Below are 288,358 nucleotides of genomic sequence, written 5' to 3'. Positions count from 1 at the left end.
TTTGTATCACCTCAGCACTAAAATGAACGAAAATGGAAAATCTGAATTAGTTTAGCTTTCTGAAAGTTGCGGAATGGTTTGATAGGCAAAAGTTGTCTTATCTGCTGAATAAGTATAAGAATGAATTTATTACAAACCCAGGAAATACAGCTTCCTTAAAAAAACTTGAGGAATTAATCTTTTCCTCTCTTAGGGAAGGGTAAGGAGATACAGGAAGGGAAGGAAAAAAAGGAAGAGAAAAAGAAACAAGGAGAAAGTAATAGTTGCTGCTTTTGGACTCTTTATGTAGTAGTGAGAAAGAAAATCTGATACCATTTGTAAACCAATACTTTCATATGTCGTCTAGCAAGAGTATTGTGAGGGTATCCGTTACTGCGTGGGGGATGCTGAGGTATGGGGGCTATACTGGAAACGAGCACCCATCTGTATGGCTCTGCTCTCTGTAAACTTGAAACAAAGTACTCTGCATTATTGCACACACCAATATAGTGTTCTGTTAACATATTTAAATGTCAGTATCCCAATGCAAAGCTTTCACCTTACCTGAAATAAAGCCAGTGTGCAATAGACGATTAGACTACTGTAACTTGCAATAGAGAATTAGACTAGTGTGACTTGCATAAATGAAGTTTCACCCTGCAAGGCACCCAGTTCTAGGTGGGTGCTGTGCGCTGCATCTGGGCACGGCCTTCATTACATTGCCAAAGCCTCGTCAGTCATTTGGCTGTATTAACTTCCTTCTACAATTTGCTGCAGTAGCTGGATAGCTCGTATGCTGTTCCAGTTCACTTTCTTCCTTCATGTTTGGCTACGTGTGGTGCTTTCTGATAACAAATGCTGCATATAGACAGAGGCCCAAGGCTGGGCCCTGCTTACTTCAACAGCTGCAGAAGTCAGTGGCAGATGGCTGAATCTCAGACCTCCTAAGAGACTGACCACGTGTATTTTCAGATGCACCCCTGCTTGTGAGCAGCAGAAACCTGGGAAGGTAAAGAGCAAGTTTTATTTCTTTGCTTACCCAGTGATTCTTCAACATGTAGTCTTGTGTAGGTGTGCTAAGTATTCTTTTTCCTCTTTTGTCCATCTCTGAGATGAGAAGAGGAAGCTTAAGCCTGGTTCCTGAGATGTGAAGATGAAGTTTAAGCCTGATTCCAGAGTAAGTACATCCTGAGAATGTTTTACTATGCCTAAGGGAGTGCATAGCCTGTTTTCGGGGGGGAGAGAATGCTTGTTGGCTCACTGTATAAAGGAAGATGTTTTTCGTCAGTGAAATGGCGAAAGAGAGGCTGTCGTAGTTTTTTATGCTTTAACTAGCAGCTGTCTTCTGTTGTAGATCTGAGATGCAGTAGATGGTGCTGAAGCAACACTGAGGCTCCTGAAACATCCACAGTCCAGTGTGTATGTAGAAAGTGCCTGCTGGCTCTCCCGAACATTAATGGTCCTGTGTCTTCAAGAGGTGCCCTCTGGGACAACAGAACACTGACTGTTAGTTTTAAAATGTTAATAAATAATTCTTTGTGTTACTTTTTTGTTCTTTATTGCTTGCGAAGATATGCAGATTAGGTACTACAAATACCAACCAAGTAGTGCTTCAGGTGATTTCAGCTCTGTGTGCAAGATAGTGGTCAAATTTAAGCTGTTGAATGTCAGCTCTTTGACAGCTGTTGCTCAGTGTTGCCAAAATCAACACTGAAAGACAGGTGGAAGTTTGGGAGCACACTGCTCTGGGAATACACAGTATAGCATACAGCCACAGTGCTTGTGTTTCCTGTCTGTCCATGTACTCACTGGGAAAAGCATGCAGGCAGGAAATGTTTCACAGCATGACTAAGAAGTTGTAGCAGGGTTTGTACTGTCAAAATAATGCACTGTGAGCAAGCCTCCCTAGCTAGGTAATATGAGCTAGCATTGGTTGTTCTGCTAAGGGTCCCCTCAAGAATGCAGGTTGATAATGGTGGTCAGGGTGCTGGTTAATGACATGGTGGCATCTGCTCTCAGTTCATAAAAGTACCTGTCTCTCTGAACTGCGTAGATTTGACAAGTGGTAGATACTTTGTATCCCATTAGTGGAAGTGAAAGTCTGCCTTTTTTTTCCATTGGAGCCATTAATTTAATATTATGACTTGTGTTTGGTAATTTGCATGAGGGTGGGATCACCAGGACTTCATCACTGACACATATCCAACAAAGAATGCTTAGCTGACTTTAAAGATGAAATCATGGGCCAAACAAAAAAAAAAAAACCCTCTATTTTTTCCTCAGCCTTTGGTTTGGTGAATAACCAAAACTCCTGTCCACTGCTTCTGAAAATTCTGCTAGTAACATGATGGAATTGGTGTGACAGAGTAGTGTCACTTTTCTGGGGTTGTGAATAGCAATAGGGAACTTGACTGGCTCTCCGAACCAGTGGAAGTTATTTTCACTCTTTAAGTCTAGCAAATGGATGAATGGGTAAGTGCAATTCTTGCATTTTCCTCCCCGCAACTTGAAGATCTTAAGCTTTAGAAGCGCTTTAACGTTTCACAATTCTTTAGCTTTTCTTCGAGAGAGACTTCCCACTGCCTGTAAAAGCTGCCTATGAGTGGCTTTTTTCAGATCATTTATCTATGTGTGAAAATAAATAGACGCCCACCTTTTACATGGGAATTGAAAACTATAGGAAAAAAATTACACAGTTATCTTGGGTGACTTTGTACCCACTGCTTCTGTATATAAGGGATATGAGGCTGAGAGCAATGGAAGATTGCTTTCCCTTGTTTTGTGGTGCTTCTGTTTTTTGCAGTGTACAATGAGTGTACCCTACAGAATTCAGGATCCTTACATAAGGAGAGAACAGTCTTTATCCACAGCAAGTACTTTCTGAATTGGTCTTACAAGTAAATACTGTGCTTTTAGCTTGGGGGGGGGGGAAGAAAAAAAGGTGGTGGGGGGGGGAGGGTGAAGTGATCCGAAGTTAAAATTAACTTCTCTTCTAGTAGGCTTACTTTTAGCAGTTTCTTTAAAAAAAAACAATCTGTTTGACTGTCATAATGCAGATTTTAAATTTATTTTTCTTAATTTCTAAATGTTTCTTTATTTATTTCAAGAATACATGCTTTCTTATGCACTGTATTCCACAAAAAACTTTTGCGGTACCAGCTGGTTTATTAGATTCTGCTGTAACTTTAGTCTGAATTCTCACAGCCTTGTGCTACCAGCAAATGAATCTCAAGATGACTTTGTGTTGGGACCCAAGTCTTACTGGAAGTTTCTTTCCCATTTAGATACTTGATGAGGTTACTCTCAGCTTTTTGAGGTGATAAAAATAATTGAAGATTTTAGGCCTTGTATTGCTAGGCAGGTGTTTTGTCCCTAAGTCTTTGGACGTATTTCTTTATGCATTTATTTTAATGTTCAGTATCTTCAGGACTCAACACTTCAATCATGCATAATGGCATATCCTGGAAGTGATACAGTTGTATGTCACTTTGAATTCTAACTTGCTTGTAAGAATTACACTTAATGCTCTCTTCTGACGTATTTAGATTTTGTTTTTAGTGACTCTGGGTTACTGCTCTTCTGGGGGTAGTAACATGAATTACATTTTTAGATAGGTGATGTGTTTGCATTGTAAGTGTTCGGATGCATATTTTTCAAAATAGCATGTTTTGCAAGGTTAGTCTGTGCAATAGGTCTGTTCTTGTCACTTACCAAGCTAAGTGTTTGTGTTGCTCTTGGTGAAAGAGAGGAATGATTTTGGATTTGTTTTATGTTAGCTTCTAAAAATACTGACAGGGTGAGCATTGTGTTTACCCTGAAATAAATATCCCTTTGGATGTTGATTCCACATTTACAATAACTTATGATTGGTTAATTGTTTTTAATCCACAGTACAATCAACACAAAATAACATTATCCAAAATTAGTAAGGATGACACATGGAGCTAGGCCAAGTGCCTTATGGGCATATCTGTCACAATTGCTTTTATTTGCTTGTATTTGTGGTTTCTTCTGGTTGGAGACTTTGACCGATACTTGTTCATTTGCGCTTACTGTCTGTTGATCTTTCTTTCCTGCTGTCACTATTCACATTTTAATTTTTTCTTTTGCCCTCGCTTGCTAGGAAAGATAACGGCATATTAGAAAGGTATAATGCTTAGAGAAATCGAAGGGAAATGCTTCCTGTATTTTGAGTCGAGTCACAAGGAGTCACACCCCTACGCTCAGCTAAGTCTTTAAAATACGTTTGTCAAACTCAAGACTTGTTTTATTGATCCGTTCAAGAAGAGAAATGGGTATTATATCACCTTTAAAGAAAAGAGGCATTCCATGGCTTTGAATTTGTTTGTATCCTTCTGACGGGATACAGAAGACCTATAGTGATTTGAAAAATCTGAGTGTAAGGAACTTGTGCTAAAACCACACTAGGACCCCTTTTTATTGCCACACATTGTAAGAAAACAGAGGTGAATTAAAACCATTGAGGAGAGAAATCATTATGTCAGTGACTTACAATTTTTACTTGTAAAAATGGTGTTTTAAATTTTGTGTGTGCAGGTGCATGTTTGAGTCCCTTTGCTTTGTGGATGTCACAATAAGCTTTAAGAAACCGATCCCCTAAAATGGGTTTAACTTAGGTATTTGTGCTTCTTAAAGGCATTTGACCTAGCATATTCAACTCGAGGAGCACATTTGATTAACTTCTGTATGAAGAGCACACTGTCTCCTGCTCTGAAAAGTAAAACCCACACAACTTAATATTGCAGTGTGTCAGATTTATTTTGCATTGCTGTGCATGAAAAGATGTTTAGTCATAAAACTTTTCTGCAGTTGAAATGGAAATAACATCATAATTTAATTCCTTTGTCATGTTATCTCATACTTCATGATTCCAGTTTTCAGCTTTCTGGTATGTTCTGTGCCTACTCACTAATTAACTTTGAGTGATTTATCTTAGTTGGTATAAAGCTGGTGAGATACTTTAATTTTCCTAAGCAGTGAAGAGGTTTATTTATCAGGTACTGCAGATCTGCTGCTATAAACTTTCCAAGCTCTCTCTTTCTGCTCGTTGGAGTTTCTCAGGTATTTTAGTGATGGTCTTGGAAATAGCTTGGGTAAATGACGTGGTATTTTGTATTTACGTTAGACAGCTTTAAATGTTTGTATATAAAGCTGTCTGGTGTAAAGACTGGGTGGATTGTGTGTTATGTGAAATAGCATCCAAACCTTTCCTATGTTGTTATGTATGTAAAACCAATAAATGTCAAGTCAAATACAGTAGCCCAGTCTGTTATACTAGAAGACTAAAGCATCCTGGATGGTGGTGTTGTGTGGTTGCATGTCATAAATTGTGCAAAGCTGAGGGGAAGTGACAAAATAAATATATATTTTAAAAGGGGGGGGGTGATTTGGGAAAATTAAACTAAACTGTAATTGTCTTGGTGACTCAATGTACTTCTCAATACTTCATTTCCCAGCCCTGACTAAGATGGGTGAGTCGTTGGGAATATGCTAGAATGGAATTTCAGTATGATATTAAAGCGGAAAAAGTAGGAAAGAAGTGGAAGCTTTTGAGTTTAAGAACTCTGGGTCCAGTAGTGGTCTGCAAACATCTGAACTATATTTTAAAGGTTTCAGTTCATGTTTTGCTCACTTAATGTCATTAGTCTGTGTACAAGTGTGTCATCTTATCGGTAAGATGACCACTTTGGGAAAGAAGTTGTCTTGATGAGAAAGGATGAACGCAGTCTATAAATTCAGTAATTCATCTGTGAAAGAAAGAACGTCTGCAATATTAAGCTGAATTGGTTTGCAGAATACTCTGTTGTATATATGGGTTGGTTGGGGTTTTGTTTAGTTTTTTTTCTGTGATGCTTTTTTTACATGTACATGATGTTTTACTTTTAGGTCTTGAGTATAAACTCACGTAAGTTCTGAAAATGGGAAGAATTTTTCTGGATCATATTGGTGGCACTCGCCTGTTCTCCTGTGCAAACTGCGACACGATTCTGACCAATCGTTCTGAGCTTATCTCCACTCGTTTTACAGGGGCCACGGGAAGAGCCTTTCTTTTTAACAAGGTTGGTAAGAAGCTGAGGGGGAACTACTATTTGCTTTTGAAAATGAGGTTGTGGGATATGAATCTGTCATCAAAACTAAAAAACTTCTTGGCTAACATGTAATTACCATTTTAATTTTTTTATTTTTAATTTGTTCTAGTCAACTGTCTTTGAACTCAAATTAGGCATTTACTATTGATGGCAAGCTATCTAAATTAGTGTATTTGCAATACTAAAAGACTTTAAAGAAGATTGTATATGTATAGAGGCATCATGCCGAAATGCATGGTGTTTTAATTTTGGAGACTTCTGTAATGTGAACCTCAAATTCACTGTGAGAGTATCTTTTGTCTATCAAAAAGTTTCAAAGGCATTTGCACTTTTACTCAGGGAAAAAAAAAAGGTCTAGCTAGTGTTCTGTTTAATTATTAAAACACATTTATGCTAACAGTAGTTTGGCAGCTTCAGGTAATCACAGTCTCTTACAGGCAGTAGTAGCGCTCTGGTTTAGTTTAATATTTTTTTTAATGATCAAATTTTATTTAATTCAACAGATTGAAATATGGAAGTCATAACTTTGAGTGAATTGTAGCATTATTTATTAACCCTTCCATATAGACTTGTCCATTAGGTTAATTGAAAAAAAAAAAAAGATCATCCTTGCTTTTGCACAAAGTTCCTGGTCACGTACACATTGGTGTGTTTTGGGATTTTTCCTTGAAAGCCATTTGGTCAGTGGCAGAGTGGACAGAGGTATCAGTAATGTCTTCATTTAACTCTGCTTGGCCTTGGGATTTCTGGTATGCTGAATCCTGTCAGTAGTATTTACATGTGTTACGCTGCATAGCTATAAAAGAGCTGTGCATCTGATCTGTTTCTCATCCAATAAGCACTGGATCCTGGGGTTCAACTTTTTCTTGTGTAACATAGTGGAGTTTAATCACAGAAGTTTGATTTTTACATTTCTGCAGTCAGAAGCCTTGTATCTGAAGCAGAGAGTGCAAGCACAGTCAGATAGAAAGCTGAGAAAGTGGTGACAGCCCCATCTATTCAAATCCTATTGTGTATTAACAGTTCAGATGTAGTTCTGACATCAACTTTTCAATGAATTATACATCTGGTTCTGTGGTGTTGCTGCCTAAACAAGTTAAAAGTATATTTTAAAGTGCTGAAATAGCACACAAAAAAGGTGAATGTTTAATGCCTGCATTCTCAGCCACTGAGCCTTCCTCTTTTAGATGATTATTTCAAAAGCACCCCAGGATTTTTAAAGAAATACCTCTTTTAATATTTTGGTTCTGATTTCTGGGAATAAGTGATCACATCAGTTGCTAGAAATGGGTTACATATGTTAAAAGTGCATTAATATCAATTAGTTTATAAGCTATTCACCAGGAGTTTCTCACTCAAAGTTGAACACGATACTCTGCACTCTTGTACATCTTGTGATGGCATTTCATGTCTCAGTTAAACACTGAGGGTAATACATCCCCATAAAGCACATATTTAAAGTGTTATCTTCTCAAGCAGGAGATTTTCAAGGGCTGTTGACTTACTACACTGCACGTTTGAGTTCATGTGCAGTGCCACAGGCTCTTTACTTTTAGCATGTTGATAGTCATGCATGTTGTTACCAAGCTTTGCTCTAGGCAGACTAATCCTTTCTATTCCCTATCCCCTGTATGTTTGTATCAGGTGGTAAATCTGCAATACAGTGAAGTTCAGGATCGGGTCATGCTCACTGGCCGCCACATGGTTCGAGACGTGAGCTGCAAGAACTGCAACAGCAAACTGGGTTGGATCTATGAATTTGCCACTGAAGACAGCCAGCGCTACAAGGAAGGCCGTGTTATCCTGGAAAGAGCATTGGTCCGAGAGAGTGAAGGATTTGAGGAGCATGTTCCATCCGACAATTCCTGAAGAGACCTGAGTCTCTTTGCAGGTTCTCTTCAACTGAAACTCAAAAATAATAAAATCAACAAAAAAATCTGCTTACATACACTGTCACCTTAGCATCAGAGTCGGATTCATGGACTACAGAGTGGGAAAGATTGTGAGAGTATTTCAGATGGAACCTTCCTTTCTTTATTCCTTTTATATTTTACTTTCCCTCCAGCAGCCGTTTGTAGAAAGAATGTTGTGCAGATGCTGTAATTTTTTCTCTCTTGCATTTACATCTGTTAGATTAGAGATTGTATCTACAGATACAATAGGGTAAAAGGAAAATATTTTGGGGATTTGTCTTTTGTTAGAGAGAAATCAGTGAGGTTTTTTTTTAGTTTGCACAAACTGATGTCAGTGTAAAGTTATTTTAAAAATACAGAATTTTTTTTTTTAAAAGTATATTCCAGTTGTTGGCCTGAGTTTTTAGTTAGATTTTTTTTTTACCTGGTCTTTTCACCTGATTTGCTAGCTAAAGTAAAGAGATCCGAATTTGTGCCGAGTGCTAAAGGTTCAGTGTTGGTACAGCTTGGGCTGGCCCTTGTGCCATATTCTTGTTGAGGTTGATTGGTAGCACAGAGCCCATTACTTCTTGTCGTTCTTGACCCAAAGATGTCACCATTCCTTGTTCATTTGTGAAGTCCCATTCACCATGTAAACTGGTGTTGATTGGAAACTATTCTTGAAATAGGGCAAAACTGCTTGGCTTTTTTTTAATTTTAACTGATGTAACTTATAAGCATAGTAATAATATAAAATAATAGTTGTCTGTTTAGTCTTGCGTTGCTTACAAAGCGGAAGCTGCGTTTGTAATGATAGGGATCCACTGAGAAACTACTGTTTCAGTAGTAATTTTTTTTTTTTTTTCGTTTCTCTACTAATCTCGTTAAGTTAGACAGGCAATTGCGATTCTTAATTCTTCTTCAAGAAGCTTTCTTTAAACCCAGAACTTCCTATGTTAAACACAGCTGCTCTGTAAAAGGAGAAGATTGCCAGCATGTTTGGTTCATGCCTAGAGGTACGCAATCTGCATCTCTTGAAAAGATGAACTTAAACAGCTTGTTTTCAAATGCTGCTTCTGGTGTCGAAACCTTTATCTTTCAACTTTGTTGAACCTTTTCCTTGTGATGTTACGTTTTTATCTTTCTGGGCAGCAGTACATGTCAGCCTAGTAGTGACTTGGATTCTTGCTTTCTTCTTGTAGAGGTCAGCTCTGTTTAAAACGATGGTCTTGCTTGCCTTTGTAGCAAAAATGCTCTTTGTTAACTTAACTCAAGGGTGCCCAAACACTTTTGTTGTGTCTTAAGCCATAAGTTAAGATCTCAAGGGCTGAAGTTAATTTGAATGTTAGATATGTATGATTCCTTATCAAAGATATAAAGGTGGGGTTTTTTTCTTATTGGACACTGTGGTCAATGTGAAGTTACCCACAGATGTACAAGAGCGGGGAAAAAAAATCCGCACCAACCAAGCAGATCTGGGCTCTGACCTTTCAGAATAACTTTTCTTTACTAGCCACAGCTCCATATCTGAAACTAAAATGTGGAGGGTGACTATGCAGAGTATTTTTCTTAAGTTTTTTGGTTGCCAAGTGGCAATTTGGACACCCCTGACTTGAATCTACTGCCTATTTCATGTAAAAGTAGCTTTATTATAGAATCATCACATAGAAAGAAAACAGTAGATCGCATACCAGAGCTGTGCTTGAATCAAGCTGCTTAAACAGTAGTGTACTTGTGCCTCAAATGAATCAGTTTTTGCACTGAGTACGGTAGTACCCCATTACCTTGTACTTTTGTCCTTCACAGACCCTAAAAACCCCATTAGCATGGTTCTCTGCAGTACTTTTCTTGTACTTCTGACATTACAGTACAATAAAGTATGTTTTGTCCTGAACTGATACTTGCTGTTCTTTTTGAGTAATTTTCATGGAGTTTGTCAACTGAATGACATAACCTGTCTTCCATTCTCTGCCTTGAGTAAATCACTGGATTTCTACAGCACAGTGACAAGCTGTTGATGAACATCTCTCTGAATAGGTGGCAAAAGAGCGTTCTGTTGATTTTGGAAGTTGCTAAGTAAAGCTTTATACATACCACTTGGACACTTGAAAGGCTTCAATTTATTCCTCTTAAAGAGAAAATAAAAACAGGAAATAGCTCATTTAATGGAATTCTGAGTGCCAAACATCTTTCCCTGTCTTTGAAAAGACAGCAAGCTAAGCAAAACTCCAGCTTCTGCAAGAAATGTGAAGTGTTAGCTTTCCAAGCCATTTCAGAATTGAGGAATTGGGAATTTGTATCTCTGGAATTCTGTGACCTTTTTTTTTTTTTTGCATGCAAATGTTAGGGAGAAACCTTCTGCTAGCATTTGGTCAACTTCATAAGCTATAGCTGAAGAATGGAGGTGAGAGGATCATTACGTTATCCTGAAAAGTGGGTTCATTTGCCTGGTCTGCAAAATGCCAAACTACACACAGAGCGGAGGTATTTTACTGAATTCATTTTTGTGCAAAGATTGGTGCTAGGTGGTAACCCACAAAGCTAGCACACCGCACTGAGAAACTAAAAGGCATTTATACAGTTAAATGTGTCAGTCAGCTAGCTAACATTCACATGCCTGGCTAATAATTGGTTAATTTCTTTCTTGCTTGGATGTAACAGTACCACTCATTTTAAATTCACCACCCATGCTCATAGATTAAGGGACTTACTGGGGGGTTGGGGGGGGCGGTTCCTGGCCTATGGGCCTGATTTTTAGTATTATAACGGGGATAGTTCCCCTACTGGGCACTTTGTTTCAGTTCTTATCTACATCCCAATTAGTTGTTCTCCTTGACTATACACTTTATCACCCTGTTCTCAGCGGCTTCTGGGGCGGGATGTTTGCTTTGATCAGTCTCTCAGCTCTCCTCAAGGATATAGTAATAAAACAAGTACTTCTCTATCTCTCAGTCTCTGGCCCTCAACTTCTGTTTTGCCTGGCTCACTTAGTTCGTTGTGTCTTTAGCGGACAGTTCCAAAAATTCAATTTTCTTAGGGATATCAATTATATTAGTGTAATGGAGCCTGAGGGGCTTATTCTAACTTATATTAAGACCTCTTCATTTTGGTAGAATGTTAGACTGTGAGATGTTAAAGATTACTTTCTCCAAAGCCTACCATTTGAAAAGCACTATTGAGGTGAATTAATTAAAAGCCTGTGAGGCTGGAGCAAGTCCACTGCAGCTTTAAAACAGTAGACTTCAGATCGCTCTTTTAGCCTACATGCTGTTCCCTCGCGTATCACCGTGATGCCTCTGTGGGAGAGTTTAGGCTCATAAATTTTGATTGCTCCTCCTTGAGACACTTTGTGTGTGAATACAGATAAGTTATCTGTAGGGAACAAGACGATTGGTTACAGTACTGCTCGCAACAGCAAAGACGTTGCTATTTGGCATTAAATGTTATTTTGTAGTAGTGCAGTAGCCTTGGATTCCCAAACAAGTCGTGGCTGGCACAGCAAAATGCGCCACTACAGTGAACTTGGGCCGGGCATGTGATGGTGTTCCCATGCTGTCTTAGGCAAAGAAGGTAGTAAGGAAATTGTTGGGCACAATGGACTCCACTCTGTTTATGGAGACCTCAGAATGTGTGCTCTTAGTCTGCAGCTTGGGCTGAAGCTTAGGTTGCATCTTGGGCTAGCAGTGGTGCTGTGGCTTTTGCCTAACGTTAGCTGTATTCCCGTTTACATGACCTGCACCACGATCTCATCCTGTAGTTGCAGCGTAGGTGTACCCAAAACTGAAGTACTTCACTAAAGCTGCTGGCTACAATTTCTGCAAAACACAGCTTTGGGAAGATTAAAAGATTAGATGGTGTGTTTGTGGACTGAAAAAGCATTTTAATTATGCTTTCTTTAGATGTTCAGAAGAACTTTTGAAATGGCATACGTATCTCGTGACCCTGTTAGAAACGATAGCATTATGCTGGGCTCTGGGGATGGCTGTAGTCAGCTGACACAGGCTTGTTCTTACAGGGCAAACTTGCCGCTACAAATTTCTGCCAGAGCTGTAGAAAATAGTCAGAATATCATCAATGGATTAACAGGTAGGGAACCAGTGAAGCTGCGGTTCAGGGCACAATTGCCAGGAAGAGGTACAAGGCAGAGGTGACTGGGAAGGCTCTAGCACTGACATGGGAAAAGGCTACCTGGTTAATCAGTCATATTTTAGAAGAGAAACCTAAGCTGTGATGCTGCAGTACCATTCTGCAAAAGCCAAAAATAGCGTGTTGTGTTTCCTTCTTGGGCCTGTCTTCACTTGTTTAACAAAATGATTAAAAAAAAAAAAAATCCAGCAAAGCTTGGTTTCCTGTGGCTGTTGAGGGCTTTGCAGACTCCTTGACAGGGCTGAAATGCTTCAGAATTTGTTTGACTGGCACATTGATTGGGATTGCTCTCCAATCTGAGCCCTGTTTTTGCAGGACCTTAAAGAACTAAGCGATTTTGAAACCCTTTTCTTTATAAGCTGGAGTTAAAAGGGCCCAATAACTTAAAAAGATCACTTTAAGTGGTGAGAAGGAGTATGATCTGATTGACAATGTCACTCTGTAAGCCTTTTTCTTCTTTCAGGAAATCTGAAATATTATGGTCAAAGAAAATGAACTCTTGTGTGTCTTGTCAACTATAACATGGCAAAGACATTCAACAGCTTCTGACAAGCCTAATTTTGACAGCATGGAGCTGTGCCTGGTCTCGTTTCCCTCACCACCTCTCTGGTGTAGGGATTTCTGGTACATGTAGGAAATTATAAGGGGAGAAATCTCACGTGTGCCTTCCAGCCTTTTGTTTGTTTACTAATAGGGTTATTTGAATGGATTTCTGTGATGGTAGTAAAACTCCTGGCAGTCTAATGCCAGCCCTTCAGTAGGTAAGGGCCCTTGGGGCAGGGTGTTAGTGACATTGTCATCTCCCTCACCCTCAAGTCTAGGCAGAGGTTATTTGGGAATGGTACCTGACTGAACATCCTTCTCTGTGTGGAGGTGATGTGAGGGAAGACCTCATACACCCTGTTCACAGGACGCTTCCATTCCATTGCTATGCTACATCTCTTTCCATCTGATGTTATTGTTGATCTGCTTAACTTTGCATTGCAGCTCCTCCTTCTAAAAAGGATGTGATTGTGAGACAGCAGTCTGTGTCTCTTAAATGTGTCATCTCTCTCTCAGGGGCCTGAAATATCTACAGTTTGGTACAGGCTGCTCTCTCTCCTGCTCAGTTTGAAGGGGTGGCTGTGTTCCTGTTTGTCTTGTTACTGAAAAAATAAACCCTGGCACTTATCTAAGAAATGGCCAGAATGTCTCCCTGATGGGAGGCAGGTTATGGAAGAGAAACCCAGATGAAAGAGTAAAGAAAGCATTAGTGTGTGTGTGGGCGGGTTCAAGTCTTACTAAACCAGACAATTTCACTCAAGCAGCAGAGGTGGAAGAAATTCTAGTGGTAAACTTGTATTTTTATTTTATGACTTGTGTGGGTTCAGGGAAAGTTGGAAATCAGTTGGGCACTGTAGAGGATCTAAAGTCCCCTGATAAATAGAGGAAGAGACTGAATTTAAGCACATCTGTTTCTTTTGAGAAACCTCACTGAATGTCCTCGTTGTAGGACACCGATAACGGGAAGTGCAGAACCAGAGCTAAGTTTCTTGCCTCTTTGTGTTTCGGTGAAGGCAGCTGGAAAGTATTTGTCCTTCAAAGTAGGCTCTGTTTTTGTTCTCATTATCTGAAGCATTTAACGCTATCAGAAACTTGCATTTCTTACAGAAGTAAAAATAGGAGAAGGAACAAAAAGCTATGGCATTAATATGCATTTCCCAAGTGTCTGGTAGGGAACAGGTGGGGGAGAGAAGGTGTTCAGACCAGGTGTTTTGACTCTGCTCATGAGGGAGATGTGTGCTTACCTGACATCAGGATCCGGTGCTGTTTCCCTCTAGGACTGGATGTTTAGATTTGGGATTTTGCTTTGTCCTTTTGGAAGCATTTGATTTGGCTGTTGTAAACATTCACAAGTGTTCAAAGCAGTAAGTTTACTGAATTACAAGAGACTGCATGCCGTAGTTGTTCGCAGACTAATGGTAGGCATTGTGATAGATGCACTTGGTGAAATAGGGAGACCCCTTTCCTTCTAGGGGGACACAAGGCAGAATGGCTAGCTCTTCAAGGGTGCTTAGCCAAAAAACTGCCTGGTGACTTTCATCTGTCCTTAGAGACCGACTGAATATCAAAATCTCCTGTCCTTGCAAGCGTTTGAAGACTACAGTTCTCAGCACAACTACATGGGCAGTAAAGAAGGAAGATGATGATGTTCATCACTTTTCAGGGGTGGACCTTTCCTCCAGCGCACCATCAAGACAGTAGGATGCTCTGAGGGAGGTGGTGAGAACTCAGCTGCATCCCCCGAACAGGGTGAAGAAACAGCTGCCAGTGGTATTTGGCCAGCAGATCTTTCTCCCCTGTCCTACCTATTTTTATTAGGTTCAGTCTGGTCTGGAAATCCATATGCAGGTATGCTTTAGTGCACACAGTGTAACTGCCCGTGCCCTCCACTAGAGCAAGTTGCTTAGGCTTCCTTAGGGCAATCTTTTTGCTTTAGGCATTAGGGGAAAAGTCAGCACCCACAGATGTATGTGGTGAAATGCATGCAAAAAAAAAAAAAAACAACAGCCATAACTGCCTGAATCTGAAGTGATTGCTGCACCTTCCCTACAGAATTAGCACAGTTTAAGGATTTGGGAAAGTGCCTGCTTTAGGCAATGTTAGAGGGTCACTTCTAGTATCACTATAGCAGCATGATGGATTAGTAATCTCAGCTCAGAAGGGATCGATGAATTGTCTATGCCATGTCTCCCTGCTGAGAAGGGATTAGCTTAGTGATGTACTCAGTAAGCCTCTGTTCTTGGGATGAAGTTTCTCAGTGTGATTTCTTATTGTAGCTGGAAGTACATTAGAGAGATACGATTTAGGTCACAAAAGTAGAACACACAAAAAATGACAGATTTCTGATGGATTGGGTAGCACATGGTTATCCTGTCCCTGCATATGTGCAGCCTGGGGGTGAAAGTGGTATGTGATCACAAGAGGAAGGATGGCACTATCACGGCCCTTTTACAGGTATGCATTGAACTTGCATATACAAACTCTGTCCCACCATTCCTAACTTTGGACTGTTTGACTTTTAATAATTTTGTTTCTAAAGGTAATTTGGATATGAGCTTTCCACCTAATGTGCACCTAGCTGGCAAAAGTAAAAGAAACTCAGATTAAGGATTTGTAATTGCCTGCTTCTTCATGACTGGGATATGAACTGGGAACCCCATTTGATGCAGTAACCATTACTACTTAAGCTCCAAGGCTGACTGATACTTAACCAGCAGCTGGAGGAAGCTTTTCATCAAAGAAGGCTGAGCAGACATCACACCTAGGCTTTAGAGGTTTTCATTTGCTGTAAGGTCTCAGCATGGAATAGGGAACTTTCTTCCAGTTTGTATGCTGGTTCTGGGTAGGTTGGGGTGGGATTTTTTTTGTTTATTTCCCCTCCTGATGCCTGGAGCTGGTGAATTTCCTGCCCTGTATAGGGCTTTGGAGGAAGAGATGGGAAGATGAAAATTACTCCGTATTTCCTATCCAAACTGCTTGACTGACTCTCTTGCTTCCAGCCTCCTGAGTTGGGAAGGTTCCTGCTCCTGTCAAGGAGAGAAATGCCCCACATTTCTGGGCAAGTGAGGAGCAGTTAGAGGTAGCTCACTGTCCATCTCACCCTGCTTCATTTGCTCTGTCAAACTGCAGGTAAGCTCAGGACTTCTGGAAACTTTGGCTGCCTGCCAAAACAAACTTGAGTCACAGAAAAACAATAGCTTCTAACATTCAGTACAGTGCAGATTTAGGACAAAAAAATCCAATGTTTGTATGAAACCAAAAATAAACGTGGAAGTGATTCCTCCCATAAAACTCACTTCAGCAGCATTGGTATTTTTATGTCAAAAGGCTGAAGGAGAAGCTGGTGGAAGCTTGCCACAGGAGGGAGGGGAAGGCAAAGCCAGTGAATGATGCTTTGTCAGAGATTTTGCAGTTACTTGCTGGCAGTGTTGATGCTTAGGTATCGACTCCAGCTATCTTTGGGGAAAGTGATACTCGTTACTGGCTCCTTTACCTGTCTCCTTTTCTACTCCTTCTGTCCCTGTTCTGTGCAGCCCTGTTGTGCTTTGTTCCTCCTTCTGCAGTGCAGTCTTTGCTTTTGCCTGTTGTCATCTCCCCACACTACCATTCGTTCCTCTCTCTTCTTCCTGCCCTGCTTATTGCATCCCTGCTGAGTTTTCAGAGGGTGACCTTGTTCCTCCCAGCATGGAATTAGAGGCTGTGGTTCTCTGATGCCGGGGCTCAGCTCTTCGCTGCAGGCTCTTCCTCACCCCTGCACTGTGACGGCAGTGCTGGTGGCGTGGCCGTATGATGAACCGGTGCAGGGAGACAGAAAGGCTGTTGCTGGTCTGATTCACTGGGCTGTCACGCAAACAGCACACGCAGCCTTGCTAGCAGACTGCCGGGGGTGATGCAAAGAGCAGGCAAGGCTTGCTTGCACAGGCACTACCTCTGAAATCAGATTTTTATATCTGTCCCTTCTGTGCTGCCAGGGAAGAATCAAGAACACAGGCACAAGTGAAGTGATCTTAACTGTTCTCAGTTCCTGCTCTGGTGGCACAGATGCTCAGGAGAGACAGGTATGGAGACGGCTTTGTGCATCTCTTCTGCATGGGGCTGACACCCAGTGTGGACAAGGAACCGAGCTGGGACACTAACACATCCCTCTGCAGACATGCAGGCAACGGGCAAAAGGTAGGCACTGGTATGACAACATTACCACATTTCAAAGCCCAGCTCCGAAGTATTGTGTCACAAACATTTTTTTAACAAAGTAATTGGACACTTTGTTTTAAACAGGCAAAATTATATACATCCCCTGAGCCTGGTTTTCAGAAATGCCTAACCATTTCTAGATGAACTACTTCATAAAATAATAACCTATCTTGAAGCAGACCTCCAGCATGGGAAACTTCAACCCACTGTTTAATCCTTGGTAAGTAAAATTATAACCAGCTGAAAACAGAGCTGTGTATTGGAAAGTGCCAAGTGGCCTTAATTTAGGAGTCACTTTTTGCATAGGCACTTCAGTTTGCCAGAAAAGAAAGGAGAGCCCAGCTGCCAACAAGTGCATCAGTTTGGACAGAGGAATGGAAAACTACATTTTTGCCTTTCATTTACTGTGCTTTGATATCTCTTTCCAGTGTGCATACATACATCTGGTTTTTCTTCTCTTAAATTGGTAGTGGTATAAAATCTAGCAGAGGCATATGTTTTTGTCCATCTTTTAAAATTAAGTGTTTACAGTATTGCCTTAGAAATGGCTTAGTTCAGTGACCTTTTCCAGCACTGACTAGCTGCCAAATAATCAGTGTTTGAAAGACTCTGGACCTGATTCTTCTCTCCTTTACACTGTTTTTTCTCTTGTCATCAGCTGACTTAATTGGAGCTACTCATTCCCTACAGGCTTGGTCTGAGTAGAAATATACATATATATATATATGTTTCTGTATATATACAGAGTACATATATAGAGAGGAATAATACAGAATAGAAATTAAATCATAGTAACTGGTGTGTTTCAGTTTTACTTGATATTGTGCACATGTGCTGAGATTGCCAGTCTCCTCAAGTGTGCTTGTAAGGACCTTTTCCCTAAAGAATACCTCTGCAGGTATTCTTTAGAGTTTTGTGTGATTTTGCTGTTAGCTGTAAATTCTCCCATCTGTACCAGTTAGAGGACCAGACTGAAATACTTGTTATAAGAATACAAAACTATTTCTTTTCTTTTTCTCTTTGTAGGCAGTACAAAAGATGATCCTAGTTTGAGGTCCCAGAACTGGCAGCTCAGGTTAAATGTATGCTCTAACCACTCACAGCTTAGGCTTTACACTGGAGCATTACGTGGAAGTGGTGTACTATCAAGCTTAGTAACAGATGTGATCAGTTTTGGAATGACTGTAGCAAATCATCACAGTTTTCCACGCTGTATGCCACATGCTGCACGTGTTTATGTTTGACAAGTGAGAATGATATTACTCATCATTTATATAAAAGTTTTTAACCCAAAGACTTCAAGGCCTTTTGGAAAAAAAGCTGAGAACTATTACTTGCTTTTCTGTATGGATGCTAAGAGATTTCAGGTGATTCACCCAGAGTTGACACTACAGTTCTGAGGTCTTACAGCTTGTGATTCTGGGAGCATGTTGACCCTGAGCAAAAATCTTTATCCATTGACACTGGGTTGCTGGCCTGTGGTGGCAGGGAGGTGCTGCTTGGCATGCTGAGGGTGTGTAACCTGAAGGTAACAGTCCTATCATGCCAAATATTAACTTGGTTGTCCCTTATGGCAAGGCTTAGACTGCTGCTGAATTAAAATGACAGCAAGCAATGAAATGGTGTCATTTTTCAGTCACCTTTCAGAGTGATTCCTTTTAAGAGCTCTTAGATAAATAAATTTGGTGATCTTCATTTCTTCCCTGCCGTCACTCCTGTCTTTTGCTTCCATCCGTTCATCACAAGCTGAACGCTTCTTATCCTGACATTCTGCCAAACCACCATCCACTTTCTTGAAGACCTTTTGCTCCCTGTTCTTCCCACCTGCTCTGACCTTCACCAGGCTCTACCCTTCTCTAATCCCACCATATACTTTCTTTTCTTGGCCTTGGCTGCTCTCTGCCTCCTCTTTCTACTTCACCAAATCGTGTTGTTTCTTACTAGATCAAGTGGTGTTCAGAGCTCTTTCTGACTCCTTTTTTTCCAGGTTGCAGGTAGGACTGGTGTGAAATGTGCCACAGGCTCAAACAAGAGTCATCAACAGACATTCCACCTCTCTGTTTTGAAACTGATTCTGGAAGTCCTTAAGATTAATGTAGGATTGTACCATTATTTTCCTCTCTCAGCCTAAGAAACAATAGAAAAGAGAATGCTGTAGCTGGGCACTGCAGTATGTATCCATGGATGGTGGATTGCCTTGCATACTTCCTTCGATACTTTTTTTTATAAGGGGGTATTTTGTGCTCCTCTGATATTTGATGTGGCCAGATCCTGGAGAGGAATGCCAGCCGCTGTCAAATGTCCACTACATGTGTTGCTTCGTTTGCGTGTCCATGTGGGATAAATCAAGCTTCTCTGCAAAGCACGTGTTCCACACATCAGCTCTCTTTTAAAGACTTCTGTTGTTAAGAAAATGCTGTTGCACTCCCCACATCATCCGTGACCACCTTATGGGGTGGTCTGAATCCAGCTCAGTGCCAACTCACCTCCTGGGGGCATCTGCACCTCACTTCCCCTTCATTAGCTTTGCAGTGGGGTGTGCCCATTGTAATTTGTGTTTGAAAAACCTTAATGGCTGGGTATACACTACATGCCATCCATTATCAACCTTGTATTTAATGAAGAGTTATTTTCTGACAGCACAAGGGACTACGTGGAAGTTTCAAAATCTAGAAATACTGGGGAGTGAAATCTGAAGCAAAATTTGGCAGCTTACAAATTATTTATTACCTGGGACATTCACTGAATCACTGCAGCCCAGAGTTGTGTTCCTGCCTGCTTTCTTAGCCTTTGGCAGGTCTCCCTGCCTAGCTTTTAGCTGAGGCTTGGGCACCCTGCCCTTACTGGGGAGAACCTTTCTCTGATAAGTGTACCAGGCCTCAAGACAAACATATGTCCTTACAAGCTTTTCCCCTGAAAATTCTCATTTCATTTTCCTGGTTGGTTGAAGCTGCTAACGAAGATTATTTGTCCTTGCAGAATAACTTCAGACCTCCTTCCCAAGGAGTCTGCAGTTATAATTTGTGATTAAAGTATTCCAGTATTCCTGGCTGAACCAGAGGTCCATGGGATTGCAGAGGGATGAGAGTTTGTGACTGACTTGATATATAATATCCAACTAAAATCTTTGGGGTAAAATACATCTGTGTCACTTCATGTTCTCAGGCCAGATCCCAAGTTTGTATTTGTTTCCTTCCAAAATAAAACTCGGGTCAGGTTCTTCCCAAAACTATGCTTCCGCACTGTTTATTTTAACATCAGGTTTTGGGACAGACATTGTTTGTCTAATGTTGGTAGAAGAGGTATTTATAGGAAATCTAAAGCAACTTCATTTCTCCAGGGTTCCACACTGAGGATGTCAGATTTGAGCTTTCCAAGGAAGCTGACGCTTTAAAATAGACCAAGAGAATTCCTATTGTTCGGGTGACATAATAAGGCTGAGATGCAAATGCAGAGGGAAGCAGTAGTTGGTATGTTTGACTCATTCTTTTTTCTTTTTCTTTTTTTTTCTTAAATAATACATTTTATGGGGGAGAATAGGGGGAAGATCAGCAGCTGGCTTCTGGCTGGTGAAGCTGGGATGCACAGCCTGCACAGAGGGTGAACGTGATTTAACGCCTACATCTGACAGGAACAAATTTAGGCATTTTCTCCATCTCTGCAGAGGGCTGCACTGCAGTATTCATGAAGTTTGCTGATGACACCAAGTTGAGTGGGGAAGTAGACACTCCAGAAGGGAGAGCTGCTCTCCAGGGAGATCTGGATAGGGTGGAGGAGTGGGCCGGCAAGAACCTTATGAAGTTCAACAAGGAGAAGTGTAAGATCATGCACCTGGGAAAATATAATCCAGGAGTGCAGCACAGACTGGGATCCACCTGGCTGGAGAGCAGCTCTGTGGAAAGGGACCTGGGGGTCCTGGTGGACAGAAAGCTCAACATGAGCGAACAGTGTGCTGCTGCGGCCAAGAAGGCCAACAGGACGCTGGGTTGCATCAAAAAGGGCATCACCAGCAGAGATAAAGAAGTCATTATCCTGCTCTACTCAGCGCTTGTCAGGCCACACCTGGAGTACTGTGTACAGTTCTGGTCCCCGCTCTACAAAAAGGATGTGGACAGGCTGGAAAGGGTCCAGAGAAGGGCCACCAAGATGATCAGAGGACTGGGAAGCCTGCCGTACAAGGATAGGCTGGGAGAGCTGGGTTTGTTCAGCCTTGAGAAAAGGAGGCTCAGAGGGGATCTCATCACCATGTACCAGTACTTAAGGGGTAGTTACAAAGAAGATGGAGACTCCCTTTTTACACGGAGTCCCATGGAGAGGGCAAGGGGGAATGGACACAAATTGCTCTTGGAGAGATTCCGATTGGACACCAGAGGGAAATTTTTCACAGTGAGGACAGTGAACCATTGGAATAATCTCCCCAGGGCAGTGGTTGACTCGGCCACGTTGGACACCTTCAAGAGTCATCTGGACAGGGTGCTGGGCCATCTTGTCTAGACTGTGCTCTTCCCAAAAATGTTGGACTAGATGATCCCTGAGGTCCCTTCCAACCTGTGATTCTGTGATTCGTGACTGATTAGTTCCCCCCTCCCCCTTTCTTAAAGGAGGAGAGGAGGAAGAAGCAGAAATTAATAGCTGGTGGCCAGTCCATTCGCTGTAGCTTTATAAGCACTGAATTGAAGTCCTTACCCCAACATGTGTGCATAAGTTCTGATACAAAAGCAGGTCCCCTTTGCAGACCATAAGCATTGCACTGTGGGGAGGGGGAGCCACTATAAGCATCACCCCGAGCTGAAATTCTGCTGACCACAGGAACACATCTCAGTCAAGTTTCATTGAACCCAGCATGTCCTCACAGACTGTTTGAGTGAATCAGTGTTTACCAGCATTGAGCTAAATTTTGTTGTTGAAATTCCTACTTGATTCAAGTGGAGTCAGAAGGAGGGCAGCTGGTACAGCCCTGGAAATTAAGAGGTCTCGGGTCTACACCCAGTTCTGCCACTAGCCTTCTCCTACAGTCCCTTTCCTACAAGGTCATTTTACTTTTTGTCCTTCAAGGTACTCCCATCCTGTGTGAAATAAAAGGGCTATGAAAGACCTAGAAGTTGTCTGTCAAAAGCATTATTTAGCCAACTAAAGAAGCCATGGCAACATAAAGCTACAACACAGTTCTCATCACAAGACTAACTTGAGTCAGTTACTGCTTTTGAAACATCCGTGGTATGGGCTAAAAGTAGACCTTTCTACCAGAATTGAAGTACACTGAAGGAGTCACAGAAGATGTCCCAAAATAGGGGAAGAAAAGAGGGAATATCAGATAATGGAGGGGGGAACAAAAGAGGGCAGCAACAGTTATGAACAGTTTCCTTGCTTTTGTTGTTGCTGTATTTTTTTCCAGCCAGATTGATGAGTTTACTGTATTCATTGAATTGTGATATAGTGAACAGGACCACTGCTGAGACTCTCATTAAGTTTCTTAATACTAACAACATTCCTGCAAGGAATTACATGCAGCTGGGGGTTTATACCACTGCTTGCTTCTGTAAGGACTGGAAAGCTGTAGGAGTCTTACCTGAGGGCTATATCCAGATGTGTACCACTTTCTAGTTTGCCTTTATCCTATGTTATGCTCACTTCTATCCTCCCTGTATTTCTCCCTGTTCTAGGAGTGCATCTATCTACAGGTTGAAAATGTGGGAATAAGATCACCAGATGGTATCTTACCTGGAAAACTGCAAGTATATGTCCTGGAGGGAGAAAAAGTTGCTTCTTTATGAGAGAGATTTGAGGCATCTGAAATAGCGGAGATGTAGTGGGGAATATTTTGGACATGACTTTGTGATGTGACTAACAAAACAGGCCAGGCTGGAGCCCACCTGTATGAAGGCAGCATGCCCTTGGACACATCACACTTGCTTGGATCTGCAAACTAGGCAAACAAATGTTACTAAAGAAACACATTTATATAATGCTTTTCACTTGATTGTCTCAGAGTGCTTTAGTAGGCTCAGAAGATGCTGGGGAACAATCAACGCAGAAGCTGTGCTGTAAATCTTGCAGCATTTATTTCTATGGAAGTAATCTTTTTTTACTCCCTTTTTACTAAGACATCAAAAGGAGAAGAACAAGATGAAGGCAAAGGCTGAAGCTCATGCCCAGTGCTTTTGTCTCTCATTTTTGAGAAAAGAGGAAAGGAAGCGAAAACCATTGCACATAAATAATCTTTTTTTCCTTGCCTACTTCTAGAGACACTTTCATTGGTTCACTATAATTAGGCAGAAGGTATTGAAATTATTTATGTCAGACCTAACAGACAATATTGTAATTGTACATTCTTTTAATAGATCCTTTGACTCCTGAAAGCTTTGATTCAAAACTTTTATTTCAAATGCATGCATACTTCAGCAAATATCAGAACTAATTGCCAGTTTCATGGTTTGTACCTGATATTATGTTGAACTAAAGCCAGGATTTTAAAGTTTGGGAAATACATTTCCAGAATTTTTTAGTCAAAGGCCATCTGAGATAATGAGCAAGAAGAAAGGAAGAGTGTTAATGTTTTATGGGTCAGGTGTGCAGGGGTGTGTGATATACTTGGTGCTTTTAAAATATGCCAGGAAATCTAATCCCAAGGCCAGGAAGGCAATGCAGCAAGTAGAGGAATTTGGATGATAAAAGAAAGTATCAACACAAATTGATGACTGCGGTAGTTAGGGTGTGCATTAAGGGGAGTTTAAAGCCCTCTTAAAGAGAAAGAAAAGCTCTGCAGTGTTGTTAGTTGTCTGAGGGATGGACCAATGAGCAAAATACACTGGAGAAGGGGGACAGGTTTATGTGCAGCCTTGAAGAAGGACTGTACATATATGACAGTGCTGTGGCTGTGCCGGGATCGCTGGGCTCGTCCTGGCTGTTGCCCACGCAGCCACACATAGTAGGTGCCACTGTTTTGGTGCTCAACATAGGGAAACAAGGGCCAGCTTTGCAGGGGTGCAGCAAGCATCTTCTCCTCTCACAGAGGCAAGTGAGAAGTATGGATACCCACTTGCTCTGAAAATCAGGTTTTGCTGTTCTCAGACTAGACTTTTTTGTAAATACTGACCTTCCCGGTTTTGTGCCTTGTCTTGGTACAGGAGTGTTTGAAGATGTTCCTGTGAAAAGGGTAATTTCATCTTGTTTTTGTATCATTTGATATTAAAATCTCCTCTGTCCCCTCCCTCCTCCCCTTCCCCCAAACTGTAGTCTCCTCACTCCATATGGAGTGTACCTGGCCTTGGCTAGTCAGTCACCTCTCCAGTCACCCCCAGGACGTTAACCTGTGATGAAACCGCACTGGTGCAGAACTGATGAAAACTGTGGGGGGGACCCCACATAAGAAGGTGCGTAAAAGTCATTCTCCAGGTAAAGAAAATCTTTTCAAATCCCTTTCTTGGCAGGCAAAATAGGAACAGACTCTGAGCGTGGATGGTAGGGAGTGGCTTATGCTGCTGTGCTGGTGACAACATCCAATGCTCCAGCCCCTGGGGTCACTCTCCTGAGGGCTGGTGGCACCAGCAGCATGGACTGAATTTACTCACAGTGGGAAGGAATTTTGTTGGAAGGTATTTATGCACGCAAGCATCGGATATGTGATACAGCAGCTGAGTCTCATGGTGTGAAGCTTGCATCACCCGTCATCTCGATGAAACAAGCCCGGGGTGGAAGGACCGCTCCCCCCACCATCATAGCTGATAGCAGCTATCTGTTCCCGTGTAATAGGAAGTCTCACTGTCTGTAATGAACAACCTTTGGAGGACTGTGGGAGAAGAATTGCTAGGGTGTAAGCAGGCCTCTTGATTGAACCTTCACCCTCTCCCCTGTAACAGTAATCACTGTGTAACCTTTGAGATAAACTAGTTCCTGTGCTGGAGAAAGCAGAATCCAGACTGGCTGTGAGTGGTCCTGTAGCCTTGTGTGTGTAACAAACAGATGTGTACAACTTGCACCCCATTATCTTGCCTTTTGCATAGCATCTCTGAGAGAACATAAACCCCCTATCCACTCTGCAAGCATGGCATTCACATCAGCAGCACCTGTTTCTCTGGTGTTAGTCTTCTTTCCTATAGCTGTCGTAAATAAATGGCTGCTTTTCTGAGCTGACCCACATTTGTACTTTGGTACATCATGGGACAGAGGAGCCAGCAGCCCGCACTGTGTTTGAACAACTTTGTCCACATCTTAAAACACCTGAGATACAATGCTCTGTAGCGGGGCTGTTGGTGTCGGAGACAGGGCTTATGCCCACTGTTTTCAAGTACCTGTCAGCCTGTGCTTTGGAAATCCAGCATTTCACCGATTTCCATGTACTGTGAGGAAAAGGCTCGTTTAACCATATGTTAAGGGAGTGGCAGCACAGCAGGGAAAGGCCAAGGTGGCCTGAGCTTGATGCTGCAGCCCGGGAAGACAATGAAGGGTAGCACTGGATCACACCCACTTTTCTGTGGTTACTGACGGATGCCCATCTTTCCCTCCATCGTTATTCCAGCTTAATAAATATTGCCCTCATGGAAGTCAGGGTTGCTTTACCATAACTTGCTCCATTTATGTTCGCTAAAGAAACACAACTTGTATGAGAAGACATACAATTTATTGCTAGTCTACTACTTAAAAGCTTTAACAGTCTGCTTAAAGAGTCTTCATAAATCCACTTACAATAATGCTAACAATGATTAACAATATTATATAGAATATTAGAGAGAAAGGGGATAAGAGAAAAAAAAACTCGTAACATACCAGTGTCAAAACTAATACACACAGAGCACTTTATCTGGTGCAGCTTTCCCCAGGTTATGCTCATCCCTCCACTGCCGGGCACTGGATTCAGAGGTGCTGGCTGTCCCCCAGCAGAAGGTGGGAGAGCTGCAGCTGTTGTAGACCCACTAAGCCTTTCGCCCCCAGCAGTGTGATGCCAATGGTGCGGCTCTTCCCTCTGCCTTGCCGGGGTGGTGGTGGCGGGGATTCTGCCTCCTCCTCCGCTATAGCCCACCTCGGGCTGTTTCCACTCTGAAAGAGTTTGGACCCCACGGTCTCTAAGGCTGTCCCTGGCCGTGCTCCTCGATCCTTGGTTCACAGAGTCGGGTACATCCACACTGACCCTCTGGGGAGAGCTGCGCACACCTTGCAGACCTGCTCCTCACTCCTCTTGCTTCCTGTGAGCTGTGTTCTCCAGCCCCAAGGTCATGTTCCTCTGCTGATGCAGCCGTTGCTGATGGGGGAGTAGTTCTTAGCTCCGGGGCTGCTGCTATCGCCCTGTGCCGGAGGTTTCAAGGCCCTGCTGCCCTCCCCTTCCTGCACCCCCACGCCGCATTTTTCTTCTCAGCTCAGGGACTGATTGCTGTGCCACAGCTGCTTCTGCAGGGTTGCAGAAATACAACCAAGCCGTGCTGCTGGCGCCCTTTTGGCACCCCTTGGACCAGGCAAATCAAAACCCGAGTGCAGATGGGTGAGGGCCCTGGGTCATTAGATGGTTGCTGTTACAGCTACAGAGCTCACACAAAGCTCCCCACATGGCAAGTCCCAACCAAAGCAAGGTTGGTGAACATCTATGTTAGTTTTTGCAGTATAAATACACAGCCTGTGGCCTGTTTCTGGCAGTGGTGAGACCATATTTCGTGGCCTATAGGCATACAGACCCTCTTCTGATAGTCTGCAGACATAAGCTGTCACACACGAGTCCAGCAAGGATGTTGCAAACCCCCCTGTGGCTCAAGGCTCCTTGCCAGGACCGAGCAATTGATCTTCTTGGAGGCATTTGCTTTTTCCTATCTGGTCTTGCCTCGTGTGGGTCTGAGGGTGGCCTGCAGGTCTTGGCTTTGGTGTATAGCTGCTACTTGGTTTACTTAATATTTGATGTTATAGCCAGGATAATTTGTGCAATTAACCAAACCCTTACAATACGCAGGATTACACTTCTAGGCTGTACAGCCCGGTTAAAAATTTCGGTAGCCGATGAGAGCTCTGCTGAGGAGAGATTCCCACCAAGAGTGATGCTCGGCACCTTTTATTGCAGTTGTAGTAAGAGTAATTGCTCTGTCTTGTCATGTACTGCAAACCTTGCTTTGGTGGCTTTTTTTACTGCCTGTGGGACTACAGATGTTACAACTGGAAGCTCTGTTATCTGCAACAATGACTCAAAACCTAAACCAAACATTACTAGGCTTCGTTAATTTTAGTGTCACTTCTAAAAGCATTGTATAATTAAAATCATAACCGTTAAAGATATGTTACATGCACATGTATTATCAGACAACTTAGAGATGCAGAGGTGATTTCTTGATGCTGAGTATACAGACACACACGCAGCTGGATTCCACATAAGTGATTACAGACCCACTGGAAACCAAAGGATACATTTCATACTCACATCTGGCTAAACTCTGTTCTAAACTGATTGAAAACTGGTATCTTCTTGTATGCAATTTGCCTGTGTAAGTGCCTCTCACTTGCTGGTGTCCTTCCAGAGAGGCGGCTGGGAGCTGCCCATCATCACTGCTGTACAGCTCTCACGTCAGAAACCCTCCTGCTCTAAGTTTCTAAAATCAACTCATTGTCTCCTCCATAACAAAATAATTTTTTTCATCAGACCAACAATGATTACATATCATACACATACGTAGTGTGTTGAAATCCCCATCACTGGGGAACCTTTAGTTTTCTACCCATCCCAGCACTATCAACTTATACAGGTGCTCTAAGTTCCACTCAAAACCGTGCTCTGCAGTTCTCCTAAAGTAAAGCTACACAATGGTGTATTTTTTTAAATATAACTTATTCTACCAGAAATTTCTACACTTGATTTGACCATCTTTCTTTCTGTAGTACTTCAAATACTGTAACATGTTGCAGATACAACTAGATGTTTTCATTGTTACATATACAGGCATTGCATTGTATGCTGGTCATCTATTAATCACAGTCGCTATAGGTAATAGGAGGTTTGTCCATCCTCATCAAGGGAAACAGAGTTTCTCTTGTTTGCAGATGGGGACCTCTTCAAACTGGATCCATTTTTTCCCTTGTGACCAGAATTTGCTTATACTTTTGTTTGAACTTCAACAAGAGTAACTGATCTAAAAACCAAGATAATATTTTTCCCTTCATCTATGCATATATGATAATAAAGCAAAATAAAAGCAGGAAAGAAAATGCTAAGCAACATACAATTAATAATATCCATAATTTGGAATGGCTACTCATTCTTCTGTGCTACCTACGGAAGACAAAAATAGCAAAGACTGTTATTAATAGTTATCTTAATTAACCAAGGTAGATCATTTACATCCACAGAACTTTTTGATGATATTAAGGATCTAACAAACTGCATCTTTGTATATTTTTATACAATTTATTAATGTCTTGAACTGCTGCTCACCGATCCTCCATCGTGTTTGGTTTCTGTTGGTTCCCTCTCTTCTCTGTAACAGAAGAACTTTGTATTTTAATTAAAGATCTATTACATGAATGCACACTCTTTACCATTTTTGTTTGTTTGTTTGTTTTACCTTTTCTTCACTATAAGAAAAAATGCTGGTGTTAACACATCAACTAGAATCATGTATTACAGGCTTAACTTTTTGCTTTCAAAGAGAACTTCGTCCCAAGTCAATTAGTTTATTTTATCATTAATTACCCTCCCCTCAAACCTTTATATATACATGCTTAATCTGTCATTTTCACAGACTCACAGAATGGTAGGGGTTGGAAGGGATCTTTGGAGATCATCTTGTCCAACCCCCCTGCTTGAGCAGGCACACCTAGAGCAGGGGGCACAGGACCGCCTCCAGGCAGGTTTTGAATGTCTCCAGGGAAGGAGACTCCATAATCTCTCTGGGCAGCCTGTGCCACTGCTCTGGCACCCTCACAGGAAAGAAGTTTTTCCTCATGTTTAGATGGAACTTCCTGTGTTCCAGCTTGTGCCCGTTGCCCCTTGGCCTGTCGTTGGGCACCACTGAAAAGAGACCACCCCCACCCTTTTGACACCCACCCTTCAGATATTTATAAGTATTCAGAAGGTCCACACACCCCCACACCCCCCACCCACCCAGCTTCTACCTTTTTATGTATTGGGAGCACTTAGTTAGCATTCCTCTATTTCAATCCTTTTTTCCATTTTTTTGATACCACTCCTAAGTTTCTTTCCTGCACATACTTCCACATGTTTATGTGAAACACACTACTGAATTTAACAATATGAATGCTAAGTGTGAACTGCTTCATTTGTGTTGGTATCTTTTGAATTTGCCCTGTTTGTACCTCTTGATTTTGCTGCTTTACCTCTGACAACAGGCAGGTATTATTTTTGAAAATGGTCCTTTTTTCTCCTTTTTTTGAAGTCCAAATCCTTCTGAATAGCCCATAGAAGAGCCAGAAAGAAGATGCTATTCTTTTCTCCTTGCTTCACCCTCAGGGTTTATACCGTGCTTAGGACTTCTGTAACCTTCCTTGCATAGTCCTTCATACCTATAGCTCGTTGTCAGTCCTGCTGCTGCACATCACTGCTTGCAAATGCAGCAGCCCAGCTGGTATCACAGCCTGCACTCACTCCAGGGTTTTATCAGTCCTTAAAGCCTCTGCTTTTTTCCCAAAACAGCCTCTGCTAATTTGGCCTGAGCAGCGTGTGGTACCCCTGCCCGGACCCCTTGCAGTGAAACAGGTACCAGGGCGGCTGTGGCAGAGCTCAGGTGGCCTCTGCTCACAGCAGCCCTGGCTGCTCTTGCTGGAAAAGTGAACTTCTCCCTCTTTGTTTCTTTTGCAAAAATAAGCAAACAAAAAAACCCCAAAAATGTAATATTTTATTCCTACTGCGCTCTCTCCATCAGAGGAGCCTTCTTAATTTGCATTGGCCGCAGCCTGCACCCGATGCACCAGCTTTTCAAGTGTCACGTGCGATGCCTTGTGGGCTCTGCTCCCAATCCCTCAGTGCTCCCAGCACAGGGGCCTTCCCCAGTGGTCCAGTTGTGGTCTGACCACGAGCCCAGGGAAGGGGGGGACCAGCTGCCCTAGGCTATGATGGGGAGGGCTGGGGCCTCAGGCCCGCTTCCTTCTCTTTTCCCGCTGATCTCTAGCAGGCGATCCAGCAAAACCCTGGTGGGAGCATTATCCCAGTGGCTCATATCCTCCCCGTGCTTCCGAAGTTGCCTCCATATGTCCACTCGCATTGTGCCTAACTCCCTCCTGGCCATGGTATGTTGTACAACTCGGGGAGCTGCGCTGTGCTGCCACTGCTTCTTGCCCTGCCACCTTCCTTTCTTCCCTTTCCCCAAGGAGGGGATCTGGGGGGTCACACCATCAGAGGCAGTGGTCTGCAGCACCTCTGAGTCCTTCTTCTCCCTGGGGTTTTCCTTTCTTCTGCTGCCCTTTCCTCCCTCTGAGCCCCCTTCATCCTCCCTTGCCCAGGCACCCCCTGCTGACTGCTTGCTCCTTCCCTGGGGGCTCCCCAGTTTGAACTTGTGTGGAGCCAGGTCCGCAGTTGTTGTTTCCCCCTTTATAACTTGACCCACCTGTGGCTGCATGTTTTCCCTGCTTCCCCCCTCTGCTCCTCCACCTTCCATATTCACAGCCACTGGAGCACTGGAGACCAACACAGGGTTTACTTGAAGCCTTTCCGGCATCTCAGAAACTAGCGAACGTGGGCTCGCAGGCTTGCACTCCTCTCTGCCGGGGCTGCCATCTGGATTAAACCATCTTTTTCCATCCCACTGCTCATCATCTCCTTCATAGGGTGTTTTCATAAGGGCCGTGACTGTGCTGGGCTTTGCCCCTAATGCTGCTTTTAGTTTTTCTATCTTGGCCTCGCAGGCTTGGTGGTCTGTGCCCTTCTCTTTTAGGATCTGTATTTTTTGCACTAATACTCGGATTGCTCCTTGCAGCTCCTCTATAGCTTTTGTACTGACAGCTAGTTTTTCCTTCAATGCCTGATTTTCATTCAAAATGGCCCTTTTTTGTTTGCACACCTCATGATACTGGAAAACGCTTCGCACTTGCTCCATGGCTGCAACTCCTTCTCGAGTTTTACCCTCCTCTAGTTTAAGTCGCTGAGCTTTTATTTCTGTTTTCAGATTGTCATTTTCCTCCCTTAGGCTCTGAATTTCTACCTGTGCTGCCTGTTTTTCTTCAACTAAACTTTTGGCCACTAACCACACAGCCCATGCTCCTGCGCATTTTAAGGACTTTCGGGAGAAGAGTTTAGATTTAGCTGCCTCTTTTAATTTGGCAAACTCTAGGTCTGCCTGCTGGATACTTCTGAAAGAGTTTGGACCCCAGGGGTTTGGTCCCCACTGCATAACCCAATTTGTCAGCTCTGACATCTTTTTGGCTCCCCTAAAGTTATTTCAGACTTTACAGAAGGGGCTACTTCCAAACTGCAACTCAAGCAGTCTGAGAGAAGATAGCAGAGGCTCACCCAAGAGGCTGCTCCTCTGTTGCTTGTCTAGTGCAATTCTTTCCTCCAGAAGGTTTTCTCAACCAAGAAATCCCTCAAGCAGGGATTTCTAATTTAGCTCTTCCCACAGACAAGGCAGAGGGCTTTTGTTCCTCTGTCCAGGGATGCTTAGAGGTGTCCCTTGAGCATTTCTCCTCCTAGGCAGAAGGCAGATGACTTTTCCTCCTGCTGGATTTCTCACTGCAAGATTTTCAACAAGTCTTTAAAGGGGTGTCTGTGTTGCTCCCCAAAACTGGGTGCTATTCTTTAAGCAAGACACTTGCTGGGGCTATGGGAACACAGGGTAGCCTTGTCGCTGGTTGTCCCTGACTGCCACAGGATGGCACCCGAAAAAGGCTCTCCCAAAAGGGCTGCTCACAGAAATGCCCTAAGGGCTCCCAGGAGGGCTGCTGCCTTCTCCACTAGATCGATGTACCACAGCTCGTGCCTTTTGTGGGCTAGAGAAACACGCCTTACATAGGAGAATCTGCTGTTTGACTATTTAAAAGTTTTAACAGTTTCATCAAAGAGTCCTCATTAACCCACTTACAATGCTAGGCAATATCTAGAATATTAAAGTGAAAGGGGATAAAAAGAAAAAAACAATCCTTTATCAGTATCAAAACCACCCGCTCCCTTAGCCACTATGGCTACCCTGGATTATGCTTACCCCTCCGCTGCCTGGGGAGGACTGCAGACGGCGTGCCCCCCAAGTCCTTTACCTCCAAGCAGCGCGAACAGTGATGGTGCGGCTCTTCCCTCTGCCTTGCCGGGGTGGTGGTGGCGGGGATTCTGCCTCCTCCTCCGCTATAGCCCACCTCGGGCTGTTTCCACTCTGAAAGAGTTTGGACCCCACGGTCTCTAAGGCTGTCCCTGGCCGTGCTCCTCGATCCTTGGTTCACAGAGTCGGGTACATCCACACTGACCCTCTGGGGAGAGCTGCGCACACCTTGCAGACCTGCTCCTCACTCCTCTTGCTTCCTGTGAGCTGTGTTCTCCAGCCCCAAGGTCATGTTCCTCTGTTGATGCAGCCGTTGCTGATGGGGGAGTAGTTCTTAGCTCCGGGGCTGCTGCTATCGCCCTGTGCCGGAGGTTTCAAGGCCCTGCTGCCCTCCCCTTCCTGCACCCCCACGCCGCATTTTTCTTCTCAGCTCAGGGACTGATTGCTGTGCCACAGCTGCTTCTGCAGGGTTGCAGAAATACAACCAAGCCGTGCTGCTGGCGCCCTTTTGGCACCCCTTGGACCAGGCAAATCAAAACCCGAGTGCAGATGGGTGAGGGCCCTGGGTCATTAGATGGTTGCTGTTACAGCTACAGAGCTCACACAAAGCTCCCCACATGGCAAGTCCCAACCAAAGCAAGGTTGGTGAACATCTATGTTAGTTTTTGCAGTATAAATACACAGCCTGTGGCCTGTTTCTGGCAGTGGTGAGACCATATTTCGTGGCCTATAGGCATGCATTGCACCACCATCATCCTTCTGTTTTCCCCAAGACCCCTGCGCTTTGCTACAACAGCCATAGGAAACAGGGAGCGAAGGCCTTGTGCTTCGCCCTGACCAAAAAGATCATGACTCATGCTCCTCAGCATTTTCACCAGGAACTGCACAAAGAGCAGAGGGTCTTTGGGGCTTGATGGTACCACAGGTACCACCAGGAAGTGCTGGCAGCAAGCGTGATAATCCTACAAAGAAACAATTCCCTAAATAAGTGAAACAAGGAGAAATATTTGAAGTTCTGCAATTATTAAAACACATAAATCCCTGCTTGTAAACCCCACTGTACCCGTAGATCAATACTTCGAGAGACATCTGTAGCTTTGTAAAGTAGATGTAATAGGATTAAGCTGTAATGTGACACAACATCTAATTTTTAATTATTTCTAACTCCTTTCTAATTTCTACTTCATTCTGAATATTTAAAAGCCCTTCCAAATGTATTTCACAAGTTCCAATAACAACCTAGTAACTGGATGTGGCATTATAGCAATTTATAATCACCTCCTAAAATGGAGATCTAAATTAATCTTTCTACATCTCATTAGTTTAGCTATCAGAGATCTTTTACAAGATAATTGGCTTTCAGTGGCTTTAATTTAATTTAATTTATTAATATCTTACATTTATATTTCATAGATGCTGTTTTAATTATTGAACTGATACATCTCAGAAACATAATTCTTTTATACAGCATCAAACTTTTGCTTTTAGGGCTCTAGAGCCTTTTTAAGATGTTTTAATGATAAATAATAAGTCCTTGTTTGTGTTTGTCTCTAGAGTGGATATCAATTTACTTTTGCCTTAGGTTCTCACAAAAGAAAATTAGATCTTATTTTGGCACATCCTGTTTTGCAGATGAGACTGGCTTTATTCTTAAACCAAAACTACTTGTTCCAACTTTGTAATGCTATAAAAGTACAAACAATGGGAGGCAGAAGTAGTAAAACTAATGTGTAATAAATGGCCAATTCATACCTGACAGGAATTTATATAAAAGGTTTCAGTGGGCAGCAGAGCTAGGGAAGCCCAGACTCCTGTGGGGTTGTGTCCCACGGCTGAGCTCTCCGGCGCTGGCGGCAATGCTGCCCTGCTTTGAAGCTTCTCCTGCTGCCTGGAGCATCCGTGCCCATCCCACCAGGTGCCTGCTCTTCCTGCCCTCATGCCACTCACTGGGTTTGGGGGGTCCCTGCCATCCCCTTTGCTAATTAACCTGCAGGTACCCAGTATTTTGGATACTTCCAGCCTTCTGTAAACTTCAGCCGAAACAAACCAGGAGGTTCCCAAATCTGTGAGAACAGCCAGCCAGCCAGACTGCGTGACTGATCCCAAGAACTTCTTTCCTTAGGAAAGCAGCCTAAAAATATGTTCCTTCCTAGAGCAGAATAGCAACGTTGAAACATCTGACAGTAAATGTAATGATGATAATTGATGCTTAATGAATAATCCAGGGTAGTTTTAATATTTTAGCTTCATAGAATACCTTTCATCCCCAGCAGCTAAAGGAATTTATAAAGGTGCGCTGTTACCCCATACGGTCTCCTTTTGCCATTAAGTTCACCATTTCAGGGGGGCCAGTTACATGACTGGGACGGCACTGGGCAGGGTGTATAGCACAGCAGCATGGGGGGCTGTGTCCCACTGTCCTGCTCCAGTACCTGCACAGAGCAAAGTCCATTTACTGCATTTGCCTCTGGCCAGTGACGGTTGTTGCAGCTCAAGGTCCCACAGAGCCGAGGACTTCCAGTTCTGCGGTGGGAATGAATTTCCATCCCGCATCAAGAACAGCCCCCCCCCCCCGGGACATCTTTCAGGTGAGAGGTGTGCTCCTGAGTTTTGCCCAAGGTGGGGTTTTGCTCCGAGATGGAGTGAGGGCAGCTTAGGAGCTGCGCAGACGCTGGTGGTGCATCTCCCCAACGGCTGCAGGGACGAGACCTCCTTCTCCCACCCAAGGCCCTTGGAGATGAGGAGCGGGCAAGAAGCCCCTGCAGACCCCCATCCCAGGCAGAGGACTGCTGCACGGACTCCTCTGTTGCATCCACCCACCTGCACGTCCCCCCCGACACAGACGATAAGAAAACCCCAACCAGCCAGTGCCACCCAGGAGGGAGACGAGATTCACAGGGAAGGAAACCCACCCGTGCCCCTGCAGTCACCGGGGCCTGTGGGCTGGCTCCGCTCTCCTCGGTGGGTACGGAAAGCAGCAGGACGCCAAAGCCTGCAGAGCCCCCCGGGGGTGCCGGGAAGCCCTCTGGGATGGTGGGGAAACCCCCGGGATGGCGGGGAGCCCCCCGCAGCGACGGGTGCGGGGCCCAGGCTGAGCCAGCCCCGCAGGGGGCTCCGCGCCGGAGGCCCAGGAAAAAAAGCCCAATAACCCCCTCTGCTGTCAGGAAACATCATGGCAAAAGCTCTCCGCACCGCCGGCGGTTCTTCGCCTTCTTTGGGAGGGGGAAACCAAAAAAAGGGAAACCAAACCCCTGCAGTCATTCGCCCTGCCTGCAAAATGCAACCAGCCGGACTCAGTTTTCCAGTTAAAGCTAAAGAAGTCTTTGCCGGGGGGAGGAACAACAACCATTACCAACATCTGCTTGTTTCAAGTAACACGTGAACTCTCCGGCCCTTGGATAAAGTCAGTTTTGGTTTTAGACAGACATGCTGCTGCTGCTGCTCAGGCTGTTCGCTTAGTTTGTGGGCTCTCGTGCCTTGATCACCATCGTGATGGCAGGTAGATTGGCTGGTAGGGAAGGGGTTGAGGGTGAGAAGAAGGAAATGAGGATTAAAGGCATAAAGGTTATTACTTCATAACATCCCTTCTTCCCCATTCCCAAAAGAAATGAGCTGCTGCTGTACAATGTTGCTTTGCAACTGCAGCTTCTGCCAAATCCCTTTGCTCTTGCAAATCGTGACCTCTTTGGACATGAGGCTAGTTCTCCGACATTTGGCTTTGCCCACTGAGGATGGAAGGCAGCAGGACATAAAAAAGGGCAGATGAGTTCCTGTTATATTATCATGTTGGTTTTGGCCTGTTCTACATAGTGGCTTTGGGGATTTCCACTGAGCTCATGATGCTGCAGCCACTGCAGGTCAGGCTGGGACACCTTTCCCTTCCCCAGAAGGCTCCCGACACAGTTCACCCACAGTCCAAGGCTTTTCCTTGATGGCTTGTATTAAAACTGTACAAATAATAAATCCTTCCTCCTATTAATCAAATCAGAAAGAAGGTCAGCTGGGCTCCTTTTAGACCAATCTGAAATGAATGTTTCTGGTGGTTTGGTTTTCTCAGCAAATTGAAAAATCTTCCCCAGAAGACACTGTCTGAGGCCAGTCAGGAGGGCTTTGTTGTACTGGGTTTTAACCCTGCTGTCTGCAACACTGCCATAACTGTCTGCTGACTTAGGGTGGCACTTGCAAACACTCTTCTTTAGTCCAAATCAACCTTTTTTTAGTAGATAAATGATCGGTTCTGCCATGCTCCGGGGCTCTAATCCTATACTATCCAGGGATTCTCGAGCGTCACCCAGGGTCAGCTCATGACTTTGGCATCAAGTACTCTTGCCTCAGACAGGCAGAAAGGCAAATGGATGATTTCTAGACAGCTAGGAGAGTTCTATTCCAAAAATACACTAGGAAACCCTCAGTTGCCACCCAGGTCTAGATATTCATGAGAGAGGAGGAGCAAGGGGTCCACAACATGAGCCGAGGTCTGGATCTGGCCTTGCACGCTTCCGCCACTGTGATGTGAGCCTTTTCGCCCAGCCTGCCAGAGGCGGGGCAGTTAGTGTCCCTTGTCACTTAAAAAAGAAAATAAAGGTCCCATTAGATGCACTTCAGTTAGGGACTGAAGGGGATATCACTGCCTTTTGAAAGTCAGATGCATGGGAAACCAAAACATCTTTTTCCTAACAGCTGGCTGTGCTTCCTCTACATTAACAATATCCCCTGCAGCCAGACCGGAGCTCTACATCCCAGGACCGGTGCTTAGGGGGTCTTAGAATTCCTATTGATTTCAATGGGATCGGGATCAAGCTGCTTAACTGTTTGCCTGCTGGAGCAAAGAGCTGGTCTCTGAGTCGCTGCCTATCACTTGTATGCTGCAGAAGGACTCATCAGGCCCCAGGAAAGCATATTCTTGGCTGTGCCAAAGGACAGTACAACGTGTTTCGTCCTTGCAAAAGCTTGTTATAAATGGTTTAGTTTCAAGAGAGCTCAATTAGATCTGGGAACTCTTGCAACAACTTTGCTCCTAATTATAGCTCGGAGACTGCTGTAGTCAAAAGATGAATGCCAAAGAAAGAAGCAAACAACAGCGGGCATTTCCATGATATCCTCTTTGCTGCTTATTAGCTCTGCCCTGTCCCACACTGAGTACTTCCAGCACTCTACTTTTCAATTCCCAGATTGTCAGGTTTCTCTTCCTAAGTTTCTATGTGTCTCAGCGCAGCCAAGCCCACCGCCTGCTGATGGCACCGTCCCATTGCCTTTGGGAGCCAAGAAATTTGGAAAATGAACTTTGCTGCACCTGAAACTGCCCTGTGCCAACACTGCCACGCAGCAGCTTTTGGTCTCCTTCCAAAGTCTGCAGGAGGTCAGCCCTCACCGATGACTCCTAGCTAAGAAAGACAATGAAACCCTTGGGACATCAGACTGGCAGATGCTTTTTAATGGGACCTGATTGTCCTGAGTCCCGAGAGTGGCCTGGTTTCTTGGGGATTACAGTTAGCCTTATTTCAACTTTCATCCCAGCTGAACATGGTCACCAAAGTCAGGTCAGTTCTTGGGGCGGACAGATGCTCTGTGTGCTGGTCCTTTTAATGAAAACCATCCAGGTGCTCTCTGCAGGTGTTCCCTCTTTCCTAGCGCTGGTGCTGGCCCTGGGGCTGCCTTTCTGCAAGTCAAAGAAAGACATTTACTTTCCTTTTCCAATTTTCCCCAGCTATAAAAATACACCTATGGATGGGACTATCATTAACAACAATGTCATTAAATCATGCCTTAGTCTTTGCTGTTTGTTTGCAGTGACTCATAATGTAATTCTTGCAAGTATGGGTCAAACAGGAGCCAGCGCTTAGTGACCGCAGTCCTGGCTCTCCCCCATCCTAAATGCTGATCACCCCGAGGCAGCGGGAAGGACTGTCCTGTTGATGACTGAGAGATGAGGGGTCCCTGAGCCAAGTCCTCTTTCCAGTTAAAGCAACAGCAAACTGTCTGCTGGTTCCCTGCCAGCTTGAAGCAGTGGTTTTTGTCCTTTGGGACTGGTCCCACGTCCTGTCTCAGCAGCCTCAGTGCTTGTCTCAGCAGCCTTGGTGTAGGCGCAAGGCTGGACCCAGTAAGCAGTTGGGCTGGTTTCCCCCCCTCCTTGTCTTCCAAGCCCCTGTGCCACCATGCTCACGTGTTGTGCCCAGGAGTGGGCTGACAGCTCACGTAATGCCAACTGGCAGGTGACCACAGGAAATACAGCACGGGTCACATCTCTGCAAGCCAGGCTCAGCCTAAGTCTCCCAAGATGCGTCACTAAGACTCTTAGGGCTAAATCCCTCCATGAGTAAGTGCAGCCAGCAGCAGCCCTGCAACAGGGATGCGCTCGGCCCCCCACTCGTGCCCAGATGCACCCCACTCAGCTGCCGCTGCTCTCTCCATTTCTAACTCAGCTTGTCAAATCGCTTGTCATGAGATCTCCTTAACCAGGACTTTACTTTTCAGGAGCCCAGAGCAACTAGGAAGATTTTTACCTTTCCATACCTGAGAGTAAGGTGTGCAGCTGGGGAGCAAAACCCTGCGAGGCTGCCAGTTGTCAGGGGGATGTGAACATCCAGCAACTTCGAGGTGGCTGTGATCTGGGGAGCCTTGCTTAGAAAAAAAGGTTCTTGCACGGCAGCAGGGCTTCACACCGCTCTGGATGCAGTTCCGCACTTCTCCCTGCCTCTTACAGGCAAGGAAAGGGAGAAGGGATGGGAACCTGGCTGGCTCCTTGGCAGACTGTGGGTACAGCCTGCCTCCTGCCTGCCTGTGCCCTGCCTTTCTGAAGGCAGGCAGTCGCAGGGGGTCAGGCTGCCCTTTGGCTGCCAATTCCCCAGGGCACCTCTTTTGCAAAAAAGGCCAGCACTACCCAAGCATCTCCCCCACAACTGTCCCCATGTGAACTCAGACCTGTCCTAACTCTACATCCCTCATTTCTTGCCAGTCTGGTCCAAGCCACCCAGCCAGCTCCAGTTCATCTCTCCTCCTTGTCTTTCCTTCTCCCCTCCCCTCCTGGGATCCTGTCTCTACTCAACTGGTCTCACCAGACTCCATGTGGGTTTCCTGCCTGTCTGAGGCAGGTTGTCACACATGTCCTGGGCAGGCTTATTTCTGGCCCCTCCCTTGCACCCCATACTGGAGGGCCTTGCATCCTCCCAGAAAAGAGGCAGGGCACCCTGTTCCCTGGCAAGGCAAGCAATAGCACCTCTCTCTAGGGTGAAAGGGAGGCCTTCTCCTGTCTTTCCCCATGAGAAAAAGATAGGAATAACATCCACACACCCCCTGGGTGGAGCAGACACCCACTGAGTATCGCCCTGCTACCCACAACAGCGTTGCTGTAGCAAAGGCCCTCCGCAGACGGCAGCTTTGGAAACATTTAGTAATTAGTGCCGGAGACAGCAAAGAGCTTTGCAGGAAAGCTGAGAGCCTTCCCAAAACTGCTCACTAAATCTCTGGTTCCTTGGAGCCACACAGCTCCCTGGTGGCTTCCCACACAGGGCAGGGGCACGCTGGGGACCAGGCTGTGCCAGCCCCCTGCCCACACCCTGGCCTCCATGCTCAGCCTTCACCTTGCAGCAGGATGCCCTTTCTCCCCTCCAGGGAGCCGTGTCCTTTTCAGGCTGGAGATGTCTGCATGGTCAGTGCTCAACAGCTGCAGCATCCCCAGCCCAGCAGGTACAGGGACTTGTTCCTTTCCCCCTTGGGGGCCTTTGAGGTGTTTGGGACTGTGCCCAGACCCAGCGCCCCATGGCTTTGCCAACAAGGCAGGCGTGTTTGTGGGGTGGCCTGGAGACTGTAGGGGAAGACGTGGTAAAAGTCATGGGTGCTCTTCTCCTGACGGCTCCACTGTTACGCATGCTGCTGCTCCGTTCGGTGATGGCTTCATTTCTGGGTGCACACAGAGAGGGGCTGGAGCACAGGAGGCTGTTCACCTCTATGAAAAGGTTTCATAGAAATATTCTTTAATTATCTGCAGAAATAAGTCGTTGAAACTGGCCTCAGAACTAACAGCTGTAGGACACTGCTAAAATGCCTGTGCTTGAGACCAACTGGGTGGATATTATTGTAATTGGACATTGGTTTAAGTTACACGGAGGTGGGTTGGTCCCACCTGGAGAGGAAGAAGCAAAGAGGGGATCTAACTGCTGTCATCCACCACCTGCAGGTGGGGTGGTGAGATGGTGGAGCCAGGCTTTTTTTGGAGGCACATACCAGGAGGCAATAGGAGCAGGTTGCAGCAAGGGAAGTTCTGATTAGAGAGAAAGAAAAATGTTCATGGTGGGGATGGTGAGGCCCTGGAACTGCTGCCCTGGGAGGCAGCAGGATCTCTGCACTGGGAAGTGCTCGTAGATCAGCTGGACCAGCCCTTGGCAACCTGCTTCAGTTTTGCAGGTCAGCCCAGCTCTAAGAAGGGGCTGGGCCAGCTCTCTTCTGCCCAAAGCTGCTTTGTGAGTCTGTGATCCATGGCATCCACATCCACGAGATATTTCCAAGGTTGACCTGGCGGTTTACTAATGCACCACATCACCAAGGTTGCTACAGCACTCATGCCAGTGGGGCAGTGTTAGGGTTAACCCTTGGGACTCCCTAAAACAACACACTAGACCAGCCCCAACCCCACCAGATCTCAGCCTCCACCACCTCCACAAGTTCCCCGGGCAGCCGCAGCTCGGGGCAGACCTGGATTTATTAACCAGGGGAAATCACGGGAGTTTCAGGTGAGAAGTTTTGGTCCATCTCACAAGTAGGTTTGTCAGCCAAGGTGGTTGACACAAATCTTTTTCTGGAGCTGGAAGAAGATAGCTGTGGTAGGGGTTCATCTCCTCCTTGCCAGAAACAGGGAGGTGACAGCAGAGAATGTCTGCAGTTTAGGGACCTTGCAGTTTTGTTTCTGTTCAGAGATTAATATGAGAGACTGAAAGACAGGTGCTGCACAGTGCTGGACCCAGCTGTGCATAAAAATATACTGTTCCATCCATCTCCACATAATAAACACATTAAAAAGGAACGAGGTGTGTCTCTAACTGTCTCCAAGGCTTTACGTGGGCCAAGCTGCATTTTTTTTTCCCTTTTTACAACAAATGGAAGTAGAGCAGTGGGCTGGTTTCAGGGGAGAGAAAGGAGTGGGAGGCAGAATATCACATCCTATTTCCTCTTTTAAACACTTGGCAAGGGAGCGGACTTTCCATTCCCATCTGGCACAAGCAGACTAAACACAGGTTCCCTTCTGATAGCCATCTGCACTCTTCTGCTACCTTTTCCCATCAGTCTTCTGCAGGCAAAACGCAAACCCGCGCACTGTTTAAAGATATTTGAATTTAGGGAGTGTAACCAAATGATCCCTTTTAGTTACCTTCCTTCCAAGTAACTGAGCGGCAAGCGCCAAGCCAAACAATAACCCTGGTTAATCAACAGGCTCAGGACATGAAAGCAACTCCATTTCCTATTTGTGAATGCACAGATGTTGTTTATCTTGGATCTCCCCTTGTTGGTCCCCCAGGATTAAATCACAGGCCTTTAGGTGGAGCATGAGTGATTGCTTTTCTATCAAAGCAGCCCACAGCAAGGCTCAGCCAGCCCTGCTGCTCTACTTTCCTCCTTCCCATCTTCCTAACGATGAGTCTCTTTGCTGGTCCGAGAGCTCCCCACGAGAAGTGGGGCATATCATGGTGCCTTGAAGCATCAGCTCCAGAAATGCTCACTACCACAGGGCTGGGTTACCTTTGCAGGGACCCACAACAGGCATACCCTCAGGATGGTGAGACTGATAGCTCTCAAGATGCAGGCGCTGGCAAGGCTGGGCCACCCCACGTGCTGGTAAGGGAGAGGAGCTTCCTTGCACGCAGACATGGATGTGGGCGCCTGACTCCTCTGCAGCTCCGTGTTTGTCCAGCCAGTCCCACCTTGCAAGCCCAGTGTGATTTCGGCCAGGTCAGAGAACACCATGTTTCAAGCGACACGCTGGTTTTGGTTGTGGCCCAGTAAGCTCGTACTACTATAAGAAAGACCGTCCCTGGTTGGGCCCCTATCCCATCCCTCACTTCCAGGCACCGCAGCTGAGCCACAGGTTTTGACCATGTGCAACATACCCCAGAGAATCTGTTGGCTCCATGTGTGAACCAGCTTGGCCCCTGTGTGTCCTGCCATGGTGAGACCCTGTGGTCCATGGCTGGGTGAGGAGGATGATCCCTCCTCCATACAAACTAAGATGCTCTGAAGGTCCAGGGACATCTACCACCCGATGCCAGCTCCAGCCAGCTTGCTCGGCCCTGGCAGGTGTGGCTGCTAGTCCTCCTGCCTGCTTATTTAGCCTTTAATTTCAAGTGAAGGCGGCCATCCTCATCCTTCCCCATACCTGTCAAACTGCTATGGAGCACAGCTAGCACGGCCTGACTGGTAAACCTGCCCGTGGCGGTGGCTGTGCAACATGGAGGTGCTGGCAATGCTCATGCATGGGGTTCATGGCGCATTTTGAGAGGCTGCTTGTGGGATGAGCGTCACTTCTTGTAGCATCAGTTGTGACTGCACTTGCAACCTGCTTCCTCGGCTGTTGAATGCTCTTTTTGTGGTGGTGGGGGGAAGGAAGCCATGGCGATACTTCTCCGTATTGCAGAAACACCCTGACTGCAAGACAAAGCTGGTGGTGGCTGAGGCTGTGTTTGGAAAGACACCTTCCCACCCACAAACCCTCTGGCGCCGTCTGCCTACTTAAATGGGAGTCCCCTCCAGAAAACCGGCACACAGGCTTTCTCTGTAGCTGTGAAACGCTGAGAAGCTCTGCATACAGCTTGACTCGTCTGTCCTGTATGCAAAGATAAATAGTTGCCTGCACCCACCCAGAGCCGGGCTGCGGCCGCTTCCCGCAGAGGCAATGGCGTGGAGATGCTGCAGGGCCGTGCGTTCCCGGCAGAGAGCGTGTCCCGCGCACGCCAGTGAGCACAGGCGGCCTCACAAACAAGGAGGAGGAAGAGGAGAGCCATGGATCCAGACCTCGGCAGCCAGACACTTTCCAGGCTGGGGGCCTGCTTGCCAGGGCTGCAGATGCAGCTTTAGTGTGCCTGACATCATTCCAAAATGACTCAAAGCCCTGGGCAAGTATCAGCTCATGCCACTGGTGCAGCTCTGGAGGCAATTTTCCCCTAACACACTATCTGCAGGAGTTTCAGTGCCCAGGTTTCAGTGAGAGGTAGGGGGGCTGACCCCATCTGCTGGGATGGGGTGGGATGGGGGCCACCGTGTGCCCTGGGTGGCACACGGCTTAGCCCTCAGCAGCTGGGAGCGGTACCCACAGTGGGGCAAAGGAGATGGGTTTTTCCCCTGGTGCAGTTGCACTGAGGTCAGTACAGGTAGGTGAGCAGACAATTTGCCTCTTCTGTTGTGGCATGACTGAGCTGGCTTGTTAAAATTTTTCAACAGTAGTGGCAGATCTAAGATAAAACCCATACCTTCCCCTGCAGGTTGGCCAGATGATGCTGCTGGGAGGGGACAGCAGCCATTGGGCTGCTTCCTGCCATGGGAAATACCCAGGGCTGTGCAAAACTAACTGCAGTGACCCTTGCTGAGGGCCTTGCTGGAAGAAGGGGTTATGTGGTGAAGACTGTGTCGCACCCTCATGTCTGTAACTGTATGGGATGTGAAGAGCTGAGGCCAGGATCCTTTCCCTGCTGCTTTGGGAACAGCAGGAATAGCAGTTGGCCAGGGGTTGGAGGAATCATCCTGATACATCATTATTCTGGGTGGTGGGTCATGAAGCAGGGAGCGAGATGCCTCACTGGGAGTAGGAGCACTTGTCCCAGTTGGGGCCAGATTGCAGCCTTTGGAAAGGGAGGGAGGAGCTGCCGCTGAATAGGTGCAGGACTGCAGAGCTGAGTTACTTTAGCTATTCATTCCTCGAGTCCCCAAAGAAGCAATTACTGCATCAATCCCGTCTTAGCGAGTTCTTGGGGCAGAAGGCAAAAGGATAACTAGCCTCTGCTCTTAAATAGGAAGCTGAGGATTTTCTGGGATTACTTCTTGCTCCTTGACAGATGTAGGTCTTTTTAGGTGAGAGTTAAGGTCAGTGCTGAGCATCATGGTTTGATTTAATAGGCACCAGTAAGAACCTTTCCTCAAGAGTTGGATGGGACAGGCTCATGACCATAGGAGACCATGCTGGCTCTTGCACACATGTGCACGTGCAGGAGAAAGCAGGGAGGTGAGCATCACCAAGACCCACGTGGTCAGAGTCCCTCTCTCCCAAGTCCCTGGATCCACTCCCTGAGCCCAGATGTACCATGAAACCAGAGGAGCTGGATGCCTGTGAGGAGTCAGACCTCCCAGCACACCCTGGTTCAGGTTCCTCTGCTCCTCATCTGCACTTTGGACATAGGTTGTCCTAGCCTGCCTTTAAAAGGCTTTATCCAACAACCAGTGGAGCTTGGGGCTGAATGCTGGGTGAGCAACTACCCTCCTAACCTTATTAAACTTTTAGTACTGCTTTTCTCTACTCAGTCCTTTCAACTCTTCTTAACGAAGCTAACCCTGCTTGGGAAACTCCTAGGGGCTGCCTTGCACCGACCTGTTGAGTCTCTCCTGTGCTTTGTGGTGGGGACACGATGGTTTACCTGCACTTACAGCAGCCAAAGCTAGAGTGTTGGCTCAGTTATACTGGGACAGATGTGCCTGACATTGATAACATTAGTCCTCTTTCTGTGCAAAAATAGTATTACTGGTGTAAAAGCTGCTTTGTGCTATCATAGCAGCAGCTACAGCGGAGAGCCACATTGCTTTAATTATGGCAGCAGAGCCAAACAAGCACAACAGCAGAGATGAGATCCTACAAAAGCAATAAATTCCCCCAGTCAGCTGCTGTGTTTTGGTGCCTTCTTGCTGTTTGGATTTACATGTTGCCTCTCTCCCTCTTAGGAAGGGGACTCACCTCTGCATTTCTCAGGCCCCACTGTCTCCCTGGCACTAGCAAGTGACCTGCCAGAAAGTGGGAAGGGCTGGTGTTGCCTCTAGGGTCAACTCTTCTCAGGGAACTACTTATCGGACCAATAGATTAAAAAAGGGAAATAAATACCAGTGGGACACCCTGTTAAAAGAAACTAAACTCATTAATAAATAAAACCCTAATGTAATGAAAAGGTGAAACGCAGTGATTCTGTAAAGGATTCAATCCTTTAAATGAAAATATCTTCCATACACCAATTCCAGCCAAAAGGCATTTCACTTTCCCTGACAGAATATAAATATTAATGCAGACACTCCTTGCTCTTAATGTGTCCTTTGGTATTGTCATGATCTGGAGCCGTGCTGAGAGCTTGCATCTTCTGCTGGCTTCCTTGTGGATGCTGGGTCCTCGGTGCATCTCCAGAGCAGATCAGTGAGGATGCATTCTCCTCCCCTCAACATAGGGCTCTGCTGCTCATCCACACTGCTTCCTAGCAGATCGCCTGTGAGCGCTGTCAGGGTTCAGTAGAAAGATGGAGATGACACCTTCTTTTGCAGGAACCTGAAGGAGGTGCTAGTGGGACATCTAAGCCATGTGAGGTCCCCACCAAATCCCCATGCCCTGGGTTTTGAGCCTGATTCTCTGCTGCTCAGTGGACTTCACCTCATTGCAAAATAGCTCTGAAACACTGCCCTTCTGGTGGGAGCAGGGGGCAAGTGAGAGGGCCAGGGAAGAGTAAAGATGATGCTGCTTCAGCCTCTCAGCAGTGGGCTCCAAGAAATAACCCCCCCCCAAGCAATTGCTGGTTTTTGACAGCACAGAAGATGAGGGCATGGACTGTGTTTATCCCCCCCTTCCTCTGCCTCTCTCCCCATCCTCCATGATTTTAATGCTGTGTCCACACAGAAGGTCAGGGAAGAGCTCTGCGGGCACCGCCAAGGCCTTCCCTTTGTCCCCATCACAGAGACCAGCCCGGAGTAACAGATGTGCCCGGGAAGCCTGTAGGCTACCTGGAGACATGTCCAGGACCAGGCGCTGGGTGAAACTCTGGCCAGGATGGACATGGGGCTAATGAGGTGTGCTATCACCTTTAGCAACGGAAAAGTGAGGAAAACCATGGAGAAAACAGGGCCATCGTAATTTAGGTTTCTCAAGCCAGAGATGTGATCACGTCCTCTGTCCTTTCCTCCCTGCCATTACTGCCCCCTCTGCTCTCCTCCTGGTTATTTACACCAGCTGTCACCGAGCAAGCGAAGGCCCCAGTTCAGTAAAGCCCTTAAGCACAAACTTAATTATCAGGACAAGCTTAAGGGCTTTGCTGAATTGGGCCTGCAGAGCTGGCTGGAAATGTGCTGAGCCCCTCCGGGCTGGCCTCACTGGAGGGCTGCGGGCTTGGCGCTCACCATGGCCCCTTCCTTCCTGGGGTCAGTGTAAAATACAACACGAGGCAACGCTGCAAAAGCAGATCCAATTCCCTGCCCCTTAGCAGTCCATCTGGGTCTGTAAAATCAAACCCCTCCTCTCTGCCACCTGTATCCATCCCCTTTGCTTCTTGACACAGGGCACAAACCCCATTTTTCCTCTCTGCTCCCCAACCCGCCTTGCAACCAGGCGTGTGGGGCAGGTCGGCTGCACATTGAATGGCTTTTTCTTCTCAAGCACCATCTGGAAGTCACCGCGAAATGTGATGCTCTGTGGAAAGCAGCTGGAAAGAATGACACCGTGAGAGCCTATTTTTTTTTCCAAGGAAATAAATAGACCGTGCGCCACAAGCACGGAGAGGAGAGGGTTCGTGCTGGGTCAGGCACAGATAGGGCCGTGCAGGGACAGCCTGGAGTTTGTTTGAGAGGTAGTCACTGCCTCTTAGGTGGCTTTTGCTGGGCAGAAGCACGTGGAACACCCTCTGGTGATGCTACCGAAGTGGCAGGCTGGGGATGGCAGTGGTTTCAACCTGTCCATAGCATCCTTAGGCATGCAAGCGATTTATAGGGGGCCATGAAACATGGAGGGGCAAAGCAAGTTCCTGCATGCTGCACAACAGCTCCCGTGTGTACAGGTACCAGGAATCAGGGTGAGGCTGACCATCACTGCCCTCTTGACTGAGGAGGGGGGCTTTAATGTCCCGGGTGCTGGCAGGAGCATCAGGCAAGCTGGAGCTTGAGGCCTGGCTCTGATATGGTTGCGGCGATGGCTTGGATTCAACTATTTCAAAGGGCACTGGCCGGTCAAATAGAGCCCCAAATTTAAATTTGTTAAAATAACTTTTTGCAAAACATCAGGATGGAGAGCAATGTTTCCATGGTTTTGTTTTTAAATTCTGAGTGGGAAGAGTTTATTTTTTCACTAGAAACTTTCCCCATAGGATTCGTGACACTGGCTGGGAGACAGGAGCCAGCGAGCTCCGCTCCTGAATGGCGGTGACCCCGGGGGTGACCCTGTGCTGGTCACGTCGCCTCGCGCAGCCTTACTTACCCCCTCGGCGAAAGGGAGGCGGCAGCGTGTATGGCTGTGGAAGGTTTGGGTTGCCAGCGCTGCTTCAGGGATGCTCAGACCCATGGCTATCATGCTGTTAGCCCCTGTGGCCGTTGGATCTAAATCTGGACAAGTAGTATGTTTATATTTGCGTGGTTAAAGGTAAACCCAATGAAAAGTCATATGTTGCAAGCAGGTTAGGGGAAAACCTGGGGAAATGACCCCCCAGTAGATTTATTTCTCCTTAGCTTTGGCTATGCACAAATGCCTTCTGTCAGGATAGTGATGGTCTGTTCTTCACTGGCGTGCTGCTCCTGCTAGATTGCTGCCAGTTTGTAATGTACGAGTGAACGGCTGTTACACTTGTTTGTCTTCCATTGGTTTATACTGTCCCAAACCTCAAAATATTACAGGGATTTATAAAATTAACTGAAGAAAAAAATTAAAAAACCATGAGAGCTCATCTGGTTTTAATCAGCTCAGTTCCCTGGAAATCAGTTTACCCCAGCTGAGAGTCCAAGTGCTGCTGCTTCTACCCCCGGGTGACCAGGTAGTCCCAAGTGTTTAATGCAGAAACACACAGCAGTGAAACAGGAGTCAGGTGAGCACCTGAGATGAGGAAAAATGTGGAAATCAGGGCAGGCTGGGCTCCATTTACTAAAACTGGCTGAAAACAAAAGGCAAAAAATGGCACTTTGAAGTGTTTGCATCTTGCTCTGGTCACTGGTTCATTCTTATTTGCAGTTAAATACTTTGATCTGATTCCATTTTATTCTCTTCTCCCATGCACTTCTTCATGGCTGTGGAGCCATGGATGGCAGGAAACTCCTCTTGCTTTGCCCCAAGAGGAGTGAGAATTTGGCCTTTTAGGATCTGGGATGTAATGACAACTGTTTGGACACACAGATTTCTAAGGTGGTGGCTCAGCAGCTCAAGGGTTAATAGGGCTCCCTCACTTCCAGCCCAGACATTGATATAAGGCTTATCTACAAGGGAAAGCTTGCTCTTATTAAGGTAGGTGCTGCAAATGAGGGTAAAACAGCTCCTCCTTCTCCGCCTCTATAGCCCCAGCTTTTCATACCTGGCTGGGGCAAGCAAAGAAGAAGGAGGCACAGCTATTACAGGACAACTTCCCTGCATGGAGAACACCTCCCCAGGCTTATAAAACATCCCCCATCCCTGGGATACCTGAATACCTTCACAAAGACTTCCCCCAAGAGAAGGGCCAAAGGTGCAGTGTTCCCTGTACACAGCTCGCCCAAGGAACAATACACTTGGGGGGTGGGGGGATGTTTAAGCCGTGCCTGATCCAGCAAAGCACCCAGGCACAGTTGGTGGAAATCACTGGAGGTGTGCCTTTTCTTTCAAAAGGACTATTAACACGCTTATGGTTAATCACATGAATAAATCTTGCGGTGGCTTAGAGCCAAAGCGAGCAATAAAAGCACCGATCCCCAAGCCTCCCAATGGGAATTGGCCAGGGCCGGGGCCAACGTTCTCACCAAATTGCTGGGAAATAGCCTGCGCCCGGGGATTTTTGTTTGGGTTTTTTTCCCCAAAAAAGGCTGTTATCTAGGTAGAACCACAAAACTATCTGCCTGTGCCAGCTGGGATGGCAGAACGGGCGTCCAGAGGATACGGATGAAGAGTTGATCTGAGCTGCTTTTTGTCAGTGGTGGCTGCAGGAGCCCTGGAGGGTGGGTGGAGGGGAGGGCAAGCCCCAGTCCTGTCCTGATATCCCTTTGTGGGCTCGGGTGTATCAAGAATTAGCTATTTAAAGGAACATGCTTTCCAAGGAGAGAAAAACCTTGGACCTCAAGCCCTGCCAAGAATAGGAGGGCATTTAGAGAGACAATTCGGTGTGCCTGGTACAAGAGAGACCTGGGGGCATGTGGGGTTTTCATTGGCTTTTATTTTTTATGGACAAGACCAGGAAACCCATAGGAAGTATGTGTATGTCTGAGGGAGACAGGAAGGCTTGTTTCTGATCAAATATCCCAGGGAATTGAGTTATGGCCCCATGTTGCGTCCCATGTTTCAGCTGGACACAGTGGGAGATGAGGGCACTCGGAAGGCTGTAAAGTTAATTTTAGGAGAACTCATAATATGGATTGACATTGCCTGAAGTGCCCTGCCTCTCTCCTTCTCCCAGAGTGGTCTCCCAGCCCCTGCATGTACCACCAGGCACTGACTTAGACCGTTCCACCTCAAAAAAGTCTTTTGAAAGTCATGTCTTTGTTGTTCTTTTAGGGCAGAAATTAGCAAAGCCAGTAATTGTGAGTGCGTGTGTCCCAGGGTATGCAGCAGGGAGAGGGGATCACAGCGGCCAGGCCAGTGAAATGCAGACGGGCCTTTTCCCCAGGGCTTTGGAGGCTTGGTTGTCTTCTCACTCCCCTCCCCAGCTCCAAACCCCATGGTCAGGAGGCTCAACAGGGGCAAGAGGACTGTGTGTACCAAGTCTACCCTGCTGCTTCCCTCCCATTAAGCTTGTGGAAGGTTACCGGTGGCCCTTTGCAGCGACCTCACCCACACCCACCTGAATTTCCACGCATCTGCAGGGGCTAGATCAGCTCCTTGTGATTCATTTTAATCTGGCACAAAGCAGCAGCTTGCTGAAGCCTGATGTAAAACACCCACATACGCTCCCATTATATAATATGAATCTAAGAAGATTAAATTATCCGGTCCGAGGAAACACATGCACGTATGTATGTACACATTTATACACAGTCTGGGGATTGGCTGAGTGGAGCTGAGGGCAAAGCCTCCCTCCAGGAACACTGAACTTGCACTTGTTAGCACTTAAACACCGTGGCAAATAATGTGTATATGCCCATGAGTAGACACGTATATGAAGTGTTGCAGCAGATGTATGCTCTGCATTTGACAGTGAGGCACGGTAACATGAGAACAGTTTGTAGTTTTGTGCTTGGTTATCCACTTTGCTGGCAGTCTGAGCAGCAGCACAGAACAGGTGGAACAAAAACAGTCCCTGCACTAAACATTACCTGCCAACCAGATACTGTTTGCTGGGTGAGGAAACAGAGGGGAGAATAGTCCCCAAAGCCACCGAGCGTCTCTCAGCAGCCTCAGAGGGCCTGGTCTGTCCCGTGGCTAAGTCCTTCTCTGCAGGAATCTGCCTTGGGGCACAGCCCATTCCTTAGGGTGCTACATGAGCACCACCAGCGGATCAATGCATAGTCAGGACTTCAGCTGTGTTTGGGGGTGCCCAGGCCTTTTGCCCAAAGACATGTTTTGTTTTCCAGCAGTTTCATGTTGGGAGGGTTAGGCAGGAAACGTGCTTCCCCTATAGCTGCCCACGGTACTCTTGTTTCCTGGGCAGCAAATGGATTTGCCTCCTTCTCCTCCTGCACCTTCCCGTTATTGATTCACATTGTTTTGCTAAATACAGCTCGGCATGGTGAAGCTTCTCACTCTGCTTCTACTCCAGCTAGAGGTGCTGGGCAGGGAAGGTGCTCAAGAGGGAACAGGGTCGGGGGGCCGCTGACACCGCTCTGGGCCATGGGCGTGTGCCAGAGCTCCCCCCGGCTGCAGCAGCGGGCCGGCTGACGCTCCGCCATCACCCGTAGCCTGCCCCAGGCCCCCCTCCGTTCCGCCATCACCCCCATGAAGGGGGTTTCTTCTCCCGCGGGTGAAACCCAGCCCTGCCCCGGGTGATGCTCGGGGCAATCCTCGGTGCATCCCCGCCCCGGTTCGGGGGGGTGGGGAGGGGGCGCACCCCACCGCGCCCCTCACAGCCAGGGTGAGGTAAAATGAACCTCCCCTTCCCCCCCCTCCCCCGCAACGCAGCGCGCGCCGAAGCCATTCATGAAAATGTTGACGTCAAGCGGAGGGGAGGGGACGCTGAGGCCCCACCCCCAGGGCCATTTAAAGCAGCGCGGCGGCGACCGCCGGGCTCAGACGGGAGGCGGCGGCGTGAGCGGGAAGGGGGCGGTGGGGTTGCGGTGGGTCCGGGTAGCGCAGCAGTGTCCGCCCGTGCCCCATAGCCTTTCTTGTTGCGGGTCCGCGCCGTGGGCCTGGGAGCCACCCCCACCCCCGAGGGCGCGGGGCAACCTCCGCCGTGACTTCATGTCTGTGCTGTGTCCCCTGCCCTGGTGAGTGGGCGCTTCCCGCGTGGAGGGGGGGGGTAGAGGATCGCGCCCCACGGGTGGGAGGAGGCTCTACCCCAGGGGTTCCGTGGGTGGCTTGAAGTGGAGCCTCCGCGTGTGCCCCGGGAGGCGCAGCGTGGAGCGAGCACCGCGACGTGATTTTTCCAAACGCGGGAGAGAAGAGGCTCGTAGCGGCGGCGCCAGCTGAGCGACGGCGGGATGAGCCGCGATAGAGGAGCTGCGAACTGTGGGAATTCGCTTTCCCGAGCTGGAAATGCCATTAAGGCTGTAAAAGCGGAGCTGGAATTGGCGCCGTGCGCTCCGCTAGTGTGGAAGTCCCTGAGGTTGTAAAATAAGTCAGCAGGAGCTAAAGCACACCAGCGTAAAAAAAAGAACAAAAAACCCTAGCGCTTGCACTTATTTACTGTGTTTTTTTACTTTCCCCCCTTAGGGGGCAGCGCTGGAGGAAGCGGAGCTAAAAGTGAACCGCTGCTGTTAAAGCCTCCCGAGGTGTTCTTGAGCTGTGCTCTTGGGGAGAAAGTCGGGGAGTTGTTCCTGGGGGTGTAGGGCCGGCTTACGGGCTCTTTCCACCGCCTTCCAAGGGGGGACAGGAAGGAAGGGACCAGAAATAGACTGCGGACAGCCTCTTCTGCCTGCTTTTCTTTCCTAATGCTGCTTAAATCTTGCTCAGCCCTTCTGGAGCCCCTCAGATCATTTGAATGCTGTCTTTTGTTTCTAGCCCTGATTATCTGAGATCAGCTGAAATGACTGAAGTGATGATGAACACCCCAACTATGGATGAGATTGGGCTAAGCCCCCGCAAGGATGGCCTGTCGTATCAGGTGAGTGTTTTGCTGGATGCTTAGGCAGTAATTCCTTATGGAATTGCCCGGGCTGGATTGCAAACTCAGTCTAACGTACCTTTCCATAGCCTGACCTAATAGCAGGTCTTGCTGTAGTGAGAACTAGTCAACAGACTGGAATGCTTGCTTGGCAGGAGCCGGCTGTCTAAAATATCGTTCTAGATCAGACTGGATTGGCGAAGGAGTTGGTTATTTCTGAAGCGATTGAGCCCCTACTCATTCAGCATTCACGGGGTCTCAGTGGGAGGTGGGGAGATAAGTTAAAGAAGGATTCACCCCACTTGCTGGGCTGAGAGGACTCCGGGATCTCTTTGTAACGCGGCATACAAATGATCTGCCTGAAGCAGGAGGGAGGTGTTTATATGGCACTCGAATTTTTTGATCTATTCCTTGGTTTTCCTGACTGACAGGCCTGTTTGAGAGGGTTAATGGTCAGTCAGTGAGGCCAGGAACAGCCTAAACAAGCCTCAAAATGTAACTAGAGTTACCAGTACCTGAAGCCATGAGGTGTATTCATTCTGAAAGTTGTTAACAATGTAATTAGCTATTAACCTCTATCTCACTGACTGGAGTGAAGAGGTGGTCTTAGAAAATAGCTTGAGCATAAATCCTTTGGTCTTAATATTCCTTTCATTTCCCAATTTATAGTTAATCAAAGGGTGAGTTGTGCATCTTAGCCTACTAGACCCATGTTTTCCTACTTTTCCAGGAGACTTGTTGATGAGATTTAGCATAGGTGCTGAGTGCATGCAGATGACTTGCATCTGGTCTGTGCATCGGGTGACTCTTCATGGCACATCCCAATGCAGGGCTCTTCCTTTGCAGATGTTACACAACCTGCACAGAGGCAGTTGCTCTGTGTGTGCATTCAAATGAGGTGTGCTGTTGTATGCTTGCATATTTACGTCTGAAAAATGAGCTACAAGGCAGTAACAGTGCACTGAAGCATGAAATCAGCTGAACTGTGGGCCACGGCTGAGGCCTCTAGCAGAAGCCAAAGCTGTAGGAGGAAAAGGGGATGCATTGCTTTTTTTGGTCAGAAGTCTGGATCTGTATAGTACAAGTTGTTTGGTTTATTGTCTGTGCGTGGAAATATCTGTGCTGTGCTTCAGTGCTTGAGTTAGTGGGAAGCATATGGCCTCTCTTTCCTGTAGAGGGAGTGTACAGCAATGAGGATGATTGCTTCAGGTTTCTAACCAAGCTAGCTTACATGGGATGTTCAGTTGTCTTTATGGGTCACCATGGGAAGAGGCTTAACCCAGTCAGGTCAAATGCTGCTATTTACCTATCCAGATTTTCCAGTGAGAGGCAGAATCTAGGTGCCCTGCTTGTTCTAATGATTACTTCGGTGAGGTTTTCCCCCAAGTGCTAATGACCTTGATAAATCTGCTTGGGCCAATTGGGGAACAGGCCTGTTCAGTTTTGAGTGGATCATCTTAACCTGAAGGTGTGTGAGTCATTAATGCTGATGCCTCATATCTATGCAGGGTTTATGTACCCTGGATCTTTCCTCTGTAGTGGTCTAGTCATCTATGACTTTTTTCAAATGCCTGCAAGAGCTGGGAACTGCCTGCTGGTTCTCCACTTTGTTGTAAGCCAAACCGATGGCCAAAAGGGCTGAGGTGTTGAAATGGAAGACCTTCCTGGGGCACTAGTGGTGCGTGGGCTGTGTATGCAGCCTGCCTCTAAGTCAGTTTACTGTAAAGAGGATTGGGGAGCAGGCTTCAGCCTTCCTCCTCTGGCTGCTAGGCTGAGAATGGCAGTGTGATGTCAAGGTAAGTTGAAAGCATCCTTAGAGTTGAAAAATCAAGGTAGAACAGCAAGGACAAATCTGATGTAAATCGCACCGTGAACTCTTTGCTCTACCTCAGACTTTGGCACTTTGTGCTTCATCTTGCTGATGGAAAGAGTTTGGTACATGGAAAATAGTATGCTAGTCTGAGGGCTGTAGTGCAATAACTTAAAACCAGACAGGGCTAATGGAGCATGACTGCTCCTACACTGAGGCTTGTTGTTCTAAGCTGCAACATCTTCCTCCACTCGTCTGCAGAGTTGGGCACTCACCATGTGAGTGTAACAACCCTTGGCTGGCTACGAGAGGCAAAAAATAAAGTGGAGCCAGAACTGGGAGAGGCAAGCTTTTAATTTCAAAAGTTTCTCTTGCTCTAGCAGTAGAACTTGTATTTATTTTACTGCAGAGATGACCTCAAAATGAGGTTCAAAATGTCCCTCCTTGGGCTGCGTAGAGCAGGGACTGCCTGGGAGTTGGTCTGAGGGTTCTTAGCAATGAGTCTAGGGGGGCTGCTTCTACCACCCTATGCAGGCATGAAACTGTCTGGACTAGAGGAGATGGCACAGCAGCTTTGCTGGAATTGTAAAGCACATCAGTGTCTGCTGCAGACAGACTTGTGCAACAGTACTGTTTCAAAGTATTTTTGCTTTTACGTAGAAGTAAACTGAGGAAACAAACTTCTAGAGTGTAAACTTCAGCAATCTGATTCCTCTGTCCCATGGAGTTCACTAAACTTCAGGACTTCTGTCTCACTGGTTATGGAGGAAGTTTGGCTTGTTGACTTTTTCCTTCTGCCTCTTCCACGCCCTTGCCTCTGCCCATGCTCTGGAGCATCAGTCTGTCTGGACATCAGCTGAAGGTGTGCATTCCCCCAGTGAAGCTTCCTGGCCTTTGGTGGACTGGCCATCACTGCTCTTTAAGCAATGCTGTGAAAACTCAGGCCACAGAAGTTATATCAGTGATAAGAGTTGCCTGTGCAGGCTTAGTAATTTGTAGTTTCACTTGCAAAATGTGCTTTCTCAACATAGAAGTGCCCTTTTCCAGTTAATATGCAAAATGTTTGTAAGCTAATGTGCTAATTTCAAAACCTTTCTATGTGAAGCAGGTTTATTACTGTATTTGTGATGTAAAACTGCTCTCTGAGCCCCCTGAAGATGGTTCAGCCAACAGATTTAAAAGGCCTGAGCAGAAGTGAATGGTGAAATCAGGGCATGAGTCTCAGAGCAGGGCAGCATAGACAAAACAGAAGATGCAGCTGAAGAGATGATGTCATGCTAGGTCTTGTGCCTGCAGTGAGGAGCTATTTCTGGATCTTTAATAGATGTCCCATAATTCCCATGGGACTTACTAAACAAAAAACTTGTTGAAATGCAGCTGATCGTTCAAGATGCCCCTGCTACAAACAGATGTGCCTATGGAGGGCTTCATGTGTGTCCTGCCTCCCAGTCTCCGGTGAGCTGGGCCTTTTTCACTGCCAGTCGGAGCTAATGTACCGTTTTCTATTTTCCAGCCACTAGATATAGCCGTTCTCCAAAAAGCCTCATCAGCACTCTGCCAGCTTGTCCTCTGATGCCATCTCACAGCCGCATGAACAATGCTACTGAAACCGAGGCTGAATTAATCATTCTGTGGAGCTGTTGTCAGAACAGTACCTCGACCTGAGTCCTGCCTTGCTTCTTGGAAGTGGAGTAGGGTCTGAGCACAACTGAAAATACTTTGATGCCCAAAGCTTTTATTTTGAGTAAATGATGTGTCCAGAGTTGAGTGTGCCACTTTGCTGCTGGCTGGCTTGCTGGTCCTGTGGGACCTTAGGCTCCCTTTTAAGAGATTGGCATGCAGAGGCTGAGCTTGCCTCTCATGCCATCAGCTTGGGTTTGGTTGTCATGGGGAACCTGAGCTCTTTAAGTCATGATCACATCATGCTGAGCTCTGTCTAGGTTAATCACAGCCACAGCTAGCTGTGAATCACGTCACACTGAATCTAGGTAAATAGGCTTAATGCTCCATCCACTGTCTGTGGCAAAATCTTGGGTCATCTGTCTTGTGGGGAAATAATTTCTGGTGAATGCAACACCTCTTCACCAGCACTAGTAAGCACTGACTTTCCCAAGGAGCAGTGGTGCTTGCCGCTCAGTAGTTTTAGCTGCATCTGCTGCATTGCCCCAGTTAAACTGAGGGACCAACATGTTACTGACTTAGGGCCTGATGGAAAAGGGGGGAAATTGAGCTTCCTCTCTAATTGTGGTGTTTGCTTGTAAGGTGCTTCATGTCTGCATCCTTGATTTGTTGGTGGGGGGAGTCCTGTATTAAAGCTGGCACTTGCTACTGTGGAACGTCTTGAGACTGGGCTGCAAAAAGGTGGTGAGAGCAAGTGAGTTTAGGATAACTTTGTCCATAGCACTTCCAATGCATGGTTACTAGGCAAGATCAGTCGGCTGAGTGAATATGTATTCCAGAGTCTGAAACCTTAAATGAAGGCAGAGGCAGGGTATGCGATAAACAGAACCAAAACTAATCATGCTTGCAGCTCTGCTGTGCAAAAAACTGTTCCACTGAAATGCAAACTGAAGACTGCAGCTAATCAGGACATCTCAGTGCATGTTTTTTCCTGCTTACTTGATGCCTTGTTACTTGGGAAAATTGTTATGATGTATGAAGTTTCCCAGCCGCTGTCCCCCAACATGGGACAATCTGTCTGTGACTGGGGAGTTGCCATAGTTCATAAACCTGAGTCACAGGCTGCTGTGTGCATGCTAGATGGAGCTCAGTTTCGAGTCATGGCTGCTGTAGGACTAAATGTATGTATTAGCACTGCTTCTTACAGCTGAAAAAGTCCGCCAAAGAGGACACAGAGATTACTTATATATTTCCTGAAACGATCTTGCCATGCTTCTTAACAGCAGCTTCAAGAACTTAAATGCTGATTTGGTGTTTGGAATATTGACTTGATACTGCTGTCAAGTCACAAAGCTTAGCTTTTTTTAGTACTGGGTGGATGAGTGATGTGTACATTAGGGGTGTATCCTGTACCTGAAGTGGTATGTCTCTCAGTCCAGACTTTCCAGTCTTGTGTAGTATTACAATGAAGCAAAGCTTTTCCCCAAAACAGTAACTTAATATGGAAAGATCTTATTACCTTAGTCTCCCTGTAACATAATTGAAATATTTTTCAGCCCCATGGGAGGGGAGACAAGCATTTTTAACTATGGGTGTTGGTATGGAGTACACATGTGGAAGTTGTTTTAAATTTACAAGTGTCACTTGGATTATGGTAACTCTGAGCTAATCCTCTTAACTGTCTGACATCTCTCCGGCTTTTGGTGTTTCTCCATCCCTGTGAATGCAGAGAGAGGGTATGAGCCTCCCCAGGGCGATGAAAACTTTCCATTCTTGTTGCCAAAACTTCATTCAATGATAGTAGAGCTAGATCATCTGAAATAGAGGCAAACATGATCTTTCTAAAATTATTTCAAGTTTTCATTTCAAGTTGTTTTTCCTGCCCTTTTTTTTTGCAAGGCGAGAGTTTGGTTGATTTGTACGTGATGATTTGTGTGAGGAGAGCAGTTACCAAGACATAAGGGGGAGAGGCCTGTGAAAACTAGTCTTGCTGTGAGCAAGAAGCTGTGTTGAGTAGTGTAAGAAGCAATATGTGTCCTCTGTGGGCTCTAAAGGTGTTGGATGTGCCTTTGCATGGGCCAGGAGTTGGGGCTCAGCTACAGAAGGGGAGGCTCTGCAGATGCAGTTGCAGCCCCTTGTGCTGTGTCATGCAAGTGAGGGGGAGGAAGAAGATACCTTTTAATTGCTGCTAAATTTGCTTTCAGGTAGCCTTTACAACCAGTTGGTGGTTGTCATTTTCCCCTATCAAGTGACCAGACTGGGCAGAAGTAGGCATCTGCTTCAGCTGTGTGCAAGGTGGCTCCCCCTGATAAATGAGGGGGAGAAGTTAACCCATTGCTGCTGTACTCTTTGGGTGGTGGGGAGATGCAAAGCCATCCTCCCACATGCCTGAGCTGAGTAACATGAGCAGAAAGACTTGTAGGCAGGTTTTGCTAGACAAGCTGTGCTGCCTGCTGTGAAAAAGGGTGCACAGCTTGCAGGTCAGAGCTGAGCTGCTGTATTCCCAGTGGGGACCTGGCTGCAAGTTTGAGTTGTTTTTTTACTTCCCATTGTCTAAATCTGGAGCAGGACCAGATTAGGCATACAGGACCAACAAAGGCAGTATGGTACTACTGGTGTGGGACAGCAGAAAGCTGGTGCTTGCTTATCTCTTTATGAAGAGCTTGGCAACACAGCTTATTTTAGGATGAGTAGGGAGGCTGGTTGGGGTAAATCTTCCACCTGGCTTCCACAGATGTGTAAACAGTCTTAATCTGAAACGTTTTTTCCTTTGGTCCCTGTGCTTGGCCTGCTGTGTCGTCCTGCTCATCACATGTGAGGAAATTTGCCTTTGTATATTTTTTCCATTGACTGTCCACACCCCTTGAAAGTGCAGTTGCAACATCTCACTTCGTGCTGCCTCGACGATTAAAAAGCATGACTTAGTGGAAAAAATCCTGACCTTCTTGGGTTCGGCCTGTCCTGCAGCTGTTTGAGATAAGATTGTGCTAGGGCTTTTTTTATTAAAAAAGCTGCACACCACGTTTCAGGGATATTTGTTTGTAAGGAAATGACTACTACTTAGTTTCTGGAAAAAAATCTGGCAGGCTGTTTTCAAAGAAATTGCTTCAATTTGACCTAATGTGCTTAAAATGATAGCAGCCAAAGGTTAGTTTAATTATTATACTGCTATTTTTCTTGCACAGGAGGCTATTTTCATGATATTTTCAGCTTATGTAACCTCCTGAACCGCACTACTTTTTCCATTGCAACCTTCTAAACCATGTAATGTCAAGGGTATTTTTTTCCTATCCTGAGTTTAGATAACAAGTAGATGCTTAAGAGACAGTGTCTGTACTTCCAGTAATGCACTGTGTGACTGAAACTGCCTTTGTTTGACCAAGCAGAAGCAACAAAGGTCCAAGAAAGTCTCACTTGTGCTGAGTGTGACTAATAGCAAGTAGCTCATACTGCAGTGCCCATGTTAATGGGGCTGCATTCAAAGACCTTGCGCCTGTGCACCTGAAAACCATATGGATGGTGAGTGCTGTAGTGGGAGCTGGGCTCCTGCACCACTGTCACCAGGGCCAGGGTGCTGTCTGCAAAAAGCCCTCCTGTTGTGCATTACCTCCAGAATTGCTTGCCTGAGCATCCCCTCCCAAAGTTACCTTGCCTGACTTTTCATGAAGTAGCAGCCACGTGGCTTTCTCAGGTTAGTAGCCTGTTACCACAGGCTGGATGTGAGGAAGAAATGTGGCTGAACAGCAGAAGACTGAATATTGACAAGGAGTCAGTGGTGTGGTTAATAATTGCTAGGCTGAAGAACAAGTTGATAGGATGATGTTTCACTTTGGGGTTTGGGCCAGGGCTTCCCAAGGTAGTGGGTACCTGCATGATTGGCATGAGCAGTATGATGCTTTGTGGTTAATGCTCAGGCTCCTGGATAGGGACCCTGCTTTTGTAACTGGAACCACAAAGATCAAAGCAGATGAGATTTTGCTCTCAAACTGAGGCTGGCACTGCTGTTCCCTGCAAGTATGTTCTTGACGGCTCACTTGAATGCAGCTTGTGTTCCAAAAAAGTACAGTGCCTGACACCTCACCTCCCCAACCTGGAGGGGAAAATGCATTTTGTGATTATCTTTGGGGTGTTTAAATGCAACTGTAATGTGAGATGGGCACTCTGATCAAATTTTTTAAAATAAACAGGTGATAATTGTTGGTAACCTGGTTACCAACCAGGGGGTCTGATGTGGCAACTGGTTCTTGTCACCCAGCAGATTTCTTCTGCATGAGCTGGGGTTTGAAGCTGTTCCCCTAGTTAGGGCATCCTTATAAGAAACAGTAACCTTTCTGTTCACACTGCAATTTAGTCATACAAACGTCCTGTTAACACTGCAGTACCAGTTTTTGCTGGACCTGTGTCTTTGCCTTGGTTATTATTAGGATCAAAGCATGCATCCCAGTGGTACTGCTGATGAATTTGGGCTCTGGTGCTGCTGCAGAGCACGTGCACCCATGTGGCAAGCTGTGGGAGGGAAGGGGTAAAGCACTGCTCTGTGCACCTTGGGGGGCTGAAGACAAGGGCATCCTCATTTTCCTTGCACCGGGATGCATAATTGCTGGCTATGCCACAGGTACCTCCTGCCCTAAGAAATATGGTCCTGTCTCCAACCCTTCCACAAAATGAGTGTCCTCCCTCTGGGTTTCAGTGCTGATGTATGGTAGCTGTAGCATGCAGAACACTGCCAAAGTTATCTGTAAAATGCATTTGGACTTCTTCCATTCTGGTGCTGTGGCCCTGGGACAATACCAAATGCAAGCCCTTGCTGCAAGGGTCTGGACTGCTCTAGCACTGGCTTGCCATGTGCCTCCTCTCCCTTCTAAGCAGCAGAGCCTGGAGCACAAGGCTGTTGTGTGGAGCTTGACCAGCAGCAGGAAATGAGACCTCAGATCCTTTGGTCGAGATAGCTCTGTGTGCAAACTCATGAGTATTAATGCAAAAGCAGTGGTGGTGGGGGTGAGGCATTTGGATAAATATCTGAAAGGGCAGATGCCTGTTTGAGCGCTATCCGAGCAAGCCTGTGCTTTGGAAGCCTCTTGGGCAGCACTTATTTCCAATACTCAGACATTAGAGAAGCTTATATACAAGTTCAAGAGTCTTTCCATCACTCAGTGGCCTACTCTGTGTCCAGACTAGTCTGCCCTGAAGACCAAAGTGTCTTGAGAGTTGAGTTTTGGCTAAGACTGCTTGAACCCAGCCCCTCTCACAGACTTTCTTGGCTCTTTCAGATATTCCCTGATCCCTCGGACTTCGACCGTTACTGTAAGCTGAAGGACCGCCTGCCTTCAATCGTGGTGGAGCCGACGGAGGGCGATGTGGAGAGTGGTGAGCTGAGATGGCCACCCGAAGAATTCCTCGTGCAGGAGGAGGAGGAGGAAGAGGAGGAAGAAAACTGTGAAGATGCAAAGAAGGACAACAAGGAGCAATAAATGGTATCTGAGGAGAGGCAAGGGACCGCACCCTTCTGAAGGAAGAGCCACACTTCTTTTGAAAGTCTTTTTAAAAAAAAAAGACAAGTTCAATTTTGCACCTGCAAGATCTTAGTTTTTTTGTATTCTCTGTATCGAGAACTGAAGCCCTTGGTGTCACCAGACCTCCTGAGGAAGGAAGGAAGTAACGCAGAGAAATGTTTGCTGTTCTCAAGATCACTATCTGTATTTTTCCGAGGCGGAGGCAGCAGTGAAATTCCAAGTACATGGCAAAGGGTGACCATGCAAGGACTGCTGGAGGGGGGAGCTCAGGGAGGGGGAGGAAAGCCAAAGGTGGCAGCATTCAGCCAGGAGCTGCTTCTGGCTAAAAAGTGCGAGATCAGAGCTGTCATCTCTCAGATTTGCCTTTCTTACAGCTTCCGTTTTGTGTGTCGGGGGGTGGAAGTGTGTCCATAGCGAAGCATGGCTAAATGCTCTACTGACGAGGGGCCTATAGCTCTCCCTGGTTCAGCACCTCCTAGGGTAACATAAGTGTCCATAGGAGTAGTTGGGTTTCTTGCTCTTGCTGTTGAGCCTGTTTTCCAGCCACTTTTCCCAAAGCTGTTTTCTCCCCCTCTGTTTGCCTTTAGACTTTTCAATGCTGAACAGCTGTAATTGCAGGATAATGTTAGGCTGCTGCTTGTCATCTCTACTGCGAGGCCCTTGTTTATCTTGCAGGTGGTTAGTGTGAGGTAATGTGCATCAGATGTAAAGATGCTTCTGTCTGCAGCAAAAGCTCATGTAGGTTTGAACACCTCAGATTTTTCTCTCATATTTGCTGAGGCTGCTGTGGTTGATCTTGTCTTGTACAGTGCCCAAAGCCAGAGTGGGGATTATGCCTCCTTACCTTGGTGTCCTTGAGGCTGTGTGGTTTCATGTCTCCAACTTGCTGGTCAATGGACTCGGGAGGGCTGGGATGGGGGATCTCCTCCAGCTTTGTACTGCAGGGCCTCATCAGAGCCCTGGCAGTGCAGGACAGGCTGGTAGGGGTGTGTGTGGTGGGGGAGTACTGCCAGACCTGGAGGTAATCCAAAGACGAAACACCAGATCTAGTGTGGATCACCAGTGGGAGAGGGGGGTTTGCAGGAGGGGTCTGTTGGGAGAGGGTTAGCCTGGGTGTCCTGAGACAAGATGTTTCTGCTTCATAGCAAGGGTGAAACGTTCATGGGTGTTTAATGAAGTGCAGACTGGCTTGTGAAGTCTGTGGTTGTGTCCTCTTCACCATAACCTACTCCAAGGAGAAGTCATCTGTCTGTTTGGGGAAGAGGCCAGTCTGATGCCAGGCAGGGTAACCTGCTGCTTTCCTGGAAAGTGATGATCTCGCAGCTTTGGGGACCAGCTTGGGAGCCAGTCAGTCTTGGGATAGGATGAGAACAGTTACCATCTAAACCAAATTTGGGGTCATGGAAGAGAAAAAGAAATGTCAAGGCCTTAACCAAACTTTCATAATAATCCCAATGCCACCACCCTTTGCTTATAACCAGTTCCATTTTTAAAATCTATTTGGACATGTGTGTATTTGTATTTTTAATACCTCATGAGTAGTTAAACGCTGGTGGGGGTTGGGGACTGCTTTTAACATATTGGCAGGATTGTTTTAGTCTTGTCTTGCTTGTGTTTAAACATAATGGCAATAATTTATCAGCTCTGCATAACTGTTTCAGACAGATAGGAGTTTGGAGACGAGTTAGCACAAAGCAGGAGAAATTCAGTGTTCCTACACTATGGCTGGTCTCTGGTCCAGCAACACAGACCTGGTTATACACGTTACCTGCCTGTCTTGGTGGACAGTTGATAGCCAAATGGTCATGATATGGTGATACCATTTTCTCTAGCAATGGATTCAGCTGTTGTATCTGTAACACTTGTTCTAGTCTTGCTGTCTTACTGGAATGAGCTTGTACACCTGCATACCAGCCAGTTGTCTTATTTCTAAGTGTTACTCTATTGGTCTCTACCATCTGTACCACAAAGTCAAAGCTGTATAACAAAGATACCATGTGGGCAGCAATGAGATGGCAATCCTTGGACTTCAGACCTGCTGTCTGCCCTAAAGACTTGCATATTTCTGTCTGCATCCTTTTTTTGAAAGTATTGTGTATATTTCTATTTGTTGAACGTATCTAAAGAACAAAGCACTCCAGTAAAACTCCTCCTGTTGTATGATATACATTCTATATTTCTGTAATTCTTTTTTGAGCCTCAGGGAGAAGCTAGCATTTTTTTCAAACTACATTTTTGTCACTGTGACAGTTGTAAATAAAGTTTGAAAATGCTTTCCAAACATACTGGCTTGGTTCTTACTGCCAAAGTGGGTTGGATGGTCAACCTTCCAGATAATGGCCAGTCCTTGTGTTTCAGGTCTGAGGTGTGCTGGCTTGCTAGGCTAATGCAAAATCCTAAAAGATTTGGGTCTGTCAGTTGAGGCTGTCCTGTGAACCTGGAGACACTTCTGCTTCATGCATGTGGCTGACCTCAGAGCATGCCCTATGGGATTGTAAACCTGAATCAGGTTAGAGTGAGGGACAGCATCTTTGCCTTTCATCTTCCTTTACTTACCTGCTGTATGAAAGGCTGCAGCAAAGTGGTGCTCCAACTTACTTGGTCCTGAAAAATCTATTTATATCTATATTTATAATCTGACCCCTTACCTAACCTTACAGAGCTTGAAGTCATGGAGAGCGGAGGCTGATCTTGGCTGCTTTTAGGACCTGTGCATGTTCCCTGTGCGTGCTCTTACCCTGCCCTGAGCAACATGCGAGAAGATTGTCTTGCTATACTGTGTGCTGTTAGGGTCTCAGCAGAGCTACCTGGGGTTGTCTGCTTTGGCTCTTTTGTGTCTAGAAGTCAGGTCGTCTTGAGCAGTCGGTTGTGTCTTGCCCCACACTAATGGCTGTGCGCTACAGCTCAGTGCTGCCTGAGGGAGACCTGGAGGAAACTGCATTTCTGAGCGTGATTCTGAACTTGTTTGGTACCAAGGCAGTGTCCTGGGTGTAGAAATCTGACCACACCAGGATTCAGTAACTCAAACTGTGTATTTAATGGGATTAAATTTTCCACTAAAACCAGGTGATAAGAAGCAAATGCCCTGGAATACCCCTATCTTTCAGATACATGGAGAGAAGTTCCTGTGATTTGGCAAGTAACAGACTCTAATCTTACCTATGCAAACAAGCTGGGTGGAGGCTGGAGTTATGTTTACTGAGACTGGTTTAAATACACTAACTAATGACCCTCAGATTTAATGCTTAAACTGAGGGCGTGCTCAGCATAAACCCCACTGTTCAAAGATGAATTGTATTGTGGTCAGCCCTCATGGATGTTGAATGCCATAGAAATATAAATACCATGTGAAGCTTGCCTTTCCTTTTCTTGAACCAGTCTCTAGCTAAGGTGCCTTGCCTTTTTCCCCTCCTTAGGCATGGAGTTGCTTTCCTTGTAGAAGCTGCAGCACTTCCAAGATGAAGTGCTGGCCTGAAATTATTGAAGATGTTTAGTCCTGCCCCTTTGGGCACTGGTTAGGGAAACTGCAAATGAATTGAACTTGTCTGCTACTTCCATGTGCTTCACATGAACAGGTTTTTCAGGCTCAAGTCAGAATGAAGCCACTCACTCTGTTTCCTGATGCATCATGCTATTTTGGGACTGGACCAGAAGGGCTGGCCTCTGAGCAGAGTGCTGTGCCTGGGGGTCTGCCTTGCATCAGCCTGGAGCAGTGCTGGTAGGAGAGCATTGGTGGAAAGGGGCCTCTCTCCTGGGCCTTGGCTCCAGCTATTATGGTCAAACTGGAGCTTGCATTGTGAAGTGAAAATGGGCTTGCTGCTGAATGGGTGACCCTGAGTCATCTCAAGAACTTCATGGGTGGCATAAGGACCTTTCTTTGTGCATACAGCAATGTTTCTTCTGGCTGCCATTTAGACTTGAGACACTTTTCCTCCGCAAAGCTTTGCCCTGGAGTTGCAACTGATGACACAGCAAGCTGTGCACTGCTGCCCTGCTTAGTTCAGCCTGTGTTGGCTCTCCCAAATATTTGGTTTGCTGTTTCCAGTGTGTATTCACTCCTGTTCGGCTTCACCAAAGCACACAGCCACTTGAAACAGACTGTGCGGATGAACTTTTGGCATCTGGCTTTGCCTACGTTTGGGTGTAGCCAGGCAAAGTTGTTGCTCTGCAGGAATGCAAAGATAATTCATTAGCACTGCATGTGGGGAGCAGCCACCCCGGACACAGGTCCCCTTAGTGCGTGTCCAACTCCTGCTCTGGTGTAGCCACACTCCTTGTTATCATTGCAAACAACCAGCTGGGCCTTCCAGCTGCAGGGTGAGGATAACCTGGACTGTCGCCATTCCCATTTTAGCTCCTGTAGGAAGTTCCCAGCAGCTGAGGACAAGGGATTTCATCCCTGTTGTGTTGCTCTGCTCTGAGATGCCTTGAAGCACAATCAAAACCAAAACAAAATCTGCCAACTGCTAGCCTAGTCACCTGGAATGAAATGAGGGATGTGAGGAGTGATGGCCTGTATCGCATGTGCTCTGAGCTCTCCAAAAGTAATCCCGGGCACCAAACATCTCTATAAATGAGAGCAATTACTATCCCTAAATCCTCATATGATGAGAAAGGCATGATTCAGATTATGCTTTTTGCTTATGTTTGGACAGAAAAGGAGTGGTTTAAGGAAAGCAAAAGGCTGAGCCTGGACCTGGCAGAAGCACCACAATGTTTAATTATGTACCTGTCTGATCCCCCTGCAGTTGGCAGCATCTGTGTAAATGCATCTGTGCTTCCAGGAACGCATTGTGGGTACATGTCTACCTGTCTTGCTGAAAGGTCATTGCTGCTGTGTTTCAGGGTCTCCTGGTGAAAAGTTTGAATTAAAGAGTGAGGACAAGTGGGTACCACTGTGATCCATTCAGGGTATCTTTGCCTGGGCATGCTCAGGCAGGGGGGAAGTGTGCTAGGGCTCTCAGCAGCAGAAGGGCTATGTGTGGGGCATCCCTTGAGCCGCAGCTCTGCTGGGGCCCTGCCAGAGGCCAGCCGCGTCGACAGCACAGCAGCATCAGCTTTTCAGCCACTGTAGTTACAGCGTCTCTTTGCTACAGCCATACAGCTATCATCCACCTTCAGAAAGGGCTGTGTGAGCCTGGCTGGAGAGCAGCTCTGCTGAAGTAAGCTCAAACCAGTCATAACGAAAATGAAAGCTTGTAGGCATTGTTTTTAGGAGGAGGAGGAAAGAGGTTACAGGCCCAACACCTAGGGGGGAACCGAGTTCTGAGAAACCTGCTTTGACCAGGAAACGCCTAGGACTGGTGGTAGGACCATGTGTGAATGTGGCGAAGAGCAGAGCTGGGAAAAGCAAGAGCCACTGTGCAGTGAAGGGCACTGTGGGTGGCTGCTGCCTGGGGGCAGAAAGAGGAGGAGGATGGGATGGGGTTGTAAAGTGTGATAGCACGGGGCTGTGCTGTTGAAGGACCTTTGTGGCCCCACGGTTTCATGCCTGAAGGGCTGGACATGCAGCCAGGATGCACCCTGGGGCACCCATACCCCTCTGCACCTCCTAATATTTGTTCCATGGAAGTTCACGTGGAGAAAGGGGTGAGTAGGACTGAGCTTTGTCATGCTGTGCCAATGGCCATGGCAGGAGCTGAAGGCCTGGGGTAGCTGCCTGTAATACCCCAGTGCAGTCTGGGTGCCACAACTGGAGACAGACCAGCTGGGGAAGAGCTTGAGAGAATCAAAATTTCTTCAAGTGCAACAAGCTATAACCCTTGCTAGTGAAATGCCATAGACAGAAATCACTTTGGTGGGACTGGAGCACTGGTAAATCCATCGATCGATAAGGCTCTGGTACCACCCCAGGAGATGTGGGTCATCACTTCCTGGGGCAGGTGGAAAGACCTGGGAGATGAACTGGTTTCCATGCTATAGGAGGGAGCATTACCTTTAACCTGTGGTCCCACCTTCCCCATAATTACTCTGAAAGGGGAAGGAGTGGGCTCAAGGCAAGAGAAGTATTTTCTGTTGTTTCAAATCAGACTTCATCCTGTCAATGAAGAGCTTTTTCCCTCACCCCACATTGTCAGCCCCGGGAGAGTTGTTTTGTACTTTTTCCATGTTAAAACAAAAAAACCCTTGCCCCGTACTTGGGGTCAGAGACCTGTACTTTGACCACCGAAGACAGCAAAGGTAGGAAAGAAGAGGGGGAAGACAGCAGTGGCTGATGGGCCAAGTGAGCAGAGCCTGGAGGGGTGAACCCCTGCCCATCACAACAGGCAGCATTCACAATTAAGGCATGACAAAGTCAAACACAGTATTTTGAGAGCCCTAGGGGTGGGAAGACCGAGCAGGGAGGGAAGCCACAAAGGAAACATGCATTGAGCACTTGTTCACTGCCGGAGCTGTAACCGCATGGGGTTACCGTAGCAGCGACCATCAGCTTCATCTGATAAAAATAAGCAAGGAAGTCAAGTGTACGTGAGGGAGAGGATGTCAGAAGCCAAGCATGAAAATGTCACAGCAGCCTTGCTTTTATTTTCAATACTTCCTTCTTTTTTCTGCGCTCGGCCAACTCAGGAGCCTGGCTGTTTCCTCCCCCATCAGTCCCAGAGTGTGTCCTGCCACTAAACACCTCTCTTCCAAACATCCCTTGGCCCAGGTGCCTTCACGGCAGCACACTGGCATGCACGATGCCCTGCCATACCTGCTGGGAGCCTCACACACAGAGCCTACAGCTTTGCTGCAAGCTGCAGAGACAGAGCAGCACCCAGCGCCTTGGCTGGCTACAGCAAGGCAGCTCCCCAACTCCTCCAGGGTCACATTAGCTGATGCCTTTGACTCTGGACTGCAGAGATGGGGATCAATACAAGGGAAAACACGGGAATGAAATCCTAGAGTGGCCACTGCCATGTAACTGCCTGCTTCTGCTGCACTTCATGCTGGGAGCGGCTCAGCTGTGGCAAGGAGGCAACCCAGGATTGCAGCTTTCTCCAGCTGTGCTGTGGGAGAAAAAGAGGGCAGCTGTATTACAGGGGTTTAAAACTCTTCCCTACAGGTTCTCTGCATTCAGGAGCATCAGCTGGGTGGGTTACAATCAGCTCAACAAATATTTGTCAAGCACAAGCCTTCCTGAGCAGTGTTTGACGACTCTTTTCCACTGTGGTTGTTGCCGGTGCTGTGGCTGTCAAGTCTGCTTTGGATGCTGCCTGCGGGGGTGAGGACCGACCCCTGCTTCAACAAGAGCTGCAGTGGGATTTCCCCTGGTTAAAACGGCCCCTGTTTGGTGGCTGGGGTGGCAATACCCCTGCGTCCGGCGGAGTGGAAGCGAGCTGGCTGAAGTTGTGTGGTTGGGCAAGCTGCAGCGGGGGGGCTGCTCACCCTGCACCCTCAGTTGGGGAAACCCTTTTCAGTGTGCCAAGGGGGCTGTGAACGTGTGTGCATGTGTGTATATGCGGGATTTGCCTCTCAGCCCTCCTTCCCTCCCCTGCTTTGGCACCAGCAGCTTGCTTTACCCTCTGCACAGCTCTTTAAGTAATTGGCACATTCTGACATTGAATTGGTGGGTTTAATCCAGTAATGCTCCAGCTCATGGGATTTAGGATACCCTCACAAGAGGGGAGGCAGAGAGAGGTTTAGAGCAGGGTCTTGTGTGTACGCTTGCTCCGACGATGGGACTGAGGGGAGGCTTTGCAGGAGCTTGTCAGTCCCTGCCAGGCTCAGCTGATCTGTCCTGGGTTTATTATCCCCTGCACCTGAGGACAAAGGGACTTTGTAGTGCTTGATCTCATGACCTGTCTATCCATGGTACACTCAGCTAAGCTGAAATGGGATTTGCCAAGATCCGCAGTGCCCGGATGCCAATTTCTGGCTGGGTCTGCTGTGGGTATTTGCGTGAGGTAGAGGGGAGAGCCCATAGGCATTCATATGGGGCAGGCGAGAGCCACACTGTGCCACCACGCACCCATCGGCACCCCTGGACAGACCCCTGGGTTGTCTTGGCCCATTCCAGGGCCTTTCTGAGCTGCCTGGCAGGTGCTTGCTGCAGCATGTTTCACAGGCTGCATCCTGCCTATGTGCTCCTCACCATGCAGCATCCTTTCTAATTTTTCCCGACAGCGGCCCAAGAGATTTCTCCAGGGCCTCCTCCTGTCTCTGCCTTGCTTAATCTGAGCAGCTAAATCTCTAACTGTTACTGACTTCTGTAAAATATGTTTGCCCACAGTTTGCATGAAGTATAATATTTAACTTAAGTGAGAATTTGGTGCTTTATAGGGACTTGCCATCAGTGATTTTCCATACCTTTCTCTTCCAACAAACCTTAGACATTTGTCTACAGGGGAGGTTCCTGGTGTGTCAGTTCTGAGAACTGAGTTTCTTTTGCTCAGAAGAAATCTCAGAGCCACTGCTGTCAGGAGAGATGGTTTATTTGGCTGAGTTTCACCCAAGGAGCCAGCAAAAAGCTCCCAGTAGCAGACCCTATGATGCCACCTCCCACCCTACCACACTGGCACTGGGCTAGTCACGCTGAACTTCCTCTGTCGTAATTAAAACTTGGGTGTCAAGCCTGAGATAATTGTTTAGTCTCCTCCTGTACTCCACAGAAGGAGATAAACACCTCCAGAAAGTGATTCATTTTAACAGCCTATCTGGAAAGAATGACTTCTTGGATGTCCTCTGGCTCTCACTAGCGAGATGTAGACGACCATGTAGTTTGCATGCCCAGCTCTCAGGTAGTTAAAGCTAGATGAGCTGAACCTCACCCCTAGTTTCTTTTGTTCTTTTGCCGTGTTGGTTTTGTATCTTCACACATCAAGGCCTCCATTTCTATAGCATAAAAAGGTTTATACATCCACGGCCAGCCATTCTTCATGCACCCTGTGGACTGAGTCTGCTGAAAAATTCACATTCCTCAATTGCCACAAGAAAAACCCAAACTGGCAGGGCATCAGTGACATAAAGTGATGCAACAGGGTGAAAAAATCCTCAACGGGCAATGGGAAGAATGACAAAAATACAGCAGGAATATGACTTTGGTCATGCTGAAAGTCACACGTGCTAGAGATGCTACCTGATGTAGACGACAGCTTTCCCAAAGCTTTTCCCAAGCACGGACCTCCCTTTAGCCTGGAAAATGTGGTTTAAACAGCATCGGTCTCTCCTGGTGGGGAAATTACTTTAAATTGTAAGAAAAAAGAGTTTGTGAACTCATTTTCTGAACTCTCTGAACCCAAAATTAGCTAGAGCGGTTCACAAACCCTTGAACTTCCTGAGGCTCATCCTGCTTGAGCTGAGGTGAGCAGTTAGACTGAGGAGGTTATATATGCTCCCCAACTTTTGGCTCCAGCACAGCTGGAGTGCCTGATCCTGTTTGCTCCCTCGCTCCTACATGCATGGTTTCCCTCCCAGAGAAAGCTCTGGCTGTAGGTAGGTCTTGGTATTATCTTTTTGCGTGCATTGGAGCTTCACTGTAACAAACGGCAGGTAAGCACAATCTACTTACTAGGAATCACCTGAATTATTTAGGAAAAGTTGTTTTTTCCACTCCAATTTTTCATGTTAAAATGTTGCAGACTTAAATATTTCTCTGGAGCATTTTTCTGCTCCCATGTGTGACAGTCAAATACTGTCAGCGGTGGCTCACCTGTGCAGGTTGGCTGGACTTCCCATGGGTTCCAAGGGAATGCTGATCTTTCAACCTCCTTTGCTGGGGTCTTGCAACCAGTCTGTCCCACCAGGGAAGAAAATATAGGGACCACAAGCATGCTAGAGGAAACAGCAGCTTTCCCTGTCCCCCCACAAAATGCAGGCTTTGTAACACCCTTTGACATGTTTTGCACGCTGAGCACCCATGAGCGGTGGTAATAGCAGATTGCCATTTGCCCTTCATTTGGCTGCAGATGCAGTGGTATGTGGCGATGTACGGGTAGTAAAACGCTTTGTGAGCAGAGCAGATGAAAGCCACTGTAAAAGCACAGTAGGAGAAGCATTGTTAGCGAGGTATTTTCACTTTGCATCTGCCCATGCCTGCCTAGCTGTAACTAGAAAGAGAAGTAAAAAAATCACACCTCTGAAGTTTATTTAATGTCTTGCCTACTATATACCACACTACATAAAGACCCACCCTGGAATTACTTCAATATTCAAGTGCTTAAAACGAAGATGTGTGGACAGGCTTGCAGGTCTAGGACCTCTTTTCCTAGCTTGGCAGCCTTGATCCTCCAGACAAAAGCAAGCCTTGGGAAATGACTGCCAAAGCTTTGCCTGTGACCAAAACACAGTGGAGGGCTAGCATGAGGACAGGTTGCCGGCAGGAGCTGATAACAAGCTGGCTTTGCTAATTGCTGTTTTTAAAGTCCAAAGTCATTGGAAAAAATGAGTAAAGTTATATTTCTCACACCGACGACAAGAAGAAAGCACACTGGAATGTCTGAGTCACCACTCTGAGCACTCCTAATTATACAGAGATATAGATTTTGTATACCACATTACATGTCACAAATGTGTGGAGATGCCTGGAGAAGGCTGGTGACTGTCATTATGCATGTTGTTTACCAGAATATTTGAGGCTGGGTGAGATGACCCAGTGGGCTGCAGTTAGAGGGGTGTATTTTTGGTTGGGGGTTGTTTTGGGTTTTTTTGTTTGTTTTGTAGGTGGTTTTATCTGTTTTACAGAAACTGAAGCAAAGTCTGAAACAAGCAAACTGAAATAGTAGGTAATGATTTTCTTCCAGCCCCGATGCACAGCACAGTGCACAGGAACACAGCTTACCCACCCAGCTGCTTCACGCATGTGTGCTTCATGCAAGCACACACTCTCACTCAATGTGCCTCCTACCCTGTGTCTGTACAGTGCCTGGCTCAAAACCTGCCACGGTGCTTGGTCCCTTGGGAGTTACTCTAGCGCAGGTGACAGTTTTGCTCTGTGTGTGTGCCAGCCCCTTGCTGGCAGTGGAAGCGGTGCACTGAAAGCAACTGCTGGCCCGGGCTGAGCTGGAGCATTAGCATCCAGAGTTCCCAGACTGAACTGAGGTGATTCTGCAAGTTGAGGCACGTCTGCTCCCCACTGACGATGAGCCTGTCCCTCTGCCTTGGTGAGGGGCAGAAGACCCGGGGAGGTCTGTCTGACATCCTGATGCATCTGTGTGGTGTACAAATAGAGGTACAACGACCTCTGCAAGAGGACGCTGCTCTGGTAGGTCCTGGGCCATATCTGCCAGCCCTGGTGCCTGAAGGCATCTCAGAAGGCAGTAGGTACCTATGCACAGGCTCCCTCATATCTCCTTGGCCATCGGGTGGGCTTTCTGGGCAATCCCAGGGCAACAAGCATGTGGGCTCTCTATAAGCCACATTTCTCACAAGCCACATAGACCAGAAGCTGGAGAGCCAGCACCAGTCTGCAGAGAGAGGTGTAAAGATGCCTTTTCACCGAGTGACCTCCTGGGATGCTGGTCCCGAGGCTGTGGGCAGAGTTAATACCAAAGGCAGTGCCAGCCCCTCTAATCGGGCATGCTGATAGCACTTTTCCTGGATTACCTTTGAACCCATGTGACTGAGCTTTCCCAACAAAGCATGCGAACAATTAAGGAGCTGAGGCCTCACTAAAAAAACAACCACACAACAGGACTTGTGAAAGGTAGCTGGTGTCTCCAGCACAATTACCAAGCATAAGGCTTTGGAAAAATCCAGTGTGGAAAGGGTTAGGAGCTCAGTTGTGTAATTCCTTTAATAAGTTGTTTTGTCATAAGCCGTATCATAAACAGGCAGGAGCAGGGGCAGGAGGATGGGAAAGAGGAGGAGGAGGAGGAGGAGGAGGATGGAAGGCTCCTACCCTCTGCAGGCTGAGGAGGCTGTAGTTCATTCGCTGGGTGGTGACTAATGTTGTTATCTATTTTTTTGCCCCTTGAAGTGGTAATGGTTCATATGCGGTTTGGCCTCTTCATCCTTTTGCTCAAAATATGCCTGTTTGCCTTTTCCTTTGTGCCTCTCTTTGCCCACCTCCCTTGAGATGGGAGGGATGCGCAGGGCAGATTCCAGGCTCCCGGAGGGTGAGGATGCACAGCCCCATGCAGAAGGCTGGGGGTGAGGGAAGGTATCCGTCTAGAAGGAAAAAGGGCAGTTTATGAGTTTTGGATCCCAGGTTTGTATCCTCTCCAGCAGAGCTGGCAGCATCTGCAGCAAGGACCTCAACCCTTCCTGTTTCACTAGCACCAAAATTTCCCCAGCCCGCAAGCAGACATGTCAAGAGACACCAACATTGCATTGTAACGAGTGAGTGGGGTTTTTTATAATGTAAGCTCCTGTGAAAATAATGCCTGTTGGATGGACTGGCTTTCTGCCGGCCCAGGCTCCCAGGAGATACAGCGGCGGGGACCCCGTGCCTCCCCAGCTCCCGGGGCAGAGAGTGGCCGACAATCGGAGCTGCTAATCTCTGCAGGGAGCTGAAGAGACAGGCAGTCACTCATGCAGCAGCCAAGCCCCACCGAATGTGTAAGGTAAGCTAGTGTCCCAGTGTGCTTGGCTTAGTCTCCCTGGGCCTGGCTTTCCACCGTGCTAGGGATTTTTTTTTTGAGTGTTCATATTTTCCATCCTATGGCGGGGATGGTACCTGCTTATTAGTGCCACCATCACCCCAGGAGGGAGAGATGCACTCAGGCATGGGTACCAGCAGGAGGGCTGGAGGTGCCTTGGCTGCGCTTGTGCTTTCCAACAAAGTCCTAGGAGAGCAAGGGGCAGGGGGAGGGCAGCATTGCCTGGCGGCAATTGCATGTGCAGGGATATGCCTGTGCAATGTCTAGGAGCATCTCAGCCTCCTGTGTTTGCACACACGTGCATCTGCACACGCGCAGGTGCAGCCACTCAGCTAGCTCGTTGCAAGGCTAGGTTTTCCCCATGGTACACGGTGCTGGGAGGGTGTGTGAGCACGTGCGTGTGGGATCACTGGGTCTTCCTCCTGCTCCCCAGGGTGTATGAGAGCAAGACAGGCCTGGTTTCTCTTGAGGAAAAAAATCTAACCAGCTTGAGTGACATAAGAAATGACCTGAAACAGAGCTGAGACACGGTTAGGCATAAAAAAATAAATAATAGGAGCTTTCTGGTGATGGGGCCCGGGTTGTTACATGGTGGCAGGTCAGTGCCCTGAGATGGGCAAGGAGGCCCCTCTCCTAGCTTGTGCCTACTTTTTCCCTTTTGGGAAGGTGTTGTTTCTAAATTTTACATCTCAACGCTTTTCTCCCAGACACCTCCCCAAGCTCTGAGCGCTTTGATCTTCTCTTTGAGGGGGTTAAGGTGGGGCTTGAACTGTGAGCCTGGATGCAACAGTGCAAATTCAGCCTCAGTGGTGCAGACAACACTGAGGCAGCCACAGCTCCTCCTGCTTTTGGAGGGATAATTAGTCCCTGGAGGCAGCTGCTGGCTGCCGTTTTTGGGGAACCAGTTTCCAAGACAGTGAATAGAGCATTAAGAACCAGCTGTTAGAGGCGGCTGAGGTTGTGGAAAGGGAGGAAGACTTCAATTTAAACGATCATTTGAAGCTTGGGGCTGGAGCAGCTGTGCTTGTGAGAAGGGAATGGAGGGGGGATCTGATTTTTAAATAAGCACAGTCACACCTCTGCCTCATGCCAGCCACCCCCTCACCCCCCACCCCCAGTAACAATCTCCTTACCATGAGGCAGAAGGAAAAAAAAAAAGAATAAAAAGAGAATGGGGAAATTCTTGAGATTCTTTCCAATGGAAAAAATGTCTCCAGTTATCACTCAGTGTCAACAGCGGCAGACACCTGTGTTTAAACACCCAACAATAAGTGGCAAGCCAAAAGGTAACCTAAAGCCTCCACTTCCACCTCCCCATGCGCATGCAAGTGGGACGATGAGCTGGACACCCCTCCATTAGCCTGGCAGCGCCGCAGCCAGTGTCTAAAAGCTGTGGGAAGGCGAGCTCAGAGGTGGTAAAGCTGGCAGCATCCTGTGGTCAGGAAATACCTGCTTATCATGTGTTCCTTAATTAGACTGTCACCTACTTATCCCTCCCACCTTCCCATCCTCTCTCAAACTCTTGCTTCGTTGTGTGCAGGGGTAAGCCATGGTGCTCGCTACTTTTCCGTCCAGCGTGCCTGCGTGGGAAGCTCAGGAAGGAGGATGAAGGATGTGGCACGATGTGGTGGATAAGCACTGTGAAATCTAGCATGCACTTCCTCTAGTCTGGGGATGCCTGGAGTGTATACTCTGGGGTGAAGTGATACTCTGTGAGGGGCAGGGTTATTTGCTCTCATGGTGCCACAGCATGCCCCCTCATGCTGGCACACATGAGCCACGTGCTGCCCATCTTCACCTGCTGGGAATGCTAGGCACTTCATGTACTTGCTCCGTGGGGATTTCTTGGTCACCCCATGAAAGCTCCTGCTCTTTCTACTGCCCTGTCCATCATTCTCACTGCTATCCTGTACCCGTGAAGCAGAGGTTAGAGCCTAACTAGACTTTCCCCCATTCCCTTCCCACCTTCTCTCAAGTTCTTGTCCATGAAAAATACCAATGTTTTGGGGAAGGGGACCTCCAAACATTACAGCAGCCTTGTGTTTTCCAGGTCCTCTGCAATACTAAGGTGTTGGTAGGAAGCCACTACCACGTGACACCCTGTTCAGGGGAACACCTACTTCCCATTCCTCAGTCCTCACCCATTTCCTGCATGATCTTGAGCAAGCTGCTTATCTTCTACATTAATTTATTAATTAATGTTTAATTTCAGCTTGATTCCTACATGTGAAGAATTGAAATAATAATAATAATAACAAATATTAATAATACAAATAAGTCTATTTGTAGAGCGTGCTGAAATACTGTGCACATGAACACACAGAGATGGTCAAAGATTAGTGAACACAGAATCATAGAATGGTTTGGGTTGGAAGGGACCTTTAAAGGTCATCTAGTCCAACGCCCCTCCAATGAATTTACATCACCAGACATCATTGAGCATGTATCCATTGTGTTTGCTTCATTATTTCTATTGCTGCTGCTTTTCTTTTGGCTTGATTAGTGATAATGCTATTGACATGTTTTCTAAATAGTTTTTAAGCAAAAAAATATATCTCATGCAGTCAGTAGGATTTAATTTATCATTCTAGGAAGATGCATCTTGGTTGAAGTCCATGGATTCCACAGCACCTGAGCCACCAGAATGGACATGTTGGCTCACACCTTCCTCCAAGACCTGGTTCATCCTGGATGATCCTTGTTAACTGAAGCACTTGGATTTGGTGTGTAGTCACTCTCAGCACCTCTTACAGCAATGCAGATGCTCCAGAGGGGGATGTATAAATTTGGTGGGTTGGAATGTTCTCTAAATGAGAGGTTATTTCCCAGCACAGGTTTAACTGTTTAAAATGGGACTTCTCTGGTCCAGCCCCACCAAGCAGCAAAGGAGGAGCCCCATTTTTTTTTTGCTAATAGAGTTGAAAACAGTGAGAGTTGTAACTATCATTGCTGTATCATTTGGAGAAGTGATTTTTTTTCTCACTTTATCCAATATTTTTTCCCAAACTGATCCACTAAGCAGTGTCCGCTAAGCACTGCATAATTCAGCATCATTTGGTGCCTGTAATGGTACAATTACTCTTCAAGGCTCATTTGCTTCAAGGTCTTCAGGCTGTAAAGTTATGGGAGTGTGGTTAGTTGATTTTCAGGAATGTCTACTCTCTGGCAGGGGCTGGAGAAGGAAGGAACCAAAAAGAAATGCATGCAAATTCAATGACATAGCAGGAACTTTAGAGGCGTTTCAACATAGTGATACCCACAGGCAAAGAAATCGTAGTTGTTCAGGGGAACTACAGCCTTGCCAACTCCTACGATTTTATCAGGAGTCTAATAATTTCCAGAGTGTCCTTAAAAGCCCAGCTGCTGGAGTCATCCCATTGTCAAGGAGTCTCAGCTTGCTTTTAAATTAAAAGGAATGATTCCAGCCCTTTTTTTCTTTTCCTTTCCAGAGAAAACCTAGAGAAAGTAAAGTATGCTGAAGGTTCAGAAACGTAAGGAAAAGAGAGCCCAGGTCATATTAAAACCAAGCAGAAAACCAACACAAAAATGCACAATCAAAACCATGTTCACTCAGTGGTTTTTTTGAAAAACTCAATGCCAAAACCAACCTATTGACATTTTTACCTGGGCACCCAATTTGCTTGGCAGGCCTGGCCTTGTGCCCTTGCCTCACAAGGGAGCAGGCAGCCTTTGGTGGCTCCAGGATGGAGCTGAAGAGATGCTGAGGCTCCACTCTTCCTCTTTTTCTTGCTGTTCTCCCCATTTTCACCAGTGACTTGTAGTTCTCCAGCTCTTGGGGCACTGTCAGCCCTAAAAGAGTGTGTGCTCTGACACAAATGCTTGTGTTTTGCTAACGGCCATGTCAACTACTTGTGTATCATCTTTGGGCAATACCTGCTTAGGTATTCCTCACTGTCTGGCACAGCAAGCCCCTACAGTATAGATGATGGTGGCATCCAGAATGGCTTGCTGTCCTGCATCCCTTCCACCTCTCTGTGTGGTGGCTTAGCCCAGTTGGCATTGCTCTGCTCCCTGAAGGCACAGCTCTCCTTCATGTTTCATTCCAAGCTCACATCTACAGGGATGTCTCGCACACATGCTGCACATGACCCCTGGCCTCCACTGCCACCGAGCTGCCCACCCAGCTTTCCGCATCATGAACATTGGTCCCAGTTTCAGGACCCATGGAGTCACAGGATCTCCTCCCCTGGGTGTCTGGCACCCGGGGTGAGGGTGCATGGGATGGCTGGTAGGAGGCATTAGCTTCACCAGAGCTGGTGAGAAGTTGGTGAGACCTAAGGAGAGTTAACCTTCATGGGGAGGCTTGAAGGTGCTTTGGTAAGGGAAGAGCAGGCTGCTAAGGCTAGCACAGACAGTTTTTTGAGAGCTAAAGTAGTGGTGTGGAAAGTTGGCTATGCTTGCACTCTGTCATGGCTGCAAAGTTAACAACATGATAAGCATGGGGGAAGGAGGGATTGTAGCTCCCTGGTGTTGTGGTAACAAGGTCAGGTGAGGGGACTGAAAACCAGCTGCAAAGGCATGGTTATGCTTGCAGGGTAGCTGGGCCCTTAATTATGTGAGTAACATTCCCAGGGGGGCTTGTGCAGATACTAGTGATGAGTAAGTGGTGCAGGGTCACGTTTGTAAGAGGAGCTATAGGCTTGAGGACCAGCCAAAGCCTTCACATGGATATGGAGGGGAGGCAAGGGAAGGAGAGAGACAGGTGAGCAGCAGGGCAAGGGGAAGAGAGGAATCTGACTTGATCAGAGGACATTACCTACCTTTCCTAGGAGGGTAGTTATAAAGAACCGAGGTGGGGTGGGGGTGAGATGCCCAAACTGAAAGTGAAGAGACTATCTTCTTTAAGCAATGCACCTTTCCAATCAGAAAATGGCACTGGGCTTTTTTGTATAGAGACTGTGAATCTTTATTGCACCTTTCAGAAGTAGTGGGAGTCTGTCCTCTCATCCCTCAGAGTGGTCACTAGGACAAGGCTGAAGATAAATATAGCCAGGGATGGGCAAAATTCTTGTTTTTAGAAGGTTCACTCAGTACTGGATCAGCCCCCAAAGGTTTCAGCACTTATTTTGAGCATGTTTGGACTTAACTGAGCCTCCTGGAGGCAAAAAATAAGCTTCCAACAGGCTTGCGGCAATGCAAGCCCAATGCTACTTTCCTCCAGCTGTTGGTCCAAAATACAAATCCCAAACTTCCAGAATGGATTTCGCTCTTTCTGAGTGTGGAAGTACAAAGTGTTGCAGTTCTGCAGGCTGCTTACAGAGCTGTAGCGGTTTGCGATATGAGGAACTGTTCAATGTGAAAACAGTCTGAGCCCTTTTCGGCATTACATTTATGACAGCAGCTCTGCAGACAGTGAGTGCTGTGCAGGAAGGGTTCCTGTGCCCTTCATGCAGTGCTGAGCTGTGATCCCCTTTACTCTCCTGTATTTCACTGAAGTCTCCTTCTGTCTCCCTGCCTGCGCGATTCTGCCGAAGGTTTGGCTTCATAATGCTGCCAAAATGTCTTGCTGAAATCAAAAGAGTGAAAATATTTCTGTTTCTGAAAGGACACACGTTGCTGTTGACAAGGAGTGAACTCTTTCTTTCCATAGACAAGACCCTGAACATTTGTCCTGGCTCTAAGCAGGTATTAGCCTCAGCCTAAGGAAAACAGCAACAAATCAGGAAAGAAGGAAAGCTGAGTTTCCTGCAGGAAGCCCAGTGTTTGTTCATCCAGTAACTGAGTGCTAATTCCAAGAATAAACCAGCTGCTATCCTTGCACACAGGCAGTTGTCTTGGAATTCAAAGAGGAATGAAATGAGGAAAGGAAACAAAAAAAAATTAAAAATTCATATATAAAAACATGACAAAGCTATAGAGAAGCAGAAGTTCTTATTCAACCAAGTGTTACATGATTGTTCAATAGGTCAGCAAATACTGCAGGTTAAATTCTGGGTCCTCTGAAGTTAATTGTCAAAATTTGGAGGCTGGATATTTCTCACAGACCAAGCTGTGCACGTGTCTAACATTTTGCCTAAAATGCTTAGTCTGCTTTCATGCTGTTTATGGGAGAGACTGAGTCCTGATCCATGGAAAAACAGTGTCTGATATGCAACTAGCACTAAGTCAAGGCAGTCCTTCAAGTACAAATCCAGGGAGACTTCAAAACTTAGGAAAAAGTGGTCACCAGGATAGTTTCAACTACTGATTGAGTTGAAAGAGAGTTTTGCTTATGTGGGAACTTGCACGATGCCCATTATTTTATCATCTTGGTGCTTCATCATCTTTGTTGTGTTCATTCTTGTGCAGCCCTAGGAAATGCAGGTCTCTCCTGACACAGGTGAAGAATATAATGAGAGAGATTTGCTCACATCCCTTAGGTTGGCTGGTCTTGCCTATAAAAGGCCTTGGTCTTCAGTTGTGGCTTAGTACTGATGCAAGACCTTTTCCTGTTTCTGCCACTTCTTCCCATCAAGGACAAAATTGCTTCCTCTGTATTTAGTATGGATGCTGTGCAACACTGAAGAGCAACATCCTGAGGTAACTCCCCAAAATGGCTTTTATTCATGCTGTGTTTCTTCTTGCTGGGGGCTCCTGCATGTACAGGAGTTGCTCTCAGCTTCCCTTTGCCTTGTCTGCTTTACCCTCTCATCCTGTATTCCTCTGTCCTCCACAAATTGCCTCCATGAGGCTCCTGATTTCTTCTCTCTCCTGACCTCTGTTTTGCTGTGCATCCCCACTGATGTGCATGACCTGGGTAGGGTAGGCTAAAGGGGTCTGCTGTCTCTTTCCTGGGGTGCCTCAGGGCCCTGCTGGTATGCTCTCCCTTTGCAGGAGGCTCATCTGCCTGTGCAGAAGGCACCAGGCCTCTGTGGCATGACATTGAGCTGTGCGCATCAGAAAATGTAATGGCCCTGGAGAAGTGATTGCTTTGGACCAGCTGAGAAGCTGACATCCCTCAAAAGCCTGTAAATCTCCTGTCATTTGGTCTACAAAGACCTTGGAGTGCATTTGCACCTTCTAGATTGCCAGAGGAAATAACTTCCACTGTCCTTTTTGCCTTTTCTGATGCCAGAAGAAGCCTGGGGAGGCAGAAGCTGTGCTCCCAGCCGTCTGACTGCACCTGTCTGTGCTGCTCCCATGGCAGGAGGTGGGAAATCACCAACTCCACCATGCTTTTTGCTTTGCCTCCCTGCAAAGTGCCACCGCTAGCAGGGAGCCATGGCTGGTGCAGCCTGCTGGTGATACTTTGCTTTCTCTTCCTCTCTCCCAGCATCCTCCTGACTGCATGGGAACAATGGGATGACGTGACCGGAGCTCTGTAAATACTAATTCCCCTTTGAGGCTGTCGCACCAAACAGGAAGCGCAAACAGCCGCAGAACAGAAATTCAATCCTCACTCCGTTCCTCAGCAGGGGCTGCTCCCAGATAATGCCACATGCCAGACCCCTCCTCGCATGGCCAAGCCGCTCTGCCCCTTGTTGTATTCCCCAGGCCTGGTGCTTTACTTGGACCACGCTCATGAGGAGGTCATCTCCTAACTGGGATTGGGAGGCAGATGGTTTTTGGGACATGCCTTGCCATGGCATACCTGGGGCTGGCAAGTGAGGTCTCATTTCAAGGTGGAGGTATGTTAGCAGCATGGCAGGAGCCTTGGGAAGCTAAATCAGTGACACTGCTTTTGAGGACAGACCACGGAGGGGAGGCTTTGCTGCGCCTGCTCATGTTACCAGTGCTCTGGGATGGGCTGCTCGTTGCAAGAATTACAAGCATTGCATTGACCTGCCAATAGCCTACCCTTCAAAACTAATATTCCCTTTTGCACTGAACAGCAGGGCGTTAGCATATGAACTTGCAATTACTGCTGGGCTGTTGTTCCCTCTATAACTCGTTTGCTGGGACATCTGTTGAAATCAATAGATCATTAGGAAGTACCCTGTAAGGACTGAAATGTTGATCCAAGTGAGGACACACCCTAGGTGGAGGGTTTGGATGTGTCAGCTGGATTGCAGGACCTCTGCTAAAGCAAAACATTCATGCCTGCTCCCTTTAAACTCCCCTGAGTGTTCAGAGCAATCCCCTTGCTCCCTTTGCTCGTCCTTCATATTTGGTTATTTGCAGTTCCTGCGAGTGGCCATGCTGCATTTAAATGAGGCTTCGGTCATCGTGACCTGCTGCTCATCCTGCAGTCCGGCAGTGATGTGACAGTGCTGGATTTTGGACGCCAGAAGATTGGTGCTGAGTGTGTGCTGGTCAGTGGTGCAGAGACAACACTGTGCGGGCCATTGGTGCTGAGTGGGTGCAGAAGGGTGGTGGTGCAGTGTAGTATCACACATGGACATGAGGACTGCCACAGCCTTCTCAGGAAAATCTTTTTGTCCCCCAAGCTTTGCCTGGCTTTCTGTAAAATGAGGATAATGGGTATCTATTTATTAGACTGAGGTTTTTTGGAGTGAGTATGGTCTCCTAGTCTTTGTGCAGTAATAAAGTCCCTTATGCTGGAAGTGAGGTATTGCCTGCAGCTCTGGCCTCTCGCATAAAGGCAGGAGCCACGTTGTAGCCAGAGCTAAATCTGTGATGTTGACTTCAGTAGAAAGTGCTTGGGCTGGGAAGGGGCTCACAAGAGACGGTTACAAGAAAGGTGTCCCATTATGTGCAGCTAAGATCCCCCTAGGTGAAGAGGGATGAGATGATGCTTTCCTGGGGAACCCGGGTCAGCTTCCTAGCTCAGGGACCCATCAAACCACTGAGTTTCCCTGAAGACTGATGCACAGCTGGGCTCTGAGCATGCAAACAGACTATGGAGTTGTAGGCATGTCCTCCCCTGCCAACCTGGCTACCTGACAGCATGGCAGGTCTTACCTCTACTTATCTTCAGTCTCTCCACCAGTGTCTACATTGCTTTAGGCTCTGCTGGGTTAGAAGAGTTCAGGGGGCTGGGGCAGGCAAGTGTGTTTCTCTCTTTGTGCCATTGACTTCTTTTAGCACAGTTTTATCTGGTATTTCCTAGAGTTAGCCCTGAGCAGCTAAATGGAAGTTAAAATGGGGAAATCCACATGGAGGAAGAATACTAGGTTTGGGAAGCCCCAGCCTGGCTTTTTGGATGGCTTCAGGCAGCCCTTTAAAGACCCATTTCCAGGGGCTTTTTCTGAATACAGGGACATCCCGACCTGTGTCGGTTACAGAGGGCACAGCTTTGCTTCACTTCCCTGGTTGTCTTCTGTGCTTTTGTCTAATTTGCATTGCTGTTCTTTAACCTCGGCCTTGCCACTTCCTGACTGCCCTCCAAAAAATGCAGTAGTCATGATAACATGCTTCTTTCATCTGCAAAGCACATTGGCACCTATTGATGAAAACACCCATAAGATACTACCGTACTGCTGGTAGGGGAAGGTTTTACTGCCTTGGCACTCAGGATCTGCCAGGCTTCCCTTGCATATGTAGGTAGTCAGGAGCGTCACCAAGCTTGCAAAGTTTCAAGATGGGAGCAAGGCTTCCTGATATTTCTAATAACCCTCTCTAACCACTATTTTAACTAGGGGAGAAGGGACTGAGCTTGTTACTGGTGTGAGACTGAAGGTAAGATGTACCTTGTTTTCAGCAAGAGGTTTGTAGGATAGCGGCCCTCTGGGAGTTAGGCTGAGATAAAAGAACACATCATGGCATCCTCCTATGGCTGTGCCTGAAGTTTCCAAGTTAGAACACCATTTATTCCCGGCTTTTTGCCCACAGTGCTGATAGTGCATGTTTCCAGCTTCCATCATGTGTGAGGTTAAACATGACATCTCCTGAAATGCTGAGCGTCTTCTTCCCTGCACCCTCAAGGTGACAGACTTGGAGGAGAAAAGAAAAAACACTTGCAGACAGGGAAGTGTGTTTTTACACTCTGTCTCCAAGCTGAGATTGGAGGAGAAAAAGGGCAGGGACTGAGCTTCTGTGTAGCACAGTGACCTGTCAAGAGCAGTGGGAGCTGGGAACTGTATGGCTCAGGAGGCTGGGTAATGGGCTATGAAAGTCCTTCACCTCTGTGCTTGCAGTGTTCATCCAGACACTGGCCAACAGTGAGGGAATAGTATTGCTCTGGCAGAGCTGCTCAGTGGTTTCTGTGAAAATGAAAGGACTCACCACTGCTCTGAGAAGCCCTGTTCCTGCTGTGGTTCCTAGCAAGTGCTTAGGGAGCCAAGAGCTGGTTTTGGCAAGACCATTGGTGCCCCACTGGAAATTACTGGTTGAAATGGTTCCAATTAAACTAGCTGATACTGGTGCACACTTGTGACTTGGGCACACAAATGTTTTCTCATCTGTTTGGTGCCAGATGAGGAAACGTGTGTGCTCAAATCAAAAGAACTGAAGAGATGGGCTGGACATCGAAAAGCAGTAACTGGATGGGCTAGCAAGACAAGAAGTGAATGGAAGTGTGTTCACATGGGCAGATCAAACCTTGTCAGTGGTAGCTGGGAGCCTGGAGAATCATCCAAGATTACAACCAAGTCCCTCATGGTTCCTTCCTGGGAAAATGACGACTTCATGTGTTGATGGAAACCACTACACACTCTTGGTATTGGCACCTTATCAAAATGTTGCTTTGCCAGATCCTGGAGAAATTTTCACCCAAGATAAAGAACCTTCTAGCTGAAGGACCAGCTGTCTTGAAGTTCTGAAAGGGAGTAATATAATAAACAAGTGTTTGTTCAGGAGAGCACTGGAGAATGCTGGGAAGGCAGCGTGTGGTTTTGGTGACTTTGCAGGGGTCAATGGTGACAAGGCATAAAACTCCCTAGATAAGGCCGCAGTCAGCTGGGGCTGGTAAAAATGCTAAACGGTTGGTGCAGAGTGTGACCATCTCAGTGGTGGTAGGCAAGGAGTGAAATAATTGATGTGACCTTGAGAGAGGTGTCAGATAGGCTTGTGCTTGACCACTGCTTGTTTCAAGAGGCATTGGAAAGAAGTGTTCAGAAAAGCCACTGATAGAAAATCTACAGGAGGGTGCTTTGTAGCCCTGAGAGGATGGGAGATTAGTTAACTGTGTGGCTCTCTGCTGAGACTGGCCTGAACAGACCTTTGCAGGAAGACTGATGAAAATTTTTAGTAAAGAGGTTCTGGAAGATGTGTTAGATCTAGAAAGCTAATGTGGAAAGACAGTGGTAATACCCAGCTTGGCAAATATATTCCTATGCAGATCTTGAGAGACTGAAGCACTCTACCCCTCCTATGTATTTTAGGCACCTTGGCAATGCAGTGACAAGGAACTTTAAGCATTGCCTCAAAATCTGGTGTCAAGGTGGGCATGTGACCCTGTTCTAGCTAAACCCACCTGCTTTTAGAATCACCTGCTTTAGGTCAGATGCTACAATATAGTGTAAAGTTAAACTGGTGGTGCCTGGCTCAGGATCCTTGTAACTGCGTGTGAGACAGGCATGGAGAAAACCTGATGTTCAGAAGCTCTTGGAACTGGGAAGATGAGAGATGGGAAAGCACTAATCCCATGGGTACTTGTATGCAAAACATGGCTGCAGCCTGGATTTACAGCAGCATCAGTGGGTGATGGACGTCAGGGTGTGTGGGTTAAGGAAATGAAGGGCTGTAGCCAAAGTAAGCCGATGGGGCTGGCAGCTGCAGAGCAGGGCACTCTGGCAAACCTGTGACCTGGCTGGAGAGCCTGGAAGCACACAGAGGTAGTGAAGAACGGAGGGAGATGGCTTCAGTGTCCGTGTTTGCCACTGGTGGTGCTGGTACCCAGCTGTGCCGCACAGCGTAAGGCAGAAGGGAAGGGATGGGATGCCCAAACCGTTGTGCGGGTGCAGGCAGCAGTCGCATCTCTGATGCTAGGGCTGGGGGAGCTGCTGTAAACTGATGCCATGGACTGAAATCCTTCTGTCAGGGATCAGGGGAGGGGCTGGGGCTGTGTCGCTTACCTTAACATCCCGTGCCAGCTCCTGGAGCTCCTCGAGACTCTCTGAGCCTATGTATCTCATTATTGCAGTGACCTTTCTCGAATTGCTTTGGGCTCGGTATCAGCACAGTCTACCTCTGTCTATACTGAAAATAGGATTACTTTCTACTTTCCACCTCAAGAGGTAAACTGGAGTCCACAGAGCAGGATTTAAGCCGTTAAGGCATTCCTATTAATTAGCTTCCTTTCAGGCAAACTCCCTGGAAGGAGAAAAGGCAGAGAGGTAAGATGCGAAGCCCCTCATCTCTGGGGTGGGCTCTGCCAGAGTCGTTGGGGGTTGTTTTTTCCAGTTTATTCTGCTTCTGAGGTAAGTATGCTCACTAATGTCCCATGGGGGGAGAGCAGGGTTTAGCAAACAAAGCCTTGTGAAAAGGGAGAGACAGAAATAGAAAGGCTGTGAATATAGAAGCCCCAGGCAGTGTCTTCCTCTGCCTGGAAGAAGCTTTCCTTATTACAAAAGCCACCCTCTGACTGGCTCTCTGATGGCCCCAAGCAGTCGGGGAAAGCAAGGCCATCAGGCATGCAATCTTTTTTTGAGGCACAGTAAAGACCTATTCATAAAAGAAGCAGCAGGAGGGAAGGTGGGGAAGGGAGGAGGGAAACAAAGAGAAGTTGTAGCTAGACCTTCTTTCACTCTGTGAAAACAGTCTTGGCATTAACCCTTTAACAGTGCTTTGCGCATCCTCAAGCCCTGAAAATCTGTTAATTAATCCACTGGCTTGTATAAGGGTAATAGGAAGATGGGAACTGAGCCCGAAGGTTTTGGTGGGTTATCCATCACCACTGCACCTTTTCTTACCTGTCCTGGCAGGCAATGGTGTAGTTCCTAGCAGGCGTATCCCTGCAAAGGACAGGCCTTCTAGTGGGGAAGATCTCAAAGCTGTTTCAAGGAGACTGGAAGCTCTCTTACCTTTGAGGTACTCTCCTGCTGTTTTGAACTTTCTGGTCTGGCCCAGGAGTCTTCAATGAAACTGGCTCTTTCAGCAAGAAACCAGTGAAAACTTTGCACAGGGCCTGATCTGGACTGTGCTTTGTCAAAGACATGCTCTGCTTGTGGTTGATCCTTATAAATAGAAGTGCCAGGACCAATGAGAAGTTCCTGGGACATAACTTTGAATGGCTGAAAGAAGGCAAATCACGGAGAAGGAAGCCTGGGGTAGATCTGGAGTATAAGGCTACTGAGTCTCACATGCCCACGTTAAGGGTATGGACATGAAGTCCTCCCTGGAGAGAGTGTGGCAAGTATTAAGGTTTAAAAAAGATCAAAAGACAGAGGGAGTTCTGGGATTTACAAAATTATGCTCATTGTAGTTAAGTGGTACCCACAGAAGAAGATATTCTGCAATATTCCTGTGTCACTCCACATCTCGGTTGTTTTAAAGAAATATTTTATATTTGTATGCGACAAGAAATGGAAATTCATAGGAAACACGAAAAAGCTGGTCTCCACCTGATTTCCAGGAATTTTCATAAGAACAAGATTTGATTTTGCAGATAGTAGTAGGCAGTCATGCAGTCACAGCATGCCTGTGTCTTAGAACAACCCAGTGCCTTCTCTGTTGATACCCTTCAACTGGATTATGTCTTAATATAAAAGGATTGCAACCGTGCTTTTTGTGCCTTAGGTGTCCTAACTAGCTTTAGAGGGGCTGCCCCATACCAGAAGCAATACCCCTGTTTCTGGGAGAAGGGTTTGCAAAGATTTACCTTGGAACTACAGTCTCCAAACAATACTTTTTTCCTCACTAACACATTCCCAACTCTCGTGGCCCTGCTGTACCTGAAGCAGAAGTCATGCTTGTGTCTTGATTCCTTACATGCACACCAGCGAGGCTGCGATGGGGGATACCATGTCTGACAAGGAGCAGGCATGGGGTGAACAAACCAAGCAGCTCCTGCAGAGAGCTCAGAGGGGATGTAGAGTTTATTCCTTACGTGCAAGTGGCAAGTAGGTTTGTTCCACTGATGTTACATGTCTTACCAGTGTTTCAACAAAATGTCACTGTGTAATTCAAGACCTGAAATAAGGAGCATCTGAAGGGCATATAAACACATACCATGTCTGTTGGGGTGCTATATAAGATGCTAACATGAATTGCTTGCACCAAAAATATCTCAAAAATGTGTATGGCAGCTAAATACAGTAAGAGGTCTCAGGGTGATGGAGTAGTTGAGAAAGGGTTAAGTAGAAACAATGGGATAAACTGGGCGAGGGGAAATGTAGGCTGAATACCAGGAAAACATTTCTTCACGCTAAGGTCACTTGGGCTGTGAGAGGGGGAAGTGGCAGCGTACTTGGGCTGCCTTGTCCAGGCGTGGGATGGCTGCGGGGTTGGGGATGCTGGGTGAAGAGGGACTGGGTTCGATGGAGAAGCAGCTGCCTGGCATGAGTTTTCTGCCTCTCTGAGTGGTCATGAGGGGCTGGAAAGGGAACCATCCTAATGCTTGTGCTCCCTGAGGGCTTTTACAGCAGCCCAGCAGCAGGGTTGGGATCTGAAATGAGAAAGAAGGAAAACCAGGGAGGGAATGAGGAAAAGGAGTGGCCATAAAGGAATTCATTGGAAGTGTTTCCTTGAATAGACAACAATCATTGCCCAGAAATATCTGCAAAGAGAGCTGTGAAAGGGACACCTTTGGCCATGAATCAGGCTGATTAGGGATCCGTTTGGGGCAGAGCAAGATGGTAGGCAGGGGTTATGCTCAGACTTGGCACTACAGTTGCTACAGCAGTTTTGGCTGTAACATTTTCCTGTGCCCCCTACCGTAGAAGAGGCATTAGGCTGGCACATTTGGAGAACATCAGGCCTCTCTGCAGCCTGATTTTCTGCTGTGGTGGAAGTAAAGCATGGTGGTCTCAATCACAACTAGATAACTGTAGGCTGTGGTGTGGATGTACAATGGTAAGCTGTTGTGTGCAGATATAACAGAGCTCTCCTGTCTGAGACAAGAGTGGGTCTAGATATAAAATACATAGAATAAATACAAAATCTTGGAAGAACACTTTTCTTCATTTAGTTTTCGGGGGTAGTCAGCCCCTTGTGCTGAAGACAGTTTACAATATGTGATTGAAAGGAAATGAGAGTCCAATGAGCTGGAATATGCCCTAGTTTTTCTGTATTGTACCTTTCTACTAAAAAATAACTTTGGAAAACTGGTTTTCCTCTTGCTCTTAAAGTTTATGCAGAATGTTTTTGGGTCAAGCCTTTCATTGTCCTTGGAAGGGTGTCTGAGTGGAGATGGCCTTTGTGTGCTGAAGCTTGACCCCTCTGCCTTTTGAAAGGTTGCAGCACAGAACAGAGATGGTTGACACAGAAACTAATTCTGCAGTAATTCACCTACCAGTCAGCTCACTCGGTTGTGCCCCTAGGCTGCTGTAAGTGGCACCACAGTTACTAGAAATCCTCTTCAATTCTTCTTAGTTCTTAGTTGTTAATTCAAGCATCAATTGAAACTGCACAAGAAAATGCAAAGATCAACATTCATTACTTGAAGAAGTGACTTGGGAGAATTGCTTGGGGTATATTTATACACCTGTGCAGTGTGAATGAGGCCACTGAGCTATTACCATTACCAGGAGAACTGTAACCAGGCAACCTCAGAAAACCATCAAGTTACTTCATACCTTCTCTGAAGCTCAGAAGAGGAGGCCAGATGGGAAAGGGATTTATCATTGAATCTGAAGGCATTGGATCCGGTTTCATTCTAGTGCAAAACGTCGGAGGACAGTTAGTATTCAAAGGGTACTTTGCCACATGAAATTGTGTAGTGGAGTCTTGGTCTCGTCCCACTCCCCGATCTAACTAACCTCCTTTTAATTTGGCTTTAGTAAAGATGCTGCTGCCTGAAAAGGTATTGGGTGGAACTTGGGCCTCCTCCCTCTCTGCCAAGTCAGAGAGGTGAAAAACTGGTTGGGGTTGTTCACTTTCAGGACTAGTAGTGGCATCACTTCTATACAGCATGGGGGACAGCGTTGTTCAGGCAGTCCTTGGCTTGGCCTTCCAAGTCTCACCGGTGGTGCTGATGGATCTGTGGTGTCAACACCTGAATGCTCCCAGTTAGTGACGAGGGAGCTCCTGAGTGTCACTAACTGCTAGCCACTGGTGATAAGCATGTCTTTTGTTAAAGGCCACACACCGTGACAGAGAAATACAAAGTGGATGTTATTAGGATTGTCACATTTTAGCCTGCTGTATGGATATGCCATGCTCTCTGTGCTGGCATTACTGTGAGACCCTTACACAGGTGTGAGCTGCGAACAGCACAAGTGGTATTAGAAGGGATTGCATTAGCTAGGAAAGCATTAAGGCAAATGTAGGCTTTGCATTTTCTGCCAATGGTGACATGAGGGCAACAATATAGGTGGCCAGGAGGCCTTGATTAGAGTCTGCCCAACCTGCCAGACCCTCCTACCTCCCCAGTACTCCCTTGAGAACTAGCTACAGTTGCAGGGAGTGCCTGAAAATAAATGACGCAGTTAACCAGCAGGAGAAAATCAAAGCTGTATATCTCACACTACTGTCAGCTAGTGGCAGAGCATGGATAAATAATGGTGGGGTAAAACAGCTGGCCTGGCTGAAGCTACAGTGAGGGTCTTGGGGCAGCCCAGGAGAGCAGGTGGTGTTTGGCTGGGTGCTGCACTACATGATCAGCAGTTTGCTTCTTGCTGGAAATCCTCCTTCTGCTTGGAGGTGCTCTCACTCTCCCTTGCTTTTCTTTCCATCTCCCTTGCTTTTCCTCTCCATGTTGTGCTAATTCTGCTTGGGTGAGACAGAACTTGTTTTGCTTTTAACAGCAGAGGAAATACACCAAACACTGTTAAAACTGGGATGCGATAAGCTTGTACTGTAATGGTGAGTGGGTGGCTGCGAGACACTTGGGGGCTGCCTGGAGATGTTCAAGGAGAGTAAACAGGAATAAGAATTCCCTACCCAAACAGAACTAAGAGCAGAGACCTAACTACAGTTGTAAGATAAGCAAGTACAGAAAAGTCTTTGTGATACTGCACAAAGTTTAAAGTTTTGCCTTCATCATTGTGGAAGCCCCTCGTGGGGTTTGTAGGAAAGGGGGCTGAATGTCCTGAGCCAGAATGTCCAGCAGGATGGAGAGTGCTTAAGTCCCACAGGTACCAGCTCATAAATGTAGCAGAAATGATCTCCAGTGTCCCGTCACCTAGAGAAAGCAACACAGTGCAGCAGAATTACTACAGGGCTTAGGATTTGCAAGGGAATAGCAGCATTTTATTATGTTTCTTTCCTTTTTAAATCAAAGCAAAGTTCTTCCTCCCTCCTCAAACCACCAGACTGAAGTTCCAGCCTAGCTTGCACCACACGGACTTCAGAGTGTGAGCTGAATTTAGCCTTTGGCCCTAAAACCCACAGTAGTCGTCGAGACACCACAGTTCTGGGTTTGGCCAGCCCCTATAAATGTACACTCACAATTCAGCCCTGGAAAGTGGGGGAGGAGAAGTTGCTGCAACCTTGCCTTTTGGCCCTTCAGGTTTTCCAGGTTTTCATGCAGGTCTGTTTGGCTTAACTCTATTCCAGCAAAGGCATCTGCATACCATCACGTTACATGGCAGTGTGGGTTTCAAGCAGGCTCCATCATGGAACAGAAAACAAGATACTAGCTGGGAGCAAGAGTTCAGGGCTTTGGAGACTCTGCCATAGACTGTTTCATCCTAGGGATGACTGTACAGGAAAGCCTGATGTTTGTGGGTTTTTTTGTTTGATTTCTGATATCTACTTTCCCACCAAGTTGGTGCATGGCGAGCTTGGTCCCTGCAGCATGCACTCATGCAGAGTGAGAACAGATGCTCATTTCTAGAGCCAGCTCTGGCTGGAAGTGGCTCTGAGTTTCCTGCATGGTGTGGTGAAGGAGCCCAGCTGGAAGCAGTGCACTGGAAACCACAGGGTAGAGACAGTGCTAGCCCTGGCAAGGCTGCGCTCAGCCACAGCCACCAAGCTTTGATGGAGGGCGGCTAAGCAAGGGGAGCCATGCACTGCTTTGGCACCAACCCTCTGTGCTCCATACAGTACCCATCCTGCCTACTTGTCCCAGGGCGTCTTCTTCCTCCTGTGCCCCAGACAACAGAGAATTAAACAGAGGAGAACAGTGGCTGTAGCCTCTCTGAAACATCTTCTACCACCATGTACTTCAAAAAGCTGTGGTCCTTTTTCCACTTTGAAGTGTGGCAGGTGGTGTTGAGTAAGGAAAGCTAAATTTGGACAAATAACTGTATTCAGGCATTTGGGAAAGAGGTTTTGCGTATCACAGTTTATAACTGATAAAACTGAGATTTCATTAGCCTGATTTTTTTCAGAGATGCTGAGCATGTGTGGCCCCTGTCTGAGGTACTTGTAGCATGGGATTTGCCACTCTCCAGATGAGGGCATGAATGTGTTGGGCTAGGAGCCTGGACACGACAGCTCTTAGGTCTGGGAGCCCACTCTGGAAACCTTCTCACGGTAGTTCAAAGCATAAAACTAGAGATGAGAGGAAAGGCAACTGTTTTCAGTCCTGTTCTCTACTATGTTTTCTAGGCCTTTGAATGATTCTGTGAAATTCTGAGAACAAAGGAGTCTCTGGGTAACCAGTGTCCAAAATATTCTCTATGTGGGCATAAGACCTTCAACAGCCACTGACCTATGGGTAACTGGATGAAGGAAATACAGGCTGCTTGCACTGCAAGAAGGATGACCTTACAGGTTTTGATAGTGAAATAGGTTTGATTGGGACGTTGGGTTGGACTGTGGTCTCCTTCTGCCAGACTTTCAGTATGACCATAGCCAAATCACTTAATTTCTGGCCCTGCTGAATGCAGTGACAAAACTCTGACACCAATGGGATGGGAATTCAGCTAAACAGTTAAAAAATTACTGTATATTTGATGATTCCCGATAGGAAGTAACATCCGTTGTTGGACCCATGGTCTGTACAAGCTTGTGTCTTGGACACTGAGCAGCAGCGAGAGGCTGGGGATAAGGACATGAAGAACAAGGCGCATGTAAGACAGTCACTTTTAAATGTTTTTTTTCATAATGTGCTTGCCATTATCTTAGCAAATCCAGCATTTGAGTCATTCTGTTCTCTCTGTCCCTTCTTAGTTATCTCTTTGCCCCTGGTGAAGGCCAACACAATGTTTCAAGCCTCCTTGCCTCTGCCTGCCTTCCAGCGTGGTAAGCAGTGTTATCACCAGCTCCAGTGAAGAGCCTTCCCTAGGCTTGGAATCAGATGCTTTCAGAACAAGCCCTGAGTTCCTGGGAATATTTGAAGTAGCACACAGGAAGGTTTTTTTTTAGCTCTGCATTGACATTCCAGTGTTATCAACCTCCAGAGCTTGTTGCTTTTGTAGGAAGGAGAGCCGTGAATGGTCCAGGCATGTGATGTTCCACTCACTTAACCCTATCTCTTATCAGCACACAGAAGGCTACTGTGTCTTGTGGAGAGCTTTTCCATTGCCATTAGCAGCTTGTTTCTGCTCTTAAAGATGCTTTTCATTTTATATATATCCTGTCTGTTCACATCCCCAAGGTAGTAACTGCAGCTACCTCATTTTCTTTGAAATCCCTTTTATCCTGCCTGCCTCAGCAAGCCCAGGACAGGCTATTCCAGCTTGCTGCTGGGGCACTTGGACCTAATGGTTTTGGAAAGAGCCTTCTCTGAGGAAGTGACAGCAGTAGGTGTGTGCTTCAGGGGATGCTGATGGGCAAGGGGATTAGTGGTGCAGGGAGCCGTTCCCTGCAGCCAAAAATCACCCCCACGTACCCCATTAGCGTGATGGTGGGTTAAACTAGAGCATGTGCATTATGCACATAGATAGCTATAAGGAACTGTGTCTTTACAGGACATGGGATCAAGCAATGACTCCAAGGGCCAGACTTCACCTCATGCATTGGTTGCAACTTCGTTGCCACGATGGGTACCACTGGGGTGCTTGGCAAAACTGACCCCTGAAGGAGTCCTTTGGAGAGACTGATGAAGACAACCAGGCCATAAAAATCCCCCTAACAACTTTGGTATTTGCTTAAGAGATTAGATAAGCTGACAGAAATGCAGAAGATAATTGTTTACACATGCACACAGACACATACACCAGGAAGAAAATTCTTATCCAGAAATAACCACTTTTTATTTATAGCTTTTTTTTCCCCCCTTCCTTTCTTCTGAGTTGAAGCAGAACATTTACATAAGGGGCAAGGAGATCTGATGATGAATAACTATTTCTTGTGCAGACCAAAGTCCTCATTAGACCTGTCAGCAGGGATAGATGTCTGGGCCTAGTAGAGCACCAGAATTAGCAAGTATCATTTAACTGTCTGAAGTCTTTAACTAACAGTAGACAATCTTCTAGAAGTTCAGTGGGATTTTTTTTTTTCAAAGTATCTAAATTATAACAGGTCTGAGTTATCCCATCTAAAAAATTTCATGGGACAGAAGCAAAGGCTTAGCTTGTGCCTGAGCTACACTCTTCATTTTGGCTCCCACTCCCTTGATCAGCTCCCAGCCAGGAAGATATGTATAATGGTGACCATGCTACCATCTGAATTTTACAGAGGGAAGAACTAAGGCATGCTGACTTCTGCTGTTTGACCACCTCCTGAAGGCCTTTCTCTGGATCTGTGCTAAAGCCACTGACCCAAGATCACTCAGAAAATTTTGGGCAGAGCAGAGAGGTGACAATGCTGCATTGCCAGGTCATCTCTACATGCTGCTCTGTGACCAGGATATGGACCCATGGGGGACTCGCTTCCTTCTAGCACTGCCTCCTGTTAAAACACAGCAGCTGCTAGCCATGGAGCTGCCTGTCCTCTCCCAGTAGCCCACAACCTCTTGTGCTACCCTCACCTGCCTGGCAGGACAACCTTCCTCCTCCTCATCTGGGGTCACAATGCCACCATTTTGGAAAAGGGACTTTGCAGCTGGCAGGTGGGGGCTGCCCCAGATGCTGAGCACAGTCCAGTTTCAAAGCCTGTGGCCACCTTAAGGTAATCTTATTATCTGCTCCAGTGTTGCCACCACATTTTGTGATGGAAGTGCTTGTGGTGTCCTGAGTGCTAGACTGTGGTCTTGGAGGATGATAAAGGCAGAGGAGGAGGCTGGTTATAAAAGAGAAGCCTTGTTCTCCACAGTGCACAGAAAACCTTTGGCTGTTGCCACCACCAGAAAAAGGATCTTAGGAGAAAGGACCCAGCTGTTTAATGAGTTCTAGAAATGTGTTCTTTAGTTTTGTATGTACGTATTTTTTGTTTCATAGAGTACAGAACTAAACTTTGAACAAAAATATCTATCTACTTACATAACATCCTTGCTTAGAAGACTCCCACAGCTTAAGCTCTCCTGAGGCTTCTGGAGCAGTCAATCAAATCAAAGCCATGACTCAGGCGTGTACGCACATCTCAACGATGCAAAGTCAAGATTTGTAGTGTTTACACAGGATACTCTGCACAAGGCATATGATGCCAAATGCAACGCAGCATCCTAGCTACATCGTTTCAAAGGCAAGGCATGGTGTTGACCAGAGCGCAGAGCTGCAGATGGGGCAACGCTTCCCATTTCTTCCCATTTGCCCATGACTGGGTAGGGGGAGGAAAGGATGAGGGAAGTGTTTTCATCCTATAGACTCCTGGTTTTTACTTTGCTTACGCCTTCTTCAACAGTAGGCGGAGTCCAGGCACTGAGCCCTTGTTCTCTGTTGCCTTGCAGTGGGAGTTGTTGGCCATCTGATACAGCCCAGTTTTAGTGTCCCTGCATCCTTGCTGCTCCTGTGATTAACAGTCCTAGCCAAGAAGCAATAGAGCTGAAGAGGTTTGGAGTCACAGCTCTCTCCTTGACCCTCTGCCCAGGATAGAGGCATACTATGGGGAAAGTTACCTAGTCACAGATGAGGTTTCATTTATTCTGGTGATAAACAGGGGAGTGTAGGGTCAAGGGTGTTCATTCTTTCCATTTGCACTTTGAACATGCATGGTTAGAGATTAGTAATGTGTCATCCTTTCTTCATCCTGTTTTCCCTTGGCAGCCATGCTGTACGTGGATGAGCCTGGGCAAGTAGGTGATACTGCTTTGTTTGCCAAAAGTAACATGAGGTTGTGATAGCACACGTTGACTCTAAAGGACCGATTCTGCTGAATGTGCTTGTTTTCCTAAGACACAAAGGTGGAATAGGTTTCGGTTAAAAATAACCGACCTCCCCATGCTGAGCCTAAGCATTTCTTCCTGGGAAGCCATTTTTAACCACAGGTGGTCACCAGATGCGGTAGTTATCAAGGAGATCAAAGCTGGAAGCCCAACATGGGGATGAGCTGAATTCTTTCCTTTTGCTATCAGACCTTCTCAAGTGGAGCACCATCTTGGTCATCCTTTGGTGTGAAGAGAAACGTCTGTTTGAGGGAGGATATGTGGGAACCATCAGGTCAACGAGAGATGTGTGGTGGTGGGTGTACGTGTGCATGCCTGGGAACAAACATTTACTGCGACGCTGATGGATTCTGAGAAAGCCAGGACTGGCTGTTGTGTCTTGAAATAGCTTGTGAAAACAGGCAGCCTTACACTGCTTCCATACTCTGCGATGGAGATGTGCAGCCCTGACATGTAATTTGTTATGCAATTTATTGAAATAGCTATCCTCCAGGGGCTTTAGAACCCTAGCGAGAAGAGACAAGGAAAAACTAGGGACTAGGTTTCTTCAGTGAGATAAATAGTAAATTGTTTTCTGAATGCCTTGGAGTGATTTCACTGGGAGTCTTATCCAACCTCAGAATACAGTGGTGCATTTATAGAAAGGTTATTTTTATCTTAGCTATGTGGAGGGTGGTGCTAAAACATCTATATTGTTAGTAACTGCGAAGAGTGTATCTTCTAGTTCCCTGTCTTTTTAACAGCATCAGTTTTGGATGCGATTGTAGATCAGGTCTCTCTTGTCTTTCTCACACTGGCACATGCAAACATCACATGTAAGGATGCATATCTAATCTACGGTCATATACATTACGGAGAAAGCATAGTTTAGCATATGGGGAACTAGACAGATTTGCTTTCTATGCTACCTTTCTTCAATACATCAGATGAGGTGTACTGCATGCCCACAGACTCAATGCTCTGACACCAGAATGGAGGGAGTCCTTCTGTGTGTCCCAGGTGTGCTGTGATGACAGGATTCATAGCTGCTTTGGAGGTGCCATCAGGTGTCCCATATCTGTTGTATAGCAAGGCTGAGTTACGTTGCACACAGGTATCATCACTTGCTTTGGACTCAGCCACCAGCCTGAAATATCTTGTATTGGCAATTTCTACCACCAGCTAAATTATTTTTTTTATTTAGAGAAGTTCAGATGTTTCTGAAAATAAAGGTAGTGAAAAGGTAGTGGTTTTCCCCAGTCAATATTCTGGCAAGCTTCTTCTAGATTAGCTTTAATAGCCACACTGCTGGGAATTATGAAATTTGTTGGGGCTTGGTCTGTTTGCCAGCCTAGTACATCTAGGTTTTGCTGTTAAACCTCTGGAGAGGCGGAAGGGGTAGTAATTTGCATATGCTCATATGGATATTACAGAGAAATCCCCAGAAGATTTTATAATACAAGCAAGTCCAAGCCAGGGACTGAGTAAGCCTTTGGCAGCTGGCAGGTCTGGGTCCAAATACCCGAGCTGGAGGCAAGAGGCTTTCTTCCTCTGCTGTTAGTGTTCACACTGTTGATACTCAGACCATGACAAAAAACAAACAAAAATCCCCAAGAATATTAATAGACCTCTCTTCAGAGCAGAGTCTGAGTATGGTACAATAAAAAGGCAAATGAAGGGGCGTAAAATGAAATCCTGAATTCTCATTCAGTGAATGATCATGATCCAGAATAGGAACTGAATGTGGGAGGGGGAAGTAGTCTGCAGTCATGTAGCTGATGATTATGTGGTACTACCTACACAGGGAGTTAAGGAGCACACTCCTCAGTGTTTCACTTCATAGCTTAGGCAAAAGTCATTGTCTTTCAGTGTGGGCTGCTATGAATCACATTGCATGCACATCCCCCAGAGATATGTAAAATACATCCTCTTTAGGATGGCTCCTGTATTTTAGTGGATATGGTAATTTGCCTGCACATACAAACATAGGTACATGTATTTATAAAATACATGGTCCTGCTGGTACTTGCATGAGGGGAGGGTGTGTGAGTGCTGGTGGTAGGTTTATACCTCCACAGAGCTCAATGCGCATGTCCCTGTACTTCCAAGAAGTCTGTGCTAGACCTTCATGAAGATCCATGTTATGTCCAAGTCCCACTGTAGTTGCTTAAATCCATTCTGCAAACTCCCTTGATACATTGGAGGGACCAAATCCCAAAGCCTTTGGAAGCTCTTATTGAGCATTGACTCCTATAGCTCTGGTCTAACACTAGCTTTTTCTGCCCAATTTGCTGTTTCCACAGCCTGGATAGAGTCTAGGATCCAAGAAGGTATTGCTGTTGATTTTTACAGGACCAAGATGTCACTGTAGGTGTTTAACATCACTGCTGTAGCTGTGCAGCTCCACATGTCTGCCTAGGCAGGCAGTAGGAATAAAGTGAATCCATTTACCCCAATCACATTTGGGAGGACTTTCTGTCCTGGCACAATGGTCTTTCCTAGGATGCTCAAAGTTAGCTGGATGAGCTCTTCTCAGCAGAGGAAAGGCAGATACGTGCTGAGTCTTATTTGTACTCACAATGCCACACACATGTTCCTAACCTTTTAAAGAAACACTCTTGACTGGGAGTGGGTTCATCTGTGGGGATTTATGCCACCAGTTGGTCTAATCAGCTCCCAAAACGGAGTGATCATGGGAAGCTGTGCAGTGAAAATAACTTGTGAGAACCAAAAAAGAAAAATGCTCAGGACATCCAGGCTATTAATAAAAGCGAATGTTGCAGAGCCCTGTATAAGTTTGCTGCATCAAGGACACAGAAGTAGCTACCCAAACCATTTTGGCACTTCCAGCCAACAGAGTGCTTCCAGCTCATGTTGAAGTTGAGACATTTTGGCATCCATTTCTTGCAAGAGGACCTGGTGCAAACCTGTCCTGGGGGCATGGCTACAGCACAGCCTCCCTCCCGCTGAAACATGTGGAGCACCCCATGGCACCACTCCTGTGGAGACAGGGGGCTCGCTGGTGATTTTGGTGTGGCTACACCCACAGCTGGCTTTGGAGAATCTCAGCCCACAACACCGCCTGGTTTCTTCCACGCTTACCCATGAACATGCACACTTCTTTAATTCAGCACCAAGCTTCCTACTTCTTCACAAAGTATTTGCAGCATTGATTTTCAGTCTTTGCACTACTGGAGAAATAACTAACAAAGCTGTAATGTTTTCCATTGCATATTTTACTTTGTATGCATGGCATGCAATTGCCAGAGCTTTTATTTTTAATTCTGTGGCCTGAGAAGTGCATGCATGAGGCACATCTTTAGTGAAGGAACCCATTCAAAGTGATGCCTTCACCACCACAATTTTAAAGATCAGCACACAAACGAATTGCTGCGCTCTGACAGAGCACTGCTATAAATATAGGAAGAGCCTGTTTTACTGTGATCCACATCTTCCAGTCAGATCCCAACCCCCACCCTCCGCTTTCCTTGGTATTGTGCTGATGCCAAATCAGCAAATGTTCAGAGAAACAGGATAGGGCACAGCTGTAAACCAATGATGGCATCTTGTGCGTTGGGTTGTTTTTTGTTGTTTGTTTTTTTTTTTTTTTTAGTGTGAAAGACTGGAGTAGTGCAACATTGAAATTGCATTGGCTAAGATAATAAATGGATCAGACAAATATAGCTGGGCATATGCTGAGCGTGGGTATGGGTTTTTAATTTCCCTTCTTCAAACCCAGATCTATAATAAGATGTTTCCTGGCTTGTGTGTGAGTGTTTTTAATAGCTTCATTTTTTTTTTCTTGCTGGATACTTCTGTATGTGGCTGTACTAGCCAAGCCCTGCACAGTAGCTACAGTGCATATTGTTTTACAGCTCTGAGCTAGGAGTACAGTAGGTTCCATAAACTATCCTACAAGTCCGCTCTGTCAACGGGTGAGCACATTAGCAGCCTTTGTTTGCAAACTGAAGCAGCATCGGAGATGGCAGAGGAAAGTGGCTCTGTTTGCAGGAGAAAAGCACACTTCTTTGCAGCTAGATGGTGGCTGTCAGAGCAAGGGAGGGTGTACTTTTATTTTATCTGCTTCTGCAGTCATAACTGGTAGCAGGGTTGCTTCCTGATCTTCTCCCTCACCGATCCCAAATCCAGTCCAGTTTGGCTCCCAGCTCTTCTCTGAGTGCAAGCAGATCCCATGGCTGTGCAGCAGACAGGAGCCACTGCAGGATTAAGGGGCAGGAGTAGCGGGCAAGCAGAAAGCTTCACACAGTGTCATGCACATGCATGCCAGCAGCAGTTAAAGCCATGGACTTGCCTGAAACCACTCTTCTCATAAGCTTTGCTGAGTCTGTACTGCATCCTTCATCTCTTAAGCTAATTCAGACTTACATTCACCATCTCTGTCCCACATTACAAAGGCAGGACGCCCCGAGAGTCACGCTGTGCAGCAGCAGAGCCCTGGCTGCTGCTGGCCAGGTTGCTCCATCGTTGCAAGAGCCGCTATGTCACCTACGGATAAAGCAGGGCCTTGGTGCTGGAGTGAGTTATGTATCGTAACCACTGCTTGCACTGGACTTTACCTGCCGGTAGAGGCAGATTATTAAAGCCCTACGAAATGCATGTACTTGCTCAAAATCCCATCTTCAGATGTCATTTGAATGACGAATCTCGGCTTTCATTTAAACAAAATAGTCACATACCCAGCCATAGCAGCTTTGACCCAGGTGGCTCAGAAACCTGAAGGTGTATCTAAGGTACGCTTTTATTCTAACCTGCAAGATTTATTTTTAAAACCAGCGTCATGGCTGGGAGAGGCCTGGATTGCAGCTGTCTTCAGACTGGAGCCAGTTCCCATGTCTCAGGTACGGCATTTCTAATCCTCCTGCATAATCCTTGAACTTTAATTTGACATGAGTCAGCATTGTAATGATGTTATGAAAAAGGCAAACATCATACTAGGAATGTGGTCTACAAGAAAAGATCAAACTAGCTGGACCTCCTGAGTCTGAAAGAAGAGAAAGCTGAGGGAAGGACTTGTCTCCAGGGCACAACATGCCATCTGAGACAGGGAGACATGTTTCTGCTGTCATACTAAGACACTTGCATCCCACCTCTGTGGGATCAAGTACAGGGACATCTCTGATTGAAAAGGGACGATGGAGCAGCAGTGGAGCATTAGCCTCTGATCTGACAGACTTCAGTTGGGAAATATTTTACTTCTTCTGTATCTCTGCTCCTCATCTCAGGAATGGGAACATCACCATCGTTCTGCCTTTTGTGTGTTAACAGACCAAGTAATCAGACGTTATAATTTCAGGGCCACATCAGGCCATCTGATATGTAAGTTGATAGCTCCAAGTGGATGCATAGTTGGGAGTCAGAAGTGGCTGTAGGAGAAACTAAGCATGAGTGTGGGCTCTCCCAAGGGTGGAAAAGGACACCACCCTGATCAGCTGTGGCTGTTTTCTTCTGCAGGCAATACACACATTCCTCCTGGACCTCTGAAGCAGTTGACAGGGGGCAGGGAGGAAAATAGGACCCAAATCAAATATTTCTATAGGGAGACAATTAACTCCTGTGTCTTAAACACCAGCTCCCATTATGCTTTTGCCACTTCATCCCCAGTGTGATCCCAGCTCCGATGAGCTGAGCCCTAACAGGCCCTCTTTGCAGGGTGCATGCATCGGGCAGTATGTCTGGAATCAGCTTTACAAAGGGGGTCTGTCTCCCTCTTCCCTCCATATCCAGTCTGGCCACGCTCAGCTGCTGGGACAAGGAGAGCTGGGAGCAACTGCAGGGGCAGCTGCACTGCTGAGGAGCACACCCATTCTGCTCAGCTTTGGCTGCGGCTACCCCACTGCCAGTCCTGTAGCAATGCCGCCATCCCTGAGGGTGTAGACTCACCTGCCTATTCTTTAGGACTGGCTGCAGACACAGACGTAAGGGCCCACGGCTGGGGAGAGCGATGCTGCTAGAAAGGTGGCTTAGCGGTGGACACTGAACAGGTTTTGCCCTTAGAGAAAGGACTTTCTGTGAAAGTTCCCCAGGCTGACTAAATGCACAGTGTTTTACTGAAAGCTCGTCTGCTCAGCCTGTACTGTGACTGAAGCTGCAATGGAGGCAAAATTAACATTATCCTGCAATATATTGAGAATGTGTTCCTCAGACCTGTTGGGTGTCAGATCTATCTGGGCTAGCATTTCACCTTTGGGCTGAAATGTCCCACAACTAGCCTTACAACTGCTGCTGTCAGGACCACATTCTGACTGCACTTAGCTGATTTATCACAAACTCAGTATTGCACCTCTCCTCATTTATTATACTATATATAACAGGTGGAAGGGCCATGGCGTCCCTGTGGCAGGAGCAAATCCTGGGCTGCAGGTGCATCCTCATCCTGGTACAAAAGGGCGGAGGCACGTAGCCTTAGCAGAACCTCTGCTATGTGTGTTCTAACATACTCTGCCTGCGGGGACAGCACACCTCATTGCCTCAGCACGCACCCCTAGAAACAAACTTTTGCACAGAAATATAGTCATGGTGTTTGTGTTCCCTTCCTCCAACAGCTCTTGCTTCCCAGGCGTTACCAACACATCCATGCATCCCTTTGCAACAGCAAACCAAGGCCCAGGGGGTCGTATGTGTCTCCCAGGTCAGGCAGTGACTCCCAGACATCTCTCTATCCATACCGCCTGCGTTGGGCCCCTGTCTCTTCCTACAGATGTGGTGCAAACCAGGAGTTAAGATTGCATGACGCTTACTAAATAATGCAGAGATACCTCCATTTTGGAAGGGTGCTTAGGAAAGTCTTCCTGTTCAAATAAACGTGCAGCTGTTGGCTTTCCACCTGCGCTGGCTTGTGCCAAGCAATCGCTTTCCATTTTTCTCGGTTCCAGCTTTTCAGATGTACAGGGACACCTCACACTGGCCTGAGATCGATAGAATGCAATGAGCCTGTTGCACCTCCAAAAGCCTGTATATAAAACATCTTATATAAAAAATAATTAGCTTTGTGATTACTTCTGTTGCTGCTGTGGCATTGTCCCCACTTGATATATCAATTATCGCCTTCCCCCAGGAGACATTTTGGTTTTCCAGGAGTTTGCAAAGCTTTGATTGCACGCTACGGAAGTGGGACATTGCACATAACCATCCATAAACCCTTCCAACACTGACACCAAGTAAGTTCGACACTTGCTGGCGATGGTACAGCAGGGCACAAGGCAGGGTACACTGCACGGTGCCTCACATGCCCGAGGGGAGATGTGAGATGTTTTCCCTGTCCTTGGAGCGAGTGGGTTTGATAGCAATATCCTTCTTCTCAAGCCATGATGGGAGAAGGGGTTAATTCACTGCTGACACAAAGTGCTAAAGTGTTTCATCTCGCAGCCACTGCCAGGTGGTAATACACTTTCGACAGAGAGATATTATGTAAAATGGAGTGGTGACCCAAGGAGGTGTAATTAGCTCTGCTGTCACATAGGGAAGAACATGTTTGTACAGACTATTTCCAATTTCTAGCAACACCTGCTCACTTGCTTTAACCAGATTTCTCAAATAGGGACTAATTAGCACTTCCTTGGAAGCCCAGCTCTCTCCAGGCAATGGCGTTACCTCTCAATCGGTATTCCTTCTGCAGGAAGGCACATTAATTACTATATCAGGAAAAGCTGATGGAAGCAGGAAACCATTTTCATGCCTAAAACTAATTAAAGGAGAAGGGAGAGCTTGCAGAAGTTGGCCTTACTTGCTCATGCAGGTGGTGAGAGCTACATAGTGAGTGTCGTTCTCTGCATCCTTGGATGAAAGTGGTATTGCATCCATATCATTTCTGAGGGCTGTGGGTGAGGGCCACGTGGTGCTGCTTCCCCAGGGTTTAGGCCCAGCAGCTCAGGGCAGCACTTGTGCCATCCCAGCAGTGGCACAGACCTGACCCTGGCCACCATAGTGGGAGCCCCTGTAGCATTTGTGCTGGAGTCTTCTTCTGAGTGAGCCTGTGCTGGGGTGGGTGGCAGGACAGGGCTCCCTTTTTTTTAGGAAGCGTAACTATGTGCAAAGCTCTGACCATAGTTAGGTATTAACTACAATTTGGGAGTTAATGGTATTAAATGATGCTACTGTTTGCAGAGCACCAATCTAGCCAACTTCCTAAAGCAGAGGATTGTGATGAAGTTAATGAAGTCTCCCAGTACCCTGGGAGGAAGGTGAGTAGTGTTAGGGTGCTGCAGGTGAGTGTGCCAAGGCACAGGACATGTGTGACTGGCCAGGGCAGTCCTCCCAGCCCAGCCCTTCATCCCTGCTATTAATCACTAGCTCTGCTGAAGCTTTGTAGCAAAAAAAAAAAAATCTTTTAGAAACCTTCAGCTTTCATCTTCTGCATGAAGGGATGAGGTGTAGCCATCCAACTTGGCTGTTCCCAGCCCTTGACCCCTTGTGAGAGGTGGTGATAACTCTTCTCATCCCATGACACATTCCTGGAGGTGCTTTTGTTTCCTTTTAACACCCTTATCCATGAAATCAATCCTCTTTTGATAGCTGCAGTTTGGTGGCTTCTACAGCACTTCAGTCTTTAGGAAAAGATGTGTTTTTGGGAAGTGATTTGCACTGAGCCAGCTCCCTTAGTCTGCCATGCACTGTCTGCAGAGCACAAGGTGAGAAGGTGCTGCCAGTCTACCTTCCCCACATTTGAGGCCATGCAACCACACCTCATCCCTCATGCACTGAGTCTGTTAGCTTGGTTTTTGGTTAAGACATGTCTTCCAGGCAGCTATCCAAGTTGGCTTTGACCATCTCAAAAGGTGGAGAGTCTGCTGTTTCCTTTGGCGTTTCTCTCTGACAATCAAGTTTGTGATGTCGATGTATTTCTGATTTTGTTTGTCCAGCTTCAGACTGCAGCTTTTGCTTTTTCTTCTCCCTTTTTCTGATGGAGCCTTTCAGTGCCTGAAGTTATTTGCTCATGCACAGTAATTGAATCTCCATATCAATAAGATAGATGGCTCTCTGGATGCCTTCCCTATAGACATCTTCTCCAGCTCTGAAGCTACCTTCGTGGCTGGGCTCTACTCTCTTCTGAATTTGACTGTGTCTTTCTGCAACCATGGGCACCAGGACATGGATGCTGTGTTTTAGCTCCAGGTTAAAAACCCTTCTGCATGTGTATGTAGGGTTTTTGTTAACACTTTTGCAACAGCATTGCTGTTCATCTGCAATTTCCCTGTATCTTTTTCTCTGTGTTCCTCTCCTAACTGTATCGCACTGAACTCTTGAATACTAAAAGGAGCAGAAAATGCATAATTTCACAACTCATTTAAAGAAGCTATTTTTTCCCCTACCCAATCTATGTGGGACTCACTGCCATAAAATAAAAGTGAGGCCAAGCAGGGCAAAAGATCCACAAATAATAGCCATCTACAGAAATAACCATTTTTAAATTTTTTTTTTTAAGGAGCTTTCAGAGAGCTGTAAGTCCCTAAACCCTCTGGTTTAGGTGGGGGCTTAGGAGTTCTGCCTCAAGAATGTTGTTCAGGGGGCATTTGTGCAGTGAAACATTTGGCAGTGGTGAGTGCCAGGCCAAGGTATAGAAGGAAAAGGACCACCAGCTTGAGCCAGAATGGCAGTTCCTACATATTGGTGCTTGCTATCATGTCCCTTGGAGAGAGATATGTGACCTTCTAGAGAACAGAAATCCCTATTCCCCAACTGACCTAGTTTATTTTCATGCATCATTTAACATGCCTTGTAATATTTTATAGACTCATTTCTGTAACTCAACATTGAGCTATTATTTAATTAAATGATCCCCAATAGGGACCTTAGAAGAGCTAATTGTACATAAACACTTTTGGAGTAGGGCAGTGGGAAGCATCCACAAATGCTTTAAATAGTGAATTTTGCTCTTCTTGTTGGTTATTTATTTACTTACATATTTTTAGACTTGATCCTGGTTGCAATTCTGCAGATACGCATCAGCAGTAATACTGATGAAATCTCTGGTACCAGTGCAAACCAGTATCAGAATCAGGCCCATAGAAGTAGCGTGTTAAATTTTCTATGACCGTTTTGCCAGCTCGGACCTTATTTTAACGCCATTGGTAGATGTATGAAACTTCTAAGGGGGGAGGAATTCAAGGAAGTCCCTTTATCAGTGGGTCTGAGAGTTTGGCTAAGTTTCCAGGCAGCTCTGTTTGAGGTCCCCCTGTGGACCTCTGTCCACCTCCATAGCAGCAGAAGGCTGGGCCATGGGTCAGATAGCACCAGAGAGGGAACCCCCTTTCAAGAAAGGAACATTTTTTATTTGTTGTTTTTCCTGCTTTTTCTCAGTGCAAAATTTGCAAAATCATTGTGATCCATCGGTTTTTTGATGGTCACTTCAATGCTTTGCAAAAATGTGATGAATTGTTATTTTCTTTGCATTGAATACTAGCCGGTATCTCAGCAGACCCCAGGTGGAAGTCTGGCAGGATTCACAAAGGATCATATGAAGTTGCCCATCATGACTTTGCATTGGGAAGTGGGAAATGAAATGGAGCAAGTCTTACTCTCCAGGACCTGGAAGACAGAGAAACTTAAGGAGCACCCGAGTACTGTTGATGATATGAAGTGCAAGAAGAAGAGGACTCTGCTTTTTGTCCCACGGAGGCTTTTTAAGGATGCCAATCACCATGAAATGAGGACAACTTCCAGTACAGGCTGATGAGTAGTTATTTTTCCTGCTGCTGCTGAAGCTGCTGGAAAAATCTGATTGATCCAGGACGTTACGTCAGAGCCTAATTCTCCTTTCTGCAAACACCCATATGCTTATGTTCAGTGCTTAATAAAAGGTAAGCTCCAGTCAATGGGAAAATGTGCTTAAGAGCTTTAGTCGCTCTCTTAAGTGCTTTGCTGGGTCTGGCCCCATGCAATGGGTCAAGCACCCATTAATTTCATCTTTTATCACTGTAATATAGATAGATCCTCAGAAATAACCCTTTCAATGCAGAGGTGGGGTTTTTTTGGAGAGGAAGCCACCCTGTGCATAGGCATGCACTAATAATGGTATGCATTTGGGCGATGTTCAGGTTTTCTGCTCTGAGAAAATAAAGGGAGGGAAACATGATGGTCTTGGAGCAGGTACAAAGCTTTCAGACACCTGGCTTGGATGAAGTTGCAGAAAGCATTTCTCTTTGTGTTGCAGGGCCTGGCAGCCCAGCAAGACAATAAAAGGTAAAGCAAACCACGACAATGGAAAATGCTGAGATCCCTGAGTAATTAAAGGTTGTGTAAGACAGTCGCATGGCTTGCAAGGATTATTAATACAGTCACATTTGCATTATATAAAGGGTAATTAAAATACAGCCTGCTTACCATCGATTATACCCTTTGCCTGGCGTTTGTAGCAGTGGGTGCACAGCCAGGCTGCAAAGGTGGCTCAGGAGGCTGCGACCACCAGAGAAAGGAGAGGCTGTGGTGGGAAGGATGCCTGAGACTGCAGGATCACCAGTGTCCTGTGGCTTTTGACAAACGCCGGGCAAATTGCCCTGCAGATTGTGTCCTCTCCCTGTCAGCATGGGCGGGAGGGTGCCTTCTCCTCCTGCCATACCACAGCCACCAAAGCTTGCCTACAAAAGCCTTTTGGGATCTGGTGAATGGGGGGAGTGGTGGGGTTATAAACAGCTCTCAATAGAAAGCTAAGCTGACCGTGGATTACAGATCAATGCACCTGAGGCAACTTTACCAGGGTAAGCTAAAGAAGGCGGGAGGTGAAGGATGTCTAACATGGAGGGAGGTCACTGGCTACAGCCACCGTGCAGCTGGGAGCCACTCTTAGCTCTAAGCAGACTGCATCAGTTTTGCCAGCCCTGCTCCATGCGGACAGGCATCTGAGCCCCATGGGTACCACACAATGCTTTCGGGAGCATGGGGTGGCACAGGTCAGTGAAGAATAGCTTCCTGAGGCAGTGCAGAGCAGTCCCAGCCTGCAGATGCCAGCTGGCCCTGTTGCGATTCCCAAAGCCTGGTTTTGTTGACAATGAGGTGTGAAAGAAGGGAGTGGGCCTGGCTGTGGCTTTTTGGCAGCCCCACCTCAGAGATGAAGGGCAGCTTCACTCGTATGATGCTGCATGTGAAAGTGCATGCCAAGAGGGATCTGAAGAGATGTGTTACTTGTGTAGAGGTTGCAGTGAGCATTTTCCACTACTTCTTACAGCAGGGAGAGGTGAGGAGCCCAGGCCAAGCAGAAAGGAGTGTAAACTCCCTGACATCAGCTCTTGTGAGCCCTTGATCTCCTGGTTTGTGTTTTCTATTGCATAAGGTACCTTTTGGTGCTGAAGAAGGGTTCAAGCAGAGCTGAGGGGGCTTGCTCTCCTCAGGATGCTCTGCTTTTTGGAGCTCTGTGCTGTCAGCTTCTGGCAGGGCTCGCAAAGAAAATGCCTCAGACCCACGTACAAGGTTGTTGGGATGCTGTGAGCATGCTGTGTTTCCACGTTCCCGATTATTTCCCTGGGACTCTGGTCTTTGTTGTAAAGGAGCTTCTCAGGCAGCAGCAAAGGCAGTGCCTCCAAGGGAGCTGGAAGTAAGAGTATATGCAAGAATGAGCTGGACCTACTGTTTTCTCCATGGAAACACGATTGGCACTCAGCTGTTAGACCCAGTAAATCCAATTACAGCTGTAGACACAAACGTGTTAAAAAAAAAAAAGAGTCAAGCTGGTGTAAATGAAAATATAACTGAACCTTTAGAATTGTGGGCGTATTTGTTTTTTACAGTCCCAACTACATACCGTACCCTATGTGGGGTGTGCATATTGAGTGACATTTTCCTGCGGTGCTGCAGCCCCATGAAGCCATGGTACACCACCCCTGCCTGGTGGTGGCAAACACTGGCTGGTCCTAGCACTGATCTTTCCTAGGACAGCCAAATTACGGGGCTGGACAGGCAACCAATGCTAAGCATCTAAAGAGAGAAGTATTTCTAGAAGGTCACTTTCTGTGCAATAGGCCTGAATAGCCAAAATCTGAGCTCCTGGAGATGACAACAGGGAGCCTGTAGCCTTCCTTCCACCCACTCCTGCTCCAACAGCCCTCCAGTGGCTCATGAGAAATTGCTTTTAAATATGCTTTAGTGTTCCTTGCAATTCAGGGGACCCTTTTTAAAGACACTTCAACTACACAGAGAAATGCCATGAAGTGGGGAAGTTACAACCTGACTTTGAAAACCCTGGTTACAGATGGATGTCTGGCCCAAATAGCCACTATGAGTTTTCTCCCTGTGTTTTTATAATTCCCCGTCTTGACAGGTGATGTCCTCTCTGTTGGGCTAGGAGTGAAAATAATTTCTTACAGCTAAGAAGCTGCAACTGGAATCGGACCACAGCATTTTCCCAAAAAACCCCACGCAAATTAAGATCAAAAGTCCCTCCAACCTCAGCTCTACACTTGACATAGCATTTTAACCCACCCAGCCTTCTCCACGCAGCCCTGGGTGACATCACCAGCACCTCCTGCTCCCCAGACCACTGTGCCAGGCAGGGGAAAAGCCCTTAATGCCACCTTTTCTCATTTGCAGGTCATGGGGAGGAATCTGCCAGCAAAGCCACAGACTTCAAAACCATTTTTTTCCATCCATGGAAGGAATTAATTGCTTTAACTGCACTTTGCAGTGGGTACAATTTAGTATCTTTTTAATTGGCATCTCATCTGCACTTTCTGCATTTCCTCATGATCCGTTTGAGGTCTATTTTGCTTGTTTAGTCCCTGGATGGAAAACCTGTAGAGAACTGGGCTTCTCTATGGACATGGATGGCTTTTCCAATGCTGCTACTGACTTTGCTCAACCAGCTTTCAGATGCTTATCTAAAATATGATTCAGTCCCCCATCTGTAAAATGGAGTTTGTTGCTTATCCTCTTTAAAAAGTGCTGTGAGAGCTTGGGGTAAAAACCAGCCAGTGGGCTCCAACTTGAGTAAGTTTCTGTTTTTCAAATCCATGATAGTTTTCTTTTAATTCTTTGAAATATAGAGAAGTACGGAAATGTTCAACTTTTTTTGGGGGATGGTTTTTAAAAGCTCTATAATTTTGGTATGGTGGAAAACTTAAAAATAAATTCTTCCCACAACATTTTAGCCTTGCACTGGACCAAATCTTGAAGTAAGCAATATTGGTGTTGATTATAATTGTCAGGCTTCAGCATTTCTCTGTTGTGGAAACCAAGTATCAGCATTAGACGTAGGTTCTCATCCCCACTATGCTGTGCTTTCTCATCTCGGTTATTCCTGACTGAAAGCAATAAAATGCCTCCCCTCTGAAAGGATACATTTCAGGCTTTTTGAGGAGGGAACACTACCCTGTGGTGAGAGGCAGCTTCCTTTGCAGAGGAGTGCACTGGTGCAGGCAGCCAGGCATGCTCCTGCACATTGAAGCGTGCAGAGGAATCACCTGGATTTTCCAGGTGGACTCTGTCCCCAAAATCAAGCCTGACCAACCATTCTGGAGAAGTCATCCTGCCCATCTTCACAGTGGTGGACACATCTGGGTACTCATTCCACAGATTCAAGGAAGGGCGCCCCACCCCTGGATGCCCTTTGCAGACACTGAGTAGACGGGGCTCCATCCTGCTTCTCCGGCAGCTGGAGCAACCTACAGCCTGGAGCAGCAGGGTGTTTGTTCCCAGAACTGTCCCTGTCCTGCCCTGGCAGTGGGTCTGGGCTGGAAGGGGACACCCTGGTGCATGGCCACAGGAGGTTCCCTGGTTATGCAGGTGGCCCCACGTAGGTAGCTTTGCTTAATGGTATTAAACAGAGGGTGACAATGTTACCTCAGGGATGAAGTCGTAAGCTAAGCTTTGTATGGGGTGACCTGTGGGAGCCTTTCATGCCATAGGAGGCCTGGGATATCATGGGGACCCAGTGGGGATAGAACAGATTTACTGGGGAAGGAGGCTAATGCCCTTGAAGGGGAATGGGTGAATTTCTCGCAATAAAACCCACCTATTCCCAGGTGTGCATCCCCTATGTTTCAGCCCAAGGGCTTAATTTCATTTTTGCAATATTTTAACTATTATTTTGGGGCCACCTCTGAACATGCCGAAGCCATTCAGCGTCCTCCATCTCCTCTTGCCCAGACCCGTCATCAACCCAGGGCCACATCTGAATGTGCCAAAGCCATTCATCCCCCTCCATCTCCACTGCTTTCCACTGCTGTCACCACTGGAAAGAAGCTTCACAGTTAAAAACAACAATTCAGAGGCAGCTGTGTTTCTGTGGCTGGCTATGTCTGGTGGGGACACCAAATATCAAATAACAAATCAGTGAGGCAGAATTGGGATCTGCTTGCTGACACGTGGGCAGAGTGGAGAAGGACAATGTACCCAGCAGTTGCTGGCTTGTCTCTGGTGATGCCCGCAGCTTGTCCTCTGCCCTCCCTGAAAGGCTGGTCCCCACTGGGGTGGGAACCACAGCTGCCTGCTGTCGCCTCACTGGGGTAGCCAGGCTTTGGTCTGTGCATGGTGCCTCCAGCTATAGAAAGAAGATGCTATAAGGGGGAAGTGATAGTGTATATATATACACTTACATATATATATATATAAAAGTTTATATATATAAGTGCTGCACATTGCCATTGTCAGTCCAGCAAATAGCAATTTCAGCCACATGAAACCATTAAATAAGCTGTTCCCTTAACTTCTGGGAAGGCAGCATGAATTTTGGGCGGGTTTCTGTCAGAAGGGAAGGCTAATGAACTTTTGATGAACTGAGGCTGGAAGCAAGACAGTCGCTCCTATTGAATCAGCATCGTGTAAGTCTGGCCTCATTAATGAATGTCAGAGAGCCCGCCTGAATCAGAGGTTTCTGCTTTTTCTCTCTTAATTGCATTTTCCAGAGTTCACAGGCCAGAGTAAGTGGGGAAATTTGTGATGGGTCAGAAATGGCTGTGGTTTGGAAAGAATTTCAGGCATCCTTCATGTGACCTCCTCCTCCTTGTGCACAATTGTTGCTTTTAAAAGAAACAGCGATAATGGGGACTGGGGGAAGCTGCCTTGCAGAAATCTTGCCATCAGCCCTGCCATTTGCAAATCCCTTCTTTGCTCTGTGGGCAGGGAGTGGTCTGTGTGGCAGGGGAGACATCCAAAGGCATGGGGCTGGCAGCCAGGCATCCCTTGCCCCCCTGTTTTCCCACTGGAGCAGAGGAGCCAGAGCCTAAAGCAGCGACGAGGCATTTTACGGTAGCAGCTCCAGAATTAGTCAGCCACAGTCCTATGCCATCAGCGGGGTTTAGAGTTAATCTGGAGCCAAGTCAAGGCCTGCAAGGCCCCAGGAGTGGATGGGACTCACTCCCTTAACAGCCTGTTTGAAGATGAGGGGGGAAAACCCCTGTGCTCCCTTGCTGACTCAGCTGGCCAGGGCAGCTGGCCTAGTTAATCTTAAATAAACCAATTAAGGCTGCACATTAGGAATGCCTCTCAGCTGAAGGTTTAGCTGAATAAAAGCTGCAAGGTTTAGTTAATAGTGTCCCAAGTCCTAGCAGAGTGCTCCTTACCTACAGTGTTGGTTGTGTCTCCTCAGGTCTTTCCATGCTGTGGGCAGGATGCTGTTTAATAGACTCAAACCCACTCCTGAGCAAGTGGAAGACTTGAGTTGCCTGAGAGCCAGTGGGTCTGGAGCATGGCACTGAGGGAAGCAGCTCAGGTCTGTTGGCTTCTAGGTAAGTCATGATACAGCTTCTGTGCCTCTGTTTCCCCACCTGCACAATCAGTGATGATCCTGAAAGGCGCACTATGTCTCACGGTGTCCTGCAATGAACGTGCAGTGGTTGTAGCACCAGGTTAAATCAAGTGTATGTCTTTGGGGGAGACGTGTGACATGCTATGACCATTTGCGGGGAGCCCAAAGAGCTGGACTTTTGAGCATCCCCCTGACAGCCTCCTGGTGATCCCTCTGTGAAGTGTTTTTAGGTTTCCTGATAAAAAGGTGGAGCAACGCATTGTCAGCTCCAGCTGACTGTCCAGTGCTTCCTGACATGAGTGTGGTAGGAAGTTTGACATAGCACGAACAGGCAACTATTATCGCTGTGAAACTCCAAAACAAATTGCTTTCCTCAGGCCCAAGACTGGCTGGCTGCAGTGTATGTCTACCTGTGGTTCCAGGCTGCAAAAGCCTGCTCTAATTAGATCTGAGAGGCAAGATGATATGTGGGGGCCCAGACCCTTACTTAGATGTTGTGCTGCAAAACAGGGTGTTTGCAAGATAGGGACGGGGATTTTTTCCCTCTTTTTTTTTTGGTCTTAAATAATTTTAAGAAGAAAAGTTCTCTTCAAAGAATATCTCCTTGTGAATTTATAGTCCTCTAACCCAGTATTTTATGATCTCAACAAGAAGCTCATAAAAACAAATGTTTGGAGAGGGGGAGGAAAAGTATAAAAAAGGCACTGGCAAGTCTCAGCCAAAAAACATGGAGTGAGGTTTCCTAAGGCAAGTAGAAGTTGCTGGACTGGCTCAGGAGGGGAGGTTGCTTTTATGGGGTACCTCATACGTGGGCTGCTCTCAACACTGGTGGATTGGGAGTCTTGGCAGCAGCAGCGAGGTGCTCTCAGTGCAGGGGTACCCTGTGAAGGTGGGGGGGATGATGATGGGCTTTGCTTCACCTGCTAGCAAAATCCTCATCCAGAAGGGGTCTCAGGGGGTCTGTGAGGGAATCCCCCAGCCAGGAGAGGAAGCAACTTGCTCAGAGGAGGTGTGGGTCTAGAGGGTGCAAGTGCATACGTTGTAGTGGGGAGGGGAGGCAGGCACATGTGAAAAGTTCAGAGCTCAGCATTTCTGCAGGGATTCAGAAAATGGATTTGGTTTCTGAACCCTTTCCAGCTCCAGCAGGTCAAAGGCAGCATGGTGCCCCAGCAGAAGGCCCTCTCCTGCATAGGGACAGGGTTTCCACTACTGGTGTATGGCAGTGATGTTGCTCCTTAAAGGCACTGAAGGCTAAGAATGGCAGGGCAGTACGCACTCAAAAATATGGAAATACTTAAAACCTGGTATCCTGCACTCTCAATTTCCATGTGACAGACAGGGAGTTATTTTTAAAATTATTTTTTTTAAGTTAAGTTTTTTCTTTCTTCCCCAAAGACTACACTGTGTTTAAGGAGAGGTTTTTATGTGTTCTGATTCAGCAGCCTCTGAGCACCCTCTGCTTCTGTGATGCTGGAAAGGAGCAGGCTTCACTCTGCAAAAGACATCTCAGCAGGTCAGGTCCCCTGAGCCCACCCTGGCCACATGGCTTGGCTGCCTACGCTCCAGGGAGCTTCAGCTGAGGTTTTTACTGTCTAGATAAAATCAGGGCTCCTTTCAGGCACATTAAAGCCATGGAGGAAGCCATCAAGGAATGTCAATCGGATCCTCTGCCCTTTAGCCTAGCATGGCCAATTTTCCTGTGTTTAGCCTGCTGTGTTTCTGTGCTGGATTAGAGTCCTGTAGGCGTCTCTATGAAAGCAGATAAGCTGTAACCAAACCACCTCCTGGGTTCACCTGTACCTTTCAGGGTTCTTCGTCCCTTTACAGGTTCTGGACTATTCCCACCTTTTCAGTGTCCTTTTCAAATCACAAACCTCAGCACCCAATGCAATCAGTATGGGTTGGGTAAAATCAAGCCCTGCTGTCCCTCCTTATTCCCCATCACCAACATGTTAGGGGCTCATTCACCCTTTTGCTACAGGGTTGTACTGGGAGCTTGGAGTTGCTTGTCTGCTCTGACTGGCTAAGGGGAGGTCTAATGTGTGCTTAGGACCTTCCTTTGAAACGGGGGTGTGTGGATAACTGTCCTCCCAGAGTTGGCAGTGGGGAGAGGTGGCCTGCAAGCCATGGCAGCAGTGTTTGCCACTCTCCAGAGTTGCTCTTTTAAGGCCATGCAAGGATATTGTCCCTAAAGGGAGGTAAAGAGACCCTCTTCTGATGCAACAGTACATCTTGGTTTTGGGTTGGGTTTTTTTGTTTAGGTTTTTTGTTTGTTTTGTTTTTAACTCATAATTAGTTTAAAAATGTGTAACAGTGGCTTTTTCACAATTTGCACTTTGGAAACGGGGAAAGTGTAATACTTCCTCTATATGTGTCAAAACTCATTCAGTTTTCCCAAAACCAGCAATTTACCTCCTGGCCAAGGTTCAGAATAGAAAATTTAAGAAAAGTAAATATTTCAGGGAGTTTCATTTTGGTTTGGGGGAGAGGGGAGAGGTTTTGGGTTTTTTTGGGGGTGGAATGTTTTAGTTTTTTGTTTTGTTTTTATAGTTGGAGAGGGTGGCTGCCCTTTTCCCCTGACTCCTTGTGGTGCTGCCATGGGATGTCCCTGTTTGGGGAGGCACAAGCAGATGTGATTCTCCTTGGTTTCCCCCTACTCCTGACTCTGGGCCTGTGACAAATCCCAGGGGAGGATAGCCTGTGTAATACTAGCTGTGCACACACTGGGATAGGTGAGCTTGGGAGCAGTGGGGAGGCTGGGCAGGGCTATGGCAGATACCATCTGTGCATTTGCTTGTATGTATGAAGATATGCACACCTACCCAGCCATGCAGATGAGTACCCTTCCCTGCACCTCACTAATATGTGTATAGGAAGAAAGAAACATGCTTTTAAAGGGTTTATCTGCTCTCTTATCCACGTATGTCCTCAGAAACCTTAATTAATGTGTGTAAGCTGTTGGGAAACGACTGCATGAGTCCATGGCAGACTCATTTCCCTTTTATCCTTCCACCCCTGCATTTTAGAGAGGAAAGGGATTTATTATAAGACAGCACTGATGAAAAAACTTCCTTAGAGAAACATGCTAGATGATCTGGGAAAGGCTTGAGTAATGGAGCTTTTTGTGGGCTAATAGAATAAAACTGCTCCACAAAAATATTATCATTGGGAACATGAGCTGAAAAGGGAATGATTCATGTGAAATATGGGATATGCCTGTTTTCCATATGAATCAGTGCTATGCAAAGTGGGAGAGAGCTGGGGCAAGATGGGCACCCACGACCTGCCCCTAAGCATGGAAAAGATAAAACACCTTTATTAAAGACCTTGGCAGGAGATAGTAAAGAGGGTGAGATAAACTTGGGGAAAACCACAGGATAGAGAGTCCCCAGGGCTAACAAGAAAGCTATGTTAGAAGCCTGGATGATTGCTGATATGATTAAGGACACACAGGCAGAATTTCCCATGATTTTCCATGCAAGCCGAAACAAATCTCCTCACCTCTCTGCACTTGCACTACCTCATCTAGGAACATGAGAAAAGAAGCTGCTGCTGAAAAGGAGTGTTGTGGACTAAGTCTGCAGTTTACTGGGAGCTAGTACTTTAGAGGAGAATAAGTGGGAGAGATTGGGAAGGTGGCAGCCTGTGATCTAGTAATCTTTTTTCCTCTCTTTTAAGGAGAAATTATTCTCATCCACTATTTAATGTTTCACAGGCAGCAGAACTTGTGCTCCTCACTCACTATGGGCTTTTGAACCCCCCCCCCTAATTTATTCCCTGACGTTGCTGCTGGCTGAGGTGATGGAGGAGAAGTAGGAGGTTTGGCTTTTGTGACTTCTTTAAGTGGTTTTTTTTTGCCTTGCCAGAGACCTCATGGTAGTGCTGAGGTTACCTGACGAGGTCTGCAAGCTGTGGGTCCCAGGGGACTAATAGGATCAAAAAGCTGCTGTGTTTCCTCTTGTTGTACCTTTGAACATGCGCCTGTATATTATGTCTGGGCTGTTCCTGCCTCTGACCGTCCCCTGAGGTACTGTATTGCTGTATTTGGACTGGGACTTTCTGTCACACTCTATATTTAGGCTGTGGATTTGCATTGTTAACTTGCGAGTCTTAATGAGCAGGCGGCTTGCTTGTCGTACCAAGCACTCACCTCTCATGGGCTGTGGCAGCCTTTGAGAGTCTCTGTGTTGTGTGGTCAAGGATGCTGCAATAGGGGAGAGAAAATAAACACCTGGGTAAAACCTGTTTGACCTCTAAATAGGGGAGGGGCATCCTTTATTTAAAAAAAAAAAATACAAAAAAAGAAAGGAAAAGAAGAATAAAAACCTCAAACCTTCACAGGCAGGGCTTGGACACCCACAAGTCCAAATGCTTTGGCAGGTTATGGGTACCTTCTATGGCTATGCCCCACTTGGAGGTCCCTGGGGGGCCTCACTTCTTGCAGGTAGCACAAATGTGATGCCGTCAGGCAGGGCTGGGGCTGTCAGTTGCTTGGGGACATCCCTGACTGCCAGGACTACCCTTTTTCTGCATGCTTATGGCTTGGACTGCTTTGCAGGGTCTCTTCCTAAAACAAAATGGTCTGGGTGACGAAATGGAAAAACTGGTCAACAATGATTCACAGATAGATCCTAAAAACTATGTGGCTATTGTTCCTTTCCTTATGACCCAGCTGGGATGAGTTGTTTTATAGAGGAAGCAGGAAAATAAACAAACAATTCCAGCATGCAATGGTGAAGGCTGTGGTCCAATTTTTTTCAGCTGTCTGAATTTGACTCCTAGGTCCTCCTTGGCCATCAGGCTCCCTCTCCGAGCAGGAGGTTAAGGAAAGGTGGCTGAGGACATCCCTGTTGAATGCAGGGCTGGAATACTGCATGGAGGGACATGCTGGGGCACTCGGGCCACAGTGCTTCTCCCCTCAGGTCACTGATTCAGCCGTGGGTCATCAGGGCTGGGGAAATGATGCATTGTGATTTTTGGCATGCTGGGCTTCATGGCCTTGGGAGCAGGAAGCTGCCGCAGATGGGAAGTCCCACTGCTGGGTGTCGCTGACCTGAATGTGGTCTTGCCGCAGCAGCTGGAAGTCCCTCAGTGCCACTGGCAATGTCTGAGACATTCGTGTGAAAGGATCTTGCCACCCCAGCCTGCCTCTACGGCTCCCATTTTCTGATCTAATGGGGATATCCCTGCCTGGCCCAAGCTCAGCCACCCCTGTCTTCCCACCACAAGCGTGGCTGTCACCCTGCTTAGCACTTGGACCCTGTCATTTCTACCTTGGCCTTTCTCAGCATAGGGAGGAAGCACAGAACTCATTAAGCTAAAATACCAACCCCAAAAAAGAATATTGCAGTGGCATGAACTTGTGGGCACTAGGATACAAATCATTGCTTGGGAGGAAGCTCTTTTTAGCAGCAGGTTGATCCATAATAGCTCATTTCGTGTTTGGTGGTGGGGTTTTTTGGTGCCATCTTTGACTTACTGGCTCTATTCAGAGAGGATGCTGGTCCCTCATGTAATCACATACGCCTGCATTTGTACATGTTTCCTAAATCCCAGCAAGTGATTTAGTGCAGAGCCTCACGTGGCCTTGATTTGCCCTCCTGACATAATACAAAATAAGAAAAATATGGAGTGAGGCAGCACTGCTTCTCAGTAATCAACTCTGCAGCTGGTGTAAATCAGCCCAGCTTCTTGGGTTTCTGTGGAGTTATGCCCTTACACACCAGAGATGGTGTGACTCCTCACACACAAAGGGCTTCTCTAAAACCTGTCTTGGTGTCAGACCTTGCACAAGGACCTGGCCATCAATATTTAATTTTGCAAGCACTGCACCCAGCTGCTGCTTTGCTTTTCTTGCAAGTCAGCCATCCTTAGCAGAGCAGGAACAGCACATCTGTCTCGGGGTGGCCCCAATGGCACTTTGCTGTATTTTGGCTGGGTAATGGCTGGAGGCACTGGAGTGAATTAGGCTACCTCAGCAGCTCTGGCCTTGGAGTTTTCTCTCTGACAGTCGCTTGCCAGCCAGGGAGATAAAGCCAGTGTGATCTTTTTTCAGGCTGATGGGGAGAGAATTCTGTGCAATAACCTCAGACCTAAACAACCACTCTGCTCCAGGCACATCCGAGCCTGGAGCTGGAGTTTGGTCAGTGGTTTCCTGACAGGTTACGCCACACCTTTGAACCAGAGCATCTCTGAGCACTGTGCGTTTGTTAGCCCAGAGTCTGGCTCTGCTGCTGAAGAAGCTGCTCTTGAGCTTGGTTTAAACCAATGAATTTAGGATGCAAGCTGCCTGGGGGGGTTGCCTGTGGTACCCTGTTTTGTTTGGACAGAAGCACTCAGGATATGGCACGTTTGCCCTTAGCCCTCAATAAGCCTTAAAGAAAACCCAAGCATATCCTTGTGAAGCAGAGATGCTTGTGAGTCTGTAACATCGTTTTCATTTTGTCATGTGAAAAAGAACCTATTATTCTGAATTATTTTTAATAACAAGGTTTGCTGCTTCAGTAAGTTGGCAGTCTACATACCAGGTCAGGCTGGGATGCTGGGCAGCCTAAGCCTCTGTCACACAGCACTCCTGCTGATTTGATAATCTCCAATGCATTATAGGTCTTCCTAAAGACTGACATGTGACACCTTTCTAATGACATTTGGAGCACTGCCACCTTCCCTACAGCTTTGGACACCTGTAGGGGTTTGTGCAGTCACACAATCACTGGCTGGATCAGTGTGATGTGCCCTGGGCATGTTGCTAGCTTGAGGCTAGAGTAGGGAATGAAAACTGGGATGGGGCTGGGAACATTGCTCATGGCCTCTGTCTGAGGACTTCAAACAGCCCTGCGGACCTCCTGCCCCGGTCCAGCCCTGCCAGGGCTGAAGACACAAGGTGGGCTTGGGGAGTAAGTCATGGGATGGGGGAAGGTAGGGGAGAAGCCATCATCCTGACATCATGCCTGGGTATCTTGGGCAGTGTGGGCACCTCTGGGAAGGAGGCTGATGGGTCCGTGTCCCTCCAGCTCATGGGGAACAAAGGTCCCTTTCCAACAAACTCCATTATGGTGGATTTGAGGTGAAACTGAGACAGAGTTCTTCACCAAAAGGCACAGCAAGCAGCTGCCCTTGCTCAGGGTTTGATCCCAGCCTTTCTCCTGTCTCTGGCTCTCTGCTTCTTTCACAGAGCACCTGGAAATGGCTGACTAATGAAGATGTGCAGACGTTCATCAACTTCTGCATTATGCAGCACGTGGCTAAAAATAGCCAAGGTTACAGGTCTGGGCCCAGCTCTGCTGGGAGAGATTTGCAGGGCAGAGACAAGCAGTTTGTTCCCCAGTGCAAAAATACAAGTGGCAGGATGGCAGCAGCATGGTGGTGCTCCACTGGTGTGCAGGATGACCTTCGAGAGGTGGGCAGCAGCAAGGTGGACTGTTGGACTCCTGCAAGCAGCCAGTGGGAACTTCCTACAGCCTCTGTCCCCGCCTGCTCCTGGCCAGCAGTAAAGAGGAGGCTTGTAAAGAAGGATGGACTAAAATAGTGAAAATGTGTCCTGCTGTATTTGCATTTAGGTAGCAAAGAAAATGATAATTTAGGAATTACCAGTAAGGTGTCATGGGGAAAATTATAGCAGTGAGCCTTACTTCTGTTTTGTAGCTGTATCATCCGAAGTGCCTGTACTTCTCATTTTTGGGAGCTTTTTCCATACTCCTCATTTTTAGGTTAGCAATATCCTGCCTATTAGGTGTGGTGCTCCAGGTTCTTGCTGGAGGACAATTCCAGGAGGCTTAAGTTTCATTAGGAGATGGAGTTCATAGAAAGTGTTATAACTTCTGTCCAAACCAAGGAGAGCAAAGGTCCATCCTCAGCTCCTCAGCGACAGCTGTCTTAGCACGTCGTGGCTCTGCTGTTTGTCATGTTGTCACGCAGTCTCTGCTGATTGATGGATAAAACTTCACTGTTTAATGGGAGGGCAAAGGAGATGGAAAATGAACAGAGATAAACAATTCGGGTACTTTTGTAAATATTTTTTCTGCAAAGTGTGGAGGTGTAGGAGGTTAATATTGTTCTTCACTCCAACTGACCTTAAAAAAAAAAAAGTCAACTTTTGCTTGCAAAAAGTTGTTGGGTACACCTTTGTTTTCTACTCTGTTTTCACCTGAGAGAACAGGCTGAATATCCCAGGCCTTATTTTCATGTGTGACATGACCTATCTCAGTTTTCAGATGATGCTTGTGATTTTTATTTTTCTTCAGGACCTTGAGGTTTTTTTGTAACCTCAGCTCCAAATATATTAGATGGCTTGGTTTGAAAGCCATCCTGTCTAGCATCAGAACATCTCAGGCCCCTTTGAAACCTCACTGTGGGTACCCAAAACCAGACAACCTAAATAGGCAGCTCTGCAAAAGCGCCTTCACCCTGGCTCCAGAGCAACTTATGCATATGGGCTTTTACTGAGATAGCCACAAGTATTTGATGTGCTCACTTGGGTAAGGGAAGTGGTGTAGGAAAATTGAAATGGAAAGGGCTACAGGAGAGGAACTGAAGCATAGACATGTTTTGCAGAAGTCTCTGTCTCCAGCCGTGCTTGTGCTCAGTGCTGTGACAGCTCCTGCGCAGAGAGGTGCTCTTCTCTGTGGGGGTGGGCCCAAGTCATAGGTTGGAATTTGTGGCTTTTGAGGCTGATGAGCTTGGTTCAGTTCACTGAAAAGATAGAAACCGTTCAGGAAAAATATAACCCAGATTTGGGTTTAAATTTTATGTGCAAATTATCAGATTTTATTAGTTTGGGTACACTGAATTTTCTTTTAAGTAGGTTGATTTGTCAGTAAGGTTCAAGAAAAGTCCCCACTTCATTCTGTCAGCTTCTATTATGGGAAAGTTAAACAAATGTGCTGCAGAGAGAAAGCCCTGTCTCTGAGGGAGGGACCTCCCCTTTCTCAGAGTGCACCCTTGGGCAGGTGTCCCACTTCCCTCTTTGGGACTGAGCAAGAAGGATGGAAGGGGAAGCATAATAAAAGCAATAAGATCAAATATAGTCATGAAGTACAGTCACCAGCGTTGCTTCTGGGACTGGGCATCCCCAAACTCCCATTCTGATGCCAGAGCACATTTAACAAGGTGTGTTAAATGATGGGTTGCTTGAAATGGAAAGCCTCTGTCTCTGATGTAATGAGCACTGCAAGAAAAAACATGCTGCAAGGATCAGACATGTGCAGGATTCATATGGGTCTCCAGCAGCTCTGTCTCTTAAGCTTCTGTGTGAGAGTGTTTCTGCATACAGCCCTTGAGAAGAAGGCTTGTGGAGGCATAGTTCCCCTCAACTAGAGTAGATCATACCTGTATTGTCCTGGGAAATTCTGGCATCCCTCAGCCCATGACTAGAGGCAGCAGCTTGGTCCAGCTTTACATCTTTGCCTGTGTATTTGGGTGACTGAAGCATGGCTCAGAGCTGGTGTTACCCTGGAGCAGCAGCACAGCACCTCCCTGTGCTTTCTCACTCTTGTTTTCCACTGCTGGATGGCCTCTAACAAAGCAGAGCTCGGTTCCCACAAAATCCTGATTTTTTTCCCTGTGATTCCAGCCTCTTCCCTTTGATAACAGGGGCCTCTTGAGATAGGAACCATGTGTGAAATTGTGCCCAGGACCCCAGGCAGAACAGGCAAGGAGCTGTGTTGCCCTAACAGGCACCTGCAGGAAGAATGATGGAGCAGGCAGAGTGCCTGCAGCAGTCTCCAGGCACCAACAGTCCACCCCACCTTCACAGGGATCATCCATTGCAGCAGCTGTCATGTGCAGGTATTTAGCAGGCATGGCTTCAGCTGCTCATCGAGCTAGTGGTGGCTGCAAGTTGGGGCATGGCCTTCTGGTGCTCCCCCTGCAGAGGCTCTGTGACCACCCATGCTTTACCCACAGGGGCTCCTCAACCAAGGCAGAGCACCTGAGGACAACCTGCACACTTTCTTCCTCACCCCAAGCTGGCCCTGCACAGACACCCTCACTGGTTGGAGAACCATTAGGCTGATTTCCAGCTCCAAGGCCAGCAATGGGACTGAGTTGCTCTTCGCCCATCATATGGAGACGTGCCCTGCAGGAGGTGCAGCTCTAAAGCTGCCATTCTTTGCAAAGCATTGTTGTAGACTACTTCTACCACTCTAAAAATATGAGGCTATTACTAGGGTGAAAATGTCTACCATCCAGTTCCCAGGAGCAGGCACTATTTACAGCTGGATTTTGAGCTGAGGGAGCGTGCAGAGCCCCAGCACCAGTGACCACAGCACTTGGTGCTGTGCCTGGCACTGGCAGCAGCAAGACGGCTGCGGCGGCTATTAGAAGCTATCATCAGTCTTCGGCCAGGGTGCCTGTGAGACAAGTAAGTGATTAGGAGATGGGAACGTGAGTGATAAGTCATCTATTAAATGGACTTATTAACCTAAATCTGTCAAAGAAGTTTCCACTGAAAGGAGAAAATTTATTTTTTTTTAATTTGGGCTGACTTAAAAATGGAGAACGAGGCTAACTTGTAATTATCTTTTTTTTTTTTTTTTAATGTAAGCAACATTGCTTATCAAAGCTTCAGGTACCACAGGCTTATTTATTCACCTGCCTCCATCTTGAAAACAGCAAGCAGTAAAGAAGGACAGATTGGGACCTCAGGGAGAACAGGGTGAAGAGAGTCAGCCTCTTCACAGAAACTCTCGTTCCAGGGATCATTAGGTGCTTTGTAAGAGATTAACACTGCTGCACCACTCTTGCTTTCTCTGCCTACATGGTCTCTTGCAGGCAGATGCATTTGCACTGCCTGTGCCCTGAGCTGGGAGGATGTGAGCCAGCTCAGACTGAAAGCCACGTAGCCGTGGTTAGCTTGGTTCCCATCCAGCTGGCTTGGCATACTGAAAAAGCATGCGTATGTCTGTCGGCAAGGACTGCAGATAAAGCCTTGTTGCCTTTTGGTTGCATGGAGATATGATATGGGACCTATAGTGCTGCTAGGGAAACACATGCAGCTCTGGCAGTAGCTCTGATAGACAAGCACTGGTTAATCTTGCAGTCTTGCAAGATGGTGCTGCCCACCCTGCTTCAGATGACCACATCTACAGCAGATAACACAGCTGGGTGCAGTCTGTGCATACAATGCCATTTTAGCAGTGACTCGGTACACTGATGTTAGCTTAAAGCAGCAGGAGGTTGCCTGTATGAGGAGGACATGATGGAAAGCAGCGGCTGAGGGGATGGTACCAAGTTTGAGTGCACATATGTTTTTCCAGCTGCACCTCTCTTTGCTGAAGAAATTACTGCATCTGGTTGCCCATCACTGACCTCCCTTAAATATTTTGATTCCTTTAGATCTGCTTGTGGTGTGGCTATCTGCAAAGGATCCCAAGCAATTTTAACCACATTCATGCAAACAACTAAATTCTTGGTTTATTGTGAGCAAGACGTCTTTTGAGAGAAGTGGCTTAGGCAGCATTCCCATGAGCAGCTCAGTGAACAGAACCGAGACGGTTGATAACCTCCAGTGGGGAGGCTGTGAAGAGCAGTCAGAGTTGGACTAGCTGCTCTCTGACTGCACGTACGCAGCCTGCAGCTTGGACCAGGCTGACCCCTGTCATCTCAGTGTTGCGGTACAGATGGCACCTCCAGCCCGAGGACCTGAGGAAAGAATTTGGAGAGCAGTAGGTGATGTTTTCCCCCCTGTGCCCACACTGCTGGTGGTTGCATCTCACCATGACTTGATGAGTGTTGTTGGCCTCATGCTCCCAGGTGCAACTGCCTGTGTAATCTCTTATGAAAGGCCTGTTGATCCATTTATCAAAGCTGACCAATCTCTTCCCTAAAGAAAACGATAGGACATTTAAAACAACAATACAAAATGAGCAGAAAAGGCAGCAGTGAACAACATACCTCCAGAAAGCATGACCAGAAGTGTGAGACTGATAGGAGTGGTGTGCTGCTTTTCACACACAGTGTCTGCTGGATAAAACCAAGCAAGATGGCAGTTCCACATTTGATTTTATTTCTTCTCACTTTAAAATATCCTGAGTAAGAATCTTTATATTGAGGTGTCTCAGTGCATGTGATATTGAAGAAAGACAGTGAGTTTTGAGGTCTGGTGTGCCACATCAGTAATTTCCCCCAGCCAAAACCTGCTAAATTAAGATCTGCATCTGGATGTAATGTACTCAAATTCATTTCTGCTTGGAATCTAGGAATTCAGTTTGGCCACTATAGAGAGGTTGTCCCCATCCATCATGTAGGACGCCTCTGCACAGACACTGCCACTGCTCTTCCTTCTGTGGCAGCCGTATGCCCTACAAGGTGCATGTGGGAGTGAGGTTGTGCTCCTTCTGTGAAGGTCAGGGCTGTGCAGAGGTGACCACTGCCAAGGTGTGAGGCTACCAGGGTTGAAGACTTGCTTCAGAGTCACAAGGCTGTGAGAAATCAAGCGGCACTGGATTATTCCAGTGCAACAATTTACTATGCAACCAAGAAAGAGAATGAACCACAGAGTTGGAAAGGCTGGAGGCAATTCCTGTTGTACGCCTTGCAAATTCATTCCTTCCCCAAGTAGCAAAAAATAACCCCGTTCTTCCACTCCCTCTGACAAACTCCAATCATTTTTATAAGCAAATACCAAAATCAAATAAAAATATTTTGGAGGTCCTGAAATGTTGATTCACTTCGTGTTCCAGCCATAAAGGAAATAAAGGGCTAGAGATCAAAACTGTTTTCATGGTCTTGTCTAAAATGTGAAAAGAAATCATGGCAACTCAAATGTGTTTATCTAAACTTTGCCTCTAGTTTTGGATTTATGCCTGGGTGTTAATTTTTGTCGGCATTAGAGGCATGATTGCTCTCACTCTTCTGCTGGCTAAGGCTTCTTTGTCCAACCTTGACAAGACCAAGAGAGACCTGGCCTAGGTTTGCTCAACCAAGGAAACCTCTCAGGCTTTTCAGAGCTAAGGTCTGCAAGATGCTGCTGTGGATTTGGGTGCTTTTTGGAGCTGGATTTGACATTTGACCTCTTTTGTTGACTGTATATGGTCTTTGAAGACCATATACACCATATACCTTGGGGGCAGCCACCCCCAAGGGTGTCCCCAGACCACGGTGGTATGTAGTGGCTGGTGTCACTACTGCTGGTGGCTGAATCTTTCTGGAGTAGCCTGGCTGTACCCACACTGCATAGCTCTTGACTTAGGTCTTTCCTGGGCCACAGGTTATGGCCTTGACACATCGTTGTTATTTTTCTATGCATTTTTTTCCTCAAAAAGCTTGAAGAAATATAGGGGGGGTGTGTGTGTTGTAACCAGATAGACTGGTGCTTTCATAATGTGACGCTAATGGTATGTGTTGCATGTTCTGGGTTATCATGTGCGAATATTCAGAAGAGGAGGGTCACAGAGGAGCACTGAAGGCCCATCCCAGGAGAAGGGACCAAAACTGGGGCCTTCCACACCTGCATTGCCTGCTGCATTGGAAATGTGGGATAACAGTCCCATCAGCTGTGCTTGTTTTTCCTTCTGGAAGTACTTTGAGCAAACTAGGAACAGGTTTCCATTCCATTCCTGGAAACATCAGGATGGATGGGGCTCTGAGCAACCTGATCTAGTTGAAGACATCCCTGATCATTGCAGGGGGGGTTGGACTAGATGACCTTTAAACGCCTCTTCCAAACCAAACTATTCTATGAATATGTGGTGTGAATGATCACAGACTTAGGGCCTGTGAGAGAAGTAGGAAACTAAGCTATCTGTCAGTGTAGACACAGTTGTTTACACTGTAAGCCAGAATTGTATTGGTGGGTTTCCAACAAAAGGGGGAAAAAATTGGATTAGTCTTCTGGATTCAGTGGCTGTGCTGGAAGAATTCAGCAAGAGGAAAGGAGGAGGAAGTGACTTATTCCTCCTGAAAAGGTAGGGTGGTGAAATACAGCATGAAGTTCAGCAGTGGTAAATACACCTAAATCAATTGAGTTTAGTTCATATCCTGAGAGCCATAAATGTACACAGGTGAAATTTTATGAGCTTTTAAAGAGAACTTTACAAGCTTAGCGGGAGAAGCAGTATAATTTGAAACTAGCAATGGAAAAATAATGTAATATGGATTGTGGCATACCTAGAAAAACCTGTTAACTTAACCTACAGAAGAACTATAAGGCATAAGCAAGGAGAAGAGACTTAGGAATCTCTTTTATGCTTCTCCAGGACCTTGATCCAATCCTCTTTCGAAGATGTAGTACCCACTGAAATGATTCTCTGGGCAGTCCAGGAGTCTAAAGGACTCGTGCACCAGTGTCTCAAAGGGAGAAACTCAAAAAGAGGGCAATGGGCAAATCTTTGGTAGGCTATGCTAGTTCTCCATCACTGCACCCTCTCGTTTTCCTCCTGGGGACTAGAGGTTGCCCCTCTGCACACTTGATAAGAAGCAATATTCTAAGACATTTAAAGATTCCTGGTCTTGTCTACTTGGTGTAAGAAGGGTAGCCTGACCTGAGACATTTGAATACCAAAATATGCTGCCTCCAGAAGCTCTTTTTTTATGAGTAAATTAGGTGCCCTTAAGAGCAGAGGACTGATAGCAGCAGAGGAAGGCTGAGTTGTGCAGGCTCTCTCATGTAACTCTGGCATTTAAAAGACCAGGACAGATGTTCCCCTGACTACTGACCCCTCCTGGCTCCCTGCTTAGCTCTGCTAATGGATGGAGCCATCACTGATATCTCCTGCTCTGTGCTGTGTTTCAGCAGAGGTTATCAGTTCCTCTGGATCACAAGTCAGGCTGAGGAAGTTTTGGGGGAGGGGATCTCACTCGTGGCTTAGCTTGGTAACAGGCTGTTCAGCTGTGCTTCTGCTTCAGTATCAGCTTCTGTTCAGCCAGAGGCCATGGTGAGATAGGGCTGGGAGCCATCCCTGATAATTGTCAAGCTGACTCTGATCAGTTTTAAGTAGCAGCATTTCCACAAGTCCGAATAACCCAATGTTATGGGATGCTATGTGAGTGTGTTGCTTTGATTAGGTGGGGTCCTGCTTGCTCTTGACAGCACTTCCTTAGACCTCTTACTGTTTTGAGTGTGGTAAGGCAGGCTGTGCCCTAGAGAGTTTCACATCAAAGGAGAAGTCTTTGTGACTAACCAACCCAGTCTGGCTCAAAATCAGACATTTAGGAGTGAATTTTCAGCCGACAGCTAGATCTAGTGCAGTAATTAGGGCAAGAGCCTATTGTTGACCTCTTCTCACAGGCAAGAATTTATGCTAGAACAGGAGTAGCCATCCAACACTGCATTTGAGACACAGTCTTCTGAAGCAAAGGCTTTATTCCAAAGAAAACATTTCCCCCATGTTACTAATCAGATCTGGCTTTGATGGAAAAGTCATCAACAGAATCCTCGTATGGTGCTAATATCTAAGCTTTGCCTTCCTCAGTCGTGTTTGGGGTTTATATATATATATATATATATATATATATATCTTCTGTTGTTAATGCACCAAGTATGTGTAAGCCATTAACAGAAGATTGTGTTTGATTTCGGCTTACAAGAAAGTCTCCAGAGAAGTTAGTGTTCATTACTCAGTGAGGCAGCCCTTTCAGCCATGAAAAGTGACCTTGGCAGAAGGTCCTGGAGACCTCGGAATTAATTGAGAAAGCTTTAATAAAGGCTGGTGCATGGAAAAAAAAAATCCATATGACTAGTGCATTGTTTGCTGGTGACGATATATTTGGCAGATACCTATCCCATTACAAATTCAGATACTGAGTTCATTGTCGAGCTGTGTTTTCAGGGTAGATTTGATGACATGCTAGAGAAAGGCAGCTTTGGAAAATGTTCTTTGATATATTCTGAAAGATGTTTTGCAGTTTGACAAAAGTGTAGGATCGCTTAATGGGAGTCTGTTGTATTTAGCCAGATGCTTTCTTGGAATAGCATTTTTCCATGGCATCATAGTAACAGAAGTGGTTGTGAGCACATTCACTAACTCATGTGGCCTGAACAAGTTTTCATAATGAAAAAAATAGCCTTACATGTTGATTCCACTTGCTGTTGTTCCTTCAGTCATAGTTTGCTGTTTGTGAATGCCCTGATAAGTCTCCACATCTTTGAATTCATTGAGCCTAAAAAATGGGGCAAAGGAGAGATATTAGCGTGGTCATAACTTCCTATGCAGGCATGGATAAGCTTCAGCAAGGGCTTGGAGCTCCTTAGATAATACTGTAGAAGTACAAAGGGCTAGTATGCACAACGTGGGTTGTCTTTCTGCAGTGATGTTTTCTGCTGCATCATGTACCAGCAAATGAAGTGATGTGTATTATCAGGTGCTATTTTTCCCCAAAGTGAGAGTACACTCATTGAAAATGAAGATTGAAAGGAGCCTTCATGCCATAACTTCTCTTTTCCTGTATCAGAGTATGCTGAAGGGACTGCAGTATTATCTCTCCTTGTGACGCTGTAATTAAGCAGTTACAGCAATATCTGTTCAGAGATCCTGGCCTCTGTAATTATAGGTCTGTGGATTCTTGAAACATGTGGACCATGACTGTGGAGAACCCTGAACAGTCCTAGAGGGCTTGAGGTTTTAATCACAGCCCACTGAAGTCTTTGGGATTCTTTATACTGACTTGGATGGGTTTTAGACTGAGCTCCTGATATCCAGCAAGTTTAGGTAAATAGGCATGAGTAACAAGTTCTTTCTCAAAAGCTCATTTTCTCATCCACAGAAAAAAACACACTGCAGATGCTCAAGATGCACAATTCAAGCAGTTTTTTTTTTTCTTTTGAACAGAGAAAACCTTTTTCTCAAAAATACCGAAACTTCGAGGGCAATATCAACTTCAAGCAAGGCTGTCCCCACTTCCCCATCTCTCTTCTGACTGAAAAATTTTTTTCTTACTATTTAAGGTAAAATGAGATGTACGGTTAGCACAGTGCAGAAGATTTACTCCAAAGGGTATAAAAACTTGAAAAAGCAGGCTAGACTGGAAGCCAGCATGTAACTGGCAAGTAAGCAGCCTGTTCCTATAGTGTGGGTTCAAAGTTATCCTCTGGTTGGGCTTTTATGCTTATTGCTCTTAATGTTCTCCTCAAGTAACACCAATGGGCTAGAGAGGAGCCAAAATATCCTGCCTGAACACCTGTGAACTTTGGATGTGGAAGCAAATCGGGGCGTTGGCGCTGGGTCTGTGTTGGCGTGATGGATGAGACCACAGTTGAGTCTGTATGGTTTTCAGGGGCTCAGGTCTGAGTCTGGTGCTGAACTTTGCCTTTTAGGAAAGGCCAGCTCTTCCCTACTGTCCCACCACGCGCCGGGCAGTGGGATGAGCCAGGCGACAGGGACAAAGCGTCACACAGCACAATGAAGAGTGTTAATATGAGTAATTATTGCAGTATGTCACTGTGCTATTTTAAGGCTGCTTGCTGCATGCCAAAGAGTGCTCTGGGCAGGGTTTTCATTACAAAATCCTGCCAAAGCACTTCCTGAGGGGATTGTGATAAATATAGATAGCAGAGAGCCAGGCTGAATCCATTGCAGCAAATAGCAGCGGTGCACATGCCTTAGGGTCCTCAAGGCTCATAAAGCAGAAGACACTTGAGTTGGCTGAGGTCCCTGAATAATTTGGCTGACTCCAGTGAGGGATTTTCAGGTAGCTTTTTGATATCGTATATAAGACAAGCTGGGGAATCTACTCCCAGCTCTCCCTACCAGTGCTGTGGGGGTCACTTTTATTTCTGGCCCTTGATTAATCATGATGGATCCCTGTCAGATGTTTTAGGCTAACTGCTTTTCTCTTCTGTTACAAAGCTTTATTGCTGACCATCTGTATAACATTGCTCTTTGCATCATGTTGTGGCAGAAAAATAAAGAACAAAGGAAAAATGTCTGGCTGTTTTCAAACTCTCCCTTTACAGTGGGATGGTTCCCAATTGCACATGTACATGAGCAGCACTGCCACTAGTTTTCCAAGCAGCTTTATGTTCTTGCTGTCCCTGGGGTTGCCAGAGGTGTCCAACCCAGCTGTTGTATCTGCAGTGTTGTCTAAGGACTACTGAGTGACCCTGGCCGTTCATCTCCCAGGGCTGTCAGATCTTGACTTTTTATTCAGGTAGTACAAATTAATGACTGCACTGAAGTGTCTGTACCTGGGGGTCTCAGCAGGGTCACTTTGCCTGGACTAGTTGGTCTAGTAGCCAAGGTGCTGCTGCAGTGGGGACCACTGTAAGCCAGTGACCCCACGCGCACAGCAGAGGCTGTGATGGCTTTGACCTCTCTGAGAAGAGTGGCAGCACTTCCAAAGCAAAATGGCATGCCTCATGGGATGGTTGTGCATTTCATAAAGGCTGATTTTCACCACCAGTCCTTCTGGGCAACACCTAAAGGTGCCAGGAGGTGTTTTGTGTCTCAGTGGGGTAGCAGAGCTGGGGGGCAGAAGTGTCCCCATGGTGATGGGGGAGTGGAGACATGATGGACTGTACTACTTCTGCTTGGAAACCTGTAGTCCCTCCTTCAGGCTCTGTCTCTGGGGGCTGGCGTAACTTGTTTCCCCATGTCGTTGTCGGCTGTGGGCTGTTGCCAGTGTGTGAAATGGGTGTTCTATGTGCTTGTCCTGGGTTTCTGCTCCTGCTTGGCACCAGCATACCCTCTGCTGAGCCCTCTCCTGCTCCAGACCTGGTGTCTGAGGCTGTTGTGGAGTTTAACTCTAGAAGGTCTTATGCATTTCTTAGGTTGAATATTGATTTACTTTGAAATCTTCTCATCTCTATGTCTGTTGGACTCTTCCATTGAATGTTCCTCCAAGTGAGGCCGTTGAGTTCTCTCCCCATCGTGGCCTCATAAGTGATTTCATCTCCTCTCCCAGCAGAAACCAAGGAGCTTCAACAGATGAAGTCATGACGAGTAGTGGGGAAAGCTAACGAGGGGGGCCCATTCCTCCTGCAAGCCAAAAGCCCTGCCCATTCAGGGACAGCAAAATGCCCCTTCTGTAAAAATTCCCAGCTGTATTTTCCTATCTCCCCTAACATCCTGGCTCCTGAATCTGCCTAAGAGAGCTCCAGGACAGGCCCTGTGGGCTCCTTTCTGCCATCTGCCTTCTGCTGTTCCCCCATCCTGACCAGGCACAAGTTTCATCACCTCCGCACTGTGCAGGGCTCTCACTGGAGCGTGCACAGGGAATGGAAATGTAACAGCAAGTTAAAACTTCCCATATCTTCCAATGAGTGTGCCATGTTTCATATGCTTTTCCAGAAAATACCTGTGTACTTTGAAAATAATACTTCCATGATGACTATAAATGCTTGAGGGGAAGTAAAATACCAGTCAGCTCACTGAGAGGGGTGATTGTGCATCAGCAGCAAATGAGCTTTGGTGTCTGTATCTAATGGACCTCATAGCTCTGTGGGCTGTGAGAGGAAAGACGCAAACTTCATGGTTATTTTTGTTTCTTTTTCTTTACGCGGTAAGGCTATGATAAATTCAAAATTGCCTGACTAGATAAGGGGTGTGTGTGTGTATGTGGTTACTGATATTTATTATTTATTTTATTATTCATGACAAGAAACCTGGATCAAAGTCAAAGCCTGTTCTCTTAGCTCCTGCATAATTACATGGGTAAAAAAACCTCCAAAACTGTCTTGTTAAGGTATGAGAGATGCTAATTTACTCATAAGTTTATTGTAGGGCAATGCAGACAAGGTATCTAGTAGTAACTCTGAACAAAAATGCAGGAAAGGGTGTTCTAGTAACGTGATGCCTCTTTGCAGCATCTGCATTGCTTTGGTTATAAAGAATAACAAGCGACTTTGCAATAAGGAAAATGTCCACTCCAGCAGTTTTGCTCCTCTGCCGAGAACTCCCTGTACCTGCCGGGAGAGCTGGATCAGTTGACTGCTACCTACTCTATTTAATCATCTGTTTTTGTGAGTGCTGAGAGCTGGAAAACAGGAATAACAACATGTTTAGAGGTCTGATCCTTTCTCATGACCCAAAAGGACTGTTTCCACCACTCATTCCAAAGGGAGAGTTGCAGGTAGCGGAAGTGGAAAAAGTTATGAGGGAAGATAGCTGTGAAGGTTTGGTTTGGACATGTTCATCCGAGCTAAAAACAACGATTATTTCCACTTCCCGCCCTCATTGTCCCAAACAGCAAAATGACCTGCGGTTGCGTGTGAAGATGTGCTTTTGACACACTGCTCTGTAATGTGCATAAGACAAGCTGGGTGGGAAGGGAAGATTTGGGGTTCCCACCTTTTTTCCACCCTAATCCCTCCTGTTCTCTTAACATCCTTCTCCTCTCCCATGTGTGCATTGACTTCTCTGTGCTGTGCTTCAAAGGAGCTGTTTAAAAAACTGATGAGTTATTCCAAGCCCCAGAAGTTACCATCTCTTAGCCACAGCTATAAAAAACAAGACCAACCATGGCAGAGAAAATGCACCAAATAAAACACTGCCAGAGTGGCTCCTGGGACCTGTTACATTAGTGTCATTCCTATATCACTTCCCTTGGTTTCACGCAACTGGCCTGATGCGGGGGTGGACCAGGTCTCAGGCGCAGAGAACGGGTTTTGGTGAGAAACCCTGACTGTCGCCACAGGACACTGGTGACCTTCAGACTTGCATAGTTGCTAGGCCTACAGCCATCTGTGACTGAAAAGAAAAGCTTCTTGAATAGAAAATTCCAACCATTGACCTCATCAGGACAAAATTCATATTTTATGGGGGGAAAAAAACACAACAGTAAAGAGCTGCAATTGGGAAGCACAACCTTGAACTGTGACCAAATGGGAATTGGAAAAACCTGGAAGTTACGAATGAATGTCACATTTTTCCCTTATATAAAATTTAGTATTGTCCCTAGAGACTGGTGATTTGTCTTTACTTCACAAAGCTTACAGCAACAGACCTCAGAGCTGCATTTTTTTAACGTTTTGATTTGTAGAGCCTACAGTTTTCCCAGCAGCACTGCCTTCATAATGAATCCAAGTCTTCTGCCAGAATGCCCACTTCTCTTAGTGTCCTGTGCTGGGCATAGTGAACATCTCTGTCCTCCAGCTCTGAAGCAGCACCCCACTTTGAGGTTTCTGTTGTAACCTGAATAGACAATACGGAGCTTTGGATTATACTGGAGAAGGTGGTGCTCTGCCTCCGTCACCACCTGCCTAAGAAAGCAAGATATTGCTTAAGAGCAGCAAGTAGGGAAGCAACAGCTGCTGTCACAGCTCAGCATCCTGAAAGCTCCCTGGGGGCAAAGAGCTCCTCCCCAAGCAGAGTACAAACTATGCTTGAAATGCCTCTTTTTTTTTTTTTTTAAATTAAAAAATACCATTCTGATCTGCCTTTGCCACAGCACAGATTCCCTACAGGCTGAGCAATTTCTATCCAGCTGAAACACATGTTCAACAACAAGAACATCCCCTACCAGTTAGTTAAGCAGAACGCCTAGTGAATCTGTTGGTGTGAGAGCTGACTTGGTGCAGATGAGCCTGGAGCTTGTCTGAGAGATCAGAGTCTGTTTGCCAAGTCGCTGTGACCTCCAGGCAGTGACACCAGCTTGGTTACAGCCACTCATTTCTCTTCACCATACTGACACAGGGCCAAGCACAGCACAGGAGAGTTTCCTCAAAGCCATGTAGCTCATGCTGCTGGTGACAACCAGTTTGAAACCTCATGCATGTCTAGTTTAACTGAGACCCTTCTTGCCTGAGAGGGCCGGTGACCAAGAACAAGGCTGAGCTCCCACGGAAATCATGCCAGTGGCTTGCTGTGTATCCTTGGAAGAGCAATGTAACTTCTCTGAAGTAAAAACTTTGAGGTGCTGTTTGACAGAAAACTGCACAAGTCTGGGAAACTTTGACTCCCTCTGCTCCAACAACACAGATTAACCCACTTCAATTAATTATACTGCATTTCAAGGGTTAGTCAATAATTGAACACCTACAGGAACATATTAAACACCATATACATGCTATGGAGTGTTACCTCAATTTTTTTCTCACTTGCAATTCTTCAGATTTTTTCTCCCCCTTCCCTCTTTTCCTTTCTTGTCTCTCACCTTTTGGCTAGTAGTATGTATGTATGTATAGGAAGGGCAGAAGGATAGCAGCAGAACATGTGAATAATTTTAGCTCTTCAGGCACTGGAGTGATCCACATTAAGTTCACATGCAAGCACCAGTTCCCTAAATGTTGGAGAAATTTAGAGCCTGGTTTGCTACTTGACTGTAAGGACAGCAGAATCACCTAATAAGGAGTCTGATTCAGGACTTAGTGCTCTTAGAAACATCCTCTTTGCAATTAAATTTCAGGCCAAAGTCTGAAAGCAGTGGGTAACTTTTATTCCTTCCTCATCTCTCTTCAGAAAACCGTTGTCAAAAGTCATGCTGACAACAAAACCCCAGATGAACCTATAGCTCTGCCCTGTTGTTCGAAGGCTTCGCTTCTTTTGATCTCTCTGGGGCAACAGCCTGGCTACAGTCCATGTGGTTTTTTTCTACAGCAACAGAAACCGGTGGGTGCTTTGTTCAGCATAGCGGTGGTAAAGGTCAAAGTTGAAGCACATCTGGCTTTGTCTGATGTGGAAGCACCAGCGAAGGGTGAGGTTCCTCAAAGGGGCGGGAGGGAATGGCTGCACTGAACAGCTTTAGATCCTGAGTGGCTCTGGCAGTCCGGCCAGCGCAGTGTTCAGCTCCGGGGGTACCACAGCTGCATGGAAACTACAAAGGCAGACATGCACTGATTGTGGTGGCAAAAGGCTTCATCTTTCCTTACTGGGTTTTGGTAGACAAGTTTGCAATGTTTTTTCCCGGTCAGTTACATAATAGGTTTTCATGGTACAGTCAACCTGCTTCATCGCCATCTTGCATAGTCACATGCATTGGGGTGAGCTTGACACTAGGTGCATTTTCAGATTTGTTTTCTAGAGCTGTGCTTTTCCTTTTGATTGATACGGTATCACAGCCCTTCACCCCTCTGCCATGAGCTCTGCCTTCTGCAGTCTGGTCCTTGCCTAATCAAGGGAGACAGCTTTCCTGTTGTTATTGTTGAAGCTGCAATAAATAGCATATCCATTTCTCCATTTATCTGCTTTTTGAAATCCAGCCTGTAATGCCAGTAATAATTATTCTGTTTCTATATTTAGAGATCGTCAGCACCTCATGAATATCAAATTGTACTGTTATTATCTCTGTACAATATGGGCCAGTCTTCTATCAGTGTAAACATTTATAACAGTGATTATTGGTAGGACTGGTAGAGATCCCAAAATAGACAAGGCTGAACAGGAGTCTGCCATTATTTGTTTACTGGGGAAGGCAGGGAGAGAGGCAGAAGAGCCAGCTGAAGATAGCACAGAGCCCATCTACCGCTGGTATGGGAAGGCTGGTGCACAGGGAACTCTACCTGGTGGGACCATCAGGAGCAAGGGCAGAAAGCCCTCTGAGCCCAAGCACCATTTTAAATCCTTGGCATTGGGCTGCCACCCGCACAGGCATCCTGCTCCACAAGAAAATTCCTTTGAACACTGTTTTAGGTTTTTTTTTTAGTCTCTTTCCTTGTCTGGAAGAAGGTAACATTTAAAGCTCCAGTCTGACCAGTTTGGTAAATTATAAAAACTTAATTTCCAAATTATAGATTTAACTAATTTTATTGTCAGTATCAGCTGGCTGGGGGGGAATGGCTGATGTCTCTTCTTCTGTGCCAGAGAACAACTGCTTCTGAAGGCATTTGCCCTGCCCCAGGCAGTGCTTGCTGTTGGCTTGAAATTAAACTATGCTCTGAGCTCAGGCAAATGGCAGGATGCACAGACAGAAGCGTGGTGTGGTGAGACTGCTGGTAAATGTTAAGGGCATGGGTGAATGCCAATGGGTTTTTGCACTCACTCGCTTGTTTGGGTTTTTTGTTTTGATGGACGTGCCGTATTGCATTGAGAAGGGCTGATCTAAGCCTCTGTCAAACAGCTGAAGCTCAGTGGATCTGGCTGCCTCCTAAGAGACCTTTCCCCCCCTCTGAATCTCCAGCTTAGGAGGCTCCCAGAGGACAGTCACTCTCCATCATCATCTTTCAGAGCTGTCAGGATGCTTCAGCAGCTCAGCTCTTGGCATGGTTTTCCAACACTTGCTTGCCCCATCCAGATTCATACCTCCCCACCACAAAGGTTTTACCCTCATTAATAACTGCAATGCTTAATCGAATTACCTTTTTTTCCCCTCACTTTCCCCTAGAATTATTGGTCTAGGGTGTTTACTTTGCAGTTCTGTTGCCACCTGGGCATGGCTAGGCAGAGCCACCTCCTGGCAGGACGGTAAGCGAAGCTCCCGATCTGCTGGCCTGGCACTCACCTCTGCACAAACATTTGCCTACTGTCAATGACATCTCCCCAGCCTGTGGACCGAATGAGCAGGGTTACATCTCAGCACAAACCTCCTTCCACCCAAAAAGGGCGTATCTATGCTTCATGAAAACTGTTTTGTGTGTAAGTGGGGGTGTTAATGTGCAGGTACGAGAAAAGGGTGGCTATTTCATTACTAGGAGCTAGGTGTGAGAGTGATCATGCAACCTGAGGGTGGGCAGGTGAGCTGCTTGGAGACAGGGCTGGTGGAACTGAGGGACATCAGGAAAATGGTAAAAGCTTGTGAGAACAGTTTATGCCATGAAATTGCTGGTCCTGTTATTCCATGGTATCCCCGATTCGTTGGTATACACTCACCCAAGCGCCTGCTTTAGTGTCTAGCTCAAAACACTTTAGGAACAGCAAAACCAGCTCCCAGCATCGTATTTTCTGCTCCAGATAGAAAAAGGTTAGCAAATAAAGCTGGCTTCTTATCAATTCCTCGTCCCTGAAAGTGCTGGAATACATCCACCCGACAGTTTCTGTCCTGGCTAATTTCTAGAATCAGCTCTCTTTTTTAGAGAAACTTCTGCCAGAAGAGGACATGACTAAGCAAGGGAGGAAGTTCAACTGCAGCAAAATGTGAGTGAAACAGAAAATAATCACTGAGTAAACTAGTACTTGTCCATTCAGCAGAGGAAACAAATCTAGATCATTCTCTGCAGCTTTGGAGAGATCTCACTGGCTCTAGCACAGCTGTCCTGGAGAGGCAAACAACGTACAAAACACAATTTAAGGGCTCCAGGGCTATGCATGGCACCTAGCGCTTTCATCTCTTGCACAGAGAGATGTGTCTTTCTGACAAGAGAACCTTTGTACGCATGTTTATGCTGCGAGAAAGCTGTCTATGTTTGGTTTGGAAAAGCTATGCTTGCTTAACAAAACCTGAATTTATCCCTGTAATCCTTCCCTGCATCTCCACGGCCAGATTGGAGCAGCCTGTGGAAAAAATTCCTGTCTATTTTCAGAAATAGATAAAAGCATTCAGATTACAGAGTGCAAATCTCAGCTCAAAACGGCTGGAAAAATCCATTCAGCGCCACTGTCACTGACCCCCATGACCTCTCCAAGTAATGAATTTCAGTCGCCTGTGCTTCTCCCTGTGCTGCCTCCTTCTCCTGCCGCTGCTGCTGTCGGAACTGCCTGCACTCCCAGCATCTGCAAGATGTCAGCCTTGCGTCCCACTGATTATCCCATGGGGCACAGGGAGGGAGGCGTTATGTAAAAGAGTGGAGTTTGTGGAAATTATTATTGATCTTGCTGCTCGAGACTGCTAGTGGGATCTTTTTAGTTCAGTGTTCATGTGGCTCACAAATTTCGGCAGAGCGTTGGCACACCAAGGAAGAAGTGCTCTTTGCTGCAAAAATAAAAATGCCAGGAATCTGCCTCTTTGCCCACACCCATCTCAGGGCTCTGCTCACTGCTACGCCAGAAGCTGGGTACAGCGTCGTCCCCTCCACTGCTGGAGCTCCCAGAGCAAATGAGCCTTTAGCATCACTTAGTAGTTAATGAGATTGAAGATTCAACAGAGGAGATTACTGCTCATTTAGAGGGATTGTGTGCTTTAGGTAGTCCCTGAGGCTTGATGAATACATGGTCGTGGTGGATTAGATGCCCTATTAGCAAGCAAAATATTAAGCACAACTCCAGCAAGCTTACATCTCACTCATATTTTGCTTACGGATTACAGGGTGAGTCTTCATAATTAATACCAAAGAAGAAGACATCCAGATGGACTGCAGCTTTTGAAAGATTAGCCTTGATAGGATTTCTTATTTTTAATTTAAAACTTTGTTTTTCTTTCTGTGATGTTCAGAGCAGATCTGGGATTCTGATAGCTTTGAGCCCAGCTCATGAAAGTGTCTAACAGAAATCCTGCGGTCTTTCCTTGGGATTCACTCAGCTGACGCTCCCTGCACTTGTGTCTCTTCTGACAAATCTGGGCTGAATCGTGGGAGGTTTTGAGCAACCCGTTTTGGAACTGAGGGTGCTTTAGACGTCTTTTCTTCTCATTCAGGTTAATGAGCACGATATTAAACTCTAAAGGAGCCATGTGTGGCAAAATGAGATGTTGGCGAGATCACCTGCTCTGATGATGAGTACATAGTTTGGGACAGTAAGACTCCTGGGTGTTGCTCCTAGGCCTGTTAGTGAGCAAGGACTTGGGGGAAACAGCTCACTTCACTAGGAAACTTATAAATATATCCAGTTTGCAATCTCCTGTGGATACAGCAAGGCATAGAACTGAACACACTGCTGGTGAAATACATGAACAAGGGACAAGGTATACTGGTAGCTCATGACTACACCCATGGGATCTTTGGTTCTTAACTGACTTTAAAATACTTTGAGATTTTTGATTGGAAGATTTCAGCAAGGAGTCAAATGCAATATAAGCACAAATTATGCATCTATTTTATGTGTATGTTCAGAGCTGGATTGATGTCTGTGTACATACACACGCATGTGTACTTGCATGTGTGCCCTTTGAAGTCCAAACACAGCTCAACTGAACATACAAGTGAAGAAAAGTGGAGGCTATATGTGTGTATATATATGTTCCTTGTATATTGAGTACAAGGGCCAAAGTACACTGGAAAATACAACACACATATCACACTCTGCCTACAAGTCTGACGCTAAGATCAGAATTTGTTTTATCCCACTGCCTTATTTTTACGGCCTAGAGAAATACTCACACTAGCCAAAATAATCTGACTCTTGAGCTTGCTTTGGTATTTTCCACATTTTTCAACCAGCTGTCAGATGAAACTTTCAGCATTTGTAAATGGCTGTTGAAATTTTTAAAAATGCTAGAATTGCACCTTTTTAAAAAATGAAAAATTGCTTTTCTTGTAAAATATATAGACATTTTTTATCATCTCTAACAAAGCCTATATTGTTATTGAAAATAGTGTATCTGAAGCAAGGGATATAACTAAATTATTTCAGGGATACCACAGGGATACCACAGGAAAGGCTATCATTGCCTATAAATGTTAATTAATCTTAATTCCCCTTAATGTAGTCATGAAGGGATACATACTGATTCAAGTTTACTTGATCCTACATATGTGGAATACAGGCTGAATACATAAGCCTAAACTATATATATATATATATATATAAAAGAAGGCATTCATTAGAAGGTGGAACCAAATTGCAGGTTGTAACAATTTTTTTTTAAAATATCTTCCAAAGATCTGGAGGTGTTTCCATTGTGACTGTGAGTCTGAGAACTATAACAATCTTTTCTCCAAGTAAAAACCTAACCTGTTAAGAGAAAATGAATGTGGAAATCCAGAAAAAGATTCAACTCTGACCCATTTGGAAGATAAAATAAGCCTGTGATATCCTGTTCGTTCACCAGGGAGCTATACTTATCATTGAATTGTTACAGCTAGCCAGAATACAGGTATTTATATATTCTGTATGATCCAAGTGCTTAAAATTGCTTTTGACTGTTGACTTCAGCAGAGATGAATGAAAGAAATTTATAGGACTGCTGCAATCCAGGCTTTTCCCGCAGTGTGTAATGACCCCAGGAATATCTCCTACGTACATCATTCCCATCCGTTCCAGGAATTCCCAGGGCATTGTGCAAACTCTACAGCTGAGAGGCCACCGCTGCCGAGCTCCCCCACTGTCTGCTGCTAGCCGATGGTCACTCAACAGGAAACAGCTACATGGGATAGGTGGCTTGTAGGGCCATTTGGATGGGTGCCTTCTGGAAAAAAAGGGGAAAAAAAAGAGAGAGAAAAGAACAGAGCTGAAAAGATACGCTTCAATATGAGTGGGAAAGACGAGTCCTGTTCCTCACTGAAATTATACAGACAGACTCTCTCACCCCTGTTGATGTCATGTGATGTGTTTGGACAGCCAGGAGAGTGGCTGGATGTGTTATCCAAACACTGAATAACGCCCTTCACCGCTCTGCTGTGACACTGGCCAGTCAACACGGCTTCCCTTGGACATCAGCTGCACATGATGAAGGGAGAGATGAGCAAATCTGCCTGGATACATGCCCATGGACAATTCGTGTTGCCTCTTTGTTGCTGTTTGGACTATGTCTTTTCCATGTAGTCTCATCCTTCAGTCCGACTCCTCTCCTGCTGCTTCTTGCTGTGGAGTCAAGGCCATGTATTGTTTTAATGGGGGGTTTCAGGAAAGGAGAAAGTGATTCCCTTTTCTTACAGAGAAGGTAGGTTTAAAGGGTCTCAGAAGGATTCCCGTAGGTTTTCTGATTATATTTCTAGGTTTGGGATGGGCACAAAGTATAAATTAGTCAGGCAAAAGGCTGTAATGCGCAAAGCCTGGAAAACAGCCAAATCCTTCAAGCTTAGTATTTTCCACGTACATAATTTCCAACTCCACAGCTTCATCTCTAAGAGTAATGCTCAGTTTTGAATTTAGCTAAATGTGGCAAAGAATCCAGCCTGGAGCTAACTGAATTAATACCCAGCCCTTGGGTATTCCAGTAAACTCCAAATAGACAGAATGGGAGAGGAGAGCGATAGATTTTGTAATTAAAAAGCTGTCAGTCTCCTAAAGTTCTAAATGAGTGAAATAATCTAGGCCTTCCATGCTGAAGATCAACATTTACATCTTTACATCTTTAGCCCCAGATCATTTATAAGCAGTTGCAAATGATGGCATACATGTAGAAATACCTTTCCATGGTAAATAATGCCTTAGGCACAACCTATTCAGCCTGAAGCAGCAGTCTCCAACTAGTTTGAAATTACAGTACTGAGCAGAGCAGGTTACAGCAGCCCAACAGACAGGAGAGGTGAGGTTGTCATCCAAACTGGGATGATGCAATTTCCCAGTCAAGCACAACTGAGAAAATAAAACAGTATTGGAAACCACAAATATTCCTTTCCAGCTACTTGAGACCCTGAAACCTCACCAACCCTTCTGCTCAGGAGGTACTGATGTAGACACCTGACTTTATGATAGTGTCTTGGAGGAAACAGCACCACACAGGAAAGTGGTCTGACCTTTGTGTTCCTGGATTGCTTTAACAACATGGTATAAAGCAGGCTGGAACAGTTGTTCTTCTTCCACCTCTGCCTGTAGGCTCTATGAGGAGGTAAGAGTGTGGTAAGAGTAAGCGCAGTGCAGGAGGGTAGAACACACACCAAGCCAGTTTGTTGATAACTGGACGTGGGTTGATGGCACTCTGCTGCCTGAACTCCTGCCTTGCAGCTCCATGCCACATGGCCTGATTTGTCCCAAGGGTGGTGTGGACCATCAGTGTGTGTTGTCACCAGGTCTTTGGGTAGTTGTGCAGACAGGTGAGAGCTCTTCTATCTGTAGCACTGGCAGCAAAGTTGGGGTCCTCCGTTGCTGCCTTGGGTAGGACTGCTCACTGATGCTGACCCCGCGTGACATACTGGAGCCACAGGGCTCTCCTTGGGGGACCTTTCCAGCAGAGAGAGGGAAGGGAGGGAGGTGGACCCCTGCCAACAGATCTGAAAAAGAGGGGCCTTTTGCTCATTATCTGGATATATATTGCCATTGCAGGTTTTGCCTGGCTTTATGACTGTGCTCCCTCTTGCCTAATAAAGATCTGGGAATGCAAGTGAGTGGTGGAAATCCATCTCTTTAAGAGCTCTTGGGGAGGGTATGTTTAGTTTTCTCAGGTTTCTAAGTGGAGATTGGAATTTAGCCCTTTATCAAGAGGTGCCATGGGTATATTAAATCCAGATATTTTCTCTGCTGTTAACCACCTGGCAGAAAGGTTGCACTAATTACATCAGATGTATTTTCTCAAATTTTCCTCCTTCTATTAAGAGCATAAGGCTTATGTCAGAGGAACCAGTGTGACCACTGGGAAATGCAACCTGCCTTATCCGTGACTCAGTTCTCAGATTAACCAGGTGACAGAGAGACCCCTGTGGGAGGCATGGCATAGAGACAGAAATGGGCAGGTCATGAGAGACAAGCATGGCAGAAATGATCCGAAGCTGTTACCGCAGAGCTCCAGGTCTGTATGTATGGGGCAGTGAATAGACAGGCACTGTGCCAGTAGGCAGGGTGCAAGACTATGTGGCTTGGACGTTGGCTTAGTAGAAGCAATGAAAGTGATTTTTATGCTGTGCAAATGACTCACTACCTTCCTCCTAATGCTCAACAGACATTTTTTGGGGTTGCCGTTGTGAGAATGATGGGAATGGTGAAGCAGATGCTGGCTTGGTCCAGAGAGGGAGGAAGAGAAAGGAACTAGAGGTGGGAGAGAGGCCATGTTTATGACACTAAAGATGAGCCTTCATATTCTCCAACAAATCTGTGCCCCTCTAGCAAATGCCACAGTGTGGCTAGCCATCATTTCAAGCCCTGCAGTATCACTCGTGCCAACTGGAGTGTTTAGTCTTTTATTAGTTTTCCTGTGTAGCATTTTGTGGTTTTTTTGCTAAGGGTGCCTCAAAACTTGGACATGTTAAGCTGTGGGCCAAGCTTCTGTGGAAACTTACAGCGCTAGGATTTTCCTGGGAAGTAGCAGTGTTAATTTTTATCTCCATCCAAAAACAAATTGCCCAGAAGTGACAGTGGCAAAACCAGTTTTTGGTAGAAAAGAAAATCATTGTCATGCTTGAAAGGGAGAAGGACAATAAAAAGTCAGAGTTAAAAAGGGAGAGAAGTTAAATATGATTTGACTTTGTTCTTTCAAGAGGAGACTCAGCCATGAAACTGCATTGTGGGCTGAAACACTTATATTTAATGACAGATCTTCTGACATGCTCCCACCAGATGCTTCTGTAGATTGGAAATGAGCAACAGGGAAGAAATATGGTATTTTCTTACATGATGCAACAAGATGTTGTACTTCCTGGCCACATATAAAATGAATTTACAACGGAAACATGCCAGAAATGCCTGAGGGTAACACTAGCCATAGCAGAACACTGAGTCCTTTTTTTTTCCAGCATTGAATAATGGGTCTGAATGTCATTTTTCTTAAAACAACCCCAGGATGGGTGGCTGGAGAGTGAGATCAAAGTTCCATGTTTCATAGGGCACATCGGGAAAAAGTTATTGTGTAATCAGATTTCATACGCACATATGTCCTCTGTCACACACACTAAGATAACTCTCGAGCTTATTTATTGCAACAGAACCCTACAGTGATGACATTATGAAATTAATATTATTACTATGAATGATTGCATCATTTTCTCTGATTCTAGTTATTCTTGTTTTCTGCTAATACACGCATGTCAATGCAATTCATCGCTGAAGTGACTGGAAACATTTCACATGGTTTCAGTGGATAGTTTTAACGTCCTCCAAGCAAAGGGGAAAAACACACCTTGACTATTTTTGGCCTTGAAGCTATGCAACAGATTTGCAAAATATTTAAGCATGGGGCTACCAGGTCTCTGTCAAGGTCACCATAACCTATAAAAAACATTCCCACTGATTTCATTAGGCCTTACCTTACACTGAAAAGACCAGAGCAATCAGAGCTGCCTATTAGTACAAAGAATGGAAAAGAGAGACAGACAATCTCATAATGCATGTTCAATAGTAAAAGGACTTGCACTGAGAGCTGTGTGTCTCAGAGGGCTGAATGGCAGCGCTGAGCGGCAGGTAATGAAGAGCCATCCATGGAGAGGGGTGAATTCACATGCTAGTTACAACAGTGCAATTCTCCCTTTTGGTGTAAGCAGTGCTTTACACTTTACGCAGGGAACAGGGGAAAAGACTACTGGGGAGTAAGTTGGGAGACCTGGAAGATCTTAATGCCTTAGTTAGAACTCTTTGCCTTAGTGTCAGCTCTTCCACACTGATGCACATATGCTTTCCTAACCACAATGCTATCCAAAGCCTCCATCTTGGTTAACGTTTCATCATTCACACTCCAGGAATTATCATTTCCTCTAGACATGCTGACAAAGCTTATTGTTTATTGCTCGCAGCATGTCAAAACTGCTGGTTTTGCTTTGGACTGCAAGATGTTTGGAAAGCCACACACTTCTGCTGAAGCCGGCTCAGTCCCCACCATGCCAGCCTCAGCTGCTGCATTCGCTTTTGCCCAGAATGCCTATCCACGATGAGCGAGAGCAAAGAACATCAGCTTGAGACTGACCAAACAGTGCAGGATTTCATGTAATCATGGTCAAATTCTTCCTGGGAGTCACATATACAGCCCTTCCAGCAGAGATGGCTGGTGCTTTTCTACCTTGCTCCCCTCCAAACCCATGGATAAGCCTATCTGAGGTGTGAGCCAGAGAGGGTGATCTAGGCACTTGTCCTGCAAGTGACCGTCATGCTGTTCCCCCCACCTCGTGAGATTACAGCTTCTTCTGGCAGCAATATGGCCCATGGAGGGATTATGACAGGCAAGAGGCCACACACTACCCTTTCTGGAAAAGGAAGCTATCTTCAGCAATGGTCCCGTGCTCTGGGTCTCTCTGTCCAGAAATGGGGGCAGCACCTGGCTGCTCACTGACCTGTTACAGCTGTGCAGTCACAAACAGTTGCTAAATGTTGCAGCTGGAGAAATACAGATCATTATTTATTAGTTACTGCATTTCATATGACAGGACATACATTTTCCCATATATTCCTGAAATCTAAACTAACATGGAAAACACGGGACTAGTTCTACAGATCTGTACAACATTACCTCTGGCTGCACAGCTGAGCCCTCGTTTCAGTCCAGGAGGAGTGAGAGCTGAGTTTTTGATGAAGGCTCAATTTCTGTCTTGTAGCGAAAGTCGTGGACCACATAATCTGATCACTCCAGCTACAACTTCTCCTGGACGGCCTGTCCTGCTCACAGCAGTACTGCAGGCAGGAGAGAGGACACATGGCACAGGAGCTGCCCGGGGATGCTGCACATGAGCTGAAGCCACCCAAAGACAGGCAGGGAGGCCTTCTGCCTGTCAAGGGACAATAAATGGCCCAGGGGGAAAGAGGGCAGCTGTATGTGATGAGTGGAGGCAGAGCAGCTGGAATGGACCAAGAGCTGTAAGTCCAGCACAGCGGCAGCCAGGGGCTGTCCTCAGCACGCAGCAATTTATGGCCAAGGATGAGTGGGGTGGTGGCAGTGCTCATTACATGGGGCAGACGTGCTTGAAGGCACAGAACACATCCTCCACAGGATGGAGGTCCCTCTGCATCCAGTGATTGCTCCCAAGGTTAGGATGCTCCCCCCACAATAACCCTGAAGGGACTAGTCCAGCCCAGGGAGGTAGCAGGGAGAGGTGGCGCATTTGTTATCACTGGGAAATCAACAAGTGGTTTGAACAGTTTTTTGGGAGGACAGAAAACTCCTGAGCATCACCAGCACAGATGACAAACAGCGGCTTGACCACGAAGACCACAGGCAGGTGCGTGTTACTGGGAGGGCTGCCTTTCCTTGCTCTCCACAAGCACCTCACTCCGTGTCCCTTTGCTGCCTTGGCCTGACAAGCCCCTGCAGATGTGACCTGTCTCCTGGAGCTTGTTATCACATGTTTTATTTGCATCAGCCTGCATCTGTCCAGGTCATTAAACAAAAAGACATCTTTTTATTATTGTTATTGTTTTTACTGTGCAATTGCTATGTCCTTTATTAGGGCTTTGCTTTTCCTGTGAGGAGTAATCTCTGGAAACTTGGATAGGATCCTTTGGCTCACACTAGAAAAGGTAATAAAATGCTGGGAACCCAAAAGGCTTTTCTGTTGTTTTCACCAAACAACTTTTCCCATCTTGAAAAATGTGCTTCCCTGTTCTGATTTGTTTCTTGATTTAGGGAAAATTTCTTCCTAACCTGCCAGCTTTCCTCCTGTCCAGCAGACCCAGGCAGCTGTTGAGAGGCCATGACCAAGTGCTCAGAGGGCTCCACAGGCCTTACTTCTGCTCCCCACCACACTTCTGACTCTCCCTACCATTACAAGGAAGCCACTTATTTCCTCATTGCTCCGGGTTCTCCATCTGCCACCTTATGATATAATATTTACTTACCTTTTCAAAGCATTTTAAATCTCTGAAGGAATACATTATAAAAGTGCATTAGTGTTATTACTATTCTCCATTGTGTAACTTTGAGAAATGGCTTACATAAGGCTAGCTCCCCTGTCCCCAATCTGACCCCCATCCATTGTCCCAGTGCTGCTGCCTCCTCCTGTGACCACCATAATTAAGCTCCGGTTTCCCAGTATCACCCTCAGGGTCCTACCCAGACCTTGGGGAATAACCAACCAGTCCTCTCTACATTGGTCCAGAGATTGGCAGCTTTGGATTCAAAGGTTCTGCTGTTTCTCTCTCAGCAGCTCTGTTGAACATGCCTGAATTAGAGTCTCAATATTTGTTTCCAGAGGCTCCAGAATGACTTGTATGACCTCAAAGCCCCTTTTTCTGGCATCTCTAAAGTACCCATCAACAACAGACTTAGTTATTTCCGTGTAACTATGACATGAGTTTTATTGGGAGGACATTTGTAACCTTTTGCCCCCACACTCCCTCAGGCTCAGCTTTCACAAACCAGTTGTAGTAGGACCAGAAGAGCAGTCAGGTAGTAACCTGAAGTGGAATGTATCCAGATGGTATGGTGGGAAGACTGAAGCTCCTGACGAGAATGACCTAGTTGGTTGCTGATATGCCACTGACTGTGACCTGCTTTCTCTGCCACAGCATTTTTTCTTTTTAGTAGGTAAGTAAGTTAAATTTTTTTGTTCCTTTTATTTTCTGTCATGCCAAAACACCTATTTTCAGTGAGATAAAAGGCTGTCAAAACAGCAGGTACTTGAACTAACAACACTGCGTAGGAGCTTTCACTAAATGGGCTGGTGACAGGAATCCGAAGGGTGCAAACTAGTGAGACTCCTCCATGCTCTTCCTCCTCTTTCTCTTCCTCATTTACTGAAAGATATTGGTCCACATCCTTACCATTTTATTTGAAACAGCTGCCAGGTTTCATGCCAGAGGTGACTGCATTTCAGAGACAAGTAAATGTTCTCCTATATTGCTGCCAGATACTGATCTCATGTCCATCAGCCTTGGCTTTTCAAACGACTCCATTAGATTTCCCTGGTGCAGCTCCAGCCTGACCCCAGCGTAAAAGAGATCAGAGCCCATTCCACAATTTTTTGGCATTCAAAAAATGTAAAGTATGTGGCTTATAACAATGTGCCCGTACATTCTGCCGTCCTGTTAACTCCTGTCTAACACAGTCTCTCTCTCTCTCTTATAGCCAATTATTTAGACAAGAACTGGTGACTAATAAAAGCAATTTGTAGGAAACATGCTGTTCCCAAGTGACCAACAGCAAACTGTTAATGACTGACACTAGAATGACCGTTCTCCAAAGAGGGATGGTTGGAGGTCCACTGATCACATTTAACAACAAAACAACCCCCCCTACACTGGCACTTGCCATTTATCCTGGCTACTGCTTGCCTCCTTTCTCTTGTGCAATACCCATTGTCTGGGAAAGAGCAATTACACCGAAATGCAGCAACCACTTATTTGTTTACACAAACATGAAATGTGATTTAAAACACTTCAGTAATGTGGCCTTATAAACCTGATGGACAAAATATTAAAAATATGAATGCACTATAGGGAGCAATTCTGCACTGCTCAGGAGATGGATTGCAGGGCTTAATAGATCGTTTCCATCTCTGAAATTTCTGAGTCATGATGAATGGAATTTCTTACTATTTGAAACAAGAGAGGGGCACGTTTAAAAAGACTGGAGAGGACTGCTGTGTAAAATCTTTGCACTATAAAAAAGGCAGCCTTGGTTTTTACTGCCCCTGCGGGGAGTCTCCTGTGAACCAAATAGCAACTAAATCAAATAAACATTTCTGAATTAAATCCATCTTCTCTTTAGCTTTGGGGAGTTTAAAAAACCCAGTAATTTATTGAATTGCCTTTCATGGTTATACCTGCAGATGCCTTTTGAATTTGATAGCAAAAACATTTAAACTCATAGTGTTTCCCAAACCAGCTAAATCCATTATATCACCTGTGCCAGTTACTATATCTGTAGGGCAGTAAACAGTGGCCTTTATTGTTTGCTGTTCATGGCGCTGTGCATAAGAACAAGCTTAGTCTATCTCCAGAGATATACACCTACCTTACTGGCACCAGAAATATTATACCAGCTTAAATCAGTGCAAGCTTTCCATGCTGTCACTGCCTCCCCTGTTTTCATTTGGTGACAGTAATCTCTACTCACTGCTGTGCTGATACCCTTTGAGTCACAGCCATTTCTCTACTTCTGCTGTTTCTGAAAAAATTTAAGAAGTGCAGCTTAGGCATGTTATGAACAGTTAGCAAATTTCCACACCTAAGAAGGCATGTGGGCTTGGATATCTGGTTTCCTTTGCAAGCAGATGGAAAGGTGAAAATCCGTATGTGGACTTGTCATATCCTTATCTCGAACCTGGCAGAAAAGTAGGAAAATGAAGGCGAGAAGGTGAATGATCTAGACATCAAGTAACTTAGTTCTTCTCACAGGCAGTGAAATTTGCTTAGAAAATCCGAGAGAGGAAAAATCCAGGTGGATATGGAGTACTGCAGTTTTGGCAAATGAGCTATGTAAGGAGTGTTAGGGCAGAGCACGGGGATTAGGGCAGAGCCATCCTAAAGCGTTTTAGTGGAAAGCACAGTCGAGGCCCTGATGATGGTATCTGCACTGCTCTCTGGGGTGGAGGTCTTTGGGGAGACCATCTCATGACCTGTCACCTCTTGCATTTATGATCCCTTCTCATCTTTCCCTTCCTGTCACACAGTCCTTTCCTCTTCCTCTTCTTCCCACTCCTTCAATTTACCACTTTATAATGTCTCAGGGGTTAAGCCCGCAATTGTTTACATGGCATAGGACCATTAGGAAAGCATTTAATACATTCCGATGTGATTTAGAAGATGGAAATAGCCCTGTGAACAGCAGACTCATAAGTAGCTTGTGGGTCACAATTTGAAAATCTTTTGATGCAAGCACAGCCCAGGTCATTTAGCAACAAAAGCTCCTTGAGAGTCTCCTCATTCAAGTGACTGAGGCTTTTGCAAGGAACAGGCGAATACGAGTTTTCTTTCGGCTGTTTTTTGGCAGTTCTAGGGAGGCGTGACTGGCTGCTTAAAGATACTTTCCGTATTGCTTATCTTTTCTTTCCTTTTGAGTGCCACATGGTCTATCATTTCCCTCAGCTCAGACAGAGCCTTCACGAGGACTTAGACTATGAGTAAAATGCAGACCTAAGCAATAGTGATTAAAAACCAAAATGTTTTAGGCATACTGTATTCTTAGTGACACTGGTTTGAAACGCTTTCCCCTTGTCTCTGTCTCCGCTCTTTTAGCAGCTTGTGATGAGCTCCATGATGCCACTTGTCATCCAGGTGAGCTACACCAACAGAGGGTGGATGGAAGGGTCCCACTGCAAATCATAGCACTAAAAATGTTTTGTAAAGCCTACTCCAGCTGTAGCCAAAAAACTCGTTTTTCCTGTGTTACTATCAACATCTCAAATTGTTCATTCCATACATTTCCAAGTCCTGTCAGTGGACGGATTGTAGCTTGTCTCATTTCCTGTTTTCACTTTCTATTTCTCAGGTGCTAGCACAACTAGAAAGTCTGAATAATTTTTAATTTCATCCCCTTCCAGAAAGGTTTTAATTCTGTGCCCTCCACACAAACACACACTGCCCCCGTCAGCTCTTTAGTCTTTATCTTTTCAGCCTGTTTTTTCCACATGACTATTGCTTACGAGGTACGAGGTCACACTGGCTTTCAGTGTGTCTGCAAGTCCCACTCCGATAGCTGTTGAACCTTTTTGATGAATTTCACTCAAATTTGATGGAAGGGCAGTAGTCTCAGAAAAAATCATGTTCCTACAGGATCTGTTAATACAGACAGTACGGCAGAGCAGTGAGAAGTAAATTCATGCCCCCACGGAGCAAACATCTTTGTTTCTCTTGGCAGCTGGTGCTCACTATCCAACCTGCACCTACTGCTTCTTGCTTTGTGGGGCTCTCGTCCTTGGTGCGGGGAGGAGACGAAATTAATGCAGCGGGGATGGGGGTGGGCTGAGGGATACCGGGAACAAGTTTGTTGGAGATCAGGCCTTGCTGCTTCCAGCTCTCCCCACAGGAATTGTTTTGTGGCTAAATTAAATCTGTATTATTTTATTTCAAACATGTTGAAAGCTTGACTTCAGCTTCAAATGGCTTTATTTTTGTGGAGGTAAAGCCAGTACCTTAATATTATTTTAACAAAGCCTTCTGAAATGCACATACATTTCCAGTCAGCCGGATTCTTCCTTTTTGCTGAATACTGAACATTCTTTTCTTTCCCTCACTGTTGTCTTTGGCTGTAGAAATTGTACTTTCCACTTTCATAAAAACTGTAGGGGCATTATGAATGCCTGTATTTTTCTTGAGCAGACTTTTTGCTTTCTAACAAAACGGTTATACTAACTCACCTCACGCAAGTTAAGCATTAAGTATACGATTGTAAAGCACAAGGTGCTTATCTACTTTGACTGTGTAGTTGCAACTGAAAATTAAATTATCCTTTGTATTTTCTAACAGAATGCCATGGTGAATGGTTGAAACGATGTCATGTTCTTCTTCAGTTGGCTGCATGTCAATGTGATAGAGAAAACTATTTCTCTACAAACAATACAAAATTGCTTTGGGGTCCATAAGGAAAACAGGAACACAATTACTTGTTATTATCCCTCTTAGTAAATTGTGTTCTCCACACATATATAAGTAAAATACCTTAACTGGAAGTTTGTATAGCCAGGGGTTGGTGTTTTAAGAAGGAGAGCTGTATAGTGTTTCACATTTTCTCATCAAATTACAAACTCTGATGACTATTTCCTGACAGCATTCTCAGCAAGAAAAAAAAGCGTCATTATTCCTACTACACTGATAGGGAGAGTGAAGTGATTGCACTTCACTGGCAGGGAGTGTGCTGCAGGAAGATTCTGGCCTGTGTTTTAGTTCTGAGGTACGCGCTCAAGTGCCAAAGATCCTTACTCAGCTACAAAATCTTCTTCAAGATTTTATTAACCCATCAGAGCATGGATTTCTTCCATACAGAGAGCTTCAACATGAGAGACAATTAGCCATATGCATTTTTGTCCATTATCAGTTTATCAAACTAATGAAAAGAGCCATGAATTTCCTGCATTACAAATACCAAAAGCCATGTGTAGATATGACTGCAGTTTCACCTCCCTCACCTTCCTATACAACAGCAGTATAATAACTGGGGACAGCTTTCCATTTAGCATTCCAGAGTTGTACCAGGAGGCCTACTGCTGATGCCATCACTGCAGATGCCCTGTTTCTTGTTCAAACTCTTGAGGCTGTCCAGGAGCCTGGCCATGGATCAATGGCTGACAGCCCAAGCCACGTTCCCCTCGAAGCCATTCTACATATGTTATTTCTTTCATCCTAAGGTCTTGCACCGAGTTACTTAAAATGCTGCAGTTTGCCTTTCTCTTGTCCTTATATTGAGGAGGCACCAGTGAGGATTCATTTCACTTAGCTTTAACTATCTCATCAGGAAGACTGCTAGCAAAGTCAGCCATTTCAGCTCCCCATGTGCTGAGCTCCCTTAGACATCCATTTTAGGATGGAATGGGTCACTTTTTGGAGCTGCCTAGAGGGGGAACATTGCTGACTAAGTCTGACTAAATGTCTGTTTTATAGTTAGCACAAGCCAGGTGAGCTGAATGACCCAAAAACAGCCTCCTGACACAAGGGACTGTGCAATCTAAAAGGGACCTGTCTTCATGTCCTCAGCTAAGTCATTTTGAAGGATTTAGGATGCTATCAGTACTTTCACTTAAGACTTTGCCCAGACCAGTTTTGAGATTGCACAAGGTCTTTGGGAAGCCTGTTCCAGTGCTTGGTCATCCTGATTTTGAAGAAGTCCTTCTTCATATCTAATTGGGATTTCTCTTGGTGGAACGTGGGACCAATGCCTCTCATCTGTTTGCTGCGCACCTCTGAAAAGAGTCTGGCTGCACTTTCTCAATAATCTTCCACCAGCAGAAGACAATAGCTAAGTCCTCCCTTAGCTGCTACTTCTCCAGGCTGAATGAACAGACATGATCCCTCAAAAGGGATAACAATGAAATTTCCAACATTTTAATGACTTTTACGATGAGATTCCCAGAAGGCTCATTCGCTAATTTTTTATTTCAAGTATTGACCAAATTGATGAATGATTCTCAGCTCCACAAAGGTACTTATTAAGGCAGTGAATTCTCACTGAATGATGGTAGGCACTTCAGAAGAGCCGATGTTGTCCTTGAAACTAACTACGGTAGAAAAGAGGGATCCCATCAGGGGAGTGGCTATGGGGCAGCATATCCCTAAACGGATATGGGACCAGGTTGTGCCCTGCTATTTGTACTTTGCAGCAGTTTTGCAGAGGGCATGTTTGCCCATGCACGTGAAATTGTTGTGGGGTCAGAAAGAGAGCCTGGGTCACTTTGGCCCTAATCCAACAGCTCGAGTCAGCCAGGCATGGACTCTCTTTGGTTTTACACAAGCATAAAACTACTTAAAATCCCCTGGAGTTTTCCTTCTTGGACTGGGGGTTTCACCAGATTTTTTACCTTATAAAAACATACATGTGGAAAGAGTATAAAAAGGTTAAGAGTATCAACAGTGAGTGGCAGTAAGGCAATAAAAGTTGAAAATATTGCAGGTTCCAGAGAAAGTTAAGAGAAATCACCTCCTCTCGGCAGTGGAAATCATGTCACGATCATTTTCTGTCTCACTTGACAGGCTATTTTATGACAAAATCCGTGACTAACAGTAGTAGGGGTTTCCCCTTTGTACAGCACTGCTGGGCTGATGGTTTGCTATCTCATTTTAGCTAACAACTAAATTATGACGAGTGCTTTTTCTTCCTGAGTGCCTGAAGCTGTCCTCTCCCACTGGCTGCCCCATGGCCGCAGCAGCAGCATGGCTTTGTGCACCCCAAAAGGCCCAGCTGAAACCCCCTTTCCAGGCATGCCGTGGCCCCAGCTTCTGGCTGGGGACCCGCAGGGCAGCCTGGGATTTTGGGGGAGCAGGGCTGAGCCCCAGGGCAGTGGCGAGGCCTAGGGTGGGGCAGGGCCTGCCGCTCCCGGGCCCGCGGCTCCTTCAGCCAGCTAGTAGCTCCCTAGGCCTGTCGCCCACACGCGTGGGTGTAAGGGGTGGGTGCAAGGGGTGGGTGCGGGTGTAAGGAGTGGGTGCGCGTGCCGGTGTGAGGTGGCTGCTGCCCCTTTAAGGGAGGCCGGGAGCGGTGCCATGGCAACGGCTTCACTGCCGTGACCGGAAGTGATTGGGGGACAGAGGTCGCTGGTGGCAGCGGGAAGATGGCGGCGGCCCTGGCGACGCTGGGCGCTGCTGGCGGCGCGGCGGCTCTCTGAGCGCAGCGGGACGGGACGGGACGGGACGGGACGGGACGGGACGGGACGGGACGGGACGGGACGGGGAGGGGAGCGGAGCCTCCTCCCGCCGCGGCGCTGCCCCGTCTCAGGTGAGGGCAGGCAGGGGTGCTCGGGCGGCGGGCTGGGCCGCGGTGCTGGCGGCGGGGCTGCGGGCCCGGGGTCCCCGCCGCCTTGCCGGGTTTTGATCGCCGAGGTGCGGGCTGTTGGACGCGCTCACCCTCCTCACGTTTCTCCCCAGGCATGGTCGCCGCGCCGTAGGAGGGCCGGGAGCCGCGGCGATGCCGGACGAGGAGCCGCGGGCGGAGAGCGCTTGAGCTTGTCCGGGGAGGCGTTCAGTGCGTGTCAAACGTGTACGTTACCGAAACCGGGGCTTCAGTACTGCTACTCTTACTACACTTAGGGGAATAAGCGGAGGCATGTTGTTATAATCTCATCCTTATTATCTTTCCTTTCGGGAAAAGTAGAGTCTCTTGTTACGACTTGCACATACGCAGAAGTCAGTTTTTGCCAACTGTAGCTGGATGGTTTTCCCTGTTTACTGTGTCAGTTGTCGCTTCTCCCGTTGGTTTTGGCGTGTACGCAGCTGTCTTGGCTAAATTTGCCCTCTGGCATAGCTAAACTTTGACCTGAAAGGCCTCTTGTGTAAGAAGTGCAGGGTGAGTATCGGAACTTTTCACTATCAGGCTGTTCAGAACATAACTGTGGCCTCAGAAAGCTGTGTGCTAAAAATAATTGCTAGAATTAAACTATGTGTGCAGCTTTACATTGGTGCTTACGTGTATTCATTGTGATACATACTTGGTTGTCACTAGACTTGTGCTTAATCTCCACGTACGCTAGTGGATGGAGTGGACTATGCTCATATAACGGGTAGCTTATTTTGCTTATTGATTGTTAAGTATTGCTGTATCCCATTAACTTCATAGTTGTCTCTTGTTTTGAAGACACCACCCACTCTCTGCTTTTGGACCATTGGACTTTTCAGTAGTACTTACCACAGCAATATTTTAATGTTTCTCAAGAACAAACTTGTTCTACTGTAACACAGAGATTAACAGATGGTCTCCCCCTCCCCCCCCCCCCCCCCCCCCCCCTTTCTTCTGACTTTACAAATGGGGAAACTAGGATAAAAAAGGAGGAAAACCAAAGTATATCTTAAAATGAACACAGAATTCTGAAATGAGTTGGTTGACTCTGTAATCAGATTTTATAGTATTATCTAATACTCTGAATGCAAAGCTTCAGTGGCAGCTGTACTGTCTGGCTCCTCAGCAAATCAAAGTGCGGTTTAACAGTGTGAATACATGTATGGTTTGGTCCGTGTGTGGGCTGCAGCTTGAAGAGTGGTCTCACTCCTTTGGCATCACTGGCCATGGGTCACTACCACCCTCTTTGTAGTAGATTTAGTGGTTGGATGGTTGTATGGACAGTTGATGTAACAGTTTTATGGGGGTGGCTTTCTGTCGGAAGCTATTCTACTGAGTGTTTGCTCTGATATGAGTGAAAGTTCTTTCTCCTTCTGTGCTAATACAAACCAACTGTGGGTTAGGTATAATGCGAAACTGTACCTTGAGAAACCAAATCTCAAATTGGTCATTCAGAAAATGAGGACTACACTTAAAACTACTGAAAAGATTGGATTAAAAAAAAGTCAGCCGTGTGTAGGGAATATGTGGGAAGATTGAAGGGAGTATAAGCGTGTGAAGGAGCTTTCCTGTCTTTCCAGAGTCTTTTCTGCATTCACTTCTTGCCAAAGAGCTTCGGTGTTGAAAAAGGGAAGTCTCTTACAAAGCCTTATTTAGATCTTAGGGGCTGGTCCACCATGTGAACTCAGTGAGGCAGGAATCTCAAAGGAAAAATAATATTGTATCCTACTGAAAAACCAAAGGGAAGCCTTGATTCTGGTATCTTCCAGATCCTCAGTCTTGATGAGTTTTGCTTCCGTGGAGTTCCCTACCCTCCTCACAAAAGCAATCTGAAAAGAAAATTGAAAGTGTAATGAGGTGTCATCTTCACATCCACTTGGGGTTTTAGCAGGATTAGAGTTACTTGATCCAGCAAATCCCTTCTCCAGTTGCTCAGGTGGCAGGCTGTCATTTGTTTCATCTGTTCCTGCAGAGTCTCTACTTCAGCAGCAGCTATTTTTAATAATGCCAGGCTAGGTTCCTAGTCACCTGAACAGTCTCAGGTGCAAATAAATCCTCTTGTCCTTCTGCTAGCTTTCTATTTGTTTCTGTCCAAGACTGCTCCCTGTTTCTCTCTCTTTAATTTTTGTTTAGACAGTCTCCCTTTCTTTCCTGTTGCTTGTCCTGTCCTTCAGTCTGATGCTGCCCCTCCCCCCCGCCCCCACCTCTGCTTTGCCAAAACGCACCTTTTCCTTTTGTTGGCTGCTTCTTCCAGCTCATTGGACATGCAGGGTCTTTGTCACAGTTTATACTTTTCTCCTACCTGGTCATTTTTTACGAATGATCTTTGTTTTCCTCTGTCCTTTCTTTCCTTATTTCATTTTCCTGTTTTCCACTTACAGTCTTGTTTCAAGGTTGTTCCTTCCTTCTTCCTTTGTATCTTAAAGTTGTGATGCTGAGAATGCACAGACAAGATTCCTCATGTTCTGTATGAGGTATTGAGTTCCATAGTCGTGTTTAACATTTTATCAGCTATGGACTGAGGAGAGCTGCCTTGTTTGTGTTGCATGTGTGGTGTTTGGTCAGCACTTCGAGCTAAGAGAGGGGAAAATGGAACCTTTAGAGAGCTGACTTTTTGAAACGAGTGTCTGCTGAGCGTGGGCAAAGGCTCACAGTTCGGTTTTACGTGACTTTTTGTTGACCTGACCGAAAAGTAAATCGCTCCTGAAAGACAATTCTGCATTATAAAGACCACTGTTGCTGCTGCAGGGCACCGGGAGATGCAAGAGAGCAATGTTAGCAGACCTCTTGAAACGCAGACAAAATGTCTCTCCTTTTTCCTAGGCTTTTCCTCTTAGCTGAATTAGTTTGCTTGTGAACTTGTTCTGCTGTAATAAACAATTTACTTAATTTGATTTGTTTGTATTGGGGTTTCTTACATGCTCAGGGGTTCATAACTGGGAGAGTCTCTTCTCATCAATACAAAATTAATTGCTCCACTTGGTTCACATACTATCCTTTCATGAGTTTGAGAAAATAAATTTGCCTTTAATCTGTCAGCAGGCTTAGTTTGTGGGTTTCTTTGGTTTTGGGTTCCATTCCCACCCCCACTGTGTATTCCTTGAAATAAAACAGGTTTCTTCATCTTGCTGCTTTTAAACATGCCTTTCCAAGACTTTGTATCTGTGATATTAAAGCTCACATGAGTCTTGAGGGTTTTTTTGGGGGGGGATCCTTTGGTATAATATCTGCTATTTATGTTATTTTAGGTATCAAGGGAGCAGGTATTGCATTCATTCCAGTGGTTCTGAAAGGTATTGCTTAATCTCAAGTGATTTCTCACTGAGCTTTTGGTGGTTTTATTGTTTTTAAGGCATCCAGCATATTTTACAGTTGAAAAAAATCTATATCTATTTGCTCTTCTTTTTTGATGGCAGCCTCAGAGGTGCCGTGAAGGCTAAATGAGTGGACTGCCTGATGATTGTATATGAAGCATGCATTGCTTGTAGAAAGAGAAATAATTTTTCCTGGAAATGCTCTAGTCTTTTATAAAGTTACTGTTTGAGTCATGGAAGTGTTCCTATAAACTACTTTTTCCTCAGACATATTCACGGTTCCTGGGTGCTTTAATATATGAATGATAGATACTTTTGTACTACTTCACCAAATCAGTGAAACAACACAGCTGGTTGTAGTCAGAAGAGTCAAAAGATAACCAAACATCCAGGCTTGTACAGCAGAACAAGAAATAAAACACAACCAAGCCATACGTTTCTCTTGCTAAACCAAAGACAAGCAATAGCAGGTAGTGTAGGTACTGACAAATACACACAACCATGATTTTTAGACAAGAATGGAATTATTCTGATTTCCTGAATCCGATTAGTTGCATCAAACTGGTAACGGTTGTCACAGATCAAGATTTAACTTACTGTTTGAAGTAACTGAAACTTAAATTTGGATTTATTATAGTTATACATGAAATGAACATACAGATTTGGGGTTAGTGTGGTTTTTTTCTTTTGACTTCTGCATGGTCAGTATGATGATTCCACCCAAATATAAATGTTAATTACGAAGTAACAAAATATGCTGCATGACCCTTCATGTCTATTAGGAAGACTCTGGTATTTGAAGGTAAAAATGTTACCATCTCACTACACCTCAGAACTTGTGTGAAGTGCCTTGTATGGTCATTGATGCAGTTTTAACAGTGCTGGAAGTGCTGAGAATCCTCTGTTCAGCTTGATCAGCATTTGGAGAGGCAGAAGCATTAGATAAGACTCAAACCCTTTTTTTTCCCCTCAGAGAAAATTCTTTATGTCTAGGTAATTAATTCCACATCAGTTGTTAATTCTGCTTCTAGGTTTCATTATGGTTACTCTTATCTAGTGTAGGTATTGATTTTTAACATCGATTTCCCCAGTATCCACATAAGCAACGACCTACAGCCTGCATTTGTTCAGATCAAGTATTAGCATTATGTGTTTGAATTCAGAAGATAATTGCATATCTTGCAAATTACCCAATGGCTGTCTCATCTTGAAACATTTAGAAATCCATTTTAGTTTTCCATAATTATAATGTTTTAGTCAGAGAGCCATCTAAACTTAGGATAGCACTTTGGCAGTGATATGCTTGTTTTTCTAAAATGAGCACATTTTCTGTGGTTAAATTTTCCTTTCATTTCAATATAGATTTTAATCAGTGTAGGCCAAACTTTTCCGACCATGTTTAAAATTAGCTCAAGCCATATTTTAAAAAGTATGTTCTCCTAATCTGATTTAACTTATGTAGAAAAATGTATGCAAAAATGAGTCTTTTTTTTAAGCTGAATAATGCTTTTGAAGTGTTTTTACAATTTATGTGCAAAAAATGTTTATAGACTGGCTCAAATATGACTTGATACTAGTAGTCTCTTTCTAATAAAGAACCACTGAAAGCACTTCATGCTGGGCTTCTGAAGTTTGAAAGGTAGCTGTTCAGAAAGAAACTGTAAATTCCACTCATCAAGCAGCTAAGTTAAAAGATCAAAACAAAGTAAAATGCTTGCTGTTCTTCCAGACTTTCCTGCAAGCATTATTTTGGAGATTAATGAAATTTTCATTGGTCGCCTTGTACTTCTTTAGTCAGGGTATAGTTTATAGTTACCATTTTCAGTTGGTAAATTGAAGTTGTAAGTGTATGCGTAGCAAGTGTTAATCTTTGTGTAGAGGATATTCAACATTGTACGTATCCCAAAATAGAAGTGGGAATAAGTCTGAACTGAATGTATCAGGTGCCTATTCCAACTCCCTGAATTACTGCTAAACATTTGGTAGTTTCAGTTTCTAGAGAAGTATTTAAAAAAAGAAAAAAGCCCCCCCAAACTGTTACCATTCTTATATCCCTGTTTTCACCCAAATGCAGGAAGAAAGGTCTTTGCTATACCCAGAAAGTTTTCCAGTTGGCAGAGTGTTGAGAGATGAAGGGAGTCAATCGCTCGGCAGAATTCTCTTCAGATAGATGATTTCTACTGGCTGCTGGTAGGATGAGATGCTTTCACAGGGAAATATAAGGACGAGTGTCATAAAAGGGAGATGAGTTGTGTGGCTTTGCATTATATGGAATGCAGTGTGTTTTTATGTGAGATGTGCTGGTTAGCTTTGACACACTGTTTCTTTAGTGAAAATGATGAAGAAGAGAAAGAAATACTGTCCTCGTTTGGACATGGAACTTTGAGGAAACCTGACTTAGTTTTTCAGATGCTTTATTTTATTTTTCAGATGCTTTTTTTTATTATTCAGATGCTAGAAGGACTAGATCCTTCTAGTTTTTAATATTTAATCTTACAGTAATCGTGCAGCTGTTCAGCTGATCAATTCCATTTGCTCTCAAGATCAGACTTGTTACTGCGATTTTAATGATCTAGAATGTGAAGACTGTTAGTTTTGAAAAAACTGATAATGCTATAGCAATAGTAAGCAACAGCAAATTTGTCAGTGACTGGTAAACTTTACCTTTTTTACAATTGCTGCAGCTTGTGCTATTAGTTTTAAGAAACTTAAATGAAACAAACACTTTTTAATTTCACTCAATGATTTTTCTCATAAACAGGATTATCTCTTACCCGGATTCGTGTGGTACAATGGGAATTTCTCAAGCGTTCAGCTTGCCGAATAGCGGTTACATGTTTTGTGCTCATTGAAAAACAACTTTTAGCTCTTCTGGTAAGAAGAAGCCAGGAGACAGTGGTGACCATGTGCTGATCTATGGAAGTTAACTTTTCAAAGTGAAATAAGCTGCAAACTGGCTTCCAGCTTTCAAGGTATGGTCAGAACTTGGAGCTTGTTCCTAGTTCTGCTGTGTATATTTTTTTAGACTCAGCTGGAGTTGGGGACCGTGTGCTCCAGGGAAGTCATCACTAGGTCCTTTAGTAAAGTCAAGGAAAACTACAAAAGATTTCTTAAAGAGCAAAACACGTAGAAGAAATACTTACCTGTTAAGTCCCTGTTGGGAGTCAGTCTGGGTTTTTTTTTGTTTTGTTTTTTTAAAATCAACAACTCTTCACAGAAAACCTTTTCTCTTAAGTACAACATTTCAGAAAGTGTGAGGTAATGTACTCATGCCAAGGTTATTGAGCCAATCTGTAGAGTCTGGTAAGGTAAGGCTAATCATTTCCTCTCACCCTCCTGCATAGACAGCAGCTTTCTTCTGGTATTCTCTCTTCAGTGTGAAAACATCACTAAATCTGTCAACTAGTGAATTCCCTTAACAACAAAACAGTTCTAGCAATTTCTTTCAAGGTCTCTTGCCCAGGTCAGTAGATTTGTCCTTAAGGACAAGCAAAAATGATGCACTGCCAGAGAACTAATTATGTGTAATTTATCATCAGATAGTGGAAACAATGTTTTGGGAGTTGGCATGCATTTCATATTTGCAAAGGGGGTGTTTGGTTTAATCTCTCAAATAATTGCAGACTGTCTAGGAAGATGGAATGTAGTGTTCTGGACATGTTTGATCTTTCTAAACTTTGGGGATAGATTGTTTTAGGAAAGGATTGGTCTTACTGCATTTTGTCCTGACTCCATGAGATGATTTTGTCCTGACTCCATGAGATGAGATTTTGCACTAGAGTTTCCTTAGAAAAATATTTGGGTGTTAGTCTGATTTACAAGAAGTGTTTTGCAGACTCATCTATTTCTAACCATTGAAAGTGTCAAAGGGTGTGTCTCTTGCAAAACTATGGCTTTGTTCAGAGAAGTGTGTTCTTTCATTAGGAACGTCAGGTTTAACTAGTCACTTCAATACCAAGTTTTAAATAAATTCCTGACAGTTATCCACTATTTCCAGTGTTTGCATGGGTCTATTATTAATTATAAAATAGGGACTTCATTATTTTGTCATAAATAGTTGTATCTTTAGATCACAATTTCCACAGTTTACATAGAATATTAATTTTTGTATAAAAATTTCTTGACAGAATTTTTTTTGTTTACTTACGTTGTAATAAAGGTAGGCATTGTACATGTTCCTTTTCTAGGTTAAGTATAAGTAGCCTGTCCACTTTGGTAAAGATCAGTGATAACTGTCTTTTTGGTAGGAATGGTGACACAGCATGATACTGAGCCTCAATTTGTCCCTACTTACTCTGGCCCTCATTATCTAAGCTTTTATTGCCCTCGGCAGCTCCAGGGGCATCTGGCTTCAGCCTTAGAGTGGAAGGGTCGATTTATTTATAAATCATCATACAACATATTACAATACATTGAACATTAAGATCTCACAATGGTTTTTACTTGTAAACACATGTCCACTGAAGAGAATAGTGCTCAATTTAATAATCAATGAGCTAACTCTTCCTGCCAGGAACTAGAGTCTGACTTCTTTCAGTAATTCGTAGTTGCCCTGATACCATTTTCCACATGTGCCTAGCTGAAATCCCATAAATTTAATGATGTTGACTTCAGTCAGTTCCTGCACTTGATCTTTTAGGTGTTGGTATTTCTTAACCTTTTCCACTGCTGCATCTGCCAAAGACATTAATTTGCTTTCATACCTAACTGTGATGTTGACAACCAGGGCTTGGTCTCTTTTAACAAATACCAGGTCCAGTTTATATAGTTCATCCTGTTCACTTGTCAGCAGCAGCTCTTGGAATACTACCCAGTCCTTCTTCTTTGCTGCCTCAGCCAACAATTCACATAAATGATTGTGCCTTTTGATCCTGGCATCCTGTACCGCTAGGCAGTATCCAATAATATGTGCACAGGACCCATTCTCCACTTGGCAGTGTGGGCAAGATATAATTTGACTTTCCTGTTTACCCCTTGCTAGAAATTCTCTCACTGGGTAGATGTTGGCTTTCAACTGTAATACGGTGATGAGTTTTCTGTGGGGGATGCCTTTATAAAACTCTAATCAGTTGTTACTGATCTTATCCTTCTTGAAGCTAGAAATACCATAGCCCTGGGAAACCAACTTGGTCCAGTTTTCAAATTCCTATTTCCTCCAGTTACAGGGCCTCAGAAAGATGACTCTGGGAGTGGGTATCTCCCATTCCAAGACTGGTTCCTCACAGCCAGGCTCCTCAGATATTGTCATTATTGTTCTTGGGTCCCAGATGGGTGGAACTTTTCCCTTATCCCCACCTGCTGCAATCCATAGTTTTAAAAATTCTTTCTCAAGTCCCTCTTCTTGAGCCACTGCTTGTACTATCTTGTCCAAAGGCTGTGCAATTCTGTGTAGCCTTTGGACCTGCACACTGGGAATCAATCCCAAGAGCCTGGTGCACCTAAGCCTCCATCTTGAGTGCTGGAATATAGAATAGCATCACACGTACTTACTGGGAGGTGTAGCCATTCTTTGATGGTTGCTGGAATTGCCAAGTCAAGGGTTTCCAGGTACATGGCTTTCACTTTGGCTTGGTCTGCCAAGTAGATCAGTTGTGGGATAGCATATCCTTTCAAGATGTCAACTTGTAATCAATCCTTTACTTTCTCCAGTAGTTCTGGTTTTGATATTCCTGCCCATGGGTCTGTTCATAGGCACAAGTATTTCTCAGAATTTCTCCTGGGTTCAATCATATCAAGGGGAGTGCCATTAATCGTCCATGCTGGATGAGTCTTTTGTTGGCTGAATGTAAAAGCCGTGGCATTTTCTCCCTGGGTCTTGAGGCCAGTAAGATTGCAAAAGACTTCCAGTATTTCAGTGTTTTTCTGCATCCCTTCCCATGAACAACTTAACAGAACCAAGTCATCTGCAAAAGCTGTAGTCGTTATGTTCTTCAGTGATACTTATTATATCTCAGGCCTACTCTGAAGAAACACTCTTGTCTCTTTCCTAAATATTGAGAAGCATTTATGTTTGTACCTCTGTTGGATACAGGATTAGATGTTGAACAGTTTCAGCTCCACTAAGCAATAAAAAAAAAATCCCACTTTAAGAAAATGCTTTAACTGAATAACACATCTCATTCAGATTTTGACAGTGAGTAAAAGGGCTGTGTGTTTATCCTATCTGCCACCTTCAGTTTTTGAATGACAAAAGCCTGCAAAGATGGCAAGGGTTAAACAGCTATATTTTTTTTGTGTGTTCTTATTGCAGTAGGTCATTGAAGGACCTTGAGAGATGACTGATCTGTAAAATTGAGACAAAGACTCTGTAATTATGGCAGTATGGAAATTAAATATAGGCAGAAGCAAATGTGGCTTGATTGGTCACAATAGGGATATTGCTAAAATGATTGTTTATAACACAGGAATACATATTATCTTCTGTCTAAAGGGAAAACAGCTAAAATTATGGGGTTTTTGTTAAAGTAATTGCAGTAGGCTAGTCTATGGAAGAATGATATCATGTGATATGCAGCACCTTTGTGCAGTAGAATGTCTTTGAAAATATACTAATAACAGTTATTTTTAATTAAAGATCCTTATGAAAGGTTTAGAGGATTTAGTAAGCTTTAATTGGGTCAGTCACATGTTAGTAAGATTTTCTTGTAGTCAGCCTTCTCTCCCTGCCTTTGCAGCTTGGCAGACCATCACCTTTCTGCAGCAGCACTATGCCTCTGAAGTGGCTATAGGAAATACTCCCTTCCCTTTTTTTAACGGAAGCTTTAAGTTATTCCCATGTTGCCTGTGGTCTCAGGTGTATTGAGATTCTTGTTAATTTTACACGTAGACAGTGGCAAGTAGAGGTGGTAAATATGGCTGCTTTTTTTAACTTCTTGTAAGGCATCCATAAAAATTTCTTAAGCAAACTAGCATTGTGTCTATTGTCCATAGCTTCGTTATCATGAATGCTGGGCATGCAGAATTAAGCTAGGCTTCAGAACAAAAGGTATCATTGTTGTGAGCAGAATACTAAAATGAGATCGCATGTTAGAAAAAAAGATTATGTTTCTGGTCTTCGTCATCTCTCACTGTGTCTTGAAATACAGAATTAGCTGAAAAAGGCATATTTAGGACAGATTTTGCTGAAGTTTAGAAACGTCATTTATTTATCAATATAAAATAAGCAAACAAATTAGGGAAACTGGTAGCTTTGGATTTCAGTGCAAGATGTACGGTATTAACACAGTTGATAATGTTTACTAGAAGTATCACAAAATGACATATTGGCTAGGAGATCGCAGAAAATGGAAAATAGTAGTTGCAAAATATTGTATATAGAGTTCCACAGGCTGTGGAATGTTTTAGAATGAAAATTTTCAGCAGTAGTGAAAATGATCTGATCTAGCAGAAGAGGAATATTTTAATTAATACTTATAGCATGACAAGAAGAAGGAGAAATTATCAGCAAGTATTTCTTCATCACTTAAAGACCGTTGTTACTGCTATAACTCTCCAACCTTTTAGCAATGGGTTTACAACCCTTTCAGGGAGTATATATTGCAGACTGTAGAGCAAGTGCCTTTGTTTGGCCTCAATATTCTGTAAAGATACCATTTCCCAGGATTTTTGCATGTGGGACATTAGTTCTTCTGCATGCAACTGGTACAAGTCTCCCAGCTTGTAAGAACTTGGGATTTGATGTTAATATGTAGGAGTGGCCCACCCTTAGGAGTTGTATCTTCTTCTGTGAGACCTCAATGTCTGTCCCACTTTTGAGAAAGGTTATGGTATGCTTTTCTACCAATTCCAATGTCTTGAATAATTTTAATGTTCAGAGTGAAGTTATCAAGAACTTTCATTTCTGGTTTGGGAGCTATTTGATACAGACCCATCAGTCTCTTGTTCTTGACTAGATGATTGTTCTTCTTAATAGCTATCCCTTAAGATGAACCTTACTAAGAGTTGTCAGATTTCCATCAGGCACATACTGAAGAGCTAGAACATAAAAGAAATGTTCATATTGGAATGAGACCTGGAGAGAAGCAAAGTTGTGGGCAAGTGTTTTTCTTTTTTCCAATGTTAAGCTTCAGCCACGTTAATAATATTTCTACAAAAACGTTATTGGGGTAATTTAAAGCAAAACTCTAGAACTGTTATATCCCACATGGCATGAAACATTCCTGCTTTTTTTTTCCCCTGGTATATTAACTTCTTACACAGAAAGGAAATGAATTTTAGAAAGAATGTTAACCATTTGAGACATTCTCAGTTAAAGAAATACCATCTGTCAAGAAAGATGCAGCCAATGTTGAGTTATATTAAAGACATTGTAAAGGAAGTATTTATCAAGGAAAAGTGGATTAATTAAAACATTTTAACTATTTTTGTTCTGTAAGAAGGTTAGGGAAGTTTTATATAAGCCTTTTCTAAATGCACCCATTATTAAGAGCCACCAATTTATTTTTTCAGAAGGAAGTTGGCTTAGGTAAGCTGTTCCTTACAAAATTTTCTGACTACAATGTAACTAGTAAAAAAAAAAGAAGAAAAGGCTTGGAGTCATAATACTTTATTACCTTCAAATTCTATAAGCTTGCTTTCATTGATTCCTCGTGATGGACAGAATTTATATGAAAAAGAAGACATTTTAGGATTTTCATATTAACGTTTTTATTTGAAATTGGTTCTTTTATGAGCAATTAATAGCACTAGGACACATTATTTTTCTTCTAGTAGTGGAAAATAGTGAAGTGCATATGAAAAGGTACCTGCATCAGGTATGTGAAACATCAAATATGATAGGATTTACTCCTTCTTTAAAGCCAGACTGGATTAAGGAGTTGTACACTGAATATGCAGATGTATTGTCATGGTTTGAAACATAAGCCTTTGGTTTAATTACCACTTTGCACTTTTTCCCATTAATCTGTTAATGCTATCAGAGCTACCCTGAAACGTAGCAAACACAGAATCAGTTATGTCTGTTACCTTTCTAGATAAGGCTCCAATTTCTAGGTATTTAGGTAAAGAGTGTGAAAGGGATGCTTAGATGTTATTGTTATGTGACCTACTTCAATGTTGAGTTTTTGATTTTAGAAAAGCATAAATATTGTATATGGGAATGTCAGGTCTTCCTCTGTTGAAGATATCCTTCCTTTTAATTATAATTATTTTTTTTGAAATTGAAGATCAAAGTGTTTTCTTTTGTTCCTTGAAAATATTAAAATTGTATTTCTCAAGTTACGTGGTTGCTATTAGAGAAGAGCAGCTGTCGTTCCCCAAAATTCTCTTCATACTAGGCTCATGATCTTAGACTTTGCTAAAATACCAAAAGAAACATAAGTACCCTAAGTAAATATTTTAATGTCACCCATATCTCCACATTTGAATTGACAGTCTGTAATTCTATTAACACATTACCTTTTTTCCCCCCGTAAAAAACTTGCTGTTTGGGATGGCTTGTATTTTAGGAACGCCTTAAAGATTGAAGGAATGCAGTCTGTAGAACTCATTTGACTTGTTGCACATGCTTGATGTTGTATACTGAACTGAATAAGGGATTGAAGATGATCATGTGAAGGTTTCTTTAGTTAAATGCCACTCTGAAGAATTGGATTTTGCTTTTTACTTGATAAGCAAGATATAACATTGCTATTAACAATAACTAATTGTGATCTTTGTATTGAAGAGTAAGGTTTCAAGTTGGACACCTGTAAAATAAAGAATACAAAGCTTCCCAGCTGAAGCTAATAGCAACTATGAATTGTGCTTGTGAGGTACTGCACAGTGACAAATATTCTGAAAAATACTAGTTTGGAAACATTCCAGATTAGGCAGACACAATTAATATACTTCGTGCTGTGGATCTTGAGTTATAAAAATATAAATAGGATCTGTTGTGAAAATAAATTACTGACATATAATACTTTCAGATAGTAGTATAATAAGCATAATACTGAGGAAAAAGGAAAAAAAAAGGGGGGGGCTTGTCCTAGCATTTTAATAGGTTAGGCTAATTTTAGCACTGTACTATGAGAAGGAAATAGAAATACAAAGTAATTTCTCCCTGTTAATCCTGCTGTCAAATCATGTGCATTTGTTGAGGCAGGGTTCCTGTTAGAAAAAACAAACCAGCTGGGAAGGAACAGCCTTAATTCTGGTGTTTTATAATTTTTGTGTGTTTGATTATGCAGCTTCAGTATCCCAAATGTTTTTTTGAGTGTAATATGAAAGTAACAATTCACTAACAGTGTTCTGGGTGGTGCTGAATGCCCCAGATCTTTTAGCTGTGAATGTAGCAAACTGTAATTATTCTGCAGATGACTCCTTACTAAAGGTGATATTCTCCCTCATGTGAATTCTGATGATGCTGTATCTGACCTAAATGCTTTTCAGGGTGACATTTGCTGTTGTATGTTAGACTTCCACGGAATCACTTCATCTGTAGTCTGAGACTATGCTTTCCTGGCAATCGGTTTTATCATATGCAGAAAGATAGATATCTGAGATCAATGTTGAAGCCAAAGAGAAGTAACTAGGCTGAGTTCCTGAATATAGTGTGAAGACCACTAATCATGTCAGGGCTAGAAAAACCATCTGTCAGTTAACAAGAGTAAATGATTCTGCAGTTTGACTGAATTATACAGATCCTACTTAAATGTTGCCTTTGTCCAGAGTGAAATAGTTCTTTGTGCATTTATGTATGCATGATTGAGCATCTGGCTATTGTTCCAAGAAGAAATAAGAGGAAAATAGCCTCTTCAAAACGTGAACTGACAGATGAGAAATTTTCTTTATAGCAACTCTTGTGAAAATTGTATTAGCCATCTCGGACCACTTTGTTCCACTTCAGTCTGGTGCTTCTGCAATCAAGATGAAGGATGTTGATTGTGATACCTTCTGAGAAATTAATACTGAACCACTGTACATTGACTTTTACTAATTAGTGATAGACAGGTTTGTCCAATCTTCTGTTGACTCCTACAGTGAAGTTAAGCCTAAATATGTATTTGAAGTTATTTGATCTAAATATATTTTAGTCTTTTCTGATATTTAGAACAAGACAAAGCTTATTTGATGAACTGGCAGGCATCTTTACAGGTGGATAACTTAGAGACATGCGGTTTGAATGAGGTGTCAAGCTTGGAGTTTTAGTTTTATCCTAGCTTACCTTATTTGATGGTCAGTTAAATCTTTTCTTCAGCTGTTGATCAAGGACTCAGTGATCATCTTTGTGGATATATCTGATTACAAATTACAATTAATGTCCTGAATTCACTGCCAGTGAAAAATAATACTCCTCTGTGCACTTTTCAAGTAAGAACTTTGGGGAAGAAAATGTTATTGCTACAAAGTGTATCTCTGTTACCTGTCCTGCATAATAGAAAGTGACTAAATTATATTATCAAAGTGTATAACAACTTTACCAGAATTGCAGGGCATCTTGCAGCTGAGTTGAGCTGGTTCTTAATGTATAGAAAAACCTACTTTCAGTTAAAAAGGGTCAGTTATGACATAGCTTGATGTAATTTTCCATCTATATGCTTGATATCTTCATCTGACAGTATAGAAGCTAAAGATGGAAAGTTATAAAGAGGAATGATTTGACTACATTAAGTGCTATGGCACAATTGATAGATGAGTTCCATTAGCCATGTTGTGTTGAGCTGCAGCCAGCCATTTTGACATATTTTCAATCCCTAACGTTCCTGAACAACTGAAGGAGAAATCTTTTCTGATATTCCTTCTAAAATGGGTTGTTATTTGTTGTTGTTGTAGTTCAGTCTAAGAACTTCAGTGAAATATCAGGAAATTATTACATTTTTCCCTAGTGACTAATGCAGTAAAACCTGATTTGAAGCTTGGAATCTGTTAGCAGTAGAAAAGGCTTATGATTATGCTGGTAGAGGTTTTAGATCGCTTTAAATTTCTTATTTCCCATAAAATACCTAATACCTCACCAGTATAAGTCGTAAGCTATTTATCTATACACCTTAATTGTATTTGTTGGATAGAGAATCTTGTAAAAGCAATCTTGTGCAAAGCTAGTAGTGCAAGTTTTTCTTTGTTCCGTTCATCACACTTGTGTTGATGCTCTTCCACTTCCAACCCCTTCAAACTTTCCAGTTTATCAATATTTTGAGATGGAGAAAGTGATTGGTCTGAGTGTCTTTGTGTTGTATGGTTTGATAATGTGTCTGTAGCAGCTGCCAAACTGAAGCCTGAAGCAAAGGCAGGACATTTATCCTGAGTTTACTAGAATGGCTTTCTCTACTTTATTTTGTTACTCGGTCACTGTAATCTCTTTCTTCTTTGCCACAGTGTTGGTTATTAAAAATTCTGATGTCCTAAGAAATGCTTATCAAATACCTTCTCATTCTGTTTGTCTGTTATCCTTTTTGCATATGGCAGATTACTGTAAATCGCTCTAGAAAACACTATGAAAAATGGTTTAATATAAATAAGTGAAAAGGATTTTTCAGTTGCTCATGTCTTCTAGACTACCTAGATGTTTGGTATTGGGTCCTTTTACCAAAACATGGAGGGGGGGGAGAGAGAGAAATTTTGGAAAATAGGTGAACTTTTTTGTTTTGGAATATATTTACCTTTCCCTAAAGTAAATTGAACTATTTTGTTAGGCCATACTGTGACACAGAATACTGAGACCTGACACACATTATAAAAAGTTTAAAAATTGGAAACAGTTTCACCTGTTTTCCTCCTCTCATTTATTTTTGGCAATGATTGGTATGAAAATATCATCTTTATTTTGTTGATCTTCATGTTCTGTCTTTTAATCTCTTGTTAGTTTTTCTCTCAGCCTTGCGATATTGCAAAACAACATTATAAGCTTAATTATTTGCTTCATGAAGTTTAAACTGTTCGAAATGGAACTGAGAACTGATGAATTTTTAAGTGACTTTATAGTCTCTTAATTTTGCAGCTAGCAGGGAGATATTTTCAGAATCATTGGCATAATTCAAAGTTTCCTAAAAGTTGACTTTAACTACTCTAGTTTGAGTTAGGACCAGGACCAAAGGAATTGTTCTAGTGATTAAAGATGGAAACCCCTTCATGCTGAATGTGGAGGGCCATAAGCTCTCTTTCTTCTTGTTGTAAAAACATTGTGCAGCACCTAAAGAGGTGCACTCAGGGGCTTAACTTCCCAGCTAATAAGGACACTCTGGATGCTTCCAGAATTTTTTAGGGTTGAGACACTGCACAAACACATACTAGGTATACTGGAGGGAGTTCAGTGAAGGGTCACAAGGATGATGAAGGGACTGGAGCATCTAACGTGAGGAAAGGCTGAGAGAGATGGGACTGTTCAGCCTGGAGAAGACTAGGCTTGGAGAGGGGGATCTTGTCAATGTATATAAATACTTGCAGGGAGGGTGCAAAGAGGATGGAGCCAGGCACTTCTCAGTGGTGCCCAGTGACGGGACCAGAGGCAATGGGCATAAACCAAAACACTTCAGAAAACACTTCTACTGGGAGGGTCAGTGAACACTGACGCAGGTTGCCCAAGGAGGTACAGAGTCTCTCTCAGGGATATTCATAAGCTGACTAGTCTCAGTCCTGGGGATTTGGCTGTCAATAGCCCTGCTTGAGCAGGAGGGTTGAACCAGACAACCTCCAGAGGTCCCTTGCAACCTCAGCCATTCTGTGTCATTCTGTTGTGCAAATGTCACACAATCTTTATTGGTTTGAGATCACCCATGGGCGATTTGCAGGGCAAGATGATTCTCCTTAAAGGAATAAATAAGCTATCTTTTATTTTAAAGCTCTCAGCAGCTTCAGAGGAGATAACTACTTAGCTTAAGGTAAGTTGCAGAATGAGGGGTGTTATCTGGGAAACAAGATTCCTTTCCTAAGTCTTAAGAAGTGTGTGAATTGAGAGCTAAAGTGGTAGCTTTAGTTGCTGTTAGAGCAATTTAAATGTATGTTGTAACTAAGCCACCATAGGAAAATAATTTTCTTTTCTGAGGGAGAAAGGACAGAAGCACTTGCAGCGTATTCTGTTTTGCTATAGGCTGTTTCTTCTCTTGTGTAATGGTCTTGCACTATAAGAAGGGAGAGAAGCACTTTAAACACAGGAAAATGTGGTTGTTAAGCCACACACAAAAAAAAGAGGTTTCAAGAGCATGCATACTATCAAAAACATTTCTCTCATTCTTGATTTTGCTTTCATTTTGAGAGTGACAGTTTAAAGAAAATAATAAAGTTACTTTCCTTTAGGTGATGGAAATCTGCGTGTTTTTTTTTTTTTTTCTAATATAAATGCTCTCATTTTGAAATGCTTCCTTGTTTTCACAAGTTTGGAGTGGCTCTAAATGCAGTGGCTTCAAAATGTGCTTGTACTTTTTAATTGGCCTTCTTGACACACACTTTATTGTTAAATGAAACATTTTTATTGGCACAAAATTATTTGCGCCACCTATTTTCATTTGCTAGTGGTGGGAACCATAATATTATAGGCTGTTTAAAATATATGAAGTGAGTTCTGGGGTCATTCCCCACCTGTTTTTTATTTTGGTTTATGAAACAACAGTGAAAAGTAATCATGTTGGTGAAGTTCTGTCAACTAAGTAGTGGTTTTGGAGGCTAACATCACTGTATTCTGCAAGGTGTAGATCTAGACAATTTACACATCAACAGGTTTGGTTGGCTTCTTCAAGCAGAACTTGGGATTTCTGGGATAATGAACAGTGAATGTTGGCAAGAAAGGTCACTTCTTCGCTTTAAACTAAGCTAGAGGGCATTGTACTGAATTATGGAACAAAAGACTGTAAATACAGAAAATCTTTGATTAACTTCTCCTTTCCAAAGTGTCGTGACCTTTATTGAGTTCCCCTAGCTGACATTTTTAGAAGACTTTTAGTACTATTTCTTTTCATTATAAAGGGTTTATTCGCATATTTGCTCCCACATATTTCATTGTCACCTTCTCTGCCATTTGATTTTCTTCAGCTACAACAGCATCTACATTTCATATTAGCATGGTTAATAGTGTAGTGATGTAGTCCTTTTTTATACAAAATTCTAGAAATGCATTTCTGTAAGTAGATATTATCTTGGTAAGCAAAAGAAAAATAAAGCAAACGAGTGAAAAAGGAAAAAATAGCAAAGCTGATAAGCACCTACAAAAACATTTGAAAGACAGCATAATATATTCAAATTAGGAGTAAATCGCATAGGATTCACATTGCATCTTTCTATTTTTAGTTTCAAAATTATTAGCTGCATTTTCTATTTAAAGGTAATGACATATTTAGTCAGGCTTAATGCAAGTGAATCATAGTATTGCATTGTTATTGTATAAAATAGTGATTGTTGGTTGTGTTTCTTATACTCATCATATTTTGGAAGGGAAAAAAATTCTCTGTGCTCTGGAAGTTGCTCAGACATTTCATAGTCTGGGGTGGTGATGAATATATTATACTATAAATAATGCAGGTAACAGGAATACATATTTTTGTTTTGTTAGACTAGACTTCTCCAGTTGGCATCTTTCTTTCCTTTTCTTTAACCTCCTGTGGCATTAGCAACGTAGGCTGTATAAGATTACAAATAATTTTTTTTACAAGGAGTCATTACAGACTTGATCTTTTTACATGACTGTGCATACTGGTTCAACTGTCTAAGCTGGCAGCTCCCAGCTGTTCTTTAAAGGTCACACCAGTGGTGCCTATTAATATGGCTGTGCCTCTCCTTTCCCCACTTCCAATCCTGCTGTTGCTGCAGCAGAATGGGAACATCCTCCATCACTTAAAGGCTGATAAAAATCTTAGTAGTTGATACCTTGGATGACTGGCTAGCTCAACAAGGTCTTCCTGGCTTCCTGGAGAGACAGCTTCTCCACAGCATCCCTTGTTCTCTAATAACTCTTTGAACAAATCTGAGACATGAGATCTAGTTTTCTCCTTACTAATTTCTTCCTCTTTAATACTGTGTTCCCTGAAGCCTTCAAGCTGTTTTATACCATCTGAGGTGCTGTTCACAGTTAACAATGCTTTTCCTTATGAGTTTACAGAGTTTAGACTTTTAAATTTAATTTTAAAGATTCCAGGAGAGGGTAGAAGGGTGGTGATGAGAATCACTGGTCGTTTGCTGGTAAGAAGGTTACAGGCTTTTAATCACCTCTCTTCTGACCGACTACCTGCTGCTGATAGTTGAGTGAAACTGAGGATGGGATTTGTACGTTTGTTGCTCAAATGGGCAAGTTGTCTGGCTGTTGTCAATCGTTTTGCTTTATGGATTTGGATACTCAGCAACAGCGAAGAAGGCTTTAAAGATTGCTGATAGAACAAAGGGATTAGGTCTGTTTATATAGAAGACAAGATCAGCCATCTAATAATGAATGAGTAATGTTGAGAAGGATATAAGCCCACGTATTTTATGGCTTAAGATAAATGTTAACAGAGACTAAGAATAAACTTGCCATCACTGCCTACTGCAGGCTTTCTTCCTGCACCTTCTTATGAAGTACACAGTTCAAGACACTGTCAGACAGGATGACTGGGTGGACTACTGCTGATGCAGTTTGGAAATTTGTGGTTTTTTCCACTGGTCACTTCTTTCTTCAACACCATACAAGATAACAAAGTCTCTTAGGTCAAAACACTGTAAATATTCATTCTCCATAAATGTTGTTCTGTTAAACACAAGTCAGATCTGAGTTTATAGAATCCTTTCTTTCTTCAACCTGGGCAATTTTCCAATTTTCTGAGGGCAAGCAGCCCAGCAAACGCTCCTTCAGACAATTCCTCATCTTTCTCGTTTTTCCAGAATGAAAATCCAAAAATATCAGCAATGGGGGCCAAAATAACAAAGGAAAAGTGGGTGTTGGCACTGCTTGCCAGTTTTTTTTGTAAATGTTCTTCCCTGTCCCAGAATAATAACAAAACTTCCTAAAGAATCCACAAAATAAACCAGACTCTTTTTCAGTCTGTGATCTAATTCAGAAAAGATGCCATAATGAAAATACTTGAGAACTAGTACTGTAAAGGGTATACTTCTCTGACTATTAAGGTTTTATTCCTCAACTGTTAAGTTTGCAAGAAATTCTAGGGCAACTGCTAGGTCCTTGATGATGCTCAGCTGTTATTCTTGTTTCTAGGGTATGGATTGAGTTGTTGCTAGTTGGTCGTCTTTTACTTGGTAGTGAGGAATCTTAACTGGGGCACAAGTGGATAGATTGTGTAGTTTAGGACAGACTGGAGTGAAATACTGTTATGAAGAACTGGAAAACCAGCAGGTACTAGCTCCAGAGAGAGTGATCCTAGGCTAGAGTTTCTTTGGTCTGTGCCTGGTTCAGTGACATGATCGGAAGTAGTAAGTAGGGTAAAGGGGTACAGTAGGCAGTGAGATCCAGGAATCTGTGTTAGGCAGACGAGATGTGGGATTAGAAACTAAGGCTGTGCTGGCAGAATGAGTTAATACAACAGAAGGGCCAAAGGATACTGCTGAGAAGCAAGATCAAAAACTAAGTCCCATTGACAGCAAGAGGGACAGGAAGCAGGTTTTTAGAGCAATAATCAGGATGTTATCTGCAGCTACAGAATAGCTGTTTGGGTTTCTTCTACACCAGATGTGTGTGGCAACCATTAATGGAGTTCACAAGATCAGTTCTTCAACTCATTGAATGCTGGTGGCTGGCTGCAACTTGTCTGTCTTGAGTCACATGTACTGCTGTTTTCTACAGGTCATTCTTACTTAAGCAGAAATTATTGGGGTTACAATGAACTCACTGTTGTGAGAGTTTAAAGAGTTGTTTGTTAGTTTTGTTTTGTTCCCCCCCCCCCGCCCCCCCAAAGGTGTTTTATATCAGCAAGTCATTGAACTTAATCATGTTCGTATGTGTAATCAGAAAGAACGATTTCTTCATCAGGGGATTTACTAGAGGAAGTTCTGCTGCCTGGGTTTATATATTCAAATTCTGTGAGATTGCTGCCTTTTGATCTCTCAGATCTACACAATTGATCTGTATATGCAATGACTGTCTGAACTGTGCCATGACACATTTAAAGAGCTGATAATCTATTCTTTGAAACCATTTCTACCTGTGTGAGTCATGGTGGGACTCCTGACCCCCCCTAAGATGTTTTTTTGAGGATCCTAATTGTGACCATTCTCCAAAGGGCAAGTATGTATGAAGTATTTCCAGGTCAATGGCTGTCAGACTGGCATTCCCAAAACAGAGTGAACAGGCACCCAAACTGAAACATAGTTTGGGATCTGAGGACCATGTCTGTGTGAGAAAAGAGCTTCTCAGTTCCTGTGCTTCTGCGTCTATTTTGATTGCTAATAGTTTCAATTTTTTTTAGTATTTTTTCTTTATTTTTTATTTTGGAGAGCACAAAAGCTAGAAAACTTGATTCATCAAGTCCAGGCCGTGTGTCATTGGAAGACTCCGGGAAAACCACACTTGTTCTACAGACAAACACAATGTCATTTCAGTAGCAGAATCCCTTTGTGAGCCTCCTGGAAACAAATGTTTTGCATGAGGACTCAATTTTTCTTGTTCTGAATTCATTCAAACAAATTACCCTGCAGACTATTTGTGGTAAACTTTTCTTGAGAAAGCCTTTTCTTGAGTCTTGTTCAGAATCAAGACTGAATCTGAGTGCTGTTCAGAAGCTGCAAAGGTTGTAAGCATGTGAACAGGTAATGTATCAGAGTACTGTGCCTCAGTCTTCTGAGAAGCAAGGAAGATCAGTGTCCTTTAGAGCTTCCAGCTGGTGTTTCCATATGTTCTCCAAATTGTTGTGCTTTCCATGAAAAATTATGTTGACCTGGAACAGCAAAGTAGCTTGCTTTTCTTTCTTTAATTAGGTGATGACTTAAGGAAATTATCCTCTTTCCTCTGTAAATATCTTAAGTAAAGCCAATTGATAGTAGGGGTATCAAGAACCTGTCATCATCTATAGGGATCTTTTTTCCCATTCTGCATCTGAACAATCCCAAGTTTTTGGTTTCTCTAGTGCAGGAGCAAAGATAGAAGGCTGGCTCAGAGTGTCAGGGAGGGAACTAAGCCATAAATCCAAGTGACCTTATTGGGACTTTGACACGTTTGCTTTCCAGCTGATTGAGAACATAGCCATGAGAAGAACGTGCTTGGGAATTTTCCACCTGCCCATTGACGTAGGACAAGAAAGAAACCATTCATTTCCTGACAGCATGTCTGAAAACTGGAAGCGGAATGGTTATTTAATGTGTTTAGATTTTTTTTTTTTGGCAACCTGATTCATAGTTTTTTGAATGCATGTAGTTGCGAGTTCTTGATGCAATGCATAATTTTTTTTTTTTAATTCCATGAATAAAAAGATGCAATAGACAAATCTTCAGTGTGTCAGAGCATATTGTGGTCTATTTTCTGTTTTGTTCTCCCTCTAATAGCAGGATAAATAAAAATATTTTGAGGCCTGTCCTCTTCCATCAAGCCTCTGGGAAGGAAAAAAGAAAGGGCGGTGGACACGACTTAACATGGAAAATTTTATGAAATTGTTCATGGGTTTCCTTTGCATGTGAAATTTCCCTGAAATTTTCCCCATGACTCATTTCCTTCTTGATTCCTTTTTAAGTTCATAGTTTGGGTTGTTTGGGTTTTTTTTTTCCTCTTTTTTAAGACAAGTAGGTAGCTTTTTCCTGCTCAGTGCAACGTGGATTTTGCAAAGGTGTGTATTCAGCGTTGGAAGTTATTCTGCATCTTCTGAGTACTTAGACATTGCAGTCTAATTTCCATAGGGACAGATGCTCTCTTTTCTCTTAACTTCTCATTACAGCCCTTGGGCAAAGACAGGAAGCAAGGAGTGCGCTTTGAAAAAAAACAGATATTAACCTGAGGTGTATTGTATGAGGGAAGAGATGGTGGGAAGTTGGATGTTTTATTTTAGCAGGTGTCTGTTGATGGTTTCAAAGCTCTTGTACTGACAGAAAGTCATTGAGGGAATTTGTTACAGTTTGATAGCTTCTGACTTGCAGTTTTCAGTTCATGCTGATGTACACTCTTTCTGCTGGATATAGACTTCTCTAGAACTCATTCCCTGAAATGCCACCTGGCATCTTGGGATCTCCTACAGTGGTAAGGGCAGCTCTTTACTGGATTGAAACTTGCACGACTAATTCCTTTTTACTGGAGAAACAGAAATACTGTCCAGTGTGAGAGACGTAAAAGGTTGATAGAATGCCAGAGTCCTTTACCAGCCTATAGTCATTGACACTCATAAAATTAAGTTCTGTGGAATCCATAAAATCTTTATTTACGGTGACCAAACTCTTGGACATGCTTAAAGCTCTACAATATAACTTTTCTTACAGGGGGAAAATATCAAGACTCTCAGGGTTCTTCTAGTACTATAAGATAGGGCTTACTTCTATTGTAGAAGTACCCACAATAATACATTCTTCTGTTGAATTGGCTATTAGTATAACCATTCAATGCATCTGAAGCATTGTAAACTCTTGAAGATCTTGGCAGCATTTGTTGGAATATCTTACTCTATAAAGGTTTTTATGATCTGGTCACCAAACTATCTGAACATTCCTCACAGTGAATTAAGGCCTGTCTTCTTTTCCCCTCCCCTCCCCAGCCCCTTCCAGGGTTCAGATAAACCCTATTATTTACAAGACGTGAGTCTTTCAGAAAAGCATGTGATGCCCTAGGGAAACAAATGAAATTATTTAAATTCTAAATTATTAATTTTTTTGAGAATAAAGTTTAAATACTAGAAGTAAGATTGCCTGCAGAGGTTAATTCAGTTTTGATCTCCACATTGGTAGTATCTTTGATTTATGTGAACGCATACTACTTTTTCTGTAACTAGTTGTTTCTCTAAACTTACAAGCAACAAATGGAGAGCCTTGAATGAAGAATGTTGCTTACTTTTTAATTAGAAACATGCCTGCCTGTTCTGCTCATAAGCAGTGCAGTTCTCCTAATATTGAAAATGTTATCCTTAAACTTCTTCATCCTTTATGAAAAAGAAACTTATTTTGTAGAGAAAGTAAGCTGACTTCTTAGGTAGGCCCTTTCTATATCACTAATAGCACAATTTCTTCCAGTTGGGTAAATTACTACATCTGAAACAGGTTTGGGATACTTGAATTCTTCAGAACAAACTGAAAACTAAAATCCAATATAAGATTAAAGTAAAATAATAATTAAAAAAAGCCTACCGCCACACACCCTCCCACCCCAATATAACTAGAGAGATCTTCCCTGCATTAACTTCGAGCTATTATGTCATAAGAACTTGCACATACTGAGAGAAAGTGGCAATTTCCTCAACTGTGGCAATGCTGGCTTAGTTCCGCTTTCTAAAATGAAGGGAGTTTTCCATCAAGAAATGGGTAGATGTGTTAAAAGTCACTTTTGATTTAGGTGTGTTTATGTATTTCCACAAGCAAAATGTAAATTCTTAGCTTGTTTTGAAGTATCAGTACATCTGAATACTGATAGATGCTATTTAGCTGTTTGTTCAGTTGGATAGGAACCCTGAGCAAAAACTTGCTGCTGTGTTTGGCTTTTACAATCCTGTTTTTGTGTTCTTGTCTCTGAATGTACAAATAGCTATATGTATTTGTGGAAAGACAAAGTTATTCTAAATTAGATGCATTTCAGAAACTCCCTTGATAAAACTAGGCAAACTAAGTTTCCCATCTTGGTCACTGTTTACTCTTTTCAATTACAAATCATTTGACTGGACATAGATATGGCTGTTCCTGGGTTGGGAGAAAAATTTTCCAGTGAATATAGTTGTCATAACAAAAGGAAGAACATTTTTGGAATCAAAATGACACTTAATTTTACCACTTTAATGACTGTACCAAATATTTCATTATTAAGGACTGGTAGCCTATTACTAATGTATTGTATATACAAAGAGTGTGTATGGGGCAGGAGGTTGGGGTACTCATGGCATTAGTAAGAGATTACATCCTTGGGACTATTAAAGGGTAATGGGTTAACCTGACAACGTAGTGAGTAGGGAATCTTTCTGCCTGTGTGCTTTATCACCTGTAGGTTACTTATTTTAATTTACAATTTATTTTGAAAATAGAACTGACTGGGGGAAGATTCTAGTGGTCATGGCAATGCTTGTCCAGCGTGCATCTGGCCTAGGATGGTCTTCAAATACGTATGATTACACAGAAAATAAATTTGGTTGATCAAATTCAGTAGTGTTTGTAATGTGTTTACTTAGCTGTTAATGATATATTATGTTTGTCCAGTTTATCTAAATGAAGACTGAAGCTTCATGGCTAGCTTGCAATTATCTTTATGGAAACAAAATTATTAAATTGAAATATGGGTCAATAACATAATAGTGGGAAACGTTAGATATCCATAGGCTGATATTTTCAAACAGGGCAACCTTTTGGAAGGTTGTTCTATACAAACTATTGTTGGCTAAGTGAACTGAATTGAACAGCCTTCCATAAACATTTGATTAAATGATCTAATGGTACTACCATCTGGCTTTAAACTTTAAGGAAGAGAAGCCCATGACAACTGAAATACAGTTTGAATTTAACACAGGTTTTTCAAGTGGCTTTGATGGAAGAATATTATTTTGTATAAGTCAGCAGGAGCAAACTGAAAGAAAACGTAAGAGGGAGCTATTTCATGAAGACACTTCACTTTGCAAACAGTTTTCTGATCACTGAAATTTGTTATGACTCTGCACATGTTTAGTCACTTCTTGTATGTAAAGAGAAAAATGGCAAGTTTCATCATCACTTATCCTTTTCATATGTAAATGTTAGTGAGTCCGATAACCTGGGTCTTGAATTGATCTCTAAAGGAGCTTGAAAAGGCTAAACTTTGCTGAAACTCTGTTCAAAACTCCAAGCTGTGTGAGTGTACAGCAACAGTTGCATGTTCTTGTAGGAAAACCTTTTTCATAACAAGAAACCCTCCCAGGGTGTTTCTTCTCTCCCTTTTCTTAGAAGAAAAACTTGAAAAAAATTTTGCCTGCATAGTATTTTGCATTTGGATGTCACGAAGATGTGAGGAGAGTGCGGCATCCCTGAGGTTGAGTGTCTCCCCAGGGAAGTGGTTGACTCGGCCACATTGGACACTTCCAGGACTCGGCTGGACAGGGTGCTGGGCCATCTTGTCTAGACTGTGCTCTTCCTAGAAAGGTTGGACTAGATGATCCCTGAGGTCCCTTCCAACCTGTGATTCTGTGATTCTGTGATTCTGTGATTCTGTGATTCTGTGATTCTGTGATTCTGTGATTCTGTGATTCTGTGATTCTGTGATTCTGTGATTCTGTGATTCTGTGATTCTGTGATTCTGTGATTCTGTGATTCTGTGATTCTGTGATTCTGTGATTCTGTGATTCTGTGATTCTGTGATTCTGTGATTCTGTGATTCTGTGATTCTGTGATTCTGTGATTCTGTGATTCTGTGATTCTGTGATTCTGTGATTCTGTGATTCTGTGATTCTGTGATTCTGTGATTCTGTGATTCTGTGATTCTGTGATTCTGTGATTCTGTGATTCTGTGATTCTGTGATTCTGTGATTCTGTGATTCTGTGATTCTGTGATTCTGTGATTCTGTGATTCTGTGATTCTGTGATTCTGTGATTCTGTGATTCTGTGATTCTGTGATTCTGTGATTCTGTGATTCTGTGATTCTGTGATTCTGTGATTCTGTGATTCTGTGATTCTGTGATTCTGTGATTCTGTGATTCTGTGATTCTGTGATTCTGTGATTCTGTGATTCTCTTTAGTTTTTCCTACTGTGATTGCAAATTTTACTCCAAAGTTCTAAAATGTTTACCCCCTGTAGATCAAGCCTTCATGAAAATAAGCTCTGTGTATATTTGCTGCCTCACAGGAAAAGAAAGTGGAGTTTTCTTTTGTGAAATTAGATTATAGGATCAGCCTACTGAATGGGGTGAGATGGGATGGGGAATGAGGGGAAATAATTTCAGTGACCCAACTTAAGGCACTTATGTAAATGGCCAAAATGAAATGAAGGAAATCCTTCTTTGACCAATTGGTACTAGGCTTGGCAAACTTGGCAAATTCAAAATTGCATAAGGTAGTTTTGATCCAGGATTTTAAAAAGTCTGTACTACTTTGCTGCTGTGACGCAGAATATAGCTAATTTATTTTCAATTTAATATTTTCTTTCAAAGAGTTGACAAAAATAAACAACCAAACCCTTACTCCAGAAACATGGTAATGTTATTCTAATACACTTACAAAAGAGGTAAAAGCTGACTCAGAAGGCGATTCTTAAAATTACGTCAATTCTTTTGACTTCAGTATCTATTTAAGCTAAAACACTTGAGGAAGAAATGTGCTCCTTTACATAAGCATGTCTCGCTCTGGAAGCTGCTTGTGGTTTAATGTTTCATCACAATAATGGCAGCTTATATGTGCTGCCAAGAGACCATTACTTTTTCTTGCACTCAGGCTGTTCCAGTGAGATACCTTTAAGGTGAGAAAACGAATATTTAACAAATCCTGTCATCACTGCCTATTCAGTGAGAAAGCTTTTTGTGTGAACATCTTACCCTGTTCCACCAAGTGTAATTGCTGATATTTCTATGGAACAAAGTTTAATTAAAAAAAAAAAAAGGGTGGGGAGGAAGAAAAAAAAAAGAAGGATTAAAAAACCCCTAATACTGGAATTGGATGTGATTTACAAGGGGAGACTTCAAAAATGGCTTATGTAAATAATAAAGATTATTTGTAAATACTGTGGTATGTGGACAAAAAGTGTTTTGCCTTCTGCAAGGAAATCAATGGGAAGGTTCATCTGATGTTGTGAGAAACTTAGTTGTGCCACAATAAAATCTTGATCCTTTGATTTTTTTTTTTTTTTTTAAATCCCCTAATGTTATTGCCTTCAAAGCACCAACTGCAGCTTTACCTCCACATCCTTTGCCTAATGGGAATATATCAAAGAGTAGCACACACTGGGAATAGTGCAGGGCTGTGCATGTGCTATTTGACCAGTCAGCTGCTTCCAAATATTATTTATATGCCTATGGTTTTCAGTGTACTCTTTGGAAAGAGTGTTAACTTGTCATTTGAGTAAACTGGTGAAGGTGGAGGGGGATCTAAGAATCTTGGCTTTGGTGCCCGTTGCTAGCTTACCTTTTACAACAGAAACTAACAAAGGTGTCACTTTTTTTCCTCCTCCTGTTCCCCATTCTCTATAGCAAAAAAACCCCAAACAAACATTTTAAGAGAGAATGTTGATTAAATGTTACGTATGGGTAGTAATATCTTTATTAAAAACTGAATTACTGTATGCATTGCTCATAACTTTTCTAAATATTGTTGTGGAAGGTTGTCTTGATATGTACAAATCTAGGGCAGATTAAAGATTAAAGAGTTAAAGAATGGTTTAATGAATATTTGTCTTCAGTATATTTTTCTGAATACTCTGTTCTGACATTCTCATCAATACTTAAAAATTAGAAATCAGATTTAATTGCTCAGCAATCACTGACATCACTTAGTCCAATGATTGATTCTTCTTACCAGCATTACTTTAGCAATATATCTGTTTGATAGTAAAAGAGATCTTTTAAAAAAGTTTTTGTGAAAGCTTCTTTCCTTATTGTAATGGTTCAATACAATGTTGAGCTGTGGCTGAATTGGAAAGGAAATACACGTTGTTGTAGCTTGTATCTATGTTGGAAAAAACCCCTTTCAATCTAATAAATCTTAGCTGTTGTTGAAAACCCTGTGCTCAGCAGGAATCCATGTTTCCTCAAGTTGTTTTCAAATTTTCTCCTTACTGCACTTCTGAAAACTTCTTTACAACCAGTTTTACCCCTCCTTCAGTGAGTTAGACAAGGATTATTGGGAAAGATGGGTGATGGGAAACCCAGGCTCATGTACGCCTGAGTCAGTACATTAATCTTCTGTGTAGTAATTGGCTTCAAGTTGTCTTTGTTAGAAGGCATGTTGTTTTGCCTTGCTTAGCTGTAATACAGGGCTTTCCAATAGCTCTGGGCTTTCCCTTTGACATAATATGTTCCTTTATTCCCCCTGCTGAGTTGTTTTGGTTCTTTCTGTCCTCTCTCTCTGCCTGTTTGTGACAACAGCAGGAGCAGGTGAAAATTATTTGTGTCAGAAGAAAATTTTGAGCATTAAGCAACTTTATGTAAAATTAAAAATGGTATCACAGAATCACAGGTTGGAAGGGACCTCAGGAATCATCTAGTCCAACCTTTCTAGGAAGAAAGCAGTCTAGACAAGATGGTTCAGCACCCTGTCCTTAGAAGTGTCCGATGTGTTGGAGTCAACCACTTCCCTGGGGAGATTATTCCAATGGTTCACTGTCCTCACTGTGAAAAATTTTCCTCTCGTGTCCAATTGGAATCTCCCCAAGAGCAACTTGTGTCCATTCCCCCTTGTCCTCTCCGTGGGACTCCTTGTATAAAGGGAGTCTCCATCTTCTTTGTAGCTGCCCCTGAAGTACTGGTACATGGTGATGAGAACCCTTCTAAGCCTCCTTTTCTCAAGGCTGAACAAACCCGCTTCTCCCAGCCTATCCTCATATGGCAGGCTTCCCAGTCCTTTGATCGTCTTGGTGGCCCTTCTCTGGACCCCTTCCAGCCTGTCTGCATCCTTTTTGTATAGAGGGGACCGGAACTGTACACAGTACTCCAGGTGTGGCCTGACCAGCGCTGAGTAGAGCGGGATGACGACTTCTTTATCTCTGCTGGTGATGCCCCTTTTTGATGCAACCCAGCATCCTGTTGGCCTTCTTGGCCATAGCAGCACACTGTTCACTCGTGTTGACCTTTCTGTCCACCAGGACCCCCAGGTCCCTTTCCACAGAGCTGCTCTCCAGCCAGGTGGATCCCAGTCTGTGCTGCACTCCTGGATTATGTTTTCCCAGGTGCATGATCTTACACTTCTCCTTGTTGAACTTCATAAGATTCTTGCCGGCCCACTCCTCCAGCCTATCCAGATCTTCCTGGAGAGCAGCTCTCCCTTCTGCAGTGTCTACTTCCCCACTCAATTTGGTGTCATTAGCAAAATTCATCAGGCTACACTTGATGCCGTTATCCAGATCACTTATAAAGATATTGAATAACATTGGGCCCAATATTGATCCCTGGGGGACTCTACTGGTGACAGGTTGCCACTTGGAAAAGGAGCTATTTACCACCACCCTTTGGGTACAGCCTGTCAGCCAGTTCCCCACCCACTGCACAGACCACTTGTCTAGGCCATAACACATTAATTTATCCAGGAGACTATGGAGGACCATATCAAAGGCCCTGGAGAAGTCCAGGCAGACAATGTCCACCGCCAACCCCATGTCAACCAGGCAAGTCACTTTGTCATAGAAGGCCATCAGGTTTGTCAAGCACGATCTGCCTTTAGTGAAGCCATGTTGGCTTTTCCCAATCACGTGCTTCATTTGACTTGTGATGGCCCCCAGGAGGATTCGTTCCATAACTTTCCCAGGGATTGAAAGAAGGCTGATGGGCCTGTAGTTACCCAGATCCTCCCTTGAGCCTTTCTTGTAGATAGGGGTAACATTTGCCTTCCTCCAGTCCTCTGGGACATCCCCCGTCCTCCACAACTTCTTGAAGATTATGGAGAGTGGCCTTGCAATGATGTCAGCCAGCTCTCTCAACACCCTCGGGCCATATGTTTTAGCCTTGAGAAATTATGGGTTTAGTCTAAATTGTGTTAATCCAAGTATATAACTGATACTATAACAGCCTGGGATTTTTCTCACAGCACATTTGTAGATACCATAGTAGAAGTTGCAAACATTTATCTTCTATTTAAACTAAGAAAAATGTATTACTAATCTTTAAATAAAACAATATAATTCTCTGTGCATTTCTCTGGAGAGCTTTTAAGGCCGCCTGGATGCTAAGAGCTACCCTCATGGAAGGACAATACTCTTGCATAAATTTAGATCAAAGTATGTACAAGAAATCATATTTAGTGTCAAGAGTGGAAGGACTCAAAAGAAGCGTCCACATATGTTCCCCTCTGACAGTCAAAATTAGGAGATTTTAACTTAACAGTCACAGCTTAGCTTTTTCAGAGGTGTTATTGCCTCAGTCATTGGTCAAGGTGGACCTGCCGAGGGGAGAAGTCAGAACTCTGAAGGGCAGGACTCTTGCCTTTCTTGTCACTGGGGCTTTTATTATGTTTAATAAGGAGAATTAGGTTTAAGACGCTGCTCAGTATGCGTTAAGATACATAGGAGTGAGTGTTTCTCAGTGAGGTGCCTCCACTAGAGCAGAAGTTTACGTACTCTTCATTCTGCCCATGAGCTTGGAAAGAAGTGTCCCTCCATGTAGTCTTAGTCTTACGCCTCTGGGAAAGATGACAAGTTAACCCAACTGCCAGTTAATTAATTTGTAACATTTTAGTAAAGAGTTGGAACAATTTTACTGTCCCTTGTTTGATGAAGATCTTATAACTATAGTTCCTCTAAATAGTTTCCATGCTTTTGTTAGTATTTACTTATGCTAACATAAATGAATAGCTTTAATGTTCTCCAAATGATACTGTGTAATATCAGGTCTTCAGTCCTTGTGTTGCATCATTTGCCATCGCTACTCTTGCTCTTGTTTATCAAGCTGTTTGCTTGATGATCATGCTGGCAACAAAAATATTTCAGAGCTGAATATCTCAGTATAGGATAAGATGGCTGGCTGTTCCATGCTCAGATGAAAAATGTCACTTAGCTCTGGGACATAAGAATATTTCATAGTCAGTGCTGTTATTTTTAATGCTGGTGCTTCTGTCTTCAGCTTTGTAGCTATGCTTGTGATGTTTTTTCTTAACTTAAGCATGCCTTGCAGTCATGCCAGAAGTGGACTAATTTTCTTGAAGATGTATTGTTTGAATGCAAAGTGTCCCTGTATGTAAAGATATACTGTCCTTTGGTTATTTGGGAGTTATTTGGGAGAGTTTCAGCAGTGTGTTTACTTTCATAAGACACAGGAGAAGCCTCAAACTGATGAGGAAGAGAGTGAAGTGGAATGTCATAAACACCTGCTTTTGACAAAGTCCATGATTTATAATTTCCTCAATAAAAATACCACCTCCACAATGCCCATTGCAATGAATGCAGTAAAGGCATTTCAAGAGCTGTGATTGCATTTGGGAACTCTTCCGCAAATGCAGCTGGAAGGATGTTCATGCTTTCTCAAATATCCTTAGCCAGTTGTCCAGGTACTTCACTTATTAATGAACATATTTTACTGCTTGGAGATAAGCTCTTCTAGCTTCTGTGTCCATGGTGTTAGTATGCTAATCAGAAATAGCAGATTCTTTCCAGGAATTCTGTGGTTTTGTGTAATCTTTTTCCTGAAAGGTCAGGGCACTTGGTAAAAGGGGAAACATATGCCAGGGTGTGTTCCCACTTGGAAGTAACTGAGAGAATGCTAGGTCTTCTTGGAAGAGAAACTCGGGGGGGGGGGGGAAATTCCTTATAATGAATTGCCAAATCATTAACTCTAAATCTGTCTGGCCCTAAAGAAAAATCTAAATACAGCTGATATGAAACATGTTCCATGTCTGTAGAAACTGCTATGAGAAGATTCCTAATTTAGATATTTCTGGTAGCATGATCTGCACAGCCAAATCTGGATAATATCTTCCTTTTTTGGATATTATTTATTTAGTGCAAAGATTGAGTCATTGCATTTCCTCTTAGATTCCCTTTTTTAATTATTTCTTTTTGGGGAGAGAGGACATACCAATAAATAACCTTCTCTAGACTATGTCTATGTTGTCATCTGTCTCCTTTATCTTCCACATGATAGTTTAGGTGTAGGTCAGGGTATTCTTTATTTTCTGGCCTCTCATCCCTGAGGTATGAGCAGTGTAGTTTCCTTACCTATCCAAACATTTTTTTTTTGCTTCAGTAATCAGTCTTTTAAAAGTTGTTCTGTCTTTTTGTTCCTTTCCCCTATCAGCTTGCAGCTTTTAAGGCACTTTTAAGGCTGAGTGGAGACTGGAAGTGGTCAGTTGGTCTATAACAATGCCCCAAATGTGTGTTGGGAGGCTCTTTATAGCTCCTGTGAGGCTTTCCTTCATTCCTTCCCTTTTTTTCCTAATAGCTCCTCTTAAGCTAGAGCTTTGCTCACACGTATAGTCTAGTAGTCCCTGAATAGCTACAATGAGTTATTTCCCTGACTAGGTCATTTGCTGTTCTGTAATTATTTCATGGATGCTTTATTCTTGGACTGCCTAGCATCTATGTGTCTGCCACAGCATGGCTATCTAACGAATCTGCAACTGCCAAATGTATTTGCAGCTGACTTCTTGAAACTCATTCTTACTGTAACATTGACTTGGTCTTTGATGGGAAATACACCACCTATTAAATCACTTTTAATTCTATTTTTTCATAAGTTCCTTTCACTTCTGGCAAACTTTATTCAAAACTGAGATTCTGTTTCAAATGAGCTACTATTTTACATAATACAAAGCTAAAAATCTAAAAATCTTAGTCTTAGATGTTGCTTTTTTTCCCATTTGTCTTCTGGCAGCTTAGTGAAGTATTGCAGAAGCACTGGCAGATAACTTCCCTGGTTGCTTCAGCATTGAATTACTTTATTTAGCTTTTTGTACTGGTAATTTATTCTAGGATAAAATGACCTTGCTAAATGTTCACGCAAAACATTTTGTTATTCATTTCTTAATAGCACCGGGTCCTTTACAAGTAAGAATCAAATGGTCGCTATATCTATGTGTTTGAGGGACCAAAGCCATTCAGCTTTAACAAGAAACATGAGTTGCTTCATTATAGAACACTTAAAGTTTGAAGAGAACTGTTGTGTGTTTTATAGAATCAGATTCAGTAGCCCTGGAACCAGAAGCAACGTATCTGCATCAGCGTGCCGCTGTGCATGGGCTGAGAATCCCTGCTGAGACACGGAGCTTTATTAGCTCAAGTCAGCTGTGCTTCTTCCCAGGCAAAGCTTGCATCTATGCACAGCACCACGCAGATGCGTGAAAGAAGTGTTTATACTATTGAAATGCAGCTTTGTTAGAAATGACTTTGAAGACCTGGATGGACTTGAAGCCTTGAGGTCATCCCTTTGGAGTTCTGTCAGAAGAGAAGCCTGCCTTTGTAGCTGGTGGGAAGAAAGAATTACAGAGCTGAAGACGGGGTTAAAGCTACAGTTCTTAACGCTAGTTTGTAATGTAATCTTAGAAATATCCAGATATGCTGTTGACTGATCGTACTGGTGAGCTATGCAAATGAGATTTGAAGACTGTTCTCTAGAAGGCTCCGAAAAGCACAGCAGAACTTAATCTCTTACTGTAAGGTCTTGAAGCAGAAATATTATTAGTTAGTAGTGGGACAAACAGTGGTTTGGCAATGTGTGGTTTTTGGCTGTATTGCTTTGGATGTTCCGTCTTCACCAAATCTTAACAGATTGAGGACAGGATTTCATGTCCAGAAGTGGAACAAATGCAAATAAACTGTTTCTGCTGCTTCTAGTGGGAATGAAATGTTTGTAAATTTTCTGCGGAACTACTGCATTTTTCCTCTTTTGCTTCAAAGCCTGCCAGGTAACCGATCTATTGTTTCTGTTATGCTTACCTTGGAAAGCAGCCAGCCTGTAAGCATAACTCACTAGAAAACTACAACTTATGTGGCTTTTAAAGTTGTTATAAACATGTGATATTTGCTGATGTGTAAGTATGCTTCAAAGTGCTGTGTGTTTCTGATACAAAGGCAGCCCTGCAAAATTTTGAATTCTCTAAAGTATGGAATTTTCCAATTAAGTGGCTAGAACATTTTTAATGTTATTTGCAAATGAGTTTTTTTTGTACATTTTTCTTGGAAATACATTTTAAAAAGCCTGAGGCAGTTGCACAGACTCAAAGGCTTGGCGGAGTCATATGCAATTGATAATAGCAATTTATCTTTATTATTATTAAGAAAAAAGTGACATAAATTCATCTGTAGGCACTGTTCTCCATCTCTTGTATAAGTGCTGTTTAACCAGAATGACTTACGTGGTAGGGAAATAAAGATAAGCCTTTAGTTTTCCTTTTCAGCCCTTTAACAATTCTGAGAGTAGATAAAATCCATAATCTGATCTTGCAATTGATTCTAGGTAGAGAGTCACTGGCTTCAGTAAATTTGCTGTTGGGATTTTTGGCATGGAGCCTGCTGAAGTTTTATAGCATGTAACGGGCTACTAAGAAAAGGAATAAAGTAAGCTAGCAATTGCAGTTGTCTTGCAGGTGATGGCTGTCATAGTATAAAAGATATTAAAAAAAAGAAATATAAAAGATACTTTTAAAAAAGCAAGCTGCTTTGTTGTGGTTTTTTTTTTTTTTTTTTTAAAAAAAAAAACCCAAACCATGCTGTAATAATACCCATCCGGAATCAAATTCATTTGTAGTATACATTACAACTGAAAAAGGAGGAATTATTTGGGTTAATATATTCTGTTCTGAAACCGAGAGAGGTTTATGTAAGGATGGTCACAAATACAAAGCTCTCACTGAGACTTTCTCCAGGCTTAAGGCCTCTGAAAGTCTGCTTTTATATCCCCCCTTTTCATTTTCATAATTGCACTCTTCAGAAAAATATGAATTAGCATAAGTTTTCTGTCATGCTGTTACTATCCTGGTGATGGTTGGTGGTTTACATAGCTTGTTGATCAGGCTGTTTGAATTTTGTTCATACATGTCTCCTGTTTTGTTTTTTTTTTTTTGAGTTGTTAACCCAGTGAGAAGATTCTGTTTCTACAAGAGTAGAAAAGCCATTACAAGTTTTACGGATCCCTTACACAGAAGGGTGTTGTGAGTTACTGTTCTGTAAGTAAGCTGGGAAAATAGTTTGTCCTGGAAATGGTGAACATAGCAAAGTTTTTAGAACCTTGGAAATTCAGCATTTTTTTTTTAAATTGTACATTCAGGATCTGTTGCAGCGCATATCAATAACTTGAAGAGCTTTCACTGTTCACAGCTTCTTGGTTCAATGCCAGTGGCAGAGACTTTAAGATGCTGCATTGAACACTACTAGTTTTGTCTTTGAGTAACTGTTCTTCAGCACAGAGTCCTTGATACCTGTTCTTCAGATTGAGGATTTTATTATGAAGTACGTACTTCTGAAATTATAATGCCACTCCTCCCTGCCAAGAATAGCTGTGATCTGAAGTGTTGGGATGCTCTTTTGCAGGGGAAAAAAATTTGATTTATTGGCTTGTTTGTTATATCTCCAATTATGTTTTGTCTGTTTTTTGTACTTTTCACTTGGATTTGTTATCTATCGATGTTGGTCACCTTTTTGGTCTCTTCTAGACTTTCCAGACCAGAGGACTTAGTTTGCCAGCTGTCGACCACAAGTAGCTTTTTTGTAGAGTAGGCTGGGCCTAGAGCAGACCTGCAGGTTTTAGATAATAAAATGCCTAATAAAACTCCAGAACTTAGCATAACTCCATGTTTGTTGCAAGGTTATGGGTTTTCTTTGTTTTATTTAAAGACGGGATGAAGGGGATATGGGGGAATAAAACAGCTGTTCTTCATCTGCCAAACCTAATCTTGATGATTGTCAGCAAGGGCACCCTTTTTATATTGGTTGCTGTTTAATACAGGCTTGTCGGGCCACAGTAACTTGAAGGATAGTACAGAGAACAACTATATGCATGGAAAGCCATGAAGAAGTAATTCAAAATTATTTGTGTCTGTGCAATGTGCATAATAAAAATGAGGTAGCTTTTGGTAGAAAAAGCTCTTGTGCAGTTCTTCCTACAGCAGCTCAGATTTGTCAATTCATCTAGATTTTCTGAATTTAGTAAGGAATAAAACTAAGCTACTTTTCCATAAATCATTCTTTTTTTTCAGGAAGCCGCCGTTGCTGTTGCTTGATACCCTCCTACAAATTATTTTAAATACCTTAGGTCATGCTCTCATTCCAGCTTTATTGGTCTAATGGTTGTCTGGAGCAACAGTGGAAAGAGTACAGGTAAACAAGAGTGAAAAAGCATCAGACTGATTTGATGTCTGTATCCTGACTGAATTATCTGCTTACAGTATCTAAAGGCTGTACTGCAAAGTATCTCAGCCAGGTTTTTTGCATTTGGAAGGACACAGTTACTTGGAAGAGCAAATTAAATATTCTATTAATTTTTTTATTGAATTATAATAGTTAGATTAAGTCTTGGCAAATAAGAGATAATAAATTGTAAGATGCAGCAAGAATAATATTTTATTGGTAATATTTATGGAAATTACTCACTAAGTACGGTACTTTTTATTTTGTGCATGTGTAAGCTAATATCTACTATACTGCTAGAGAGGGTCAGGGATGTGGTTTGTGATGATGATTATCTTTTATTGCCCTATCCTATATTGTTTTATGATACATGCGTTAAATCTCTTTAAGGTTTTTAAATGCAAGAACTGAATAAAAGGGAAGTAGTTTTGTTGGTCAAGTGCCTGTTTCTTCATACATTTTTTCTGTGATAGTGATCTGTGCCATATTTGTATGTTCCCTAAAATGCTGAAGTGCCCAAGAGGAGGATCAGAAATAAAATGTAGCTTAGAAAGAGGTCTGTGGAGACCGATGGAGCATCTTGCCTGTATTGTGTGGGCCACTTATTAGAGTGGATATCTGTGCAATTAATAATTCAGCTTCTTCCTGTCATTGCTTCCCATATAAACTCTGCTATTTCTGCAGTTCTTTTAACTGAAGCACAAGTGAGAAGTTACGTGATCAAAGAGATGGGGTAAGTTGTAGATCTGGAAATACAATTGAGTCAGACTACAAAAGCTTGCTGTAAGCAATTTTCTTTTTAAAATACGCTACTACACAGAAACTAGTTTCTTGCTCTGAGAGCAAGGATTGGTAAAAATTTCCTTTGAAATGTTGTTATGGAAAAAAACCCCATAAGGTGCTCAAACAGAAAAGCCTGGTGATTTGTTGGACTTGAAATGTTCTGCTAGGATGTGTCATTTCCAGTGAAACTTTGTTTGGCTGATGTTTTGTCACTTGGCCACCTGCTTGGTGGTTGCTGAGACCCCTGAGTTATTTGCTTTGCAAGCTGGGAAGGATTGTCCAGCTGCCTGCTCTCCTGTCTAGATGATTTTGTTTAGTAACCTTAAAAAACTAGTCAACAAGTAAAAGTTCAGGTCATTTGTTTGATGGCTTGTTTAATGGACAGCTGGGAAGCTGGCAGTCTTTGTTCCCTTCTTGCCCACCTCCTTGAATTCTGATTCATTTCACCCAGATGAAAGGTATCTTCTGACTAGGAAATTATGTTTCAGAATGCAAAATTTAATAGGGGAGCTGGAATTTCCAGCTCACCTCTTTCACTTGCCATGCTTAGAGGAAATGCAGAACTAAATTAAGTCAGTTCGCAGTTAACTGCTGGCTTTCTTTGCAGAACTGTTAGAGAAAAGGCATCACTGTCTGTCTGTGTGAGTTTCTGCTTGATTTTAATTGAAGATAACGTTTACCTTTTCCACTGGTAATTGACTGAAAGAAGAATTAAACCCAGTGCCTAATATTCCCCATTCAGTTCTTGAAGACTAATGAATACTTTTATTGTCCATGCTGATTGAATGAAAACCTACTGACTGGTGATAATATAATATTGTTTCGCTGGCACTAAAGAGCATTTATTTTTTCAGTAGTGTAGTAAAACCTGATTTGTTGACTGCATAATACTAAGTGCTTAAAAATCTCTCTTGTTATCAGGTAGCTGGCTCTGTTTGTCAGGTAGTATTGCTTAATTCCATACCATAGGTTAAATCTTGTTTTACATTGAATCTGGAAGACAAATTAACCTGTTTGTACAGAACCCTGAATTAGCCAGGAACCATTAAGGAAACCTGGAGTGTGTGGTGAGTCTTGTCTACTGTGAAACTTCTAGACCTCTAATTTTAGAACTTTTTTGTTTCTTACCAGATAAACTTATTTTGCATCCTTTGCCCACTTACAAGCCATAGAAGCAGTTGTGAAGAAAAACCAGTTTTGTTGTAGAGAGCAGGCTGTTTAAAACCTTTTGAAGTCATCATAACAAGCTGTGGTTTGTCTGTCATTCCAGCTGTACCTTGAATGAAAGCACATTAGATGATACACAAACCAAGCCAAAATCTGATCACAGGAAGGTGCCTGTGCTTTATGTTGCTATGCAAAAACTTTGCATAGAATATTGAGATAATTTCAATAAAATATTCTGATAAAGATGAAGTTTACAAAAATGCAACTGTTTCAGGAAGTAATTTGTCCCATTGTATCCAAGAATTTTAAAAATTAGCTGAAATGTAAAACAAAAATTGTAGTTCAAGAATTACTGTTTCCCGTTACCTGGAGACGGAGCATGTTTTCCTTCTGCTATGGCAACGAGAACATGTGAAGTACAGTACCCCAATAACTTGGAGTTCTGCCACAAAATAGATGATGAACTACAAGCCCCAGTATGAGGGTGCTGTCTTTCTCACTGTTCGCAGCTTTCAGTCTGAATCTTAAAATTTGGACTGTCTCCCCACAGCTCTGACCCCCACAGCAAATAGAAGGTGTCTTTAAGATGCATAAAGGCTGTAATTCATGCTAAATCCAGTGTTGAGAGTGATTTCTGCATCAGGAAGAGAGAGTTGTCAGCAGCGGTAAAGGAGTACTACTGTACTTTGAAAATGCTCAGGCTCTGTTATCCAGTCTTCCTGTTGAATCCTTTAGTTCAGTTCTTGGGTGTCTCGTCTCTGACTGGAATCAGCTCTGATTTTCTTTGTTTTGAGATTTTTCACATTTGTTTTAGATCAGTTTACAAGTCCTCATTAAGTACTGCTTTCCCTTTGAGATCATTTGATCTTTTTTTAATCACGTTTCAAAGTTGCAGGTGTTTGTTTTGCATTGATTTGTAGCTGTTATGTCTCTTGTTGAATGCGTGCTAGATGTGGGATGGCTGTCATATATGTCTGAAGATACTTTGTTTCTAAGGTAGGTGTTTAAGGGGCTGAGATATGAAAAAGGATGATAACAGAGTCAATTCCCTGGTGTCTTTGGTAGTAGGTGTCTGGGAATTCCTCAGGAGTGACTGACACAATCGTAAACTGGGTACAGCAGCCCTTGTAGTGCCACCACAAGTTGACACCACTGTGCAGAGCCCGGCCTGGCCTGGCTGGACTCGACAGCTGAGCCTGTGTGCCAGCCCTGCAGTCTGCAGCCTTACGGCTTTCCTTCTCAGCAGGGGGCATGGCCTCTTGCAGCATGCTGCTCTTCACCTGCCCAAACAAGCCGGTATTGCAAGGGGGGAGGGGAGGAAATAGGGTGTGTATGGGAGGGGTGTTGCTGCGTTGGGACGGGAGATGTGGAATGCGGGGCTGGAAGAGGGATTGCTACTGGAAAGGGAAAAAGGTGAGGATACAGAGCTGAGCAAAGATGGGCAAAAGAGGGTTTGGTAGGCAAGTTGCAGCGCTGTGTGAACACGACTGTAGTGCTTCCAAGACGGGGCAATTCCCAAACTGTACTAAAGCCTTAGTAGGACACAAAGTTGTGATTAATTATTTTGTCTGACCAGACCTGGCTCTATAAAATTTATAAACTTGTGCGCTGTACTCCCAGCCAAGGGGGTGCTGGAGCTGGCTTCCTGTGGCACCACTTGAGTTAGAGAGGGCACATCACTTCAGCAGTGCACGTGGTGTGGCGAGTGTGTCAAACCCAGCTTGGGGTTGAGCCTCCTCTCTGCCCTCCCTGCTCTAAACACACGCAGAGCAACACTTACTGCTGACTGTCCCAGGGCATGTGCTGTTGGCAGCCAACGTGCCCAGCAGCTTGTGTGATGAATACCCATCCTTGACTGTTGGCTAAAATGACAGGCTATGTAAATGTTTCTCAAGTGACGTGTAGGCGGATGCATCTGAAATCGTGTAGCCTATTTTCCAGGCTGTAATACCACCACTTGAACCCGCAAATGATAACAAGTGTGCTAACAATTTCACCTTGTTACTGAAATGAGCTTGCTGAGCCCTACTTTCAGAAGGCCAGCCGGATGGTTACTCTCTGCTGTAAGTTCTTCATGTTATCATAGGCTTCTCATGTTGCAGTTTTGCTCAAATTCATTAAGAGGGAGTAGTTTTTGTGTTCTCTTACCTGTTTGCATGGTATGTGCTTTATTGTGGTGGAGGTAATTCAGAGATAAAGTCTATCCATTATTCTACGTAAATGCATGTTTATGTGTGTAAAGATATATATAATGTATTATACATACGTAATAAGCAAAATATGGTATGTATCACACTTCAAAAATGTGGCTGCAAAAGAGATACATGGCATCGATTAAAAACACATATGGTACCTTTTGTGTCTAGAAACAAAAACTGTAGTGTTTAACCCAGTGGAATACAGCATAACATATATGTATATACAGTAATGTTAAAGAAAAGACTGCTGGGGTGCAGGTTGGAGAAGAGAAACTGCAGAACTTCCTCGGGTCTCTTCCACAGCTCAGCTACCTTAATCTAAAAAAAAAAGTTCACAAGACAGTCTTTCACATAAGGTACAGAAAAGATTTTTTTCTTAAATATTTGGCCCTGTGCTGTAATTTGAGGGAAGGACCAGTGTAAACTGTAAAAAGCTCAGCCTGTAAATGAGTGACCTACTTTTCTTTCCCAAGAGCCTAGGAGGATGACAGAGCAACGTCTTTTCTCATTAACTCTGTGGCTACCTGTGTGCAGCAGTCAAGTATTTGGAACTGGAACATGCGCCTTTGTGTTGTCTGTCCGGCAGCTGCTTGGAGCTCGGCTGTCTGTCTGGCAGATGTCATTGCGTCTGACTCGATGACTGGTGGCTCTGAGCAGCCTTGGAGAGGTTCAGAGTGGCTGGCTGCAGCTAAAGAAACTCGTTCTGTGTCCACTAGTGGGTTTTAGGATTAGGGTCTGAAAAGATGGCCCTAGATGTTTCCGGTCTTGCTGTGTGTGTTCCTCAAAAAAATGCTTGATTAGATCAATCACATTCAATTTTAATCATCTCTTCTGCCTTTTGCAGTAGGTCTCAAATCTTGATATGTCAGGAGAAGGCCTTTTCTTCTAGTCCTGCTGCAATTAATGCTCCTCTTTGCCCTTTCTGTTGTTTCTGTTCTTCTCTGGGTTTTTTGTCCTCTGCTACCTTTATTTTGGACTTTCCCCACAACAGGTTTGCAGTAACAAATATGGGAAGTATTTCAGTGCAGTACTCTTCAAGGATCCCTTGATATGCCAAAATTGACCCTACTTAGTGCGTGCATATGTGGACAACTGGTTATGTAGTTCCTGCTTTTGCCAGGAAAGAGAGGGCTCTGTCCTCTAGGATGTAAATAATGTATATTTGTTTGAATTCAAAGTTCATTGTGTTAAAATCTTTCTGATACAGCTATCAGCAAACATTTGTATTTAGTGTTACTTTTTTTTTGTTATGCTGCAGAAGTCAGGCTAAATACAGCTTCTTCTGTCCTTCTTACATTAACAAATTTTCATGGTCTCTTCTCTTGGCCTTCCTCCAAATATGTACAGTTTAGGAAGTTGTTTAAACCTAAAGTATCCCAAAATAGAGCTACTTTCTTGTTACTTGTCAACATGAAGTAGCAGAAGCAAATTCATTTGCTAGCAACACTAGTGTTGCCATTTCTTGACTTCTGAATAATTTGCTTTGCAAACATTATTGCCGTGAACATTGCACAAAACATGCTTGAGATAAATCATGGATGTTACAGTACACAAGGCTTAATGGATTACTTTTCCATTGCTCATTTTAAAATTAAAAACACCAGCTTCCTGTTTTTCTTGTCCTGAAGTCCGGTCTATCTGGGCTCTTATAATTTCTAAAACAGCCTGTTAAAAAAGGAATTCAGTAAAGTGACTGAGAAGTGACTTCTGCTTAACCTTTGCTTTTATAAACAATTAGTTGAGTCCTAAATAGAAGAAAACAGTCTATTTTTAGCCCCTAATTTAGAGAATTGATATTTCCACATTTGCTTTGTCATAGCTGGTAGTAGTTGCTAAATTGTGAAAGCTTGTAGCTATTACAAATGCTTGGAGGATTGCTGAGTCTTCTGCCGTAATGCATTAAGAAGCTCGGTGCACTGAACATTGCAATTTATAATAAGGGAGTCTAGCTGATAGCACAGACACTGAAATATTTCAAGTCTAGACTACTGTCTTAAAAACCAAAGGCTATTGGCTTTTTGGTGGAAGAAGTTGGAAAATAACTGATAAGGACAGTTGAAGTACAGCAGACTTCAAAAAGTCAGAAATTCTCTAAGACATGGTGAGTCGGAAGGATTTAGCCACTGCATGTCTGCCCTGTTGTGATGAAAAGGGAACTGGTGTTTGTGAGACTGATCAGCCGTTTCAAGGTTCAGTGGTTTCTGAAGGAGGTTGGACGTAGACCCTCGTTAGATGGTGGTTTCTGCAACACTGGGTTTAGCAAGAAGAAACAAAATGAAGAAGTAGAAAAGCAAAGTTCCCTAACTTCAGAAAATGCTAACATTAGTACTTTGCCAATGGCAGAGGTAATGGCTGAAAAGTTTATTATAACAGGTGTTCTGTTATATAACTCCTCGTACATTTGTATAATAAACATAGCTTTCTGAAGACTTGAGAGTGAATCTATATATTGTAATAAGTAGAGGAAATTATGATGTAGCTGACACTTTTATGACCTCTTTAATATCCCAATGCAGCTTACAAATCTCTGTGTTTATAAAGTTGTTCTACTGCTGTTTGTGAGGTAGACCGTTTTGGTTGCATTTACTGTCATCATGTATTGTTAGCCATGGAAAAAAAGGAGGAATATTACCTCAAACTGGATCTATGGACTAGAAGAGCTATGTAATTATTTTCAGTTTATCTCTCTAACATAATGCCTGTTTTCTCTTTCAGAGCCATGGTGTCATGGAAAGGGATATACTTTGTACTTGCACTATTCTTGGGAAGTTTTTTTGGAAGTATATTCATGCTTGGACCTTTTCTACCTTTGATGTTTATCTCACCGGCCTGGTATCGCTGGATCACTGATTGCATTGTGGCCACTTGGCTCACACTCCCTGTGGTAAGTTGCAGTTTGAGCCAAGTTCTGGGCAAATGTTCATAATCCCACGATTTAGTTTGCTCACTGGCACTTTTAATTTTATTTTATGTTTTTAAAGTTTTTTTTTGCTTTTGTCAAAACAGGCCTTAACATACTTACTATCTGTGGAGACTTAGGCTTTAGCTCAGTGTTGCAGATTGTGTGCCTGCCTACAGCCCCCCTCTTCTTCCACAGTACATAAGTAAACTAATGCCATGTCTTAACTGTACTCTTGAAAAGGCTTTTTTGTGGCATCTCCATCCAGTGTCAGTTAGATGCTGATCAGAGAAGAGTAGGTGAAGCACTAGTAAGCATGAGAATTTTTTAAGTTATAGGCTTCCTAGATGAGTCGTCTTATAAACTCTTCCTTTTGACTGTGCTCCAACTATTTAATTAGGAAGATTATTCACTGTCTGGTACATTGTTGCTGACCTTCACTGTTCTCTTACTTAATCCTCTTAGAATTTAGTCCTTGTAGTTGAATCAGAGGCAAATTATTTCAGGTGAAAAAGAACTTCCCCCTAGAAATGAAGTCTTCCTCACTTAACAGTGCATCCGCTTTATAGCTGTAGGAGTCTGGAAATCAATAACAAAGCTCTTCGCTGAATTTTTCCTGAGGAAAAGCTGTATGAATGGGATCTATCTCTTCATCCATTCTCTAAAAACCAAGGGACTTTGTTCCTCGAGGCCTTTAAAGATTTAATTTTTTCTGACGTAAAAATGCTATATTTGTGTGCAGAAATACACGTCTTGTGGAATAAAGGAAGATTTATTTTTATTACATATCAAATAGTTTCTGCTTTCTCTGTGTCTTGTGTGTTTTAAAGAGGTGCAAGCTGTTTCATGTTCTAAAACTTGTCCTCTTCATCATTACTAAATGCGATGAAATTAGGAGGGAAGAAATAATTACGACTAAAGGGAATAGAGGGATTTTTATTTCTTGCCATGATGAAATTTAGCTGAGTACTGATGGTGTCACAAAATCAATTCTTTCTGCCTGTTTGTCTCCCAATTTTTCTGAAATTGCAAATTCCCCAAAATCAAATACTGGTCTTTTCTTTGATTAGCTGCCCGTGATTTATAATTCTGGATTATTACAACTAGTTTGTGATAACTTGTGCAGTCTAAAAGTTTCATTTCAGCCCACACTAGACCTAAACCAAAATAATTAGAATATTTTTGTGAAAAGGCTTCTGTCTTGTAAGAATCTTGGGGATTTAGGTTCAGGAAAGGCGTCTGAAAAAAGATCTTTGCACCCAGCCTTTTTGAGGCTCAGACTTTGTGTTAGTTTTCTGTCCTTATACTACTCCATTCTTAGTCAGGAGAAGCAGGTACTTGGGTTTGTGTCTCCAAACAATTAACTAATGTTGGACCAGTTGGACTCCAACAGAGAGGCTCAGACCCTGACCTCTGTAAGTATAAGAAACTTCCACCTTCCTCACTCCTCTGCCACGTATTATTTCCTTTCTAGCAGAGTCAGCAGGATGGGACAGTGAATGGGTCTTAACTGTTTAAGTTTAGTTTGGCTTATACTAGCATTAGGGTAAGTAGAAAAGGACATCTGTTCATTATTATGTTTATCTAGATGTTAAATATGTAATAAAATTCTTATTAAACTATCAAAAAAGGCTGCTTCTCACTTGTCTGAAAAGACAACTCTTTACCATTTTGAGCTATATGACCTGTTCTGCTTTTGCAGTGGTCCATAGTTGATAGCAAACACCTTTGCCAGAATTATAGTGAGCCGAATTATTAATATTATTAATATTTGGCCCATATAATGCTTTTCATTCTGAGATCTCAAGCCATTTGCAGTTGTGAGAATGTCATTCCAGTTTTATAGATGACTCAAATTGAGAAATTTGTGTTCTTTGAGGTTCTGTGGCACAGAGGTGGCAGAAATATGAACAGAACAGAAGGTTGTTTTACTTCCTAGGGCTCTGTTTAAATCCCCATACTTTATTCTTTTTCTATATTTTTCTGGAGAAAGAATGGGGAAGAGAAGGTAAGGAGATAATCTGAAGTGCTTCCAATCGTGCTTTGTGGTTTCTTCTTCTGTACTAACTGGGTTGGACAGTGTCCTGCCAGTGGCCCTGATCTTAGGGCCTTAAGTGATACCTCTAGGTAATATCTGCTGTCTACCTCTGTTTCTTGGGATTTTGTACCTCTCCAGTGAGTTTCCACTAGATATTAAAAGGTTGCAAGGCACTAGCATTGTCATCTGTATTTTTGAATTATTTGCCTGGTCCTGGTCTTTTGCTGTAAGCAACCAGCACTCCTCCATATGCCTTCTTGCATGATTTGGGAATGGTTGACCAATAGATTATTTGTGCAGCCAGTCCCTCCTTAGATTTTACTTACCCAAGTTATAATCCATACTGATTCCCTTGTTCTATTCCTACATAATAGTATTCTGGGAAAAACAGGGAAAACCAAGTTTAATGTTGATCGTAGAAGAGTGTTTTTTAAGAAGTGCTATTTAGTTGTTCTTTCCTCTTCCATTAAACAGCTGACTGCTACTGTGGAAAAGTTGGCTGCTTTATTAGAAAACAGTCAGAAGTTTGTTTACCAGCGGTAATGTGAGTGAATAAGTAAAATGAGATAATTCAAATTAATTTTTATTGCTAATGGGCTGATGTTTTTCTTGTGGGTGTAAAGCCATAATATTGAGATATTATTTCTAGGCCTTGCTGGAGATGGTGTTTGGTGCCAAGGTGGTTGTCACTGGTGATGGATTTGTTCCTGGAGAAAGGAGTGTCATTATCATGAACCATCGCACACGAATGGACTGGATGTTCTTGTGGAACTGCCTGCTGCGATACAGCTACCTCAGACTTGAAAAAATCTGTCTCAAATCCAGTCTCAAAAGCATTCCGGGATTTGGTAGGTCACTAAACCCTTTAATTTTAAAGGAAAATGTGTTTAAATTTTGCACAGCACTGTACATACCCTGTTACATGCCCTATGTTTAAATGCTATTTCAGTATTTTTAAACCTTTGTGTAAAATATGTGGCATATTGAGCAATTAAACCATAAATTTGCCAGAGGACACCTGGATTACATGCTTAAGCCTTTCTTTTTAAAGATACTGCATGGGCTGCTGTTGCTTATAGGTAAAAATATTTCTGCTTTACGTACTGAAAGCACTTTTCAAAATTATGAAAAAGATTTTATGATTCTTCTCAGTGTTTCTTTCAACACTTCATTTTTGGTGCTATTTCACCCCACATTGCAAATGCTCTCATCAGGCTTCTTTCTTCATTATCCAATTTATACTATTGAGAAGATTAAAAAAAAAAAAAAAAGAAATAAAAAGCCCTGTAGGCAATTGCAAAGTTGATGGTTCATTTTAATAACTGTAGTTTTAAATTGAACTTGGTCACGCAAAATATGCTGTACAGGATATGAAATAATCAGTATTTATAGTGATGTAGGCTGGAAACGGATCTGAGTTGCACGTACTCAGGGAAATAATTTCAGATGGGCCAAAAATTGTTGCACAAATGGTTTCTGAATAAATAGGCAGACTTATCTGAAATAAAAGCATCTCTGCATTTTATTTATCTCTTAGATTTATTTGCTGTTTTATACAAAACTAGCTTGGGCAGGATATGCGTCAACTTTATGATGTCAAAAGAGTAACCTTATTTATGGTTCCCTTTTGTCAGGCCATTTATCTGAACAGATAATTTTGGCAGGATTCCATATGGAGGAACTCTCATACTGTGGCACCAGTATTGTATTCACTTGCTGGGTGTTTAGTTCTCTTAAGTAAGAGCTGCAACTAGGTAACATACTTCTTCCCTAACAGTCAAACATGAAGGTCAATTTTACTTGATAAAAGACATTTCTTTTAATGTTACAGGAAATGAGAAAATGCGTTTTTAGATAAATGTTTTATCTTCATAATAGAGCAGAGATGTTTTGAAATGTTGGAATCAGCTGCAAATGCAACTTTTTAAAGCAACGATGGAAGATGGAATCAGGAGTATACTCTGCAAGATTCATAGGTTTATATCTTCAAAAGTAGCATGTATTTTTTTTATAACAAAACATTTGTATGTTTGCTTGTTAATGCCTTTAATAAAATTGGAAGGTCAGCTCCAGGAGCTTGGATGCTATGTTATGCTTGGCAAAATTTGGAATTTGGTTCCTGAAAGGGTGTCAGGAGTTATTTAGAGGTGGTGGTGGTTGTTCTTGTAGTTTGGGTGTGGTGGTTTTTTTGTTTTTTTTTTTTTTTTTTTTTAAATTCTCAGTTCTCAGAATTAAGCTGTGAATTCTGTTCTCTCCATAGACTGAGCACATCTAATAGATTTGATGAGTAGGCTCCAGCAGATGGACCTGTGGCAGGTCAATGTTAGCACGCCACGATGCTGTTTTTGTTCGTAGTCTGATATAGCTTAAGCCACTAACAAAATTCTGGGCTCGTACTACACTTCGTGGGCTGTGATGGTAGAGGTGGCACAGGCAGACGCTTACTTCTGTTATTTGCATTACAGGATGACAATTTCTGGCAGTAGAGTGGATGCCTGGATCTGTAGTGTTATAATAATAACCACAATAGTGTTATAATAAATAAACCACTATTTATATGCCAGATCCCCAAGCACCCTCCACATTATATGAGCTTTGAGTACTTTGGTTGCAATGTTGTGAATTTTAGCTTATTTTTTAGTAGACTGTTAATGTTGTGTTATTAGTCACAGGAGAGGAATCCAGCTAAACTATGTCCTTCACTCAAGCCATAATTTGGTAGTCTAAATAGATGTTCAGCTTCTGTTCTAACATAGTGTATCTAAAAAGAGGCCTTAGAAATACATGTCGCCGTGTTCAGTCAGCCTGTGTTTTTGGTGGTGGATTCTTGCAAAACTTAAGCATTCTGTATAGCCACGTAATTAGGGGACAGTTGGAAAGAGAGACTGTTGGATGAAATTGAGGTTTACAGTAGAAGATTTCATCATGAATCTGCATGAAGCTTGGTGGAGCAGTGATATAGCAGAAAGCGGTGTCCAAAGTGGACAACCCTGAATCTCACCAGTAAGAGCAGAATTTCTCCGACTCACCTCTAATGGCCCTGCTGTGGTAATGTGATATACTTTTAATAGGTTTTTGTCAGATTTTTTTTTTTGTTAAATTGTGTCTGGTGGTTTCATGTAAAAGTTTTGTTTATTTTATGAGCAGATAACTTGGAAATCAGCTGGACAGTTGCAGTGCACTGCAACTATAATTGATACCTTAGATGTTGATAATTTAAGGTGTTACATTTGTGGAAATTAGAACAGCTACTTTCATCATGTCTTTCAGTTTCATCTTTTCATATATTTATATGAATTAGTTGTACATAGTCAAAAGTATAGGATTACAGAAGCATTGATATATTGGCTAACTGTAACGTCTAATAAATCTTTACCTAATGGTAATTTTGGTTTGATTTTGAGAAGTATTTGAATGAATAAATTGTATTGCTTTCAGCGCAATTTTTTCTGATCTTTCAAAGTATTTTTTTAAACAAGCATTTAATTTAAAATTATGCGTAAGATAAGGTTTATAAATGCAACCCTTTGATTTCCGTGTTGCTGAAAACCGTTCGAGTATTAAGCATTGCACCTTTGTTTTTATATGTACTATCCCAGGCAGGGTGTAAAAATAGGTCTAGGAGAGATTATACTGATCCAAGTGGTATATATGGTAGGTGAAGGGCAAAGCTTGGAATGCAAATAGATCCAGAGTCCTTGTCGCCCCCTTTGTAGGTTAAAAGTGTAAAGGTATCAAATTTAATGAGTCTGTATTGCAAGTAGGCAGTTATTTTCTAGTTAATTATAATTAAAATCAGAGGAGTCAGTTTTTCAAGGAGAAGCATTGGGTCACTTATCTAGTTCTTAAGTTATTAATTCTTTGCATTCCAGTGCATAAAAAAAAAACTTTGATTAAAGGTGAGCCTTAAAAAAGAAGCCCAAAGGAAAACAGATGGTCCTTCCTTCCTGGAACTGTAGCTTTGGCTTGATAAATTGTGTGCAGTAAAGTTTTCAAAAAGAGGTATTACATTTCAGTAATCTCAATTTCAGAAACATTCTTGCAGTGTTTCAGTACAACTTGCCAAAGTTGGTGTCTCGAGGGAGCACTACTCTGGTCTTAGCTGTTGCTGCAGTTTCTCATCTGACATCATCAGAAACTACTGACACATTCTGCAGTGTCAGTTTTCAAGGAGAATTTCTAATGGCATTGTCAGTTTCCTGCGTAGTCTGGCAAGATATGACTTCTCTACAGTACTTGTAATAGATATCTACAATTTATATTCTTGCCTATTCTCAATCAGGAATAGCATCTGAGGTGACACAGATTATAATGCAGTTGTGTTCAGCATATGCTATGGAATGCACACTGTTCAGGTAGGTACCAAGGAACATACCCAGTAGTGTTGGATGACCAGATAATGACTAGAAGTTAGTCTTGTCCTTTTAATTTTTTTCTTAATTTAATTTGTAAAAGTCTTGTGTAAGACTTCACTGGAAGTAGAGATTTATTTTAATGAAGGACAGTTCGCCTGTGTTGGGTGGACTTGCATTAACATTTGGGTTTTAGTGGTTAAAAGTGCCTTGACACGTAAATGAAAAATAAATTAAAATTTGGGTTTAACTTGAGCAGTCTCAGATAAACTGATAGAAAAATGAGGGAGGGTAACCAAAGAGGTTAGTGTCAGTGCATGGCTGCTGTGTGAGGTAATAACTCTGTTTTGCTTAATGCAGATGCAAAAGACAGCACCGTAATTTGTGTACAAATACGAAGTCTGAAGGTGCTGCAGTCACCATTGATGGATGTATCTTGAAGGTAACTTACCATTTTTGAAAAGGCTCACTGAGACTGCTAAAGCAGGGAATTATAGCTGGAGCAGATGGGGGCAGGAACAGGTAAGGAAAGGACAAGGTGATGAAGGAAAAAGAGGAGAATAAGCAAAGCTGGCAAACCTGGAGTAGTTAGGAGCAGCGATAACCGAGTAACTGTCCAGATCTTCATCTCTGTATTCAAGTTATTCTGTAACTAACAATGCTCTTGAAGAGACTGCAAGATGTGGGTTTTTAGTTCTTGTTTTTCACTCAACCAGTCACTCATGTGTTGTAGCTCTCAAAGGTTTGAGTTAGGTTTGGCCCTCGTTATGTTAAGTGCCAGGAAAAAAACTCAAAGAACTTCTGCTCTATTTCAGCACTGGGCTTAGCCCCACCAATCTCTTACTGCATGTCAGTTGATCCATTGTAGCTGTCCATGTGTGTGAGCTTCGCCTGAAGCAAATGCAAAGTAATTTGAGTCATCTTAGTTTTCAGTGAAGCAGGGCAAAACAACTCAAGTTATCCTGCCTTTGCCGTGGGCTAAGAGCGTGCATACAGACAGCTATGATGGATCAGAAGGAAAATATTGGTGTCGCTAAGCCTAGAAAATTTTAGCACTTAACTCAATTGGAGTATAGTTAAAGGAGCATGCTGTGGGGAATCTGTATGCGTTTATATTGGCATGGAAGTGTTTGTGCTGCCACAGCTACTTCTGTAGGTAGGGATATAAATACTTCAGCATAAAGTGTCTTTGTTCAGGCTACAGCTGGATTTGCATTCAAATTCTTATCGATAGAGCTTATTGGTTTAAAAAAATTAAGTGTAGTCTACCGAACTTTGTAGTATAGCCCATGTGTCAACTATCTTTGTTACATTAAAATAGACTGAAATGAGAGTTTTGAGGAGCTGTGACATTTTGTCTTCTAGCATTTCAGTTATGAGCTGCCAGACTTAATTACCTTAGATTTGTTATCCTACGTGATTTTTGAAGTGGAAGTTGGAAAGTATGCTCTCTAATGGAAAGCACTATTGTTGTTCTACCAGTTGTTCATGGTGAAGGCAGATATGCAAGACTCTTTTGGTGGAGTTTTAAGTGTGAGGGAAGGATTATACTTGGAAGCAAAAATTCAGCTTAATTTGCCTGTAACTCTACGTGCATTTTTTGTGGGGAACAAAAGACTTAGGTGCCTGTTTCCCACCTTGGGTCTTCCGGGAAAAGCATAAAAGGAATATTTTCAGAAGTATACCACAGAAATTCTCCCAACTCTGTCAAGGAAAAAAAAAAGACTAGCCTGTCTTCCATTAAAATGTTCCTTATCCTTTCTATATAATGAATCCAGTTTCTCTCTGCCCCTTTTGCCTTTCCAAAACACACATCAAAAGAGTGAGATCAGATGCTAAACTTTCTTGTTCCCCAATTTTATAAAGTACAAGTGATGAAGAGAGTGGTTATTTTGTCCAAGCTCACAGAACAAATAACAGCAGAATTAGGATGGTGTGTTTTTCCCAACTTACGCTCCTTTGCCGTTATTAGTGGGTTATGCAGCACCTGTATGGATCAGCTCATCAGGCTGAGTTACTTTTGCGGTCCTCCCATAAGGAGATGGAGTATCTGAAGAGGATGCAGGCCTACGGAAGAGGTATTGAATTGTAAAATATCTCACTGTTTCTGACTTGCAGTAGAGATGACCTATCCATGGGAAAGACTTGCACTGTTTTGTGGGGCCTCTTTGTTGTTCCTGGCAATCTAACAGCCAGAGGTTGTTTCCTTTCTGTCTTTGGAGATTCTGGAATGATGTGGGGCTTTTCTCCAGATATGTATTGGGCAAGACTCATCTTTTTTAATACTTAAGTTTTCATGCTCTGTTTCACTGTATTGATGTATTTCTAAAATTCATTAGAAAAAGCAGCTTTCCAGCCATCCTAGAGATTTAAGCCTTTGCTTTAGTTCGCTTTAGTTCTGAGTAATGATGTGTTATTCTGATTTCACACAGTACATCAAATTAAATTTGAAGTGTTATTTTAAGATGGATATTGTAATTGAATAGGTTTAATGTTCCTTAACAGCATTTATACCATTTTAGCACAGATTTCATGTAAGTAGCATTGATACAATGGTAGAGTTAATAATCCGATTGTCCATATTCTATAAAAATGGCATAATTTAGGAAATAGAATGAATATTTGAATATGAAGTGTTGAAAAAGTATCCATGATTAAGGGATTGAATACTGAAAGAATACTTTCCAAGAGCATGGTATACCTCTGACAGAGAGCTTTATATGCATTTTTATCCTGCTATTGCTGTAATGATTTTTTTTTTTTCCTTATGTTCTGTCACACTTTTGTGTGTGTGTGTATTGTCTGAGAGGTACCAATTCTTCAATGGAATATCCTTTCTAGAAGGTTTCACAGGTAAATTTCCACAGCTAAGACACAGGCCACTCTCTGGCTAGCTTTTTGACAACATTGTTATTTCCCTGACAAATAAATCTCACACTGTAAACTTTGTTTGAAGAAGCCTCTAATTGTATTTTAAATAAACAACAAGCTAAAGCAGAAGTATCTGCTGGCACATACTGTATTCTCTCAGAAGAGAATGAAGCAGGGCAAAGGAAATGCAGAAAGTGTTAATATTTGAACGTGACAAATATAAAATTTAGAATATTTTGGTACTGAAACAGATGCATGAGAACTATGGGGAAATCAAAGGTAAAACTGAGCTCAGCAAAACAAGAATATTTTTCTTCTTTTCAGTTACCTTAAAATTCTGTGTTTCTGACCTTGATTTTTGTTCACTTAAGTTATTTTAGTAAGAAGAAAAAGGTTTAGGCTTCACATACATTGGAAGAGATGATATTAGGTCCAAGTAAAAACTAGACTTTATGGTATATACATGTATGAAATATATAGTCTGAACATAAACTGAATGTGACCACAAAAATAATTTAAAAACAGATGTAGATTAAAGTCTTTTTATCTTTAATTAATTTTTTAATCTTTAGATTAAAGTATTTTTTAAGGCTAAAGTCAGATTCAGAGTCTGATAGGGCAAGGCAATAGCGAAAGCATACTGGCATCTATTTAGGCACCTTACAAATAGATTGAATCAAATGAATAAATAGATTGAACCAGATGTTTCACTATAAAATTAGGAATGCTACTGTGAATCTGTATTTGTGAATTTTGTCTCTTAGCTAGTTTTGTAATTTGCTCAAAGAATTCACCAAATATGGTGGTAGTTGTTCAATTCATTATACTCCTATTAACTACATTACTGGAAATGAGCATAGTTTAAAGAAACTTCCCAGGAGCAGAGATTGTGCATTACAAGATTATTTCAGAAAGCATGTCTTTATTTATCTTCCTGGTTTGTGCATTCAAACCATTACATTAAATTAAAAAAGTCTTTTAATTTCTAGTTTGCTTTGGGTTATTAGACATAAAACTATCTATAAAAACCAGTAAAATGGCTGACTAATTAAATTTGCAGAAATCTGTTCCGCAGTCTATACTGATGAAGACTTAACTGTATATACATAGCAACTTTAAGCCTGGCTTCCTGTGTGATTTTCTGTGTGCTAATATCTTTTTAATATCTACCCGTCTTTAAAATAAGGAACATTCAGAATTGCATGGTTGTTGCCTTGTGGATATTTTGTGTGGCAAAACATTTGGCATAACAAACTGTTAATGGACCCAATTATTTGTATTACAGTGGGATCATGTGCTTCCGAGTGATTTCCCTTATTAAGCCTAGATGTCTGGTCCACTGTTGCCTCAAAAGCCCTGATCAGGACCAGACCCCTGCTGAATACAGGCGCACTGAGTAATGCTTTCATTTTTGACCAAGATAATGGTATGAAAAATGAGTGAATAATGCAGTGGAAGAAAAGAGGGAGGATGAATGAATATAATAACAAAATCCTGTAGTTAGGCTTTCTACTTTCCTACTTGTTTCTATAGTTTTGCATAATTTATTGAATTTATTTGTGGGGGCAGGGGGGCTAGTATTATCAGCCATTCTGTTACATTGCAGAATACATAAATTTATACATGTATACCTATCTATATCATAGATACAGAAATACATAGATAACATTTTCTTGATATGTGTATATTTGCTCTTAATATCAAACATAATCCTCTTACAGAGACATGACATTTTGAGGGGTATCTAATTTCTGAGCTACTTATGGAAATGTACATAAAATAGTGATACAAAACCAAACACAGACTTTTTTTTTTGCACAACTCATCTCTTTCTCTCTTTATTGCCACCTCCACCCCTAGTATCTACTTACTCCCAAATTACCTTTGCAATGAAAACACACTTAAGAAATTTCAGCTTCAAGTATTGTTTTCTTTTAAAGGATTTTGGGGTGGGGCAAACAGAAGTCCAGGGTCTTAGAATTTAAAAAGCTTTGCACTTGCAACTAGCGTTTTTAATACAATGCTGCAAATTCTCAACCTGCATAAGCTGCAATTTGCTTTATCCTTAAGGCAGTAAGGAAATTCTTACATACAGCATGTTTCTCTTGTTCAACAGAAGGCTTTCCTTTTTGTGTAAGTGTAATTTTTTTTCTGTGTAGAATTACATCCTGATAAAGCCTTATTGAAGTGTGGAACACATACCATTAGTGTGTATGTTTTACTTAAGATTTGGAGCTGCCTTTTAAAATCTTTTTTTCAGCTCTGAAAAGTTGATTTAAAGGTCAGTGTGGCTAGCTACTCTACCGTGTAGGTTTTCGCGCTGCTGTTTTGCGATTTTGAACAAGAGATGTGTAGTGTGATGCTTTTTGTATACTTTTCCAGGCGATGTTTGTTATCAGCAATGTGGTCTATTACAAGATGACTGTTTTAGCAAAGAAGTGGAGTTGCATTATCATGATCTCTTTAGCTTTGTTCCGCTGCTCTGTTTTTATAACTGATGATTTCTCAAGAATCTGAGAATCAAAAGACAACCATTTTTCCCCAGTCAAGTAAATGCTGCCTTTGCTAGGAAAATTCCTGTTGCCTGGGAGATTTAGGATGGCCAAAAACATTGTGCAAAAGACCAAAATATAATTACTTTTCTTGGACAATATGTTGACCTAAACTTCACAATAATTAACTGAACACGCTGTCTCACTGCAGGCTGCGCAGGAGAAGCTACTTCCTTCTGCTGCTTAATCATAAATCTTGCTGATTAGCAAAACCATTCATTTTGCCCATTGCTTTACTGAATTCCTCTTGTTTCTCTGTGGATTCCACATCGTGCCAAAGACTTGTTACATGTTGTTTTTCCAGCAGCACAATGCAGACACACTGTAGAATGGAAATCAAAGCGAGAGCTGCTTTTGCTTTGTTCAAAGGCATGTGTCTGCAAGCCTGTGCTGGGTTTCCTCCCCGCTTGAATCTGGTGGGATGGTAAGACATGTAAACAGCAGGCATTCTCCCCAGCGGTGCACGAACCAGGGTTTTGGCTGAAGGCAGTAATTCATGTTTTTGTTGCCTTTCACTGGAGGCCTTAAAGCTTGAGCAAATGTGGAAGATTCTTCCACTTTTATAGATGGAAAAATAGTTAGGTGCAGTGTGCCATGCTAGGCTAAATCAGGAGGAAAAGCTGGGTCCTTTACTATTAGTCATCTGACTGTTAGATAGTTTGTTTTTATTTGAGCAGTCATGACCATTTATTTAGATACACACTTAAAGATAGAAGTATTCTTCCAGAACATTGGACATTATGTATTGGAAAAGTTAGAAAATCAAACCTGTTGTTTATTTGAAACACTGGATGCCTTCCAACTCCCTTCCCTCTCTTTCTTCCTCCTCCCCAACACCCTACTGTCATTACATTACTGCCTCTGTTTAATTTTTCATAGCCCGTATATAACACCACCACTTAGGGCAGGAATGGGAAACTACTGCGTTATATCCTGTGCTTTAAGGCAGTTTAGTCAGGTAAAATATGAGTCATCCAAGCAGCAGCTTTCGTAGTAGCTAAGGGTGTTTGTAATTTGATGTTCACAGTGCTGTTAAAGAATGATCACTAGAAAGAGTTTATATAATTTAAAGCCTTGTGCTGCATGAAGAAAGATAGAGGAGAGGGTAGGATCTGGCAGTGAGGTTTTTTCCATGCTCCCTCTCTATTATGGACCAAAATCACTCTTCCTAAGGAGCTGCTGACCTGGGAAACTATCAGCAGGCTTCCCAAGTGAGCATTTATTTTGCTTCTCGTTTCCCTTCTTTCCGCCTACGGACTCTGCTGTGATGAGAACACAAGGACTGAATAATTCAGGCCTGTTGTGTGATACCACACAATAAAATGGTTTAGCACAGTACAGGTTTTGCATAAACTAGTTTAGGCATAGTGTCTAGGGTACATAAAACATACAAAAAGGTCTGGGTGGAGACGTAAGAACAATTGGAAAACACCAAAACCACAGCACAACTTTCCTAATCTATGTATTTTCCACTCTATTCCTTGGAGCATCTACATTCTCAGAGTTGTAAATGGTATGGTACAAGGCATGTCTGTTTCTGCTTAGAGGGCTTTTTTCCTTTGCTGTATCCATTTTTATGAATTTATTTTCAGATGCGGTATCATAGAATCATAGTATTTCTCAAGTTGGAAGGGACCCATAAGGATCATTGAGTCCAACTCCCTGCTCCTTGCAGGACTACCTAAAACTAAACCATATAACTAAGAGCATTGTCCAGATGCTCCTTCAACTCTGACAGGCTTGGTGCCATGATCACTTCCATGGGGAGCCTGTTCCAGCGACCAGCCATCCTCTCAGTGAAGAACATTTTCCTGATGTCCAGTCTGAACTTCCCCTGATGCAGCTTCATACCATTTCCATGTATCTTCTAGAGCAACCGAATGCTTTGGCAACATTTGGTATTTGGCAACATGTGGTATGAAAAGATGTCCTCTTTATATAACACAATGACAAATGTGAAAATGAAGCCCTAATTAGTTCAATTTAAAATATCGTTTTTGCACCATTGTAGTGGCATGTATTGTAGCAGTAGGAGATGATTAAATACCAGAATAGAGCACAGTTAAATTACGTAAGTTATTTTTCAGTTACTTTAAAATTGACCTTTTTTTTCCTGCAAATAATTTGTTTAAACATGGATAGACTCTATTAATAAAGCTCTGCTGATGCTTCTTGACACTGCTGATGTAGGAATGTGATATATGCATAGATACACAGAAAACGTGGTCAAAGTTTAGTTTTGTTTACCAGAGGGTTTTTAACAAGCACAGCATGCAAATTTGAAAAAATTTGCTGAGACTGCATTCTCAGCATTTCTTTTCTTAATTCATATAACCACTTCCAGTATTCAGTTATCTGGTTATCATTCATTAGCTGAGTATCTGAGACTTGTTACGTCCAGATTACAGAAGGCATGTTAGTTATGCATGCTCTGTCTGTTTAGTTGATTTAAAAATAAAGTGCCTACCCCATGATACAGGTTACAAATCTTTAACAATACAATTAACATTCCTATCTAATACAGAAGAGATTATGCAGCTTGGTTAATACATTATCCAGGCTGACTGACTTGTGAAGTTGATTTAGAAATTGGTGACTTTAATAAGTGATTTTCTAGCATGTGCTCCTTGTAAGATATTGCCATGAATGGAATAGAAAGGAGTCCCTGTAAAGAGAAGCTGAAATAAAATGCAAGAATAACGTGCTGAAAGTCACCAGCAAAGGAAAAACAGAGTTTTGAGAACGGTGGTGAGTAAAGAGGAGGATGGGAAGCTCTGATGTGTTCTCTTTGATGTGGAATATCTAATCTCCAGGTTTTCTGATGAGACACAAGCTAGCCAAGTACGGTGGTCAAGCAACGACTTGCTCCTCTGAGCCCTGTTTAAGAAAGGAGCATCACAGGCATGTGGCAGAACTGGAGGTCTGATTTTTCATCCTGTTGTCTGAACTAGTGGACAGGACTTCTAATATTAAAACGTGTATTGAATACTAAATTGCGCCAAAAAAGCCAAGAATGTTTATTGAAGATAATGGCGTGTGACCCCTAGGCTGCAGGCTCAGCAGCAATTTCATTTATTTAACTGCATTACATTGTCTGTTTTGATGTCAAGCTGTAAATCTTCACAGTTGTCTCGTGTATTAATATAAACAAATGGATATATATCAAATTTTCCTGTCAAGTCTAAAGAACAACCTTGTATTTTCTTCTATTATTAATGAAGATTATAAGACGGTATATATAATAAACCCCTCGAAGCAATAGACATTTTCTGCACAATGCGCATAGTTAACATGCACTATTAAGAGCAACTATTGCTATATAATGCAGCTTTCTTATATCGTGCAGTGTATTGCTGAGATGCCTGTTCGCAGGGACAGTGCCTTCCCTTGAGCAAATCAGCGTTGCAGTGATTAAGGGTATTATAGTGAGGGCCATGGTTTTAAATACTTCACCTCAAGACAGCATTGACCCTATTCTTACTTTCTGGAAAGCTTTTCTAACTCCCCTAACTTGAGTTTGCAAAACTGTAGCCAGTCCAAATTTATGTAGATTTATTTATATAGATTATGCATTCTGTTGCTTCCTATCCAAAATGCCTTTTACAAGGTAACTAAGTGCTCTTAATCAGAGGTGAGGATGGGCAGGCAGTAAATAAAATGTTGTGTCTAACACATTTTACAAAATATTTTGGAATAATAGACACTGGAAGTATCAGAGTGAAATGTTACTAAAGGTGTATTTTTTTAAACTTTAGGCTGGGCGATGCAGGTTGCTGCCTTTGTTTTCATTCAGAGAAGGTGGGAAAATGACAAAAGTCACTTCGAAAAAATGCTGGATTATTTCTGTGACATTCGCGAACCACTACAACTCCTCATCTTTCCAGAAGGAACTGATCTCACAGGTAGGCTGCATTTTAATCTTCTTGTGGAATGTTCAATGTGGAAATTCTTTGTTGTTTATGGAAATAGTTAAAGTTCAAGGCAGGAGAAAGTCTGGATTCTCATGGCCAGTAGAAATTATAGTTAATGATCATATGTGCTGATTCATTTGAGAGGCGCAAATGTAGTTCCACTGAGAGGCTTTGCCAGTCTTCCTGAAGTAACTGTTATATTTCAAAGCATCTGATGATTGAAATGGCATTATATTGGTCAGTACTGTGTGTACATTGCATTAGCAAAAGTGGGTTTCAAGACCTGGATAAAATCACTTGTATGTTGCTATTTCCCGTATTACTGGGGCAAACAGTGCAAAATCATTTCAGACCTATGGAAGAGTGGCTGAAGAGAACTAATGATTCTATTAGATTTCTTGCCAGTGTTGAAGATGACTCAATTACCCATAAAAGAAAACATTGCAAGAATGTTCTGTGGTGGTTCATGCCTGCAGCATGATTTGATAAGCATCATCTTTAAATAGAAAATCAATTCCAATTAAACTTCTACATTTTAGCTTATTTAAAAGATTTTCACAATACTTCCTGTTGCAGATATTCTTAAATCATATTTTACTACAATGCCAGATCAGTAAGTGCTAGACACAGTATAAAAATAACTAACATATACTGCTATTTTTTCTTCTGTATTCCTGATATTCTTAAAAATGGATTTGTATAGTGTTCAGGTGCTGTCACACTGTAGGGAATTGCCATCACTTGATCAGCCTTCCTAAAAGAGGATAAATTCATTGTAGGTTCTTGGACTGCTTCACATGATATCTCTTGTTGAATTAGTTATTTTGTATCTAAAATTAGGGAGAAGGATGGGAATTATTTCACTTAAATATTTGTCTTTCTTTGAATTCATTAACAACTCTCCCCTCCTATCTCTGAATTATGAGACGAAATCTTAATCTTACTCATGGAGTCAGGAGACTCCTCACTGGGTCACTCACATTCTTTCTGAACAGGTGTTGCCATCTCAAGATGATTGAAAGAATTGGATTGTTTGTAATTTATTCCATAAATTATGTCCACTTTCTAATCCCTCTCAGTATTCCTCAGAGACAGCAGATTTTAAAGAACTGAGGAAGTTTTGTACGGCAGCTTTAAAAAAGAAAAATTACTGAGGATTGAGACAGCCAAGGTGTGTTAACACTTAATGTTGCAAGGTCCTAAAGACAGTGGTGGGGCTGCCCCCACCTGAATGTGGAGTTGTTTAAGGAAACACAGGATTTTCTCTCTGCTGTTGTAACTGATAAAAATTACTTGGACTAAATGTTAGCATATGCTGTTGCTACCATCCACTGAGAAATTCATGCAGGCAAGGTTCTTCACTTAATATTAAAGTGTTTTCTAATTGGGTTTCTGAACACTTTTTTTTTTAGGGTATTTCTTTTCTGGTTTTCCTTCCTCATACATGTGTCACAAGTACTCTTTAGCTTTGCAGTGTCAGATGGATATCTGCACTAACTGTACTGTTCTTCTGAAGTCAGTTTAAGCCACTGCAGATGGGTGGTGATCGTTTCCCCCTGGTTTGTTGAGCAGCCCAGGGAGGAAGCAGTGCGGTGGTTAGGATGGAATGAGGAACAGGGAAGACGATAGGGCACTGCTTTCCTGGGCAGCCATGCTGGCTTCTGAGACATTAACTGTCAGGTGTTTACCACTCTAACTTGCTATCAGTAATGAATGCCACTTCGATATTATATTTGTGCATAATGTGATGTATGGAGACAGGCAAAACCCTGGGGCTTTTTTTCTGTGAAAGTAAATAGTTCTCCCTATCTAATTGTCTTCACAGGAAACATTAGCCTATATATTTTAAAATATTATAGGAAACAGGGCAAAACCCCTTGACAACCTAATCCTGACCAAGCAATAAGTTTATGCTGTGTAAGAATGATAGAACATAATAATGTACTTTGTGTAACATTTTGAAAAAATGATTTTCAGAAAACTGTTATGTTGCTGACATATGAGGACCTATTGCAACCTCATGTTCCATCTTTTAGAATAAGAAATAAACCGCAGTTTTGTTCTGAATGGTTGTTCAATATCCTAGGGATCTTTTTGCAAAAATAGAGACAATGGCTCTTGTTTTCTGACCAAATTCCAAAATTGCTAATTACTTCTGAAAAGAAAATTCTTCTGGTGCTTAAAATGAAAAATAACATTCTACATGTACTTCACTGAAAAGCAGAATTGCTATGCAGCTCTGTGCTGCTATCATTTTTTTTATCCTCTCAGTGGCTGCATGACAATCATAGATTTACTCCTCTTTATAAGTAATTGTATAATGTTTTCAGGTATTTGAGAATGAAAGATCTCAAAGAAATGTGAAGTATGATTGTATTTGTACATGGGCCGCTGCCTGACTTGAAGTTGGTGAAGTACTTTGCAGTGGAAGATGCTACGTAAATAGATTTTAGAAATAGTAATGTAATGAACCCTGAACAATGTATTTGCAGACTGGATATACAGGGTCTGAGGTAATAATTATATACTTATTTCTGATAGGTTGGTCATCTTTTCACTCTGGAGTACTTCAAGGTTAAAGCTAAGTGCATCAAAGGTACTTTATTGTAATTGCTTAAAAGGAAGCCCTCGGCAAATAACCTTGTACCCAGACTTTCTGAAGCCCTGAAGAAAACAAAGCAATCATAAGTCTAGTGCTTCTGGAAAGTTGGCATACAACCCACCGTTTTGCTTGTTCTTTTGTTTTTCTTGGTGTTCCTTACAAGACTCTTTGTAGTAATTCTTCAGAAAGCAATATCAAAAACAACAACAAAAAAAGTTGCTGTATTGCTCTGTGCCTGTTAAAGCCTCATTCCCTATGGGTTTGTGTCTGCATCTCTGTACACGGTCTCTTTTTCACTCCAACTTGTCTTTTTCCCTTGTGTTTCCTTCTGTGTGACATTTCCTCCACAAATCTCTTGCTGTTGTCTCAGCAAGAAGCATCATGTGCTCTGTGGCTCATCCTCGCCAATACTTGCGTTAACTGACGGACCGCAGCATGCTGTGCTGAAAGCCCTGGCAGACTAAATACCCATGGAGCCTGCCCTGGCTTTTCCCGTTATTAAGATCTCTACTCTTGGAGGCTCCCCTTTACTCAGCCATTGTTTTTTCTGTAACTCCTATGGGGCCTAATTATCTTTGAATCTCTTGTCTCTGTCAAACTTTGTTTGCAGGTGGCAATAGCTTCAAAAGTTAAGGGGAACGGGTGGACAGAGTGTGATTGCACAGACTGTTGTTCCTTGAGGAAGAGCTAAAAAACAAGTAGGAAAGCTTGCTAGAGCCCAGATTTTGGCTGGAGTGTTGTGATGTGGAACACACACAATATTCTATCTAGAAGGTAACAATGAACTGCGGTTGGATTTTTCACTTTTTCTAGTAAATATGATGTACTTTGGCAATGCAAAAAATGTTGTTCGAAAGTACTGGTAGAGGTAGATTTAGCATGTAATAGTTAGAAAATAGAACAAATACGAACAATTACTTAACTTCTTCGGAAAATATCGACTGTGAGCCAATGTAGCTTTTATGCTTTCTATGCAAACCTCTAATAGAGAGCTCAATGAGGGTTTTTTTTAAAAGAGAAATTTCTGGAGTACTCGTTTATTCTTTCACTGTCCCGTACCAATATCATGTGAGAGCACTTGAAGTCATAGAAGTACTTGCATGCTTTTATCACAATTCAGATTAAAGGAAAAGGTAGTACTTAATATTCAAATTTCAGTGCACTTTTACTAGCAAAAAAACCCCATAGTTGAGAGTTGATCAGAAATAGTTGTATTGAAGTTGACAGAATCAGCTTTCCAGTAGGATGATGAGGGAAGTTTATAGTTCTTTTGGGTGATGCCCAGCAAAACACGTCAGCCTGAACAATGTTGAATCAGTAAAACCATGTGAGTTTGTTTGAGAGGAGCCAATACTGCATAGATATTTCATGGGGAGCACAGAAGTAGCTTTTCGTTGGGTACAACTCTTGGAGTTTTAGTTTCAAATACTCCTCAGACTCAGGCAAACGCAGCTTGTTACTGCATTATGGCTTTCATTAAAGCCAAATGCTAGAGATTTTTGTTTTAATTCAAAACTAGCTCACAAATTAAAAATATAATTTGACTTTTTTAAAAAATTAATTTTTTCATTGTATGCTCTGGTTTTCAGAGGCAAAAACAATTTAACTTCTTAAAAATCTGTAACTCAAAAATGAAGAAAATGTGTTAGCATAATTTCTTCCACCAGTTACTTTAAATGAAATTCTGAGGCATGGTGCTTCTAGAAAGTGCTGACTTTCTGAGCTTTTCCAATAATTTAAAGATGTGATAAATGGGATTTGCCCACATAATTTTGAGATAAATGAGAAAAAAATTTAATCAACTGATGTACCAAAGGCAACACAGGAGCCAAAAAAATATAAGATGTTATGGCCAGAACCTTGAAATTCTTGTTCTTTTGTCTAGTCTGACAATTGCTCTGCTGTAGTCTCTAAAGACTCAAATAAACTGGACTTCTTGTACTTGTCACCACCCAAAGAACATACCCTCTGAGAGGCAGCATGTATTAGCTGAAGGAGATGGGAGGAAAGGCACGTCAGTGCAAGAACAGAGGAGAATGAGCATGAAGTGGTTCTGGATCAGGAAAGGTCCCACATCACCCTCTGTTATAAATAATAAATAATAAACTGGCTGCTTTCCATAAAAATAGATTATTCTATTGATTCTTTTTTATCATAGGAACAAATAAAACCAAAGAGTTAAAATGCAAAATACACCTAACAGGTATGATGAGCAAAAACTCTGTGGGTAGATTTACTTTGGCTTCAATACAGTGTAAGAAACAAAATACTATGTTTCTACAAAGCAATGCTTACTCATTTTTTTCAGAGAGAGTGAAGAAGAGGGGACATCGCCCTTAGCCAAATTATGTGAGTGACCTTTTCAGGCTGGGGAGACCTAAACAGAGTTCATTTCCAGTCCCTGCTTCAAAAGCCACTTTATGCAATTTGCGTTAGTTGGTTGGAAGCAAAGAGAACATATGTTTCCTCTTTTTGAGGAAGTGTTTTCACTATCAGGCTTACAAAGGCATCTTTCACTTTTTTTATTCTTTTACCTAAGAATGTTATAATCTGGACTGCAGGATGATGAGGCATCTGCCTAAGTTTTGCAGCGCTGACAATGTAACCTGGTCTATTGATTAAGGTATTTTAAAGAAGAGTTTGTTGTGCGAATTCCCTTAGGTTGGACAGGATATAAAAACGGGTTTCTAATTTCCTGGATCAGTTTTCTAACCTCTAGGTTTCATGTAGTGTGGAACATCCCATTTTCTGCCTTTTGTTGAATCCAGTGCTGAACCAGATTTGCTCTGAATTTCCCTGAGAGGGTTTAGGCACAGGTGTCTCGCACAGGGATCCCAAGCAGCAGTAGGCACCAGGGTGCTTACATCGGATAAAATAGCAGTCAGTGCATTTGTTTGTAACTAATGGAGGAGTAAGAAAGTGTTGTCTTCAAATACTGAGAGTAGCAGGAGGGGGAGGAAGGGCATTATTTTTACTTTTCGATAGAGCGAAAGCATATCCTATCTTTGCTTTCAGGATAGCATCAAAAACCATCTGACCTTCCGGACTTGCTCTAATGAATATTGTTTAATGTACAAAGACCTGTGGCTTGATAGTTGTTACGAAGGGAAGAGGGAGATGATTTTTCCAGATGACAATGATCACTGTATTAGCTGGGAGCATTATTCTAGTTCTAAAATCCCATTACACTAGGGTCATGCAAAAGGGGAAAGGAACAATCTCAGTTATATAAAACTTCGAGTCTAGAGGCAAGACAGGGATACAAATATCAGGAAATAGCTGAATAGTGTTGGCCAGAGCACCAATATCCAGCTGTTCACACGTTTTTAGAAAGGCATTGTAGTAAAGGGAAATTTGGAAGATGTTTTGCAGATGTTTACAGTGAGTTCTTTCCAAGTGCAGGGAAGTACACTAAGAGGAGGTTTGAAGATGATTACTTCAAGGCAATGGGCAGTGGAGGTCCCAAACCTTTTTTGCAGCATCAATTAGGTCTTGCTCAGAAAACAAAACTGCCCATTTACTCTTTGGCTTTCCTGTGGTGCAAGTTGGAGCGTTTGGCAAACATTAAGGAATTCGTTTTCCAGCTCCCTCTGAAACAAAGTGCTAGTGAGCAGACATATGGAGGGTTTTTTCTGAGTGCTCGTTAACTATATGCAGTTTGAGATGCTTAAGGCTTAGATTTCTTATTTTTTAGACTGCTTAACTTTATGTAGACACTTATGGTACTTGTGTCTCAAAGCATTGACTTGGTTTGCAGATTGCAAATGTTCCAATGTGAAACACGAACTTGGATATGCAGAAAATGAAGATGACTTTTCCCCTGTCCTTTAGAAGAAACAAGACATTTACTTAAAACTGTGTGATAAATTAATTTAAAGCATTTTACTTGAATCGCCACAGAGTCTGGAAAGGAACTCTTTGTCTTGTGTAGTTTTTATAGGAACACTCTTGGTCATCAATGTCATTTTTTAGAAAACAAAAAGTTAAGTTGTTGAGCTAATAGTGCAATACAATTATGTCTAAGAGGTAGAACCTGGCTTTTCAGAGGAGCATTTAATAATTACCAGATTACTCTTGCCTTTTCTGCCATTCCAAGCGTTGCCCATGACTCACTTTGCAAGTTTTGCAGTTGCAGAAGTAGGGGTCCTAAAGACAAGTTCCCTTCGCTGATTTGGAATAGTCAGTTTTCAACATTGCATGGAGTATAGTCGAGCAGACAAAACCAGGTACTCTGATCATGTGGTTAAAGACATAATGCATGTGTCCGAGAAAAGATAAATTTAAGTTACATAGCCAAGCGTCATTTTAGTATCTCACACATTCTGTGATTTTAGCAAGGCTTTTTGAAGATGTAATATTTTCAAGTATTTGTACGTTTTGGCAATTTGGCAAGAATTAGATCTTTGAATTCTCTGCTGAATCACTTGCTTGGCTACCGTGCTGCAGTTTTCCTTTCCTCCAAATCACATGGTCAGGAAATCTGTGTTCTAAATCTTTAGTGTTGCATGTATGAAAAGCAGTACTCTCATACCTGGAAACAATATGTCACTGGCAAAAAATACTCAGTATACTGTTACGCTATAGTATTTATTAATAGGTAGATGGTCCCTTAGGAGGGACATCCCCATTTTTTGATAAGCAAAGGGCTCATGTAGTTTAGGAAAAAAAGAAAGGTGCAGGAAAATTGCATTACTGCAAAAAGGACACCTCGCACTACCGTTGGTTTGTCCACTTGTGCTATTGTTCCTCTACAGGAAAAATGATGATGATTGTAAGGGAAAGGACTTACTTATAAGTATCAATTCTGTTAAATTATTAAGCAGCAATATGTTTTTCATTATCTCCCATCTCTGTTCAGGTTAACTGTGGACCCTTAAAAAAAGAGAGTGTTTCTGCTTGAAAAAGAAGATGCATTGCTTAGGCAGTGATTTTGTTCCATAGATCTGTGGCTGGGATTTTGTCTTTTAAAACGCCTGTAAAACTATATAAGTACAAGTTATTAAATAAGTTAGTTGATCAAATTGATTTTTGCCATGTTGCCAAGTGAATGTTGCATGCATCCATTGCCTTTTGGCCCCAGGGGAGGCACAGCAGTACCCACAATGAAGGAGTAAGGGCAGCCAGCAAAGTCCGTTCAGCTGCTAACTGAGGCTGCTTGGAAGGGCCTCCTGCATGTCACTGGAGAACAGATTGCTTTCTCTCTGCCTGTCTTCAGAAGTTTTCAGTTCAGTGTCCGTGTCTTCCTTGCTTGGCGGGCTCTGTTAGCAACTGGCTCTGAACAGCCTTTGTTCAGTTTTCTCATAAGACTTCTTTTTGCCAGAGCTTCAAAACATATTTGCCATGGGGTTTAGCCATGCTGCTTTCCAGATGCCTTGCGTGTACTCTGCGTACAGTAGCAAGCGAGTGTTGCAACACTGAGGCAGTTGGTCAAAAAATTAAAATAGGGTATGTATGTGCAGTGCAGGTTGATGAATAAAATGTGTCAAGTTCAGCATGAAGATGTAAAATAACATTTTAATATATTAGATTAACTGTTTTCCTCCATTTAATGTTTTCTTTCTGAAAATGTGCTTAATGTGGTTAAGCATTGACCTCAAGATACTTCTGTACATAATAGCAAACCTACATTACCATACACTGTGCCTTTTGAGTTTAAAAAAAGAATTGAGCCACTTTTTACTGTAAAACGGGTTATCGAAGTGGACAGAGAACTATTAACAGACTGTATTTCAGATTGCATTTGATAAATATGAAAGGCTTGCTGATTATTTTTAAAAATGTAAGAAGAGGGTAAAGAGACTTTTCTTGCAATCCACATTGCACTTCCTCATACCGCACTATAGCCAACTGAAAGCACACTTGCAGTCTGCCTCCACCTGAAAAGCTGTCGCACATTCGTAGCGTGTGAACTGCTGTTGTACTGTTCCTGTCATATAATAATTATATTTAATTCTCGGTCTACATGCACACTAATATAAAACGGTGCTTTTTATTTTCTCCTTCAGCCAATACCAAAGCCCGCAGTAATGAATTCGCTGAAAAGAACGGACTTAAAAAATACGAGTATGTCCTACATCCGCGAACTACTGGATTCACTTTTGTGGTTGAGCGTCTAAGGGAAGGTAATTCTGCTCCGTATATATGTTCTTTTTTTCCTTTAAGATAACAAATCTCACCCAAGCTGTAGAAGTTGACGTTCACAAATGTGCTTCAAGTTATTTCAGAAAAACATTATGTATCCTGATGACCAAAAAAGCTCACATTTGCAACCCTGCTTAAAATGGTTGTAACATGGAAAGATTTGAGAGAGTTGAAAACAGATACTAATATCATCAGGAGGTATGCAGTGGATGACAACAACATTTTCACCCCCCCCCCCTTTTTTTTTTTTTTAAATATTGTAGCTTGTTTAGCAGTCTGCCTCAGAAAAATGGTGGAAAAGATCCCAAGGAAGTCAGCCTTTTTGTCTGTACCAGTCCTTAACCCCATCTGGGTAGTTGACATTGAATGGACAGACATGTATAACACTGCCCTCTCTGAAAAGCTTCTGGTTTTAAGTCTGAGAGCTGAGATGACCAGTTGCTATGTTAAATGGACAAGGGGAATGCCCAGCAGCATGGCATGTAGATGCAGCAAGTCAGCTGCCCAGTGCTTTTTCAGGTGATGGTGACTTGGAGAAGCTGCGTAACATAGGAGTTGTGCTGCTTGGCAGAGTGATGGGTAAGAGAATGCATGATACTTGCTTTTTACCCAGAAATGGTCTTCCATCCCTGTATTAATCTGGTGGTAGAGACTGAGTCCCTGTTATCAGGGGAACAGAGTATAAAGGTGTGATTGCTTGCTAGATCGAGATGTCTGTGGGTTGTTTTGGGAATGGGCATTTCAATGAGATTCAAGGCCATAACAGTGGATACTGATGTGATGGTGATCCAAATACAGATGAGTGAATGTTCACAGGATATATGAATGTATGGTTGAAGAAAATAAACATGTACAGTAGATATGAAGTGACTTATTTATAGGTTAGCTCTTCAGGGAGACGTGATTTCTAGATCTAGAACACATGCTGGTTGTTCTGACTGCCAAAGGAAGAAGTTTGAGATTGTTAATAAGAATAAAGGCCTGCTGGTAGGTTTTTCCCCTTGTTGGAACCCTTGCATGGATCTTGCGAGTAGAGCTGGCTTGGATTTTGTCTGATCCCTCCTTAGCAGATGTCCTAAAATCACTGTAAATGCTTCAGTATTTTGTCCAGCTGGATAATCCTAGCTGGATCGTGTATCTATTTGACCCTATTTTTATTGGACATTCAGTGGTGGACATCTTAGATTTTCATCTGTCTTGAATGTTTACTCCTCAATTTGCTGTAGTAAAAAAATTTCCCATGTACGCAGTTTCAAAAGCTAGTTTTGCTTAAAACTTTTCAGCACTAGGTTAACCTAGTGCATAATAATACTTCTAGCTAATAATTTTCAGTTAAAGGAATGTCTTCGACTTGAAATATTATCAAACAAAAAAAATCTGTATTTGCTGCAGAAATGAGCTTTGTGGTTATGCAGTCATTTTCTAATTTTATAAAAATGCTTTTCTCTCATACTGCTGTACAATCCTAGCTGTATGAGAGATCTATGCAAATTAGGCTATTGGGTTATAAAAAGGAAAATATTTGAGGCTGATTGACTGATTTTATGCAGTACAAAGCTGTGGAAAAACTAAAAACATTCCTAGGTTTTTTTTGTCCAGTTTTTAAAATGCTTTAAAGTCCTATTTTTATTTAAGGCAGGCAAATATTGTGTGAAATATTAATTTCCCTTTAGCATTGAATTTATTAGGTATTTGATATATTGATTTATATATATTATGACTGTATGCTATTATGTAGTAAATTATTTGTGAGAAGGTAGTTCAGCTAGCATTTTAAAATACTAAGTTATTACTAACTTAAGAATTGGTTTTCAGTTGTTTGCAAGTGTGCCAAATATGGACTGTTTGTGTTGAAATGCTTTTATTTTTATGGATAACCTAAGTGTAGTGCTTGACTTCAAAACACTTCAGTATATTATATGCCTGCATATATATATTTTCATCTGTAAAATATAGATGTCCAGGCAGATTTTCAGATACTGATGGCACAGTTGATACCTACCGTTATCGTGCATCTCTGGTCCGACTTATTATTTATACTTCTAGAATGCCTTTTTTACAATTCTAATTTCTGATACTAGGAGTAATAAGGAAAACCAGGATTGTTAAGGATATGATGTTAACACTGGGTCCGTGTTTCTGGACTGTCCTAAAGCTACAATAGTAGCAATAATCATAAAAATAGACTTGTTTCCTTTTTTCCTGCTCATAACTGCAAGCACAAAGCAGCATGTGTGACTTTAACATGGAGGAGGGAGTGATGGGGATTTTAACATCATGTTTACGTCTTTGAAAGTATTTTTGTACATAGATGACAAACTTATTGCCCTATAGCTCTCCTGTGAATACATTTTGACTTGTGGCTGTTTTCCATTCCTGAGGCTCAAGTGTCTTTACTTCAGGCCTGAGTATGTTATTTTGCTCCAAAAATAGGTTGATGAAGAGAAGGAGAAAATGTCATTAGAAGTTTAACTGCTTTTTGAACATTGAAAAAACTAATTTAATTTGGCAATAACCCTGATTAATATGCATCACAATCTGTACCATGAAAGAATTACCTGTACATACAGATAACTATTAGTGACCCTTCTGAATTGGAAATGAAGAATCAGGAAAAAAAACCCTCCAGTAAAGCGTTGCTTGTATCTCTGCAGGAGAGTTGCTTCCTAGAGGAAGCACTATCTGCTCCCTGACAGCATAATCCGAGCAGTTATCAGTCCTTTGCTTTCCATAGGTGGCAAAAATTTCTGAATTATGTGAATGGATTTTTGCCAGTGATGACCAACACTCAAATTCCTCTGGCTGCCTTCTCACTCTTATATGGTCATTATTTCAGCTATTTGATCTCTTCTGCCCATAGATACTGCTATGATGGTTTCTAAGTCATTGCTGAGATTATGGGAGCTAAGAACAAAAAAAATCTATATAACGTCTACCAAAAAAGCAATAAAAATTGTTTAGGCAATACGTCTCCTTGGCTTTAGAGCCTCTTACTGTTTCTTTCCACATTCTAGCTCTTCATGAGCGATAGCTCCTACCCCCTGAGCGGACTCTTCTTAACAGAAATCCAGGTAAAAGCTCGCTGTTTTTTCCTTTCATTATGCACAGGTGCCAAGACAGTGAAAATACTCTTTTACTTGTAAATGATCACATTATCGTTTTCTCATTCATATAAACCTAGAGTCACCAAAGAGCAAACATAGACTATGAACATGCTTTATATGTATAACTAATAATATACTCAAGAGAATAAGGACTGTGGTCGTTGCTGTTTTTTAAGCAAGAGAAAGACATAAATTTGATTCAGCATTGATTTTTGAGAAGTGTGTTCCTTTGGCTCAATAATGATTTTAAATAGGATGGTTTAATATAATGTCATTGTTTGTGCATGGTAAGAGAAAATACAGTATAGACATGAGAACACAAAGAGGGGAAAGACTTCATGGTAGCTGGATAAGTTCAGCTTGCTACCTGATACTGAGTATAGAGTGTTACCTGAAGATGTGGAAGTAAGAGAGGAACAAAAATTGCAGTAAGGACTGATGAAGATAGAAAAGTATTAAATATATGTAGGCTAAATATAGATTAACAAAATATGTGCATTTTTCAGCCCTGCAAGATCATCATCCTTGTTGGGAATGATTATTGAATTTCTAGTCAATTGTGACAGTCAACAACAGATAAAGCAGGCTTGTGAGATTCTTCATTAATCTTTACTGATGCGTGTTACTTAAAATAGCACTAGCCTTTTTCCTAGCATGCTTTGAAGTTTGCTTCTGCAAACACTTTGGCCTTAGTCTTATCCAAATACTTAAAGTGTATGAGCTCAGTTAATTATGCATTTTCTCAGTGCTGAAGCATGTTTGATTGCTTTGATCACTTATCATGGCATCCAGAGGAATCAACCTGTGAAAGACCAAACCGTTGTTGACCAAAGTAACCACTGCAGTCCCAAGTACTATTGCATCTGGTTCATTGGCTATCAATGGAAAGCAGAGAGGGATAAAATAGTTGATTTGCTTCTTCCTAATTCTGTTCACTTGGGCAAGTATATAATTTGTCTTGCCTCTGCTGTTATGAATCCTGGCTTCAGTCAGTACCTGGTGAAAAATTACTAGAGCTTTATGCTGTATTTCTTTGGCGAACAAAGGTGAACGTTTTTGGAAAGACAGAATATATGAATGAGCAACAGAAAATGAACTCTATAGAGGCCAAAATGAAGATTGGTCATGACTATTTTTTTAAACTCATCATCATATACCTGTCTTTAACCATCTCCTTAAATCATATTTAATCCTTTTTTAAAGACTGAAACTTTAAACAGATGTTATGGATGGAGTAATTTTTGGCAGAACTTGGGTTAAGGCAAATCATCTCCTTTTACAAAATGTGGGACTTTGAAAATGAGAGAAATGTGTAAGAATTTAAATAAGACTTACGTAAGCATGCCTTTAACAATGTTAATTAAGAACATTTATGGTTTATATAATGCTCTTGAAGATCTAGTTTATGAGATCCTTCTATGAAAGGTCAGGAGGTTACTCAGAAATTACGTATAGGTTTTCAGGCCTGGTTGTATTTTATAAAGTTTTTCCTGAAGTGCCAAATGACATTGAAAGTTCAGATGGCTTTAATGTTCAATTTCAAAGAGATGGAAAATAATACTAGTCGATTTGATTCAATGTTGTCTGGATTCATTGAATTACATATATTATTTTGGCATGGTATCTGTAATTGTAGCCAAATCGTCTGTCAAGAGAAAATAGTTGTTTACTAATGTTTTCTGAAAATTGCTTCATAGCTTTTAAGTCTTTTCTCAGGACTAAATAAACAGTAAGTGTTAAGACAGAGCTAGGGTTTTAAAGCATTATTAGAAGATTATTCATACTTTTGCAGACAATCATTTCTGCCAACATGACATTTTAACTGACCTCTTTTTGACACTTCCTCTATATCCATCAACAGTCTTTAATATCTGGATACATTGGACTGGATGTTCCTGTTACAGGGTTTATATTTTACTGGTTTTACAGTATGATGAAGAGTCAGAATTATTTGCCTTATTATAGTATTTCAGCTTCAAGTTTATTTCTGGTTCATAATTAGCCAACTGAAAAAATATTGCAGATAACAGCTGCCAACTGCAGCATCCTAAAATAATAATTAAAAAAAATTTTCAACATGCTTGCCTTCACTGCGTATCCTTACTGATGGAAAGAAAGTGACGTTCTCATCCTGTTTCCATGAAGGGTTCAAAATTTATAGTTTTGCCTCAGAATAAATGTTTATTATACACACAATCAGAAACCAGTCTGTATCTTCTACTGCTTATACCTGAGTTTCACAGTAGGACAGCATTTCAGTAATTGCATGCAAGTATCCCGATCTTTCATTGCTAGGTCAGGAAAATTGTATTTAGGTGTTCAATCCAGGAGATACGTGTGTGTGTGTGTGTATATATATATATATATATATATGTAAATATTTTAATCCTGTGACACTTAACTGTTATGTAGATTCTGTATGCTTTTCTGGGAGCTGTGGTATCCATGTATGTGTATTTGATCACTTAACTTGTAATGCCATTATTTGGGTGGTGGTATAGTGTGCTTATATGGCACTTGAGTTAATAATCTAGGGAGACAGTTTGCAATTTGCAGATTAATATATATCTTAAGACAATTAATAGATGATGATGATCAGCAGTTCTTGAAAGCTGACACAAACAGTTTGGTTCACCTTTGCTGGGGCGTGAAGTAGCCAGAGTGTTAGACAGCAGGTCCTTGTAAGTGGCATCTGGATGTCCTCGCTATGCACAGAGACTATAGTAAACTCCAGTGTAAAGCCCTAAACAACTTATGGACTGTCTTTAGGAGGTGATTCTGCCTTGAGGCCTGCAATCGTCACATGAGCCAAGGTGCTCAACTTTGACGTATTTATGTAAATGGTGTTTAAAGTTGAGACTCTCAATGTAGTAATTCATTAACAAGACCCTCCAACTTGAAGTAGCCAGAGTATACTAGCTCTCAGAGCTTTTTTTCTTACTCTGACTGAGAGAGAGAGATGCAGGAGGCTACTTTTATGAGTGGATAAAATGTCAATGAGGAATGCTACCATGATACTGCCAGAGGCTTGTCTTCTGGTGTAGATGACGCTTCTACCCTCTGCACAGTTATGTCTGAAGCATCTACAGCTTACAAAACAGATACCGTTGTTTGTTTCAAATGTAAATCAAAGTAGTGCCAATTTCTAAGCGTGTTATATTTGGGATTTTTTAAGGGAAAATTGTTGCAGGTGTAAAATTCAGGTCTGTAATAGCTCTGTTCATTGACTGAAATGCTCAGGGTATGTGAATGAATGGATGTACATATTAAATATACTGCTTTCTATTTTGATACACAAAGTTGACTTCCTCTTCACATAAATATTGGGTGAGGCACATGGGTCTTGATCACAGAAGTGTCTGCTGAATTACCTTCAGAGGTTTTATGTGCTTAAACTGAGCCGCATAAGCAGGACTTCAGCAGTTTTCAGGCTCATGCATAATTTTTCTGCTGTGTAACAGGTACAGGACTTAGAAAGGCGTCAGTCATATTGAATGGCAGTAAAGGTTAGATTTGTTGTTTTAATGAAAGCTAGCCTCCCTTTTTGTGACTGAACAGTCTTCTGACTCCCAGAATGATATGCTGGGCCACTGCCAAAATTTCTGTGGTTTTTTGCAAGGCCAGAGCTTGCACACTGACCGGCACTGCCATCTCTCAGAGTAGCTCTCGCCTGTTTGTGCTGGTTGCTCGGTGCATGTGTTAACCAAAACCAGTCTGTTTTGGAAATAGGAAAATATAAGTGGCCACATGAGCATTAACTTCAGGTCCTCAATCAACTAATTTCACCCCTATGACCACTGGATTCACAGAGATTAAGCAGCAAATCTAAACCATCGCTCCTCAGTGCAAGGACAGTCTCCCCCCCGATTTTTTTTTCCTTCTTCCCCTCTCTGTTGCATGTGTGCCCCCCAGGGTCATGTTACAAAGTATACTGATACTCAGAAATTACAGAGCTATTGTGAAAGAGCTTTGAGCAATTTTTAAGCTGAAAATGCAGTATTAGAGCTTCACTGGTTGCCATTATAATTGAACTTGTGCTTTTATGAGAATTAGATCCTGTGCATTAAATAGCATAGCCTTTGATATAGAAATATGGGTATGTAAATTGAAGCTTACATGCCTTTTATGCCTTTTGTGTGTTGGTAGAAAATTTGTAACAAATTAGTTAATTAAAAAAAACCCAAAGACCTTGTTCAAAAAGACACTTTTATCGCTAAGCATGTCTCTGAAATTCAGCAATGCAGAAAATCAGGTGCAGGCTGTTGTTCTTTATTGCGAATGCTGACAGTTGTCTCTGTAATCTGGAACATGGGAAAGGGCAGCTTGACTTTTTCCTGAATTGTGTTAACCGTTGATGATTACCATATCTTGCAAACATCTGCATGTGTGGCTTTGACGTACTTCTCGGAATGAGCACCAGCTTTCTGTTAGATATTTTCTGGCCTTTGGTACACGTTGAAGTTTCTGTTGCTGTCTCTTCTTTCATGTCTTACTGGAGCAGCATTCTGCACTATTCACTCCACCTCTGTGGCAAACCGTCTGTCGTTTCAGCCATCCTGGGAAGGATTTGGTTTTTTCCAAACCACTCTTCTCTCAGCCCCCATCCTTTCCTCTTTCCATCCTCCATTGCTTTTTAGAAGGAAGCACAGCCTTTCACTGGAGGCTTTTTGGTGGGTCCGTGTAAGACTTGCTACTACCTGCATGTAGTGTTTGCAGGTTGACCTGTTGCTGTTTGTTTCACCCACACATCTACAGTACTCATCGGAAATATTTCAGGTTTTAGGTTCTTGAGCCTATCAAGATTCATCTACTGAAATAGTCTTATGCTCACTTATGTGTGAGTCATGGCTTGTGACAAGCAGATATACCATACAGTGGATCATTTTCCATTTAACTCCTTGCAGGTTATTAATAGTTGCTGTGGTAACCATATTAAAAAGTTATTATTTGCCAGCACTTACCCCACAGTGGTATTAGAGGTTTCCACTGTTTTCCCTTAACTCAGAATACACAGTATCTGTGGTAACGATGTGGTAATGTTTGGCAAATGTGGACTTTTTAATTGCTTCAACTGGAGGCCTGGAATGATGTTAGCTCATCAGATTGCATACATAGAAATGAAGCTTGGCCGCAGGTGAGTTCAGGAAAAATGATTGCTCAGTAAAAACTAGAATTATTTTTTTCAGAATTTAAAAGGTGTTCTTGCCTTTTAAAATTTTTTTTAAATCTAATGTTTATCTCCTCTTGAAGATATTTTTAAAAAAACTTTTCTGGTTGTTGATGTGCTTTAGCTAGCTGGTGGACTGAGAGTGTGTGTAACAAGGTGTATCTGCTGGTCTAGACTTGGTCAGCATCTCTCTGGGTGTGCATTTTTTTGAAAGGTCAGTCATCTGATTGGAATATTTATTTGGTTTGTTTTTTCTCATAGTGTCACTCACAGCAGCACAGTAAGCGTAGCAGAGCATCTTGCAGTACCTTTGGTGCTCCCCTGAGCCTGCATGAAACACCATGCAGTCTATTTTGTGGCCTTGTTCACTACATCCTTGTGATGTGCTTGATACTAATAAAGTATACTGAAAACTGTAAGAATTGCCATGGGGATTCGGGTTTTTGTGTTAGAGTACTGAGCTTTGTGGGTCTTTTTAAAGACTTCTGGCTGCAACACAGACAATAGGTGAGCCTCAAGTAAAGTTCAAGTTTATTACTGCTTGTTCTCATCAGCCAATGATCCATGATTTTGCAGGTGACGTTGGTTGGATTGGTAGCATATTTAATTATTGCTGAAATTGGAATTAATTCCTATAAACAGAGGGATGAGGAACAGTACTGGTATGTATTTCTTTCACATGGCATTACCACATGCTCTACACAGCATACCAATTTCTCGGCTCTGTTAGTAAGGCAGATAATTGCTTCAAGCAGTCTTGAGTAGAGAGGAGCTTAAACGTACTTTTTCCAGGACAAAGTATTGCTTTAGTTTCAGTTAAGAGATGATGTTTCCTGATGTGTTTTACTAGAAAAATAGCAGCATCTACAGGCTGAACAGACTAATCCCAAATCACAGTCCCATTGTAGAGGAGATTCTCAATCATATTTGATGGATTCCCCACTCTTCCACTTTTTGCAGACGTTAGCTGTTTTCATATCCAGCTGCATTAAAGTTGCTGCAAATATATTTTGTGTATTCCTGGTATCACTGTTCTACGTGAGTAATTGCTGGCAGGGGAGAAGGTCCGTGGAGCATCATTTCAGTTACTGGAAATGTTGGAACCCTCACGCTGTTCAGATATAGTCCCCAAATCTGTAAGATAGTAATAAACCTTTCAGTCTCCTCTACTTGCAAGATTTGCTGCTTTTATATATCATTAAACCGTAAGTAGCTTGTTTCTTTCATTCCTTTCTGCTGTTGCAGCTTCATCTCTTCCCTTTGCCCTCCTCCCAGTCCCCTGCCATTATTTTCAGGGTGTACAAAAATGATCCCAGCATCATACTTTTCCAAGCTGACTCAGATCCCGGAGTTTGGCAATCATTTGGAAGGCTCTGCTCCAGAGATGTTGAGAGCAGTGCCACATTCATGAGTCTTGGATGTTGCTATGGTACTGATTCTGAAAAACGAAAAACATAAGAGGGCAGAGGAGCTTGGGAAAAATTGTGGTAGAGTATAAATGCTTTTTAAAATAGATTTTTATCAAAACATAAACTTCAGCATAAATTCAACTCTTCACCTCATTCATCACCTTATATGTAATCTGAAATATTGCTGTCTTTAGGACTTATTTTGTCAACCTTTTCCTGAACTGCAGGATTCTGGAGGGCAGGAAATAAGGTCTTGGCTCCCAGTGTTCTCACCAAACACTGGTAGATAGAGGACGGGCTTCCCTTTTCTGCATGTGTGCCATGCTATTTATTTGAAGCGCTGTACAATGTGAATTAACTGTTATAATGAAGAATATTACAGATAACAGGTTTCAATGTATTTTCCCATAAATTCATTTTTCTGTGGAATGGCTACCAGTTAAGAATTGGAGAGCTGTTCTTAATATACATGGAATATGGTAGTGTCTCTCCCTAATCCTATTTCATACTGTTAAAATCTAATGCTTGTGTCTTAAAATAAGTGAAATGCGTATCATCTATATTTAGACATGTACGAAGCTGTGATTTGTTTGCATTGGTAGTCATTGTTGACCTTGCAGTATAACAATAAAAGTGAGCACTCTTGGTGATTATAGAACAGTTTCAGAACCTGAGCAACCTTCTGTCCGGCTTGTTCCAACCACTGGTCCTTCACCGTGCTGCTCTGAAAGGAGCCAGCCTGTCCTGACGATTTCTGGCATCGCAAAGACAATAAGTATATCTATTAGGAGAAAAGTATAACATGCACAAAAAATAAAAAGAAGAGAAACATTTTCAAAAATGCTTCAGACACTTTGGAATTTGTGAGCAATGGCACGTTTGTGTTGCCTGGAAGTTGCTATGGGTACTGATGTTGAAAAGCCAAACACACAGAGGGCAGATCTTAGGGACATAAGTCCCATTTAAAATCCTGTAAGAATTAGTGTTCTTTAAATCTGCTTGGATGCTCTTGAAAAATCATCCCTCAAAAGGTTTCTTTGCCTAAGTGCTCTCCAGGTTCATCCTGTCAGCAGCAGGAGTGATTTAACCAGTCCTATTTCTGCCTTCACTTATCCAGAAAAGCATTCCTTCCAAAAGACCTGAAAGCTCCCTGGCTTCTTCTGTCAGCCCTTTGCTTTGCTGCTCTTGTAGCATGGATCAGAGAATTAAATGAAACATACACTCAGCAGCTATATGGCTCCGTCTTTCCTTCCCATTCTTCACATATTATCTCCTAGGACTGTGGTTTTTTTGAGGCAGGTATTTTGGGTTTGTATGTCTGAACAACCATCTCACTGGTATATTAGCATTGTTGAAACAGGTAGCAGTTAAGCTGCAGCTGTCTCAAATGGTGTGCTCGCATGTCCACAGCATTGCAAATATTTAATAAACCTGTTAATAATACATTCCAAACCATACTGAGAGGCTGTGGAGATTCATCAGGATTTACGCTACCTGTGGTGCTAACGAATTCAGTTGACATTACATACTGAGGTACGCACGTAAGCATGCACTCAATTTTAAAATACATACATAATTTCTGATTTATAACAGCAGTGTTGTACATTAGGAGAGAACATTTTCAAAGGATTATTCTCCTCCTTGAAGGGATAAATCCTCTTGACTTTCAGTTTTGTGCCTCTCTGCATTCTGGCACATGTTGTAATCAACCAGCAGCATATTCTTTTTCACATCATCTTGTTTGGATAGCAGTGGACAGCACAGAATTCATTAAAATTAAACAGCCAAATGCTGATGGAATATAATGAGGCTATGACTAATATGGTGGGTTTTTCCCTGTAAGGTATGGTATATTATGTACATACTAAGCTGCATATAAGTAGAGGAGTTTTGGTAGCTGACATCTGTCTTACTTGGCAAACTGTCTAGCATGACCATCATATTCTAAAACCTTGTTAATACAGTTTGAGAAAATAAATCTTACTTAGCCTTACTTTGCAGCAAGGATATATCCCCCATGATTCTTTACAAGCAGAATGGTTTTACTCTGCTGCTCCCTCTGAGCTGACTGAAAGCACCGTGGCCAGACTAGAGCTGCTTTACACCCAAACTGAAGAGGTTGTGCTAACGAAGCCAACGTGAGTTTCAGCTAGTCGAGAATGCGAGCAACGTGAGCTTGCTCAGTCTCCAAAATATTCTGGGGCATCCCCAAGCTAGTGTAGCAGTGGTGGTGTTGTTCAGAATTATTTCACTGGCTTCTTGGCTAGAGATCCATTACCTCCTCTTAGCTGGTCAAGAGGAGGAACTCAACTGAGTAGGTACATGTCACTTGGAAAACATTGCAGGATCCACTATCGGGATGCTCTGTTTTGACCTACACTCAAATAGCCTCATTAGGCACTGCATCTTTTCAAAGTAGAACAGAAGAAAAGTGTTGAACATTCAGATTGCATAACTAAATACTGAGAAATAGGAGTTTCAAAAAGTGAGATTGAATGCAGCCCTCTTGTGGTGTATGCTTTCGAGCAAGAGAACAAATACCGTGTTTTGCCAGTCTGCTATTTCCTTTGCTTAGAATGACAAACTTAACGATGCATTTCATGCTTTTTCCTTTCGAATTAAAGAAAGAAAAAAAACATGTCAGAATGGAGAGCTTTTACCAGCAGGGCTCTGAGGTTGTTCCGTTATGCAAGAAGCTATGAAGGAATAAAGCAAGTTCCATCAGCTGCAACGTTCTCTGGAAGAGCCCGAGGGAGGATGAACTCAGGAAATGAACTGAGTTTCGTCCTATAAGAAAGCTGGAATTTGGGAGTATCTGATTATAGTTCTGGAAATATTGCTTTAATTTTCAAACGTTTTCAAATTTTTCAAAAATTCTTTTACAGTTGTTATCTTAACATTGTTTCCCCATATATTTTGCTATTCAGAAACTCATTCCTAAAATATTTAATAGAAGAGTTGTGGCAAATACGAAAGGATGGAAGTAGCGGAGGTAGCTGAGAGAAGTAAGAGTAAGAGGGGTTTGAAGATGTATACTGACAGCAGATTGTCAAATCTGTATCTTATAAATCAAATAATGTGTTTCATATCTATGAGTAATCCGAAGCACGCTTTAGAAAATGGTGCTATATCGAATGGGATATTTGAACATGGTTACATAATAAGCATCTTCTAGCTCTCAGATTTTAGTCTCTTAAAAAAACCACATACAACAAACAAAACACAAAAGTTTGTGGGTTTTTTTTCTAATTTTCAAGTGATATGTTTCTTTGACTTTTTTTACTAAATTGTGCTTCTGCTTTATGAAGCAGAAGTGTCATGTTGCCTTTTCCTCCATGGAATTTGGAATATGTATCTGGTGTGGACAAAAATCAAGAACCGTTATCTTGAAAAGGAATACCAGCATAATTTTAATCCCAGAAGTATGACGCTTCATGAAAATCTTCCTCTGAAAAAAACATAAGCGCACTAAGAAACCAATTATAAACAAATAAGAACACGAGCAATATGCTGGTCAGGTTTTTGTCACAAGATAAACAAAGGCTATTGAGAACTGCATGTAAAATATATTTTGTCTGCTACTTAGCACACACTAGCTAAAATGGAAAATTCTGTAGAGCTGAATGATAGCACTAAGTGAATTGGCATTTGCACTTAGTTTTCCAGTGGTTTGGCGGTATTAATAATGCAGCAGAAGGACAGGATATCCTTCAACTAAGTCAGTATGAAAAAAGGTTTTCATTAGCACTGCAATGAGCTCTGAGAACTAGGTATTCTTACTCATTGGAGAAAAAGGTTTGAGGAAGCAAATTTCATGTTTGAAAATGTTTGGTGAATTTTGGAGAGTATCTAAATATAACTGTTATCAGAAACTGGTTTTAGTATAGTGTAGGGATAAAGTATCTTTCTCAGGCTGTTATTGTAATTCATAAGATGTTATTTTCAGCAGTGTTTATTATACAAAAGAATGTTCAGAACCAGATAAATACACTAGGGAGCCTGGTTAAATAGGAATAAACCAAAAGAGTTACTTAAAGTTACAAGAGAAAATAAATGCTGATATAGATGAGATAAATTATGCTTTCTGTTGTTTTTCCATAATAGTCTACTTTGGTCAAAAACAAAGAGCAGTAACTACTATATTTGTATATTTGTGGGCAAATTTAGATGAAGATCACAAATGTTCTGGTTTATCAACCAAGCTAAAATGAGACTGAAGCAATCTGGTCCAGAGGAGCTGATGCTTATCAGCAGAACCTTGGAGCTGAGAGAGATTACTTGAAAGCCATCAAATGCAGGTTGATGACAGGGAGTGGATAGGCAAGGAAGCAGTTTATAATTGTAGTCACCACAGACCACTTGTGTTTGTCAGAATGGTCCAATTAGTCCAGCCTTTGAAACAGAATATGCAGTTCTGCTAAAATGGAGATGACCATCTCACAGCCTACAGCAACTTTGGAATTTTCTGCCTTTGCTGATGTACCCCATCCTGAATGATGTGCTTAGATTTTAGCCTGATGACCTGCTACATCTTTATCAGCCAATACCTTTTATGCGAACTACTGTGCATAGTATTACACAGTAGCTCAAGATCATCCAAATTCTTAGTCTTTTCCACATACAAGTTTAGAACACTATCATTTCTTTTTGAAGTGTTTCCTACACCTTCCTGCAGTAAACACGCCAAATAGACTTTCATGTAGTCCTTCTTAACTAAATTCTTGAGTTCTGTCCTCTGCATGTCATGATGCCTGTGCCTCACATAGGTCTGAAAGAATATCATAAGCGGCCTCACCAATTCTGCAGAAGACAGAGTTAATTCTTTAAGGTTCGTTCTCTCTTATGTCATTCCGCCCTTGTCTTCATCTGAGGGCAGAGGGAAGAAACTCTGTCAACTCTGATGGTTAAGAGAATTAAGAAGTTCAAATGTCTTTTGGACATTTCTTCTTTCTTCTCTGTGTGCACTCTCCACCATAGGCTTGCTCTGGCACTGACTAGGGTGCAATTAATTGCTAGTCATTTCTGTGTGTTACGCACAGCTTGTTCCTTTTGAAAGAAGCCCCAATTTGGATAGGTCCCTCTCTGAAGCATGAAAAACATGCTGCTTTGCTTAACTTCCCTAAACAAAGTCACTCCACATCAGGTACTTGTCAGAAGGTTCCTTCTGCAGCCTCTGTGAGACTTCTGCGCTGTGTACCTTCACCCCAGGCAACCCTAGTTGTGCTAATGCCTGACAGTTACCTAGTATAATAATCTTTAAATCCAGAGCATGACAGATCAGATTTCTTGCAACGTGGCAGACGCTTGTGATAGTAACGTTTCCAACTCAACATTACTGAGATATATTTGGTTCCTTTTTTTTTTTGTTCAGTATAAATAATGCACCCCATATATGACATTTTGAGTGAAATTCAGCTTAGCAGGAATTACGGGTAAGGTTGATTAAGTTCAGTAGTTTCCCTTTGTTTTACCAGCAGAGACTGGTGGAGGTTACACAGTAGAGGCAGCTTTGGGTTGCTGCTCTCCGTTTTATAAACAGGCGTGAATAATAAGGTACCCCCTGCCAAGCTTGCACTCTGGATGACAGCCGACCAGCTGGTGGCTCTCAAAGGAATTTGCTTCAAGCGGGTTGTGTGGTTGAATGATCATATCTATCAGATTTGAAGGCAGATCCATGTTGGGTAAAGCTGTCAGAGGATGTGTGAGTACAATGTGGTGAGGGACAGGAAGGTCTGTACTGGAACTTTGGATGGCACTCTGAGCAGAGTGCAGAGACCTGGGGTAACGTGTCCAGCTGTAGCTCTTCTGTGAATTTTTGTCTGGGCTTGGAAATAAATTACTGTAGCACCAAGTCTGGAGAGGAAGAACAAATAACCCTCTACTAGCAAACAAACAGCAGGTAGTAGTCTTGCTAACCAAAGATGAAATTTTGTCCAAAGTGTCTAGCCCAAGAGTAGCAGATGTGAGTGGAACTTAATCCCAGAACCCCAAACTGTTCTAAGTATCTTAACAGGGAGGGAGATGGCTATCAAACCTGTGCCCTAGCAATTGCAATACCTCAGTATTGCTCAGTCTTAATGTACTGTTAGAATAGAAACATCTTAAAGTTTTGCGGGGTTTTGGGGTTTTGTGGGGAGCTTTTTTCATATAACAGTTCTGTCTTATTTCATCACAAGGTAGAAGTTCCTTTGCAGGAATTTCTGTGGCCTTTGGTGCAAGATTAGATTAAGATAATTTTAAGTGTCCATTTGGCCTTCAGATCTCTGGCAGAATCCCTCACTTGTTGAAGTTGGTAGAAAATCTGACTATTGGAAAATCTGACTGTATTGGATAAGGTGGTTGGATATGTTGTACAAGACAAAAAAAATGTAGAATGTTTATGTACAAGAAAGTTTGAAATCTTAGTGTTCCAAATAGATATTAATGTGTGTATTCTAAATCTGAGTGGTGCTTCCTCTGCATAACTGTCTTGTATGTCAGTATGTTGGGACAGGTGGTATGGCTTGGAGAAAAGGTAATATAAAGGAGGTGAGAGAAAGCCAGCATTTAGCTGTCTGTGTTGCATGCTCATTTAGCTTGGTTAGATTCAATGCCTATGAGGTGTCTCTTCAGTGACTGACATATACGTTCCCTTTAAGTGTAAAACATCAGAAAAAAAGTACCAAAACACAGAAGAGGTAAAGATGAGTGGGAAACTGCTACTAATCTGTTGAATGGAAACTTGATGTTAAATAAGATCTTCTTATGTTTCACCGTTTGAAACATAGTAAGAGTTCCAGGAACTAATTATCTAGCAATGGATGATGACATGGAAATATATTAAATATACATAGATAGCTAACCATGAATACTTGATGCATGCAGAAGAAGAGTCTAGTTAACTTTGATGTAAATTAAGCATCATTGAAAGTGGCAATATAAGCAACACTGTTTTGCATTTGAATAGAACAAAGCAGCAAATTCACATTTGAAATAGAGCCTTTTTTCCTAAATTGTCTTTTCCTAGGTAGATATTTTAATGTATGCTTTGTTCACTGCAAAAATGTGGTCTTCAGAGGTATCATCTTGTCTAGAAACAGTCAGACAAGTTAGCCTTTTAAAAGCTAATTTAATTCTTTGGTGATTGTCATGTCTCTGTTATCACTATTAATGATTAAAGGGACTAGTGTTGAATCAGTGTGATAAGCAGGCATAATTAATGCCAAGATTGTGTAAGGACTAGCTTATTTCCAAAACTCTGTGGAAGTGATGCAAAGTGGTGCTCCCTAGCAGGAGAGTAAGAATGTCGGGTGTGGGCTGGCCTGGCAGAGGTGAAGATGCTCTTAGTGCAGGCTTAGCTGTGCTGTGTGGCTTCCTCGGGGGAACAGCACCAGCATGAATTCAGCCAAGAGGCAGCCTGTTATCTGGAAGATAGGCAGCTCACTTGTGACTGAATGTAGAAAAAAAACTGAGGAGAAGTAGTTATAAAAGAAGGTGCATTTATCTTTAGCCTTCTGCAGATTGCTTGATAGATGGCAATGCTTATTCTGAGCCTTTATGCATGGTGTATTTATACTGCGCATATTACTTCACTTCAGAATTGCCCATGGATATATAAAAAGTTCAGACCTAGATTATGTAGAGATCTTTTAAAACTCTCTTGGATCTGTTAGTCTTTGAGGGTGAGGGAGTAGAGGATTAAAGCAATTATTAGATATGTATTAATATGAACTGGTAAACAAACTTTAGAAACTGTTAAAGAACAGATGCCTTTGGCACGTTTCAGTAGTAAGCATATGGCTATTCAATTCTGAAATACAAATCCAAAAGCATTTAGATCAGTGCCTGTCAAATTGTTTGTCATGACAGAGGGTTCAGCTTGGAGCTGCAAATTCAGTCCTGTTCTTTCTTTTTCTAATCTACTGTTGAATTTGATTAGTTGAGCCACCACTCAGCTTCCTGTAAGACTGGAGTCCTTAATCCGCAGTAAATGTACTGCCAGGGGCATGCAGGGCACAGTCTTTTACCTCTGTTACACATTGCTGTGTATTACAAAGTTTGAGTATCTTTGGAATGGCTGAGGACGAGTGTTCATGTTAGGGATAATTTAAAAAAATTAGAAGCATCAACTGAGTTCATAGTATGATGCCCAAATTAAGAATATACTCTTGTTGCAAACAGTTTACATCTACACAGTTGAGGCTTTAACACTGAAGCTGCAAGTCAAAACAAGAAAATCCAAATTTTTTTTCCCCTTAGCTTGTTTCCAAATCTACAACTTTCACATGGAGTTCAGGTCTAAAATTAATGAATAATTTTATTTTATAAATGTCTGAGAAAAATCATTGTGAATTAGGCTAATAGTTGCTAATGAGCACTGCTTTTATAAATGGAAAGCTCTAAGACTTGGTCATTGACATTACAAAACTCGAGTCTTCCTTCACAGATCAGGTCTGGGCTCTGAATTTAAAAGCTGATGCAAAACTGAGTATTTGAAGGCCTAATGTATTCTTTACCAGCGAGGCCAGATTTCTTTATCACCTTTCAGCATCCAATATCATTAAATCTTAAAGAACTGCTTTATTCAATTTGTTGGGGGACTGGTACTTTTATTTAGAAGAAACCAATAATGAAAGCAAAATTAAAAAGAGAGGAAAAACATCATAATGCTTGGAAAAAAATTACACTCAGAAGTCAGCGAACATCACAAAGCTGTTTGTGGAATCTTAATTTGGCGTTCTTACATGTATATATGAGATGATCTAGTCTTTAGCTAGACGATTGCATGCCATTCTCCCCACACACACATCCTCTGCCTCACTGAGACTCACTGAAGGAGCAACTTCTAAATATTTTGTTTTCTCCTCATCTTCAGTGTGTGGCCCCAGGGCTTATATGCTGCACTATGCAAGCTCTTCTCTGAAAACAGAATTTCCATATAAGCATCTCTGCTGCTTGCTGCTCTAGTGCTAGAGTGCTTCCTGATCTTGAGGAATTTATTTTCACTATGTCTGTATTTGTCTCATGCATGTGGAAACTGAAGCGCAGCAAGACTAAGGTCAGGTCTAGTCCCTGATTTTAGACACCTATGGGCTTCTTTTTCAGTTGTAGGGCTTTCCGTGCAGCTTGCAGCTGGGGATGGTCGGCAGCACTGTAAAACTTTCAGTCAGCCAAGCCAGAAGATGAGAAATTAAAGTCTGTTTATGAAATAGGCAGAAATAGCATACAGTTCTCTTGGGTTTTATTTAGCATGAAGACTGGTTTGAGACTCAGCTGCCTGAAGTTGAACTGGTCCTGTTTCGTCCCCCCTCGCTCCGTTTTGTTTTTTGCAGACCTTTCTGGTCCTGCAGCAAATGAACCAAAGCTCCTGCACTCTGCTGTTACACAACCCTGATTCACTGCAAGTTCAGGTCCTGGGGCAAAGTAGTGTATCATCACGGAACTAAAGATAATATCCATTATATAGGCAAAAGCAACCTTAGGTCTGGCATTTTCCTACATCTGAGTATTGAACTTTACAACCTGATGTTCTTTACTACTGGTGTATTTTATGTAATTCTACAATGTTTTTAAACACTAAATCAACAGCTGATCACGCAACAGATACTGCTGCCATCCCTCCCCAGGCTGGGTTTCTACTCTGGTTGCCAAATTCCCTTCCAGAGCTGTTAAATAGTTGTCCTCTTCACATTTGAATCAGACCGCTTCCTTCCCCATGCTGTATGGTTGTCACACGCGGGTGCAGAGGGAACATAGCATGGTCTTTTACACACGCAGAATGGTGCATGAACTAAAGGCTAAAAGTTGGGAAAAATCAGTAAGGACAGATTTTTCTTAAATTTCAGCTGTAAACTCTATAAAATGTTTGCTGAGCGTGTGCAAAATTAAAATTCTTTAAAAGGCTTGTAGTTGTTGGCCAAATTTGGGATGTTTTCTTGGAAGTTGGCAAAAGGCATATTACTGACAAAAATACCATCTCCTGCCAAACATCAAGTCCCAGTTCCAAGGCTTGGGGATGCTAGTCCTTTCCAAAGAAGAAACCATCTGAAATTTTTTTTGGTGACTTTTTAAGTAACAAAAACATTTTTTCCATAGCCTCAGTCTTTGATATAGCTGAATTGCTTTAGCTAAGATTGTGGTCCCCCTTCAAAAAAAAAAGAAGAATCTGAGTCTGAAAGAGCCTGGAAATATAAACCACTCCAGTCCAAGTGGTTGAAACTTGACGTTGTACATAGCAATTACAGTAGGGTCTTGTAATAAAAGAGCTGGGAAATTGTAATGTGGAGGTCCTAAGCCTGCTTTATAGTAAAAGAAATTGGCTGTTGTCATCTGAGTTGTTTCATACTAGCATAAAATTGGTGTTCAGGAACTTTCTTTTTAGACCAAATAACCCAATCTGGACTGGACAACTTGTCCTACTTTGACTTTTTTTTTTTTTTTTGCTTGATCAGGAGGATGTGTGATATGTTGGCATTGCACTGTGCAGACTCAATCCAACCATCTAAGGCTAGTTTGTTAGGGTATCGCCTTGCAATATGAAATATATTTTCATGAAAAGAATGCAAAGAATTTTGTTACTAATAACGTCTTACCCTTTATGGGTAAAGTTATTTTGCTCCTTTCCAAGATGAATGTAGCTCTCACCAACTTCAGTGAGGATCTGCTGCTTTTCTGCCTGCCTGCTCTTGCAAGGCTGGATCCTTAGCTGGGGTCAATTAGTTTAGCTCTGTAGAAATAAGTACAACTTCGCCGCTGTACATCCAATCAAGTATTTGCACTTCTTTTAACAAGAACGTTTGGGTTTGCACTTGAAAGTTCAGGTTTTTATTTCCCAGCTGAACTTCAGTAAAAATAAACCAGGAAGCAGTCCTTAAGTTGGTTTGCTTCTCAACAAGTTACACAACTGGGGAGGAGGGGATGGGGGGATTAATAGCCCACCCAAAAGCCTTGTAACCAACCGTGTAGTTCTTTGTGCATGTTAACCAGCAACTGCCACCGGAGAAAAATACAGGAAAAGGATTGTTTTTCAATGGGAGAATTTTTTTCATATGATTCACCGTCTGGCCTACAAATCCTTGTGTCATAGCAGTGGTCGTGGGGGTAGGGAGCAGCCCTGCGATGCCAAAGCCAGAGAGCGTGGCGGGTGGATGAAGCTGTTTTATTTTGATAGCAATGCCAGCTCAAGTACTGCAGCTTAACCTAAAGCAGCAGGGCAATGAGACCAGTTGACAGAAGAAAGTAATTGGTTCTTACAGATATAAATAGGCATCTGACTCGGTTTGGTGTATCTGAAAAGACCATGGTATATTTAACTTCTTGACTCTTGTGGGAGTTGGGCACCTGATGAGTCCAGGTCTCTGCAAAAGGTTCTCCTTGCACTCATGCATTCATTGGGCTACAAAATAAATTGGTAAATCTGGCACACTGGCCCCTTTCTGGGATGCTGTTCTTTGTTTCTCCACTTGACCAACATCTCCTGATAGTTGCTGAGAATTTAATGGTTTATTTGTATTGATCGAGGAACAAAACATGAATTCATTAGAACTCAGCTTGGATATCAGGTGTCAGACATCGCTATTTTTAAATTGCTTGCACCTTGTTGGTGCAATTAATTATAAATGTTTAGCATGGAACAGTTAAACATTTTTCTTCTGTTAAAGTATCTTTTGTGGTTTGGGTGGGTTTTTTTGGTTGGGGGGGGTTGGGGGGGTTGGTTTGTGGTTTTTTTTCCTTAAAGCCTAAGAAAAGCAGTATGCTTGGTATAAAATAAATTCAGTAAAATACAGGTAGTCTTCATTTGCAGATTTAGTCTCTCTTTGAAAATGACTGTTTTAGTAATACTAAAAAGATATTTACCAGCATTTATAGAGATTAATCACTTGTTTTTGTTTTATGTTTGGTTTTTTTATATAGAAATAATGCACATATTGTATGATTTAATTTCAGTTTTGTTTTTCAAACAACAGGAATAAGAACAAAAAACCCTAAATGTTCCACTCCGTGTGGCAGTTATCCTGTATTTAAAACTACTTAACCTGAAATTAATAAGCCAGCAGTGCCCCATGTGTTGTAATGACCATAATAAAGAAATGGTTTTGACAAAATCATGACATGGTTTATGGCACGTTGTACTTTATGTGAGACAAGATCATTTGAAAATTGTCAAATACCCTCCTCACCCCAGAAAAACAAACAAAAACCCTCAGACAGAAGCAAAACAACTTTTTGTACTTTAATGAGATTGTTCGGTAGCCTTACCAGCAGTTGTAATTTTAGTGATGTTTATGCAAGAGATTGCATAATGGCAATTTAACACATGAACACTTCAAAAGGAGCCATCAAAGCTGACCCTGTGGGTGCAGCCAACTTCAGGGAAGCAGTGGAGGCCTACCTGTCTGCAGGCATGGTCTTAGGGCCAAGTGTCTTTCCTCTCTACCATCCCAAGAGTTTAACTAAGCAGAGTTTTTTTCAAAGATTGTTTTTAAGATTTAAAGAGTAATAATTTGTATCTGTAATACAAGGTCTTTCACCTGTGGTGACTGTTGTTCTGGAAATTTAAGAAAACAGTTCATACTGTGCTGACCACTGTAGCTTCTCTGAGAACATCTGATGAAGTGAAACTCCTGAGGACATATACAGTCAGTTGTAATATGTCAATATAAAAACTAATGTGTTGTTGAAAGACAACAAAAGGCAGGCTAACTCATCCTTGTAAAACTGTAATAACCTCTCTTCTCCTGAATTTCCAAAGAAAGAGCCACTTACCCCTCCACCCTGCCAGCTGCAGCTTGAAATTCAAAGCCTCAGCCAGGGAAGGTTTTCCTTAAAACAATGTCTTTACAGGTCCATTAATCCATCAGAGGTTTTGATACAGTCTCTTACATAAAGATTTGTTTGGAAAACTGACTTTTTGCCAGTTTCAATTTTGTTTAGCTTCCTGTCCTCTTTTCTCTCCCTTGTTTTCCTGAAAAGGGAACATGTAAGCATTTGGTTGAGTTAAAGCTTCTATTTGGTGGTTTCTTGAATTAGGTCTTTCTTCTCTGGTTCTCCCACTCCACCCAGCTCTTTCTTCATGACTCACATTAATTTGTAGATAGTAAAAGTATTGGGATCTACAGATTTTCCCTTCACCACTACTGACTTTCTTCCAGGAGTGATTTAAAACCATAATGGAGGGTATCTGTGAGGCCCTCTGCAAATTGTGGCTGGGTCTTCCCACTCTACCTCTTAGTAACTCATGAAAAGTCTTGCACGATTTAGGGGGAATTACTCTGTTGGTTTTGTTTGGTTTTTTGGGTTTTTTTTTTTAATATGGCAGTAGTTCTTCCTCCATTCCACTGTACTGTTAAATGCTGAACCAAAGAGTCTACAGTCAAAATAAAATGACAAGGGGCATCAGGCGGTATAGCGTGAAGGGATAGGGTAACAGGGTAACAGCAAGTCTCCCGTGCTCCCTCTGAAGACTTGGGGAAACAGAGCACTGTCTGCTGAAATTGTGGTTGAGAATTCTGAGCAAAGGATGGGATTTGAGACGGCATCGCAGAGTAGTGGTGAGGTGCTGTTAAAGGAAAGTAACTCCTTAGAATCTGATGGTCAGTGCACTTAGTATCCAAACTCCTTCAGCAGCTGCTTCAGGAAGAGATGCAAAAGATAAAGAAATTGTGTGATACCCAATTCAACTGGGAATCACCTAGAAGAAAATGCTTGGAGTCTGCTTCTGTATGCTGGTTAGATCATTACTGGTTTGCTACACAGAGAGGCCTAGATTTTCACATGTTACAAAACTGTGTCTAGCAAAACTTGCTTTTGCGAGCTGTGGCAGTGAGATCGTGGGCAGACAGACTGGAAGGACACATTCTGCAGCCCTGTAGTGTTATGTATGAGGTATGTGTGGAAACTGCTCAGCTTAACAATTGAGATTTTTCAGTAAAATAGCTGCTAAATATCTACTAGAGGCTAGCAAAACTATTCATGAGATCCTGATCCTTTAACTATGGGAGCCTCATGAAATGTTGGTTCTCTCATCACTAATCACAACCCTGTAGCAAAAATGACATATCTGCTATTTTTTGTGTCTGGAGTTTTTACTCTATTCTTTTGTTACCTTAAATGGGACTTCAGTATTCATGTATTGTCTGGTTTTATTCAGCTTAATTCCTTTGAGTTTAGTTTTTTTGGAGGGTTCCCATTATTGATGCATTGAAGAATATCATGGACAGAGGTTACCAAAAAAGGGTGTGACTTGGGAGTGGAGTAAATTTAGCACATCCACATTTTATTAAATTTATGACTCATAAAATGCTCAATATTTCACAGAATGGCCAACTGACCCTCATTTTGCTTGTGCTGATGGATGTCCTGAAGTTTTGCCAAATAGTTTTGCAATTATATCCTTCAGAAAATGTTATTGCCTATTAAAAGCTTGAATGTGACCTTTTCTCCTTTCTCTTCTCTCTGACCTCTATCTCTGGACACTTCCCCTATGGAAATTTTTTTTCTCCTCTGTCCATTTGGCAGAAGGATTCCACCTCCTGCACACCCTCTGTTGTGTTTCAGTAGACGTAAAAATAGACATTTTTGCACACAGCACCATTTTCAGAGTGACATCTGTCTTTCTATATTATCTTTGTTTCTGCATCTGGACAATCTAATACTTTTATATACGGGTATTTGTAACAAGCTTCAGCTCCTCAACCAAAAACTGTTTAAATGTTATGGGGTTTGTTTAGTTTTTGGGGTTTTTTAATCTATTATGAAGTGTTCCTTTTTTTTGGTGTTTTGTGGGGTTTTTTTTCCCCTCATACAGCTGTTGATATTGTAAACTGCACATTTGGAGGGACGCATGTGTCTGCAGCATATGATGCTGTCAACTTTTTACTAGTTTTTCCTGTTTATGGGCTGGATAATGTTTCAGATGGAGAACACCAGCTGGAGAGAGAGCAATGTCAGCATACCCTACTGGGATTTTGATCACGCTAAATTCTGTTAATAAAATTCAGGGTCTGTATATCAACATAGAATAGTTTGGAAATATTATATAAACACTTTTTAGTGAGGACTAAGGGTCTGTGAGATGCAGCTTAAAAAGCATTTTTTTTAAACCTTTTCATTTCAGAATGGCAAAAAAGCTAAGGTTTTCCTATCATCGCTGGCAGATTTTTTAAAACAAAGATTTAGGAGTCTTTTTTGGTAAATGTTAGAGGTAATGCTTTTAATCATGAGCTAAGCCAAATCTATCAAAATAACCTTTAGTGCTGGTTTTAAAAATTATAGCACTAAACATAGGTGGGCTTACAGCAAACTCTGTAGGTAGGTGTATGCAGATGTAGTTTCCAAAATGGCTTTATGTGGATGTACTCACCTGACCTGTGTCCTATTATAGCGACCGCATGTGCAAACAAGAAGTGACATCGGATCTGTATTCCTCATTCAATAACTGTGTGTCCAAGAAAATGAAATATACGTGGGGCGAAGAACACGTTACAGAATGCTCTGCCGTAAAATGTGTTGCTTCTCTTATTCACTTACTGTCTCAGCAATCACATTTGGCCGCATCATGGCTTCCTCTGCTTGCACAGAATATGGTTTGTGGATTGCAGGAAATAGGGAGAAATGAAAGATACAGCTGGCACAGGGAAAATTAATAAGCATACACAGAGGAGCTGTAAACTGTTCAAGGCGCTGGTGACTGTGCATATGAATACCCAGGTATGAGAGGTTAAAGGAGCTTCTTTAAATTTTAGATTGTAATCTAGCAATTTCATTTGTGGTCAAGGGACTGCACAAATACACAGGGCAAGCTATGCACATCTGATTTCAGGACTGTTAGTACATTAGGCTTCTGAAAATAATAATAAAGCAATTTATATGAAATCCAAACAGCATTCTTTATGTAATTCATCTTCTGTGGGCATCTTCTTTCTTTCAAACATGTTGAAACACAATGTATTTTTATTAGTTACCCTGTCAACTAAAAAAAACATGCTTGGATTTTGTTTTATTTTGTCTTTCCTCCAAATGCATTTTGCACATTTAATAGGATGCTGTCAGTAGTCACTTTCTGTCCAATCAGAATAATTTTTTAACTCTAAAACTACAGGAATAAAAAGCTTCAACTTGCTTTTTTTTATGACATGTAGGTAGACAGATATAGCTACATATATATATATAGTTTTTCAGATCAGGAGTTGATACTTTTAATAGTAAATTTTAAAAACTCAAGTTGCATTCTTTTTTAGGCTCTAATTTAGTATGTTTTGGTACATGGAAAAAATATTTCCAGAATGCCAGAGTAGGTTATATTTGTCAGTGCTTTTCTGTCTAAAACAAAATCTGACATCTTGTTCTGTAGGCACTGGATTGGGGTCTTTTCCACACACAGGACATTCAGTGCTATGATGTGGTTAAGGAATGTCGACTTTGACCTAACCAAATACAGCTCAGTCATCTTCATTTCAGAATGGCTGCTTTTTTTTTTATTTTCTTTTCTCGCCAAATAGCACCTCTCCTTTCTGTTTTGGAGCGGAATATAAAAATAACTTATGTGAAACTTTGTTTGATTTCCTCTCTAAATATATGAGGTTAGCATGTCATTGCAACTCTGCATGAAACAAGAAGTGAACATAATGTTTAGTTGTGTGATCGTGTTTCCACCTCAGAAATGGAAAAGTACAAACTCAAGGTCTGCTTGAATAGGGCATCCTTAAACTGTTGATGACTTCAACAGAAGAAAGTGGATCTACTACACTTAGAAGCTGATTTTCAGAAGTAACCAGTGAAACACCACAGAAACTATTCAAAATCTGAACCAAGCTTTTCAGCAACCAGCCTGGGTATTTGTAAAGATAAATCATGTCCTCTGTCCTAGTAAAAGCCTCCCTGGAACCCACTGGATTATTTTGAGATTCATCCATAAAAGTGAAAGTTGTTGTAACAAATTGCATTAGAATAACCTTCTCCAGGTCCCAACCAGGACCAAAATGTTCACTGCCAAACACAGTGAACTCATGATAAATGTGCAAAAAGATATGAATCCTTCCTAAAAGAAAAATATTTTTATACAGAATTTTGCTCATCTTACACGTGGTGGGAGTATTCCCAAAATGCAGCACGAAACATCTTTGAGCTTTAACGCTTTGGAGATTAGGGTGGTGAGTGGGAGAGGAGGGGTTGAGGTAACTGACGTGCAGTGTTGCCAGTAATGTGCCTGCCGTGCGGTTGACTACAGTAAGCAGTTCTTGGCAGATTACGTTTACGCGGGTGAGTCACATCATTTATAATAAAGAATCCTATGTGTAACTTAAGATGGAAATTCTAGATGTGTTTCATAAAGGCAGAAAAGATAATTAGACAGGTTTAAGCATGCATGTTTTTTGTACACATTGTGTACGGAGAAAATAATCCTCCTGCCTCCTAAAAACCCCTGTAAATTCCAAACATTAAGCGCACAAAGTAAAATCTCGTTTTGAGAAAATGCATTACCCACCATTTATAAATACTGTTTCATAGCTGTAGCAAAAGTCATGGAACAGTGGGCCTGCATCTAGTTCAGGGCTGTCATTTTCATGCCCCTTTGCAGTTCTCTCCCCCCGCCCCCAGGTTCTTTGCAGGGACTCAAGAGTTTTATCACTGAATTGGTAGGTGCCTCACATGGTTTCTTATGAACAACCATAGGTGGGATTCAGAGTTACCATTCCTGTCTCTGCAATTAATTCTCTGGTCAAGCACTTTGCCATTTGTAAAGCAGTATAAAGTCAGGGAATCAAGACTGAAGAACTAGGCAAAGCAGGGATTTTGTGTTAGGTGAAATATTTGAGGTACTGTGGGTTGTTTTATTTTAATTTTTTTCCAAAATATGTTTACTTGTTTTCAACAGTTTTTCTGTAACACAAGTAATTATGTTGCATCAAGCATTAGCACTGTTTGATCTGTCAGTATACAAATGTACGTACTAAGCATTAAGTAGAAATTCTTATTTTGAAACTGAAAATCACTGGAAGCCTGAGATGTGCTGTTTACTAAAGACAATGTCGGCTTAATGTGTCGTAGAAATAGCTTTAAGCAGCTTACACTGTAACAAGGGAGATACATGTTTTGTTAATTACCCATCAGTTAAGATCATAGTGGAAGAGTTGGGTGACTGATGGGAGGCAGGAAACACATTGTAGAAATTGCTGTACTGAAACACAGAACCTCAGTTTGGGAAAAAAACAAAACAAAACAAAACCAGAGAAACCCCCAAACCCAATATTATAAATTGAAGTCTGTTCTGGCTTTTTTCTGCTAGTTGAGAGGAATGAAAAACCTATTGAACTGTTCCACTTGGTTTCCTTTTTTTTAAAGATGGGCTCTGAAAAATTCAGATATCCAGAAGTTTACGGCTATACACATCTGGAGGCGGCAGCGTAGCCCAGTCTCCTTTCTGTTCTTCCCTTGAGGCACTGCGCTGTTTCTTGAGCACCTGTTGACAAAAGGAAGTGTTCCGTGTGCGAAGGTGTCAGAGCTGAACACAGACTGATGGCAGAGGGTAACATGTAGTGCGGTTTTCTTCCTCCCTCGAAGTTTTTAATCTCAGGAATCTGCTGTAGTTGTTGCTGCTCTAGGTAAATTAATGCATAAGGAGACGGGAGGAGGGATTAAAAAGTGCTGAAAACCACAGTTTTAGCACAACTTGGGTACAGCATTGCTATTTTCTTCTCACCTAGCTTGGAGTTGTTTGTGATAAAGTTTGAGAGGCATGTACGTATTCCATAATCTAAACACTTTTGTGTTTTGTAAGTGATGAAGAAATTTGGGTCTGAATGGCAGAGGGCATTCATCTGCAGGAATAGCATAAGTGCCTACGCGTCTGGAGGGAGGCGGGAGGGTGTGCCGCTCACTTCTGTTGGAGTTTGTAGCTTGGAGGTCCTTTTGGGTCCTTCACCATTTCAGTAAGGAACAGCTGTGGTTCCATGCCTTTGTTTTTTCCATCTGTTCCTCGCCAGGAATTTGTGAACATCCTTCTCGGATGTGGATCTTGCTGAGGTTATTCATGTCTTTGTCACCTCCCAGGCTGAAATACTGCAATCCATGCTTGGAGCAAATGTTCATAAGCCTCCAGAGTATTTAGCTAGTGTGTAGAAAGCTGTGGCATACTTCCTGAGTGGGTTTAATCAGCATGGGTTTGATTTTTTTCAGATAGCTTTGAGCCCTTTAATTCTGTAATGAATTTGCTGAAAGCTGCAGGTGTGTTGTATCTCTGAAAATCAGGTCTTGGGAACACACTGAGCTCATGTCTGTTACTCTCTTCTGGCTACCTAACTTGTTCCAGATGCTGTTCTAGGCAATAGCAACTAATAGAGGAAAATGCTACTCTAGGCAGCAGTAGAATAATGAAGAAAAAATGTTCCAACCCTTGGCCCAGAATTCATATGAATTACAGGAGGACGCTGTGTTCTGTGTAATCTTGTTTTTGCATCTTACCAACACAACAGATGTGAACTGCAGGTTGGGTCTTCTGCCATAAGAAGACAAGCCTGCACCCACATCTTGGATGGGTGGGGGAAACGGAGTGTGCTTGTCCTCTGTAGTGGATGAAGGAAGAGGGTTCCAATACAAAAATACACTGTGTGTGTAGCATCCAGTCCAGCCAGATGAGCTCTCCTGACTCCACAGGTTAGCAGTGGGAATACTTGTGTCCCACTTCCATCAGTAGTCAGGGGTTCAGATTCCCCAGCACCCCCAGTACCAGCATGGCTCTTTGGCAGGGTTAGCTTCTGCTGGCTCTGTGTGCTGAAAGGGCTCCCTGCAGGGTTGTGGGAGCAATGGGAGCATCCAGTACAGGGCAGGAGACAGCAAGATCACTCCTTTCAGGGGTGGGTTAGTACTGGATTGGTTTAGCTGTATCACATGCATCCTAAGAATAGAAGTGGCTTAACCTCCTTTTGGAGAGAAAGGTGTTTGATAACACCCTGAACAGGCTACATGTTTGTTTTGGTAGCATACATTTATTATCTACCCCTCTGTTCAGGACAGTTGTCTCAACAGTTCAGGTAGTGCAAGCACTGGATCAGAAGGCTCCATAGTCAAGGTAGTCCCAAGGGCCAGAGAGCATTCCTGAGCTCAGATGTGTTTATGTGCCTGTGAGAATGTGGGTCATTCTGCTGATGATGTGAGCACCTGAAATACATGTCTGCCAGCTGTTCCTCCTGCTTCGAGCAGTTGCTTTCCCTGTGTCTGAGTTCCCAAGGCAGGACATGGTGCACATTTCATGAAGTCCTTCCAAGCAGTCTCTCTGTGGCTCGTACCTGGTAAGAACTCAAACAGAAGGAGATTTCTGGAAATCTCCACCTCAGCAGCCAGGAAGATAGTTCAGCTGTTCTGCAGAGGAGTCAGGAGTAGCTTCAAGCATGGTATTACTGTTACATTACCAGTGGCAACAGTTTTTAAACCTAGTTACTGAATCCTCAAGCGTAATCCATGTGCAACAGCCCTTGTTCCAAGGGGACACACACATACCAAAAAAAGAAAAGAAAAAAAAAGAATGAAAGGGAAAGAAAATATAGATATTGTATCCAGAGATGCATCTTGCCTGGAAAGCTGATGTCTATAAAAGACTTACAAGCAGTCTGCTAAAAGTAGTAAACATTAGTAGCCTCATCTTGCAGAGAAACAAGGGGTTTCCATAGCACTGGTTTCCTGTGAAGTTTTCAGATTTTAAAAAGAGCAAAGAGATGTTGATGGGCTACTTTTTTTTATTGTTATGAACTTACAATTACATATGTTATAATGGACAAATATAGAATATCCTGTAAGGAGACTAAAACTAATACCAGCATTGCTTTTCTTTAGCTCTAGATTACAGACTCAGGAGAAGAGCTGAGTTGGAGGGTCAGACAATTTATTCACTGTATTTCTCCAGCCCTGCTCCAGTCTCTAGTGCTGATCAGTTATAACAGCAACAGCAAACTGCATGTCAGGACATCATATGAAGTCAGAAATTAGGAGTTTTGAAGACTACTTCACAGAGGTGTGAACCCAGGAATGAACTGAGAATTAGGCTTAAATAATATGTATAGTGTTATCAACTGAGCCTGGCTTTGGATTTGTTTTTATTTCTTTTTTTTTAATATTGTAACAAGGGATAGAAAGTTAGACGGTACTAATCTTATTCACAGGAATTCAAGGGTGTGTCCGCAGCACTATGGTTGTCTCGTTCTCTAGCTAGAAATACGATATTTAAAGCAAAATCAATATTGATTTATTCCTCTAATAAGAAATAATGAAGAATGTTTTTACATGTCTATTCACTATGTATAATGAAGACAGAAGATGAAATGCAGCACACTCAGTGGCATTTAGGAACATGGAATTTATGATGTGCAGCAATTCCTTGTTTTTTGTGTATTGTGTTTCACAATATACAGTGGTCTTGCATTTCCATCACTGTACCTTAATGCCTGACATGCCTCTGGTGCCAAAATGTCACACTGTGGGTTATCTACAGGCTACACTGGATTTACAATTTCCTACTTCACCTTTGTAATCCAGAATGTTTTCTGTGTCTTGAGAGATAAACGAGCACATCTTGCAGTAAAAATTTCATATAGGAGTGCCTGGAGCAACCAGTGCAAAAGCTGTGGCATGCTATGCAATTAATGATATAGCTTTGGCTTTGCATTTACATTGAATTTTGAAAGGAAGGCTGAAATCCCTTTTCTTAACATAAAATATTTAAAATCAAGCATTTATTATTCCTAGATTTGATAAGGCTACTTACCAGCCTAGACATGTTTGCACACAGCAGTATCTTCTCATTTAAATTCAATCACAGTCACAAAACAAGCCTGGCTTAGACTAGCTGAAGATACAAACTTCATTTTCATCTCATTAGGCCACCTGGAAGCAGCAATCAGTGAGTAGTCCTGACGTCAATGGTCTCTCTACTTCATTAAAATGTTAATTTCATGGCTTTAATTCCCTTTGTAAAATGTGTTGCAGTAGGACACTATATGCAGATTTATTCTGAAGCAGACAAATCTGCATGCCATGTTCCTTTTTAGTGCCTTAGGTTCCTCTGGATTTTTATTTTTAGCCATTCCTATTTTTATAAACTGCTGTGAAAATATGATCACCATAACAACCAAAAAGTAAATATTTTCTTAAAACAGCCCTTTGAGAATGTATACTTAAGAATCAGGAATTCAGGGCATCATGCATTTAGTGGTATTTTGCTCTGCTGTTCCCTTTTTCAGTATTCAAAATTGAAACAGGTATTATTACTGGCTAACAGTTTCAGACACTAGATCATGAAGGGAAAGCATCGTGTGTAGTAAATCAGGAGCAGCTACATAGATCAGCTGTAGCATCAACATTTTTAATTGACGTCCTGCTTATGTCAGGACAAAATGATGGACTTTTCATCAATTTTAAAATCCTTCCTTGATAATATGTACTTTCTCAGCTTTTAGTCATCCTAATCTTGCTTTAGGGGATACATTTCTGGTTTTATAGCATACTTCAAAATTGTACGTCATAGACCGAGTTCAGCCATTGGTAGAAGTGTGTCCTCAGTACAGGAGAACAAGAGAAGGTAGTTGCTCATCTAGTCTTTTCCCCTTTTACTGTTTTTAGAAGTCTGAGTACTGTTTTGTATTTTTTCAAAGTGCTATATAAACTCTAATTATGTTTTAGTATGCCTATGCTATCTATAGATAGATGTAATTTATACTTCTATTGCAGATGGTAAAACTAGAGTGTGGGGTCTGGACTTCTCGGGATGTATTGCTGATTGAGCTGCCTGGATCCAGGAATACAGTGCTCAGCAGGGTGGCTGTGATGACCCACTTGGGTTTGGGCTAATGACAAGACTCAGCAGTAGGTCTTCTTACTCTACTCTAGCAGATACTTCCACTTTAGAAATCCCGCTGACACCCCCCACCCCCCCAGCAGATGGTACCAAGGCCTTTCTGTGAAGGACCCTGGATAAGTACATACCCTGCCAGATGTTCATCTGGATGGAGGTGTCAAAGGCCATCAAGTCCCAATCCAGCAAATAAAGGAGTTTCTTTTTCCTAAACACTGGATACATCTGAAGTTTTCCCTCTGGGAATCCCAGCAGGATTTTACTGCAGCTAGCCCTAGGAGGATGCTCATGGTAAGTAACTAGATACAGGTAGTTAATCTGGCCTCATGCGTGCCCTGGGACTGCCAGGAGAGCAGTGCGGATGCAGCTGTGTCAGTCTACTACTGTGTACATCTCTACTAGTTCTCGTGAATCTGTATAGCTTAGGGAGCAAAATAGAAATATGCCCTGTAATTGTAACTGAGAAGTAGCCAAAACAGCTTTAAAGATGTGAATACAGTAAAGTTAGATAGCTTTCTAGACCTCCATCAGTTTCCTATTTCAGATTAGTTAAGGTAATTCACCAATGAGTCTAAAAACACATTAGTACCTACTTTGTCACTCTTACTGTCAAGGGAGAAGTTTTTGAAAGTCAGTGAAGACAGATGGACAGTAGCCAATTCATTTCCATCTTGGGGCTCTTGCCTACAACGTTATTTCATCACAGGCAGCACCATAACTCAATGTACTAGTCAATTTAAAATGCCAAAGTGTGCCAGGGTTTTACTAGTCGGATAGAATTATACATTCATGCCTGCAGTTGGTGAGAGTAGAATGATAACATGACGACTTCCCAGATCACAGATTGATCTAGAAAAATATTCCATCTCGTAACCTCTCCGAGACATTAGCTATTATTGCAGCAGCATATTCACTCTTCTAACACTGTGTTTTGATTTGACATACAATATATCTTATAAACTAATCAAAGAATTTGTCCCTTTGGTGTGCAGTCCACTTAAACATGGGTTACTACAGGTGTTTGAACAGAAGTTATCAGTTTGCCAAATGAATTTTGTTGTCATCCTTGACATTTGAAAGGCCATTTCTATGATAGAGGAACATCGTTAAAGTTGCTGTTGTCACTTAATGAACTTATGACTGTAGGTTGACATGGCTTTGGGAGAATAAAAGATCTGACTTTTTGTTTTGCATTTCTTTTGCCTCATTCACTAATTATGTGTAGTTCCAGAGATATTCATGCTATAATTGCTTATTGTTTGGTTTGTTTACTTGTTTTTAATGGTCTCAGAAATAGGGCACATGGAAGAGTTGGTGGGAGTTAGTTTGTGTCACCATCACTTAGGCAGAAAACTGACATGAGTGGTGGACTTAGGGTTTCGGCATTTGTCATGTTTTCCATGTTTCAGAAAGTAGAGCAAAACTGCTGAAGTTCTCCTTTCCTTGCGTTTGCCCACAAAGAGAAAGGTTTTTACCAGAACTACTGCTTAGATCTAAACTGTCTTTGAACCTAGCCAAGCTACACTGGCTTTTTCATCACCCCATCATTTATTTGTGATAGACCAACTGGCAATTCATCATTCTGCAGCTCTTGAAAAGTGTAACTTAGGCTGTTTCTCACATAAGAGATTCTGCTCTTCAGATAAACTTGACCCTTTTCACTGCCTTTGAGGATCTGCCACCTGAACCAGTGGCAACTTCTTTGTTCCCATTTTTAAGGATAGCCTTTTTCCTTCCCACTGGGATGGAAAATGAATGACATCCACTTGCTCCTGGTTGGTGAAGACATTGTGCTGTACTGTGGCAAAGCCTTCCTGTGGGCAGATCAGAGCTTTGAGCTCTAATTCCACCAGCCCTGGGCCAGGTCTGTTCCCTGATTCTCATTTCTCCAGAGGAGAGGTGTTCGTGCGTCACGAGGGCTCTTGTCCTTCCCCTCCTGGCTGAAGCTCCCCAGAGTTGTTTGTGTCCACAGACCAAACAGGAATGAGAATAGCAGTCTTCACCTAAAGTCTGTGCAGATGGTGTCTAGCTTCTTCATGGCCATTGAGACAAAATGTTGAGACTAGCGAGGCTGGATGCTGACTGTAGTGAACTGTGTTATGTAGGCAAGCACTTGAGGGAAAATATCAAGGCACTACCAAGGAACATGGAGTTTTCTGGGATGTGCTACTGATATATGTGTTTCCAGTCTTTTGTTTGCTGTCCCTATACACCTTGGCCTCTCACATTGGAGGAAGCTGTGGAGTGAAGAACGCATGATGCCTTTTGTGCTTTCGGTGATAAGCCTGGGGGGAGCAGAATGCAGAGAAATTGTTCAGGTGGTCTTGAGGGAAAGTGCTTCTGAACTCAAATCTGTTAGACATAGCAAAGTGTATTAATGGAAAATGTAGCTCAAAAGGATTTTCTGCTGTGACAGATAGTTTCTCCCCTTAATTAAGCATTGTCCTCTCAACACACTGTGTGAAATTTAGGAGGCTTCATTTTTCCTGAGTTAAAATATTTAAGGAAAACAATTGTGTGCTGACAACAATGGACTTTTTAACTTGCAGGCCATTTGTTTCTATAATTTCTATGAAATAAATTGAACTGCCTAAGTTGATTTTATTCATTGTGGTTTAGTTATGTACATACTCATATTTGTGTCAAAAAGCAATGTTAAAAACATTAGCAATGACTGCCCTCAGAGCTTTCTAGCACGCAGTGCCAATGGAGTTAAATGTTCCAATGGAGTTCAGAGGTGGAAGTTTATAGCAAATATTTCCAGGAAACTAATTTTAGATTTCTGCTCAAAAAGGCCTGTACAACAAGGATATACAATATTTTCTCACCTGTGACTTCAGCTGCCAGCATGGGACTGCCTCTTGGTTTGTATAAAAAACAAGCAGAGCACTGCAATTTACGTCTTTAGCAGGAAGGTACAATGCATAGATTGTGAACCTAAATCTGTTTTCATTTGCCTTGAACAGAATGATGCGTTTGACTCAATATCGGCCATTGTGTACTGGTTTAAGGGGTCTTTCTCAAGCTTGCAATACAGAGACCAGATCTGAAGGTGAACCCCTGGGCCACTCTTTTGCTGTCCCTAAGGTAGGAATTCAGTTTTCACTTCTCAGGCTGGCAGACTGACAGCATCACACATGTGGAAGAAGGTGGATGCCCAGAATTTAGCTTCCATCTGGGCACAGGAATGACTGTTCAGGCACTCTCAGCAGTCTTTGTTCATTTTCATTCAAGTATTGACTTTAGTATAATTTTTCTAAGCATCCCTATGAACAGGAGTAGTTGAAACGAAACCATTAGCAAATCATATTATTTCTAGAGACAGATCTTTTTGCTGCTGTGCATTTAAAATGACTGCAATCCATCATTCATCTGCAAGGCCATGATGCAGCGTTTTCACACATCCTATGGTCTTGTAGCATCCCTTTTTATTTTCAACGGCATTGTCATGACAGCTTCTGTTGGTACAGCTGTTCTCACATCACCAGTTAAACACAACTGAGCTGGAGCTAAGGGCATTGATCAGCAGTTCCAGAAGCCACTGTTGGAAGAAGTTCATCTGCTCCTGGACCTGCCCATGTCTGTTTTCTGCAGGGCACCACAGCGTGGTGGAGCAGCTTCTTTCCAGGCTTAGTTTTTCCTAGCACTTTACCAGTGAAGGGAAGTAAACATAGAGGGTCAGAGCAACGCTGTTTGCATTGACGCTGTAAAAGTGTGGTGCAGGATAAAGAGTGCATGTCCTTCACCTTGGTTTGAGCGAATGAGGGGAGTAGCAGCTAACCCATTTTACTGGGGGACCACCACCACAGTGCCATCAGGATGCAACAGGAGGATGTTTGGTTTTACAGTATGAATTACTTGACCAGCTTTCTGTGTTTTCTTTCCACCAGAGGAGCTCCCACAAGTAGCTGCAGTAGGGTTTGGGTCTGATCCTATGTCATTAGGGAGGAAAGGAAGTATATAATCATTATCCTTTTTAGAAATTTTAATCACAGCCTGTGGAGCGATGGTAGTGCTTTATCTGACAAATATGTCACTGTCTTTCATCAGCTGATTATAATAATCTTGGAAGTTCCAGGGTGTCTGTTTTTCCCTCTTCTTTTTTACTATTGTGTTTTGTTTAACTTTCCCTAATGAGCCCAGTGAAAGGCAATTGTTCTAAATAAATCATGTGCACTACAAAGCCATATATCACAATTAGGTTTCCATTATACTTTAATTAGGCGTTCTATTATTAAATTGATGTCTTTGGCTTCTTCCAGGTCTCAGACTAATCCTGAAGCAAATTCTTCTTTGTGGATAAATATTAGTCAGTCGTAATTAGAGAGTATTCATTGGAGTTGCAGCTTTTCATTAAATCCCTTTCTGATTAAGATGGCTCCCCCAAGTACTGGGCTGATTAAGTTTAATAAGATTTGTCCACTTGTAGGTATCATGGTCTGGTGGAAACTGTTTTAGTAACCAGGGATTGGGAACAATACATTCATATCTCAGTGCAGGCGGGCATGGGTCTGAATGCCTGTGACATGTGGTGCTGTATGGTCTTGTGTCAGGGGGGCTCCATGGTTTGCGTGGTCAGTCAGTGGAGGGGAAAAAAAACATGGATATTGAATTAGTAGTGTTAGAGTTGAATATCAAAGGGTTAAGTTACATCTAGAGGGTTACAGTAAAGAACAGAAAATTAAAGTATGTTAGAAGCTCTGTTTTGTTGACTAATTCACTTTGCTGCTTAACTGAAGCACAAGTGCTTCTCTGCTCCAAACTGATTTCACTCAGTGAGATGTATAGATGAGCTTGTTCCTATGTAAATATGCCTCAGCTGCAAATTCAGATAAAAAAAACAGACGTTCCTGACAGAAGTTCTTCTAATGGGAAAGCATGAAATGTTTTCAGAACAAAATCCTTGTCTTGGATTTAAAACAAGGTGGAGCAAAAGCATGATGTGGCTTTAGTATATATATCCATCAGAGAGAAGTTAAAAGGCTCACAATTTTCTGTGCGCTGAAATTATGCCTTCTTGTCAGGCTGCTGGTGCTGTTCTGCATTCCTCTTGCTTTGTACACGGCAATGAAAACAAACCACTGTGACCAAGAATGGCAATAGTACAAATCTGCGAGGCATGAAATGCAAGAGATTGGCTCAGGACGTCTGCAGAAGCACTCCATCCAAATATTTGAGGTGGCTGCTAGCAGGTGTTTTTTCAACATCTAGTTCATACTTTATTTTTGGTGCAGAGTTTCATCTAGTGTTTTAGGTTTGTGTGGGCCCTATTTGTAATATCAAATCTCTCAGAAGTTGGAATGTGTTTTCCGTTTCTTCACGTGTGTCTGAACTATAATGGCACTGGATATATCATCTAGCCCATCTTTTGTTGCAAGGAATCCCAGTTCCAGATTGCTCTTCCTGGGGCTGCTGAAGGCTGCACTAACTGAAGGCTGCACTAACCAAGGAAGAGTAATGCTTGGGACAGTTTGAAGAGGGCAGGATTATAAAACAGAGTCAGGTCACTAGGCAGCTAAAGAGTACTCTCTAGCGGTTGACTTTGGGTAGTGGTAAGAACAGATAGCGAAGTGTGCTGAATTAACCAGAGGTTATTTGTCTGCAGCCATTAAAAAAAAGGGAGGAAAGTAGAGTAAGGGGAGGAAAGGAAGCTGGACTTTGTCTGAATTATAGAAAAGAATGGATGTAATGCACTAGAAGCCAAGAATAAAATTTCTTTTCTTTACTAGCCATGGTTTATTTACTTTTTGCTACTGTTGCAATATGGCCTTGGACGGTGTTATGCTATTCATAGCACCTTCCTTCCATTGGCATGAACTAAGGGCTGATGGAAAGTGAAAAGTCCATGGTGTTTTTGAGGAGATAGGATGCACTTTGGTCAGTTGATTACTGAGCAAAAATCACCACAACTGCTTCCTTCTGAATATCTGTGGTGACTTTTTCTCTAATCCTCATAGTGTCTCACACTACCTTTGTAGTAACTTCGCAAAAGACAAGACTCAAAATAAGTTGCATGGTCAATCTGCAGATTGGCTGGGGTCTAATGTTCCTCCAAAAATGAGAAAATTTTGAGAAAATTCCTACCCTACATCCTAGAAAATCCTAAAACTATTAAAAATTTTAAAAAGATAGATGTATTTGTAAAGAGTAAAAGCAATGGTTTTGGAAGAATTGGGGGGAAGTAAATAGCATCTAATAGAATGAACAGGGTTATTGGGAAGGGTAGCCCCTTTAATGCTTGTATTTTAATTGGGTTCCTGAAAGCTACCATATGTTTTTGTGCTACAACACGGCAGTTCATACATACTGCTATTCCTTACGTCTTTAAAAAAATAGCACTTTTCCAAAAATTCCAGGTTTTAAGCCAGCTGCGTTGTTTACCTAGCAGTAATATCTTGGGATGTTGAGCATCACTGTTACGGCAGTTGTGTATGCAAACTGTTCCAGAGTGTTTTGCTTTAGTGTTAACTCAGTGATGCTGGTCAGAAATGGCAGTGGAAATTGCAGATGCAACAGCTGAATTCTGGCAGAACTGGATAACCTTGAATAGGGATATATTTTCTCTTGTAGAGATTGATGCTTAATTCCATCTGCATTGGAGAGAGATTGTTCATCCAGACAGAGAGCAAAGAAATGTACATGGGTGGATTACTTCTTTCTCAGATTACCAGTGATTTCAAATGCCCAACAAGTAACAGAGGAATTAGGTGGATAGTCTGTTATATAAAAAGAATAAGCCTGAGCTGCTTATACGTACTTTGTGTGTGTTTGTGTACGTGTAAGGATAATTGATACCTTATATTTGCTTAATTGTCATGATACTTAGCTTTCCAGAAATATTTGGATGACCAGTTTAGCTTTTCTTTATAAAAAGTATTAAAAACCAGCCATTTCCTTATTTATCTACACTTGCCTATCTAGAAAGACATCTTATCATGACAGAGTACATGCAATGCTTTTTAAAAGGATTTCACTGCAGTAAATTATCTTTATTTCAAGCATAATTGTGATTCTCATGTGAATGTGTTGGCTGTTTGCCAGGAAATTCATGTTAGAGCTTAGTGGAGTTGGAGAGTTGTATACCAGTGCGTCAGTGGCTGTCTGTTATATGAAACATTATTTTTCTGTATGAATAAGTGGTAGTGTACTATAGGCCTAGAAGCAATGTTTCCTCCTCCCTAACATGTAATATATCTGTGAAAACCAAATCCCCTATGTGTATGTAGTATGTAGAGCAGACCTGTAGTATGGCAGGCTGGGAGCGAGCAGATATGCAGGCAAGGGAAGAAACATGGCATATTTGTTATCTGGATTTGATAAATATAGCTTGGGAATGTAAAGAGTGGTGAGTCAGTTATGCCTGGTCATCCCTAGTGACTGAAAATAACTTGTTATTCCAACCCTTTTATTCCTCCTCTCCACATATTTTGTAGTTTATTTATAGCTCAGCCAGCTTTTGCTTTGCAATTCATAAAATAACCCTTCAGAGCCAGGGAGGGAAGGCTGAAGAGCAGCAGCCCCAGGGCAGTCTTGTGGATGGAGCCACTGGCTCAGTGTGTTTCCCTTTGCGATGGCCGGGCCCTCCCTCTCCCCTCCACACCTTTCCCTAGTCTGCTCAGAAATTCCTCTTCTAAATGAGCAAACTTGGTTCCTGAAGTCATTAGCTGGTTTGTGTTGACAGCAGTACTCAGGAGTCATGTGTGGTGCTTCAGATGAGCTGGCTGTGGCCCTTGGCTCACGTCTGGGGTGGTGGCAAAATAGGGTTGTATCTGTAAAGCCTTAATGGATGTTGTAAAATGTTCTGAAACACATGAAATCCAGCACTACAACCCATACTTGTATTTTGTTTGTCAAGTGTAGCTAAATCTTCTGTAGTTCACTTCGGCTTGACACATGCCTAAGTACTTTTATACAATTTAATCCACGAACTAAGAATCAGTTTAGCACTCAGTATATCTTAACTTGCAGATCAGGACGTGATACTTCTTGATCCGCTCTTAGCTTTCCCACAGTACTGACTTCTCATACCATAACTGAACTACACCGTGTCTTCCTTCTTGTAGTAGCTCTGATTTGGTTTGGAGAGGAGGAGGGGAGATGGCAGGTGTGTCTCCTGAAGAAGCAGCATCCCCTGCATTCAAATAGAAAAGCAGGATATCTCCTGCTGATATAGTAACATTGGTTTATAGTCCTGGAAAGAATCACTCAATCTCTGAGAGGCATTTAAGGCGATGAGATTTTATTGACATTACAAGTTCAATGTAGTGATGCTGATTTAAAAAAAAAAAAAATCAGAGGAATTGCCTACCTCATGTTAAAAGCTTTAAGACACTGCAGGATGTGTGTCTTACAACATCCCATGCATGGAAACACCGAAAGCATTCTGCACAAGCTCCTGTGGCCTGTGTTATTCAGGACATCAGATTAGATGATGGTAACATTCCAGTCCGGTCTTAAAATAATTAAATGAGGTATTAACAGAGATTTCAAAGTCAAAGCAGATTCCCCTGTTCCCCCCACAACCCCTTTGGTTAGTGGTTACACATTAATGACATGTAGCATCAGGCTGTAGAACTACGTGATTTAAAAGTATTTAACAGAAGAATTAAGCACATGTTATGATTGCTGATAGTTATGAGAATGTCCTTATATCTCTTGATCTTTGTACCAGCTGGGCTTGAGGTACCTCGTGCCAGATCCCAGTAGTCCTCTACTCCTGTATGCAGCACCCAGAGCCCAGCTCCTTCCTGCTGGGGAGCAGAAAGCAGCCAGGGCTGTCCCTTCCCCAGGCTCCCACCCTCGAGAACAAGAGGTGCAGTTTCCTTAACTCCTTCGTGCCAGCAGGTGGGAGATCTTCCTCTCTCCTTGTATGACAACACTGGTGGAGAATCAGATAGCTGGAGAAAGAATTGGTATGCAGGATTGCTCTTCCCTATTAATCAAGACCAGCATTATCATTCTGTCTTTTTTTGTTTGCTTATTTGATTGCTACACTTACCCAAAAAAGATTTCCAATAACTACTGAGTTGAAAGTGATTTAGATTAACCCTGGCTGACACCACTGCTTTAAAGAGGGCTGCCTGAAGTTTTAAATCTTCACAAGGATGATACTTCCCAGGAGGGGCTGTAAATCCTTGAAGCTGCTCCCTCATCATACTGTGTTCTCAAAGAAAAATGACTCAAATCTCAGAAGCCAAGACAGTAATATTCCCAGTAAGCAGTTTTAGATGGCGTTTGTTTTAATGTCCAAAAATGTATCTTTGTCTCAAAGCTAATGTACAATACTCAGCTATTGTGAAACATAATTAGTTTTGTTCTACTTGTTTCCATATGTTTTGATTAAGTTGCTGATCAGTTTATTTATAGAAATGCCAAGCCTCCTTCTGCCAGTTTTCCTAAGGAAATTTATATAAAGTTGAGGATATTAAGGCGGGGGGAGCTACAACCAGTGTTTTATGGAAGCCTGGAGCTGTGTGAAGCATGTGGAGCTGTGTGGTGAAGGGACAGGTATGCTGCTTTGCCGGAGGAAGGACTTAGAGTTGTGGTGGGAGGTGGAATGGTCAAGGGCCTCACATATTGGTCCCACTTTTCGTGTAATGGCTTGTTTTAAGGTTATCATGAATGTTTCGCTGTGAGAGCATCTCAGCATACCTCTCCTTGTTCTGGCTCAACAACTCATTGGCAGGCTGTTCTGTGATGTACTGTGGTTAAGAATAGCATCTTCTCTACTGGGTCAATACAGGGGAAGAGACTGTATAATCCTTGTATGATTTAAAGTAATGTCGATGATAACTAAAGTAGGACAAATTACGACTGCTGAGATCCTTGCTAGGGATGGAAATGGGTAATAGCCACCACTATTAATGCCAAGGAGACTCGGCTACCCATTCACCTTCCAGACTGCTGAGAGTCTGAGCAGTTCATTGCATGGATTTGCCTGGGGCTTATCCTCATTTTTGGCTCACTGATGGTCATTTTGGCCATCTGAATAATTGTTTTGGCCCTCAGGTCGCTGCTTATATAGATCCTTCTGTCTCGCAGTGAGCTGAGCTTGCTCAGCATGGCTCGGTCCCGAGTATGAGTAAGAATGTGTCCTTGTTGCTGACGTGAATCATAACTGAGGCATGAGCAGTGCTCGAGCTCCTGAGTAATCCTTATAGCGCAGCAGATGGGTCTGTCCAACCACCCCACATATTTGGGACTGTGCTGTCGGGCTTAGCATCATTTCTGGCAGTTTTCACCAATTGCAGCTACCTTGCAATATTCGCATTGCAAATGTGTTTGGAAGCAGCTTAAAATAGTTCAATGCTTCCTTTTACATTCAGGATGTTTTTTCCCCCTAGAATTAAAATGCTGTGCTGACATTGTATTATTTAATACCCACAATTAAAAGTAATTTTCAGTTTAGCTGTGATATCTTTGTTTTGAACCTAGTTTAGAGGCTCTTGGTTGTAAGGTTTTATAATAGGTTGTGAGATGAAGGGCTTGCCTGCGCACATGCAAAGGAGCACAGGAGCACAATGGCAGGTAGAGAAAACCCTAATAACCAGCAAGAAAAACAGATCCCCTACCTTGGCTCCTCTGAAGGCTGTCATGGGGGAGCCATCATCTGGTGGGACAGGGGTGACACCCATCACAGTGAGTCAATGGGAGAGGCTCCTGGCCATCACATTATAGATTAAGGGTGGGGTTACTGCTTGCAGGGCCTTGGGACCCGTTATGGAGTACCCAACAGGAGCATTTGGGGATTGTACAAGATTTATTATGGTATGTTGAGGGGAAGAACCAAAAGTGGGGAAAGGGATGGTTCAGGTGGCTTAGGAGGAACAACTTTGGGAAAATAGAGGAATAAGGGCTAAAAGGGGCTGGTTCCATGGAAATGGGGCTGGTTAGTACACTTGCCTGGCCATGCCTTGTGCCTGATCAGCCCAGTCTGCCCATCTTCTCATTAAACCCCATTTCTAACTATTTTCCTGGGTGAGGGGGCTCTGTAGGTGTGCATATGGAGGTCCAAGAGCCAGCAACTGGAGAGGCCAGGGTCCATGTCTGTTGTGTGGGTGCATATGCCAGTGTGTGATCACTAGTCACTATCAAGGATGACTAGTGGGTGAGTAGGGAAAGAGACTAGAGAGCCAGGTATCACAGTGGCCATAAGTTTTGGTCAGATTCTGGAGAGGTGTCAGATGGTCACAATTCGGCTACTGGAGGGACTGCAAGGCCCAAGCTGATGGCTGAGGAGACTCTGGGGTCAACTGAGACCAGTTTGTATGCCCCTTTGTCCTGCATGAGGTAGCTGGAGGAGAGATCTGAAGACCAGCTACTGCGTGGCCCTGAGTGTCTAAGGCCAGTTACCGGAGGGATGATAGCGTGCGTGTGTCCATGCAAGGGGTCTGTAGCAGCCACTGGAGAGGGGCTGTGGCCCCAGGGGCTCGTGTGTCCAGGTGCCAGCACCTGGGAAGAGCAAAGACCCAGGGCCAACTATGGCATAGACTGACTATGGCCAGTTGCTGGAGGGATCTATAGCCTCTGTATATGTATATAATTCCCACTGACAGACCTTTATCCTAATCAACCAGAGAAGGGAACAGAATGAGGCCATTTTGTTTGTTTTCATGTTGTTTTCTGTCCATTTTAATCCATGGCTGGCTGGCTGTGCCCATGCATTGTATCTGTGTGTATGTATTGGGTGTATGTGCTCACACTCGCTCCTAGCTGGGGCAGGGAGATGCAGCAACCTCGCCTCTACTGGGCTACCAGATGCTGCATCTTCTAATGTGGAATAAGAATTCTGATGGAACAGCTGGTGTAGTGAAAGAACATGTCCTAATTCTTCCTTGGAAATATTTTTTAAAAGAAGGCATCTTTTTCTGATACTGTTATTTTGGTCATGAGCCTGGTAAATTCTTCCTCTGCCACCTCTGAGTGCAATGCCCAAAGCAACCAGCTGTTTATTGTGATCGCTTGAAGTAATGTTGTGTATCAAGAGACCCTGAAATATAAATGACTTTGATTGGAGCACAGAAAGTTTAAAAAGAAAAAGAACAGTGCTTTTAAGGCATTTTGTCATCCATGTGGAGATTAATCATCATCTGCATGTTGTGCAGTTTATAGCCACATAACAATAATTACAAATAAATTTTACATTCACTCCTGAGCACTGTAGTAATCTTTCCTTTTCTGAGGTGCTTTTATAGAGCATAGGACAGAATATTGTTCATGGGTATGAAGGCTATATAGTTCTGCTGCTGCAGGAAGAAAGTCATGAGACTATAAAGCTACTGAAACTGATGTCTGTCCTGAAGAGCTGGGCTACCTGCCTGACATTTTAGCAGTTTCTTAGCTTAATTATATTTCGGATGCAAAGCTGTGAACATTATTTTATTTCCTCTGTCCCTCATTCTTTTCCCAATGGGATGTGGATACAGGCAGGATAAAGGAGATCTGTCAGGTGTCACTAAAAGCATTGCAAAAAATGGTTTGTCCACTGACAGCTTCTCTGAACTATGAACAAATATATGCTTGCTTACTTCATTTTTGACCCACTAGAGAAGTAGAGTGATGTGGCTTCCCATAGGGCAATTTCTTCTTAAAATGTCCAGAAGCAGGTTTTTTTAAGCAGATCTTTAAATTCAGATGGAAAATGATCTTTAAAATCAGTGACTGCCCTGCATCTTCACTTAGGATCACTTTCTTTTGCTGGTTGACTGACACCTTGCTTTTGATCTGAAACATGCTGTTAGATATCTCCGGACTCCAGAGACAACAAGCTTAACTTCAGAGGGAAACAGAGACAGTAAAGATGCTCTAGCCAAGGATGCAGGTTCAAAACTGCCTGATTTAAACCTAGCCTAAGGGAATTTTGTCACTGTTCACAAATGGTCTGCCTTCATCTACTGCAGTAACTTTTCTTCTTTTTAGCAAATTCAGTTTTAGCGTGTTTAACAGTGATGCATTGACCCTGTCCGTATTAAAAGATGCCATCGATAAATCAGCAGAGAATATGTAGAACCTTTTTGCTCAATGTGCTGTGTGGATCCTGCAGCCTTACTGCATGTAACGCTAGCAGGGCATGTTTCTTTCAACAGCTGTAGAAAACTGATTGAAGCTAGTCCTTTCCACATGCTTGCCTTGACAGGGAATTAAAGCTTCAGGCTGCCATTTGTGTGGAGTTTTTAAATATGCATGACCCAAACAAGGGGCTTGTTGAGAAAGGCTCTAGTCCTTCTATGTATGAAACCTGATATTCTGCTCTTCTCTCTTTCTGATGTTTCTGTTATGATATGCTAAATCTACCTTTGAAGTTTCATTTCTTCTTGTGTAAAATATACTTTAATAGGTGAGCCTTGCAGCTGGGAATTAGGAGATGATGGTTCAAGTTGGACACAACGAGCAGTCCACGTAATCATCCTTTGCCTCGGTTTCGCTGTTTGTAATGCAGAAAGAGTAATGTCCACCCTCCTGTACGAAGCTTTTTGAGCTTTGTTCTGGGTAACTAATTCAGAAGCCAGAATTTAGTGTAGACTTTCTACAGTCTGGCATGAAGCCCTTCTTGGAAGGTGTCTGTCAGGGGATGCTACAAATCCATAGGTAAGGAGTAGAGGCTTCCCTGTTTCTGATCAGGAATTCATGGGCAGAAATATATCTGCATGCTGAAGAGATTAGACCAGCTGTGTGGGTGCAGGGAGCCCTGCCCAGTCCTGCCAGTCTTTCTTACACAGAGTCAGAAAATCTGTGTCTTAGGTGAATCTAATTTATTGCCTGTGGTCTGTATGCCAGTGATCCTGATGTGTAAAGCCTTGATTTTTCAAGAACATTTGCATGTGATGGCAGACTGACTGTTTAGCTGCAAAGATACAAATGACTGCAAGATGGGTGAGAGGCTCATGTAGCCAAAAACTCTTTTCATAGAAGGCTTTTTTCATGCAAGGATCGTGGGAAGGCTGAACTTTTCTGGCCTCCCTCTTGAGGTAAAATGTGCAGGTTTTACATGGCACTAGGACCTGGGGAGCTATGGAGAATCAGAAGGAAGACAGATTTTGAGACGGATATCGCTTAGAGGCATATGTAGCAGCCCTTCCTCTGGCTGGGCCAGGAACTGGGTGATGTCTGTCCTGTAGGACGACTGTAATTCCTTCTGAAGGCAGAAATACTTGGCTAGGGGGAGGAAAAATGCAAGGTGTTTTCAGAATGAAAATGCTTTGTGCTAAGGTGCAGAAGGCTGATCATCGTTACCCTTTGTAAGGACAGGGTTTCTAAGACAATGTTCAATTTTGGCATCCCTTGGAAGGAGGTTATCTGTGCAGAACATGGTGAGTCTCTGCTTAGTTAGGATGTGATCCCATAGCTAGAGAAAAGCTGGAGTATTGAGTTTTGCTCTGATAGACCCCCTAGGAGCCATATCTAGCTCTTCAAAAACCCAAGTAACCTGCCACAAAGCTGTCCAAGAGAGATCATTACATGACAGCACAGTTACAAAATACTCTGAAAGACTGAATAGGGGCTTTCCCCCTCTTGTGATATTTGGAGCTGAACTTTAGATACATCATTTTGAACATGGCCTTTTAAAGTAACTTTCTATTCTGTCCCTGTCATTTTTGGAGCTGTAAAGGAAAGCCAAAATGCCAGGGAAGGGGAGCGAATGAAAAGGGGGAGTGGGGCTAAAGAGTAGGTTTTGATCATCCCTGCAAGAAGTGACATCATCTATGAGAATAAGTCTTCAGCCGCTGCAACTGGAGACAGCTTTTAGTCTCCACTTCTATTTTGCCCTGAGCCAGCCAAATAAAAACAGCGGGATAAATCACTGCTGGCAGAACTTAACAGTTATGCAACATCCAGTGCACCATGTGCCTATTTTTAGATCAGTTTTACACTAGCAAAACTTACTTTATGAAATCTAAAAAGAATGTCTGGTCAGAGGCCGGAGGATAAAGAAGGGTATTTAGCAAGTGCAAAATGTAAAAGCACTTAGTACAAAGATACGCTAGCAAACCCCACTTTGGCAATACTGGTATACTTTCAAGAGTGTTGGCTCGATCAGGCATGGTAATGAAGAGGTTTTGTCATCCATATTCCCTTGAAATTCTAATCTGCAATTGCTTTTTTAAACGTTTAACTATACTCGCTGTACCTAAATAGCTAACTATATGTGGTTTACTTAAAGCTGGGCTTCTCCACCATTTATGCTGTACTTTGCCTTTACCAGAGTGTACCTTTACTCCTGGCTTTGCCAGGAGGCAGCTCACCTCCTTATGGTACTGGCTCAGATTTAAAGAAATGGTGTTAACTGGAGTGCTCTGCAAAGCTGGCTGAGCAAATAAATGTTCCTCATCCTTTGCGAGATACCCTAGATTTAATGAGGTCCTGATATTTAGCTAGTGTATGTTTTCTCAATATTCAGTAGATCAGGATTGTGTATGCTGCTTGCTCCAGATCAAACTGAATCTTTTTCAGTGTTCACAGGAACATACACTATGTTGTATTTCATTAGTTAAAAGCAATTTCAGCTTGTGGCACATGTATGAAAAACTGAATATTAGTCTCGCATACTCGGCTTGTTATCCAGGACCAGATGTGCATCTTCTCTCCTTTTAAATATGACTTTATAATAACTTAGTCACTGAATTGTAATTCTACATTAGTTTGTACTGTGTATAATTTTGTTCCCAAAATTTTTTGCTCAGGTTTAGAACAGATAAATGTTTGGGAAAAATTTGACCTCTCAGCCTTTAGAGATTCTAGCAGGTAAAACATACTCTGCAAAGATAATGTATCTTTGGGATTTCTGCCACAATTTGGACAGTTTTCAATCGTGCCTTGAAGTGAATTAGTGTTCTGACCATTGTGTGATCTGTGTTGATCTTTTTTTTTTCCCTAAACCTTTCTTCTAGGTGACAATCTCGATGCTATCCATGACATAACTGTGGCATACCCCCAAAACATTCCTCAGACAGAGAAGCACCTTTTGAATGGAAACTTCCCAAAGGAGATTCACTTCCACGTCCAGAGATATCCCATAGAGACAGTGCCCACTTCTAAGGAGGAGCTGCAGCTTTGGTGCCAGAAGCGTTGGGAAGAGAAAGAGAAGAGACTCCAACACTTCTATGAGGGTGGAAGATGCTTCAGTACAACAGGGCAAAGCATTATTCCACCATGTAAATCTGAGCTCAGGGTCCTCGCAGTTAAGTGCATCTCACTTCTGTATTGGACGGTGTTCCCACTGGGTATGCTTGCACTGCTGTACCTGTACAGCTTTGCACGATGGTATTTTGGAGCCATGATCATCTTTTTTGTTGTGCAGCAAAAGATATTTGGTGGGCTGGAACTAATTGAACTCGCTTGTCATCGATATTTTAAAAAGCAACAGAAATTTCACGGCACAAAAATAAAAGTCAATTAGTTCTGGGGTAGAGGAAGACATAAAAATGCGTGGGTTTGAGATGTCCTGCAAATTTTATGCACAGGAAAGAATTTTTGCATGAGAATTGTCTTTTACTGTTGCCATTGTTAGACATTTGCACTTGATTCTGTGAAGAGAAAGAAAAATGTTAGTTATTGCTACATGTGAAAATGGTAGTTTTTATCTCTGAATGTAATTTCAACATTGCTCTTGCAAGCAGCTAGCAACTGCATTCTGCTGTAATTAAGAAACAAATTGCTGGATTATTGAACAATCATAAGGACGTTAGTAAATGTGACATGCACTGAACTTTCATGTAGAAGCCCAAACTGTCCAGCTAAGAGAGACAGATGTATGATTTCTGTATAATCACATTGTCGTAAAGTGAGCACCAGATTTGGAAAGCTGGTAAGTTTAATGATGTTTTGATGGTAGGTGGAAGTTGGAGGAGAAGTTATTCTGGTTTTTTCTTCTATTTTTTCCTATTTCAAATATGCAAACTTATTTTAAAATAATATTTTCACATAGGCTTTTTTCCAAACGCTGCTGAACCTACCACTATTCAACCGTTCTGGCTTGGTCACTCAGAAGGATTTTTAAGCCTTGCAGTCTTGTGTTGTTGTACAGAAAACAGTGCTGGGTCTGCCTCTGTTTCAGTCTTTGCTGATTATTTAATAGACCTATGCAGCTAAATTTTGATTTCTCACTGTTTCATACTGTTTTGGTCTCCCTGTTAGCTGTGGGAAACTTGTTCCTGCTGTAGTGTACAGAGCTGTGGGACAGGGGAGCTGTGTTTTTGTTGTTTTATTGTTTTTTTTTTTTTTCTGATAGAGGCAAAAATAAGTTTCTGTCTCTGAGTAGCTGGCAGATGTTTTTCAAAAAGGTCTCCTTGTAGACATCATTTGATTGAAAACATTTTATTTATTTTTCAGAGTAGGGAAGATTTTTTTTTTTGAAGCATTTATTTTGGTTTTCACATTGCTTCCTTAGGCATTTCAAGTGTCCATATAGATAAGCAGGAAGACTGTTTGTTCTGTGCGTGTCAGCCAGACCTCTTGAAATGCGTCTCATGCAATGGTTGTCTCCTTATAGGTACAAGAGATGGTTTCAGACTTATTACAGCACAGGGAAATTGAGCTACATCTTCCCTTTGCAGTATTCTCTTTGAGTGCCTGATGACGACATTGGTTTTCCAACCTCCTTTGCATTTTTGGGGGTTCTTTTGGGGCTCCCACAATAATGCCTTCCCTTATTTTTGTGACATTCATAAAATCTGAAGGCTTACACTCAGACAAGGCACTTTCAGGTGTATTCCTTGATATATATAATACAAGTAATGTTCATGCTCACATAGTGAAAGGCATAAACATTGCCAGCTCTTAGGAGACACTTCAGGTTAGATTTGGTTTTTGACCTCAGAACTGTTAGACCACTTGGTCATTTGTATTGCTGCAAAGCCTTTCTGACTTACTAAGTATTTGTTGTTTATTGCATGAAGGCTTGTTTGAGCTAAACTGAGGTGGCCTGGCTCCATGTGGTGAGTGATGTTGCCTTGAAATGTGAAAGTACAGAGTGCAAATGTATCTTGTACTGTGCTGAATATCTGAAGCGTTGGGTCGGCATGGTAGACACATCTGTTTTTGTTAAATTATGACACTAAACATGTTGTCTAATATGTCTGTATCAAAGGCCATTTTTTTAAAGAATCACCAGCCTCTATTCAACTGTCACTTGCAAGGTGACAAGTATTTTTAATCTATGCTTATAACTAGTTGTTTATTATGCAGAAAGTACTTGAAGCCATCTGTTTTACTCTAATTTTTTAAACCCCTTTTTTCTTAAAAATAAATAAAACTAGGTTTATATTTAGGGTTATGTTTCTTAATGATTTTTCATATTTATATTTGAGTACCTGATGACTGACAACTGGTGTTTCATTGTCATGAGTGGAATGGAGGTCCTTTCTGCACTATGAGGACTTTTTTAAACCTAATTCTGTGCTATCAAAGGTGTGGTTGCAGCTTAAATCTACACAGCCTGTTTTTCTTTGCATAATACTCTGCTTTGGTGCAGTCCCCTGCACATCCAGGTAACTCAGCACAAGGGAAAACCTAAAAACCTCATTTGTGGTTAATGCAGAGGAGACCTAAAAAGCTTCTTTTGGTCTGTCCTGAGCGATGGCTGTGCTTTCACACCAGGAGTAACAACAGCCAGCCTACTCCAATAGCCTTAACATAGTCTTCAGGAATGACTTTGGAGGTAGGGTTATATATGTTGGTGACATAAATACCAGCTACACTTTTCTCAGTCATTCAGAGAACTTTGTGGCGTCATCAAATGTATCTAAAACATCAGTGTGAGTCTTGGTCATGGAGTGGTGAAAGATTTACGTCTGTGTGTGATTAGTTGGGCTCTGAAAGTGAAATTAAATGCAATCCATTGTTGACCCTTACAAGGGGGTTTTCTCCCCTTGTGACCAAACATGTAACCTACTGTAATGTGGTAAACATCCTGCAAATCTGTAATTCATCCTCCTCTCACGTATTCGAGGAGTGGGGAGCAGGGTGGCATATGGTCAGTGAAGAATCTTCCTCTCACAAGGACGGGTATTGGCTTTGTGATTGACGTAAATTTTCAGATTGCATGCATCATTTTCCAGGGAGAAAATTGAACAAAAAGTTTTGTGGACATAGAAGCTTTTTCAGTCAAAATGTAGCTTCTTACTCAAAAGGTTCTAATACACGGATTTTTTGGAGACTGCTTTGTTCTTAGTCATCCTTTTTCCCTATTTGAAGCACGCCAGGAGATGCTGGATAAATCACTTTGAAATGTTTTCAGTGGTGTTAGGTTAAAGGTGCTAGTACTCCAGGAATCACACACACCTCTCTTTCGTGGGACGCATATTGGCACCGAGACTTGTCTCACTCATTAGCATGTTTGACGCGGCTCACCTTCACTCATAGTCCCAGCAGCCACGCTGTTCAGCGGCAACTGCTCCGTACACAGGACCTGCAGGCCTTGCCAGGTCTTGCTTATGTGACCTGAGATCAATGATGTGCTTTAGGGATACTGCTCTTGTTTGCTCAATCAAATGTTTCCTCATCAGCATCAGGGGTTTCTTTATCTTTGCTCAGAACAGAAAGTTGAAATCCTGCCATCTGTGTTTGTCATCAAGCTCATCTGGGTAGCAGGACATCAGAACGAGACAATTCGGTCTCGAGTTCAAAGCTGCAAGGCCCGAAGCTGGTCTATAAGGTGTTGTCTTGATCATATGCAACGTAGTTCTGAGTTTTGTGCATTGCATCAATCTCTGTTGTTCAAAAAAGATCCATGTTTTTATAACTTGATTTTATATGCTGTGTTTCACTGTATGAAAGGAAACACCAGGATACCACAAACCTACAGAAAGCCTTAGTTTTCAGAGTTTACTGACTATATCGGAATGTTTTAACCATGTACCAGTTAGTCTACAGCAACAATAAAGACCTGAAGCATTGCATGTGTTTAATTTTGCCATTTCCTTTTTACTGCGTGACATATTCTGTATGCAGTTGTAAGGAACGAACCTTGTCTTCAATCGTATGTCTGTCTGTCTTGGGCAAACCAGTGTCCATTCGGGTGCTCGACCTGTGGTTTGTAGGTGTTGGGGTGGTATGTCTCCCTTTTCTCCATGGGAGGTTGGAAAGGGGCAGCTGGCTGTACTGTCCCTTCTAGCCTCTCATGTAAAGGGATGTGGAAAGCTTTGAGCGTGCAAGAGGTACACCTCAGTTTTAGCCTTGCTCTCCCACTTGCCAGTGTTGCTTAAGAATAAGCTGTGGTTTGAAAGAGCTTGTTGGCTATTGATACGTAGGTGAGTCCTCCATTTTAGCTGTATCCTGTTAGCACCCTTGTAATTACTGACATGAGAAATAATCTATGGCATGGTTCATGTTGTCAGAGGACCTATGTTTAATGTAACTTCAGATCGCAGGCTCCTTGATTTAACTCTGCGTTGTCTGAAAGCTAATCCAATGTGGAAGGGCAAGGGCTGCGTTCCTCAGGGGTTGCTGTGCTCCTCATTACCTAATGAGGAGTAGCCTTGCCATGACTGCTGCACCCCACAGCAGCCACAGCAAATCACCCATGTCTCCAGCGAGTACCTCCTGTCCGAAAGACCACAAGAAACAGAGACCCTGGCAGCACTTTCTGCAGCTGGAGATTATATTTGCAATGTCTCCATATGCTCGGAGCATTCAAATCAGTCCCCAAAAGTCAAAATGGGCCATGCTCTGTACTGGGTGGCTTTGTCTCTCTGAAAAGATGGTTGTAACGTCCTCTTTGTTTCCTCAGGGCTCAAATATGCAATGAAAAAATTGATTTGTCTGCTTCCCTGCCATTACAGAAATTAACAGTAATGGAGGCCAAAGCTTTCACCCTCCAGCTACCCCAAACTCCCCCTTGTAGTTCAATACAATAGGTAAAAGGTTGAGTCTTATTTCCTGAGGACTTCGAATCAGACCGCAAGCTATCTCGAACACAAATTATTCCTGGGAGCAGGGAACACAGTCTGTGCTTATAACATGCTTGGGTGACTCTCCCTCATCCTAGAGAGGGTTTGGGCTGAGACACAGGAGAGGCAGAGCGCGCTCCCTTCTGTCCTTGCTGGATGTCTCCAAAGGCCTAGTATATTTAGCAGGAGCAGTGGTAGGCCCTGAATTTTTAAGCAGATGCCTTTGTTTTATTCCAGTCTGGCCTTTGTATGGTTTGTGGTCCCTTTTTTCTGTAGTTCTTCACTTGGGGTGACTGTTTTCTCTGGTGGTGGGTTTTGCAGGAGACTGGCAGGAGCAAAACTCTGCCTGCGTTTTCTCAGATAGGCTGTGCTGCCCTCAGGAGAGGGAAGGGTGTTTGCTCCTTCTGAGATACTTTGGACTGGGCTGCATGCGAGAAGAAGGTGCATGGGGGCTGGTGCAAGTGTAATGGTTTTGGTGGTTAGCACCCTCTTCCCTTAATTTCTCTCTCCATCTTCTTTGTCGGAGGGAAAAGAGGAAGCAAGAGCCCCTTCCCCTTGTCTGCAGGGAGCAGAGAATCACCTTCAGCCTTACCAAAGGGCAAAGCTAACGGGGCTCAGGCCTTAGCCTTGCTTCTGTGTCCACGGGATGACACCCAGCAGAGGAGGATAAGGTGCTGCAGGAGGAGCAGGAGGCAACGCTGGGCACCGCTTTTTGCAGAGTGGTAACCTGGCATCATCACCACCTAATTTTGTCCCTTACCCCGGCATTATTTCTTGTCCTGCCTTTGAGGCTTGCCCTGCTGCTTGAGCTGCCGGCTGCCCGGTGAGGAACAAGAAGAATGGATGTTTATTGATAGTGAACCCAAAGGGAAGGGAAACGTCAGGGATAATGGGATATAGGTGGTGGTTAAGGTGTTGGCTCCTGACAGTGCGGGGTGCAGCTGGTTGGGAGCGTGCCATCTTGCTTTGGAGGCTGAACAAAAAGGTCTACATTAAGAGACTTGTTTATTTAGACATCTTTAGAGAAAGTGGAGAGAGAGAGAACATCCTCCATGGGGTGGTTCACAGCAGGACCCATGCGCTGCCCCGTGGGGAGCCTCTTTATGTGTTTACCTGACAGGCTGCCCACCAGTGCTGGCATTGCCCATGCATGCCTGTAGCTAGTTGGGGTGATATCTCCTCTTTTTCTGTACTCAAGTTGCTTACTTCATGTGCTAGGTTTCAAGACATGCAAACAGTTTCTCCTGTTTCTTGTCCTGGCAGCTGTGCAAGACTGAGTTCTTTAAGGGTAGAGTAATCCCTTGCTGTCAGTAAGATTCCCACTGGCAGGCTGGGATTACTTGCTGGTGAAGCTTGCAAAATCACTTGTAATGCAGTGCTACCTCGTGCAATCAGTGCATCACCTGGCTTCCTCTCCTCATCTCATCTCCCTGTCAAGGAACTGCCTCCTTGTCCCCCTCCCCACTGCTGCAGTTAGATTTCCTTTCAGATTATCCACTGAGATGATCTGAGTGGAGATGTTGCACACACTCGTGGGTCCACAGGTTTGCTTCCTATCGCTTTGCACTCCCTACCCCAGTGCTGTTCAACGAGCTCTCTGAAGCTCAGCTCTGAACTCATTTCACTTGAGAAGTGCCTTTTGTATAGCTACTTAAGCAAGGTCCCCAATGACCGAGGGCTTTCCTCAGTGCTCTGTGATGGGCACAAAACATCAGAGCCGGTGAATCAGCCCCAGGGTTGTGGCGGGGAAACCTTTCCTCTGCTGGGAGGGAGGGAGAGGGGGTCCCCTCCCAGCACTCGGGGTCTGGCTAGATCAGACTACAACCTGCAGTCCTGGCCACAGGGAGGTCAGGAGCTGAGCTCATGCTGCTTCTAACAGGCCTTAATGCCAATCTCCAGCAGAGCAGAACCAGCCATTTAAAGCAAATATACAAAACAACCTGATTTTGCACCAAACGAAACTTTTATGATTCCTTTCTTGCTCTAGGCCTTCCTTCTCCTCTCTCCCTCCCAGGATGGGACACCCTCTATGTTTCAGTAGCTTAAACCAGGAGAACACTGAAGAAATGATCCTGGAGCCATTGTCCCATGTGCATGAATTTGTGCTGGCCCAGCTCGCAAGGCAGGAGTCAAGGGCTGCTCAACACCACAGGCTCCTGGGACTTGTCTGCCCCTGGAGAGACCCACAAGGAGAGGGGCTGGATCCAGTTCCTCACCTGCCACTGGTCTCCTCTGTGGGCTCATGCCAGCTGGTTTATCTTGCTGGGCTGCTGCACGAACAACGTGAGATCATCGTGGCCAGCACAAGGACAAGAAGACACAGAGCATCGTCCTGCAGGACACCAATGCTTCAGCCACGAGCTGGGAAGCCGGAGAGGAGCACTTGGGAGAGGTGCGGCTGTGCACAGACCTGCTGACCAACAGCCCTCACCTGAGGGCTTGGCCGTCTTCTCAAAGATGCCAGGGGAGCGCACAGACACCAGTAACTGCAAGCCAGGGATGTGTCCGGCACCAGGCTCTAACACTCACCTACAGGTTTGAGGCTGCACGTCCATCTGGGACAGGTATTATTCCTGGTCCCCAAGGCCTTGGCTAGGACAGAGGCTCACCATCGTGGATAGGACAGTGCAGGACGCAGCTGCCAGAATGACAGGCAGCAAATGTCACGTTGCCAACAGCAGTGAGGACTGAGTATTTTATTGCAGATTCAATACCTCAGCTGCTTGCCCATTCCTGTCCCTGGCATGTGCCCAGCACACACACACACCAGAGCAGTCATCCTAATAATTTGATGGGTTTTTTTCTGACACGGGTGGGAACAGGGATGATGTTCAGCTGTGATCTCTCCTGTCCCCTCTCTGTTCCTGCTCCAGCATGGTCCCAGGGGGCAGGATGTCTCAGCCTACACATCACATGCCCAGCCTGACTTTAAATTAAGAAGCTGAAGCTCTAGGAGTAGTCTGGCTGCACAGAGCTCAGTGTGGACTACTTTGCCCCACCATGAGCTTGTTCCGAGGCCCCTGCTGCTATGTCCATATCACTCTCCTGTACAGCAACTTAAAAGCCCCCTGGGGGATCTCAGCAAGTCTCTCCTGCAGCAGGAGGGCTGATGGAGCTTCCCTTTCCTTTCCAGCCACTGGTAAAGAGCAGTGATGGAGGCAGGAGTCCAGCTGGAAGCATATGACCTCTGCTGCCTTCTCCATTCCTATGCCGGGATGAGCTGCCAGGAGCCAGGTAGGTGGCTCAGGCCTCTGCAGTCCTTTACTTGGGCTCTTGCAGCTGTGCAAGGGCAAACCTGGCCTTGTGGTCACTCGGTGGTCAAGTGTCCACTGGGTGTATGACACCTCCAGCCTCCTTGCTGCAGATGCTGCACTCCTCTAGAGGTTTTGCTTTTCTACCGTCGCTGGGAAAAGGTGGGGGTCTTTTCCAGAAGCCCCTGAGAGCAAGCACAAGGAGATGTTTTATGCAAGATCATAGCAAGGTGTTCAGGTCTGCCTCCTCACAACATGTGAAGGTTAAAGGCAGGCTCTCAGCTTTCCACTGCTAATGACAGAAAGTGCTATGTAAGTGAGAGAGTGCCTAATTAGGGATTAATGAGAAGGGAGCCTGTGGTTTTATTATCTCTTGGACATGAGCACTGTGGATGAGAAAGAGAGGTTGCATTAGCTGCTTCCTGCTGAGTCCTTGCAGCAGGAAAGTCTTTAGCAGACTTTCTGCATCATTTAAGGCTGGGAGGTAGAGGAGGTTGTTGTGGATAAGGAGCAGTGTGGGTCTTGGTGTCCTCTGCTGCAGGCTGGGACAAACCCTGGACTTGTGGCCCCACGAGTGGACTGCAGATCTTGATGCAAAGATCTTGGGCTCTACTGTTGGGTCTGCCACCAACCAGCGGCATGTGTCACATATCTCTTTCTTCTCAGGTGATTCAGCAGGACGGGACATCTCCTGGGGAGATGCGCTCATGCTGGGGCACACACACCACACTGTGCCACAGACCCTCATTGTGGGTGAAAAGGGGCTCCAGCCCCAGGAGAGTCTGTTTGGTCACAGTCATCCCTCTTCCTCAGCCTGGTGCCTGCTGAGGAAAGCATAGCAGGCCACGGCACATCAGGAGAGGGGTGGTCTGGGAGCAAAAGCATAGCTACTTGCTTCTGTGGAGGCTGGAGCAGAGCCCCTTGTTTTGGGACCGGCCCTCTGCCCCACTCCAGCCTGAATCTGATAGCAACAGACTCTGGAAGAGATCAGATTGTTGACTATTAGATAAAGACAGGAATAAAACCAGGGAGGTTAAATACATAATCTTGAATTAGTTTCATCATTCCTAGCTGTTGCATAAAAGCTATTAAAGTTAATACAGGACACATTGGGTGCTTGCACAGCAGGAACAACAAATATAGGTGGAATGGTCCTTGTCATAAATATCACTCAAGCCATCTCAACAGCCCTCTTTGCCATCATGATGCTGCTCGCAGCCAGCCTGGCTGAGCAATGCCAAACTGATGGTGAGCGGTGGGTGCATCTGATGGAAATGGCTACATCCCTTTCTAAATAATAGGAGGCTTGCATTGGTTTATGATTAGCAGATCCCTGAACATTTCTGAAGGAGAGAAACCTCCCGATGTGGGCAGACTTGGTTTCTATGAGTCCTCTCCATGGGGCTTTTACTGCAAATGCCACAAGGAACCAGAGACCAGGGGTTAAAAATCACTGCGCAAAACCCCACTTACGCATGCATTTGTCAAGTCTATTAATAATGTGCTTCATACTCTATTTTGAATGCTTTATTTAATGATTACTCTGCGTTTTGCCACTCAGCCACTGAAGCCACATCTAGGTCCTTAAGTTATCAGACTTTCACTTTGTAAGGTCACGGCCCAACTCTATGATGTCTTGCTATTAGATACCAAGACCTCTTTATTACCAAGTACATGAACTGTTTAAGCCTTCTGGATTGACACAACATGTAGTTAGGTGCTTTCAGTGCTCTGTTAACAAAACAAGGTGCCTTTTCCAGTGATATAGCGTTGCATCCATAGGTATGAAGTCCTTTGGTTACCCCTGGTCTGCCAAATGCCCTGACACATCCAGTTAGGAAATTAACCCAGCTATTACCTAGGTCTCTCCAAATCCTAATCCTCCCATCACATCCTGCTCTGCCGCGTCTCCCCCAGCAGAGGGGAGGCTTAGAAAGGAGGACCTTACCCTGCACCCTGGTGCCAGTGGGCAGAGCGGCGAGGTCGTGCTGAACCTGGAATACTTCCAGGGCCGCTGAACCTCACTGAGTCACTTGTTCAGTTGATACAGCAGAAATTCATCAAAAATAGAAGACAGTGGAAATAAAATAAATAGTGAGGCATCCATTCACACCCTTGGCAGAGGTGTTTCGGTTCCTGGTGCCCCACGTACCCGCGGGGAGGACAGGCACTGCTTATTAGACAGGTTATGTAATTGAAGTGGTCTATATTTATCAGGAGTGCATGGCGTACACACCTCGAGGGTCAGATGCCCGGCAATTTGGAGAACATTAGCTCCCCTAATGAATCAGCAGGGAGAAGGGCCTAAAAATACAACTGGGCTGCAGAAGGGCATCATTGAGTTGCTCAGGGAGCCAAGGTCAGGAGGCCCCGATGTGCCTTTCTAGCTCTGGCTGGGGTTGTGGTGCTATGATCAGCAGCTCATCTTCTCTGAAAAGGCAGGGTCCACGCTGCTTTAAGCCTCCTTTCAAACTTCTGATGTGGTGTTGGATGTTGAACCAGTACCTAAAGAAGGAGAAAGACCCCCAGTCCACGCCATAACCATCGTATTGTAAAGTCAACCTCCTTTTTGGGCCGTTCTCCCTCTAAGCCTGACAATTCTTGACTCACACAGGTCCAGCTCCTGCAGGCAGGGTGCTGGGCTCACCTGCCTGCTCTGGGTTTCAGCTTTGTGACTCAGGGCATCCTGCGTGGAAGGAGTGTAAGGGCTGGGGATGGCCTGGGCTGCAGGTTTCTCACTTCCTGTGTGAGGACACTGACCATACAGAAGGCAAATGATGACCGTCTAAGCCTACTTAGGTCTTATCAGTGCACCAGGCACTTTCCATCCTCCTTTCTGGATGGGTAGGGCTGGAAAGGACCCCCATTGCTCCACACAGGGTAGGGGAATCCACCTCCAGCATGTGGGATGGCATCCAGGCAGCGCTCAGGCGAAGCGATCTCAGCAGCCAGTGGCTCAGCCAGCATCAGGTCTTTCATGACCTCGTCCTCTTTCACCCTGCCTGCACCCCAGTGCCGTGCTGGTCTGCACTGGGAGAGCCTTCAGGTTCTATTTCTGGTATGTGGAGGTGGTATGTGGAGGGGGGAAACCTGAACACGCAGGGTGTAGTACCACTAAAAATGGTTGATTTTGTTCAGGGGTCAGGGCAGTCCTTGGCTGGTACCAAATATAGAGGCTGGTCTGCACCACCTGTGCTGAGCTCTGCTATGGATGCTGGCGGGACACGTGCTTTGTGCATCTTCCTCAGCCTCGATGCGTTGTGGATATCTGTCTATTGGCATGCTCAGCTGCCCACACGGCCGTAGCCAGCTGGGGCTTGCTCACGCCAGGGAGAAGACAGCTTCTGCTGACGGCTCCTGCAGGAGCTGCCTGAGGACAGACTTGTTATGGGGGTGTTGCTGAGGAGGTTACAAGGACAACTATCTCTGGTTCACCTTGGAGCTGAAAGCCAACACATATCCAGCTCTCCCCTTTTCTCAGAGATCCCGCTGCATCCTCCTGCCAAGGGAGCAGGAGCAGACATTGTCACTCTCCTGCAAACTGTGAGACTAGGATCTGAGGAAGGCTCCTGCCAGGCGTTGTCCACCCGCAGGTGAAAGGAGTTCCCAGAGGAAGGCTTGTCTCCATCCCACTCGATGAGCAGGCTGCAGGAGCAGCAGTGCTGCCCCGCGATCCCCCAGCTGCCGCTGGAGCGGGGAAGCTCACCCCATGTCAGGCTGGACATGCCGAGGTGAGCAGCCACCTGGAGGGGTGTTTCTGCTGTTTTGCATGAATAAAGACAGTTAATGAGAACTTTTTTTTTACAAAAACAGAACAGGTGGAAGGAAATAACAGATAGTCTCAGTTTTCTTGGTTTCTACTATTATAAACGGATTTGTTTGCCTGCAGTGCCCCAGAGCACCGCTCACTACCCTGGTTTACCCAGAGCAGTATAGGCAAAGAGTGGTCCTACCCCACAGGCCCTATGCTGCATTTGTGCAGTGTCCATATATGTAATTTACCTTTTTAAGATCTTAACTACTGTGCCCTTCTGTAGACCTGAGGGAGGATCTGCCTGCCAGAGGCACAGAGCAGGGCCTGGCCATGCAGCTTGGCCTGTGAGGCTGGTGATCACCCTGATGGCTGTGCATCCGTGTCACAACCTCAGTAATGCCTTTGGTCCTTGGCTTCACACAGTTCTGCAGCCTGCCCCGTGCAAGGGCCAGGCCACCATGCTAAAGGTGGCCCAGACAGGCACGTGTGGCTCTAAGACCTGCCCTCCTCTTGAAATACAATAAAACTATAGAAGGACAAATTGCATGGAGGCATTGAGTTAGTGACCCATCACATCCAAGATCGATGTCCCTTGGTGGGGTTTGCAGAGTGCTGGTACTGATTCACGTAACATAATCTTAGGGACTTACTCTGACCTGCACGAAGCAGCCATGCTTTGTTATGGTTTGGAAAAGCTTGGTCAGAAAGTGCTTTCTCATTGCTATTTTTGTGTTGTGTTCTGTTTTATTTTTTTTCTGAAGACCAGCGCTCTCCCGTAGATGCCAGGGTGCAGGTTACTTGGCACAGGCTGTACAGGCTGTACAGGAGCGGTACAGCTTCCCGACTGCTACAGCTAGTATTAATTAAGCCCTGAAAGGATGATCCTGCTGAGCTGTGGACTGAGGAGCAGCAGTGTCTTGGGGGTGGTACAGGCAGAGGGCTGAGAGAAGAGGAGGGGATCTAGCAGTTCAGGGGTTGCTGCAGAGCAGAGGGATTCAGGCAGGCGCAGGTACCATGTCAGCGCTCCACATGGAGCTCTGCAGGCATCAGGCACAAGCTGAGATCCTGCTCCCCACCTGAACCACTTCTGGTGCCAGCCTGGAGATACTTGCAGCCCTGACAGGGAGGGCAGACCCCTGGAGAAGGACTGGGGGGTCCACATCAACAGTCACGTCCGTGCTGTGGGCCCAGGGCACTGGGCAAGGCATCTGACTGTGTTGCAGTCCAGTGTAGTCTCATCCCACCTTCAGTGTAAACCTTGGAGGTTTTAACATAAACCGCAGGAGGATGTTTCTCCCATGACACCCTTACTTCTGCTTGTCTGTTCAGTCTCTGTGGTCACTGCAAAGTCCACCCATGCCTCTGGTGGCACTGGATCAGTCCTTCTGGGCTCTTGCTGGCCAAGCAGCTGGGTGCCAGCTTGCCTCTGCTCCCAGCGATGTCACTGGCTGAGGCTTGGAGACCCAACCCAGCACCGGTCAGCCCTGGCCTCTCCGGGACGAGGCTCTCTGCCCTGCACCAACCGAGGAAAAGGACTGAATCAAATATAGCTGCAATGCTGGTCTGCCCACTGCATATTTGTCAGGCAAAGTAATTTATTTGGAAGGGTTGCTCCTGCCAGAGATCTCTGTGCACGTTTTTCTGCTTCCCTCCATCCTCTCTGCAAATAACTCATCTGTCACAGCAGCTTCTTCTTCCCCAACCCCATGTCTCCTGGATGGGCTCGCAAGGCACATCCCTCTCCTGCAACAGCTGCTGAAATTGCTTTTTATTTTTAAACCCCAGGACACAAAAGCCCTACCTTTATCATTTGCCTGCAGTCCCAGCAGCTCTGCACACCCTCATTAAGCAACCACTGATCATCAAATGAACCTGACAGGCGCAAAAAGCAGGAGGAGGTGCGGCTGCCCGGCATTCCCGCAGCTGGTCCTGGCTCCCTGTGGCTGCAAAATGGGGGGGGGGCTTCTCCCTACAGGATGGGGAGAGGGGCTGTTGGGAGCCCAGAGGAATGGTGAGTTCATGCCTTCCCGCTGTAAGCTGGGGGCTGGGGGCTGCAACAGCTGAGTTCACCCCAGCCCCACCAGATTTTCTACTGACAAACAATAATAATTCTTTATAGGGGATTAATGGGATGGAAAACCGGAAAACTGGATTATGGGCCATGCAATTTTATTTTCCCCTTTGGAGACACTGTTTAAATAATCCATTTATTTCTTTATTTTTAATCTCTGTAGGCCACACCCTGAGGGGGTACGTATTCAGAGCAGGAGGACCACCAGCCTTTGGTCAGCTGGGTGCAAGGAAATGCCCGTGGCAAATCAGTTTGGGTGGCAGCCTGACCCCCAACCTAGGACTGCTTCTAAAGAGGACTTGGGAAGAAGGGTCATCATCTGGGGATATTGGTGCAGCCCCCCCTGTCCAAAGCAAACACTGCTCTAATTTGGCTGTAAATGCCCGGGTGTTCAGAAGTGTTTGGATTTGGTGTGTTGTGCTTGTGTTTTAGTCAGGATTAGCTCCCAGGTGGTTTCTTCAGCCACCAAACCCACCACAGAGTCTCCCAATGGCAAGGCCATGTTGCGTTTTGGAAGAGAGTGCACAAAGCCGCATATGCACAAAGAGGGAATCGTGATGGGAGCTTTATGGCGATCCAAGTGATGGGAGCATGCTTGTAGGCAGGAATCACGCGTGTGCTGCGATGATGGGAGAAAATGCAGCCACTGATGCTCATTTTGGGGCTAGGAGTCTGCTTTCTTCAATGTACTAGAGCTGGGCCTGCAGCAAAATTACAGCTTGACAAGGATGCTCAGGAGTCCCTGCTGGGGTACTGTTCATTCTGAGACAGGCATCAGCTGATACATAAATTAACTTTTTCCTCCAGCTTTCAGAAAAGGCTTACAGTGAGCTCTGTCATTACACTAAGTTTTAGTACAGCATCACTAATTAAATTGAATTTACTGGGACAACAAGTGTCTTTCTCGTTTCACCCGCAGCTGTTGCAACTGCAGCTTGGGCTCCAGTGCTGCCTGTTCAGCCCTTGGGCTCTGCCCATGACAGGCTTAGCCTTGTGCAGGGACCTGCCACCAGGCCTCTGGGCTCACCTGGGGCTGCCTGGGCTCTGGGGCACTGCCTGGTTGCCTCTCCCAGTGTGAGAACCAAAAGGCAGGCCGGGGATCAGCCCAGCCTGCTTGTTATTTCTGCAAATAGCCCAGGTGGCCACAGACTGGTCTGTATGTCCCTCATCATCCTCCTGTCCATGCCTTGTGGGGTGGGATAATATTGGATGATGCAGGAAGATGCAGAGTTTAAATTATTTCCCCTTCCTTCTCAGTAATAAAAATGTTTCTCCCCTAAGAGTCCCTTGATTAATTGATCCGGTAATTGACAAATCAAGGATGGGAACACATAAAATCCAATAGAAACAGATGAAAATAGCATTATGTACCACCTGATGCAGTCAGCGATGTCACACAATGAAATGACTGCAGAAAAATAGGGCCTTGAGCTGGAGGAGCCTTCATTAAGATGTGGCAAGGGTATTATTAAGTAAAAGAACATTGATTTTGTTTGAAAGATTCGGCCATCCATATTAAATATAATCTCAATAATGTAATCTCTGCTTTAAATGTCAGCCTCACTTGGCTACATCTGCTTGCTGGGATTGCTGTTCTGAAATGAAAATGAAAACTTCATTCTCCATCAGCCATTCTACTCCATTAGCAGCTTGGTAGGCTTTGCCCATACAGGAAAAAATTAACGTACGGGTTTCCTATAGGGAATACATGTATGCCAGAAAGGCCTGTGTATACAAAGGCGTATGTGACAGTAATGAAATGACTAATTTACAAAGACAGAAGCAGATGATACACAGGCTATTTCAAAGTCACAAGTCACCTTAAGCTGCGCGCTTTTGTGTGAGGCTTGAACACTCTTTCAAATTCTCTGCTGCTCTTAATGCACGTAGCTCTGCTGACTTCAGCTCAGTGTCCTCAGAAGCTGAAGCCCCTATTCTAAGTCCAATCTGACAAATTTTGCTAAATAATTCTTTTTCTCTGGGTCCCAGAAGTCCAGATCCAGCGACAGCAATGCCTGCGCAGGGCTGCCATGGGTGTGTAGGTTGGCTGGAGAGAGGTGGCAGTCAGCCATGCCCCCATAGCTCATCAGAGAAGTGGACACTTCAAGACTGGGGGAAAGCACCACTGAACTCACAACCTTACAGCACAGTTGATGTGGTGGTCCTCACCCAGATGAGTGTTTGTACAGCAAAACAGTGTATGACACAACTGCTCCCCACTGGGAATGATCTCTGCAGTAGACATAAAGCCAAATCCCAGTAATATGTAGTAGGGGCGCTGTTTGGTGGGGAGATCTGCCGTCAGAAATCCAGCACAGCAAATGCAAGAGGCACTCTCATCACCTGAGACAGATAAAGACTTTGACCAAATCCTTGCCTCTGTCTGTCTGAGCCTGAGGCACCAATGCTGCTCCCACAGGAGGCCTCCAGCCCTGTGCTCTCCCCCTGAGAGCAGCAGCCTGTGGATGGTAATGGAAACAAGGAGCACCACTGGACAGGAGGGACCATGGGCTCAAAAGCAGCTGGGAAAACATCAGCAGGACCAAAGGAAGAGTTACAACCGTGCAGAGAGTTTCAACGCAGTTATTCCTGC

General features: G+C 43.3%; 3 protein-coding genes across 17 annotated transcripts in view; all 3 read left to right on the top strand.

Annotated features, from left to right (window-relative positions):
• YPEL5 (yippee like 5) overlaps positions 1-9,875 on the top strand; it is a 12,631-nt gene extending 2,756 nt beyond the window's left edge. Inside the window, exons 2-7 of one of the 6 annotated variants that reach the window (XM_064446423.1) lie at positions 952-988; positions 1,092-1,156; positions 1,334-1,485; positions 2,783-2,876; positions 5,887-6,059; positions 7,734-9,875. In XM_064446423.1, coding sequence (XP_064302493.1) covers positions 5,919-6,059; positions 7,734-7,958 — 366 coding nt within the window. In that variant the 5' untranslated portion in view covers positions 952-988; positions 1,092-1,156; positions 1,334-1,485; positions 2,783-2,876; positions 5,887-5,918 and the 3' untranslated portion in view covers positions 7,959-9,875. The remainder of the gene's footprint in view (positions 1-951; positions 989-1,091; positions 1,157-1,333; positions 1,486-2,782; positions 2,877-5,886; positions 6,060-7,733) is intronic. The other 5 variants (XM_064446427.1, XM_064446422.1, XM_064446425.1 and 2 more) reach the window with 5 other exon arrangements.
• Positions 9,876-51,380: 41,505 nt separating this feature from the next.
• Positions 51,381-63,629, top strand: LBH (LBH regulator of WNT signaling pathway). Its single transcript, XM_064446421.1, has 3 exons — positions 51,381-51,567; positions 52,301-52,403; positions 61,104-63,629. Exons 1-3 carry the CDS (start codon positions 51,542-51,544, stop codon positions 61,302-61,304), a joined length of 330 nt encoding a protein of 109 aa, XP_064302491.1. The 5' UTR covers positions 51,381-51,541; the 3' UTR covers positions 61,305-63,629.
• A 90,751-nt stretch (positions 63,630-154,380) lies between these two features.
• On the top strand, positions 154,381-275,703 carry LCLAT1 (lysocardiolipin acyltransferase 1). Of its 10 annotated transcripts, XM_064446416.1 has the most exons (8): positions 201,584-201,721; positions 207,198-207,303; positions 209,382-209,522; positions 212,241-212,563; positions 213,462-213,568; positions 214,404-214,550; positions 223,167-223,283; positions 271,692-275,703. In XM_064446416.1, exons 6-8 carry the CDS (start codon positions 214,412-214,414, stop codon positions 272,198-272,200), a joined length of 765 nt encoding a protein of 254 aa, XP_064302486.1. In that variant the 5' UTR covers positions 201,584-201,721; positions 207,198-207,303; positions 209,382-209,522; positions 212,241-212,563; positions 213,462-213,568; positions 214,404-214,411; the 3' UTR covers positions 272,201-275,703. The 10 variants fall into 10 exon arrangements, with proteins under 10 accessions (XP_064302482.1, XP_064302483.1, XP_064302484.1 ...); XM_064446412.1 differs by lacking the exons at positions 207,198-207,303; positions 209,382-209,522; positions 212,241-212,563; positions 213,462-213,568 and adding exons at positions 154,381-154,464; positions 154,614-154,725; positions 198,652-198,820 and having other exon boundaries at positions 201,523-201,721; XM_064446413.1 differs by lacking the exons at positions 207,198-207,303; positions 209,382-209,522; positions 212,241-212,563; positions 213,462-213,568 and adding exons at positions 154,381-154,464; positions 154,614-154,789; positions 198,652-198,820 and having other exon boundaries at positions 201,523-201,721.
• Positions 275,704-288,358: the final 12,655 nt, after the last annotated feature.

This window comes from Phalacrocorax carbo, chromosome 3 (genome assembly GCF_963921805.1).
Source record: "Phalacrocorax carbo chromosome 3, bPhaCar2.1, whole genome shotgun sequence".
Classification (NCBI taxonomy): Eukaryota; Metazoa; Chordata; class Aves; order Suliformes; family Phalacrocoracidae; genus Phalacrocorax; species Phalacrocorax carbo.
This window is presented reverse-complemented; position numbering and strand designations above follow the sequence as displayed.

Excerpts from the sequence above, each read along its gene's own strand:
- LBH (XM_064446421.1), top strand. The coding sequence starts at position 51,542 with ATGTCTGTGCTGTGTCCCCTGCCCTG. Across the intron at positions 51,568-52,300 it reads GTGCTGTGTCCCCTGCCCTG|CCCTGATTATCTGAGATCAG; the intron begins GTGAGTGGGCGC and ends TTTTGTTTCTAG. Across the intron at positions 52,404-61,103 it reads AGGATGGCCTGTCGTATCAG|ATATTCCCTGATCCCTCGGA; the intron begins GTGAGTGTTTTG and ends TGGCTCTTTCAG.
- LCLAT1 (XM_064446412.1), top strand. The coding sequence starts at position 198,656 with ATGGTGTCATGGAAAGGGATATACTTTGTACTTGCACTATTCTTGGGA. Across the intron at positions 214,551-223,166 it reads AGAAGGAACTGATCTCACAG|CCAATACCAAAGCCCGCAGT; the intron begins GTAGGCTGCATT and ends TTTCTCCTTCAG. Across the intron at positions 223,284-271,691 it reads GGTTGAGCGTCTAAGGGAAG|GTGACAATCTCGATGCTATC; the intron begins GTAATTCTGCTC and ends CCTTTCTTCTAG.